General features: G+C 41.3%; 2 protein-coding genes and 1 long non-coding RNA gene across 4 annotated transcripts; 1 reads left to right on the plus strand and 2 right to left on the minus strand.

The window, feature by feature from the left end:
* Positions 1-7,170: 7,170 nt before the first annotated feature.
* MCF2L2 (MCF.2 cell line derived transforming sequence-like 2) lies at positions 7,171-235,128 on the plus strand (the record flags this gene model as incomplete). Its single annotated transcript, XM_079705223.1, has 34 exons — positions 7,171-7,368; positions 11,228-11,434; positions 11,861-11,997; positions 12,717-13,008; positions 13,094-13,411; positions 13,509-13,599; positions 37,708-37,791; positions 47,881-47,995; positions 74,432-74,522; positions 78,889-79,008; positions 89,725-89,841; positions 92,131-92,280; positions 103,788-103,912; positions 104,511-104,625; positions 105,063-105,182; positions 113,868-114,059; positions 116,408-116,599; positions 127,554-127,731; positions 132,396-132,487; positions 151,472-151,557; positions 186,615-186,681; positions 187,715-187,830; positions 188,988-189,057; positions 195,182-195,274; positions 195,980-196,072; positions 198,341-198,412; positions 200,562-200,687; positions 207,958-208,173; positions 209,035-209,127; positions 209,300-209,378; positions 230,533-230,577; positions 233,679-233,767; positions 234,142-234,248; positions 235,017-235,128. 34 exons carry the CDS (start codon positions 7,171-7,173, stop codon positions 235,126-235,128), a joined length of 4,398 nt encoding a protein of 1,465 aa, XP_079561349.1.
* Positions 156,697-157,842, minus strand: B3GNT5 (UDP-GlcNAc:betaGal beta-1,3-N-acetylglucosaminyltransferase 5; the record flags this gene model as incomplete). The annotated part of the gene is made up of 1 exon (XM_079704301.1): positions 156,697-157,842. The coding sequence occupies one exon, from the start codon at positions 157,840-157,842 to the stop codon at positions 156,697-156,699; it is 1,146 nt and encodes a 381-aa protein (XP_079560427.1).
* Positions 157,960-172,190, minus strand: LOC307053056. 2 transcript variants are annotated; one of them, XR_013810893.1, is made up of 3 exons: positions 171,792-172,190; positions 167,811-167,916; positions 157,960-158,138 (listed from the first exon to the last, which is right to left on the minus strand). It is a non-coding gene; the product is annotated as an uncharacterized lncRNA (long non-coding RNA). The 2 variants fall into 2 exon arrangements; XR_013810894.1 differs by lacking the exon at positions 171,792-172,190 and adding an exon at positions 170,755-170,987.
* Positions 235,129-254,228: the final 19,100 nt, after the last annotated feature.

Below are 254,228 nucleotides of genomic sequence, written 5' to 3' on the forward strand. Positions count from 1 at the left end.
CACTCTTTTTTAGATTTTTTTCCCATATAGGTCATTACAGAGTACTGAGTAGAGTTCCCTGTGCTATACATAAGCATCTCATTTTTAATTAGATTTTTGTGCCTTTTCAAACTTGGGATCCTTAGTTTCCTAGAGATACCAGCTAGATAATTAAAGAACCAAACAATTAAAGAACAAACAGTTCCTACATTTTTCTTTTACGTGTAAGACATGTAAGTAGTGAAATAAGCTCTACATTTACAGCTCCAAGGCAAATTGTTCTGATATGTATTCCTTGATTATCATTCATTTTAAAAATAAATATCTTTCCAATAGGAAACTTATACAGCCCTGATCTTAATAAAGCCTAAAGCTTTCCTAAGAAAAGCTTTATTTCATAGCTAACGTAGCAGTACAGTAAGCTTTGAAAACAGAGAGCAGGCAACAGATGTATCACAAATGACAAAGATTTCCAACTAATTACAGACACTGCAGTTTTCATGTTGCAAAATTGCATTTAAACTTAAAAACAATAACACAAAGTGCATGGATCCTGAAAGAAAGAAAGCTTTAGTTTCTCAGTCTACTGAGTACAGCCCTGCAAACCATAAATACAAGCCTAGTTCTAGTTTAATTTGAAACAAAACCAAAAACTCTATGCATGCATGGACAATAGTTTTTAAAAAGGTTCTTTACACTAAGTCATAAGCTGTTCTTCACTTTTGTAAAACCTGAAGCATCTGGGAATTTATGTCCCCCGGGGGAAGCCCTACATCAGTGACTGAAGGTGGATATACCAGCTTGCTGGCTCCCTAGTAAGGACAAGGGGGATATTCACCAAAGAAACTGGCCTACATGCTCAGTGATTGACACCATCCTCTACTGTTGTGTTTGAGTATCAAGTAGAGCTCTCTATTGTGGATGCATCATGAATACCAAAAAACACTTCATCATCTCATCTTATTAAAGTCATGAAAGACAAAAAATGAGGACTTGTTCCAGAATGAGGCAGATCAAAGAGACATGACAACTAAATTCAACATGTGATCCTGGATTAGACTATAGACCACTAAAAAACCAGCTTTTCTTTTGGTAAAATGTACATTAGTTGGACAACTGGCTAAATCTTAATAAGTCTGCGGATTAGATAATAATATTGCATCAAAATTAATTTCTTGATTTTGATAACTGTACTATGATGTAAGAGAATGCTATTTTATACAAATTTTTTAATGCATGTCAATCTGTCTCCTCATTTGGCATAGCACTTTTCCTTTTTCACTACAATTTCTTCCTTCATTAAGAGAGGTATCAGTTTCCAAACACTGGGATGAATGTTTATAATGGAGCCTCTACACCGTTTGTTTTCGGCGTGTTATCACAAGTCTGTTAATCAATGTTCCAAAGTTCTATGGGAAATGTGGGTTCAACACTGTACCTTCAAATCACTAAAGGATTTGCAAATGGTATCTTATCATTTTCTAGTATAGTATATAATCTGGCTTTAAACTCTCTTACTTCACACTTCCAGTAAGTTTTAACACCGTATTTTCTATCAAGTTGATATGTAGCTGTTATCATCTACTACTTTAAGACCACCATGTCTACTCGTCACTGTGTAGATCATTATGAGGGCTAAGATTTATGTAATATAAAAATAGGAGTACTGTGTCAATGGAGAAATGAAACTAAACTGTCACCCAGTTGAAACCAGACTATCAAACCAAACTGTCAACTAGTTATTTTATCTTTTATGGCAAAATTGCCTTATGACCACTTGGTTATGCAGCAAAAATGTCTACAGCAAAGATGCTTATGGCAAAAATACCAGACACATACCACAGATGTTTGAACCTTGTGAATATACTGAAAACTACTAAATTGTAAAATTTGGGGTAACTTCTATGGTATATGAGTTATATCTCAATTAAAACCGTTTTTTTGTTTTGTTTTGGTTTGGTTTTGGTTGTTTTTTTAGAGAAATAGGAATGCCACTTAGGAGGTTAAAGCATTTGACCAGATGATGGTGTTTTTGACCTAAGTGTGTGGTGGTATTGGGCAGAATGAATTAATTAGATTAAAAAACATGTAGGCAACAGAATTAATAGCACTTGGTGATTACTTAGATGTGGGTGGAACAAAATGAGGGGAGGGAGAGGGAGAGATGTTCAAGGACTCCCAAATTTCTGACATTAACTTTGTGGGCAATGATGTTATAATCTACTGAGTTATACAGTCTGCAGGGAAAAGCAGGATTAGCACAGGATTGTGAGTTAAATTTCAAATATATTGAGTTTGGGGTATCTGTAGCACACCAAGTGGAGATGTTGAGTAGGCAGTTGAACAACATGTATGATGTTCAGAAGAAATTTGAGTTAGAGACAGAAATATGGGGGCTTTCAACAAAGCTATAGGAGCAGATGAGATCCAGAAGATCCCACTTCCAACATAAAGTGTTGAACAGTTCCAACATCTAAGGGTCTGGTAATCTAGCAAGAGACTGAGAAAGAGAGGAGAGAGTAAAAGGAAAACTAGACTTACTTAAAAGAGAAGAGCCAAGAGAAGAATTTATTCTAAAAGGAGGGTGTGACCTAAGAATGGGTTGGCAACCTTTTTCTGTAAAGGGCCAGATAGATTAAGAATATATTTTGGCTCACAGGCCATATAAAAACATGTGGAAGCTGGATTTGGTTCACATGCTGGATTTGCCCAAACACTGGATTAGGGTGTTAAATGTTGCTAAGAGGTCAAGAATCCATTGGATTTAGGGACAAGAAAATTATTGGTAACCTTAGCAGAATAGTTTCAGGAGAGGGGTGAGGACAGAAGAACAACAGGTTGAGAAGAGAATGGGAAGTAAAGAAGTAGAAACCTCAGGGTAGACAGTTCTTAAAAAACTGATTAAAAATGGGAAAAGAAAGAGAGTGTTAGGTGGGAGGAAAAACAGGGACTTACTTACTCCCTGAAGAAGAGACTACGGAATATTTAAATACTGGTGGGAAGGATTTAGTAAAGAGGGAGTGGTTAAACATCCAGGTGACAGAAGTGATAACTGATGGTAGAGATCCCTGAGATGGTGAGAGGGGAAGGATTCAGAGCACAGGCAAAGGGACGAGACTTCAATGGAAGTTGGATGGCTGCAGATGAAGGTGGGTGGGCAGCTTTGTTGGCAGGAAGCTCAGAAGCTTGGGTATTCTATTTTCTCAGTAACATTGAGACCATTTGCTGAAAATGACTTATTAGGGATGTCACAGGCTTGAAAAAAGTGAAGAGGATTTGAAACAGCAGTTGCATAAAAAGGAAGAATGAGGGGGCTAGAGAAACACAGTGGGCCTGCTGTGCAGTGTGAAAGCCCAGATGAAGTTGACTACCATGAATTTATTTTAGTACCAAGTCTTTCAAGTGTTCAAGTTTCTCCAGCTCTTTTGGGAGGCTTGCTGTAGGCACAAGAATACAAATAGTTGGATTCATCTATGGTTGAAGTTCTCTCTGTTGGATAACAGCTAGTAATAATTGGTAGCATTTATAAACCTTGGGGATGACGGAGTAGGTTTTCGTTAGTTATGATTTTAGAGATAAAGTCTCAGATATGTTAAGTGACTTGTTTACGATCACGTGGGTAATAGTGAGTAGTTGCTAAGATTAGACCTTCAGTTTTCATAATTCCACATTCTCTTCAAGGTGGTGGAAAAGTTTTGTACTTTTTTTGGAGAAAAACTGGGAAAAGTTCCCAAGAGGAATTTTAGAGAATAGTTTGTAGGTGAACTATGTTAACACTGTAAATGCTAAGGAAATAAAACAATATACAAAGAAATATAAAACTCCTACGAAGCTTGACATTTGGCTTTTAAAATATACTAAGTCTACTTCACCATAAACAGCTGACCATAAACCTACTTTCTGGCTTTATCCCTCAAACTGTAGTCATTTTCTTTCCCTTGGGGCTTGTTAATGTTTCTTCCTGTTTATAACACAAAGACAATGAAAACCATATAAAATTATACATGGGGAGCAATTACTGAGACTAACATATAAATATATTTTATTATATTAGCCTGGCTTACAGATATTTGATTTGGTAAAATTGGTATATTATGGTCTAAGATATCTGTTTTAACTATTATTGAACAGTACATTTCTTTTCACTGAAATTCACAATATTCATAATATTCTTAATTACCTGGCTTTTTTCAACTTAAAATTAAAATATTTAGGGAGGTGGAGTCAAGATGTCGGTGTGGGAAGCCGTGAAGTTAGCGTCTCCCCACAACTAGGGCGCCTGCCGGCTGCTGGTGAGGGACTCTGATGCCCAAGGAGATGGGAGGAACCCCAAAGTGAACCGGTAGGAGGCAGGGGGACTGAGGGGGGAGGAGAAGCGGAGACCAGACAGGAATGGCGCCCCTGAGGCCCGGGAGATCAGGAGAGGCAGGTGGGAGGGGCCCTCCGGGAGGAGCGGGAGAGGAGCTGAGAGGGATTGCCCCGCCCACTCAGGCATGGGGAACCTGCTGAGCTCCCAGGCCGGTCCCCTGCCCTCCAAGGGCACCCCCCCCACCCCCCGCCAAGCCTGCCGCATTGGTCCTCTGGGCATAGGAGGGAGGCCGGGGAGATCAGGAGAGGCAGGCCGGAGGGGCCCCCCCAGGGAGGGGCCCTCCCAGACCAGAAGAGCAGGAGAGGAGAGGAGGGTGTTTGCCCCACCCACTGGAGACCAGGAAGCCTGCTGGGCTCCCAGGTGAGGTCCCCCACCCTCTGAGACCAGGGATGGGGGGGCACACCTGGGCTCCTTCTGTTCCTTGAGCCTAAGCCCCCACAGCCCCCAGGGCCTTTTCCAGCCCTGTGGGTCCTGGGCATTGGCCCCGCCCACTGCCCAAACCTCGCCCTCGCTGAGGCCCCGCCCTCCACAGCCAAGGCCTTTCCCCCTCTCCCTGCTTTTTTCCCTTCCTCCTCAACAGGAGGATTTTTTAATCCAGTTAAAAAATGGGTGGAAGACCTAAATAGACATTTCACCAAGGAAGACATACAGATGGCCAAGAGGCACATGAAAAGATGTTCAACATCACTAATTATTAGAGAAATGCATATCAAAACTAAAATGAGGTATCACCTCACGCCAGTCAGAATGGTCATTAACAAAAAATCTAGAAAAAATAAATGCTGGAAAGGGTGTGGTGGAAAGGGAGCCCTCTTGCACTGTTGGTGGGAATGTAAACTGATACAACCACTATGGAGAACAGTATGGAGGTTCCTTAAAAAGCTAAAAATAGAACTACCATATGACCCAGCAAGCCTACTACCGGGCATATACCCTGAGAAAACCATAATTCAGAAAGAGACATGTACTACAACGTTCAATGCAGCACTATTTACAATAGCCAGGACATGGAACAAACCTAAATGTCTGTCGACAGATGAATGGATGAAGAAGATGTGGCACATATATACCATGGAATATTACTCAGCCATAAAAAGAAAGGAAATTGAGTTATTTGTAGTGAGGTGGATGGACCTAGAGTCTGTCATACAGAGTGAAGTAAGTCAGAAAGAGAAAAATAAATACTGTATGGCTAAAGCATATATATGAAATCTAAAAAAAAAAAAAATGGTACTGATGAACTTAGTTGCAGGGCAGGAATAAAGAGGTAGACATAGAAAGTGGACTTGAGGACATGGGGTGGGAGGGCGAAGCTGGGGTGAAGTGAGAGTAGCATCGACATATATACACTACCGAATGTAAAATAGTTGGCTGGTGGGAAGCAGCAGCATAGCACAGGGAGATCGGCTTGATGCTTTTCGATGACCTAGAGGGGTAGGATAGGGAGGATGGGAGGGTGGCTCAAGAGGGAGGGGATATGGGGACATGTGTGTGCATATGGCTGATTCCCTTTGTTGTGCAACAGAAACTAACACAGTATTGTGAAACAATTATACTCCAATAAAGATCTATTAAAATATATTTAATCATTTAATGATTTATGCCAAAAATTCACATTTACCAAAAGTCAAAGTATAATGGCTAATCATAGTTAAAATTAACTAATTTCAATGTCCCAGGCACTTGACAAGAATTTAATACAACAATCCTATGACGTGGATACAATTATTATCATTTCTATTTTAAAGAAGAGGAAATGGAGGCCCAGAAAGATTACATAACTTGCCTACTGCCATCAAAGTGGTGAAGCTAGGCTTTGAACCCAGGTGTGTCTCTTTCCAGAGTACACTTCACTGCCTTAATCACTACCTTGACAGTTTAACACAGTTTCTTCCCCCAAATATAAAGTAAACGCCACAGCAGAGAACCTGAATATAAAACAACTCTCCAGCCCCTCTGAAAGATAAATATGCTTTTGTTAAGTAGATTCATTCCAACAATTATAAGAGCTCCCCAGGAATCTTTCTTTGAATTGCACACCTGAGAGGGACAACAGAACTGAAATTGGCTTTTAAAGTGTCCTGGCCCCATTACTTACTGGTTGCATAACCTTGGATTAGACCTTTTGGGTTTCATCGGAACACGGATTATAACACTCCCCATACAGGGAGTGCTATGAAAGGACACTGTAAATGGTTAGGAGGTGTATAAATGTTATTCTTGCCTAGGATTGCCAGATAAAAAACAGGACGCACAGTTAAATTTCAGACAAATTAAAAATAATGTTTTATATTTTAATTTTATTTGATATCAGAGATATTTTTAGTAAAAAAAAAATTGTGTTGTTTTTCTGAAATTTAAATTTTAGCTAGCATCCTGTATTTTTATTGCTAAATCTGGCAACCCTATTCTTGCCCGCATAGGTAGGGGAGCACGGAGGATAGCAGGCCCAGCTCTATTCCCCCCACCCCCACACCCAAGTGGAGAAAACTAAGGCAAAGGGCGGGCTGAAGAGTGAACCTAGGGAGGGGGAAGAAAGGGAAGGGCTGGGTGTAGGAGGACTCCTTCTCAGGGGTGGGACTGAAAGCAGAATCCCCTGACAAGCAGATTTTACCGAGCCTCCGGTACCTCCGCAACTCTTTCACAGCTCAGGCCGGCCAACACCCCACGCCCCCATCCCTGGGCAGAAACACAGCCGTCCTACCACCCACCGTTGCCTCGGCAGCGGCAGCAGCAGCAGCAGCAGCACCGGGCTCTGGACTGGCTGCCACTGGTTCCTCACAGTCGCCACCAGCAGCACCGACCCCACAGAGGCCGCCGCCATGTCCCTGGAGCCCGGACGCTTCTTGATGTGCGGCTGCGTCTCAGATGTCACCCAAATCGTCCCTCCATACCGTATAGAAGTCTCTTGTCCTCCTCTGCTCTCCGTCCAGTCCGAACCAAGAAATAGCCAATCCGAGCGACGCATTCGGGAGGGGGCGTCACAACTAAAACCAATCAAAGAACAGAGCAGAGCGGCAGTAGCGGCGACTGGCCAATCAGGCTGCGCGCCCGCGGGGGGTGTGGTCCCTGTTTCGTCCGCCCCTTGGGCTGGGATCCAACTGGGGTAGGGGCATGCTGTCAGCCTCCTTAGGTTGCCTGCGTGTGCCATGGATGTTTCCTTTTGTGGGGTTCTTTTCCTCTCATGGGTTCCAGGGCGAAGAGCCCTTCATGACCCTTAATCTTTAGAGTTTTCTGAGGGGAAGAAGAAAGGGGAGCTGTCCTAAGATATAAAAGGGTGTGGGGTAAGAAGAATACAAAATTTTATAATGTTTTCAAAAATGTGAAAACATGTATTTAAAAAAAATCCTCCCCTTAATTGTCTCAAAATTGAAATTACAGAATTTTAAGATAGACTTAATTTTTTTCTATAATGCTATTTTTAAAAATTGAGATATAATTGACATAGCGTTGTGTAAGTTTAAGCTGTACAACCTGTTGATTTGATACCTTTATATATTGCAATATGATTACCTCCATAGGATTAGCTAACAACCCTTTCACATCACATAATTATAATTTCTTTTTTTGTTTGTTTATTTATTTTTGGCTGCATTGGGTCTTCGTTGCTGTGTGCGGGCTTTCTCTAGTTGTGGTGAGCAGGGGCTACTCTTCGTTGTGGTGTGCGGGCTTCTCATTGCGGTGGCTTCTCTTGTGCAGAGCATGGGCTCTAGGCACGTGGGCTTCAGTAGTTGTGGTGCATGGGCTTGGTTGCTCCGCGGCATGTGAGATCTTCCCGGACCAGGGCTTGAACCCGTGTCCCCTGCATTGGCAAGCGGATTCTTAACCACTGCACCACCAGGGAAATCCCTATAATTTCTTTTTTGTTGAGAACGTTTAAGATCTACTCTCCTAGCAACTTTTAAGTACATGATACAGTATTGTTGACTATAATTACTAATGCAGTGCATTAGATTTCTGGAACTTATTAGTCTTCTAGTTGCAAGTTTGTAGACTTTAATTTTTACAGCAATATTGAGCATAAGGTAGAGCTTTCCCCTTCCCCCACGCATGCATACTCCCTCCCCAATATTAATATCCCCCACCAGAGTGGTACATTTGTTAAAATTGATGAACCTACACTGACACATCATAATCACTGAAAGCCCTTAGTTCACATTAGCCTTCACTGTTTTTTTCCCCTTTATTTATTTATTTATTTAGGCTGCATCGGATCTTAGTTACGGCACACGGGGTCTTCGTTGAGGCGTGAGGGATCTTTCCTTGCAGCACTGGCTCTTTGTTGTGGTGTATGGGCTTCTCTCTAGTTGTGGAGTGTGGGTTTTCTCTTTCTAGTTGTGGCACATGGGCTCCAGGGCGCGTGGGCTCTCTCGCTGAGGCTCAAGAGCTCACTAGTTGTGGTGCACAGGCTTAGTTGCCCCATGGCATGTGGGATCTTAGTTTCCCCACCAGGGCTTGAACCCGCGTCCCCTGCACTGGAAGGCGGATTCTTTATCACTGGACCACCAGGGAAGTCCCAGCCTTCACTCTTGGTGTTGTACTTTCATGGGTTTGGACAAATTTATAATGATATGTGTCCACCATTATAAATCATAAAGAGTAGTTTTACTGCCCTAAGAGCTGTGTGTGCTTTGGCTATTCATTCCTCCCTCCCCCATAATCCCTGGCAACCACTGATCTCTTTACAGTCTTTATAGTGTTGCCTTTTCCAGAATGTAGTGTAGTTGGAATCATGCAATAAGCAATATTTTCAGATTGACTTCTTTCACTTAGTAATATGCATTTAAGTTTCTTTCTTTTTTTTTCATGGTTTGATTGCTCATTTCTTTCTAACACTGACTAATATTCCATTGTCTGGATGTGTCACAGTTTATTTATGCATTTACCTACTGAAGGACAGATTGCTTCTAAGTTTTGGCAGTTGTGAATAAAACTGCTATAAATGTGTAGGTTTTTGTGTGGACATAAATTTCTAACTTTTGGATAAATACCAAGGAGTACAATTGCTGAAATACATGGTAAGAATATGTTGAGTTTTGTAAAAATCTGCCAAACTATCTTATAAGTGCAATTTTCCAAATTATTTGCAATCCCACCAGCAATTAATGAGAGTTCCTGTTGCTCCCCACCTTCACCAGCATTTGGTGTTGTCAGTGCTTTGGATTTGGGCCATTCTATTAGGTGTGTAGTGGTATGTTATTGTTATTTAGTTTGCATTCCCCAATGACATATGATGTGGAGTATCTTTTCACATGCTTATTTGCCATCTGTATACCTTGAGGAAGTGTCTGTGAAGGTCTTTAGCCCATTTTAAGAATCAGGTTATTCTAACCATTGAGTTTTAAGAGTTCTTTGTATATTTTAGATAACAGGCCTTTATTTTTTTAACAGAGAGATATGTTTTTCATAACTATTTTCCATCAGCCCATAGCTTCTCTTTTTATTCTCTTGATAGCATCTTTCACACAGCAGAAAGTCTTAATTTTAATGAAGTCTATCTTGTCAATTCTTTCTTTCATGGATTGTCCCTTTGATGTTGTACCTAGAAAGTCTTCACCAAACCCTAGGTCATCTAGATTTTCTCCTATGTTACGTTATAGGAATTTTATAGTTTTGTGTTTTACATTTAGGTCGGTGATTCATTTTGAGTTAACTTTACTGAAGGGAAAAAAATTGTTCCATACAACTTTTTTTTTTTTTTTGCGGTACACGACCTCTCACTGCTGTGGCCTCTACCTCCGCGGAGCACAGGCTCCGGACTCACAGGCCTAGTGGCCACGGCCCATGGGCCCAGCCACTCCGCGGCATGCGGGATCCTCCAGGACCGGGGCACGAACCTGCACCCCCTGCATCGGCAGGCGGACCCCCAACCACTGAGCCACCAGGGAAGCCCTGTTCCATACAACTTTTGTTTTAATTATGTAATTTATGTTGACTATGTCATGATGTAAATTTTATATCATACTGTGGTTTGCAGTCTAAGAATTTTGAAGAGCTTTGCTCTAGGCCAGTGGTGGTCCCAGGACCACCAGCATCCGTAATCCTGTGTACTTGTTAAAAATGCAAATTCTCAGGCCTCATTCCACACTACTGAATCAGAATCTCTGGAGATGGGGACCAGGAGTTTGTATTTTAAAAAATCACCTGTATTTCCAGGTGATTCTGTTAGTTTGAGAACCACTGATCTAGACTAAACTGGGCGGCCCCAATGGTGCCTAACCTCACCTGTGGCACCCAAAGTGGGTCTTTTGTCTTTCTCTTCATTGTTGGAGGCAGTGCTGACAATCCACCAAAAGGGAGGTAGAATCTACTTTGGCAGTGCTTGGAGGATGGTTTGTCTTTCTAAGCTCAGGCAAATCCTTACCTGAAGGCAGAGAATGGTCTAGATTCATAAGATAAGTGATACACAGTTTGGTTCTTGTGCCAGCAGCATCTGCAAAATAAGACTAAAGCCCTAAAGGGTTATTGTGGGGCTTAAGTGATGTTTGTGAAATGCCTACCATTATACCAGGTGGCACAGAGCAGTCACTTACTATATGGCGGTGGTAGCTGCTATAATTGACACTGCCTATCACAACCCTGAGCATATAATTGATGTTCAATAGATGTGACTGATTATTAATTCATTCATTAGAGAGGAAGGCAGGCTATTCTGACTTGTTCCTTGATTTTGCCATATATTAGAGCAATGTGATTTGTCACAGACAGGAAATAAATCATAATTAGAAAAGATAAAGAGAGGCACAGAAGGGAGGAGGGCAGGGAAGGAGAGAAGGCAGGAAGCATGTACATATTCACAAGAGCAATGGAGATAATAACTGTTTTCTCAGAGGAACAAGGAGATTTGGGCTATTGAAAACTACGCTCATTTCTTCTTAGTTACAGTTACAGGATTTCAGAACTGGGAAAGGGAACTTGGAGATCACAGACCCACCCCCTCACAGCCCAGGTGAAGCAGTTGAGGCCCCAGGAGAGCGTGTATTAGAAATGGGGGGACAACTGGTTTCTGAGGACAGCCACTGCCTGTTACATCTTGCTATAAAGTCAGCCAATTCATCTCCATGGAAACCTCTGAAGATTGTGAAGGTACAGATGTGGGAAGGAGACCAGCCTTCTGAGTGTGATTTATTTCCTTTCTATTTCTTTCTTTTCTCTCTCATTCCTATTCATAAGCTTCACCTGACTCTTCTTGCTCTTCCCATTCTCCCGTCCCTTCCATCCATGATTCTTACCCATAAAACCTGGCTTAATCTGAGAAGCTGAGGTCACTGGATCTGCAAAGTCCAGAATGTCCCACATTATCAGTCTCCTTAGCAATATGCTGGTTTCTGGGGGCCAGTTCACAGTTGGCTCTGACTGGTCACCAGGTACTGACTACTACCAACAGAAAACACCTCATTTGGTTTCTCAAAAATACTTGTGACCCTTGAAGAGCCAGATACTGCCGTGGAAACACAACCCAAAGCTGTTTTACTCCTTTGGGTCTTTAACCCCTTTCTGAATTTCTCGCAGGAGGTTGCTATGAAAATGGTTGCTCTACTTGTGCAGACAGAGTGCAAAGAGCCCAAACATCACAGGAGAGAAGAACCTCTGCAGAAATTTCACGTAGCAGGTGGACTAACATCATCTCTTAACCACAGCCCACAATTGTTAGCAGAAAGCATTTAAAAACGTCCCCAAACCCCTGGGATGAGTGGCTATTACTAGAAATTGAATCCAAGGTGTTTGTTTGGGGTTTGGCTTTTTACATACCAAAGAGGAAAGCTGAGCTTCCCGGAATTGGCTCAGAATCTGTGGGTGGTCCTGGCACTCTCGCGACAGGGTCCCCCCTTTTAGGAATGGACTGGGGGACAACCTGACTAGATTCTCGTTTGCTCAGGCTTTTCACGTGGAGCTCTACTGAATTCGGTTAGTCCGCCCGTCTGGTCGTATCTGGAGCCACCTAAGGAAGCCCCGGGACAGCGTCTACCACTGGATAGTTGCGGATCCGATGCTTTCCGCAATGGCGCTGTGCCGGAGCCTTTCCAGGAGGGCGCACTGGCGCGCCTGACAGTTGGCAGACGGAGCGGGGGCGCACGGGAGGAGCTGCACAAAGGAAAAGGCCCACACAGTGGAGACACACGTACGCACACGCGTGCGGAGCCAGGTGCGCACAGCCCGCGCTCCCGGCTCCAAATGCGAGTGTGTCCAGTGGACGCTGATAACTGAATGAGACAACCCCTAACAGGGGGAAACAAACTCCAGCCACCGTCCCTCCCCCAAGCCCGGAGTCAGTGGATGGGACGGGCAGCTGGGCCTCAAACAGCCCTCCTTCCAGAGCCCCAGCGGGGCGGCCTCAGAACTCCCTGCCAGTCCCTTTCTCGCCTAGGTTTCTCCGCGAATACCTGGCGGGGAAGGAGGAGAGACGAGCCAGGGAACCGAGCATCTGGCGTTCAGAACCCCGGTGCTGGCGGGCGCACCGAACTCGCTGTCTCCTCTCCCACAACTGGAGGACAGATCTTGAATCGCCCCCATTCTTAGAGGAATGGGCGCACCTGCCCCACCCGAAAAAGGGCGGTGCTCGCGCGCGTGCGCGCCTCTCCGGGAGCCTCGGGCACCGCCCCCGGGCGGGGAAAGGTGGGCGCGGAGGCGGGAAGCGCAAGGGCGCGCGGCGACGCGGGGTGAGCTGCCCGGCTGAGCCCTGGACACCTCAGCTCCTCTGCCTTCTGCACCCGCTGACTCCGCGTGCCCCCTGCGCGCTGACAGAGCATCCTTCATCCCGACGCGACCCTCCCGGGAGGCAGCGCACATCTGACCACAAATCCAGAAACCCATGCGCCCCCTCGGCCCGCGACGCCAGTGTCGCGGTTACAGCGAGATTGGGGCGACTTGCTTTTCTCCTCTCCGGAACTGCCGCTTCCCTCTCTCGTAAAGCCAGTCGTCAAGTTGGAAAAGCCGCCCCACCTAATCTTTAAAATAACCCCCTCCGGGGCGTGGCTGGCGTCCTCTAACCGCACGGCCCTGGAGAGTTGGCCTTGGCTGGGAGTGACTCTCGTTTTGTGCCTGAGGAGAGCGAGGAAGAGTGTGAGGGCCGAGCATCCTCGCGAAGAGATGCCTTTAAAAAGTCATCCATAGCATCAGTGGAAACAGTTTTGTGTTGCTTTGTTTTGTTTATACCGAGTGGTTTTTCGGCGAAGTGCTCTTTTGGTTAAAAGAAGAAATGGCCCCTCAGGAGTTCACCCGGCGACTGGCCACAGTGATCGCTCGTGTCGGTAAATGACGCTTAATTCTGCGTTTTATTAATGGAGGGTGGGGGCGTTGCCTGGGACCTGGTCTCCCCCCCACCCAGCCCTCCGTCGCAGCCCTGGGATGGCCGAGGGGCGCCTGCCCAGCGTGTGGGCCTCGCTGCCTCCGGTGCTGCTCTGTAACAGGCGTCCCTGGGGCGCTGCGCTCGCGGCCTTGGGTGTCCCCCGCGTCTGGCGGGGCCGGAGCAGGCCATGGGGCAGGAGCCTTCACCAGGCAATTGCCGAGTCTGTTGAGCGCTAAACCCAGGGCTAGCTGGCTGTTAGGATCTGTTACCCGCTGCTGACCGCGGGCAGGGGTGGCCAGTTGTGTAGTGATTGACCCGATACTGAGAAAGGAGAGGGAACGGGAGGAGCGAAGGCCGGTGCTTTCCAGCAGAAATCAATGTCAGACCACTGGAGGGTCCTTCACGAGACAGCGTGACGGGATGCAGGTCACAGTAGAGGGCCGGGGCGCAGTCCAGCTCCCTGGCCTGTTCTATAGAAGTACGGCCTGGAGGTGTCGCCCGGCCCCAGGTGAACCCCACCGAGAAACCTCTGCCAGCCCCACGAGACTGAGCAATTCTAATCTTCTTCCATGAGTTTAAAATGGGGAGCAGAACATGCGTGCCTTCCTCCTGAAATAAGGGTGGTGGTGGAAAGATAGGCCCTGTACCGTAAGAGAACATTGAGACAGTGGCAAGGTAATTCCTCCTTAACATTTTCTCCCCCACCCCTTCCCTGGACCTCCTCAAATAAAAAAACACATTCAGGTTCAGATCCTTTGGATTTAGATGACTAGAATAATCCCGATAATTTTCTCTGTTGCTCACTTCACCTTGAGACCCTATGTGAATGCAAATCAGTTTTTATTGATGAAGTCAGGAAGTTTTTATCTCAGTGTTCCACGCATTTGTTAAAACTGCCTTTTGGTATTTGTATGATAAATATTGCTTCAATTAGTGAGCTGTTATTGCTCTTTGAGCACACTGGTTCAGTGTGTTTAGTGCAATAATGATATACATCTGGAATGATACACATGTGATATATCTTGTGAAGATGATTTGTATGGGGAGCCTCATTCAGTTTTAAAAAATGTTTCTGGTGCCAAATGTGGCCACTGAACTGGTTTTTCTTTAAGAGAAAAGGTCAGTATAATCCTACCAGAGAAGGCCGAATGTGAAATACTGCTGAAGGTAGGATAAAATAAAACAGAACTTGTAGTTTGAAATATATTGAATGCTGAGATGATTGAGCTCAATACCAACATGTGCAAGAAACTGTGGTGCAGGAAAGAACAGTGGAATGGGTGTGTGACCATCTCAATTTGAATTCTGCTCTGGACAAGTCATTCCACCTCAGGCTGAAAATGGGAATTTTAATAATCCTTTCCCACCCAGCTCAGTCTGCTTGTAAGATAATGTGGGTGAAAACACCATCTAACCTCTGTATGTGTTATTGGTCCTGTCCCTGGGCTCTTTGCCACTAAAGATCTTGGGCAGATCACTGGGCCTCTCTCAGGGTGAAGCTTCCCATCTGTTAAACGAGGAGGTAGACTTGGATGATTATTAAGTTCTCTCCTGTTTCTTTTTTTTTTTTTAAATTGGGGTATAGTTGTTTTACAATGTTGTGTTAGTTTCTACTGTACAGCAAAGTGACATAGAGTCCCCTGTGCTGTACAGCAGGTTCTCATTAGTTATCTATTTTATACATATTAGTGTATATATGTCAATCCCAATCTCCCAATTCATTTCCTCCCTTTCCCCCCTTGGTATCCATACGTTTGTCCTCTACATCTGTGTCTCTATTTCTGCCTTGCACACTGGTTTGTCTGTACCATTTTTCTAGATTCCACATATATGCGTTAACATGATATTTGTTTTCCTCTTTCTGACTTACTTCACTCTGTATGGCAGTCTCTAGGTCCATCCACGTCTCTACAAATGACCCAGTTTTGTTCCTTTTTATGGCTGAGGAATATTCCATTGCATATATGTACCACATCTTCTTTATCCATTCGTCTGTCGATGGGCATTTAGGTTGCTTCCATGACCTGGCTATTGTAAATAGTGCTGCAATGAACATTGGGGTGCATGTGCCTTTTTTTTTTTTTTTTTGCACATTTCTTTTTTTAAAAATAAATTTATTTATTTTTGGCTGTGTTGGGTCTTTGTTGCTGTACGTGGGCTTTTCTCTGGTTGCAGAGAGTGGGGGCCACTCCTCGCCACAGTGCACAGGCCTCTCACTGCAGCGGCCCCTCTCACTGTGGAGCACGGGCTCCAGGTGCACGGGCTTCAGTAGTTGTGGCTCGCGGGCTTCAGAGCACAGGCTCAGCAGTTGTGGCACATGGGCCTAGTTGCTCCGCGGCATGTGGGATCCTCCCGGACCAGGGCTTGAACCCATGTCCCCTGCATTGGCAGGCAGACTCTTAACCACTGTGCCACCAGGGAAGCCCCGCATGTGTCTTTTTGAATTATGGTTTCTTCTGGGTATATGCCCAGTAGTGGGATTGCTGGGTCATATGGTAATTCTATTTTTAGGTTTTTAAGGACCATACTGTTCTCCATAGTGGCTACACCAGTTTACATTCCCACCAACAGTGTAAGAGTGTTCCCTTTTCTCCACACCCTCTCCAGCATTTATTGTTCTTAGATTTTCAGATGATGCCCATTCTAACTGGTGTGAGGTGATAACTCACTGTAGTTTTGATTTGCGTTTCTCTAATAATTAGTGATGTTGAGTATCTTTTCACGTGCCTCTTGGCCATCTCTATGTCTTCTTTGGAGAAATGTGTATTTAGGTCTTCTGCCCATTTTTTTTTTTTTTTTGTGGTACACAGGCCTCTCACTGTTGTGGCCTCTCCCGTTGCGGAGCACAGGCTCTGGACGCGCAGGCTCAGTGGCCATGGCTCACAGGCCTAGCTGCTCCGCGGCATGTGGGATCTTCCCAGACCGGGGCACGAACCCGTGTCCCCTGCATTGGCAGGCGGACTCTCAACCACTGCGCCACCAGGGAAGCCCTCGCTGGTTTTTTAGTAGCATGTTGTTTAGTCTTCACGTGTTTGTGTTTTTCCCATTTTTCTTCCTGTAATTGATTTCTAGTTTTATACTATTGTGATCAGAAAAAATGCTTGATATAATTTCTATTTGTTGAGACTTGTGGACTAGCATGTAATCTATCCTGGAGAACATTCCATGTGCACTTGAAAAGAATGTGTATTCTGCTGTTTTTGAATGGAATGTCCTGTAGATATCTATTAAGTCCAATGGGTCTAATGTGCCATTTAAGAGTATTGTTTCCTTATTGATTTTCTGTCTGGATAATAATGTCCATTGATGTGAGTGAGGTGTTAAAGTCCCCTACTATTACTGTATTATTGTTAATTTCTCCCTTTCTATCTGTTAGTACTTGCTTTATGTATTTAGGTCCTCGTATATTAGGTACACATATGTTAATGAGTATTACATTCTCTTCTTGTATTGATTCCTTTATCATTATATAATGCCCTTCTTTGTTATAGACTTTGTTTTTTTAAAATTAATTTATTATTTATTTATTTATTTTTGGCTGCATTGGGTCTTTGTTGCTGTGCGTGAGTTTCCTCTAGTTGAAGTGAGCGGGGGCTACTCTTCGTTGTGATGCGCGGGCTTCTCATTGTGGTGGCTTCTCTTGTTGCAGAACATGGGCTCTAGGTGCCCAGGCTTCAGGAGTTGTGGCTCATGGGCTCTGGAGCACAGGCTCAGTAGTTGTGGCGCATGGGCTTAGTTGCTCTGTGGCATGTGGGATCTTCCCGGGTCGGGGCTTGAACCCGTGTCCCCTGCATTGGCAGACAGATTTTTAACCACTGTGACACTAGGGAAGCCTTGACTTTGTTTTAAAGTCTTATTTTGTCTAATATGAGTATTGATAGCCCGGCTATCTTGTTTCCATTTGTACGAAATATCTTTTAAAATCCTCTCACTTTCAGTCTGTGTGTGTTTTTAGCTCTGAAGTGAATCTCCTGTAAGCAGCAGAAGATGCCATGCTTTTTTATCCAATTAGCCACCCTATGTCTTTTGACTGGAGCATTTAGTCCATTGACATTGAAAGTGACTATTGATAGGTATGTACTTACTACCATTTTGCTACTTGTTTTGTTGTTGTAGTTATTCTCTGTTCTTTTTCTTCTTTTATTTTCATCCCTTGTGGTTTGATGATTTTATTTAGTGGTGTGCATGTGCTTCTTTCTTTTTAGTTTTTGTGTATCTATTGTAGAATTTTTATTTGAGGTTACCATGGAATTTCTATATGTTGACCTATAAATATATATATATATATATATTTTAAAGTGTTAGTCATTAAGTGCAAACACATTCTAACAGATCTACATTTTTTTTATTCCCCTCATGTTTTGTGTTTTTGATGTCATTTTATATGTTCATGTTTATCCCTTTACCATATATTGTAGTTATATTTTTACAATTTTTTTGTCTTCTAATATTTGTACCAGCTTTTTTAAGTGGTTGATCCATAGCCTTCACTGTATATTTGCCTTTACTAGTGGGATTTTTCCTTTTCTATAGATTCATACTTCTTGTTGTAGCCTTTTCTTTTCCACTTAGAGAAAACCCTTTAACATTTCTTTTAGTATCAGTTTAGTATTGACCAACTCTTAGTTTTTGCTTATCTGAGAAGTTCTTTATCTCTCCTTCAATTATGAATGATAATCTTGCTGGGTAGAGTATCCTAGGTTGTAGGTTTTTCCCTTTCAGCATTTTAAATATGTCATGCTACTCCCTTCTGGCCTGCAGAATTTCTGCAGAAAAATCAGCTGGTAGTCTTACGGGGATTCTCTTATATGTGACTTTGTTTTTTCTCTTGCTGTCTTTAGAATTCTGTCTTTAACTTCTGCCATTTTAATTACAGTATGTCTTGGTCTAGGTCTCCTTGGGTTCATCTTGTTTGGGACTCTTTGCTTCTTGTACCTGGATATCTGTTTCCTTCCTCAGGTTTGGGAAATACATTTTTGACCCCTTTCTCTCTCTCCTCCTTCTGGGACTTCTATAATGCAAATATTGTTATGCTTGATGTTGTTCCAAATTTTATTTTAAAAATTTGTTTTTATTTTTGCTGTTCTCATTGGGTGATTTTCATTATTCTATCCTCCTGATCACTTATGTGTTCTCCTGTATCACCTAGTCTGCTGATAATTCCTTCTAGTGTGTTTTTCATTTCAGTTATTGTATTCTTCAGTTCTGACTCGTTCTTTTTATATTTCTAGTTCCTTGTTAATAGTCCCACTGTGTTCATTTATTCTTTTCCCTAGTTCAGTTAGCATTCTTATTATAATGCTTTGAACTGTTTATCTGGTAAATTACCTATGTTTCATTAGTTGTTTTTTCAGGGTTTTTTCCTTGTTCGTTCATTTGAAACAAATTCCTCTGTCTTATTCTGCTTAACTTTTTCTGTCTTTATGAAATTAGGTGAAACAGTTATCTATCCTGGTCTTGAAGGGGTGTCCTTGTGTGGGAGCATCCTTACACTGGGCACTGCATGTGCCCAGTGGCTTTGGTGGGAGAGCTGGATCTGACATGGGCCCAAGTCACATCTTTCCTCAGGGTGTGCTGGTAGCTAGCACCTTGGTAGGTGGTGGGGCTGGAGATAGAGAGGCTGAAGCCCGAGCCAGGTGTGAGGCAGGACTTCTCCTCTGCTCAGTGACGCTCACCACCCAATGGGTGTGGGGTCTGATCCCAAATTGCTGGAGCAGAAGCCCTGAGTGTTAGGTCTGAGCTGGTTCTGTTTTCTGTAAGTGTGTGCTTTCCTTCTCCCTCCCCAGCATTGGTAACTCTGCCCCAGAGGGGAGCAGTGTTAGAGCAAGAGGGGCCAGCGTGGGCATCTGGTGCTGGCCAGGGTGTGTGCTAGTGTGGTCCTGTCACATCAGTCAGAGTTCAGACTGCTCTGGATCTACCTTCTCCACGAGCACCAGTAATAGCTGCCCTTGCCCCATTTGGATGCTGTGGCGGGTCTGAGCTGGCTCCCATCCCCCACAACTGTACTCTCCCATCAGCTGGGGCAGCTCTTGCCTAGTGTGGAGCTGCACCACAGAGCAGGAGTGGCCAGCTTGGGCTGGTGTGGTCACTGGGGCAGTCATAGGAAACCAGCCAGAATCCTGGGCAATTTCAATCTGCTTCCTCCCACCTTGTTCCCAGGAGTTTTCAAACCAGCTAAGGGGACATGTGTTCCCTATGTCAGGTTCCCGGGCTGGGATGTCCATTAAGTGGTTCAAACCACTCAGTCCCCAGAGCAGATCTCCAAGCCCATATAATCCCCCTTCCCTTCTTGTGTTCCCTCCCAGGGGTGCAGTCACAACCTGATGCCTTCTCTTCCCTTCTACCCTGCTCCATGTGGATCTTCCTTACAGCTGTGGTTGTATAAGAGTCTGCCAGTCTCCAGTTTGTTTTCAGTGAGAATTGCTCCATATGTAGATGTATTTTTGATGTGTTAGTGAGGGGAGGTGAGCTCCTACAGAGTAGGAGTAGTCCTCCTACTCTGCCACCTAGAAGTGCTAAGAAAAGCTTTTTTTAATTTTTATTTTTTTAATACCTGTAATGGTAGTTTCTTAGGGAGAAGATGGGGGAAACATTCATCTCCCATTGCCATTACTCCTGAAATAATCAGCTCTTTTCTAAGGAGAGTTACCTAGTACAGTAGCCAGTTATTTCAGAATCTGTTGTTAAACATAAAGAAAATACAGTCTTTTAGTAGATACTTGATCTTGGTCAAATGATAAAGGTCGGTGCATGGAATGTAGGAATTATAAGAGCTGTATAGTTTGTTTATATAATAGATCCAAATGTATAAAATTTCTAATATTTTACAGTCTGCTTCTCCCTAGAGTTCTGTTAGCTGCAAAAAGATATACAGGCATACTTCATTTTATTGCAGTTAGCTTTATTGCACTTCACAGATATTTGTATTTTTTTATAAATTGAAGGTTTGTGGCAACCCTGTATCGAGCAAGTCTGTTGGTGCCATTTTTTCCAGCAACATTTGCTCGCTTCATGTCTCTGTGTCCCATTTTGGTAATTCTCACAATATTTCAAACTTTTTCATTATATTATATTTGTTATGCTGATCTGTGATCAGTGATCTTTGTTACTTTTGAGAAAGCTTATGACTCACTGAGGGCTCAGATAATGGTTAAAATGTTAGCAGGATTTTTTTAAAGCATGTACTTTTTTAGTGTGCAATAATGCTATTGCACACTTAATAGGCTACAGTATAGTGTAAACATAACTTTTATATGCACGAGGAAAATTTAAAAATTCATGTGACTAGCTTTATTGCAGTATTCACTTTATTGTAGTGGTCTGTAACCAAACCCTCAGTATCTCTAAGGTGTGTAATTAGGGTCATCACTGGGTGTGTGCAGTTGCATGCACACTGCCATTGTGGGTTTATGTGGTTAGCAAGGATAGTTTTAATGTTCCTAGATGCTGTGATGCCAGCTAAGCATTCATGGCTGTTTGCTTCTGAATGAAAGGCTGAAGAAGTTAATGTTTAGTATGAAAAAGAGCCTCCACATGGGGAATCGTTTCTATAATGCTGATGGGAATCCAAACTGGTACAACCATTTGGGAGGAGGTTTGGCTGTATGTAATTAACTGTTGTTTGAAAACTGCTTTATTTGCTGCCCTGTATTAGACTTTCAGACTTTGCGTTTGGTCAGAGTCAACATATTCTCAATACTTAACGGTAGGGAAAAAAAAGAGCTTTTTTAAGTTTTAGAATCTAAATTTAAATTAATATTTCTTCTTCTTAATTTAGGTATTTTCTTAAAGTACTTTGCATGCAGTTAACACTAATAGAACACTAAGAACTGGCTCTGAGGATTGCTAAGGAGAGCAGCCTCTAATCTTAAAACCTTTTGATATAACCAATTTGGAAAAGGTTTGGCAGTTTCTTACAAGTTAAATATACACCTCTGCTTTGACTCAGCAATACCACTCCTAGGTATTTATCCAAGAGAAATGCAAATATATGTCCACACAAAGACCTTTACATAAATGTTCATAGCAATTTTATTCTTAACAGCCCAAACTGGAAAAAAAAAAATCTGAATGTCAGCAGGAGAGTGGACAAACTGACTATCCATATGATGGGATACAACCCAGCAATAAAAATGAATGAACTACTGGTGCACACAACATGGATGAATCTCGAAAGCATTATCCTGAGGGAAAGAAGCTAGACACAAAAGAGTATATACTGTATGATTGCATTATATGAGGCTTTTGAACAGATAAAACTAGTCTCTACTGAAAAATCATAACAGTGGTTGCCCTGGGATTAGGAACAAGGGTTCACTGTGAAGGGACATCAATGTACTTTCTATAGATGGAAATGTTCAATATCTTGAAAAGGGTATGGGTTACATGGATGTATCCATTTGCCAGAACTCATTAAAATATATACTTCAGATCTGAGTATTTTAAAATGTATAAATTTTACCCTCTCCTTAAAAGTAAACAGTTAATTTTTTGTGTGTGTGAAAAAAGGTTTTCCAGTTTTCTCCTTAGCCAACTGCAAGCCTTACTCTGAAATGTTAGCTTGAATCATACAAATAAAAATTAGAAGCTTGTATACAGAACTTATTGGATAAGTTACTTATTATATACTTACTTATTGGATAGTTTGCATTGTGCCCTTTCTTTAAATCTTGGAGCAGAACATCAATAAACAAAAACATTAAGCATGAAGAACCAAAATAAAATGCATTATGAAAAAGCAGCCTCTTTCTGAATATAGCACTCTGCATGGCACAGTTCTGAAAGGTGAACTCAAGTGGTAGTTAAGTGGGGTCTTGGTCAGATTACAACAGGCAAAGAACATCCTTCATTTAGAATCATGACATTGTACTTGCACCTGATCTTTAGAAGTAGTTCAAGAGATACTCTACATCCCATCTCGGGATCTGAAATGTTGCCATTTGCTCTGCCAATGTATGTTGCTTGCTTAGGTAGTGACTTCAATTGGTTGCAGTGTTAATTCTCTAGATTTTATTATTCCTTGGCAACCTGGAGAGGGGTTAGAATCGTGGCCTGGAATACATTTTCTTAAGAGCATCCTTTAAAATTTTTATCCTTGTCTATTATCTTATTTTAAATATTCAGTGGCCTGATGTATATCTTATGATGTGATTCCTCTGAAAAAGAAAAAACATTCTGATTCTCATCAACTTTAGGATTTCCCTCTCTATCTGACTTCCTCATTCCCCAGTTTCCTAATGAGGAGATCTGGTAATCTTTTGGGCCTGTAATCCTGTGAACACTCATTAATCCAAAGGATAAACTCTCAGCAATGACATGCCCTTGAGTGAACTTCAGAGAGATTAGCCAGGAGAAAGGATTAAACATATTTATGTAGGTGCAGTGCTGAGAGAGGAACGAGGAGAGAGTAGTGGCACCATTCCCGGAATCCAATGGCCTCCTGGTGTACGAGGTGTGGGCAGCAAGACCCTAGATACTTACCTTGCACCTTCATGCGGATCACAGAGGCAGAGATGAGGGCTTACCACCATTTCCTAGGAAGTTGCATCAGGCTAGAATATATGGCAAAAAAAGGTACTGTGAGAGCAATGATGCCTTTCTCTTATGTATGTTTTGTTATTCATCCTCATTCTCAGAGGAATAATGGTTTAACTAACCAATTTTACATTAAAAAATTACTTTGCAATACTGTCTCAAGTTTGTTAAGGAGTTTAAAAGGACTTTTTAAATTTAAAGCATTAATCAGCTATTAACAATATTGTAGGTGGTCATTTATTGAAAATTCATATTAAAAAGAGATAACCAAATATTTTGAAAAAATCAGGCTATAGGATGGAATGTGTAAGTATGTGTAAGCATTTTAAAAGCATATATGTCTATACATACATATATACATACTGACTATTATACACCCGTAAGATAACTATTTAATTTGGGGTGAAGGAATGGTAGGGAGTTTTACTTTTCTTATTTTTATTTAGTTGTATTTTTTATTTTTAAAAAATAACCAATATAATTGCTTTTGTAAAATGAAAATGAGAATCCAGATTATGAAATTCATATTCCTGAAGAAAAATGTTAAGTCTGAAGAAAAGCATTAAATATGAAATGCTGAGACTTCATGTTAGACACATCAGCTGATAACAGACTGGTGGTTTAGGAATAAAAAAGAAAACCACTTCTCTTCAGTGGGCTGGGTGAGAAGGAACAGCATTTTAAGTATGCCTTACATGTATTTGGAAGACAATAAGACAGATGCTCTAAGAGCTGAAGCAGCTGCTTGTTTCTAAGACTGCTTCTTTCATGCATGGGCTTATTGATATATTCCTCCCTAACCCCCGGTCTTTTTTTTTCCTTGAAAATGTTTATAATATATTTATTCCCCTTAGATCACAGACTAGGAAAGGTGATTAAAGCAAATGTCTTTGTCTCTCTCATTACTCTTTATCTATACTTAGAACCTATTTCTTCAAGGGAGGGGAATTATTGAATGGAGAAGTATGCTTTTAAAACAAATTCTTAATTGTTCCAGTATACTTTCTGGTTGAGACACGATTCATGCAAGGGCTACTATATATTTGCTACTTAAGAAAGAACAGCTTGTTAATCAGATTTTGCTTTCCATTCTTAAAACACATAGGTGCTCACCTGAGCATGCACACAAATCCTTACAGAGTTTGAATTCAGGTGTAAATGATTGCCCTAATTTTACTAAAGTTAAATCATAAGAGGTTTACAGTCTTGTTGATCGTGAGGAGAGGAAGTAATAGGAAAGATGAATATGAAGATTTCTGAATCCTAAACTTATAGCATTACATACACTATTGTTGCTTTTCTTTTTTTCCCACTATAAAAGATTGTGAAATGTTTGCCTACGTACTTTGGCTGTCAGTCATTTTATTCTGTGACGCGATACAACAACAAAAGTTTGAGTCTCTTAATGCAAGTTTTATGAGTATCTAAATGGCCTTTCTGACATTACTGCAATCTTACATTCATGGAATGCTATCAGTCGACTTCTTGGTATAATACTGATTTCTTGGGGCTAAGGGAATGAAACTCAAGAGATGGCACACTGATTAAAGTATGTGCTAATCAAGACTCATATATTATTTAATTGTTGGGGGTTCAGGGAGAGTCAGAAGTTGGGGTTTGTTTTTTTCACTGGCTATCTCTCCCATTTTTTCTTTTTAAAAGGAGAATAAAATGTACTTAAAATATTAGAAAATGAATGCACGCCTGTAAGTTAGGGTAACACCAACTGCTGTAACAACCCCTAAATTTCATTGGATTAATACACTCCAATACAATGTCCCTGGTCGGGTAGCCGTTTTCCCTCAGACTGTTTCAAGGACCCTGCCTGCTTCTATCTTGTAGGTCTGTCATCCTCTGGCTCAGAGTTGTTACCTTGCAGCCTGCAGGAGGGAAAAGAAACAGTGGTGAAGACACACCTATTTCTGAAATACCCCAACTCATCATTTTTGCTCATCTCCCATTGGCATTCACTAGCTACATGGGGGTAACTGGAGGTAGGGCAGGTGAGTGGGAGATGGAGTTTCTGGCCAGGCAGCCACCTTCAAATGATAGTGCTACTGTATGCAAGAGGAACTGTGAATTTTGAGTGGGCATCTAGCCATCTCTGCTTCAATATCTCATCGCAAATACATTCAAATATATGTCCCTCCATATATATATATATATATATATATATATATATAAACTTAACATAAATGATAACATTCTGTTCTGTATCTTGCTTTAGTTTTTTTAAACTTAATACATTTTGAACTTTTTTCTGATCAGTACATATAGATCTGCCTGACTATATTTAATGGCTCCCTAGTATTCTGTTGTATGGCTATTTCATCTTTTATTTAACCAATCTGCTATTAATGGACATTTGCCCTAGAGGAACAATACTGTAATAAACATCTTAGTACTCACTCATCTTGCCCTTGTGTTACTGTTTCCATAGGTTAAATTCCTAGACATGGAATTTCTTGGCCAGAAGACTGCATATTTAACATTTTGACAGATATTTCCAAATTGATCAACATTTTTAAAAAAGTACCTGTTTATACTTTTACCTATAGAGAATTTGCCTACAGTCTTACCAACGCTGTGTTATTTATCTTTAAAAAAATTGCCAGTCTATCAGGCAGAAAAGCACTCATTCTGTTTTAATTTACATTAATTTATTAGTGAGGTTAAACATTATATATATATATTCACTGGCTGTATTTCTTCTGTGAATTGTCTGTTCTCAGTCTGTGGCTGACGTATGTTTCCTACGGTCGCTGTAACAAATCACCACAAACTTGATGGCTTAAAAAACAGAGATTTATTTTCTCATAGTTCTAGAGGCCAGAAATCCAAAACCAAGGGTACTGCCCCCCTCCTCTAGAGGCTCTAGGGGAAATTCAGTTTCTGGTCTTTTCCAGCCTCTGATGGCTCCAGGTGTTTATTGGTTTGTGGCTGCATCCTTCCAATCTCTGCCTCCATCTTCATAAGATCTCCTCTGTTTCCCTCTCTCTTTTATGATTGCATTCAGGGCTCACTGGGATTATTCAGAATAGACTCTTCCTCTCAAGAGCCTTAATCATGTCTTCAAAGACCCTTTTTTCCAAATAAGGTAATGTTCACAGGTATTGGGGATTAGGACATGGCTGTATGTTTTTCTTTTTTTTCTTTTTGAAGGCAGAGGGACCATCCAGCCCACTATACCTATTTCTTGTGAATTTTATTAATTTGTAAGAGCTCTCTCTATTCTAGGGAGATAAGCCTTTTATCAGCCACATGTGCTGTGAATTTTCCAGTTGGTTACATTTCTTTTGAGTTTGTTAAAGGTGTGTTGACCTTGCCAAAGTAGTTTTCAAATTAGTAAATCTATCACTCTTATTGGGATTTGTCATACTTTGAAAGGCTGTTCCAATTCCAGGATTATAAAAGTGTTCTCCCATATTTTCTTTTAGTAATTCTGTCATTTCATTATTTAATGTGGCTGGAGTTTATTTTGATGCAAAAAGTGAAATTTGGATACAACTTAACATTGTTGACAATAATAAAATACCTGTACATGCACCTACTATATACTGGGAATTTTTCTTAAGTTTTCTAACATTAACTCAGTTCTTACAACAACCATACTAGGTGGATGTATTATAATTTCCCTCATTTTCAAATCAGGAAAACTGAGGCACAGGGAAGTTCATTGACTTGCTTGAGATTATTCTGCTGTAAGTGGCAGAGCCAGGGTTTGAACTCAGGCGTTGTGACACCAGAGGTCATGCTCTTAATCACTATACGTGATGTCCCGTTATGGCCAAGTTCTATTTGTGACCCAGAACTATTTGCTGAGTACAGGTATACCCTGCTTTTCGAAAGTTTGCTTTGGCCATTTTGCTTTTATGAAAGACCTATGTTAGTACCTGTTTTTGCTAACCAAAAGAACTCCAAAGAAGATTTTCACTTTTAGGAGAAAAGCAAAAAGTGTTCAACATTTGTTTAGTAGTGAGCCATTATAGAGGCAGTGCACACGCAGAGTGGTACCACCAAGCTCCTTCCCCTGGAACTAGACTCAGCATGTCTGCATCAAGCTGCCATAGCTTTGAATTGTGTCAGTGAGCATCTATGCTTTATCTCAACTTATTTCATGCATCTATTAGCAAGATGTGTACTGAGGTAATTGCCTCTTTGCTTTATGCCCTTTTGACTTACAAAAGGTTTCCTAGGAATACTCTACTATCAGGTAGTGAGGGAATCTGTAATCTCCCTCTGGCCCCATGGGAAATGCCACTTTTATCATATACTACATCCCTATTTATATTTCAGTCTAATTCAAATCTCCCTTCTGCTCCTGAGTTCTTCCAACCTCATGACAAGTTCTATCAAACTTAGTTCATAGTGAAAAGAGAAAGAGGTCACATGACATCAGTGGGGAATTTATGAGCAGCATTTCAAAGCAAATCACCAGTGGGTGGCAGTAATGCGGGTGTTTGAGAAAAATGTATCGTGGTATTCTTGAGATCATGGCTCAAAGAACTGGATGATAAATTTAATTGGCTTCTGTTGAATCTATTATATACAAGTTATTTTCATATGTTATTTTAATTAAGTGAGATAATGTATGTAAAGCATTGTCAATGAAAAAATTAATAGTCTATCTAAGAAAGAAATGGAAATTTTTATTCATGCCAACCTGGGGATTATAACCCAGGAGACAGTCTCTCCAAGAGCTCTGAGAACTGTTCTGAAGAGGTAAGGAGGGGGCAAGGCTAGTGTATACGTGATTTTGATCAAGGGGTACATGCAGTCAAGCACTCATCTTGGTAGAAGGTTACTTGTTACTTGGTAGAAGGATCTCTGAGTTAATGGTTTTAGTGCTTTTCTAAGTATGGGAAGATGAAAGAACCAGATTCATAAAATTTTCTTCTGGAAATATTTAACTAGCTGAGGGCCAGTTCTGTCGGTTTTCCCAGAGCACAAAGTGCCTCATCCTGATCTTCGCCTTGAATTCCTTTCAGAGTGTATTGTTGGTCAGTGACAGCAGTGGCTAATGACTTGATTCTTGCAGAACTGGATGGTAGACAATATTCTTTATTTTACAGTCCCTTCCCTTTCAGTCTGAATTTCAACCAAAGTTTGAGAGGCATTTCGTGACCAATTTGTCCCACGACACTAAGAATGCTCATTCTTAGGTCAGGCGTGGAGCTTTTGGATAGGCCACTCAATGCGCCATTACTGGACTAGGCCCTCCTAACAATAGCCAAAATCCTCTGGACCTGCTGTCTTACTAGTTTGTTATGGTTCCCTCTTATTGCTTCTTCCCATATCTAGAGTTACACTAGTATAATCATTGATCTTATAGAACTATATATTTAGTCAGTCGTTTCAAGTCGCCTAGTCACACATTTGGTAATGCAAGAAACAATCTTATAAAATAGGCAGAATACAAGTAATATAGCTAGTAATATTAATAAGGTCATTAATAAGTATTTAAGCTAAGAACTTCCATTAGGTGCAGCCCAGTATCTCTGCAGGTGGTCTGACTGGTCTGTTTTGCACCGATTGCTATCTTTAAGGGAAATGATTATTGGCATTTTACATAAAGTTCACCAAAGATGTCTGCACAGGCAAGGTGAGTGGTGGGTCATCATGACCCCTTATGGGATTGAGAAAGGAATGTTATCTTCTAAGGAGTTATATGGCTGGCACCAGAAGAAGAAAAATTGATCTTTATGGTTGAGCATGTATTTCTGCTATTGGCGAGGTCTGGTTAATGTGTAATGCACACTAGAAGGGAGGGAGGAGGCCAAAGGGCAGAGAAAAATTTTATGTTTAAATTTTTCTTGTCTTGCCTTACAATATGATTTTTATTTCATCAGCATGTAGCACAGTGCCCAGTAGGTAGAAAGTGCTCAATAAATGGTAGTATTAATCTTCACAACAGTCCTCTAGGAGGAGATTTTATTTTTTTTTATTTTATTTTTTTTGCGGTACGCAGGCCTCTCACTGTTGTAGCCTCTCCCGTTGCGGAGCACAAGCTCCGGACGCGCAGGCTCAGCGGCCATGGCTCACGGGCCCAGCCACTCTGCGGCATGTGGGATCTTCCCGGACCGGGGCATGAACCCGTGTCCCCTGCATCGGCAGGTGGACTCTCAACCACTGTGCCACCGGGGAAGCCCTAGGAGGAGATATTTTTAATTATTATCCACTCCCATTTTACAGAGGGAGAACCTGAAGGTGTAGGGGCTGGTTAGTGGCAGAGCTGGGATGCAAGTCCAGTTTCTTTCATTCTGCTTCCATAGTACCTGAATGAATGAATACACTGAGAGAGGAAGGCAGGAATGTTTAGCCAGAGCCTCCACGGCTTTTTCTTAAGCAAAAATAAAATTGTGTATCCATCATATTGCTAAAATGTCTAAGATCCTACCACTTTGATTCCTTTGTTAAGATAGTTTTTCCTCTAAGAGCTTTAGAAAGAAATGAAAGTGCAGAATCTTTTGGAAGAATGCCATGTCGAATGAGCATTCATCATAGCTAGTCTTCTCATCTCATCACATTAGACCATATTTTGTTGTTTTACCAAAGACACTGCTTCTGACTTGACTGAATCCCGGGCTGGGAGTGGCCCTAGAATGAGGAGAGGATAGGCATTAAAGCATGGGTCCCCAACCCCTGGGCTGTGGACCGGGACCGGTCCGAGGCCTGTTAGGAACTGGGCCGCAGAGCAGGAAGTGAGTGGCAGGCAAGCAAGCAAAGCTTTATCTGCTGATCTCCATCGCTCACCTTACCGCCCGAACCATCACTCCCCTCCCCACCCCCCGCCTCCACCCCCACCGCCACAAAACCGGTCCCTGGTGCCAAAAAGGTTGGGGACCGCTGCATTAAGGGGCCCACACTGAGCACTGGGGTAGGGCTTGGGCTTGCTGGAAGGAGAGGTATAACAAGTGCTAAAGGTGGGGTTGGCTTGTTTCCCAGGGTGCTGATCCTAAAATCAACACAGCAGGAAATGTAGGCCAAAAGTTTATACCAGCTAGGCCTCAGTTTCAAATATACTTTGCATACATACAGATGATTATTTTTATTGAATGATAGGAGAAGCACTAGGGAACAACCTAAATAAAAACTTTTTTTTTTCCCCCTGAGCTGCATTTTCGTAAGCAACGGGAAAGGAACAAGAATGGTCTAAAGTCTTGGAACTTCAACATGTGCTTGCTTCTCTGTTGAATTAGCAGCATCAAGAGAGTTTTGTTAGAAATGCAGAATCTCTGGCCCCACCCCAGGCCTACTAAATCAGAATCTGCATTTTAAAGCACAGGTGATTTATATATCATTGTAATTTGAGAGCACTTCTCTGGGGCAGTATTGATTAAAATGCAGGTGGGGTCACTTTGAAACCTAGTGCTAAAATTTGAGAGCCTTAACAGAGGGAGGGATCAGGTATTTTCACAGTTTCTTAATTTCCTGCAGGGCCTTGATTGCTTTTTATTCAGTATGCCCCAGGTGGCAGAGCTGGTTTGCCTCTCCTGGAGTTATGAAGGACTGCAGGAGAATGTCACCTCCAGCTATTGTTGCTAAGGAAACCCTTTGCATAAAAACTTCCACCTTGGTGCAGTGCTTGTCTCATGCAAGGGCACATGTGAGATGTCAACAGAAATTAATAAGCTTAAACATTTTTTTTGTAATAAAAAAAGAAAAGGGATTTGGATAAGCATTGAAAAACAGAAATCCTGGGGCTTCCCTGGTGGCACAGTGGTTGGGAGTCCGCCTGCCGATGCAGGGGACACGGGTTCGTGCCCCAGTCCGGGAGGATCCCACATGCCGCGGAGCCGCTGGGCCCTTGAGCCATGGCCGCTGAGCCTGCGCGTCCGGAGCCTGTGCTCCGCAACGGGAGAGGCCACGGCAGTGAGAGGCCCGCATACTGCAAAAACAAAACAAAACAAAACAGAAATCCTTATGCCTAATAATATCTCATCACTTCTCAAAGCAGTTTTAAACAAGCATTTGCAGAGCCTGAGGCAAGAGTACAAATAGAGGCCCATATATGGCATTTAAATAAAAAGTACTATTCTTTTAACTTGATAAACACACCCCCATAAGAACAAGATTTAAAGTACATAAAGGTATGGTTTTTATATGACTAAAAATCAGAAAATAGCAAAGATGAATAAATTGAATTATTGCATGCATCTGAGTGTTGTGTTGATGGGCCATTGAAATTTGGATGAGTAATAAAAATATCCATTACCCATAAGGCATTAGTTAACCCATAAAATTTGTTTTCTAATCATGTCAGCAAATGCACTATGTTGTGATAATTGAGATTTTCACATAATTTGAGCTCCATTGAGAGCAGTGATCTAAAGTAAATGTGATCTAAGTAAAATGTAATTGTGTTCAAGGAGTTCAAATTTTGAATATATTTGCATCATGAATTGGAAGAAAAAAAGTGAGAATGTTGATGCTCAGTAGTACTGGACATATTTCATTATATAAGAATCTACATGGGGAGGGTGGGAGGGAGGCTCAAGAGGGAGGGGGTATAGGTATACATATAGCTGATTCACTTTGTTGTGCAGCAGAAACTAACACGACATTGTAAAGTAACTATAATCCAATAAAGATGTAAAAAATAAATTAAAAAAGAAGAATCTACAGCATTCATGCTGTGTGAGAGGAAGAATTTGACAAGTTAATTGATTTGTTTTTCTCTTACTTAAGCACTTCCGCTGCTCAAATCCTCCCAGCACTCTGAAGCAGTGTCTGTCCCTGATACAAGCAGTGGCACAGCCCACAAGCCATCATAGCATTTGGATGCAGTGCACCTTTTCTTTTGAGGATATAGACCAAGAGATGTGGAGAAGTCTTTCCCTGGAGCCCCAATGGTGTTAAGAGAGTAGCTGTTCAGGGTACAGTGTGTTCTGCCAGCCCTGAGTTCTGGGTCCTGAGGACAGAGGCACCCGTGTGGTCTTTAACACATATGTTTATCGGAGGGAGGGTTACAGGGCCTGGGCAGGGGTCACAAGGAAACTTCCTGGGGTGATGGAAATGTTTCATATCTTGATCTGTTTAGTGGTTACATTAGTGTATGTGTTTGTCAAAATTCATCAAACTGTACATTTAATATTTGTGCATTGTACTGCATGTAAATTATACTTCAATAAAGTCCTATTAGCATAAAAAATAAACACTACCAGAGCATACTTTTCTCTATGTAAACTAAAGGGAGTAACCAAATAGGATTCCATCACTCTAAAACAACTATTTCTTTTTTGTGTGTGTGTGTGTGATATGCGGGCCTCTCACTGTTGTGGCCTCTCCCGTTGCGGAGCACAGGCTCCAGACGCGCAGGCTCAGCGGCCATGGCTCACGGGCCTAAACGCTCCATGACATGTGGGATCTTCCTGGACCGGGGCACGAACCCGCGTCCCCTGCATCGGCAGGCGGACTCTCAACCACTGCGCCACCAGGGAAGCCCTAAAACAACTATTTCTTGTATTCCTTTCTCATATGCCTGTACCCATGTGCACACACACTCCACCTGCTTTCCTCTTTCTTTCTGAACCTGGCTTCAATCTCACCATACATGTGATTTTTATGTTCTTGAAATTACATCTTAAATCTTTTTCTATGACGTGGTATTCATAATTATATCATGATTGCTTCCATTTTTTCACTCTTATAAATAATGTTCCAGTCTACATTTTTATGTATAAAGTTTTTATTTTGTTATTTTCTCAGGATACATTTCCAGATATAGGATGACTGGGTAGAAGGTTATGAAGATTTTGATGACTATGTATTGAAGCTCTGTATTGTAATGGTTACCATGTTGGGCTTTGGAGTTTAGAATGAGCTGGGTTCAAATTCTGGTTCTGCTTGACCCTGGACAAGCTATTGCAAATCTAGTTCCATATTGCTGTTAGAGTTGTTTTGAGGATTAAATAAGATGATGTATATAGGGGGGTTAGTATGTAATCTACACAATAATCACTGGGTAAAATATTGTGAAACTACTTTCTGGAAGGACACTACCAGCTTTACTCCCCAAGGCTATGCAGAAGTACTAGTTTCCGAACAGAACCCCAGCATTGTGTGTTATTTTATGGATGAAATGAGAAATTCTATTGCTGTTTTAATTACATTATTTGACTACTAGGAAGTTGGACTTTTTAAAATTTGTTTTTATTTGTTTATATTTATTTTTGGCTGCATTGTGTGTTCATTGCTGCACGCGGGCTTCCTCTAGTTGCGGTGAGCGGGGGTCACTCTTTGCTGCGGTGCGCAGACTTCTCATCGCGGTGGCTTTTCTTGTTGCGGAGCGCAGGCTCTAGGCATGTGGGCTCAGTAGTTGTGGCTCGTGGGCTCTAGAGCGCAGGCTCAGTAGTTGTGATTCACGGGCTTAGTTGCTCCGCGGTATGTGGGATCCTCGCGGACCAGGGATCGAACCCGTGTCCCCCCGTACCGGCAGGCAGACTCCTATCCACTGCACCACCAGGGAAGCCCCGTTGGACATTTTTTAGTGTTCTTGGTTTTTAAAATCTTCTAAATTTCTCCTTTAAAAATTCTTCCATCTGCTTTTCAAGTGCCTCTTACTCAATGTTAATTTATGGACAAACTTCAATACTAAGTCTTCTGGTTCAGGTTAAGCATCGCTGTAGCATAGGAGGCAGTAGAAGAAGGAAAATGGGTTTGTGTTCTTTCTAACTTGGCCAATAAGAAAGAGAAGTGAAACACAGCATGACTCCAGGGTGCCTTTTTGAACCACCCAGCAACTGATTCCTCAGAGCCTCTGGTCCACTCAGCAGTCACATCTGTTCTAGTTGTGGGAGTGGTAGGGCAGGCTGGGCTGGAGGAGGTTCATTTTAGTGCTAGGGTGCGTTCCTTTACATTGTCTAACTAATTAAACAAGTTATCTGTAAAGTGTCTTCTTAGGGCTGGCTCACAGCTGGTGCTCTCATTAGTGTCACTAGCAGTGGCTGAGTGCAGATCCTGGTCCCATTCCTAGTTCAGCTAACAACCGACCCTTCCATCCTTTCTGCCCACCAGATTCCCTGGGCAAAGTATTCAATAGTAATGCAGCAGGATCTGTCAAACTTGGGTCTGCCTTCCCTCTTGGGTCAGATCATACTTTTACGCCTTAACTTATTAATTAAGTAGTTTATTTATTTGTTTATTTATTTATTTAGTATTTTGGTTCCTTTTCCCTCAGACCATACTTGAGTCTTTTAAATCCCAGTGTGACTGAAATTTCAGAACAGCAAGAGAAGAGGCTAAGGGTTTCACTGTGCTATATTCCTTACTAGTTGCAACAGTTAGACTGCATCAGCTTTTATCAGCCAGTTTCCTGCCCTCTGCCTTGAGGAGGAGGATGCAATTAGTAGGAAGGGTCCTGCCCCAGAGTCCACATTTCTCTCAGATGGGGGTGTGGGGTTTGGGGGGTGGACAACACAAAGGTGTTTCTTGCTGCCTACAACTGAATTCCAATGGGATGTGCTGGGCTGTACTCCATCACCTAGGAGACCTTTGTGGATACTTCCTGCAGTTTTAGAACTGTGGGTCCAGGGTAACATATAATCACAGAGATAGAAAAGGGACAAGTTTTTCCCAGATCTATTTGTAACTTTGCCTAGAATAGAAATTGTGTTGAAATTCAAATACTACTTCACTTTGCCTTGTGTGGGTTACAAAGAGACAAGTTTCTCCGTAATCTACATGCATCAAAAATAGGAAGCAGGAAGCCTCCACACAGGACCGAGGGGCCTGCAGGGTGCAGCAGGTACCACCACCTCAGTGGGTCATCACTGGCCATGCCCAACTGTTCCTGGAGAAGTAAAAGCCATTTTACACATGTGGATGCTAAGGCTCAGCATGTTCTTGCTGTGGTTGCCCAGCTAGAAATTGGCAGAAACAACTCTTGGCATGTAGGGCTGAGGCAGCTTCCTTCCCACTGCAGGGGGAGGTGTTCCTTTAGACCAGAGAGCTCCTACACTCCCTTCCCTACCCCATCTCTACAGGAGTGGGTAGCAGGGCCTGCCAGCAGCAAGAGCTGGTCTGTGTGTTTCCTCTGGTACAGAGCATAACTGAGGCTGAACTGTGCATGGCCCACAGGTGTCAGGCATCACTAAAAGCTGGGTGTGTCTGAGGTCATCTCCATGCACTGGGTCAGTGCTGAGTCTGAGAAACCCTCATGCTCTGTTGCAGCTGGACAGGTTGGGTCATGAGGTTCCTTCACTGGGAAGTCTTCAAGGATAACCATGTCACTCCCTGGCTGGGGGCCAGGCTGTCTCAGCAAAATCTGGGCCAAAGGCAAACCAGCTCATTTCTATTCTTGGAAAAACAAATCGTAGATTTTAGTCCTGTTCCTTTGGTAACCACAGGAGGCAGGTGAAAATGTCTCTGTTGGAAGGCTGGACAATCCTCCACAGATTCCCAAAATGAGAGACACTAGTCAACGTCTCGGGTGGTAGAAGCCAATGCTCCTCAAGGCCAAGGGTCTAGAAACTCCATCACATTTGCCCTCTTAGAGTCAAGTAATCCAGGGCTGACCCAGGCTCCACACTTAAATTATTGTGTGACCACAGGCAAGGTCACAATCTCTCCGTTTCTTCATTTAAAAAATAAGATGGGACGGGGTGGGGGGGGATGGTTAGCTTAACTCACTTCTTTTGTTTCTTTCAGATTTTACCTCCTTAATTTAAAATGTTTACTTTAAAGCACATCTCAAATATTGAGGTACAATAACAATAAATTGCATCTCATGATATTGGTTTTTCTTTGGGGTCATTGTCCCTTAAATAGACTCCCTCAGGTATGGAAAAATAATAAACCAGCTGTATTTTTGAGTATGCCACTTTCCCAGACCACTGGGAGATTGTGTTCTGAAAAACTCTTCAGTTACGTAACTCCTGTTTCTGCTTAAACTTTCTATTTTCTTGTCCATTTGTAATTTAAATTTTATTATGGAAAATTTGAAACATATGCGAAAGAATTTTATAATGAACTGCCAAGGGCCCATCAACCAATTTCAACAATTATCCGCATTTTGTCAATCTGGTTTCATCTCCCCCGCCCGCCATTTCCTGCTCCCTGTATGTTTTTGGCAGAAGGGGATTCTGGAATATTTTTAAGCAGATCTCAGACTTCATATCTTTTTACTGTTAGGGGCTTTACTTTGCTTATCTAGCAGAGAAGGCCCTTCTTTTTTCGTAAAATATAACTACAGTGTCATCATTATATACAGGCAGGTTGTAAGAGGCAACACCTGTAGCAGTGATACAGGCGTCTTTGAATTTGTAGTGAATTCACAGTGGAAAGTCCTTTCCTCCAGAAACAGTGGTAGAATTCACTGAAAAGCGTCTTGGGGTTTGAGCGGCACTTGCCCCACCCCTTAGGAGACTTTCAGAAAGCAAATATAGGCAAGGTCTTTCCAGAGTGATGAATGTAACTAGTGTTTACTTAGCACCTACTATGTACATCTCCATATGCATCGTCTCCTGCAACCTTTACACCAAAGCTGAGAAGTGGAAACCAAGGCTCTGGGAGGAGGTTCCCAAATATTACTTTCTGATTGATCAATATTAGAATATCACATTAACCTGGCTCCATGCCAAAACAATAGGCGATACCTGTTTCGCATCAGCGTACAAGGCTTTGTACCTTAATCTAACCTGATGTTTAACTGCTGTAGAAACAATAACTAGTTCATTTTTTGAGGTTCCCTGGCAAATAGTTAAATGAGGATAATAATATTGTAGGCAGAGGGAGCATGAAAATGCCTTCCCCTTCCCAGCCCAGGCTAAGAGGTGCCACTCAGTCTTCTTCCCCTCTCTTTAGTACCCTTTCCCCAAATGGATAGAATGCAGACCTTAGTGCTTATAAATCACTCGTGGTTAGAGGACATTTGCAGGTTTGTGCTTGAAAGGTTTGAATTTTTGCTTTGGGAACCTGTAACCTTTTATTCAGTAAGGAGCGTCTTTATTTAGCAAAATGGAGTGTGCTTCATTAAACATGTTTGTCAGTGGGAAGAGGCTCCTTGAAGTATTCTGGAAGGGGAAAAAAAGGAATGGAGGTGACTAAGAGAAAGACAAAAAGGCAGAAAGTGAGGGAAGGAATAAAAACAAAAGAACCTTCATAAGTCCCAGATTGATTTTCTGACCCAGTTTGAGATGAACTCTGGTAACTTACATTGTGTGTGTTTAAAATGTCCTTCTGCAGACCCAAAGGAATGGGCAGACCTCTAAGCACTTCCCTTGGTAATGAGACCATCCCAGCAGGTTTACTGTGAAGCTACTGAAGCTTAAGCTTCAGGGCCTCTTCCTTGCACTGACCACTCCCAGAACCTTGGGAGAGGCACTAGAAATGTCCCGTGCTCATGTGTATAAGTGTCAAACCACACAAAACCCAGATCCATCCCTGCTTCAGGAATTGAGTTCTCAAGAGAATAATGTGCCCATAACCATATCTTGGTAAGTTCCAGACTTCCCTAGTAGTGGAACTTCCCTTTCTTCCTTTAAATTCTCTTTATAATTTGCAAGGATTTAACCTACTTTGTGTTTTATTTGTGCAGATGAAATTATGCAGCAGGAAATCAGGCCCTTGGTGGCAGTGGATATAATTGAACAACTTCACAGACAATTTGCCATTCTTTCAGGTAAGGGGCAAATTCATTTGCATTTCTAGATTTTGTTGGGAGGTCTTGCTGGGAGGGCCCAGCCTCTTGACCTTGATTAACATTATGCTCAAGTCTCAGTCATCCCTTAAGCCTCACCCAGGACTAGAATGAACTGAGGAATATTGAGCTGGAGGAGGGTGGCATCTCATAGATGTTACTTCTTTTGCTGTTGGGTGAAATTTGATCTTTCCCAAGGGAGTACATTTCTTTGAGGTTGTAAAGAACAGAGCTGAAAAGATTTTGAGGAAGGAAAAAGAAATAACTACTGACATTAGCTGTCACCATGATGTTCTTCCAATATTCTTGTTGGATGTTCTACCAAGATCCAACCTTAAGAGAGTCTTGGTTTTAAGGGCTCATGAACAGTGCTGAGGTTATTTGTTCTCTGAGAGATTTGTCTTTTACTCTTAGCTCTTATGGATCTAATTTTAATACATTGATTTCCATTAAGCATTTGATTGGGAATAAAGAGAGGCTAATATTAATCAAAAGCTAGAAATCTTCTGAGCCTAGGCATAACCCTGAAAAGTTGCCATTACTAGCATACTATTCTTTTTTATTCCCTTAGCCCAGGGTGACATGACTTTAATTACTGAAACTGGAGGTATAGACCAAACCCTAAATTATAGTTAGACCTTTCTTGGAAGCATGGGGTAGTGACTGTAGATGTCCTCAGCACATATCACAGAGTAATAAGATGGCAAGTCACTCTCTCCTTTTACATCTGTTCTGAAAAAAGCAACAAAGTCATCTTAGTTGTATCACAGAGAGAATGTGTAGTTGATATGAATTGTACTCTACCATATGAGATGTAAAAAAAAAGTCACATTACTTTCTCTAAATCTTATTTAGTCTGCTGCAAACTCCTCATACTACTGAGTTGGAGAGAAATGCAATTTCCATTATTAGGATACCTCTCTCCATCTCAAGAGTTATATCCTAGGTGGGGGCATCTTACACAATGCAGAACCTTCTGGGGAATTCTCTGGTCTTTCCTTCACATTGGTCATTGCTCAGATACTCACTGAAAGCTCCGTAAATACAGGGTTCTCATTTTAAAAATTTCTGCCTGTATTGCTAATGCTTAGAACAGGGGCCAGAACATAATACATGCTGAGGTTGAAATTATCCAAGTCCTCCTGCTTTGTCCTGTGAGGCTCCCCACATCCCCTGTCTAGGCACCACTGTCTCGACCCTAGTGGGAGTGCCTAGCCAGCCTCCTGCAGGTGAAGTGTCATAGCTTCCCACAGTGAGCCTAGGACAGTGCACAAGAAAAGGCAGCATGGGAAACTGTCTCTGGGTTTCTGGCAACTGCTGCTATGGCCCTATGTCACAGAAGGCCCAAGGCCAGCATGCATTAAGGTCTGGAATGGATGATGGGGTGGGTTGGGTGGATTCCTATAGTTTTACACCAAAACTCTAATGCCTCAACTCGGAACATGATTCTGGCATATAAGATTGCACAATAACTCATCTGGGGGAGAAATCCATTGACTGATTGATACATTTAAATATCCAAAGTTATCTCTTTGAGTAATATTGAGGCATTTCTTTCTATGCTTATTTCTTAGAGGCAGTATAGTGAAAATCATAAACTGGTGCCAGACAGCTCTAGATATGGGTTTAGATTCTGCTATTGACTAGCTGTATCATGTTGGGTAATTTACTTGTCTAAGCTTCACTTTCCTCACTTGTGTAATGAATGGGATCATCATAATTTTGAGGATTAAAGACATAATGTATGAAAAATGCTTAGTGTTGCAACTGCCAACTAAATGTTTGTTCTTTTTTCCTGATATATTTCAATCCATAAAAATGTTTATTTTAATCCATAAAAATGTTATTTTATGAACCATCTAGGTTCATATTTCAACACAATTTGTTTTTTAAAGTATATAACTGAAAAATAATTTTCAGTATGACAGCATTTTTATAAGGGAACAAAACCATACAGTGAATATAGTGTATAATGCCACAGTTAAGTCAGGAATAGAGGTAATTTTCACTCTTTAATGCAGAACATAGAACTGAAAACTCACACTGGACCAAGAGGACACCTCTGCTTTAGGAAAGGCAGTTTGTGGCAAAGACAATGCTTTCATTCCTGAGCTTCTTTTGTCAGCTTGTTGCCTCAAGTTTGACCTTCTTATGAGAGGGAAGCATGGATTAGCTGTGATAGCATTTGCAACACTACAAGTCAGGAATATTATCAGCAGCCATGGGGTTCTCTGAGTCAGCACTTTTTTGGAATCAGCAGTCCTGCTTTTCATCTTTAACTGTCCCTCTTCACCTGGCAGAGGCAGCAAATGTCAGCAACAAGGCTGTCGTGGGGGCCTGTGTAGTTGTAGTTGTAAAACAGAAATCTCTGCAATTAGGTCTTTTCCCATGGCTGTGGCAGTCCAGCTGTGGCATCTGCTCTGAGTCACAGCAGTTTTCCTTGTCCTGATTCAGACAAGCAGGGTGAAGATGTTCCAGCTGCAGACTTTTCTATAGATTCCACTGAGATCTGGAGAGAGCCAGAGGCCCCATCAGCCAGGCATGCTGGGAAAGAGAGGATGGAACCTTTTTCTCAGCGAAGCCCCAGGTGCCTGGCCTGCTGTGTTTTGTGAGTGTGCTCCCCTGGCTGGTGGAAGAACAGGGCTCATTGCATGATGCCTGACCCAGATTTGTGGCCAGATGGTTTGAAGCCTCTGGATGGCGAGGACAGTGAGCAGGGCCATCAGCAGGAATTCGATAGTGACCAGGGCTAGGGTATCTGGCGGCTCTGACCTTGGAAGACAACTTGAATGTTCCCAACGAACTTGGGATATTTCTAAGTTCATGGCTTAGCTAGGAAACAAGAGAATATAATCAGGTTAGTGTGATGAAAACACTCTAGGCTTTGGACTCAGACCATCTAGGTTCATATTTCAACACAATTAGTAGGTTGCTCTGAACAGGGTTTCTCATCTGTAAAGTGGGTTGTTTTAAGGATAGTGCTTAGCATAGTATCTGGCTACAAGAGAACTTAGCCTATAGGACATGTCTGTTTGTTTTCTAAGTATATAACAAGAGGTCTGGAGATAGAAATTCTTGGTATTTGATGAGTGGCTCAACAACATTTAGGCTGGCATCTTTGTGATTCTCTTGATGTTTCTCTTGTTTTAAAGTCTTGACCCCAAGATGGTTACTACAGCTCCAGACATCAAGTCTGTGTCCAAAGCAGGAAGAAGGAAAAGGAGCAGTGATGGTTTCTTCTGTTCCTTTTACCAAGAGAGCAGTAACTTTCCTAGAAGTTCTTGGTAGACTTCTGCTTATGTCTCATTCCAGAACTATGTGATGTAGCCATTCCTAGCAGCAAGGGAGTCCGAGAAGGCAAACGTTTAGCTTTTTAACCACCACAGTAGAAGGTGGTCAGGGAAGAGGGAGGTTGGGAATAAATTAGCCATTTACCAGTGTCTGCCATAATGCCTTTCCTTTAATTATGTGGAATTATCCTTTTATTTTTCTTTTAATGGTTATTTTCCCTCTTGGAATTACTGCCTGAATTTCTCTCTCTTTCTGTCTCTCTCTCTGTCTCTGACTCTGTCTCTCTCAACACCTTTAATCCTTTTAGAAATAATTAATAGTGAAGGCATGAAGTACTCTTAGGCTTGTGGAGTCTGACATCTGCCAGCATTTGCACAACAATGGAGCCCAGGTTTGGTAGAGGTGGAGTTCCTGGGGGCAAGTGGGAAGTTCTCACCTGAAGCAATGGAGAATGTCAAACCAAGGAAGTGAGCACAGTTAAAATCGGTATCTAAGTCAGAGATGACAGACTTGAGCTCACCTCCTCTCAAGAAAACACCAAAATCACAGCTAACCGCTGAACAACCATCAACAAAAAGACTGGAACCTGCTAAGTGAGGGATGGAGCTAGTAACTTGGCACCTGGGGAATGAGAACCACTGCTAGAAGGTCTAGAGCAGTGCTGTTTAATAGAAATATAATGTGACCCACATATGTACTTTTTTTTTTTTTTGCTGTATGTGGGCCTCTCACTGTTGTGGCCTCTCCCGTTGTGGAGCACAGGCTCCGGACGCGCAGGCTCAGCGGCCATGGCTCACGGGCCCAGCCATTCCGCGGCATGTAGGATCTTCCCGGACCGGGGCACGAACCCATGTCCCCTGCATCGGCAGGCGGACTCTCAACCACTGTGCCACCAGGGAAGCCCCCACATATGTACTTTTAAATTTTGTGGTAACCATATTAAGAAGGCAAAAAGGAACACAGGAAATTAATTTTATTTATTTATTTATTTAATTTTTTGAGCATTAAACATTTATTTAATATTTTCAAAATTATTTAATTACATTAGGAAAGAATAAGTAGGATAAAGAGGCAGATGTGGGATTATAGAATGCATCATTATATGCACATATAATGAAAAATTATTGGACATATATAACATATACCCAAGCATTAGAAGAAGTTATCTATGGCCAGTTTATATTGTTCCTTGCTCATTTCATATTTAGTTTTCTTCACAATAATAATTTTAATCCTTTTTAAAATAATAGCAGGAGGAAGCACTCTCTGAAGGCTTACACACTTCAGTAATGTGTTTTTTAGGTTAGGCTGATGTCAGTTACAACAAATTCCCAGCCCCCTGACTCATAATTATTTTATTTATTTATCTTTTTTAGGAAAACAATTTTAATAATTTTATTTAACCCGGTATAGCTAAAATATTGTTCCAACATATGATCAATATTCAAAATTATTAATGAGGTAATTTACTTCTTTGTACTAAGTCTTGGAAATCTGTTGATAGTTTGTATTTTCCACTTACAGCACACCGCAGTTTGGACTGGTCACATGTCAAGGGCTCAGCAGCCACATGTGTCTAGTGACTATTGTATTGGGCAGTGCAGGCTACAGAAATGATTCTCAATCACGTTGGACCAAATGCCTCTTTTTTTTTTTTTTTAATAAAGTTATTTATTTATTTTTGGCTGCATTGGGTCTTCGTTGCTGCGCGGGCTTTCTCTAGTTGCGACCAGCGGGGGCTACTCTTTGTTGTGGTGCGCAGGCTTCTCATTGTGGTAGCTTCTTTTGTTGCGGAGCATGGGCTCTAGGCACGCATGGGCTTCAGTAGTTGTGGCACGTGGGCTTCAGTAGTTGTGGCTCACGGGCTCTAGAGAGCAGGCTCAGTAGTTGTGGCACACGGGCTTAGTTGCTCCGCAGCATGTGGTATCTTCCTGGACCAGGGATCGAACCTGTGTCCCCTGCATTGGCAGGCGGATTCATAACCACTGCACCACCAGGGAAGTCCCAAATGCCTCTTTTTTTTATAACAAATAATTTGTATTGCCCCTCACCATCCTGAAATGAAATGTATAGATACTGTAGTAATCTGCATTAGTTAGGGTGGGATAAAGAGCTATAACAAATAGACTCCGAAGTATATGTATAGTGGCTCAAATGAACACAGTAGAAATTTAGTTCTTACTCTTGAAACAGTCCAGCATGTATGTTCAGCATGTATGTATGGTCAGCAGACAACTTTTCTTCACGTTCATGAATGAAGCCTCCTTTCACTTTGTGACTCTTACTGATATTATCCATTTTGTGTCTTTCTTATTAGCTGCATCCAGGAAGCAGACAGGGAAAGATAGCATACCACTTCTTAAAAGCCTCAGCTCAGTAAGAGTACATACCACATTCCATTGACTTGAACCCAGCTCAGTCATGTGGATACACTTAACTGCAAAGGAAGCTGGGAAATGTAGTTTAGCTGTGTGCCCAGAGGGTGAACAGCCACCCCCTACTTATTTATGCATATACTTAAAAAAAATTAAAAAATTAAATGTAAAGGAGAGTTGTAATGTGAAGGAGAAAGAAAAGGAAACAATAGTAAAATAATATGTATTTCAATATGTATTTCCAGCTATTCTAGAAAAAATAATGAAGTAGTCAGGTGCTTGCCCCTGTACATGGAGTCACCATGAATGTAGCAGGTGCAAATGCTGGGATGTGGTATGGGTGACCAGACATCCTGAGTGGCCTTACTGTAGTAGTTTTCTAAAATAGTAAACAATTGTTGACAAAGTTCTGAACAAGGTGATAAAGTATTATCTTCTGTCAATTTATAGGGTTGTTGCAATTTCTGGAAAACTCAGTATATTTTGAAACCCTTTAAAAATATTTTATGATTTGTGACAGCATGGGTGGACCTTGAGGGCATTATGCTACGGGAAATAAGTCAGACAGAGAAAGACAAATACTTTATGATCTTACCTAGATGTGGAACCTAAAAACTGAGCTCATAGGAGCAGAGAACAGGTTGGTGGTTATCAAAGGTGGGTGTGGAGTGGGGAAAATGGGTAAAGGTGGTTAAAAGGTACAAACTTCCCGATATAAAATAAATAAGTTCTGGGGATATAATGTATAGCATGGTGACTGTAGTTAATAATACTGTATATTTGAAAATTGCCAAGAGAGTAGATATTAAAAGTTTTCACCACAAGAAAAAAATTTGTAACTATGTGAGGTGCTGGATGTTAACTAAAATCAATTCTGTACACCTTAGACCAATACAATGTTGTATGTCAATTATATCTCAATAAAACTGGAAAAATATTTTTAAACACTTTATGATTGTACGTAAAACAAAGAGTCTAGGATCAGATATATAAATGTATTTTTTAACATGCTGAGTTTCTGGTAAGACAGTCAGAAATCAAACAAGATGTGAGACATTCTTTATTACATAAGTCAGATTATTTAGTATCCCAGGCCCTGAGATTTCCCAGGTGCCTCCCAGTGAGTGGTGCTCCCATTTTCCCAGCTAAAGTCAGTTCTTCTGGGGAAGAGAAAGGGAAAATAGACACTGGGAGGCAAATAACAGTAACCACTTCACTCTCTCTCCCACTGTTGCTCTTCACCATCTTCCTGTAGGATTTCCCAATGTTCCAAATTCTCCTCTAAATGATGCAAGTCTTTATGCCAGCCAACACCCAGATCCTTATGGGAATGGTCTTATGTACCCCAAGCACTTGCTAGTGTTTTCTGCAGTAAAGCTAGGATTTAATGTATAGGTAGAAATAATACCAGGAGGAGTGATGTTTATTTTATTAAGTCACCATTGTACAATACTTAGTTCCAAGGAGTCTGGTTTTCTTTACCTTCCTTGAATAGGGCTTCTTTGCACAGTCTTTCTTCCTTTTGCATTTCCACGTTTCCTCACAAGGTGGCACTGAATGCCTTGTTGTGGATGGAGGCTCAGCTTTGTTTCCTTGGTGCTTCTGTCTCTAAGACTAACAGACTAAAGTTCAACAGCACGTGGTGTCCCCAGTTAACCTCGGGCCTCTCTGGTATTCAGTATCAGTATTAACCAAGATACGAGAAAACTCTACCCATCTTTCTCCATTTAGGCATGAATACCTTTCATTATAGTTAATGAAAAGGTTAAATCATGAAATGGTATAATCATATCCTTATGAATATTTTACAGCGTTTTGGTTCCTTGAAATATTTTAGCCATTCTCTTGGCAAATATTGTTTGTGCAATTAGTACAGGGTTACAATGCATCTAAATTAGCCTTACCCCAGATGTAACTTTTCTTAATTCACATTTCTCTGAAGCTTCCTATGATTGTGAAACTAGAAAGAGGAAGAATATTTATTAGTTGAAAACGGATAGTATCCTGATCTAAATTGTTTTCAGTCAACATAACGAGGCAACTCAATCTTGTCAAACAACTAATCTTCAGGTATCTTTTTTTTAATTTAAAATAAGTATACAGGATTTAAGAGGCATTTCCTGGAGAAGAATGACTGGTCATCCAGACAAATATCACAGTGATTGGTCTCTGAAAGCCCAAGACTCACATTGACAATACTTATAAGAGACTTGTATAGAAAAACCACAATGCTGACTTACTCTTGACATGATACAAATACTCGTGTTTGCTCAGTAGCGCATTCTCTCCCTTGAAACAAATTTACATGGAACAGCAGAGTATAAGCAGAAGATACCAGGTGTGGACTCAGAGCAGCAGAGTGGATTGGATGATCCTAATGGCGGTGTCATCAGGTAGACTGGAGACATGGCCTGGATACTCGAGGTTGTGGGCCAGGACCCTCTCTCCTTAGGATAGCTGCCTGCCTTTGCTTCTCTGAGTCTCCCTTTTCCGTAGTTTCTTCATTGATTCCACACCCTCAGTAATCATGCAGTCCTCATTAAACCACACACTGCACTGATGCCTCTTTCATTAGATATGTGGAATACGTGCGGCCATTTGTAGTTAACTTCACTTGGGAGCCGTGTTCCACTGAAAGTAGCCTCCCTCCACGGGCGTAGCCTGGAAGGTGCTCCCAGCACTTCAGCTCATGTCCCTCTGCTTAGGGTGCAAGTGCTCCAACTTTCTTAGTCCTCGCTGCCTTAGCAGCTCAGTCATTTTTTCACGGCCCTTTGTGGCCAAAAGCAATGCCTAACAGTCAAAATAACTTAAGTCTATATGTCCTGACAACTTAGTAGCTGTTTGAAAAAATAAATACACACAGTTGAAAGAAAAAGTAATATTTAACTTTCATTCTTAGAGAACCACAGTTATCTCAAACCTTGGAATCAGTCTAGACATCACCACCTGCATTTCCTGTTCCACATTGATTTTCATACTGCACTTGCTGTTTGTTTTGTTTTGTTTTTCTGCGGGACACGGGCCTCTCACTGTTGTGGCCTCTCCGTTGCGGAGCACAGGCTCCGGACGCGCAGACTTAGCGGCCATGGCTCACGGACCTAACCGCTCCGCGGCATGTGGGATCTTCCCAGACCGGGGCACGAACCCGTGTCCCCTGCATCGGCAGGCGGACTCTCAACCACTGTGCCACCAGGGAAGCCCTGCACTTGCTTTTTATCCCAGCAGCCACCAAACCCCCAACTTCCCAAAGATGCAATGCCATTCAAAAGAATACCGCACAGTTTAATATTGAAATTCCAAACTACCTCAGGCTAGTAGCAAGCAAGGCATCTGACACATGCCAATTATTGCTGTTTTCCCCCCAGATTTAAAATATTCATGGTGGTTTTGTGAGTTCACTGTGGTTCCCTGTTTGGGAACCATGGAGCTGGAACATAGTCATGTGGGTATGTCTAGGGACAAAGAGATTGAGAAATATCATCTGTTTAATATAATCTGGTGGCCTCTGCTCCAATGACTGAAATATTTGAATATTAATTTTACACTTTTCTTCTCACAGGGATGTCTTATATTCCCTTGTAAGAGTTACTGAAAGGCAGCTGATTATTGCCTCCTTGCAAGAATAATAACCGTAATAATGGTTACCATTTATTGAGCACCTATATAATAATAAACACTCTGCTAAAGTGCTTTTCATATATGTTCTCACTTAATCCTCACAGTACCTTTTGAGGTAGGTACAGGTAATATGCCTATGACATAGATACATATGTATATATAAGGAAACTTGTATTTAAGTGTCTTGCTTAAAATCACATAGAGATTAAGTGGTAAAGCAGAATTTGAACAAGCCTGTCTGATTTTAGAGCCAACTCTCTCTCTCTCTGTTTTGTTTTTTTTTTTTTTTTTTTTTGGCCACGCCGTGCTGCATGCAGGATCTTAGTTCCCTGACCAGGGAGTGAACCTTTGTCCCCTGCAGTGGAAGTGCAGAGTCCTAACCACTGGACCGCCAGGGAACTCCCTAGAGCCAGCTCTCTTAACCACCATGCTCTTTCACCTTTGATATTTACTAACTACAAAAATAAAGAGCAATATTATGTATCTGTGTTGGCATTATTTACTATTCTACCTATGCTAAAAATATTTAAATCAGTGTTATCTTTTATACAGTAACTATCTTCAAAGGATTCAAAAATTGAATTCTCACAACACCCCTGAGTAAGCATGAAGGAGAGAGACTTGTTCGAAATAGTTCAGTGTCAACCTTCCCGCATTCTGCTCTGAAATAATATAGACAGAAAAGGGGGTGGCCGATGCACATCTCGATGTTAATTGAAGTCCCTTACCTGCAGAGGTGTGATGTGAAACATTTTGCTAACATCTTGACCACCTGTTTTTGTTGCAGGAGGCCGAGGGAAAGATGGTGCCCCCATCATCACTTTTCCAGAGTTTGTGGGGTTTAAACACATCCCAGATGAGGACTTTCTGAATGTCATGACCTACCTCACCAGCGTCCCCAGGTGAGCTGAACACAGTGCTCTGCTGCCTTCCTTGTCACTGTCTTTGTCCTGAATTTCCCATGTGGAAGGGCTGGGGTGAGATGGAATCTTCCCTGAGCAGAGCTCACACTGGCATATAACTTAGCGAGTTTTGCTTATCCATCAGTCACAGACAAGGGATGTGGAAAGAGACTAGAAAACAAAGTTACACGAGTATCGGTTTTGATTATGGTGTGCACATACGCAGTACTTAATAAACATTGTTGAGTGAATGAAAAATTGATTGAATCGCTAATGCTGCTCTTGTTTCTTCAGGTTCATTGCTCTAGATTAAGGTGATTCTGGCTTCCTGGGGCCTGTCGTCTCAGACACCTGGCCGCTGCTCAGGAAGATCAAGCCATGTTAAGAGTTATTTATCTCCCTCAAATAAGGAATTCAGGGGTAGATTTTATAGTTGTCATTGTCAGATGGAGAAACTAAGTCACAGAGCAAGGAAACTAAAAGTCCAGGAACAAAAACTGTGCCTAAAGCTGAGACCAAAACAGAGATGTTTTTGGGCATCTGCTACTTCCACCTCTCTGGCCCAGGTCTCACATATTTATGCCACTTAAGTCAATAAATAGCCAGATCTCCAAGGGATGGAATGTGGTACAGAGTTCATATTGGTGACAAACATTTTATAGACATAGATGGAGCTGGGCGTGGAGTCCAAACCCAGTTCTCCCAGAAAGCAGACTTGGCCAGGAAAGGCCCTACCCTCCATGGGTCTGTATTGCTTAGGATACTGTCTGTTACTTAATTGCTTTGTGGTTAGGAGTCTACACAACAGCCAGGGATGTGCTGTTTTGCTTGCTTTCCATCTGCCTCATATGATTTAGAGGTAAACACCAGCTCTGTGATTGAAAGGCCACCTGGAGTCTGATCCCACCTGCAGAGATTAGGAAGTTGATTAGTTTGCTTTAACCAAACCCACTCTTTTTTGGTTTTTTTGTTTTTGTTTTTTTTACCCTTCTTACTTCTTCTTCAGAGAAAGCTATGGATTTATTTTTAATGTACTTTTTCAAAATTCAGTACTTACATTTCACCATTTCCCCTGTTCTCTGCCTCTGATCCTGGAATATTGTATGCATTATGCAGACACGAGAGGATTTGGGCTTTGTTGGTTTGAGGGAAGGATGCTGTATATTTCTGGGTTTTGCTTACATGGTTCTGTCTACAGGAATGCCTTTGCCACCCTTCTAGGCCTGGCGAATTCCCGCACAATCATCAGCCCTTAGTCTGATCTCATTTCTTCAAGGAAACTTGCCCTGACCCCAGTTCTGCTCTCCCAGACTCTTTATTTCCACAGAACCCTGAGTGTACCCCTTGTATAATGCCACAGTATATGGAAATTATTTCTGCTTCTTCCATTAGACTGTGAACTAGTGAAGAGTAGGGGCCAATGCTTTTTTTTTCCCCCTTCTTTTCTTTTTTTTTAATTCCTAGCCCAGCACATAGTAGGTTCTCAAGAAGTGATGTTGGTGGAATTTCCAGTTCTGATATAATTCATCTCAATCAAAGCGTATTTGTTATAGGGTGAGAAGCGGGACGCTGCCAGATAGAGGGGAACCCCACTCCTCACTCCTGCCTTTTCCTCCCAGGGTTATAGGGAGTTGAACTTGGTCCCCCTCTTTGGCTCAATTGCCTCCCCAAACATTGACCTATCCTTCTGTGAGGAGCAGCAAGGAAGAAGGTGAGCAGGGAGGTAGGTAATGGGGGGAAGTGCCTTCTCCCCATTCTCATTATATTTGTTTTAAACTCACTGTCTAATTTTACTGAATCCCTGGATGCAGTCATGTGCTAAATGAAAAGTGTCATTTTCATCTTGTCCTTGCAGCCTTTTCTGAGTCATGCTGAGGACTGGACATTGAGTGCCATGTGACCCAGTGTAGAGAGAAGCATCGAGGGGTAGAAACCCTATCTCACAGGCAAAAAAGATAAGAAAAATCAAGAGGCTACTGTTCAGGCCCGTTTTCCCTTTTCTGCTCTATGCTTCTTGTATAATTTCTTGTGAACTAGGGAGTATTTTCCTTTCCTAGAATGCAGTTTGTCTCTTGAGAGAGAGTAGCTGTCTGACCAGTTATTCCTCTTTCCTCTTCCTGGCATTTGCTCCTACTTGCTCACTGCCCCACCCCTTGTTACTTTCAACATAAAACAGAGACAACGGGTAAGAAGGTCTGAAAGGAGAATTTGACCTGAACTTTGCTTCCCAGTTTCCACTTCAGTTTCCAAAGAATGAAACCACTCCTGTTCCTTTTATGATTCCTATTCATCACAATTTGCATCTTCCTAAATGTTACAGTGGCTACCAGGCACCAGAGCTTTTCCCAGGTTGCACAATGTTTTATAGGCAGGTGGAATGACCTACAACAACAAGGAAGAATTGACACACTAGAAGAGGAGAATGGCAGGATACTCAGCGCAGGGAAAGGAAAGCTCGATGCCCGAAATGAATAAGGATCTCTCATTGTGGGTGGGTTGGGTGAGTGCAGTAAGGCTTCCCACAGTAGCTCATTTTTTATCAGATCTTTGCTGAGTGCCATCAGTGTGTAGGGAGCTAGGTTAGGTGCCATAAAAGACCAAAAAGACCATAAGACAATATCTTGGATCTCAAGAGATTCATCACAGGACTCTGTTGTCATGATATTTTGTGAAATATGCAAAGAAAGTGCTATAGGAGCTCAGAAGAGAGAAAAGTCACTTCAGACAGGAAAAAACAAGGAAAGCTTCAAGAATGAAGTGGGCTTAAAGGATGGATAAGATTTCCACAGGTAGATCGGAGAGGGACATTTCAGAGAGAGAGAGAGAGAACGGGATGGTGTTTAAGAGCTTTGGACACAGGCCAAACTGGATTGAAATCCAGATTCTACGCTCCCCAGCTGTGTCTGGAGCAAATGACTTGGCTTCTATTTCCAACCCCCACTCCACTTCTGGATTTTGAAGTTTTAAATAGAGCTTGTTTGGGGAATTACAGACTATCCAGGTTGCCCAGAGCAGAGTGAAAATCCTTTTCAGATAGTAGTGAGAAATGAGACCTGGATAGACAGTGGGGAACAGACTGGGCAAGGCATTTTCCACCAAGTTAGGGAGTTCACTCACAGTGAGCAGGACCAGACCGTTGGAGGTTCTGAGGAGGAAAATGGCAACCAGATGAATTTGGTGGTGGTGTGCAGGATGGATCACAGGTAGTGGGGGAAAGGGGGCAGGGAGACCAATTAAGGGCTTCCGCCCCGGGATAGGTGCAAAGTGAAGAGGGAGTGAGCTGCATGATGGCAGGAGGGCTGGACAGAAGGGGATGGACAGGAAGGACAGGCACTGAGGACTGGTGGTTGTGAGGGAAGAGGGAGAGTGAGGAACTAATGATGATCCTCAGCTTTAGGAATTGTGTTCACAGTCACATCTTTTTGCTTTTACATGTCTGGGCACATGGAGTTGAGGTCTCATTTGAAAGCTGTCTCCAGTGGCTACAGATTGTAGCTGAGTGGCTTGAAAAGGCATTAGTGAAATATTCTGAGCCACAGAGATGGTCAACTATTTTAAAATCACAGTTGTTTTTCAAAAAATCAATATTTGTATAACTAAGCATGCATTTTTATTACCCTATTCCTCTATTCAGTTTCTTTGTTTTACTCATAGCTCTGAGTTCATTACCTGAGAGGGATTGGAGAAAGTACTTTTATTAGATGGTAACAAGAACTATATTTCATAACTGTGAATTTTATGATTATTTACTATTTCTGAAGGTCTTTTTCTATAATGAACCTGTCCAGAGGCCTATTTAAGTTTGAAGAATTCTTCCATGTCCCTTTTCCTCCCATAAAGCCTGATGAATAGTCTTTGAGAAGAGTTGTACCTCTTTTACAATACACTGTCTACCTCTTTTACAATACACTGTCTGATAAAATGCTGTCGGGCATTTCTACTTTAGGAAGAGAGGGAAGGAGGACAGTGTTATTATTTGGCCTGTGAATTATAATGAGACTTGCTCCTTTGTATTGAAAGACTGAATGGGATTATAGCAACCCGGCAGCTTTAGAAACCAGCCTCGCCAGAGAAGTGAGTTTGATCTGGGCCTTTTACTATTATGAAAACAGTGGAAAAGCCCCTGTTTTTAAGTGGCTTTGAATAGTATTAATAGGAAAGGTGCTGCTTTGATTGAGTAGTTAGGATAAGGTGTGTTATTTCCTGGACTGGCTATGGAATTGCTCCCCCAAATCAGGAAAATGGAATCATTCATTTGACTTCTAAGGATAGAGGTTCAGGGTAGGGAGTCTTATTGGGCTGCTGTCTTGCCCAGGGTGTATGGATTTGCTTCACAGCTCTCAGGAAGGATACCTTTGGAGACCAGACCTTAGGCACCCAACTGAGGCTCAAAATTAGAGAGCACCCCATGGATTTATTATGAATAAACGGTGACAATGGCAAGTAAGTCTTATATACCAGGAGAATTTGAATGGACTATATTAGAAGCCAGAAAAAAATTTAATATGCCAGATTCCTGGTCTTTGCTATGTTAAGAGCCAGGGTGTCTGACATTGTTTCTCCCCAGTAGAATGACCTAGTGTGTATATAACAGCTTTTCTTTGTTCATTTGTTTAAGTTATTGTTTTAGAATACCCATGCTGTATCCTGCCTTTGTGCCATCTATCCTGTACAGAGAGGAGCTCACTTTCCCTTTTCTGATAATTCAGGTTTCTTTAGACATTCAAAACACAGCCTCTTGCTTGAATTTAACAGTGCTAATGATTGTAAATATCTGGAATTTGTCCTTACTCAGTGGTATTATCAATTACAAACAAGATAATTGCTCTAGTTCTGTGAAAAATGCCATTGGTATTTTGATAGGGATTGTATTGAATCTGTAGATTGCCTTGGGTAGTATGGTCATTTTAACAATACTAATTCTTCTAATCCATGAACATGGTATATATTTCCATTTGTTTGTGTCATCTTCAATTTCTTTCATCAGTGTCATATCAATAGTTTTCTGAGTACAGGCCTTTTACCTCCTTAGTTAGATTTATTCCTAGGTGTTTTATTCTTTTTGATGCAATTGTAAATGGGATTGTTATCTTAATTTCTATTTCTGATAGTTTGTGTTAGTGTATAGAAATGCGACAGATTTCTGTATACTAATTTTGTATCCTGCAACTTTACTGAATTCATCGATGAGCCCTAGTAGTTTTCTGGTGGCATCTTTAGATTTTCTGTGTATAGTATCATGTCATCTGCAAACTGAGAGTTTTACTTTTTTCTTTCCAATTTTGATTCCTTTAATTTTTTTTTCTTGTTTGATTGCTGGGGCCAGGACTTCCAATATTATGTTGAATAAAAATGGCAAGAGTGGGCATCCTTATCTTGTTCCTGATCTTAGAAGGAAATGCCTTCAGCTTTTTACCATTGAGTATGATGTTAGCTGTGGCTTTATTTATTTTTTTATATTTATTTTTAATTGAAGTGTAGTTGATTTACAGTGTTGTGTTAGTTTCAGGTGTTCAGCAAAGTGATTCAGTTATACATATATTTATCTATTCTTTTTCAGATTCTTTTCCCTCGTAGGTTACTACAAAGTATTGAGTATAGTTCTCTGTGCTATACAGTAAGCCCTTGTTGTTTATCTATTTTGTATATAGTCGTGTGTACATGTTAATCCCAAACTCCTAATTTATCCCTCCCCCCCTTCCCCTTTGGTAACCATAAGTTTGTTTTCTATGTCTGTGGGTCTATTCCTGTTTCGTAAATGAGTTCATTTGTATCATTTTTTTAGATTCCACATATAAGTGATATCATATGATATTTGCCTTTCTCTGTCTGACTTACATCACTTAGTATGATAATCTCTAAGTCCATCCATGTAGCTACAAATGGCATTATTTCATTCTTTTTCATGGCTGAGTAATATTCATATATATATATATATATATATATATATATATATATATATATATACCACATCTTCTTTATTCATTCATCTGTTGATGGAAATTTAGGTTGGTTCCATGTCTTGGCTGTTGTAAATAGTGCTATAATGAACACTGGGGTGAATGTATCTTTTTGAATTAGAGTTTTGTCTGGATATATGCCCAGGAGTGGGATTGCAGGATCATATGATAACTCTACTTTTAGTTAGCTGTGGGCTTTATTATATTGAATTGTGTTCCCTCTCTGCCCACTTTGTTGAGAGTTTTTTTTATCATAAATGTATGTTGAATTTTGTCAAAAGCTTTTTCTGCATCTATTGAGATGATCATATGATTTTCCTTCTTTAATTTGTTAACATGGTGTAGTACATTGACTTATTTCTGGATATTGAATCATCCTTGCATCCATGGGGTAAATCCCACTTGATCATGGTGTATGATCCTTTTAGTGTGTTGTTGAATTTGGTTTGCTAATATTTTGTTGATGATTTTTGCATCTATGTTCATCAGAGATATTAGCCTGTAGTTTTCTTTTTTGGTGATATCTCTGTCTGGTTTTGGTATCAGGGTGATGCTGGCCTCATAGAATGAGTTAGGAAGTATTCCTTCCTCTGCAATTTTTTGGAATGGTTTGAGAAGGATAGGTGTTAACTCTTCTTTAAATGTTTGGTAGAATTCACCTGTGAAATGATCTGGTCCTGGACTTTTGTTGTTTTGGGAGTTTTTCTTATTATTGATTCAGTTTTTTTACTGGTAATTCATCTGTTCATACTTTCTATTCTTCATTGTTCAGTCTTGGAAGACTGTACAGTTCTAGGAATTTGTCCATTTCTTCTAGGTTGTCCATTTTATTGGCATATAATTGTTTATAGTAATCTCTTATGATAATTTGTATTTCTGTAGTATCTGTTGTAACTTCTTTTTCATTTCTGATTTTATTAATTTAGACCATCTCTTTTTTTCTTGATGACTCTGGCTAAAGGTTCATCAATTTTGTTTAGACCAAATAATTCTAAAATTGGTATGGAAACACAACAGATCCCGAATAGCCAAAACAATCTTAAGAAAGAAGAAAAAGCTGGAGGATCACACTCCCTGATTTCAAACTATACTACAAAGCTACAGTAATCAAAACAGTATGGCACTGGCACGAAAACAGATACATACATCAATGGAATGGAATAGAGAGCCCAGAAATGAACCCACAGTCATATGGGCAATTAATTTATGACAAACAGCCAAGAATATAGAATGGAGAAAAGACAGCTTCTTGAACAAGTGGTGTTGGGAAAACTGGATAGCTATATGCAAAAGAATCAAGCTAGACTACTCTCTCACACACATGCACAAAATAAATTCAAAATGGATTAAAGACTTAAATGTAAGACCTAAAACCATAAATCTCCTAGAAGAAAACATAGACTGTATGCTCTTTGACATAGTTTCTGTAGATTTTTTTGGATATGTCTCCACAGACAAGGAAAACAAAAGCAAAAATAAACAACTGGGACTACGTCAAACTAAAAAGCTTTTGCACAGTAAAGGAAACTGTCAATAAAACAAAAAGGCCACCTACTGAATGGAAGAAGATATTTGCAAATGATATATCTGATAAGGGGTTAATTCTCCAAAATATACAAAAAATTCATGTATTTCAACATTAAAAAACAAACAACCTAGTTAAAAAATGGGCAGAGGATCTGAATAGATATTTTTCCAGGGAAGATAAGCAGTTGGCCAACAGGCACATGAAAAGGTGCTCAACATCACTACTCATCGGGGAAATGCAAATCAAAACCACAATGAGATATCACCTCACACCTGTCAGAATGGCTATTATCAAAAATACAAAAAAATAACAAGTGTTGGTGAGGATGTGGAGAAAAGATTTTTATTTTATTTTATTTTTTATATCAAAGTATACTTGATTTACAATGTTGAGTTAGTTCCTGGTGTACAACAAAGTGATTCAGTGTTGTAGCTCTGCTGTTGAGCTATCACAGCTGAGTTCAGTAATTGAGGCAGAGACCATATGGCCTGCAAAGCCTAAAATATTTACTCTGCTTCTTTACAGAAAAAGTATGATGACTTTTAAGCTAGAATATTCTGACTGATAATACTTAGTGCACATTATTACTAAATTTAATGCAGTTGGGCTTACAGTGGTTAAGAATCTGCCTGCCAATGCAGGGGACATGGGTTCGAGCCCTGGTCCAGGAAGATCCCACATGCTGTGGAGCAGCTAAACCCATGCGCCACAACTACTGAGCCTGCGCTCTAGAGCCTGCGAGCCACAACTACTGAGCCTGTGTGCCACAACTACTGAAACCCGTGCACCTAGAGCCTGTGCTCCACAACAAGAGAAGCCACTGCAGTGAGAAGCCTGTGCACCGCAACGAAGAGTAGCCCTTGCTCACCGCAACCAGAGAAAAGCCCATATGCAGCAACGAAGACCCAATGCAGCCAAAAATAAATAAAATAAAATAAATTAATTTTTAAAAATTTAATGCAATGTTTATCGTTCCACTTAAGTTGTAAAGGTTATTCAGTCAGGGCTTCCCTGGTGGCGCAGTGGTTGAGAGTCCGCCTGCCGATGCAGGGGACATGGGTTCGTGCCCTGGTCCAGGAAGATCCCACATGCCGCAGAGCAGCTGGGCCCGTGAACCATGGCCGCTGAGCCTGCGTGTCCGGAGCCTGTGCTCCGCAACGGGAGAGGCCACAACAGTGAGAAGCCTGCGTACCGCAAAAAAAAAAAAAAAAAAAAAATCCCTAGAGTCCTTTAATGTTTAATATTGTGGACTAACTATGAATCCTCCTTCCCTATCATTTTCAGGCTTCCTTAAAATAGTAAGTAATAAATAGTAAAAAGTCATGTAATAATTAGTAAATAAGTAAATAGTATAAATAATAAAATAAAATAAATAGTAGACAATATGGTCATCCCTTGGTATAAACAGGGGATTGGTTCCAAGACCCTTGAGGATACCCAAATTTGCCTATGCTCAAATCCCTTATACAAAATTGCACAGTACAGTCGGCCCTCTGTATCCACAGATGCGGAACCTGCATATATGGAGGGCCAGTTGTACTTGTTGATTTACTACTGTGCATTTACATCTTTCTTTACTCTCATCCTTCAAGTTCTTCTACCTATATTCCAATTTCTTTCCATTACTAAGATTTATAATGTATTATACATCTTACTATAAATGTTTTTTTCTTTGATTATAGGTTGATCCTAAATGATAGAAATCAGTAGAATGCATTTATATATGTAATATAATTGGACGTCTAGAGTGAGAGATGTAATCCTAAGTCATTAAACCTGTGTCACTCAAAGGAGAATGCTATAAATGTTAAGGTAAAATAGGTTCTCTTTTCTCATACTCCATGGGTTGCTCAAAATCATGCCACAATTTAATTCATTTCATACTCGGACAATGACTTTTTATATACCTTTTCCCCTAGCATTTCTAATTGCCTTTTTTTTTTTCTCTTGTTTATAGAATGGCATATATCTATTGCATTATTAATATCTTATGGATTCTTTATCATAGAATTTGTCTAATGCATACATTAGACAAATTCTTTTGAGCCTCTCTGAGCTACTCTTATAATTAAAGGTGGTTGCTGTGTAAACCACCTGCTACAGGCTGTCAACCTGGGATTGCTTTTTATTCTGTCTCTGGGAAGGTCATTATTTCTTTTTGGGATTTCATTTTCATTAAAAAAACTTTCAAATTATTTCTTTTTTAGAAAGGGTGTATGGTAAGTGAATCTTACAAGATCTTGAATGTCAGAAAATGGCTCACTGTGACCTCACACTTGACTGACAGTCTGTCTGAGTATGGAATTTATGTAAAATAACATTCATCCATTGATTTCTGGCATTCAGCGTTACTGATAAAAGGTTGATCCTTGTAACAAGGATCTGAGTCTTCATAGGTAAGCTGCTTCTTTCTCCCCATAGGAAGCTTTTGGGGTTTTTTCTTTATGTTTTGCAGGTTTGAAATTTCAAACTTTTTCTTTCATTCTGCTGGGCCTTTGAACAGAAGATTCAAGTCTCTCTTAGGCTGAGAATTTTTTTTTCTGTCATTTCTTTGCTTATTTCTTTCTTACAACTCTGTTTTCTGCTTCTAGAACTCAAATTAGAGAGACATTGCATCTTCTGAATCTCTCTTCTGTGTCTTTAACTTTCTTTTGTATTTTTCATCTATCACTTTATATTTTAATATGTGTATATATGGTATATATCATATACAATACATATATATATATACACAATACGTATATATATATATATATATATATATATATATATATATATATATATATATATATATATATAAATTGTCTGTTCACGTCTTTGCTCTTTTTTCCCATTGAGTTTTCTATCTTTATTTTCCTGTCACTTTTGAGAATTCTTTATGGATTAGGGATATTAGCCCTTTATCTGTGATGTATGTTCCATATATTTTCTCTCAGCTTTTCATTTGTCCTTTAACTCTGCTTAGGATATTTTTTGCCATGTGAAATTTTTGTGTCATCAAATATATCAATGTTTCTTTTATTGCATCTGGATTTTGAGTCATTGTCAGAAAACTTTCGTATACCTGGGTTATAGAGGAATTCACCCAAGCTTTCTTGTAATACAGTATGATTTCACTTTTTACAGTTAGCCCTGATACAGTTGGTGTTTATTTCTGTGTGTGGTATGAAGTATAGATCTAAGTTTATCTTTTCCCAAATGGCTATTCAGTTATCCTAACACCATTAATTTTAAAAGCTCATCTTCACTTCAGTAATTTGAGAGCTAATTGGTCTGCCTATTCATAAGTGAGTAATATACTATTTTAATTATGAGGAGTTAAATATGTATAATATCTTCTAGGATTAATTCCCCCTCTCCTCCCAGGTCCTTAAGCTTTACTTACTTTTTTCATGTTTTCCTACTATTCTTTCTTGCTTTCTTTCTATGTCTATCTCCATTTAAAAAAAAAAAGAAAAAGAAAACTTGTTGGTCTTTTCATTGAGACTGTTAAATTTATAAATTTACTCAGGAAAAATGGACATATATATGGTGTTAAAATCATCCTATCAAGAACAAGAAAAGTCTTTCCATGTGTTAAAATCTACTTTTGTGTCTTTTAGGACTGTTTAAAATTTTCCTGACATAGTTTTGTATGTTTATTGTTAAGCTTATTCCTAAATATTTTATGTTTGTTGCTATTGTAAATGGGATAGCTCTACCATCATATCCATTAACTGGTAATTTTATCTGGTACTGAATTAGGTTTAGGTATCATTGTCATACTTGCTTCATAAATAGCATTTTGAAGTTTTCTTTCAGTTTTTAGGCTTGGAAACTATTTTTGTGGCATTGGGACTTTATACAGTCCTTGATGATTTGAATTCCCCTGTGAAATTCCCCTGTGAATCTGGGCCTTGATAACTTTATTTCCTCTATGGACATTGGTCTGTTTAAGCTTTACATTTCTAATGAGATCAATTTTGGTAAACTGTATTTTCCCAGAAAATTACCTATTTTTTTCTTGGTTTTTAAGTTTCTTTGCATAGAGGTATGCAAAGTAATTTTCCTAAAACAAATTTTCTTGTGTTTCAGTGGTTATTTTCCCTTTGCTATTTCTTAGTTTGTTTATCTGTGCTTTGTCCTTCCCCCCCCCTTGATTAAGTGAGTTGGTGGCTTATTTATTTTGTTAATTTAAAAAATGGAATTCTGAAAACATAGGAAAAACACTCTTTGACATAAACCACAGCAAGATCTTTTTTGACCCACCTCCTAGAGTAATGGAAATAAAAACAAAAATAAACAAATGGGACCTAATTAAACTTCAAAGCTTTTGCACAGCAAAGGAAACCATAATCAAGACAAAAGACAACCCTCAGAATGGGAGAAAATATTTGCAAATGAAACAACAGACAAAGGGTTAATCTCCAAAATATACAAACAGCTCATGGAGCTCAATTTCAAAAAACAAACAATTCAATTAAAAAATGGGCAGAAGTCCTAAATAGACATTTCACCAAAGAAGACATACAGATGGCCAAGAGGCACATAAAAAGATGCTCAACATCACTAATTATTAGAGAAATGCAAATCAAAACTACAGTGAGGTATCATCTCACACCGGTCAGAATGGCCATTATCAAAAAATCTAGAAAAAATAAATGCTGGAAAGGGTGTGGTGAAAAAGGAACCCTCCTGCACTGTTGGTGGGAATGTAAACTGATACAGCCACTATAGAGAACAGTATGGAAGTTCCTTAAAAAACTAAAAATAGAACTACCATATGACCCAGCAATTCCACTACTGGGCATATACCCTGAGAAAACCATAATTCAAAAAGAGACATGTACTGCAATGTTCATTGCAGCACTATTTACAGTAGCCAGGACATGGAGCCAACTTAAATGTCTATCGACAGATGAATGGATAAAGAAGATGTGGCACATATATACCATGGAATATTACTCAGCCATAAAAAGAAAGGAAATTGAGTTATTTGTAGTGAGGTGGATGGACCTAGAGTCTGTCATACAGAGTGAAGTAAGTCAGAAAGAGAAAAACAAATGCTGTATAATAAAGCATATATATGGAACCTAAAAAAAAAAATGGTACTGATGAACCTAGTTGCAGGGCAGGAATAAAGAGGTAAACATAGAGAATGGACTTGAGGACCTGGGGGATGGGGGAGGGGGAGCCTGGGGCGAAGTAAGAGTAGCATCGACATATATACACTACCGAATGTAAAATAGTTAGCTAGTGGGAAGCAGCAGCATAGCACAGGGAGATCAGCTTAGTGCTTTGCGATGACCTAGAGAGGTGGGATGGGGAGGGTGAGAGGGAGGCTCGGTGGGGAGGGGATGTGGGGATGTATGTGTGCATATGGCTGATTCCTTTTGTTGTACGACAGAGACTAACACAGTATTGTGAAGCAATCATACTCCAATAAAGATCTATTTAAAAAAATGAGATTCTGAAAAGGATGGAGAAATGGCAATGGTGATTGGGTAGGCTGTTAGCAATGTCTTCTACAATAAAAATCCTATTAGATATAAATAAATAAATAAAAAATAAAAATATTAACAATGGGATTCTGATTTTTAAATTAGATCTATTAGCTTTTCTCTTTTCTACCTTATTCACTCTGTCTTTCTCCTTAATATCTTCTTCGTTGTGCTTTCTTTTGGGTTGCTTTTTTTTTTTTTCTCATTTTTTGAGTTGAAAATTTTTTCTCTATTTTTTTTTTTTTTTTGTGGTACACCGGCCTCTCACTGCTGTGGCCTCTCCCATTGCGGAGCACAGGCTCCGGACGCGCAGGCTCAGCGGCCATGGCTCACGGGCCCAGCCGCTCCGCGGCATGTGGGATCCTCCCGGACCGGGGCACGAACCCGCGTCCCCTGCATTGGCAGGCAGACTGTCAACCGCTGCGCCACCAGGGAAGCCCTTTTCTCATTTTTTGAGTGTTATGAATTTTCTTGATCACTGCTTTGAATGTAGCCCATAAATTCTGATACGTAGTTTTGCGTTGGCCAAAACGTTCGTTTGGGTTTTGCTGTAAGATCCTACAGAAAAACCCAAACGAACTTTTTGGCCAACCCCCAGTATTTTCGTTATCACTGTATTTTAGCAATTCTCTAATTATATTTTATATTTCCCCCTGACTGAAGAGTTGTTTAATAGAAGGTTTTTAAAATTTCAGGTGTTTTCTTTGTAGCCCTATATCATGACTAATTTTTGTGGATGTTCCATGTGTGCTTGAAAAGAAGGTGAATCCTGTATTATCAGGAGATAAAGTCTAATACATTTCAATTAGCTCTTCCTTTTTGATTATGTTTTAGGTCTATAACCTTATTGACATGTTGTCTATTCTGTCTTGTACTGAAAGTGGTGTATTGAAATCTCCTATGTAAAATGTATTTCTGTCTGTTTCCTTGTATCTCCTGTAGTTTCTGCTTTAAAAAACTGGTTATTAGGGTATTTGGAGCATAGATATTTATGACTGTTATATCTCCATTGTGAATTGTGACTTTTAGCATTAAAAAGTGTTTCTTGTGATGTTTAATGCTTTATGGCTTAAATTCTACTTTGATACCAAGACTGAAATCCCTTGCTATTGTTTCCATTTGCCTAGTACACTTTTGCCAATTCCTTTATTTTTAGCCTTTCTGAATTACTTTGTTCTAGATCTTTTTCTTGGATACAGTATATAGTCGGTTTTTACTTTGTAAGTCAAATTGAAAATCTTTTTCTTATATTAAGTGCATTAAGCCTGTTCGTATTTATTGATATGACTGATATATTTGATCTCAATTTCGTCATTATTTTTCTTTTTTTAATTAATTTTTATTGGAGTATAGTTTCTTTACAATGCTGTGTTAGTTTCTGCTCTACAGCAAAGTGAATCAGTTAAATGTATACATATATCCACGCTTTTTTAGATTTTCTTCCCATTTAGGTCACCACAGATCATTGAGTAGGGTTACCTGTGCTAAACAGTATGTTTTCACTAGTTATCTATTCTATACCTAGTAGTGTATATATGTCAATCCCAATCTTCCAATTTGTCCCACCCCCATAAAATAACAACATATATTTCATGTTATAACTACTAGATGTATTATGTTATATTTACTGTATTTCTCTACATGATACGTTTTCTTTCCTTTTTAATTTTTTAACTTCTTTTGATATTTAGAAAGATTTGTGATTTTGTCCTTATATTTATGCCTTTTTAATGCCCTTAGTCCCTTTTCTAAAATATAACAATTTGCTATCTGGTTTTTTTAGTTTTCAGTAATATCCATTGATTCCCACCTGTTGCTTATACAACAATCAATGAACTTATTCTTTTCTCTCCCCTTCTCCTTTTTCCTTCTATCTTTTAACTTGGATTATTTCTATATCTTATTTTCCTACCATGGTTATTATTAGACTTACCATTAAATATGTTAAATTAATCCCTTTGCTGCAGTTTCCCCAAGTTATCTCTTAATTGGATGAAGGACAATCTTACTAGATTCTTCAAAAGGGGCTTATAGATACAGAATTCCCTGAGTTTTTTTTTACATGTTTATAACTGTTTTTCTATTGCCTTAATACTTGAAAGCCAGCTTGTCAGGATAAAAAATTCTTGGTTCACACATTTTGTTCATGAATTGTTGTAGAATGTTGTTCTATTCTCTCCATGATTTGTATACTACTTTAGAAAAGTATGGTGCCTGTCTGTTTCTCTTCTCCTGGTAAATTATTTGATCTTTTTCCTAGAGGTGCTTAGAATTTTTACTTTATCATTAAAGCCTAACAGTTTTACTAGGATATGTCTCAGAGTTGATTGTTTCAGATCAGTTTTCCCAGGTGCCTGCTAGTCCTTTTCAGGTTTATGTAGAATCAGGTCATTTATTGTTTTTGGAAAGTTTTCTTGTATTATACTTGTAGGTATTATTTCTGTTCCTTTGTTTTACTTTTAGTCTTTATGGACTCCAGTTACAAATATGTTGGTTCTTTTTCAGTCTGGCTTCTGTTTCCACCACTTTCTTTCTGACCTTTGTTATTGTTTCCTTTTTTTTCATTTTCATTCACTTGTTTGTTTTCTTTATGCTATTTACTGTCCCTTATTAAACTTTTGTTCACATATGTTATTGCTTGGCATCTTGTTACTTAGAGTCCATTTCTCGTATGATTTTGCTTCTACTTTTATTTTTCTGACTTCAATCAGAAAAATTTTCTGACTTTATTTCTTCTTTTCTTTACATATTAGAAAAGTCCTATTTCTGTTCTTGGTTTCTGAGTTTCTTATTTAAAGTGTCACCTGTGCCCCATCCCCTACATGATTGTTTATAGACATGTAATTCAGTTTGGAGAGCTGTTACAGCTTTTTGTCTGCTTAATAACTAATTTTTTGCAGGAATTTTCATTATCTAAAAAGTTTTTTAATAGACTTTTTTTAAGTTTACAGCAAAATTGAGTGGAAATTTCAGATATTTCCCATATACTCTCTGCCCCCCCCACACACACCCAACCTCCCCATTAACATCCAGCACCAGAGTGGTACATTTGTTACCACTGATGAACCTACATTGACACATCATTAACCCCCAGAGTCCATAATGTATATTAGGGTTCAGTCTTGGTGTTCTACATACTTTGGGTTTGGACAAATGTATGTTGACATGTATCCACCATTATAGTGTCATACAGAATAGTTTCACTGCCCTAAAAATCCTCTGTGCTCCACCTGTTCATCCATCCCATGCTCCCACCCCCCAACCCCTAGCAACCACTGATTTTTACTGTCTCCATAGTTTCGCAGTGTGCACAATGTTATGTAGTTGTAATCATACAGTATATAGCCTTTTAAGACTGACTTCTTTCACTTAGTAATATGCATTTAAGTTTCTTCCATGTCTTTTCATGACTTGACAACTCATTTCTTTTTATTACTGAATAATGTTTCACTGTCTGGATGTACTACAGTTTATCCTTTCACCTACTGAAAGAAATCTTGGTTGCTTCCAAGTTTTGACAATTATGAATAAAGCTGCAGTAAACATCCATATGTGAGGTTTTGTGTGGACATAAGTTTTCAACTTATTTAGGTAAATACCAAGGAGTACACTTGTTGGATTACATGGTATGAGTATGTTTAGTTTTGTAAGAAACTGTCAGACTGTATTTCAAAGTGACTGTATTACTTTGAATACCCACCAGCAATAAATGAGAGTTCCTGTTCCTCCACATCCTTGCCAAAATTTGGTATTGTCAGTACTTAGGATTTTGGTCATTCTAATAGATGTACAGTGGAATATCATTGTAGTTTTAACTTGCAATTTCCTAATGACATATGTTGTTAAACATCTTTTCATATGCTTATTTTCCACCTGTATATATTCTTTTGTGAGGTATCTGTTTTGGGTTTTTGCCCAGTTTTTAATTGGGTGGTTTGTTTTCTTATTGTTAAATTTTAAAAGTTCTTTGTATTTTGGATAATGGTTCTTTATCCAATATGTCTTTTGTAAATATTTTCTTTAAAAAAAATTTGCGGTTTGTCTCCTCATTCTCTTCAGGTTAAAAAGTTTTGATTCTTATTCTCTTTTTTTCCCCTTTATAGTAGACTTATATAGATGAATACTGCTTGCATCTTTGCAATTAGTAAACAGGTTTGGTGGTTTGGGGTGGTTTATAAGATTCCTAGTTCAAGAACACCATCTTTTGTTAGTATAGCTAAATATAGTTTCTTTTGTTGGTGGACTTAAAAAACTTTTTTTGGAAGTTAAGAGGAAGGGTGTGTATCCTTGATTTTTTTTTTTTTTTTTTTTTTGTCTTGTAGGATGCTAAATTTTACCTCTTGCTTCATTTTGTGTTTAGCACACAGTTACCACCTCTCCTTTCATTTCCTTTTCTCTCCCAGAAGGCTTGTCTTTCCAACACTGCCTCTTTGAGTCTTTCTCTACTCAGTACCCTGAGGTACGAGGACTCTTTTCAGTATCTTTGCACTTAGGGTGAACTTTTCTTTTCTGGGAATGGTTTTATCTCCATCCCCTCTTTTCTTGACTCTCCCTATGTATTAATCAGAGTTCTCCAGAGAAACAGAACCAATAAGATATATGTATATATATTATGGTTAATTTTATGAGTCAACCTGATTGGGCTAAGGGATGCCCATTTAGCTGGTAAAACATTATTTTTGGATGTGTCTATGAAGATATTTCTGGAAGAGATTAACATTTGAATTCATGAACTGAGTAAAGCAGATTGCCCTCCCCAATGTGAGTGGGTATCATCCAGTCCACTGAGTGCCTGAATAGAATAAAAAGGCAGAGTAAGGGTGAATTCTGTCTCTACTTGAGCTTGGACATCCATCTTTTCTTGCCCCTGGATATCAGTGCTCCTGGTTTTTGGGCTTTCAGACTCAGATCAGGCTTTACATCATCAGTTCCTCCATTCTCTGGCCTTGAACTTGGATTGAGTTACACCACTAGCATTTCTGGTTCGTTAGCTTGCAGATGGCAGATCATGGGACTTTTTGGTCTCTATAACTGCATGAGCCAATTCTTATAATAAATCTCTTTTTGATATATATCAATATATATCTCATTGGTTCTGTTTCTCTAGAGAACCCTGATATATAGATATAGATGTAGATATAGATATAGGTATAGATTTATTATAATGCATTGGCTTATCCAATTATGGAGGCTGAGAAGTCTCACAATCTGCCCTCTGCAGACTGGAGACCCAGGAAGGCCAGTGGTGTAGTTTGAAGGCCCAAAAGCCAAAGAGCCAATTTTGTAGATTTCAGTCCACGTTTGAAGGCCTGAGAGTCAGAAGCACTGAGGGCAGAAGATCAATGTCCCAGCTCAACACTCAGACCGAGAGAGAGCATGAATCCTCTCTTTCTTCAAATTTTTGTTCTATTCAGGCCCTCAGTGGGTTGGATGATGCCCACCCACGTTGGGGAGGGTATTCTGGACAAACCAGGATGGTTGGTCGCCCTACATTTGACTCAGTCTTATGGCAATGCAGTAAAGTTTCAGTTAATTAAATATTTTCTATACCTAGCTTACTGAAAAAGGCAAATCACAGAAAATATATTAATATTAGAGCTTAATTAAGAAAACATGTACCATATCAACCACAAAACTACTCTGGTATTTTGGGGTCAGAACACATTTACCTCAATCTCTTACACTCATATATTTATACTTAGTCATATTCAAATTTTGACTCATCAAAAATTCAATTATATTTGTTACAGAGGAATTACTAAGACTGGAAATGAAGGAATATAGTGTGAAAAGATTTTCCACACTAAGAGAGTGTGGGTTTTGTGGCTTGAGCATTGCTCTTGGAGTTAGAAGATTTGAATCTTAGCTCTGCACATAGCGTGTGACTTTGGACAAGTTATTATTATGTTTTAATCACCTTTGAGGGTGATTTTCCTCATCTATGAAGTGGAAATATTATCATCAATCTGGTTGTGAGGGTGGTTGTGAGGATTTTATTAAATAGTATTCATGCAGCTAATCTATCATAGGACCTTAGTGTTAAAAAGAACAATAGGGATTAAAACAGCCAAATGTTCCCTAAAGAAATGTGTTGTCTAGAAACCCCATTTCCTGTGCATTTGGTTTAGTTGAGGTTTTGACCCTTTTGTTGAACCAGATAGGGTGGAAAAATAAACCCCTCAGTAGTTGATATTACTGCATGTTTTTTAGAATGTATTCCTTATAGGAGGGACTATATTCAAAATCATTGTCATGATTCATTAACTCTTTTTTCTGAATTATGGCCGTACACAACTGTGGCCTGTACACAGTTGTGTCAGGAGACACAGTCCTTTATGTACACAGGTATATTCCCAGCAAATCCCACCCTGTTTACCCACATGCTCTGGTCTTGGGCCTTGGTCTGCAGGGAACTGAGAAGAGCCTTGTTGTGAGGGACATTTGCCCTTGGTTTGGCTGGGGAAGCCACCTATGCTGGCAGCTGTTTATTTCATAGATCAAAGAACATCCTGTGTTTACATACTATATTATATTGCTGAGCCTCTCCCAGCTCCATCTTGCTGAAGAGCCCTAGATGCTCTCTTAGAACGTTGAATTGAATAATTATTTGTTTTAAAGAAAAAAGAAAAGAAATAGAAAACACTAGTGACAGCAAAATATACAAAATAAAACTGCCACAAGATACAAGCACATCTGTTGTGAGGAAAAAATTGAAGGGGAGTCATGGGGTGGGGTTAAGAGTGTAAGCATTGCTACCAGAGAGCTCTGAGTTTGAAATCCAGTTTTGCTAGTGTGATGTCAAGCAAGTTATTTTATTTCTATCAGTCTTTGTTTCTTCATCTGGAAAATGGAGACAACAATATCTATTTCATGAAATTAAGATTAAAAAAAAGATGCCTGATAAATGATAGGAGCTGAAGATTAAAGTAGCTGTTGTCTAAAATTATTGTTGTTATTGATGTTGGTTTGTTTTTGCTGTACTACAGAACTGTTTTGGTCATTGTTGTATGCCCTTTGATCAGTGCCTGACACCTATTGTGCACTCGATAAGTATGGATCATTGTTTTTAAGTTGTATAATATTTTTCCTTTTTCACAACTTGAATTTATTTAATTCCTTGGGTTTTTAAGCTGTTATAATTTACATAAAGTATACACATCTCAACTCGATGAATATTTACCTGTCTATACATCATGTAACAACCACCCAGACGAGGGTATAGAATATTTCTGTGAAGGTTTCCTCCTGCTTCTTTTCTATCAATATCTGCACTCCTACCCCTTCCCTCCCCCAAGGAAACCACTATTCTGATTTTATTATCGTTGATTAGAAAAAAAAAATTTGGAAGCTAAGCAACCACCTCTAAATAATCCATAAACTAAATAAGAAATCATAAAGGAAATTAGAAAACACTTTTAGCTGAACGATAATGAAAAAAATATATCAACATTTACATGATGTAGCTAAAGCAGTGTTTAGGAGAGAATTATAGCTTTAAATACTTATAATGGAAGATAGGAAAGGTTTAAAATCAATGATACAATCTTCTACCTTAAGATGTTAAAAAAATACAATGGCGGGGCTTCCCTGGTGGCGCAGTGGTTGCGAGTCCGCCTGCCGATGCAGGGGACGCGGGTTCGTGCCCCGGTCCGGGAGGATCCCATATGCCGCGGAGCGGCTGGGCCCGTGAGCCATGGCCGCTGAGCCTGCGCATCCGGAGCCTGTGCTCCGCAACGGGAGAGGCCACAGCAGTGAGAAGCCCGCGTACCGCAAAAAAAAAAAAAAAAAAAAAAAAAAAAAAAAAAAAAAAAAAAATACAATGGCAGTTAAACCCAAAGAAAAGAAAAGGATTGGAAAGAAAGAAAGAAAGAGAGAGAGGAAGGAAGGAAGAAAGGGAGGAAGGAAGGGAGGGATGGAGGGAGGGAGGGGGGAAGGAAATGAAAAATAAAACAGAATAATAGAGTTCCAGTTTAATTCCATGGTGATCAGAAATACAACCTGTATGATTGCAGTTCTTTAAAATGTGTTGAAATTTGCTTCGTGGCCTAGGATAATGGACTATTTGATGAATGTCCCGTGTCCTTCTAAAAAGGATGGATGCTGAGTTCTTCAAAGTCAAGTCTATATCCTTGCTGATTTTTTGGCTGTTTGTTCTATCAGTTATTAGGAGAGAAGTGTTAAAATCATTAACTTTGATTGTGGATTTAACTATTTTTCTTTTAGTTCTATCAATTTTTATTAATGTATTTTGAATCAATGTTACTTCATATATACACATTTAGGATTGTTATATCTTCCTAATAAACTATTTATTTTTATATATATCTTTATTGGATTATAATTGCTTTACAATGTTGTGTTGATTTCTGCTGTACAACAAAATGAATCAGCTATATGTATACCTACATTCCCTCCCTCATGAGCCTCTCTCCCACCCTCCCCATCCCACCTCACCCCACTAGGTCATCACAAAGCACCGAGCTGATCTCCCTGTGCTATACCGCAGCTTCCCACTAGCTATCTATTGACTTTTTAATTTATTTATTTTTTTTGCGGTACGCGGGTCTCTCACTGTTGTGGCCTCTCCCGTTGCGGAGCACAGGCTCCGGCCGCACAGTCTCAGCGGCTATGGCTCACGGGCCCAGCCGCTCCGCGGCATGTGGGATCCTCCCAGACCAAGGCACGAACCCGTGTCCCCTGCATTGGCAGGCGGAATCTCAACCACTGCGCCACCAGGGAAGCCCTGACTTTTTTATTTTTATGAATCATTTATCTCTGCCAGTACTCCCTCTCTTTGACCCTACTTTTTCTAATATTAATATAGCCACACTGGCTTTCTTATGATTAGTGACTGCATGGCATATCTTTTACCATCCTCTTTCTTTTAATGTATCTGTCTTTACGTTTAAAGTGTAATCACTATCTCTTGTAATCAGTGTTTTCACCCTGACACTATTTGCCTTTTTAATGGGGTCATATAGACCATTTCCAGTTAATGTGATTATTGAGATTGGTTGTGTTTAAATTTACCATCTTGCTATTTGTACCATCTGTGACTTGTTCCTTTATTCCTCCTTTCCTGCCATATTAGTCTGCTCTGGCTGCCATAACAAAATACCATAGATGGCTGGCTTAACCAACAGAAATTTCTTTTTTCATGGTTCTGTAGGCTAGAAGTCAAAGATCAAGGTTTCAGCTGATTCCGTCTCTGGTAAGGCTCTCTTTCTGACTGCTGACAGCTGTATTCTTACTGTGTTCTCACATGGCAGAGAGAGCTCTGGTGTCTCTTCCTCTTCTTGTAAGGGCACCAGCCCTGTTGAATTAGGACTCCACACTTATGACCTTATTTAACCTTTATCACTTCCTTGCAGGCCCTATCTCCAGTTACAGTCACATTGATAGAGCTTCAACATACGAACTTGAGGGGGACACAATTCAGTCTATAGCACCTGCCCACCTTTGAATCATTCAAATATTTTCAGTATTCCATTTTAACTCTTCTATTAGAAGAGCAATGGTTTCTCTAGTGTTACAGTACATACCATTTTACATATATATTATATTTAATAATACTTTGTTATTATTTTTGCTTTGAATAGTCAATAGTCTTTTAGTGAAATAAAAGCATAGTTGATAATATTTATCCACATATTTAATGTATACAATGCCCTGTATTCCTTCTTGGAGATTGAGGTTACCATGTGGGATTATTTCCTTTTAGGAACATTCATTTGCCTATTACCAGAGTAGGCGACTGCCACTTCTTATGAAAGCCTCCTCCAATATTTGCTCACTGTAGAAGGTCTTAACTCTCTCTGGAATTTGTTCATTTAAATTTCTTTGTCTTCAAGTTCTCTTATGTTTTTAAGGACAAATATGAGTTTTTAATTTAACCAGGTATTTTTGTTTGTTTTTTGGATAGGAATGAAAGACTTCCTAAGCCTTCTTTTCAGGCTGTTTCTTTCTTACACCTTCATGCTTCCAACTTCATTCAGCCTGGAGAACATCCTTTAATATTTTTTGAAGTATTTGTTTACTGGCAATAAATTCTCTCAGCTCTAGTTGTCTGGAAATGTCCTTATTTCACCTTCATTTTTTTTTTTTTTTTTTTTTTGCGGTACGCGGGCCTCGCGCTGCTGTGGCCTCTCCCGTTGTGGAGCACAGGCTCCGGACATGCAGGCTCAGCGGCCATGGCTCACGGGCCCAGCTGCTCTGCGGCATGTGGGATCTTCCCGGACCGGGGCACGAACCCATGTTCCCTGCATCGGCAGGCGGACCCTCAACCACTGCGCCACCAGGGAAGCCCACCTTCATTTTTTAAAATAGATTTTCAGTGAGTATAGAATTCTAAATGAATAGTTTTTTAGGTCAATACTCTGAACAGGGACTTCCCTGGTTGCGCAGCGGTTAAGAATCCGCCTGCCAGTGCAGGGGACACAGGTTCAAGCCCTGGTCCGGGAAGATCCCACGTGCCATGGAGCAGCTAAGCCTGTGTGCCACGACTACTGAGCCTCTGCTCTAGAGCTCGTGAGCCACAACTACTGAGCCTGCATGCTGCAGCTACTGAAACCTGCATGCCTAGAGCCTATGCTCCACAACAAGAGAAGCTGCCGTGATGAGAAGCCCGCGCACCGCAATGAAGAGTAGCCCCTGCTCTCTGCAACTAAAGAAAGCCCGCGTGTAGCAATGAAGACCCAACACAGCCATAAATGAATGAATGAATGAATGAATGAATGAATGAATGAATAAAACAAAAAAAATACTCTGAACATATATCATTGGATTGTGGCTTCCATAGTTTGAAAATCAGTGATTTTTTTTTTTTTTTTTTTTTTTTTTTGAGGTATGTGGGCCTCTCACTGTTGTGGCCTCTCCCATTGCGGAGCACAGGCTCCGGATGCGCAGGCTCAATGGCCATGGCTCACGGGCCCAGCCGCTCCGCGGCATGTAGGATCTTCCCGGACCGGAGCACGAACCCGTGTCCCCTGCATCGGCAGGCGGACTCTCAACCACTGCGCCACCAGGGAAGCCCCAGTGATTATTTTTAATGTTACTCTGAAGGTAATGTATCTTTTTTCACTGGTTGCTTTTAAGAATTTTCTCCTTATCTTTAATTTTCAGCTACTTGGCTCCGATATGTCTAGGTGAGCTTTTCTTTACATTTATCCTGCTTGGTATTGGAAGAGCTGCTTGAATCTGTGAGATGATGTCTTTGATCAGATATGGAAATTTCTTCATTATTTTTTCAAGTATTGTTTCTATAACATACACTGTCTCCTCTTCTTCTGGGACTTCTGTTCATGTCCCACATCTCCTTTACATTCTTTTCTTTCCATTTTCCCCCTGTGTTTCAGTTTGAATATTTTTAATTAATTTGTCTTATTTCACTTATCCTGTCTTCTGCTGTGTTCAATCTGCTATTAAGCAAATTGAATGAGTTCTTAATTTCAAACATTGATGTTTTGTAATTCTAGAAGGTTCATTTGATTCTTTATTATGGATTATACTTCTCTGTTGAAATAATGCATCTTTAAAAAACTTTTAATTGAAGTATAGTTGATTTACAATGTTGTGTTAGTTTCTGGTGTACAGCAAAGCAATTCGGTTATACGTATATATGCACTGGCAGTTAAAATACTGGTGACTCACCTTGATCTTTTTGAGGCCTGGTTTTAGTTTTTCTGTGGGCAAGTTTATTCCTGTTTTGTCCTTACTCCTGGAGTGTAGCCTTAATCCTGTGGAAACTCCTATGATGTTTCATTTATCCTAGAGTATGGCCTTTATAGAGTTTCACCTGAATGCCCAGAGTGTTCATCAAAGTCTGCCTATTCTGGCTGGGCCCAAATACCAATTGTCTCTCCCCAGAACTATGCAAGCTTCATAATTTCTCATCAGTTCTGACATGTGCAGTTGCTATTCTCTGCCAGACTCCTGGAGTCTCACCTAAAATCATAGGGCCCAGGAGTTGGCTAAGCATTAAAGGGGAATTCCCATGAAAACTTCTGGGATTTCCTCTCTGAGGCTTCCCCTCTTGACAGCTATGCCCCTCAAATTCCAGCCACAGTTGTATCTTTAATCTCTGGTCCCTGCCTCTTCCAACCAGTAGGACCACCCTTCCTTGCACTGTGGCCTGGACTGGAACATGTTTCCAGTGAGAGAACCTGGGTCAATGTGGAACTGTGATAATGGGTTGGCCCAATAATGCTTACTTCAGATCAGCTATTTATGTTACCTTGCAGAATTTGATTAGATCTTCTGCCTTATTTGCATACATATACTTTTTAGGGTAAAGCTCACCTTTTACCCGAATTAGAGAGTTACTGAAGGTTTATTATAGGCCAGCTACTTTTTGTGACCTTGATCTCTTTTAATCTTCATGACAAGCACATAAGAAATCATCATAATAGTAGTACTTATACAGTGTTGTCAAGTGTCAGGCATTATTCTGAGCATCTTATACATCTGTACGTACTCATTTAATCCTCACATCAACTCTACAGTACTCACATCAACTCGACAGGTACTGTTATTTTTCCTACTTTACAAATGAGGAGTCTGAGAAGCTATAGAGGTTAAGTAACTTCCCTTCCCCACAAATACACAATATATAAGTTCATATTTATATAAAAATTCATGTTTCAAACCTAGGCAGTCTGGCTTCAGAATTAGTGCTCTTAACCACTTCATTATTGGTGGTATTGTTCTCATCTTACAGATTAGGGAGCAGCGTTAGAGAGGTTAGGTGATGACCCCAAGTCTCAGTGCTAGTAAGTGGCAGCAGTAAGATATGAACCAGATTCCAAAGCCCTTGCTCTTTCTTCCCATAGTTTCTCCCAAAGAGAGAGAAGAAAAATGTTTTCCCTTTTAGGGCTTTAGTTTTAAAAAAATTTGTGAGAATTTTGTGGGGACTTCAGAGGGGACTAAACAGCTTTTTTTGTTTCTTTTTCATAAAGTTGATATCTTCTTGTGCCTATGGTTTTCTGGCCATTTGTGACCAGGCACTGGAAGGGAGTTGTTTTCCCCATAGACGTGTGTTATTTCTGAACACCTCTGGGACTGACTCCTAGGGAAAGATGTTGATAGCTCCTTGAATGTCAGTCTTGGGGGTGGAAAGATGGCAGAGCTCAACCTCGAGGTCCTCTGCCTACACTGCAACTTGTGGTACCTGACTGATGTGAGTCCTTGTGCTCGTTGGGTGTTTCATACATTTGCCAGCGAGAAACAGAGCCCTTGAGAGGGTTTGAGACATGAAATATTTCTGTTTTGTGAAGGCTGCCAGGCTCAGATGAGGAGAGGAAGCTGGTTCTTTTATCAGGGAAGTCAGACCCGGTTATCCCCTCCTGCTGTGCAGGGTGTTTACACAGTGAGCCTGGAGTGACAGGGAGACAGTGGAATTGTTCTGCTGAAGGAGCCCCACAGAACCCATGTGTTTCACTGTGTCTGATACTGACCACACCCTTTTTTGCAGTGTGGAGGCTGCCAGCATCGGATTCGTCATTGTTATCGACAGACGAAGGGACAAGTGGAGCTCCGTAAAAGCATCCTTGACACGAATAGCTGTAAATATTTATTTTTGTGCTCTTATTATAAAGGTCATTTAAATTGTCTATTCAACTATTTCACATCAAAGTCATGGGGAAGTGGAAGTCATTTTATGCCAAATTTTGGGAAGGTCTTTGTAGCAGAGCCTATTGTTTCATGTCCGTATCCCCTCTGCCACCTGCAGGTCACTTACAGATGATTCCTGAGCATGTCAAAGGCTTCCTGAGTCTCTTTACCTTATTGACCTCTCTGGTCACTGGAGAGGAGTGGGTAGGGAGTGCTGGGAAGTTAATGCTCCAGCAGTGACCTGTAGCTACTGAGTTACGGGCGTTGATGGATAAATACCCCAGCTTCTGCACCCCTCAGTGGGACAGTTCTGAGGTACGTTCTGTACAGAATTTTGGAGGTTCCCGGCCCTTTCTGCCTGCAGCAGTCCCCCCTCACTGATACACTGGCTCTCTAGCCATCACTGTCTCACCAGTGCCCCCATACTCCCTAACTCTTTTTCCTGGGATCACCTCCTCAGTAAACTCTTTAGACCCAAATTCTCATCTTAGGGTTTGCTTTGGGGATCACCTAATTTAAGACAGTCTTCATTTTAGTTTTCAAATTATTTTTTCACAAATTAGAAAGACACTGGCAAAGCCAAACAAAGTGATACGATAGGTGCTTGCTTTTGGCATTAAATTGCAGAACCTTGGATAGGCTTCCTTTTCCATCTTATTAGTCTGATTTTTACCCCTATTTGCTGCCTTCCGGCAAGTACATGCATCCTTTCTCTGAGACCAGGGAACTCAGCCGCATGAGCAGGCAAAGACACCTCAGGGCCAGCCACACCAACATTTCCACCAAAGCATGCCTCCCTGGGGCAGTTGGGACTGGCTGAAGATGATGGGATATGGTAGGATGGTAATGTAGAGGCTGGGATGGAAGAGGGATGTTTGAAGCCTCAGTTATGCCTACTTACAGAAGCAGTCACACATAGGGACATGGACACATACAGAGTCTCTCTCAGATCACTTTGGAGCCTCATCCAGGTACACAAATAGCGTCTCAGCTCATTTGTCCCGTCCAGACATAAAAAAATGCAAGGATCTTCTGATTAGGAATTTGCATTTCAAAGATGAGGGAATGGAAGACTCCCTTTTCTTTGTGCATGGATTGTTTCGTCCCTTTGGTTTAGTTTTTTTTTTTTAAATTTAATTAATTTATTTATTTTTGGTTGTGCTGGGTCTTTGTAGCCGTGTGCGGGCTTTCTCTAGTTGCAGTGAGTGGGGGCTACTCTTCATTGTGGTGCACAGGCTTCTCATTGTTGTGGCTTCTACTGTTGCGGAGCATGGGCTCTAGGCGCATGGACTTCAGTAGTTGTGGCACACGGGCTCAGTAGTTGTGGTGCATGGGCTTAGTTGCTCTGTGGCATGTGGGATCTTCCTGGAACAGGGCTCAAACCCATGTCCCCTGCAATGGCAGGCAGATTCTTAACCACTGCGCCACCAGGGAATTCCCTACCATATTTATTTGAGGGATAACTACAATGATGGTTGATGCCCTGAGGATTTAGAGAGTGCCCATGACCATTCCAGAGTTCTGGCCTCCAGAGAGTTCTGGTTTCCCAGGATTCATAGACAATACTTGAGTCATCTAATACTTGAGACTAATTTGTCCAAGAATTACATTGATCACCTTTATGTGTGAAAGATCCTATAGTGCGGGGATCTGAAAACCTGACTACCAGTCAGAATCTCTTCAGGTGCTGGTTAAAAATGCAGATATCTGAACTTTAACCCAGTACTAATGAATCAGAATATTTCAGGGTAAAGACCAGATTATTATGATTTTTGTTTTTTTTTGGCGGTATGCAGGCCTCTCACTGTTGTGGCCTCTCCTGTTGTGGAGCACAGGCTCCGGACACGCAGGCTCAGTGGCCATGGCTCACGGGCCCAGCCGCTCCGCGGCATGTGGGATCTTCCCGGACCGGGGCACGAACCCGTGTCCCCTGCATTGGCAGGCAGACTCTCAACCACTGCGCCACCAGGGAAGCCCTATGATTTTTTAAATAAGTTTATTTATTTATTTATTTTTGGCTGCATTGGGTCTTTGTTGCTACGCGTGGGCTTTTTCTTGTTGTGGTGAGCGGGGGCTACTCTTTGTTGCGGTGTGCAGGCTTCTCATTGTGGTGTCTTCTCTTGTTGCAGAGCACAGGCTCTAGGTGTGCAGGCTTCAGTAGTTGCGGCTCGTGGACTCTAGAGCGCAGGCTCAGTAGTTGTGGCTCATGGGCTTAGTTGCTCCGCGACATGTGGGAACTTCTCGGACCAGGGCTCAAACCCATGTCCCCTGCATTGGCAGGTGGATTCTTAACCACTGTGCCACCAGAGAAGTCCCAAGACCAGACTGTTTTTTAACAAGCACTTCAGCAGGTTGTTCTTGAGAACCACTGGAAGACTGGAAAGCCATGAGCGATGGGAGACTTGGATTCCCAATTTTGTCACTAAGTTGTTACATGAATTTGTTATCTCATTTCTCAGAATCTTACCTCAAGATGAGAACAGTGCTTCCTGAAAGCAACTTAGCAATAAGATGCATTAAGAACCCTTAAAATACTAAATCTTTGACTCAGTAATTTTTCTAGGAAGCTATGCTCTAAAATGTGGATAAAGATTTCATTTTAGTGTTATTTATAATAGTAAAAATATGGAGGAGCCTAAATCACTAGTAATAAGGGATTGGTTAAATAAATTGTACACCCATAAAAATATTTCCAAATAATTTTTAATAACAGGAATAAAAGCTCATGGTATAATATTAAATTAAAAGGCAGGTTGCAAAATATTTCTACAGGTTGAGTTTAACTACGCTAGATATTTAAGCAGAGAAAATAGCCTAGAAATAATTAAATTGAAATATTAAGAATGGTTATGAAATCATGGGTGGTTTTCTCTTTTTTTTTAGAGTTTTTATCATCTCTTTATTTTTTTATTTTTTATTTTTTTTATTTAGCAAATTTAATCAGTTATACATATACATATGTTCCCATATCCCCTCCCTTTTGCGTCTCCCTCCTGCCCTCCCTATCCCACCCCTCCAGGCGGTCACAAAGCAACGAGCTGATCTCCCTGTGCTATGCGGCTGCTTCCCACTAGCTATCTACCTTACATTTGGTTGTGTATATATGTCCATGCCGCTCTTTCGCTTTGTCACAGCTTACCCTTCCCCCTCCCCATATCCTCAAGTCCATTCTCTAGTAGATCTGTGTCTTTATTCCTATCATACCCCTATGTTCTTCATGACATTTTTTTTCTTAAATTCCATATATATGTGTCAGCATACAGTATTTGTCTTTCTCTTTCTGACTTACTTCACTCTGTATGACAGACTCTAGGTCCATCCACCTCATTACAAATAGCTCAATTTCGTTTCTTTTTATGGCTGAGTAATATTCCATTGTATATATGTGCCACATCTTCTTTATCCATTCATCCAATGATGGACACTTAGGTTGTTTCCATCTCTGGGCTATTGTAAATAGGGCTGCAATGAACATTTTGGTACATGACTCTTTTTGAATTATGGTTTTCTCAGGGTATATGCCCAGTAGTGGGATTGCTGGGTCATATGGTAGTTCTATTTGTAGTTTTTTAAGGAACCTCCATACCGTTCTCCATAGTGGCTGTACCAATTCACATTCCCACCAGCAGTGCAAGAGTGTTCCCTTTTCTCCACACCCTCTCCAGCATTTACTGTTTCTAGATTTTTTGATGATGGCCATTCTGACTGGTGTGAGATGATATCTCATTGTAGTTTTGATTTGCATTTCTCTAATGAGTAAAGATGTTGAGCATCCTTTCATGTGTTTGTTGGCAGTCTGTATATCTTCTTTGGAGAAATGTCTATTTAGGTCTTCTGCCCATTTTTGGATTGGGTTGTTTGTTTTTTTGTTATTGAGCTGCATGAGCTGCTTATAAATTTTGGAGATTAATCCTTTGTCAGTTGCTTCATTTGTAAATATTTTCTCCCATTCTGAGGGTTGTCTTTTGGTCTTGTTTATGGTTTCCTTTGCTGTGCAAAAGCTTTTAAGTTTCATTAGGTCCATGGGTGGTTTTCTTATTCTAATGTATACTTTTATTAATTTCTCAATTTTTCTATAAGGAGTATAAATTGTTTTTTTAATCAGAAAATCTTTTTGTTTGGTTGGTTTGGTTTTGCTTTTAAGGAGGGGTTTAGATTATGTGACCAGTAAGAGCTCTTTCAGCTGTGAAATCCTGTGAAATATACTCTAATTCTTGGTATCCATGGTGTCCACTTTAACTTTGTCATCTGTAATCTTGGGCAAGAGGAGACCAATGGATGTGACATTTGCCCTGACACTTTTTATGATCCTTCCAGGTAGCATTTCCAGGAAACTTGCAGCTCATATTCATTCTTCGTCCATCTTGCTTTATCCAGAGGACATTCACTGACATTGGCATTAAGTACTATCGAGATGAATTTAAAATGAAAGTGCCGGTAAGCATGACCTTTCTTCTTGTCTGCATTTGTTTAGGGCATGTGGAGAAGATGGCATGTGAGCTTGTTTCCAAGGAAGGTAGGACTCCTCAGGCAGAGAGGGAGGGGAGGGCATTCTGGGCAGAGGGAACGGCACGTGTAAGGACATGGAAGCAGGAAGTACACTCTTTATGTGAGGTCCATGGGGAAGCCTCATTCTTGTTGGAAGTACATATAGGATCATATTTTGGAAGAAAAGGTAAGAAACACGGACTATGTCTTAAGTGTAAGGATAAAGGTTCTGGATTTAATTCAGTAGGCAATGGGGATCCAGTGAAGGTTTTTGAGTTGGGGAGTGACTTGGGTAAAGGAGTACTGGAATTATATAAATCCAGTGGTGTTATATAAAAGGTGATGTCCAAGACTGTAGAAAGAGATTGATAAAGGAAGAGAAACTGTAGTAGTATGAGTAAAGAAAAAACAGGATCTAAAATATGGGGGTGACAAATATAGGCAACTGTGAGTAAAAATTAAAACCAACGTTGTGATACATATAAAAGGAAAACAAATTAAAATGACAAGATTAAAAATTTTGCCTCTGGAGGAGCTTCAAGATGGCAGAAGAGTAAGACATGGAGATAACCTTCCTCCCCACAAATACATCAGAAATACATCTACATGTGGAACAACTCCTACAGAACACCTACTGAATGCTGGCAGAAGATGTCAGACCTCCCAAAAGGCAAGAAACTCCCCACGTACCTGGGTAGGGCAAAAGAAAAAAGAAAAAACAGAGACAAAAGAATAGGGACAGGACCTGCACTAGTGGGAGAGAGCTGTGAAGGAGGAAAGGTTTCCACACACTACAAGCCCCTTTGCAAGTGGAGACTGCGGATGGCGGAGGGAGGAAGCTTCCGAGCCACAGAGGAGAGCGCAGCAACAGGGGTGTGGAGGGCAAAGCGGAGAGATTCCCGCACAGAGGATCGGTGCCGACCAGCACTCACCAGCCCAAGAGGCTTGTCTGCTCACCCGCTGGGACGGGCGGGGGCTGGGAGCTGAGGCTCGGGCTTCAGTCAGATCGCAGGGAGAGGACTGGCGGCGTGAACACAGCCGGAAGGGGGCCAGTGCGCCACAGCTAGCCGGGAGGGAGTCTGGAAAAAGTCTGGAGCTGCCGAAGAGGCAAGAGACTTTTTCTTCCCTCTTTGTTTCCTGGTGCATGAGGAGAGGGGATTAAGAGCGCCGCTTAAAGGAGCTCCAGAGACAGGCGCGAGCCGCGGCTATCAGCGCGGACCACAGAGATGGGCATGAGACGTTAAGGCTGCTGCTGCGGTCACCAAGAAGGCTGTGTGCGAGCACAGGTCACTATCCACACCTCCCCTCCCGGGAGCCTGTGCAGCCCACTGCTGCCAGGGTCCCGTGATCCAGGGACAACTTCCCTGGGAGAACACATGGCGCGCCTCAGGCTGTTGCAATGTCACACTGGCCTCTGCCGCTGCAGGCTCGCCCCGAACTCCGTACCCTCCCTCCCCCCGGCCTGAGTGAGCCAGAGTCCCCAAATCAGCTGCTCCTTTAACCCTGTCCTGTCTGAGTTGGAACAGATGGTCTCAGGCAACCTACACACAGAGGCGGGGCCAAATCCAAAGCTGAACCCCAGGAGCTGTGCGAACAAAGAAGAGAACGGGAAACCTCTACCAGCAGCCTCAGGAGCAGCGGATTAAATCTCCACATTCAACTTGATGTACCCTGCATCTGTGGAATACCTGAATAGACAACGAAGCATCCCAAAATTGAGGAGGTGGACTTTGGGAACAACAATATATATATATTTTTTCCCTTTTTCTTTTTTTGTGAGTGTGTATGTGTATGCTTCTGTGTGTGATTTTGTCTGTATAGCTTTGCTTTAACCATTTGTCCTAGGGTTATGTCTGTCCGTTTTTCTTTTTTTTTTTAGTATAGTTTTTAGCGCTTGTTATCATTGGGGGATTTGTTTTTTGGTTTGGTTGCTCTCTTCTTTATTTTTTTTTTTATTACTTAAAAAAATTTTTTTAATAATTATTTTTTACTTTAATAACTTTACTTTATTTTATTTTCTCTTCTTTCTTTCTTTCTTTCTTTTTTTTTTTTCTCCCTTTTATTCTGAGCCGTGTGGATGACAAGCTCTTGGTGCTCCAGCCAGGTGTCAGGGCTGTGCCTCTGAGGTAGGAGAGCCAAGTTTAGGACATTGGTCCAGAAGAGACCTCTCAGCTCCACATAATATCAAATGGCGAAAATCCCCCAGAGACCTCCATCTCAACGCCAAGATCCGGTTCCACTCAATGACCAGCAAGCTCCAGTGCTGGACACCCTATGCCAAACAACTCGCAAGGCAGGAACACAACCCCACCCATTAGCAGAGAGGCTGCCTAAAATCATAATAAGGCCACAGACACCCCAAAACACACCACCAGACCTGGACCTGCCCACCAGAATGACAAGATCCAGCCTCATCCACCAGAACACAGGCACTAGTCCCCTCCACCAGGAAGCCTACACAACCCACTGAACCAACTTTAGCCACTGGGGACAGACAGCAAAAACAACAGGAACTACGAACCTGCAGCCTGTGAAAAGGAGACCCCAAACACAGTAAGTTAAGTAAAATGAGAAGACAGAGAAACACCCAGCAGATGAAGGAGCAAGGTGAAAACCCACCAGATCTAACAAATGAAGAGGAAATAGGCAGTCTACCAGAAAAAGAATTCAGAATAATGATAGTAAAGATGATCCAAAATCTTGGAAATAGAATGGAGAAAATACAAGAAATGTTTAACAAGGACCTAGAAGAACTAAAGAGCAAACAAACAGGATGAACAACACAATAAATGAAATTTAAAATTCTCTAGAAGGGATCAATAGCAGAATAACTGAGGCAGAAGAACCAATAAGTGACCTGGAAGATAAAATAGTGGAAATTATTAAACTACTGCAGAGCAGAATAAAGAAAAAAAAAATGAAGAGAAGTGAGGACAGTCTCAAAGACCTCAGGGACAACATTAAATGCACCAACATTCGAATTTTAGGGGTCCCAGAAGACAAAGAGAAAAAGAAAGGGACTGAGAAAATATTTGAAGAGATTACACTTGAAAACTTCCCTAATATGGGAAAGGAAATAGTTAATCAACTCCAGGAAGCACAGAGAGTCCCATACAGGATAAATCCAAGGAGAAACACGCCAAGACACATATCAGTCAACTATCAAAAATTAAATACAAAGAAAAAATATTAAAAGCAGCAAGGGAAAAACAACAAATTACATACAAGGGAATCCCCATAAGGTTAACAGCTGATCTTTCAGCAGAAACTCTGCAAGCCAGAAGGAAGTGGCAGGACATACTTAAAGTGATGAAGGGGAAGAACCTACAACCAAGGTTACTCTACCCAGCAAGGATCTCATTCAGATTTGATGGAGAAATTAAAACCTTTACACACAAGCAAAAGCTGAGAGAGTTCAGCACCACCAAACCAGCTTTACAACAAATGCTAAAGGAACTTCTCTAGGCAGGAAACACAAGAGAAGGAAAAGACCTACAATAACAAACCCAAAACAATTAGGAAAATGGTAATAGGACATGCATATCGATAATAACCTTAAATGTAAATGGATTAAATGCTCCAACCAAAAGACATAGACTGGCTGAATGGATACAAAAACAAGACCCGTATATATGCTGTCTATAAGAGACCCACTTCAGACCTAGGGACACATACAGACTGAAAGTGAGAGGACGGAAAAAGATATTCTTTTTCCGGCAAATGGAAATCAAAAGAAAGCTGGCATAGCAATTCTCCTATCAGACAAAATAGACTTTAAAACAAAGACTATTACAAGAGACAAAGAAGGACACTACATAATGATCAAGGGATCAATCCAAGAAGAAGGTATAACAATTGTAAATATTTAGGCACCCAACATAGGAGAACCTCAGTACATAAGGCAAGTACTAACAGCCATAAAAGGGGAAATTGACAGTAAAACAGTCATAGTAGGGGCCTTTAACACCCCACTTTCACCAATGGACAGATCATCCAAAATGAAAATAAATAAGGAAACACAAGCTTTAAGTGCTACATTAAACAAGATGGACTTAATTGATATTTATAGGACATTCCATCCAAAAACAACAGAATACACTTTCTTCTCAAGTGCACATGGAACATTCTCCAGGATACATCATATCTTGGGTCACAAATCAAGCCTTGGTAAATTTAAGAAAATTGAAAATCATATCAAGTATCTTTTCCGACCACAATGCTATGAGACTAGATATCAACTACAGGAAAGAATCTGTAAAAAAATACAAACACATGGAGGCTAAACCATACACTACTTAATAACCAAGAGATCACTGAAGAAATCAAAGAGGAAGTGAAAAAATACCTCGAAACAAATGACAATGAAAACACAACGACCCAAAACCTATAGGATACAGCAAAAGCTGTTCTAAGACGGAAGCTTCTAGCAATACAATCGTACCTTAAGAAACAAGAAACATCTCAAGTAAACAACCTAACATTACACCTAAAGCAATTAGAGAAAGAAGAAACAAAAAAACCCAAAGTTAGCAGAAGGAAAGAGGTCATAAAGATCAGATCAGAAATAAATGAAAAGAAATGAAGGAAACAATAGCAAAGATCAATAAACTAAAAGCTCATTCTTTGAGAAAATAAACAAAATTGATAAACCATTAGCCAGACTCATTAGGAAAAAAAGAGAGAAGACTGAAATCAATAGAATTAGAAACGAAAAAGGAGAAGTAACAACTGACACTGCAGAAATACAATGGATTATGAGAGATTACTATAAGCAACTCTATGCCAATAAAATGGACAACCTGGAAGAAATGGACAAGTTCTTAGAAATGCACCACCTTTGGATACTGAGAGAGGAAGAAATAGAAAAAATGAACAGACCAATCACCAGTACTGAAATTGAAACTGTGATTAAAAATCTTCCAACAAACAAAAGCCCAGGGCCAGATGGCTTCACAGGAGAAGTCTATCAAATATTTAGGGAACAGCTAACACCTACCCTTCTCAAAATCTTACAAAATATAGCAGAGGGAGGAACACTCCCAAACTCATTCTACGAGGCCACCATCACCCTGATTTCAAAACCAGACAAAGATGTCACAAAGAAAGAAAACTACAGGCCAGTATCACTGATGACCATAGATGCAGAAATCCTTAACAACATACTGGCAAACAGAATCCAACAGCACATTGAAAGAATCATACAGCATGATAAAGTGGGGTTTATCCCAGGAATGCAAGGATTCTTCAGTATATACAAATCAATCTGTGTGATACACCATATTAACAAACTGAAGGAGAAAAACCATATGATCATCTCAATAGATGCAGATAAAGCTTTTGACAAAATTCAACACCCATTTATGATAAAAACCCTCCAGAAACTAGTCATAGAGGGAACTTACCTCAGCATAATAAAGGCCGTATATGACAAACCCACAGCCAACATCATCCTTAATGGTGAAAAACTGAAACCATTTCCACTAAGACCAGGAACAAGACAACGTTGCCCACTCTCACCACTCTTACTCAACATAGTTTTGGAAGTTTTAGCCCCAGCAATCAGAGAAGAAAAAGAAATAAAAGGAATCCAAATCGGAAAAGAAGATGCAAAGCTGTCACTGTTTGTAGGTGACATGATACTATACTATACATAGAGAATCCCAAAGATGCTACCAGAAAACTAGTAGAGCTAATCAATGAATTTGGTAAAGTTGCAGGATACAAAATTAATGCACAGAAATCTCTTGCATTCCTATACGCTAATGATGGGAAATCTGAAAGTGAAATTAAGAAAACACTCCCATTTACCATTGCAACCAAAAGAATAAAATATCTAGGAATAAACCTACCTAAGGAGACAAAAGACCTGTATGCAGAAAATTATAAGACACTGGTGAAAGACATGAAAGATGATACAAATAGATGGACAGATATACCGTGTTCTTGGATTGGAAGAATCAACATTGTGAAAATGACTCTACTGCCCAAAGCAATATACATATTCAATGCAATCCCTGTCAAACTACCACTGGCATTTTTCACAGAACTAGAACAAAAAATCTTACAATTTGTATGGAAACACAAAAGACCCCGAATAGCCAAAGCAATCTTTTGAGAAAGTAAAACAGCTGGAGGAATCAGGCTCCCTGACTTCAGGCTATACTACAAAGCTACAGTAATCAGGACAGTATGGTACTGGCACAAAAACAGAAATATAGTTCAATGGAACAGGATAGAAACCCCAGAGATAACCCCACGCACATATGGTCACCTTATCTTTGATAAAGGAGGCAAGAATATACAGTGGAGAAAAGACAGCCTCTTTAATAAGTGGTGCTGGGAAAACTGGACAGCTACATGTAAAAGAATGAAATTAGAACACTTCCTAAAGTAACCATACACAAAAATAAACTCAAATTGAATTAAAGACCTAAATGTAAGGCCAGACACTATTAAACTCTTAGAGGAAAACATAGGCAGAACACTCCATGACATAAATCACAGCAAGATCTTTTTTGACCCACCTCCTAGAGAAATGGCAATAAAAACAAAAATAAACAAACAGGACTTAATGAAACTTCAAAGCTTTTGCACAGCAAAGGAAACCATAAACAGGACCAAAAGACAACCCTCAGAATGGGAGAAAATATTTGCAAATGAAGCAACTGACAAAGGATTAATCTCCAAAATTTATAAGCAGCTCATGCAGCTCAATATCAAAAAAACAAGCAACTCAATCCAAAAATGGGCAGAAGACCTAAATAGACATTTCTCCAAAGAAGATGTATAGATTGCCAACAAACACATGAAAGAATGCTCAACATCATTAATCATTAGAGAAATGTAAATCAAAAGTACAATGAGATATCATCTCATACCGGTCAGAATGGCCATCATCAAAAAAATGTACAAAGAATAAATGCTGGAGAGGGTGTGGAGAAAAGGGAACCCTCTTGCCCTGTTGGTGGGAATGTAAATTGATGCAGCCACTATGGAGAATAGTATGGAGATTCCTTACAGTCTAAAAATAGAACTACCATACAACCTAGCAATCCCACTACTGGCCATATACCCTGAGAAAACCATAATTCAAAAAGAGTCATGTGCCACAATGTTCACTGCAGCTTTATTTACAATAGCCAGGACATGGAAGCAACCTAAGTGTCCATCAACAGATGAATGGGTAAAAAAGATGTGGCACATATATACAATGGAATATTACTCAGCCTTAAAAAGAAATGAAATTGAGTTACTTGTAGTGAGGTGGATGGACCTAGAGTCTGTCATACAGAGTGAAGTAAGTCAGAAAGAGAAAAACAAATACCATATGCTAACACATATATATGGAATCGAAAAAAATAAAAAAGGTTATGAAGAACCTAGGCGCAAGATGGGAATAAAGATGCAAACCTACTAGAGAATGGACTTGAGGATATGGGGAGGAGGAAGGGTAAGCTGGAACAAAGTGAGAGAATGGCATGGACATATATACACTAACAAATGTAAAATAGCTAGTGGGAAGCACTCGCATAGCACAGGGAGATCAGCTCAGTGCTTTGTGACCACATAGAGAGGTGGGATAGGGAGGGTGGCCAGGAGGGGGATGCAAGAGGGAAGAGCTATGGGGATGTATATGTGTATGTATAACTGATTCACTTTGTTATAATGCAGAAACTAACACACCATTGTAAAGCAATTATACTCCAATAAAGATGTTAAAAAATTTTTTTATCTCTAACTTTGGCAGAGATATGAGGCAAACAAGCATTTGAATACTTTGTTGTTAGGAATGAAGTTGGTAATGACCAATATGAAAGACTAATTGATGGTATTTATCAAAAATTAAAATGTACATACTCTCTGACCTACCTGTAAGAGTTATTCTGCAGGTACCTCACGCACATACACAAAGCTGCATATATACTGATATTCATTACCAAATTGTTTGTAATAGTAAATGATTGGGAAAAAAGTAATGCCCAACAACAGGGAGCTGGTTAAATAAATTATGGTCTACCCAGTCAGTTAAATATTATGCAACCATCAAAAGTGGTAATGTGTGGTGCAACCACGGTGGAAACAGTTGGCAGTTTTTTACAAAGTTAAAAATATACCTGCCCCATGACCCACCCAAGAGAAATGAAAACACATTTGCAATAACAGATGAATAGATAAAGAAATTGTGGCATATTCATGTAAAGGAATAATATTAAGCAATAAAGAAGGAGTGAAGTACTGAACATGCAACAACATGGATTTATCTCAAAAATATTCTCTTGAAAGGAAGAAGCTAGACACTGAAGTGTATATATTCTGTGATTCTTTTTATATAAAGTTCAAGAAGAGGCAAAACTAAGCTATGGTGATAGACAATTAAAACAGTGGCTGCTGTTAGGGGTGGAGATAGTAGAGACCAGAAGGAGGCCTAGGAGAACTTTCTGAGGAAGTGTTCTATATCTTGGTTAAAAAGTGTTACATGTATGTATACATTTGTCAAAATGAATTGAACTGTACCCTTAAAATCTGTGCATTTTATTTATGTAAATTATATCTCAGATGAGAATAGAAAAACAGAAAAAAATAAGATAAATCTATAGTGATATAGAAAAGTTTCTAATATATTTTTGGTTTTATTATTTGTTGAGTTGGAAATAATTTTCAACTCACAGAATTTCAAGAATAAGAGTAAAGGGACTTTCCTGGTGGCACAGTGGTTAAGAATCCGCCTGCCAATGCAGGGGACACAGGTTCAAGCCCTGGTCCGGGAAGATCCCACATGCCATGGAGCAACTAAGCCCGTGTGCCATAACTACTGAGCCTGCACTCTAGAGCCCGCGAGCCACAACTAGTGAAGCCCGCGTGCCTAGAGCCCGTGCTCTGCAACAAGAGAAGCCACCGCAATGAGAAGCCTGTGCACCACAATAAAGAGTAGCCCCCGCTCACCACAACTAGAGAAAGCCCGTCCGCAGCAATGAAGACCCAATGCAGCCAAAAATAAAATAAATAAAATACATTTATTAAAAAAAAATTTTTAGGAGGGAAAGACAGAGATGGATTCAGGTTTGTTTGTTTGTTTTTTCCCTTTCTCTTATGTTATAAAAATAAATTTTTAAATTCCCAAACTCCTTTCCATAAGTGAAGGAGAAAGGCATGGAACATGGAGCCTGACAAGGTTAACATAGTGATATGTAGAATCAAATCCCACTAAACTTAAGTTCCTTGAACACAGGGGTTTTTGTGCTTACTTTTATCCCTCAGAGCCTGGCAGTTATTAGAAGTTCAGTACAGATATGTTGAATGAGTCAGTCAATTTTGTTTTACCTGTAGACTTTGGGGGTCTAACATATTCTTTTCATCCCAAAGTGGATTTATCACTTGACTAATACTATATAATAATAGAAAAAAGCCTATATCCTCATGTCCTCTGACCAAGAATCTGTTCTAAGAATTGTACATGTTGGATATGACATGGTAAAGTCAGTGCTGCCACAGGAAGAAATGAGGGGGAGGCTTTGAAGGAAGAAGTTTATTATACTCACAGGTCAAAATAATCAATGACTGAAGAAATATAAAATCATCAGTTAAAGGCTACAAGGGGGGTGTGTTTCAGAGATGAGAGTGAGTAGGGGTATGATATTGTCCCTGCTACAGAGAGCTGGGACTGCTCCCTGGGCAGGACCACTGCAGTGGGGTAGAAAGGGACAGATTGGAGTATGTCATCCTCCTCTAGATGTCTGGGCATTTGTTCATCAGCAGGCTTGTTAATTTATGAAAACCCACTCGCAATCACCTCCAAACTTTCTCCACATGAGATAAGTTGGGGGCATATCACCATCCCTCATAGAAGGGGCATCAGTGTAGTGAATCTTCTCAGTCCATACTCCTCAATAGGTCCTTGTGTTCTAATTTTATTTTGATATTCACCAGCCCACCCTTTATTGGAATTTTCATTGCAGATTTTTAGGTCTCAGTACAGCGCTTGCTTTTGGTGGCTGAAGGGTATACTTTAGCCTGGGAACTTTTGACAAAAATTTACCTAAAGCAAGACCTGACTTCTAGGCAGCTTAGAACTGAACTCACTGATTCAAGTCACTGTTTTGTTGCAGGCTGTTCAACACTGCTTTTCCTCACTCAAAGGGGGAAAATGGAAAGAGTTACTTACTGGTTGAAGTAACCATCTTTGGATATAAATGCCTGATTAGGCAAAGTTGAAGTACTATTTAAACAATAGTAGGGACTTCCGTGGTGGTCCAGTGGTTGAGGCTCTTCGCTTCCATGTCCCCTGTGCAGACAGGGGACATGGGTTCGGTCCCTGGGGGAACTAAGATCCTGCATGCTGCATGGCGCAGCCAAAAAATAAAATAAAATAAAAATTTAAATTAAATAACAGGGCTTCCCTGGTGGCGCAGTGGTTGAGAGTCTGCCTGCTGATGCAGGGAACGTGGGTTCGTGCCCTGGTCCGGGAGGATCCCACATGCCGCGGAGCGGCTGGGCCCGTGAGCCATGGCCGCTGAGCCTGCGCGTCCGGAGCCTGCGCTCAGCAACAGGAGGGGCCACAACAGTGAGAAGCCCGCATACCGAAAAAAAAAAAAATTAAATAACTGTAGAATCTAGATGAGCTACTTAATTATCTGTGAGTAATATATTGGGTTTTTTCTGTTTTAGATCGTTATGTTAAACTCTGTTTCTGACCTTCATGACTACATTGACAAAAGCCAACTGACAGAGGACTTAGGGGGAACTTTGGAATATCACCACAGTCAGTGGATAAATCATCGAACTGTAAGTACCAATTTATGTGCCCTTTTCAGTGTCCCTCCTGGTTTTCTAGAGACAGGAGACCTAGAGATCAACTGTTGGGCAGTCATTGCCCGTGACTGCCTAACATCGGGAAGGTTGGGTTTTCTAAGCAACAGGCTTGGGGAGAGACGAGGTGCAAGGATAAAAGCTAGGGCTTCTCTTGCTGATTACCTTCGTCTTGGCTCATTTTCTGGTATGGGGATTTTGGGGGACTTGATTTAGGGTGCACCTGGGGAGTTTGCAGAATACCCTGCTATACTTCAGAGAATTTAATTTACTTGATCTAGGATGGGTCTCAGGCATTAGTGGGTCACAAAACTCCCCAGATGATTCTAGTGTACAGACAGATTGAAACCCACCAAGTCAGAAGAAGATGTATTTAAATGTTGACACCATTGCTTCTTATTTGAGCTCAGGGGAGTTACTAAACCTCTCTGAGTTTGTCTTCTCCCCTGCAACTAACACAGTGGTTCTCAGCTTGGGGCAGTTTTTCCCCCAGAGGACATTTGTTGATGTCTTTAGATAGATGTTTCTTATAGTCATAACTTGGGGACAGGGGTGTTCCTGGCATATCCTGGGTAGGAGCCAAGGATGCTGCTAAACATCTTATAATACACTAGACAGCCCCCCACAATAAAGAATTATTTGGACCAACATATCAGTAGTGCCAATGGTAGGAAACCTTGGACTAACAAAAGCTACCTGAAGGTTTGATATGCAGAATAAGTGATATAATGTCTATGAAAGCATCTGAAATATAGTATTTTACTTTTTCCTGCTTACTCATAGTGATGGTTATTATGCTATACTAGAAGGGTCAGGAACATTAAGGAAAAAGTGAGATTGAAACTCAGCAAATAATGTTTGTCTATATAAAGTTGTCATTCCCCTTTCCCTGCTCTCCTAGCCCCATACCCTTGAGAAGATTAGGTTTTCTATGCAAAATCAGAAGCTGCTTTCACCATCCTGAAAACACCTTGCAGTGTCAGCACACCTCTCTATCTACTCACTTTGGAAACATGTTGTTCAACATTTACTGATGAGGACTTCCCTGGTGCCACAGTGGTTAAGAATCCGCCTGCCAATGCAGGGGACACGAGTTCGAGCCCTAGTCCGGGAAGATCCCACATGCTGTGGAGCAACTAAGCCCGTGTGCCACAACTACTGAAGCCTGTGTGCTTAGAGCCCGTGCTCTGCAACAAGAGAAGCCACCGCAATGAGAAGCCCACACACCGCAACAAAGAGTACCCCCACTCTTTGCAACTAGAGAAAACGTGTACACAGCAGTGAAGACCCAATGCAGCCAAAAATAAATAAATAAATAAATTTATTTTAAAAAGAATTTACTGATGAACAAACACCTCAACTACATTTGATTAAGTAGGAGAATTCACCCTGTTTTAGAGTGTAATGTTTTCCTTTTGGTTTTGTTTTTTTGGTTTTGTTTATAAATTTATTTTATTTATTTATTTATTATTTTTGGCTGCATTGGGTCCTCGTTGCCGTGCGTGGGCAGAGATAGTTGCGGCGAACTTGGGCTACTCTTCCTTGCGGTGCACGGGCTTCTCTTGTTGCAGAGCACAGGCTCTAGGCATGCGGGCTTCAGTAGTTGTGGTTCGTGGGCTTTACAGAGTAAAGAGGTGATTTATCTAAGGTCATATGGCCAAGTAGTGGCAGAGCCAAGACTAAGGCCGAGCTTTTTTGAATCACTCTATTAGGGGCAGGTCCTCTGTACAATTTCCAATTAGTGATTACTAATAATCACCAATTACTAATAATCACTAATCAGACACATGGAATCAAGTTATTTTGTTAATTGGACTCGCCACAGGAAACCTTTGGCTTTCCCCTTTTTCTAGGATGACATTTCCAGGCTTTACACCTGATTCTCTTAGTTCTTACTGTTACATTTGTAAGGTACTCATCTGTGCCCAAGATCCTTTCAAATTTGCCATTCCTTTTGATCCTCAGAAAACTCCTGAAAAAATAGAACAACTATTGGTTGAATCCTGCCTTCTTTCCTTCCTTACTGTCCTAGTAATATGATCTTGGCCAATTTACTTGACCTGCTAGAGCTTCAGTTCCCTCTTCTATAAAATGGAGATAAAATGCCTTCCACTCTAGATTATTGAGATGATAGACAGATGTATAGCACAAAGTACAATGCATGGCCTATTTTGTATACTCAGGAAATAGTTCTCCTGTCCTATTGAGACAGCATATTGGTGAATGTTAATCCCTCCACACTGTTATGATTGTCTGAACTTCCAGGCCATTGAAAACTTTGCTCTGGCGTTGAAGAGCACTGCTCAGATGCTCCAGACTTTTGGGGCCTGCCTAGCCACAACAGAACTGCCCAGAAGCATACCATCCTCTGAAGACCTTCTCATGTCCCACACAAGGCAGCAGGGCAAGTTGCAGGTGAGTGGTCAGTAATCTCTCAGAGGCCAGCCTATGTGCTGGCAGATGGTCAGCTTCCTGGAGAGTGCTGGGAGCAGAATTAAAAGTTAGGCCCTCTTCTTCCCACTTCTCCAGTAACTTGGCCGCCACTAATCATCTTTAATCTTCTAGATAGGCAGTGTGTAAAGAGGAAAATCTCTTAATGGCTGGGTAGTACATGTGAAATGATTGCAGGTTGTGAGAAGCAGCCCTTTAAAAGGGAACTCATTCCAGCTTTGTGCTGGTGGGACAAGGTGTGTGAACATCGCTTTAAGGTCCACACTCCTATGATCTTCTCAGGACAGAACAAGATACGATGGGCTGAAATTGCAGGGAGGAAGGGAGGGAGAGATGGGAGTCAGCTTTTGAAGCATAAGCTTTCCTGAGGCTGTTGTGAAGTTTTGGGGCAGACTAGTAAGCTGATTTATTGCTTCACTCTCTCAGGGATGTGTCTTTTTCTTTGGGAACCAATATGAGAAAGAGAACTATGAAAGGTGCTCTGAACTGGGTTTAAGGAGAGGCACCTACTGAAGGATTCATAAAAACATGTCAGAACCTGCTGGGAAGGCAGCTTGGCAGCTTCTTTTAGGCCATGCAGTAAAGGGAAGTCTTCTCAGGGCTTACTGGCTGGGTGTCAGCCACTTTCTGTCTCCAGAAACAGACCAAGTCTATTTCGCAGGAGACCAGAACTCAGCAGGGCAGCAACTCAAGGATTTGAAGGTTGATACATCATAGCATTGCATGTATACTTACTGTGTTGAGCTTAAGAAGAGCTGAACTCTTTTATCTGTGACCCAAAATTTGCAAAAACTTTGCTTTGCTAGGTGATTGATTTTTTATTTATTCAGCATGTATTGACGACCCACCACCACATGCCAAGAAAACAAACAAACAAAATGCAAACTCAAGGAACTCATAGTTTAGTTAGGGGAGTCAGAGTCTAGTAGTTGAGGCAAATTAATTCTTCCATGTGTCAGGGAGCACTGTTTAATTCTATCTTTAAGGGTCTTGGTTACCAAAAAGAGTTCAAAATGGATTCTCAAAATTACTCTGAGTAACCAAAAGATCTGGTTTGAAGCTGTAGAAGCCTGAAAGCATCCTGGAATTTTCCCTGGAAATGCCACTGAGAAACTTGACCATTTTCTTTGCCAAACATATGGGCCAAGTTCACCTCCCATGTTTCTTGGAAGAGACGGCATGGGGTGTGGAAGGCTGGGTCGAGTGTGCCTCTGTGAAGACTGCTAGAAAAGGGTTGGTGATCCACGCCCACAGGTCACAGACCACAGGAGCCTACAGAGCAGTCAGTTAGTATATAGCTGTGATGTTGAGCATCAGAGCTTCAGCCTGGGCTCATGAGCAATTGTGTTCTGTGCCTCATTCCAAGAAGAGTTGGGAGAGGTTGCAGAGCAGAATCAGCAAGATGACAGTGTGGCCAATCATGGGGCCCCTGGGGAAAAGGTGAAAACAAATTGGATTTTAGATGAGGACACATATCTGAGGGGTGAAACCAGCCAGTCAGATCCTGCTGTATGTGCAGTGAGGGTTCCCAGGGAAGGCAGATGAGTGGGTGTTCTGTCATCTCTACACAGACCAAGAGTTCCACAAAGGGAAAGGGAAGGAAAGAACCAGTCTCCAAGATGGATAAGGTCATTTTCTGGTTCATGGTGGCCAGCTGTTCTTGGAATTAAAACACTATGTGTGTAAGTCAAATTTGACTTCTTTGTTTCATATCTTATAAATTAGAAGCAAAAATTCCAAAATCATTAAACTAGGTTTAGATTTTTCCTTTTTCCCATCCAAAAAAGCTTTAGAGAGAGAAAGAGTTTATATTACAAAAAAGGAATACTATTTAAACTTTTGTGAATAACTTAGTAGTTTTTGTGATTATTTTACATAATTTTATTTTTATTTTTATTTGAGCATTTTCCTATCTTTTAAAACCAAAGTTTCTATAACTAGTTGAATAATTTTTTTTTATTTGGAAAGCGTCTTTTCCAAGTGAAAAAATAGTGTAAGATTCATCCTCAGAACAGTGAACTTTTAAATCTATTTAAATATCTATACAAGTTACAGTGTATGATTTAAGACTTCCTCCCAGCCCAGCGAGTTTTTGTCTGAACAGCACAGCATTAAGAGATTGGTTTGATTTCTTGACTTCCTTTCTCTAGGGGATCTTTGAGAGCCCTTATTTTAGGTTCACATAAGCACATAGTTGCCTCTGCAATCAACCAGTCCCATACAGGATAAAACCTAGGAGAAACACACCAAGACATATTAATCAAACTAACAAAAATTAAATTCAAAGAAAAAATACTAAAAGTAGCAAGGGAAAAGCAAAAAATAACATACAAAGGAATCCCCATAAGGTTATCAGCTGATTTTTCAGCAGAAACTCTGCAGGCCAGAAGGGAGTGTCAGGATATACTTAAAGTGATGAAGTAGAAAAACCCATAACCAAGATTACTCTACCCAGCAAGGATCCCATTCAGATTTGGTGGAGAAATCAAAAGCTTTACAGACAAGCAAAAGCTAAGAGAATTCAGCACCACCAAACTAACTTTACAACAAATGCTAAAGGAACTTCTTTAGGCGGGAAACACAAGAGAAGAAAAAGACCCACAAAAGCAAACCCAAAACAATTAAGAAAATGGTAATAGGAACATACATATCAATAATAACCTTGAATGTAAATGGATTAAATGCTCCAACCAAAAGACACACACTGGCTGAATGGATACAGAAGCAAGACCTGTATATATGCTGTCTCTTGTAGAGACCCACTTTTGACCAAGGGACACATACAGACTGAAAGTGAAGGGATGGAAAAAGATACTCCATGCAAAAGGAAATCAAAAGAAAGCTGGAGTAGCAATACTTGTATCAGATAAAATAGACTTTAAAAAAAAGACTGTTACAAGAGATAAGGAAGGACACGACATAATGATCAAGGGATCAATCCAAGAAGAAGATATAATAATTATAAATATTTATGCACCCAACATAAGAGCACCTCAATACATAAGGCAAATGTTTACCATCAAAAAAGGGGAAATTGACAGTAACACAATCATAGTAGGGGACTTTAACACCCCACTTACACCAATGGACAGATCATCCAAACAGAAAATAAATAAGGAAACACAAGCTTTAAATGACACAATAGATCAGATAGACTTAATTGATATTTATAGGACATTCCACCCAAAAGTGGCAGAACACACTTTCTTCTCAAGTGCACAAGGAACATTCTCACATCTTGGGTAACAAATCAAGCCTCAGAAAATTTAAGAAAATTGAAATCATATCAAGCATCTTTTCTGACCATAACGCTATGAGATTAGAAATCAGTTACAGGAAAAAAAAACTGTAAAAAACACAAATACATGGAGGCAAAACAGTGCACTACTGAATAACCAAGAGGTCACTGAAGAAGTCAAAGAGGAAATTAAAAAATACATAGAAACAAATGACAACGAAAATACTATGACCCCAAACCTATGGGACTCAGCAAAAGCGTTTCTAAGAGGGAAGTTTACAGCAATACAATCTCACCTCAAGAAACAAGAAAAATCTCAAATAAACAACCTAATCCTACACTTATAAAACAACTAGAGAAAGAAGAGCAAAGAAAACCCAAAGTCAGTAGAAGGAAAGAAATCATAAAGATCAGAGCAGAAATAAATGAAATAGAAACAAAGAAAACAATAGCAAAGATCAATAAAACTAAAAGTTGGTTTTTTGAGAAGATAAACGAAATTGATAAACCTTTAGCCAGACTCATCGAGAAAAAAAGGGAGAGGACACAAATCAATAAAATTAGAAATGAAAAAGGAGAAATCACAACTGATAAAACAGGAATAAAAGAATTATAAAAGACTACTACAAATAACTATATGCCAATAAAATGGACAACCTTGAAGAAATGGACAAATTCTTGGAAAGGTACAATTTTCCAAGACTGAACCAGGAAGAATTAGGAACTATAAACAAACCCATCATAAGTAATGAAATTGAAGCTGTAATTAAAAATCTTCCACCAGGGCTTCCCTGGTGGCGCAGTGGTTGAGAGTCCGCCTGCCGATGCAGGGGACGCGGGTTCGTGCCCCGGTCCGGGAGGATCCCACATGCCGCGGAGCGGCTGGGCCCGTGAGCCATGGCCGCTGGGCCTGTGCGTCCGGAGCCTGTGCTCCACAACGGGAGAGGCCACAACAGTGAGAGGCCCACATACCGCAAAAAATAAATAAATAAATAAATAAATAAAAAAAAAAAAAAAAAAAAAAAATCTTCCACCAAACAAAAGTCCAGGACCAGGTGGCTTCACAGGCGAATTCTATCAAACATTCAGAGAAGAGCTAACACCTGTCCTTCTCAAACTCTTGCAAATAATTGCAGAGGGAGGAACCCTCCCAAATCTGTTCTATGAGGCCACCATCACCCTGATACCAAAACCAGACAAAGATATCACAAAGAAAGAAAACTACAAAACCACTATCACTGATGAACATAGATGCAAAAACCCACAACAAAATACTAGCAAACAGAATCCAACAGCACATTAAAAGGATCATACACCATGATCAAGTGGGATTTATCCCAGGAATGCAAGGATTCTTCAGTATATGCAAATCAATCAATGTGATACACCATATTAACAAATTAAGGAATAAAAACCATATGATCATCTCAATAGTTGGAGAAAAAGCTTCTGACAAAATTCAACACCCATTTATGATAAAAACTCTCCAGAAAATGGGCATAGAGGGAACCTACCTCAACATAAGAAAGGCCATATATGACAAACCCACAGCAAACATCATTCTCAGTGGTAAAAAACTGAAAGCATTTCCACTAAGATCAGGAATAAGACAAGGATGTCCACTCTTGCCACTGTTATTCAACATAGTTTTGGAAGTCCTAGCCACGGCAATCAGAAGAAAAAGAAATAAAAGGAATACAAGTTGGAAAAAAAGAATTAAAACTGTCACTGTTTGCAGGTGACATGATACTATACATAGAAAATCTTAAAGATGTCACCAGAAAACTACTAGAACTAATCAATAAATTTGGTAAGGTTGCAGGATACAAAATTAATGCACAGAAATCTCTGGCATTCCTATACAGTAACAATGAAAAATCAGAAAGAGAAATTAAGGAAACACTCCCATTTACCATTGCAACAAAAAGAATAAAATACCTAAGGAATATACCTACCTAAGGAGGCAAAAGACCTGTACTCAGAAAACTATAAAACGCTGATGAAAGAAATCAAAGATGACATAAACAGATGGAGAAATATACCGTGTTCTTGGATTGGAAGAATCAACATTGTGAAAATGACTGTACTACCCAAAGCAATCTACAGATTCATTGTAATCCCTATCAAATTAGATATGGCATTCTTCACAGAATTAGAACAAAAAAGTTTACAATTTGTATGGAAACACAAAAGACTCCGAATAGCCAAAGCAATCTTGCAAAAGAAAAATGGAGCTGGAGGAATCAGGCTCCCTGGCTTCAGACTATACTACAAATCTACAGTAATCAAGACAGTATGGTACTGGCACAAAAACAGAAATATAGATCAACGGTACAGGACAGAATGCCCAGAAGTAAACCCACGCACGTATGGTCACCTTATCTTTGACAAAGGAGGCAAGAATATACAGTGGAGAAAAGACAGCCTCTTCAATAAGTGGTGCTGGGAAAACTGGACAGCTACATGTAAAAGAATGAAATTAGAACACTTCCTAAAGTAACCATACACAAAAATAAACTCAAAATGGATTAAAGACCTAAATGTAAGGCTAGACACTATAAAACTCTTAGAGGAAAACGTAGGCAGAACACTCTATGACATAAATCACAGAACACTCTTTGACAAAAATCACAGCAAGATCCTTTTTAAGCCACCTCCTAGAGTAATGGAAATAAAAACAAAAATAAACAAATGGGACCCAATTAAACTCAAAACGTTTTTCACAGCAAAGGAAGCCATAAACAAGATGAAAAGACAGCCCTCAGAATGGGAGAAAATATTTGCAAATGAAGCAACCAACAAAGGATTAATCTCCAAAATATACAAGTAGCTCATGGAGCTCAATATCAAAAAAACAAACAACCGAATCCAAAAATGGGCCCAAGACCTAAATAGATATTTCTCCAAAGAAGACATACAGATGGCCAACAAACACATGAAAAGATGCTCAACATCACTAATCATTAGAGAAATGCAATCAAAACAACAATGAGGTATCCCCTCACACTGGTCAGAACTGCCATCATCAAAAAATCTAGAAACAATAAATGCTGGAGAGGGTGTGGAGAAAAGGGAATCCGTTTGCACTGTTGGTGGGAATGTAAATTGATACAGCCACTATGGAGAACAGTATGGAGGTTCCTTAGAAAACTAAAAATAGAACTACCATATGACCCAGCAATCCCACTACTGGGCATATACCCTGAGAAAACCATAATTCAAAAGGACACATGTACCACAATGTTCATTGCAGCACTATTTACAATAGCCAGGACATGCAAACAACATAAAAGTCCAACAACAGTTGAATGGATAAAGAAGATGTGGTACATATATACAATGGAATATTACTCAGCCATAAAAAAGAACGAAATTGGGTCATTTGTAGAGATGTGGATGGACCCAGAGTCTGTCATACAGAGTGAAGTAAGCCAGAAAGAGAAAAAGAAATATCGTATATTAACGCATATATGTGGAATCTAGAAAAGTGGTACAGATGAACCTGTTTACAGGGCAGGAATAGAGATGTTGATGTAGAGAACGGACATGTGGGCATGGGGCGAAGGGGAGGGGGGGACGAATTGGGAAATTAAGATTGACATATATACACTACCAAATATAAAATAGATAGGTAGCGGGAACATGCTGTAAAGCACAGGAAGCTCAGCTCTGTGCTCTGTGGCGACCTAGATGGGTGGGATGCGGGGTGTGGGAGGGAGGAGATATAGGTATACATATAGCAGATTTACTTCATTGTACAGCAGAAACTAACACAACATTGTAAAGCAATTATACTCCAATAAAAAGAAAGAAAAGAAAACGTTTCACACAAAAGGTTATACATGAATGTTCATAGCAGCATTATTCATAACATCCAAAAAGTGGAAACAGCCCATATATCCATCAACCGATGAAGGAATGGATAAGTAAAATGTGATATATCCATACAATGGAATATTATTCAGCCATTGAAAGGAATGAAGTACTGATGCATGCTACAATATGTATGAACCTTGAAAGCCTTATACAGAGTGAAAGGAGCAAACACAGAAAAGCCACATATTGTATGATTCCATTTATATGAAATATCCAGAATAGGTAAATCCACAGAGAAGGCAGGTAGATTAGTGGTTCCTGGGAGCTCAGAAGAGGGGGAAATGGAGAATGCCTGCTTATAGGTATGGGATTTCTTTCTGGGGGGTGATGAAAATGTTCTGGAAAAAAAAACATGGAATTATACACTTTAAAATGTTGAATTTTATGATATATGAACTATATTTCTATTTAAAAAAAGAAAGATTTTTGGGCCCTAAGACAAAAATAAATAACCACCAACCCTATATAGATATGTACTTTCTTACCCTGTTTTTGATGGCCTTGCAGAATTCTTTCTCAGCAAAACAGCTCTCCCTATTGTCTTTTTCCTTGCTGGTTTTGGAGGCAGCTCACAGAAGCAGGCAGTCTCCCTCTTGCATCTCAAAGAGGGTGATTCTCACTTCTCTGTTAGTCTTATTTCAACCAGAAACATGGGGCCTTGGCCTTTGGCTCTCACATGCTTTAGTCAACTAAGACACTGTACCATGTGTTCATTTAAGTAGGATAAGACTCCCATTTTTTGTTGTTGTTAAAATAAGAAAGCTAAAAGAGCCGTAGGCCTTTTTTCTCATCATGCTGGAGGAGAGGAAAGTGCCAGTGGTCCTTCAGTTATGTGACAGATCAATCTTTACAAATATGAATACTATTTAGTATTCAGTATTTGTTCCATTCAGTATTCATTCAGTTTTGTTTTCAGAGAGGACAATTCCATCAATACTACCACGGTAACAAATAATCAAGAAGGTAATCATTCAGAATTACAAGTTATGGGACTTCCCTGGTGATGCAGTGGTTAAGAATCCACCTGTCAATGCAGGGGACACCGGTTTGATCCCTGGTCCAGGAAGATCCCACATGCCGTGGAGCAACTAAGCCCGTGTGCCACAACTACTGAGCCAGCGCTCTAGAGCCCGCAAGCCACAACTACTGAGCCCACGTGCCTCAACTACTGGAGCCCGCACACGTAGAGCCCATGCACCGCAACAAGAGAAGCTACCGCAATGAGGAGGCCGTGCACTGCAATGAAGAGTAGCCCCTGCTCACCAAAACTAGAGAAAGCCTGTGTGCAGCAACAAAGACCCAACGCAGCCAAAAAATAAATTTAAAAAATGTTTTAAAAAGAAAAAGGTTTTTAAAAATTTTTTGCTTTAAAAAAAAAATTACAAGGTATTTTCATAGGCCCTAGCAATAATTTTATAGTTTTAAGAGTTTTTAAAGACCCTTTGTTCAAACTCTACTTGCAGTAACTCTACATAAGTTAGAAAGAGGTAGGCAGAGAGGTCTCATTTTTGCACAGGAAGACAGAATTGGAATTCTTATGCATCCAATAGGTATTTCAATAGATACAAAATGCCATAGGGTATTTTGATGTTAATACCCTAATAATCAGGGTTTTTAATCTAGTTTTATATCACAGGGAGATCTCTCTCAGCAGTTACTGAGGAAGGGGGATGTCTCATCTCTTTCAAGGACTTTTTTCTCTGAATTGTGAAGATTTGCATGTTAAAGGCCAGATTCTGGAATTCATTAGTCAACATTATAAACAACACAAGATAGTAGAGCTAACTTTTAATGGCAGATAGAGGGTAAGTATTAAAAGTGGAATAAGGAGTATAAAGCATTCATGTATTCTCTAGGCTCTGACTGATTGTTTTACTTCCTGCCTTACCTCCACACCCAGCCCATGACACAACCAAGCACAGGGCCTGGCATGTAAAAATAGTTCCTTATAGTAAATACATTTTAAATGAATGAATATGTGTCTACATTCATGCTTACCCTTGTCACAGAAAAGAATTCCTCTCAGAAAAAAATAAATTCTTTTGACAGTGAAGTAGTCCCCAGTGCCTTGCTAAGTAGGTCTTCTTCTGACCAACTGCTTGTTTCCATAATGATGGAACCATGTTGAGTACACACTCGGACAGCCCTACCAGTTGTTAAAAGAATTAAAGATTTATATCCCTTGAGAGCTTCATTCTACCTCCCTGGCCCATTTCCTAGGACCCACAAGACCTCCTCGTGATTCTGGCAACCCTTTAACCCACTAAAGGGTTAACACCTGGACCACAGTTGGCCTCAGGACTGTTTCAGCATTTCACAAACTCCATTTTGGGGTTGGGCAACTTACCTTTATGCTGTCCAAGTACCATAGTTCCTTATTCTTTCCCTCCGTGTTTATGGCAGATTTTGGTAACCCTACTGAAGCTGACCATGTGGTCTGGTCCCAAAGTGTAACCAGGTTACAATTTTTCCTTGTATTTTTTAAAATTTATTTTTGGCCGTGCTGTGCAGCATGCAGTATCTTAGTTCCCCAGCCAGGGATCGAACCTGTGCCCCCTGCATTGGGAGCACGGAGTCTTAACCTCTGGGCCACCAGGGAAGTCCCTTTCCTTGTATTTTTAACCATGTAAAGGAAATACACAGTGTATGACATCACTTACTAAGATTCATCTTTTCACTCTCATATACTTTCCTCACATTCTGCAGCTTTTTGGCTGTATCTCTCTTCCAAGTTTCCCCTTCTAATGTCTCCTTCTTGCCCTAGCAATATGCTTCTTCTTCTTTGGTCCCTCCATCTTTCCTCCCAATTCTGTATTGCACATCCTGTGTGTGTGTGAGTGTGTGTATAAATATATATAAATCAGATAATGGCTAATGCCACAATACTGCTGGAATGCCGGAAGCTTAGAAACAGTTAAGAAACTGAGTAGAAAAGCCAAGGCCCTTTTTCATGGGGAGGAGGAGGAGGGAAAAGCTAAGAGCACTTACTAATGAGTGCTTTTTTCTCCCCCACCGTATCTTATTTGTCTTTATCCATCTGCAATGTAATTTCTTTTAGACCATTTTTAATTCATCCAACCTACAAATATTTAATGAGCACTGATGAGATAAGAAATGAGGGCTGATACCTGAGAGTGGAGAAGAAGGGATATGTCCAGTTACCAGGCAGGAATACCAGTCAAGTGGCCGACTTGGGGCATTACCTGGAGAGGAGAGAGCCACAGGGGCTGTCCAAAGAATTTTGATCAGAGGAGTCAAATCTATCATCAGCCAGATCTTGGGACAAGTTTGAGGCTGGGTATAGGTAATGGAAGCCTTCAAAGGGGTGAATACTGGAGTGGGATGGGAGACGAGGAACGAAGGCATAAGGTTGAGAGGGCCTGGATTTCTGTGTGACTGGAGTGGAGAGTATCAAACTCCTCCCACAGGGAATGAGTTCTGCATCAGTGAGGCTGGAGATGGCTGGGCCTGGAGGAAGAGATGTAGTGTTCATGTGCATCGAGGAGATTGTTTTGTAACTATGGGCCTATTCTTACCTTCAGGGCATACCAAACGAGCATCCTGAGTGACCCAGGAACAAAACCCAAAGCTCTCAGCAGCAAACTTCTAGGCCAGGCTCCACCCCTTTTGGCTAACCTTATGCTTAATGCTCAGCATTGAGAGACCACCTGTATTATGTGAGTAGAGGGCTAGAGCCACTGGATTTGGAAAGAGATAGGCTGACATCTTCCCCAGTTGCAATGCCCTAAGTCCCTATGTAAAAAGAGGAGAATAGAATTGCCTTGGAAATATGAATCTTTCCCTGTCAAACTGAATTGCTACCCATCTCTGCTGAGCTTTGATAACTGAACAAGGCCACACTCTGGGGGCAGGACTGGCAGGTGTTTATTGATGAGACCAGATGAAGTTTTTTTTTTATGGTCAACTAGCAATGATTACATTATTATTGCATGGCGTTTTCCAGCACTTAACATTTGATATCTGTCATTTTCTTGTTTCTGGTCACTATCTTGGATTAAAACCAGATTTTATTAACTAATTGTTTTTAATTTACAACAACTTTAGATATACACAAAAACTTAACAGTTGTTGCTTTTGGAATGGGAAAGTGAATGGGCTGTGGACACAGATTTGATGTTATCAATATGTACCCTTTTGTATATTTTGAATTTTGTATTGTGTATGTATTACCTATTTAGGAATAAGTTAATCAATTTAAAAAGCTATAGCTTGACTTCTTTAGCATTTAATTTGCTATATAATAAAAATATACCGAGCTACCATTTTCCTCACCTCAAATCTACCTAGAATTTGCTTTTAATTCCTTCTAAGAGAGACTGTATTTTCCTTTCTCTAGGATGAGCTAAAATTACTCGGAAAGCAAGGGACCACATTGCTGTCATGTATTCAAGAACAAGCAACCAAAAGTCCCACCAGCAAACTTAGTCTCAATGAAGCTGAGAATGTAGCTACCATGGAAAGGTGAGTGAGATGGGTGGAATCTGCTTTTTCAGAAGAGAATACATAGAGCCAGATGATCTGAAACAACCAAGAACAGATTGGAACAGCTGCTTATGGGTCTTGGTGGGGTCACGAAAGAAGAATATTTGAGACAACAAAGGAAAAACCATGGTATCCTTCTGGCATCCATTTACAGAGATCTTTTTTATGAGAATGCCATTCCCTCTTCCTATGATCTGCTTTCATCCCAGGATGTCAAAGAAGATGGTAGTATTTACTGAGCTTCATTGCCAAATAACAGTTTGGTTGGGTGCTGTGCTTTGCACACCTGTCTTCTTAGGTGGAAAGAAATAGAGAGAAAGGTTATGTTACCTGGGGTACATTTTAAAGCATAGCAGCTGCATCTGAAGTGAAGTTTCTGCCTAGTCCTGAGGGTGTCCTGATTAAAAAATGGGAAATGTGGAAACCAGCTGAACTAGGAGAATGTCATAGGTGACACAGACTTCATAATAAGGAGATTATCACAATTAATAACACTGACTAAAAACACGGGTGTTATCTCCATGAGCCTGTGGAAATGAATGCTGACTGCATGTCCTTTCTTGTTCTTTCTTGACAGGTTATTAGTTCAGTTGAATGAAACAGAAAAAGCCTTTAGTCACTTCTGGTCTGAGCATCACTTGAAGCTTAATCAATGCCTACAACTACAGCACTTTGAACACAATTTTTGTGAGGTATTATTTTCTTGTTTAATAAAACTTCCGTTATGTTTCAGTGACTTCTGGTTCTCTCTTTGCCCTTGAACTCTGGGCATCGGGCTTCCCTCCCCTCCCCAATCCAGTCCCCTCCTTATATCTTTGATTCCTCTTCTCACCTTTTCAGTGGGTTAGCAATGTACTAGAATCCCATTTTCCTGTTGGCATACATGGTATTTCAGTGATGGTTTACCTTCCTTTTTGATTCAGTGTAGCTTTAATATTCCGTTCACACGTGTCTCAGCACCCTCAGCTTAATCTGAAAGCTGATGATCTGTAGGAAAAAAAAATCTATATAGATACACATATGTCCTGAATCCTTTTTGGATTTTCAAGTTGTCTAGAGTATAACAAACCTATACCTCCAGATGGGTGTCCATTGGCTTATGTCTGGGCTTTTCTAATGTGTCTTTTAGGTTAAGCTTGCCCTGGACAACGTGTTGGCAGAGCAAGCAGAGTTTACAGACATCGGAGACAGTGCGATGCGTGTGGAGCAACTTCTTAAGGAATACAAAAAACTGGAAAGAGAAGGCCAGGTTTGCTTTTTTGCCATTTTTGTGCACCAGGAAGAGGGTCACTGTTGATGGTGACAGATCATGGCCACTCATTATTGCTAGAAGGTTGCCAAAAGACACAGGAATGCCCAAATCCTGCCTTTTGAGTGACCTCACGCTCACCCCAGGTGTCCAGGGAGATATGCACATTAACAACTGTGAGGTGGGCTTCCCTGGTGGCACAGTGGTTGAGAGTCCGCCTGCCGATGCAGGGGACACAGGTTCGTGCCCCGGTCCGGGAAGATCCCACATGCCGCGGAGCGGCTGGGCCCGTGAGCCATGGCCGCTGAGCTTCCGCAACAGGAGAGGCCACAACAGTGAGAGGCCCGCCTACCGCAAAACAAACAAGCAAACAAAACAAAACAAAACAAAAACAACTATGAGGAATGATGAGGGCAGTGAGAGTTCTGTTAAGGCTGCCAGAGCACCCAGTTGAGGCTGGGGGCTTCGGTGGGGTGAGAGTTCCAGGTGGCCCTGCCCATTCATGGGGTGACAGACTAGTGGGGGAAAAACAGGAAGTAAGGTCACACTGGGTATGTTACCCACTGGGCCAGAGGTTGGGGCAGGAGTTGGTGGTAAGGAGGGGAAGCTTTTAACGGACAAACGAGAGAAAAATAACTAGTTTTATAATAGGCAAGATGGGGAAATGGGGGAAATTGGTCCACATTAGTTCTGTTGCTACAGAGAGTTGACAAAGCTTTCTTCTTTCTCATGCTCAAAGAGTTGTAAATATCAAACTTGTAAAGGAACTTGAAAGGAATATATGTTTCAGATTCTCATACCAGAGTTAAACAGTTTCCCAGATCTGAACACAAATCAGCACTTAGGAGTGAGTCTATCTTAAGTCCTTACAAATTTGGCTTATATGAATTTAAGAAAGCCCAGTCATCTCTTTCCAGAGAAGTTCCTTTCTGCTTTTCTTTAATTGGGTTCTCTATATTTTTGTCTCTTGGGAACTAAGTCTTCTATGGTTACCACTTCCTTTCTGAGCTAATCTAGAGGTGTCTTTCCTCTAGATTATGGTAGATGGTAATTTTGTAGTACTAGAAATTTGCTTCTCAACGTATGATCCTCTGGCCAGAAGCCGTCACCTGAGTGAGAACTTATTAGAAATATGGGGAAATCTCAGGCCCCACCTCAGAATCAGAATCTGCATTTTAATAAGATCCCGAGGCATTTGACATACACATTAAAGTTAGGCTTTTGACACTCACATTATTGTTAGAGACATACTTCCCCAGAGAATAGTAACAAATGTAAACCAAGGCCACTCTGGCTTTAAGAGCTGTCAGTTATGAATTCTGAGCTGGAGGTGCTTTTGCACATGCGTGAACACATAGACCCACCTGTGCACCCAGACTCTCACTCAGCAATCCCATTCTTCCCTGGTGAGCACTCCTCTTATTGATGATCGTTGACAACTAAATGCTTTAGTGCTCAAGGCATGAGTCATCAGAAATGTTTATTAAACAATGAAAAAAATTGAATTTCATGTATCTGATAATTTTATGTCTCAGAGGCTCCAAGATAGTCCCAGTTCTATGCAATTTTAGTTTTTTTCAAGTGAACTCCTTATTAAATGTAGATGCTGTGTATTTTCATTTACATACATTCATATTTTAGGGAAAATGCCTCATCAAGCCCAGTACCTTTATTTTTGGTTTAAAAAATATGGTGTCATATATATATATATATATCTCACCAAGGTAGCTACTGACCTACCAGGAAGGTGTATCACCAAGGTAGCTACTGACCTACCAGGAAGGTACTCATTCATCACCAGGTATTCCTTGTCCTAGATTCTGTGGCTATAGTGGCAAACCAGACAGTCAAGACCCTGCTTTCATGGGGGTTACATTCTACTGAGGAGAGACAGACAAGTGAAAACTAATCAAATAAATAATCATATCAGATAGTGACAAGTGGGATGAAGAAAATAACAGGACATGATAGAAAGTGACTGGGGAGGTTGCTACTTTAGTAGTCAGGAAAGGCCTCTCAGACCTTTGATCTGAGATCTGTATAGCCATGCAAAGATTTAGGGAATAGCAGTCAAGGCAGAGGAGCTGCAAGTACAAAGGTCTTGAGGTGGGAACGAGGCTGGGGGCCCAAGGAATGTGGCTGGAACATAATGAGACAGGAGAACACCGGTGGGAGCAATGGTGGTGAGGACTGGATTTTATTCTCAGTGGAACGGGAAGCCATTGGATGGTGCTCTGGCTTGGGTTTTAAATACTGGGGGTGGATCTGCATGACTGCATTCACATCCTCTCTTCTGCCCATCTCCTTGGACTTGTGATCTTTGGTACATAATTTAAAAATCACTGACCGGAGGTAGGGGCAAAACCTATGGTCATGGGGCATCTTTCACGGGCAACATTCCTGAACAGCTGGGCTAACCTACAACCCAGAGCCCAGGAAGATTGGTTTTTTTTACCCATCCTGTGCCTTGATTACCCTGTTTTTTACTCATTTGCTAAAGGATGCAGTAGACCTATTCCTCTGCCTTTGGGTGAACCAAATAAAGCTATCTTATCATAACCAGGACTTTTTAAACATGTCTTCACTCAGATTTGTAAGCGGCATTGTTTCTTCAAGTGATACGGGCTTGGCTAATCTTTCCGTTTGTCCTGTAAGGTGTTAAAGGAAAAAGGTAATGTTTGGGTAGAAGCCACCAGAACCTGCTTGAGGTTTGTCCTTCGCTAAGCACCCAGGGGTCAGCTTCCCTTTCAGCAGAGCCACACACTGATTTCTGGCTTGTTGCTAACCCCCTTACTCTGTGCAGTGGCCTCATCCTCATGGTAGCCTCTGAGCCAACTCACTAACCAGAGTGGAGCCTGTTCTTTTACCCTCTTCTGGTTTGAGGGTTTAATCGTCTTTTTTTTTTTTTTTTTTTTTTTTGCTCTAGCCTTCCAGTATCTTTTTTTTTTTTTTAACATCTTTATTGGAGTATAATTGCTTTACAATGGTGTGTTAGTTTCTGCTTTATAACAAAGTGAATCAGTTATACATATGCATATGTTCCCATCTCTCTTCCCTCTTGCATCTCCCTCCCTCCCACCCTCCCTATCCCACCCCTCTAGGTGGTCACAAACCACCGAGCTGATCTCCCTGTTCTATGCGGCTGCTTCCCACTAGCTATCTATTTTACGTTTGGTAGTGTATATATGTCCATGCCACTCTCTCACTTTGTCCCAGCTTACCCTTCCCCCTCCCCATATCCTCAAGTCCATGCTCTAGTAGGTCTGTGTCTTTATTCCCGTCTTACCCCTAGGATTAATCGTCTTTTGAGTGCTCATCTCTAATTCTGAGAAACAATGGTTCCAGTACCCTTCGTACTTCTTTAAAAGCAGAATTTTTTATAGGGTTTTGGCTGTAAGGTATGCTGGGACCTTTCTGATGGGCCAACAAGGAACAGACCAGGACAAAACAGGGAGACCCAATCCTTTCTCAGCCTTGACATCTCCCTCCAAGGCCAGGGGCCAGCAATTATACTACTGTGTCCAAGAAGGCATGGAACCCAGATCATTAACCTCCTAGGGATGTAATCTAGCTGGAGGGGCATGACTTTTTTTTTAATGGAAATTTTCAAGCACACAAAAAAGTAGATTGACAAGTACAAGGAACTCCCATGTGTCTACAGCTCAGTTTCAACAACCATTAACTTTCTGCCTTTCTTGTTTCACCTGACCCTCTTCCACATGCATTCCATTCCTATGCCGTTATCTGTGGGTCTGTCCTGGGTTCCCTGATACAGCAGTATCGCCCCTTCTTCACCATTTTCTTCCAGAATAAACATGTCCAGCTTTCATCTGTTATAGCAATAGAGTCCTAGGGGAAAAATAAGCTGTTATTACAATAAAGGTTTCTGAATTACATGTTGCAACTTGACCAGCCTTCTGAAATTTTCAGCATCTGAAAGATGCCAGGCAGGCTTATGATCAGGGTACCTGATTTCAGCCATTTCTTTCTCATTATTTCTTTTTACTTTGGAGGTTTTGTTGCCTGATTATCTTGAACAGAAGCTATATAGACTGAAAAATAAAATGCAATTTGGAGGTTTTACAGTAAAGTTCTTGGCAGGCAACTGAAGGATTTGATAGTCATTAATAATAATGTGCAGCCATTATTCTAGCACATGTGGGGAAGCCACGTAGGCTGGCAGGTGGCAAGACACAGGCTTTGGACTTAGAAGGAACTGGATTCAAATCTCGGCTCTAACAGCTACCAACTGTGTGACCCTAGTCAAGTTTCTTAGCCTTTCTGAACATATCCTCTCATCTGTAAAGTGGGTAATAATTCCTACCTCACAAGAGTCCCTGGGAAGATGAAATGAATAGATGATGTATAGTAAGGACTTAGAGAGTGCCTGGAATGTAGTAGGTGGTCAGAGCTTAGAAGCTATTATATTATCCATTCATTTCAGTAGAGTAATTTTCCAGCCATCCAGTGGTGAATTCTGTATTGTATTTATGGATCTCTTCCCAAAATCCATTTGGACCTGTTATGGACATCTTTCCTCCAACATCTCAAGTGTTTTAAGAACAGTTCTGAAGGGTGAGATGCTGCGTGCCACAGGGACGCAGCTGTGACTGCCACAGGTAACCTGGGGAGCATCCTGTGGTGAAGTTCCCTAGGCCCAGAAAACTTGTGCTATTCTTAATAAATTAGTCAGCTGGACTTAAAAAAAACAAGAGTCAACAGAGATTTACTGGCCAAGTTTTCATGTTTCTGTATTTGACTAAAGTCAGACAGGTTCAATCAACCAAATGAGGTCTCTAAGCTCAGGCAGGACAAGCACAGCCATTTTTCTCTGTGTGTGTTGGCCGCAGCCAGATTCTGGAGCCAGACTGCTTGAGTTTGAAGCCTGCCTCTTCTCTTTCCTACCCGGGTCACCTTGGGCCATTGTGTCCCCACTCCTCTTTTGTAAAACAGCACCTACATTAAAGGTTTGTTGTGAAGAGTAAAAGGAATCATTGATGTAAGCATTTTGAAACAGTACCTGGCATATAATAAGCTCTCAGTGAATGTTAGATGTTTTTGTTAATAACAGAGGTGGTGGGGTAAATTCTGGGCTGCAGAATATTTCCTAGGTTCAACCTTCAGTGACTGAGCAGTTCTAGTAAGAGTGTCTCATTCATGCTTATATTCATTCTGCAAATATTTATTGATCTCCTACCATACCACATACTGCTCTGAGTTCTGAGGACACAGCAGTGAGCAAAAAAAGTCAAAAATCACTGCCCAAGGAATTAGCATTCTAACCTCCTTTGAGTGATGGTGACCAAGTGCATCTGGGCCTTTGCTGTTTAGAACAAGTGCACTGAGTATTTATCCCTGAGTTCTTTTAAATAGCCACTGCTTGATTCCTGTCTCTTTATTCTCATATCATTACTCCTTTTTTGTTTTGCACAACAGTCATTTGTTCTTAAGTACCTAATATGTGCTGTGTACTATTTAGGTTGAATAAGAGCTGGTGCATGCCCACAAGGGTCTGTGGCATAGTGTGGGCAATAGATAACTGACCACAACGCAGTCAGGTTCATGCTCTGATCAAGAAAGTCCTAGGGTGTTATGGGAGCACAGATGAGGGGCATCAAAATAAAAAGGTGGAGTCAGAAGAAGTTTCCTGAAGAAGATGAACTCTGAAGGGTGATTTGGAGTTAGTTACAGAGTAGTGTGGGTACACGGTGGGGGCAGGGGGAGTAGGGGAAAGGTAGGGGAAGAGGTAGGGGGAGGGGTGATGAGGGAAGGATGGGGTTTTCTAGGCAGAGAGAGCAAGTAGAGAAGGCATGGAGGCCTGAAGCTGCCTGAATATTTGGGGGACTACAAGGGAGTCATTAGTCCAGTTACAGCAGAGGATGGGGTGACGGAGTGAAGGAGGAGGAGCCACAGGTATGAGCTAGAGAGTGAAAGGCCTTCTGTGCATTGGTCAGGAGTTTGAACTTGTTCCTGAAGACAGTAGGGAGCCAGGAAAGGATTTGAGGCTCGGGAGTGATGTAGACAGGAATAGACGTCGTGACGGAATTGCCATTTTGTCGGCAGTGTGGAGTGTGATTTGAAGGAGAGCCTGAAGGAAATCAGGGAGACCAGCTGTCCCAGTCAGAAAGCACCAAGGTCTGAACACACAGTGACAAGGAGGTGGTAGGGAAGGGCTGAGTTCAAAACGGATTAAGAAGGAGGTGTGCTCTGTGGGGTTTGGCGAATGATTGACTGGGTAGGGGGCAGGGGTTTTGAAATTGTTGAAATCATATACCACTGTAAATTAAGAGAGGGGCAGGTTGTCATCACCTGGAGTCACCATGTTTCCTAGTGTTACTATGAAAAGCTAAACCAGGGCAAATGTGGCACCCTGGATGCTCAACCTGGTCAGCAAGGGTGTGTGTGGGCCTTCTGTCCTGGAGGCCTTTGGGGACGTGGCAGTCATCTGTCTTGACTCAGGTCAGTGTTGTTCACACAATTCCAGCCAAGCAGATCACTGCATCCCGTAGTTCATTGGTTCATTTATTCTTTTATCTTATTGACCAAATATTTATGGGATGCCTACTAAGTGATCTCATGGAGCTTATGTGTTGGTGGGCATGGGTGGAAGAGGGAGGAATCATACATTAAAGTAGAGGAAGAAAATACTTTCAGGTAGAAGTAAGTGCTATTAAAAAATGAAAACAAAGTGAGGGAGAGGGCCTGGGAGGGGGTGAGCCAAGAGCTTAGACCTGGGAGGAGCATCCCAGGGAAGGGTGCTGAGATAGGAGCTGGTTTGGTTGCCAGCCTTGTTAAAGCCACACCTCTTATCTGGATTACTGCAGTAGCCCCCTAACTGGTCTCCTTGCTTTCCCTCTTCTCTAGCATTCTTGACACCACAGCTGAAGCGATCCTTTCAAAAATATGAATGAGGTCCTGTCTTCGAAACCCTCCAGTGCCTCCCATGTCACGATGAATAAGAGACAAAGTGCCCACAGTGGCAGCAAGGCCCTCCCTGGTCAGATCCCCCTCTTTCCTCTCTGATCACGTATCCTCCTTTCCTCCTTGCTTCCTCTGCTGCAGCCACAGTAGCTTCCTCCTGCTACCTGAACATGTCAAACATGCCCCCATCTCTCAGCCGAGTGCTGCATGGTTGTCCCTCACTTCACACCTTGGGTCCTGTGTCAAGGGTCCCCAAGACCACACCCAGATTGGAAGATTTGCTAGGAGAGCTCATAGGACTCAGCATATAATTATGCTTATGGTTATGGTTTATTATAGTGAAAGGATACCAAGCAAAATCAGCAAAGGGAAGAGGTGCATGGGGCAAAGTCTGGAGGAAACCAGGTGCAGGCTTCCAAGGGTCCTTTCCCATTGGAGTCCCACAGGATGCACTTAGTGCCGCCAACAATGGCTTGCACCAGCATTGTAAAACGTTGTCTGTCGGGGAAGCTCATTAGGGGCTTAGTGCCCAGAGTTTTTGTTGGGGGCTAGTCATGTTGGTGGCCTCTGACTGGCGTATACCAGAATTCCGGAATCCCAGAAGAAGGCAGATCTTCAGCATAAAACATATTGTTTGCACAAACAGTTTAGATACCATGAGCCATTCTGATTAAGGATGATAAGAACCCTCCTGACTTTCCCAGATGCCAGCCGAGGACCAACCTTGCAAGCAAGCCTTTCTAAGGATAGCAGTTTCAGGCTGCTGTGTTAACTGTTCTGCACAGCGTGGCCAGCACCTTCTCAGTGAGCCCTTCTCTCACTACCATATTTAAAATAGCAGCTCTTCCACCAGTGCTCCCTGCCCTCCTCTCCCTGTTTGATTTTTCTCCATAGCTCTCACCACTGTCTAAGATATTATATTATCTACATATTTGTTTATTGCCTGTGTCTCCTACTAAAATGTAAGCTTCGTGAGGGCAGGGATTTTTGCCTGCTTTGTTTACCACCAAACCCCCAGCACCTGGACAGTGCTTGGTACATGGCAGGTCCTCAATAATACATGATGAATGAATTAAAAACAGGAAAAACTTGGCACATGTGGTTAGAATGAAACAAGCTGTGCAGAAAGAGGGAGGAGATACAGTTGCTAAACAGATGACATCAGAGCAGACAGGGACCTTGTGGGCTGCAGGAAATGGTTTAGACAAACATATTTCTTAAGTCTCATGATCCCCCATAGGGTTGCCCAAACCAGATCTTTACTATTTTCTCAACCTCACCTTACTCCCCACTCTCCTCAGGGCCACATGTTTGTCCCTTTTCCTTTTCCATCCAGTTGACAAGATAATTCAGTCTCCAATTCTGTGCAGTATAATACTTCATGCTCTTCTGTCCTAGAATTTATCACAGTTGTAATAAGTTAATTATTTGTATAATTTGTTTAGTATCTGAGTTCTCCATTGAACTGAAAATTCCTGGCTTGTTAACGCTATATCCTCAGTGCTTAACCCAGAACTCCACAAATATTTGAATGAATGACTTGCTCTTCTTCAGAGTGCAGATGACCCTGGACTAGGCTAGACCTCCTGGGGACCTCGAACCACCCCAGTGCTTTCCCAGGTTCCCCAGCCCCAGTCTCTGAGCCTAAAACCTGATCAACCTCTCCGTAGCCTCCCTCCAAGTTTGGAGCACACAGTGCCAGGCAAATACCAGCCTCACCATGACTCGGCTTCTGATGCATGGCTGTGGATGTTCACTTTGCAGGAGTCCTTGGAGAAGGCCCAGCTGCTTGCAGTAATTGGGGACCAGCTCATCCAAAGCCACCACTATGCAGTGGACTCCATCAGACCCCACTGTGTAGAGCTCAGGCACCTCTGTGATGACTTCATCAATGAAAACAAGAAAAAACATGACATTTTAGAAAAGTCCTTGGAGTTGCATATACAGTTGGACAAGGTGAGCAAAACAAAGCTGTGAACATGATGTCTGCAAAATGTTCTGTGAGACAGTCTTAATCATACTTGCCCTCCCTGCCCCTCACGATTCCTGAGATGAAAGGATAAAGTCCTTCATGTGAAAACAGCGCTCAAGGGGCATTAAAAACTGTGCAGATTCTAAGTCAGAGGTATTGAAGGTCAAAAATGCCCCAGCCATCCACCACATCCCATTCGAATAAACTATAAAGTCCATGTCCTCTGTGTGGACCCAGACTTAAAGAGTGTGTTTTGGCCTGGCCCTGTGAGGCATTTCATGATTCCCCATCAGGTGTAAAGAGAACCAAGCACTATAGTTGCAAAGTGCTTCTCCTCATGTAAAGGCATCAGATTGTGAATCCTTTTGAAGAAGCCTAAGTAATAACAACCATTATACACTCCTGCCATTTACTGAGCACCTACTATGTTCCTACCAGGAGCATAATTATGTCCTCGATTTAATCCTCAAGACAACCTATGAGGAGGATATTAATGGCCTCATTTAACAGAGACAGAAATTGATATTCAACATAGTTAAGTCAATGGGTCACAACATTTAGTTGAGCTTGCTATAATTGCAGATTTCCTGATGTACCACTCTGGAGACTCTGATTCAGTAGTGTGGGATGATGCCCAGGAATCAGTATTTTCCTCAAGTGCCCAGGTGATTTGGTGCAGGTAGTACATGAACAACACTGAAAAACCCTGGGGTAAAAGATTGCCCAAGACCACACATGGGGTAAATAGGGGATCACAGGTTTGAAGTGAGGACTGACAAATTCCACACCCCAGACTCCTTAGACTAGACAGCAACACTGTATGCAGAGTGCTCACGGGGAGGGGCATGGTCCCCGTTGCCCTTCAGCAGTGATCTCTGAGGCAAGTGCCAGTCAGCAGGAGCTGTGACTTCTGGAGCCTTCTCTGTCAGCTGTTCCCAGGCATCAGAGAGCTCACCGCTGTGAGTCAGCATGCTCCATTTCCACAATTGTTTCTCTCTGATAGCTGGGGGCGCCCGCCCAGGCTGTTTACATCATCCCACTGCCAAAGGGATTTTAGTGTCAAGGAAATATAGCTGTTCCAGAAGCAAGTGGCTCAAAAGGGCCTGCCAGAGATAATAGCCTAACGCCAATCTGTGGACTGCATGTGTGTGTGTGTGTGTGTGTGTGTGTGTCTGCCTGTCTGTCTCTGAGAGTGAGTAGCTGCTGTGACTCTGCAGAAGACCCTAGCTTAGTGTTTTCTGCAGATATAGGCATGATGTTTAAAGAGAACGTTTTCACAGTATATATCAAAGCATAATTTCCTATTATTTTGAAAATCCAAAAATATAGGAAGGAGGAGGAAAAAAGTTACTTATGGACACTAATTACATTCCACTCCCCTCCTCATCCCCCCCCCCAGTGGGAATCATCCATTTTTAAATATCTTTATGATTTTTTTGTTATTCTAAAAGTAGTACACATTCAGTGTAGGTAATTTAGGGAAAGTAAAGACAAATTTAATTTGCCTGTAATTTTCCCACTTAGAGATAACTACTTTAGAGAGCCCCCTTTTGGTCTTTTTTCTCTGTACAGTTATTTTACATAGCTTTTCAGGTCACAGGGTAAATGGAAATGCAGATGTACTTGCAAGGGCAGCTTTTTTTCACACAAATATTCAGACAGCACAATGGCCCCTGTCTTTCTCTAAGTTTTTTAAAAATTGAATTGTTAGAATTCATTACTTATCTGCTTTCATTCCAGCATTCTGGAAAGTTTAAGTACTGCTGTTCTGAGCTAAAAGCTTTGCATTCTTAGATGCTTCCCTTGGAAAGACAAACGCTAATAAATGCAAATGTGGACAGAGGACAGTGGTGTTCTTGTTAAAAGAGACATTCCCTCTCCCAGGAAGGCATGTAGGAGCCAGGTCTAAAGCCTCATTGTTTACTCTGTGCTCTTGTAACCAATTAGGATGCAAGAAATTGGCCTAGAAGGTAAACCCAAAAAGCCATTGGTTGCATTTCTCTATGGTTAGACCAAACGTAGAAATACTCCACTCTTTCCTCTTAGAGATGTGGCAATTACTGTCAGTGGAGAAAAGAAGAATGCTTATATGATTTATTTTTTGACTAAGTGACTTCCTTGAAAAGTATGCAGATGTAAAATTGATTTGGGCTTGTCCACCTCATGGTTATATTTATAGTGGTTGGACCTCTAAACTTGATGCTGTGCCATGACAATTCCTTGTTGTCTCAGAGTCCTTGTAGACCCCATATGAGGTTGGACCTCTTGAGGACTGTGGTGGCTGAGTTGTGGGCAGGCTAACTGCAAAGGGCACTGTGTTTCTTTCTAAAAGGTCAGCCAGTGGTGTGAAGAAGGAATCTACCTCTTGGCTTCCCAAGCTGTAGACAAGTGCCAGTCCCGAGAGGGGGTTGACATTGCCTTGACTGACATTGAGACATTCCTGGGCACAGCGAAGGAGTACCAGTTGCCCAGCCCCAACGAGTTTTACAGCCAGTATGAGCTGATGCTCACTCTTGATGTAAAGGTAACGTTTCTGAGTTATTTTGATCCTGTGGTTGGGAAAGGGATGTGGGGGGACTTTGCCTGTTGCCCAAGAAAACCTATGTAGGATGTACTGAGCAGATTAACTGGCTCTTGAGCCCTCAGGTGGCCTCTTAGACTCCTGGTCTGTGCTTCCTGGCAAACTGACCCTTCATGGCCTGATCCAAATATCACTTTCACTCATTCATTTCTCTGCAAATACTTATAAGCATCTCTGATGTATTAGGCACTGTGCTGAATGCAGAGGACACAATTATGAGCAGAAATAGATGTGGTTCCATCCTTCATGGAACTTACAGTTTATGTATGTCATACAGTTTATGTATGACATTAATAAATAGCAAACACAAAACACAAAAATGTGTTGCAAGCTGAGACAAGTGCTCTGAAGGATGGATTCACAGTTCTATGGGGTATGTGACAGAGGAACTTGACCTGGATTGGGGGTCAGGGAGTTCCCTGGGAAAAGTCACTTGAGCCAAGGCCCAGAAAATGAGTAGAGAAGATGGGGGAGGCTTTCCAGACAGAAGGATCAGAGTGTGCAAGGCTGCAGTGCTGAAGGGAGCCTGGTACAAGTGCAGAACCCAAAATTCAGAATGGCTAGAGTACAGAGAACAAGGGAAGAGTCTTTGGGGTGAGATTAGAGAGGTGTAGATGAAGTGTGGCTTCACTGGCCATATGAAGGAGTTTGGTCTTTATTCTGAGAGCCACTGAAGGATTTAAGCAGGGGAATAACTTGATCAGATTTGCATTTTGAGTGAAGCACTGTTCTGTGAAGCCAGCAGAGTTATAGATAGTACACCTTCCTCTTAGATCCACATCACCTTGTATGTACTTCTGCAGAAGGGGCTTTTTTACCTCTTTTGAGTCATGGACCCTTTTGCGAATCTGATTCACATATTTTCAGGGTTTCGCACACTCAAAATGATTGAATGGAGTTTGATGTAGGCACTGTTTACAAAGATATGGGCAGAATTTAGTAAACCCAATATGGATGGTGAAGCACCCTGGGCTATAAAGAAACAGGGAGCAGTTACCACCCCTAAGCCTGAAAGACAAAGGGGAACCCAAGAAGCACTACAGCTGTGACTGTAAGAGAGATAGCCAGGAAGATCTGTGGCCTTGGGCAGAGGAATGCAGCCACTGGTGGAGAAATATATACCCCTACTTTTCTCTCTCCCTCTCAGATTTCCTGGTGGTACATCTTACTAGCCAAATCCAGCTAAAAGCCCATGGGCATCTAGTGAGCCCATCTGATGGAGTCTATAGAGGTCAGCTTCCTGGGACACAGAACAGTATAGAGAAGATATAGTTGGGGAGCAGACAGGGAATACCCAGCATATATAACTTTTTATGATTAATTTTAAGGGACACCCTGAAGTCCATCCATGGATCCAGGCTAAGAGACTTTGCTCCAAAATGATACATAACAAACTATTCTAGTTATTTATTTTTAATGTCTGTCTTGTCTGTTACACTGGGAGCTACAGTGAGGCAAGAGCCTCACCCGTCTCTGTGTCCCTGTGCCTAGTCTGTGCCTGGTGTCCAATCCGTGTTTGCTGAACAAGTGGCAGGTGGCAGAATGGGCCAAATACAGTGGGGGCAGCTTGGTGTGGGATTGTGCCTCAGTGATGTTCTTTCCCTGACTCTTCCCATTGAGTTTTGGTGGTAAGGTGTGATCTTGAGGGGGTACTGGGGGTGGTTAGGCAGGTCTACCTTCCCCTGACATAGGGACCCTTCTACTTCCCTGCAGAGAGGACAAAGAGAAGGCCCATCTGGTGTGTGTGCTATATTGTAGACCCAGGATTGGTAGCCTCATATCATATTACTAAAGCAGAACAGTCTCACTCAGCTCCATGTCCATTAGCTCCTCAAACAAGTGTATCAGGTCAACCAGGGAGACTTGTGGCCACAGCTGCCATTTTGGCCAACATCAGCAAACTTCCTGATCACACCACCCACCAGGAAATAAATAAAACTTAATAAACCACCTCTGGGAAATAGGCAGAAACATGGAGGAAGGAGAAGACCAGGAGAAATATTTATTTTAAAAATCCAAAATGGACCAAAAAAATCCCCCAAACCCATCTTTTCTTCTTTTGGTTTGGAGTAAAATTCTAGATTATAATATTTAAATATCCTGTTTGTCAGAGTTTTGTCCACTAAGGAGTAATGACTTGGTTGTCAAAACTGGTACTCTCTCTATATAAAAATAATCCTAGTTATATGCATATACACACATTGGTATAGACACATGTATCTCCTTGGGCAGTTGATGCCAGGCATAGAAACAATGAGACCCCTACTATCAATGAGCACACCCACCACCGAGATCTTGGTTTCTTATACCATTCTCCAACAGAAGAGAACAGGGCTCCTTGGAGAAATGTCTGTATCTAGGACTGGGAAAGGAAATACACAAAACGATCCTAGAGAGGGAGATCAAGATGGCAGAGTAGGAGAATGCAGAGCTTACCTCCCCCCAAAAACACATCAAAAATACATCTACAAGTGGAGCAATTCTCACTGGAAACAAATGAGACTGGCAGAAAGACACTTACACAACCAAAACTGTAAGAAAGATCCACATGGAATCAGGTAGAAAGGGAAGAAAAGCAATCAGGTTGGGACCACACCCCTGGGAGGGGACAGAGAAGAGGAGGGAGGTTACACAGGTTCAGAGATGCTCCCTGAGGAGTGAGCAGTTTGAACCACGTATTGGGTGCCCCAGCCCCAGAGTCTGACACTGGGAGGACAAGTCCCTTTAGCTGGTTTAAAAACCAGTGGGATCAAACAACACATAAAAAAGATTATACACCACAATGAAATTGGATTCATCCCAGGATCACAAGTATGGTTCAACATATGCAAATTGATCAATGTGATACACCATATCAACAAAAGAAAAGACAAAAGCCACATGATCATCTCAATAGATGCAGAAAAAGCATTTGATAAAATTCTACATCCATTCATGAGAAAAACTCTTACCAAAGTGGGTATAGAGGGAACATATCTTAACATAATAAAAGCTATTTATGACAAACCCACAGCCAACATAATACTCAATGGTGAAAAGCTGAAACCCTTCCCACTAAAATCTGAAATAAGACAAGGATGCCTGCTCTCACCACTTATATTCAACATAGTATTGGAAGTTCTAGCCACAGCAGTCAGACAAGAGAAATAAATAAAAGGTATCCAAGTTGGAAGAGAAGATGTAAAATTGTCATGATATGCAGATGACATGATAATATATATAGAAAACTCTGAAGACTCCACACAAAAACTGCTAGAACTGATAAGTGAATTCAGCAAGGTAGCAGCATACAAGATTAACATACAGAAATCTGTTGCATTCTGTACACTGAAAAAGGGAAAGTAAAAAACAATCCCTTTTAAAATTGCATCAAAAAAAAAAAAACCACTCAGGAATAAACCTGATCAAAGAGGTGGAAAGACTTATGTGCTGAGAACTATAAAGCATTAATAAAGGAAATTGAAGATGATTCAAAGAAATGGAAGGATATCCCATGCTGTTGGATTGGAAGAATTAATACTGTTTAAATGGCCATACTACCCGAAGTAATCTACAGATTTAATGTGATTCCTATCAAATTACCATGACTTTTTTTCACAGAACTACAACAAATAATCCTAAAATTTATATGGAACTATAAAAGACCCAGAATTGCCAAAGCAATCCTGAATAAAAAAAACAAAGAGGGAGGCATAACCCTGTAGACTTCAGACAATACTGCAAAGCTACAGTAATCAAAACAGCATGGTATTTGCACAAAAACAGATGTATGGATCAATGAAACAGAATAGAGAGCCCAGAAATAAACCCACACACCTATGGTCAATTAATCTTTGACATAGGAGGCAAGAATATACAATGGAGAAAAGACAGTCTCTTCAGTCAGTGGTGTTGGGAAAGATGGACTGATGCATTTAAGTCAATGAAGTTAAAACACTCCCTCACACCATATACAAAAATAAGCTCAAATGGCTTAAAGACTTAAATATAAGACATGACACCATAAAACTCCTAGAAGAAAGCATAGGCAAAACATTCTCTGACATAAATTGCAGCAATGTTTTCTTAGGTCAGTCTCCCAAGACAATAGAAATAAAAGCAAAAATAAACGGATGGGAGCTAATCAAACTTACAAGCTTTTGTATAGCAAAGGAAACCATAAATAAAACGAAAAGACAACCTACAGACTAGGAGAAAATATTGGCAAACAATGTGACTGACAAGGGCTTAATTTCCAAGATATACAAACAGCTCATACAGTGCAATACCAAAAAACAAACGACCCAACTGAAAAATGGGCAGAAGACCTAAATAGACATTTCTTCAAAGAAGACATACAGATAGCCAAGAGGCACATGAGAAGATGCTCAGCCTTGCTAATTATCAGAGAAATGCAAATCAAAACTACAATGAGGTACCACCTCACACCAGTCAGAGTAGGCATCATCAAAAAGTCTACAAATAACAAATGCTGGAGAGGATGTGGAGAAAAGGGAACCCTCCTACACTGTTGGTGGGAATGTAAGTTGGTACAGCCACTATGGAGAACAGTATGGAGGTTCCTCAGAAAACTAAAAATAGAACTACCATATGATTCAGCAATCCCACTCCTGGGAATATACCTGGACAGAACTCTAATTTAGAAAGATACATGCATCCCTATGTTCATGACAGCACTATTTACAATAGCCAAGACACGAAAGCAACCTAAATGTCCATCGACAGATAAATGGATAAAGAAGATGTAGTATATATATACAATGGAATATTACTCGGCCATAAAAAAAGAATGAAATAATGCCATTTGCAGCAACATGGGTGGACCTGGAGATTATCATACTAAGTGAAGTAAGTCAGAAAGAGAAAGACAAATACCATATGATGTCACTTATATGTGGAATCTAAAATATGACAAATGAACTTATTTACGAAACAGAAACAGACTCACAGACACAGAGAACAGACTTGTGGTTGCCAAGGGGGAGGGGGGAGGGAGAGAGATGGACTGGGAGTTTGGGGTTGTTAGATGCAAACTATTACATTTTGAATGGGTAAACAACAAGGGCCTACTGTATCGCACAGGGAAGTATATTCAGTATCCTGGGATAAACCATAATGGAAAATAATATAAAAAAGAATGTCTCTATGTGGATAACTGAGTCACTTTGCTGTACAGCAGAGATTGCCACAACATTGTAAATCAACTCTACTTCAATTTTTTTATGAAGGCATTCAAACTGAAAATAATGGCGATAATGGAACTCATATACACTGTTGGTGGAAATGTAAATTGGTGCCACCACTGTGGAAAACAGTGTGGAGTTTCCTCAAAAAACTAAAAATAGAACTTCCATACGATCCAGCAATTCTACTCCTGGGTATATGCCCAAAGAAAATGAAAGCACTAATTTGAAAAGATACAATGCCCACCAATGTTCATAGCAGCGTTATTTATAATAGCCAAGATATGGAAGCAACCTAAGTGCCCATCAACAGATGAATGGATAAAGAAAATATATAACGCTGTGTATATATACAGTATATATATATATATATGTGTGATTGATATATATACCTATATATATTCCACTATATTTATATAGTGGAATATTACCCAGCCATTGAAAAGAATGAAATTCTGCCATGTGCAGTAACGTGGATGGACCTAGAGTGCATTATGCTTAGTGAAATGTCAGACACAGAAAGACAAATACTCTGTGTTAACACTTGTATGTGGAATCTAAAAAATAAAACAAATGAAGGAATATAACAAAACAGAAACAGACTCACAGATATGAAGAACAAACAAGTGATTACCAGTGGGAGAGGGAAGGAGAGAGGGCAAGATAGGGGTAAAGGATTAAGAGGTACAAACTATTATGTGTAAAATAAATAAGCTACAACATTATATGTACAGCACAGGGAATATAGCCAATATTTTATAATTACTTTAAATAGAGTATAATCTATAAATATACTGAATCACTCTGTTGCACACTTGAAATGAATATAATATTATAAATCAACTATACTTCAATTTTTTTTAAAAAAGATGATCCCGGAGCATCTTATAGTGCCAGAAAGTAAGGAACTGCTCAAAACAAAACAAAACAAACCACAATGATGGGACCTAGGAGGCAATTGAAAGAGCTCCCTGTGACCAATGCTGGAACAATTTGAGCAACAAAATTCATAAAGTAATACTGGATTACACCTCAAAGTATAAAATAGATATCATGAATCCATTGTGATATAAATACATGATGGAATAAATAAATAAATGGAGGAAAGGAAACTAATCTCCCATACAGAAGAATTCCAAATTATTTATGTAGATACTCTGGCCTCAAGGAGATGGAGCATAACTCCCCACTCCTTAAGTGTGGGTTGCCCATAATGACTTTCTTCCAAAGAGTACAGTGTGGGAAGGAAGAAATAAAAGAGTGACTTTACAGTGGAGAAACCTAACAAATACTATCTCAGCCAGGTGATCAAGGTCAACATCAAGAGTCTAAAGTCATATAGATAGTGTGTACTCTTGATATGGTGTGATGAAAATGACACTTTATTTCTGTGGCCTTTCCCCCCAAAACCCCATAACTCCAGTCTAATTATGAGTAAAACACCATATAAATCCCAACTGAGGGACATTCTACAAAATACCTGACCAATAATCCTCAAAACAGTCAAGTTAATCAAAAAACAGGAGGGCTTCCCTAGTGGTGCAGTGGTTGAGAGTCCGCCTGCCGATGCAGGGGACACGGGTTCGTGCCCCGGTCCGGGAGTATCCACATGCCATGGAGCGGCTGGGCCCGTGAGCCATGGCTGCTGGGCCTGCGCATCTGGAGCCTGTGCTCCGCAACGGGAGAGGCCACAGCAGTGAGAGGCCTGTGTAACGCAAAAAAAAAAAAAAAAAAAAAAACAACAGGAAAAGTTGAGAAACTGTTACAGCCAAGAAGAGCCTAAGAAGTCATGACAACTAAATGTAATGTGGTATCCTGGGAGGGGGGAAAGGTACATTAGGTAAAAACTAAGAAAATCTAAGCATAGATTTTATTTAATAATAATTTATTTTAATAATAAAAATAATGTATCAGTATTGGTTCATTAATTGTAACAAATGTACCATACTAACATAAGGTGTTAATCATAGGGGAAATTGAGTGTGATGTATATGGGAACTCTCTGTACTATTTTGCAATTTTTCTGTAAATCTAAAACTCTTCTAAAAAATAAAATTTATATCTCAAGAACAGCTACTCTATGTCTAAAAGATTGAGTCTGTTACATTTAAGACACAGTGATGATCAAAAAGACATCAGCAGTTAAACTGTTGTTCTTATAGCAGCCACCCTGTCTCTGTCTGAGGCTCTTCAAAGTGTTTTTTCCTAATACATTGCTATTGTGCCATCCTCTTAGTGCTGCTGTTTTGACTTTTCTCCCTCATTCACTTTCACCGCCCAGTCCAGGCAATTAAACAATCTCAATAGCAAACAGCAAAATTTGATTCTTCAAATATTTATTGGGTACCCAGTTTGCCCTTTATTCTGGGGATCAACAATGAAAGTCACAGTCCCTGATTCAAAGTGCTGGCAGTATGGTGGAAGACAAACATGTCCCCAGTAAACGCTCCTTAGTCCAAGAGCAGATAGAATGGAAGGGAGTGTGAGGTACATAGCGGAGGCATTGGTCAGCTCAGCCGGGGGAGGCCAGGGTGTTCATAGGAGAGGATGCCTAAATGTGGTCTGGAAGACTAGGTAGGGGTTTTCAGGGAACACAAAGTGGAGGGAGGGGACCTCAGCAGAAGGAACAGAGGTACAAAGGCAGAGAGGCTGGAAACGAGTATTAGGGAAACTGGCGCAGCTGGAGGCTGGAGTGTGAAGGGTGGGTACTGGCAGGTGGGAGACTGGAGGGAGACCAGGGTCAAGTCATGAAGAGCTCAGAGCTCCCGAATGAGGAGTCTGGACTTTATCCTGATGCAGCGGAGAGCCCCTGCAGGGCTTTTAAACAGGGAAGTTATATGATCATATTTAATTTTTGAAAGATAATTCTGATTGTGGTATGGAGAATGGATTTGCAAGTAAAAAGAGGAAAGAGGGGAATGCAATGGTTAATCTTGCACTACCTCCCCCTCATCTTGAGTTTAGGAATTTAGGGTCTCTTCTGACTGCCTCATTATTTCCAGAGTTCACCCTGGGGTCTCAAGAGAAAGCTGCAAAAGGGCAAAGGTGATCCAAGTCCTGTCTAGCCCAAGTGGTGAGTCACTGGGCTCTAGCATGTGACACTGACCTCATACTAGGGCTGTCCCCTACACAACACCAATTTGACAATCATTCACTGAGTCAGATTTCTTGATCTTTGAGCAGGAATTTACACCCATGTCTCAGTTTCCTCAAGCTCATCACTGGACCAGAAGGGCAGAGTAGTAGTGTCTTATAACCATCCCCCCAGAAATACATCACCCTGACATAAGCGAACTTGGCTTTTTTGGGGACTTGGACTCATAGCTGTGTAATCAGAACCTTTAGTCCACGGCACAACTGAGCTTCCTGAGGCCAGAGGCACATTCTCTGAAGTGACCTTTTTTTGTTTGTTTGTTTTGTTTTTTTGTTTTTTTTGGGGGGGGTGGTTTGCGGTACTCGGGCCTCTCACTGTTGTGGCCTCTCCCGTTGCGGAGCACGGGCTCCGGACGCGCAGGCTCAGCGGCCATGGCTCACGGGTCCAGCCGCTCCGCGGCATGTGGGATCTTCCCGGACCGGGGCACGAACCTGTGTCCCCTGCATCGGCAGGCGGACTCTCAACCACTGTGCCACCAGGGAAGCCCTGAAGTGACCTTTTAGACACAGACTCTGAGTAGGGGTCAGCAAACTACAGCCCATAGGCCAAAGCTGCTTGCTACCTATTTCTGTAAACCAACTTTTATCAGAACACAGCTGCTCTCTTTCATTTATGTATTATCTATCATCTACAACTGCTTTTATGCTAAGACAGCCAAGTTCAGCAGATTCGACAGAGACCAGATGGTCTGCAAAGCCTGAAATATTTACTATTTGATCCTTTACAGAAAAATTGCCATTCCCTGGTCTAGATCAACACTTTGCAATAGAAATATAATGCAGGACTTCCCTGGTGGCGCAGTGGTTAAGAATCCGCCTGCCAATGCAGGGGACACGGGTTTGAGCCCTGGTCCGGGAAGATCCCACATGCCGTGGAGCAACTAAGCCCATGCGCCACAACTACTGAGCCTGTGCTTTAGAGCCCGCGAGCCACAACTACTGAGCCTGCGTGTCACAGCTACTGAAGCCTGCACTCCTAGAGCCTGTGCTCCACCACAAGAGAAGCCACCTCAATGAGAAGCCCATGCACCGCCAACGAAGAGTAGCCCCCACTCGCCACAACTAAAGAAGGCCTGTGTGCAGCAACGAAGACACAGCGCAGCCAAAAATTAATTAATTAATTAATTAAAAAAAATAATGCAAACCACACATGTAATTTAACATTTTGTAGTAGCCGCATTTTAAAAAGTAAAAAACAAGTGAAATCAGTTTTTAATAATGTTTTCTTTAACCTTTGTGCAAAATATTATTTCAACATACAGTCACTATTGTACAATTAATTGTATTTTAACGAGATATTTTATGTTCGTTTTTCAAATAAGTCTTCAAAATCCGGCATGTATTTAAACAGACAGCGCAGCTCAATTCAGACTAGCCACATTCCAGGTGCTCAGTAGCCACATGTGGCCAGTGGATACTGTATGGACAGTGCAGGTCTGCACTCAGACCCTCCAAAGAGTGAGACCAGCCCCAGATTTTGGTGCAGAGGTCAGCCTCAGCAGGGCCTTAGGCTGTAGGGGAACAGTTGTTGCATAGTTAACACCCCAGTCCTAGGGATCTTTGCTCTTTTGTCAGAAGATGGCCCAGCATAGAAAAGACCTTACTTTTTCCAGTTGCAAACTGTGGCAAGCTCCCTCGGTGTGTGCTGAGCCTGTACTTTTGGAGTTCGGCATCCTCAGACCACCCTGCGTGGATTATGGTGGTTCAGCTTTTCTAATTTTGGGTCCCTTGTTTGGTGGTTAAAATCATCCACAAGGTGGTTGTCAGACTCGGCATGACAAAGAGAAGGCTACCCACTTCCTTGACCCACCAGAGCTAGAGGGATGTCCTTCTGGAAGAAACATATTCAGCTGAATTCAGGCGTTGCGGAAACTGAGGTGAAACAGGTCTTGTTTCTTGTTCTCCTGAACCTCTGCCTTAGGGCATATAGTCAGTTATGAGAACATGTTTGAGTTTCATCTTTCCCCTGGTATTTCTTCAGTTTCTTTCTTTCCTACTTATATATAAAGAAGGGGTCTCACAGATTAAAATTTAAATGTGTATCCTTTTCATTACAGATCTTTGTGGTTCCCTTGATCCTGCCTCAGAATTTAACCACCTTTTCCCCCCAGAATACTTACAGTCTTTTCTCTATCAGGGCCTTTATTCAGGGTACATTTCTTATTTTGAAATCCTCCTGTTTTATAAGTTGGCCTAATGCCGTTCATTCATGGCCTGTGGCATCCTTTTCTACCGTGAATGGATATGGCTTAGTGAACATTTACCCACTCGGCATATATTTACTGAGCACTACTCGGTGCTAGGCAGTGTTTCAGGCACTGGAGATAGAGTGGTGAAAAAGATACAACCCCTGCCAATCAAGTGGGAGGTACAGACTCTTAGAAGCACAATTCTGTACGAGGCGAGATGTGCAATGACCTGCATATAGATGCCCAGAGAAGGGTCACCTGAGGGAGGAGATAGGGAGGCAGGGAGGAGGGGAAGATGGGAGAAAGGGAATGCCTCATGTCCTCAGGCTCAGTGCAGAGTGACCAGCTCATGAATTGCTTTTGTTCCCACAGGCCAAAGCCCAGAAAGTCCTGCAGAAGCTGGGTGATGTGCAGGAAATATTTCACAAGAGGCAAATGAGTCTGATGAAACTGGCAGCCAGACAGACTCGCCCAGTGCAACCCGTGGCCCCGCGTCCTGAGTTCTCCCCAAAATGGGTGTCACCAAAAATCCGCCAGCCCTCCACCTTGGGTAGGTTACTTGGGGAAAGAAGTTTTGTGGCTTTATGTTTCATCGATGCCCATGAGGGTTTAGATTATTGTTGCTTAAGATGCATAATGGTTACTGTTTTGACAGATATTATTTAAGATATGGAATAGTACAGGCATTGAAGACTTATAAATTTAGGTAAAACTGAGTGCCTGTATGCCAGGAAAAGCTCACAGTCTAGTAGAAGAATAATATAAATGCACAAATAACATTAGCATAATATAAACTCCATTAAGGATCTTTAAAAGGCCCATAAGATTCTATTAGCAATGGAGGGGTAAAATTGGTTCTTCGGAAAAAAAAAAAAAAAAAGATGAGTCCTTACACCAATCCTACGTGGTCTTGATTACTATAGCTTACTAGTAAGCCTTGAGATCAGGTAGTGTAAGTCTTCCAACTTTGTACTTTTTCAAGATTGTTTTGGCTATTTTAGGTCCTTTTCATTTCCGTATTAATTTTACAGTCACCTATCAGTTTCTGCTGGGATGAATATATAGATCACTGAATGAGTATATAGATCAATTTGGGGAGAACTTTTATCTCACCAGTGTTGAGTCTTCCAATTCATGAACGTTATAACATTCCATTTATTTAGGTCTTCTTTAATTTCCCTCAACAATATAGTAGTTTTGAGTGTAAAGATCTTAGGCATTTCATGTTTTTAAAAAGCCCTAGAATGAATTGAACTTACCATATATAACTATCAATAGGAATATATTTCTGTATAGAAATATAATCATATCATCTGTGAATAAGAAGTTTTACTTCTTCTGTTTCAATCTTTACGCTTTTTTTCCCCTTGCCTTATGATGACTGATGGCTGGGACTCTAGTACAATGTTGAATAGAAGTGGTGAGAGCAGATATCCATGTCTTTTCCCAATATGCAGGGAAAAAGTTTATTTTTCACCTTGAAGTACGATGTTAGCAGTAAGTTTTTCACAGATGCCTTTTATAAGACTGAGGAAGTTCCGTTCTATTCCAGTTTGCTAGTTTTATCATGAATGATTATTGAATTTTTCAGATGTTCTATTTGGTGCATATATTGTGATGATCATATTTTTTTCTCCTTTATTGGTTTATATGGTGGATTACAATTATTTCTTTTTAAATGTTAAACCAATCATGTATTCCTGGGTAAACACTCTTGGGTATGATATATGTGTCATTTGTTGCCTCATGTATTTTATTAAGCACATATTCATAATTATTATGTCTTCTAGATATACTGGCCCTTTTAAAATTATGAAATATTTCTCCTTCCCTTCTTATCTTAATAAAGTCCTTGTCTTGAAGTCTATTTTGTCAGATATTAATAGAGCCATTCCAGCTTTCTTATGCTTGGTGTTTGCATGATACGCTTTTTCCATTCTTCTATTTCTGTTTACTTTTAAAGTATATTTCTTGTAGACAGCTATAGTTGGGTCTTGCCTTTTAAAAACATGTTAACCTCTGCTTTCTAATTGGAGTGTTTAGTCGATTTTACATATTATGTAATTATTGATATAGTTGGATTTAGAGCTACTATTTTGTTATTTGTTGTCTATTTGTCTCATATGTTTTTTATTCTTCTGATCTCTTTTCCTGGTTTCTTTTGGGTTAGCCAAATTTTTAGTATTCCATTTTAATTCCTCTACTGGCTTTTTAACATACATACATAACTTTTGCATTGTTTTTTCCCCAGGTGTTTCTTTTAGGGCTTACCATGTGCATCCTTAATTTCTCACAATCTACTTTAAGTTAATATTGTAGCACTTTATGTAAATACAGGAAATTTGCAAAAGTATAGTTCCATGTGCCCTTTAATCATCCTCTGTGCTATTATCCTAAATATTACATCTACATATGTTACATACCCCAATATTGTGTTATAATTTTTGCTTTAAACAGTCATATATCTTTTAAAGAAATTGGGAGAAAGGAAGAAAAAATGAAAAAAAAATATAATTATATATATAATTTCATATTTTTATTTATATTTATAATTATATATATATATATAATTTTATCTTTACCAACCTATTCACCATTTCTGGTATTCTTTATTCCTTGTTGAATTACCATCATGTGTCTAGTCTCTTCAGGCTGAAAACCTCCCTTTGGCATTTCTTGTTTTGCCGGTCTGCAACAAATTCTTTCAGTTTTTATTTATCTGAAAATTATGGGGTCTTTTGGTAACTCTCCATTTAGTACAGCTTACGGTCCCCTGTCTCCTATAACATATTAAACTTTTTAGAATTAAAAAGTTGATAACAGTTTAGTGAATTTCTTTCCTGAATTTTTCCACCCACATGCATACACATGCATACTCAGACACACTTATGCACACATACCACAGAAACAGACAAACATTCACACACAGAGAGACATCCTTCTTGGATGTTTGGAAACAGGGCTTGGTTCTCCTGACCTCTCATCTAGTGCTCTTTCCCAAAACTAAATTATGCTCTTTTCGATGACTTTTGCTTCCCTTATTATTATTATTTTTTTAATTTGAGTAAAATTGCTTTACGATGTTGTGTTAGTTTCTGCTGTACAATGAAGTGAATCAGCTATATGTATACCTATATAAAGGACGTACGTTTGTTACAAGTAAACAAAGCAGGAATGATAGATTGTTTCTCAGCTTTTTGAACACAAGATTTCATAGTAGATAATGACCCTCCTAGGATCCACAGATCTTTGACATGTCTGAACAGGTATTGTTGACCTTGGTCAGGCAACTAGCTCATTTTGTATAACAATCCTGCACTTTTGTTTTGGAGATTAACCACCAAGTGTGGATTCTAGCTGATCACTAACAGGATTTTCAAATACATTTGTCTGATTTTTAGTAACTGAGTCTGTGCCAAGATAGACTATTATATTTCAGTGTAAGGAACATGGTCAGAGCTGCTTAGAGACGGGAGCTGGAATCTCAGCTCTGACTCTTGGTAGCCAGGTGTCTTGCACACAACATTCAACCTCTCTGAAGTACATAAGGAACATGAAAAAATTCTTCTGTGGCTATAATAATAGCTAAAATATACTGAGTGCTTACCACGATCTAAACACTGTGCATACTAACTCATTAAGGCCTCATAACAACCCCATACTGTAGGCTTTCTCGTTATTCCCCATATACAGATGAAGAAGCTAAGGCTCTTTGATAACGTATGCTTCATGTGTGGAAGAGCAAAACTTGAGCGCTGGCAGCATGGCTCCCACGCCCCTGCCTTTAACTTCATTGCTGTACTTAGCGTTAAGGAAGGTGCTTCTCAGTCATGGGTGTTGCCAATTAGTGTATGCATTCCCAGCTTCCTGTTATTATGCCTGGAATTACTCAGGTTACAGAGATCCTGTAGAGAATGAGGAGCCCAATGGATTGTCCATTGTTATAAAATAGCTTCAGTGGTCACATAACCTGGGGCAGCAAACAGTACTTCACTACAGATTTCAACATAACATGTATGGGAAACCCACAGAAAGCCCAAGCTGCTTCCAGTTGGCTCACAGAACTTGAGGCTTGGGAGGGGCCTCTGGAGGCAAGACAGTCAACCTCCAACAAGTCTACCACAGATAAGCATCAGGGTGATATTGGTGGCATTAGCTGGATGATATTTTGGCCATAGGACCCAGAAATGCTCGTATCCTGTCCTGGATTAATCACAAGTATCCCATGAGTTTCCCAAAGAAACTGTATATGCAAGGGTGGTGATGGTGACAAGAATTCAAGTTACCACTTACTTATTAGCCTTGTAGCCATCACCCCCAGTGCAGCCCTCTGGTAAAGCTGGGTTAGAAGCTTCAAGCATAACCAGGGCTTCTCCTACCCAAATCCCAATCTTACTGCCAAATGGCCATGGAGCTTGAAGAAGGGTATCTCTCAGGTGTCTGAGAGCCCTGTGGGAAGGAGAGGAGGGAGGGAGAATGATTGAGAGGAGAGAGCAAGAGCAAGCCTGCCCAGTTCCCTCTAGACTCAGCTGATTCTTCACACAGTCATCCTGTCCACTAAAAATACGGTTGCATCAGTTTTGGAATGCAACTGTTAGATCATCAGATTAGCAACGATTTCTGCCTAGGGCAGACAGGGACATTCCCTTATATAATCACAGTGTGTTTAAATGGTAAGATTTTAGTATTTTTCAAATTTTCTGTAATAATCACAAATTAATTACCTGTATAATGGAAAAAATATACTCAATAGAATGTGGTACCTAGAATTGAATCTTCTAATCCAAGAACATCGAGTACAATATTATGCATTGCAGATGACTAATGCTAAATATCAGGGCATTAAAAGAATCCATGAAGTCTGGAATAGTTAAGGAAGATTTCATGAAGAAAGTGATTTCTTAGCTGGGCCTTAAAATTGGGAATGATGGAAACTATCACTTTTACCACATTACATTTACTGATTTGTTGTGGTTTGATGTTTCCTGTGGTGTTGAGTGTGACTTTTTTCTCTTTGAATCAAGTGCCTGGGATCAAGGACTCTTTCTTTTCTGCATCTCTCCTACATGTCCAATTTCATCTACTACCTTGGAAATCACTGTAGCAGCTCAATGAAGCTTTGTTAATCAACTGCATCAACATGGTCCAAGTTAGGCTAAGTGCTCTGAGTTATTTATAAGCCAAATTAATAGCAGGTTTTCTTTGTCTGTCTAGCTCCTCATCAGAAAACATCTGAGGAATGTTGTGTGGAGACGGATTTAAACTCTGTGGAAAAGGAAGATGATGAGACTAAATTTGAAGTCAAGGTATGATCACCTTTCCTTTACTGATAGAAATTTCTGACATGATATAAGATTGCTGCCATAATTATCAATAAACCAATAAATTGTGTTTCCCTATTTCATACCTACCATCACCTCCAGAAGATGTGCCCATAGAGGCACGTAGCACAGACTAGTGCTCCCAAGAGATGAGGTTTGTAGAATTTCATCCTTTCCTTTCTTCTTAATTGCAAATAGAAACCAAAAGCTCTTTGGTCATAATGTACATAATTGTTGGTAGATATTGTTTTATTGAAGGAAAAGTCATTTTATTCATTCCTATAATCTGACTTCATATTTAAAATTGGTAGAACAGTGTATGGTTTATATATAAAAAGAACATGACAGGGCTTCCCTGGTGGCGCAGTGGTTAAGAATCCACCTGCCAATGCAGGGCACACAGGTTCGAACCCTGGTCCGGGAAGATCCCACATGCCGTGGAGCAACTAAGCCCGTGCGCCACAACTACTGAGCCTGCGCTCTAGAGCCCACAAGCCACAACTACTGAAGCCCGCATGCCACAACTACTGAAGCCCGTGCACCTAGAGCCTGTGCTCTGCAACAAGAGAAGCCACCGCAATAAGAAGCCCACGCACCACAACGAAGAGTAGCCCCCACTCACTGCAACTAGAGAAAGCCTGTGTGCAGCAACAAAGACCGAACGCAGCCATAAATAAATAAATAAAATAAATAAATAAATAAATTTATCCCCCCCCGCCAAAAAAGACAAAATTACATACAGCTACACACACACACACACACACACACACACACACACACAGCTGGTGAACTCTGAATAAACATTGTGGATTGTGCCAAAGTCATTTTCATGCTTTTGATACTACACTCTAGTTGCGTGAGATGTTAACTTTGAAGGAGGTTGGGGGAAGCGTACATGGGACTTCCCTGTACATTTCTTTGCAAACTCATGTGAATCTATATAATTATTTCAAAATAAAAGTTACGGCTTCCCTGGTGGCACAGTGGTTGAGAGTCCGCCTGCCGATGCAGGGGACACGGGTTCGTGCCCCGGTTCGGGAAGATCCCACATGCCGCGGAGCGGCTAGGCTCGTGAGCCATGGCCACTGAGCCTGCGCGTCCGGAGCCTGTGCTCCGCAGCGAGAGAGGCCACAGCAGTGAGAGGCCTGCGTACCGCAAAAAAATAAAAATAAAAATAAAAGTTAAAAAAAAGAGCATAAGCTTTGGAACTTGGCAGACCTAGACTTAAGTGACATAACCTCTCTAAACCTCAGTTTCTCATCTGTAAAAATGGGAATAACAATAGCTACCTCCTGAAACTGTTTTGAGCATCAAGAGAAAATTTGAAAATAGCCAAGCACTATATAATTGTAAAGTAACATTATATTTAAAAACCCAAGCAAAATGAATTGTGAATATATGTTGCTGCACAGCAACCCCTGAAGGGGTCCCTTTCCTCTGCCTCACTAAAAAATTAAATATGTGGCTGACTGAATGGTTCTGAAACAGAAGCCAGTAAACCATGGGCTCAAATGGACTTCAGCAATGGTTCATATCCATCATCAATTCCCAATGTGTCCAAATCTAGGCCCCTCACAGAGACTCCACTGACCATTAAGGAGTCAGGCAGAAAGCAAGTCTTAGGCTTTTCTTCCTGGAGGCAGAAACAATGTGGGAACTAGTTCCCAGCAGACTTTTCTTAGAGAGAGAAAGCTGCATTCTTCTGTCAGTTTGTTCAGTCATCCTTCTGTATTCTGGGCAGATGAGGACACTGTCATTGCTGTTTTGGAATCCTTCATGGTTGGAGTTATTGCATCACCATGTCTTCCAGAGTTAGGAAACAGTCTGCAATTTCATACAGTCTTGTAATTTTTTTTTTTTTTTTGGTAGTGTCTTTGTCTGGTTTTGGTATCAGGGTAATAGTGGCTTCATAGAATAACTTTGGGAGTGTTTCCTCCTCTTCACCCTTTTGGAAAAGTTTGAGAAGGATCAGTACTAGTTCTTCTTTGTATGTTTGGTAGAATTCCCCAGTGAAGCCATCTGGTCCTGAACTTTTGTTTGCAGGGAGGTTTTTGTTTTGTTTTGTTTTTTATTTACAGATTCTATCTCACTTTTAGTGATCGATCTGTTCAAATTATCTATTTCTTCTTGACTCAGCTTTGGTGGGCTGTATGTTTCTAGGAACTTGTCCATTTCTTCCAGGTTGTCCAATTGGCATACAGTTGTTCATAGTATCATCCAGTCTTGATCAGTCATTTTTTGAAATGGGCAAATGTAACTAAAATTCACCTGACCTGACATTCATGAAGTCTGTGAAATCATTAAGTAATATAAAAAGGATTTAATTCACCTTCAAAACTGAGCATCACTCTACCATTTTCTGTACGCTGGTCTTCAAAGAATGTTATCTCTGAAGGTGAGGGCTGTGTCAAGTGCACCAGAGCCCAAATTTGGCACCTGAACGCATATGCCATTGCATTGACTCACAATGTGATTGGAATTCACTTCATATCTCTGTGACTTACTTTGCCCATCTTTAGGCAACATATTTATGACCTGCACACTTTATAAAGATGCCGTGGGAGTTGTAAGTATGTTAAGGTTCTCATATATAAGAATTAAAATTAGAGTAAATTATTTCAATAATTGTAAACAATACAATGAGTGCTATTGTTTCATTTGTTGTAAAAGAGAAAAAGGAAATACTGTCAGTAAACATAAAGCACCTTTCCTCAGGGAAGACCTCAAAAGTATTTAAGGCCAAAAGTTTCCATAAGCTACATTCATTATTTACTCCTGTGTTACATACTTGTAAAAATAGACACTGCAGGAGCAGGGGTGGAGATAGAATCAGAGGCCAACAGGGTTGGAAAATGCTGAGTAGAATTCAAAAAGCCCTGACCACCAGATTTCTGGTTTCTTCCTTCTGCTGTGCTGTTTGTTTAATTCAGGCTCCAAGCCCATCCTACTAAGATGCTCTCTCCCCCTGTGTTCAGGCAGATCACCAACAGCATAGGTACTGCTAAGCAGGCACAGGTACATGCTACCGTCATCCTTCTGTGCTTGTGTTGCTTTTTCCCTTACTGTTGCCTTGTTTGGGTATTTAATGAAGGGCATTTCCCACAAGAACATATATATTAACAGTCAAGGGAGAAAAGGAAGCAGGGTAGGAACAAAGGCTGCGAAACTTCCTCATTTTGGAAAACAGTGGCTGGTCAGACTGTTGCTTCTAAAGCCCAGGGCTATGAGAAGAGTGAGCAGAATCCACAGTCGTGAAAAATATGAATAGGAAGAAAGGGGATTTGTGCACCAAATCCCCAAATCCTGGACTTAGAAATCAATTTAGGATCAGTAAATGCAATTAGTGTTTTCCAAGGTGGGTAGTATAACCAGGGAAATCATCATTCCAAAATATGTAAGAAAACTAGTAAGAAAAAAAGTAGGTTAGAAAAGAAGGTTTAGATTCATCTCTGCACGGTCCAAAAGGGGGACAAGGAGGTTGATTACCGTCAAGAACAATCACTGCTGCTTGTGTTTTGTGGCCACTGTCCAAGACAGATGACCAGGATAAGTAGGAGAACATGATCTGACTCTGGGTGACAATTCTGACATCTTTTTGGCCTTAGGCCTGGAACTGAAAGATGAAATGAAGGCATAGCCAGTCTAGGAGAGTGAATCATAACATAGTGATAAATGCCCCTCCTTGCCCTCAAGAGTAAATGCTCACAGGGGGGGAAAAAAAAAAAGCTATAAACCCAAACAATTCATGATTGCTGCTGGAGTCACTGATACTCACTACCTTTAACTAAAATCATGATAAGCTCTTATCATCAGCAGAGAACTCATTCCCAAAAAAGGCGTTCCCTCTTCTCTGGCAGGAGAATCCTTGGTATGCCAGTTCGCAGGAACTCGACAAGCTCAACTGGAGGAGGCGGCTGAGATTCTCGGGGCCATCTGGCAGCTGTGAGGGCTGCGCTTGGCTCACTGACACTGTTTGGGAAAGTCATCGTGGAGTCCTTCCCTGTGGCTCCTAGCAGTAGTGATGTGGCTACTTTCTGCCCTTCCCATCACCAGTTGGAAGCTGAAAGCATGACTCACCGGGGCTGCTTTCCCTGAGCTGCTCACATCACGGCCTCTTTGGAGGTGGAAAGAAGCCAAAGGCTGATGAGGATTTCTTTTTCCTGCATGTCAACCCTCAGGAAAAAGGAAGAGCTACTGGCTGTGAGCACCAACGAACAGTGTTCCTGGGCACCTATTAAAGTCATTTAAAATAGCGAGGTCTTTTCATACTTCTGAGCAAACAGGCTCCTTCATAAAAATTTTTTAAAAACAAAAAAAGTTAAGGCAGGAAGAGAACAGAGAGGTGAGGGAAGGGTTGCTAACACTGACTGAGGGCCAGACATTGTGCTGGGTACTGTGTGTACCTGATTTCATCTCAAGTCCTCAATACCTTGTGAGGAAGGTGATGTCTCCTTTGTTTTATCTGTGATGCTGTTGAGGCTCTGAGGAGCTAAGTGAGTTTCCCCAAGTCTAACACAACTAGTAAATGATCGAACTGCAATCTGAAATTAGCAGTTTACTTAATCTAGCAGTTTCCTAATCTATCTAATTTAACCTGTCTACTGGATAACTTACTTAATCTACCTAACTAGCAGTTTACTTAGCCTTTCATCCCCTAAATTTCCTCTTCTGCAAAATGGAGTTAAATAAAGTAACCTCACAGGTGGCTGATTAAATGAGAAATATATGGAAAGCACCTAGCATGATGCCTGACATACAGAAGATTCTTAGTAATGTTAGTTTCCCATTTAATCCTATGTTTACAGATAGAATGTTTTGTGTAAAAGATGAAAAGAAGCTGAAGGAAGGTTGGATTCAGGTCTTAAATTAAATAGCTTCTCCTAATCTCGAATATGTATCTTTTTGCCAAATGATAAGAGATCAGGGCCAAATTTAGTTTTTTGCTTTCTCACTCTTCTGAATCCCAAAATCTTTCATTTACCTTTCTGTTTCTCACCAAGAGAACTATGTGAACCATAAGCACATTCCACTGTTCACTTTCTGTGATGTTTAAAGTCTGGTTATTCTTAGAGATTCAAAGAATCCACCAAATCTTGATCTCCGCAGCCAAGCTCTCTGAACAATATCTAGAATGAAGATTCTCAAGGTTTCCTGTGTACTACAACCCTGAGAAGCTTATTCATAATGCAGATTTTCAGGCTTCACCCATAGAGACACTGATTCAGGAGGTCCAGGTTAAGGTCCAGGAATATGACTTTTTAAAAAAAATTTTATCTTATTTATTTATTTATTTTTGGCTGCAGTGGGTGTTCATTGCTGCACACGGGCTTTCTCTAGTTGCAGTGAGCAGGGGCTACTCTTTGTTGCGGTGCGCGGGCTTCTCCTTGCAGTGGCTTCTCATTGCAGAGCACAGGCTCTAGGCGCTCAGGTTTCAGTAGTTGTGGCTCGCTGGCTCTAGAGCACAAGCTTAGTAGTTGTGGCACAGAGGCTTCATTGCTCTGCGGCACGTGGGCTCTTCCCGGACCAGGGCTCAAACCCGTGTCCCCGGCAGATTCTTAACCACTTGCACCACCAGGGAAGCCCCAGAATATGACTTTTTAACTTATGCATTTGGTGACTAGAATGCAGGTGGTACAAGGGACTGCACTTTTGGTCACATTGGCCTAGAGGCTATATTCATAGGCCATTGGGATGAAGAAGAAATCATTAAGATAGATATGGATCTCTTAGGCTAATACAGAGTCCAAAATGCAGGAGAGTGAGGATGTGACTAAATTAATGTATGAGAATGTATTTTTCACTGAGGGAACTACATGAGAAAAAAGAGAGATTAACAGTAAGACCACTGTTGGCTTTGCTCTCTCATCAATAAAAAATGGAGGGCTTCCCTGGTGGCGCAGTGGTTGAGAGTCCGCCTGCCGATGCAGGGGACATGGGTTTGTGCCCCAGTCTGGGAAGATCCCACATGCCGCGGAACGGCTAGGCCTGTGAGCCATGGCCGCTGAGCCTGTGCATCTGGAGCCTGTGCTCCGCAATGGGAGAGTCCACAACAGTGAGAGAGGCCCGTGTACCGCAAAAAAAAAAAAAAAAAAAAAAAATGGACATGACTAAAATATTTGATGTATCCAATTTGGGTGGCTTATTCAGCTCAATTTAATATATATCAAAGCAATTGCTATGGGTCACATATGGGAAACAATTCTAACATGGGGCCTAAGCTCAGGAAACTTACAAGTTTCATGGGGGAAACAACATATTTCCAATAATTTATAATATAAAGCAGAATGACCTACCTCTAGTAAAAGGAATATAATGTGTTAGAAGGCAGAAGAGGGAACAGTTCATAGCAAGTATGTCGGGGTGTTTTTTTCCAAAGGAGGTGGCATTTGAACTTAATTTTTTTAAGAGTTTTTTTTTAATTTGTTTATTTTTCTTTATTTTTTTTGGCTTCGTCGGGTCTTAGTCGTGGCACGTGGTGTCTTCATTGCCACGCGTGGGCTTCTCTCTAGTTGTGTCACACGGGCTCCAAGGCACATGGGCTCCAAGGTGCATGGGCTCTGTGGTTGTGGCACACGGGCTCTCTCACTGAGGCACATGAGCTCAGTACTTGTGGCACACGGGCTTAGTTGCCCCATGGCACATGGGATCTTAGTTTCCCGACCAGGGATCGAACCCATATCCCCTGTACTGGAAGGCAGATTCTTTACCACTGGACCACCAGGGAAGTCCCTGAACTTAATTTTAAAGAATAAATACAATTTTGAAAGGTGGATAAGATAGAGAAGGGCATTCCAGGATGGGGAAGGATGTAAAGCCTCAGAAGTCTGAAGGGAGCATAGGCTATTCTGGGAATAGTCCAAGAAAGCTGGGAAGGTAGACCAAAGACAGGTTGCTGAAGGCTTTGGTTGAGGGTTGTTGCCAGCAAGGGCACTTGTGTATCGGTTTGACATTGGTACAGCAATGAAGAGTAAATTAGATGAAGAAAGGCAGGCTGACCAGCTGCCAGCAGTTGTCACAGTCCAGGTGAGACTTCGATGTTGAATGCCTACTAATGGCAGTGGCAAAAAAGGAGATGGGCAGAGCTCATACCCATTAGTCCAGGTGTTCTCCCCAGTGCCTGGAATGCTCTAGACTGTCAGAGAAAGTTTGATGAATGAAGGAATAGATCAAGGCAGAGAAATAAGGGCATAGATTTAATAGGGAGGGAAAAGAAGATAGTGAAAATACATTCAAGGTTTCCATCTTGGAATCTTCATTGAATGAATTTGTTGGACAATATAGAGTACTCGGGGGAACAGTAGAAAGTGAGGACTTATGCAGGCTGAGTCCAGCATTTGTGGTCTCGTGGATCTCTAACAGTAACCTACACACTCTCTTTCTGTTAGCTGGGCTATACTCCTCCCCACACCAGCAAGAGTCAACCAGTTGGCCTTGAGGTTATTTGGAAATTAACTAGGTTAGGGCACTTTTGCAAATCTAATAAAGCATTTTTCAAATTTGTGATTTTATTTATGAGTTAAGCAAGATTTACAGACATGTAAAAATTGTTACGTTAACATTTATGCATTAAAGTTAAAATCACATGAAATCAAACAGTCTGAGAAAATTCAGGATGTATGGACAATTTCTTTTCAACGTCCTTGGCTTACTTATTTCCTCCACATTTTCTTGGTTTGGGAATGGGAGAAAGGTATCTTGTGACATGTTTCTCACTCTCTGATATTTTTAACAGAACTACAGACTTGCATATCATTGGTAAAACAACGTTGCCATGTTTGCAGTTTTTTAAGAAGACATTTCCCCCATAAACAAATACTATAAGTAATGTTTAGAGTATTAGCCCAGCCTATAAAAGCCAATTTAACCAGTAAGAACATTGAACTAATTACTAAGAAGTCTAGCTGTGAAACTCAAGATCTTAGATAAAAGAGACCCTGGAAAAATTTGTAAAGTTTTCATCTGGGACCCATTTCCTTATCTTTCCCTAGTCATTTCCCCTTTCCACAAAGCTTCAGGACCAGTTATGACTGTCTCCTCAAGCCCTCCAAAGGGCTTCAGTCTATAAAATGTCCTAAAACCTTCCTCTTACCTCCCCACTCCTCCCCTCCCTCTTGGAAGTCTCTTCCCAATGCAGCTGATCTGGACTAGAGGTGGGAGAAATCTGAATGAGCTAGTTCACAGCAATGCATGGCTGAGTGACTGACTCAGCCCCTTAACCCTCCTGGAAACACTTGCCATCTTTTAAAACAGACTCACTGCCCTATTATCTAAAGGAATCTTTAGGTAGTGGCTTCTTTAGGCAATGCCAGTGAAGTGTACGAAAAGATGTGCTGGAAAAAGGCCAACGAGAGGGAGCAAATAGGACAGACCAGCCGGGTAGGAATTCACTTGAAAGATAGATTCTCTAGGTGGTTCCTGTTCTTCAGAAGTCCTTCTTATTCTCCACATCAGAACCCACTGAATCTCAAAAATCGAGGGGGTGGGGTTTCCCCTTTCCCGGCAGTACCAGCAGTGGAGAGGGGAGGCTACTCTTTCCCAAGGCTGATGTTTTTCACTCTGGGAAACAGAGTGTCTCTAAGGCCACCCTAGACTGAGGCTGGGGGTGACTGCCCTTTGGAGAGGTTTCCTTTCCTTTCCTTCCTGCTCTCCTCCTCTAAGCTGTGCCATTCTATAATTATTCAGTGATTCTTACTTGTCATACTTCTTTTACTTTCTCAGATTTTCATAATTAATTTACAATCCCAGGAAAGACTTAATAACCTTAAACGCTTCTTTCAATGATCACTCTTCACGCTTTAAATGAAGAGGGTGGTTCAGCTCCTTATCTGCCTTACCTTTTCTCTCTCAGAATTAGGTCTAGCAGCTTTCCTTTTTAAGAAATGTGATAATATAATAAATCATACTTTTACCTTAAATTACCAGATACCATCTCTTTAAAAGAGTTGGAGCTGAAATTGCTCTCCAAGCATTCCTAAAATCATAAAGGGAAATCACTTAAATTGAGGGAAAAATTTGATTCTGCTTCAATGTTGCTCTCTCTCCTTTGGGGAAGAAAAAAAATGTTAATAATCAATTGAAAATTACCTCTTGATAATTTTTAAAATATAAGTTTAAAAAAGATAGATTCTTCAGACAAATTGAAATAAATTTTTTTTTACAAAAAATTCCTTCAGGTTTGGCACTTCATCTATTTTCTTTTCAAATTTTGAAAATATGTCTTTCTTCAAAATATGGGGAGACAAAACAGATTCTATGTTGCTGAGAAGATACAGGAAGTCATAATTAAAGGTGATCCTAGAAAACCTGCATGTGGGTTGGTGTCATTTTGAAACCAGAGAGTGGCTAGGGTGGAGCTGGGGGTCAGGGAGTGACGCTGGGCCTGGAGCAGCTGCCAGCCTGCCTGCCTTCACTGCCACCCTTTTTCTTCAGAATAAAAGGAACGTACAGGAGGAGGGAGTCTCCCACCTGATTGGCCTCCCAACAGAGTAGTTTATGGGTTGGTTCCCTTTTAAAGCAGTTGACTGAGAAAATCCCTTCTTTGGTGCCCTGGGGCATCCCCAGGTCAGGGTGACTGAAGGGAAACAGGATGTGACTTCATAAGAAACTTAGTGCTCTGCTTTAAAATCACCTCACTGGGGGCTTCCCTGGTGGCGCAGTGGTTGAGGGTCCGCCTGCCGATGCAGGGGACACGGGTTCATGCCCCGGTCTGTGAAGATCCCACATGCCGCGGAGCGGCTGGGCCCGTGAGCCATGGCTGTTGAGCCTGCGCGTCCGGAGCCTGTGCTCTGCAATGGGAGAGGCCACAACAGTGAGAGGCCCGCGTACCGCAAAAAAAAAATAAATAAATAAAATAAAATCACCTCACTGTATAATTCACTGAGGCTCATAAGGAAACCCTAACAAAGAAATAAAGCAGCAATTGGTGGGTTGGTCTGCGGTCAGTTTTCTCAGTCCATTATTTGAATCAAAGGACCAATATTTGAAAAAAGCATTTATTTGAATATGCTCTCTTCCTCCTAGAGCTTTCAGGAAGCTTAATGTAAAATTTTCCCAAAAGTACTCTGGCTACAATTGAGCTTTCATCTCAAAATTGGAAGCAATAGCACTTATGTTGGTATTTAATATTATAAGCAGAGAAATGTTTCATAGCCAAATGAAACATCTCCCTCATTTTACACAGAAGGAAATGGATGCCCAGGGAGATTAAGTGACAGCCAGCATCTCCCAGCTAGTGAGAAATATGGGGTCCAGTAGCAACTATCCAGCAATTACTGAAGGTCAGCATGTTGAGTGCTTCACATAATTACCTATTTTAATCCCCACACAGTAGATTAAAGAGCCAACCATAAATGTCATTTATTCTTTTCTTTGTGCTAAGCATTTTAATACATTATCTCTAATTACCACAAAAACCTTCTGATGTAGATGTAATACCCCTATTTTACTGGTAGAGAACTAAGGTGCTACCCAAGGTCACTTCTTTAAAAGTAAGCCAGGGATTCCCACCCAGATTTACCTCTCACACCTCAGTTTGCGTTCTTTTCACTCTTTAAGAGGTTTTCAAATTACAGGTCACAATGGTGATAGTGAACTCAGTTTGGTGGGTTCACCAGCGTTTTAAAAAAAAAAAAAATAAACAGAAGGGAATGGGATAGAATTTAAAAATAGAATGTATCCCATCACAAAATCACACAAACAGGGGCTTCCCTGGTGGTGCAGTGGTTGAGAGTCCGCCTGCCGATGCAGGGGACACGGGTTCGTGCCCCGGTCCGGGAAGATCCCACATGCTGCGGAGCGGCTGGGCCCGTGAGCCATGGCCGCTGAGCCTGCGCATCCGGAGCTTGTGCTCCGCAACGGGAGAGGCCACAATGGTGAGAGGCCCGTGTATTGCAAACAAACAAACAAACAAAAAACCAAAATCACACAAACATTTTTCAGTTATACGTACATCTGTTGTATATTTTTTCCCCAACACCAACAAACAATTAATTCTGTACTGTCTACTTGGAGATAGCATCAGATGCCAAACATTGAGGGCTCAGCCTTATAAGACTGCTCCCATGCCCCTTCAGAGGCCAATTGCAAACCCAGGTTGTCACCTGTGCTTCTGAGAGACTGGCTGGCTGTAGGTGCTTCCTAATAGTTACCTCATTAACATAAACTCAAGTGTGGTTGAAAGGGGTTTGTTATAAATATCAAGACACTCTATCACAAGAAATTTAAAGGGTTTTAGGAGCTCTGTGCCAGAAGCAGGATGAAGACCAAATATATATTTCTTATTATAAATCACAGATTTATATATGTGTATAAGTATTATTATGTAAACATTTTTCCTGTGGGTTGTGATCAGTTTTTAAAGCCACTGCACCAGAACTAATCCATCTAAACCTTAGCAAAACACTGGTATACAGTGCAGTTAACTGCCGGCTCTTATTAAAACAGTCCCCAGATCTGCTGTGGATCCTTCCCGTACATTCTCAAAAACATGGGTGTTGTATTCCATCAAACTTGATTGACAGAGGACTCTCCCTCCACCCTGACACCAATTGTCTGACCTGTGGCCACAAGAATATGGGTTGACATAACCAAGTCCATGCCTAAGCATTTCAGCAAGCCCATGAGGTCATCTCATGCATGACAAAGTCTATAAATTAGAGGGACGTTATCATTCTGTATAAAATGATAAAGCCCATACCTGCAGCTTAAGTCAGTGTTATTTTTCCATCACTATACTAGATTGTCATGAAATAAGAGACTCTACAGTACACCATACTAACAATAGATCAATAGAGTTGGAAAGAGCACAATTCATTTCACAAGCATAAGCAAGTTTTACAGTGAGAGGGAGTTTTGTTAATAATGGTGGTTACTCTTTCTGTAGGTATCGCATGTTGTGGATTCAAAGATGAATAAGGCTGGAGCTCAAAGTCCAGTGCGTGTTTCTGGCACAGTAACATCACAGAGGAGGAACTAGAAAGGGATGCAATGTAACATTAACTGCCATAGTAATTAGTTCAACATTACATAAAAAATGTGAAGAAAGAGCTTTGGTAGTGTAGTAACTGCCACAGTAATTAGTTCAACATTACATAGAAAATGTGAAGAAAGAGCTTTGGTTTGAATCCAGGGACTGGTATTTACTTCTGTATATTGACTGAAATGAAAAATATATTCTAGTCTCTGGTCAAATATAGTTAAGAGAGGGAACTAAAATTTTAGATTCTTATTGAAATGATATCCTATTTTAAAAGAAAAAATATGAACCTGAATGTAAGATTGCCCGTGTATTTTAGAGCTAAATTAACAAAACTAGTATCCCAAATCCTCCTTTATTTGTTAGCCGGCTTTCTGGATATGATACCAGATTTGGGAAGACATCTATGAAAAGATTGGAAATCCATGGTTTTCTTTCATACACTGAACACTTTTAAATTGCTGTCTCTGTGGTCTGCACTGTGCATAATAAAACAGCCTTACCTTGACTGCTTTCTGCTAATCCAGGGAGAGGACTCTCTTGCATTGTCTACAACTAACTGAGCAGCCTGTAACTCTCACCTGTTTTGCAAGGTTCTTCCTATCTGTTCATCTGAATCTGGGAAAAGCTCATCGTCCAACTTTTAGCTCTAATCTACAAGGAATCTTTATGTTTATTCATTAAATTTCCCTTAATAATATTTTTGCAAGAGGGCCCTTTCTAAATCTATACTCCCTTTTGTGAGAATGTAAAATAACTCATTTAAACAGAACCTAGCAGGCAGGAAGAATTCAAATGCTGGCTAATTATCTACTTGTTCATTATTGGTTAATACCCTTATAATACTCCCGTTGCTATCAATATGATATACAAATTCACTTCCTGGTTAAGATGATATTTTCTTGAAAGTAAATTGAGTGGGAGTCTTGTCTCTTTTTGAGAATTAAATGCTTAGTGTTATTCTTTTTTTAACCTTTTTTTTTACAACTTTATTGGAGTATAATTGATTCACAATGGTGTATTAGTTTCTGTTTTATAACAAAGTGATTCAGTTATACATATACATCTGTTCCCATATCCCTTCCCTCTTGCGTCTCCCTCCCTCCCACCCTCCCTATCCCACACCTCCAGGCGGTCACAAAGCACCCAGCTGATCTCCCTGTGCTATGCGGCTGCTTCCCACTAGCTATCTACCTTACGTTTGGTAGTGTACATATGTCCATGCCTCTCTCTCGCTTTGTCACAGCTTACCCTTCCCCCTATCCATATCCTCAAGTCCATTCTCAAGTAGGTCTGTGTCTTTATTCCTGTTTTACCCCTAGGTTCTTCATGACATTTTTTTCCTTAAATTCCATATATATGTGTTAGCATACGGTATTTGTCTTTCTCTTTCTGACTTCACTCTGTATGACAGACTCTAGGTCTATCCACCTCATTACAAATAGCTCAATATCGTTTCTTTTTATGGCTGAGTAATATGCCATTGTATATATGTGCCACATCTTCTTTATCCATTCATCGGATGATGGACACTTAGGTTGTTTCCATCTCCGGGCTATTGTAAATAGAGCTGCAATGAACATTTTGGTACATGACTCTTTTGGAATTATGGTTTTCTAAGGGTATATGTCCAGTAGTGGCATTGCTGGGTCGTATGGTAGTTCTATTTGTAGTTTTTTAAGGAACCGTCATACTGTTCTCCATAGTGGCTGTACCAATTCACATTCCCACCAACAGTGCAAGAGTGTTCCCTTTTCTCCACACCCTCTCCAGCATTTATTGTTTCTAGATTTCTTGATGATGGCCATTCTGACTGGTGTGAGATGATATCCCATTGTAGTTTTGATTTGCATTTCTCTAATGATTAATGATGTTGAGCATTCTTTCATGTGTTTGTTGGCAGTCTGTATATCTTCTTTGGAGAAATGTCTATTTAGGTCTTCTGTCCATTTTTGGATTGGGTTGTTTGTTTTTTTGCTACTGAGCTGCATGAGCTGCTTATAAACTTTGGAGATTAATCCTTTGTCAGTTGCTTCATTTGCAAATATTTTCTCCCATTCTGAGGGTTGTCTTTTGGTCTTGTTTATGGCTTCATTTGCTGTGCAAAACGTTTTGAGTTTAATTAGGTCCCATTTGTTTATTTTTGTTTTTATTTCCATTTCTCTAGGAGGTGGGTCAAAAAGGATCTTCCTGTGATTTATGTCATAGAGTGTTCTGCCTGTGTTTTCCTCTAAGAGTTTGATAGTTTCTGGCCTTACATTTAGGTCTTTAATCCATTTTGAGCTTATTTTTGTGTATGGTGTTAGGGAGTGATCTAATCTCATACTTTTACATGTACCTGTCCAGTTTTCCCAGCACCACTTATTGAAGAGGCTGTCCTTTCTCCACTGTACATTCCTGCCTCCTTTATCAAAGATAAGTTGACCATATGTGCGTGGGTTTATCTCTGGGCTTTCTATCCTGTTCCATTGATCTATCTTTCTGTTTTTGTGCCAGTACCATACTGTCTTGATTACTGTAGCTTTGTAGTATAGCCTGAAGTCAGGGAGCCTGATTCCTCCAGCTCCGTTTTTCGTTCTCAAGATTGCTTTGGCTATTCGGGGTCTTTTGTGTTTCCATACAAATTGTGAAATTTTTTGTTCTAGTTCTGTGAAAAATGCCAGTGGTAGTTTGATAGGGATTGCATTGAATCTGTAGATTGCTTTGGGTAGTAGAGTCATTTTCACAATATTGATTCTTCCAATCCAGGAACATGGTATATCTCTCCATCTATTTGTATCATCTTTAATTTCTTTCATTAGTGTCTTATAATTTTCTGCATACAGGTCTTTTGTCTCCTTAGGTAGGTTTATTCCTAGATATTTTATTCTTTTTGTTGCAGTGGTAAATGGGAGTGTTTTCTTGATTTCACTTTCAGATTTTTCATCATTAGTGTACAGGAATGCGAGAGATTTCTGTGCATTAATTTTTATCCTGCTACTTTAACAAATTCATTCATTAGCTCTAGTAGTTTTCTGGTAGCATCTTTAGGATTCTCTATGTATAGTATCATGTCATCTGCACACAGTGACAGCTTTGCTTCTTCTTTTCCGATTTGGATTCCTTTTATTTCCTTTTCTTCTCTGATTGCTGTGGCTAAAACTTCCAAAACTATGTTGAATAATAGTGGTGAGAGTGGGCAGCCTTGTCTTGTTCCTGATCTTAGTGGAAATGGTTTCAGTTTTTCACCATTGAGGACGATGTTGGGTGTGGGTTTGTCATATATGGCCTTTATTATGTTGAGGAAAGTTCCTTCTATGCCTACTTTCTGCAGGGTTTTTATCATAAATGGGTGTTGAATTTTGTCAAAAGCTTTCCCTGCATCTGTTGAGATGATCATATGGTTTTTCTCCTTCAATTTGTTAATATGGTGTATCACGTTGATTGATTTGCGTATATTGAAGAATCCATGCATTCCTGGAATAAACCACACTTGATCATGGTGTATGATCCTTTTAATGTGCTGTTGGATTCTGTTTGCTAGTATTTTGTTGAGGATTTTTGCATCTATGTTCATCAGTGATATTGGCCTGTAGTTTTCTTTCTTTGTGACATCCTTGTCTGGTTTTGGTATCAAGGTGATGGTGGCCTCGTAGAATGAGTTTGGGAGTGTTCCTCCCTCTGCTATGTTTTGGAAGAGTTTGAGAAGGATAGGTGTTAGCTCTTCTCTAAATGTTTGATAGATTTCACCTGTGAAGCCATCTGGTCCTGGGCTTTTGTTTGTTGGCAGATTTTTTTTTTTTTTTTTTTTTTTTTTTTTTTTTTTTTTTTTTTGCGGTACGCGGGCCTCTCACTGCTGTGGCCTCTCCCGTTGCGAAGCACAGCCTCCGGACGCGCAGGCTCAGCGGCCACGGCTCACGGGCCCAGCCGCTCCGCGGCATGTGGGATCTTTCCAGACCGGGGCACGAACCCCTGTCCCCTGCATCGGCAGGCGGACTCTCAACCACTGCGCCACCAGGGAAGCCCTGTTGGCAGATTTTTAATCACAGTTTCAATTTCAGTGCTTGTGATTGGTCTGTTCATACTTTCAATTTCTTCCTGATTCAGTCTTGGCAGGTTGTGCATTTCTAAGAATTTGTCCATTTCTTCCAGGTTGTCCATTTTATTGGCATAGAGTTGCTTGTAGTAATCTCTCATGATCTTTTGTATTTCTGCAGTGTCAGTTGTTACTTCTCCTTTTTCATTTCTAATTCTATTGATTTGAGTCTTCTCCCTTTTTTTCTTGATGAGTCTGGCTAATCGTTTATCAATGTTGTTTATCTTCTCAAAGAACCAGCTTTTAGTTTTATTGATCTTTGCTATCATTTCCTTCATTTCTTTTTCATTTATTTCTGATCTGATCTTTATGATTTCTTTCCTTCTGCTAACTTTGGGGGGTTTTTTGTTCTTCTTTCTCTAATTGCTTTAGGCGCAAGGTCAGTTTGTTTACTCGTGATGTTTCCTGTTTCTTAAGGTGGGATTGTATTGCTATAAACTTCCCTCTTAGAACTGCTTTTGCTGCATCCCATAGGTTTTGGGTTGTCATGTCTCCATTGTCATTTGTTTGCAGGTAATTTTTTGATTTCCTCTTTGATTTCTTCAGTGATCACTTCGTTATTAAGTAGTGTATTGTTTAGCCTCCATGTGTTTGTATTTTTTACAGATCTTTTCCTGTAATTGATATCTAGTCTCATAGCGTTGTGGTCGGTAAAGAGACTTGATACAATTTCAATTTTCTTAAATTTACCAAGGCTTGATTTGTGACCCAAGATATGATCTATCCTGGAGAATGTTCCATGAGCACTTGAGAAAAATGTGTATTCTGTTGTTTTTGGATGGAATGTCCTATAAATATCAATTAAGTCCATCTTGTTTAATGTATCATTTAAAGCTTGTGTTTCCTTATTTATTTTCATTTTGGATGATCTGTCCATTGGTGAAAGTGGGGTGTTGAAGTCCCCTACTATGAGTGTGTTACTGTCGATTTCTCCTTTTATGGCTGTTAGTATTTGCCTTATGTATTGAGGTGCTCCTATGTTGGGTGCATAAATATTTACAATTGTTATATCTTCTTCTTGGATCGATCCCTTGATCATTATGTAGTGTCCTTCTTGTCTCTTCTAATAGTCTTTATTTTAAAGTCTATTTTGTTTGATATGAGAATTGCTACTCCAGCTTTCTTTTGATTTCCATTTGCATGGAATATCTTTTTCCATCCCCTTACTTTCAATCTGTATGTGTCTCTAGGTCTGAAGTGGGTCTCTTGTAGACAGCATATATATGGGTCTTGTTTTTGTATCCATTCAGCCAATCTGTGTCTTTTGGTGGGAGCATTTAGTCCATTTACATTTAAGGTAATTATCGATATGTATTTTCCTATTCCCATTTTCTTGTTTTGGGTTCGTTATTGTAGGTCTTTTCCTTCTCTTGTGTTTCTTGCCTAGAGAAGTTCCTTTAGCATTTGTTGTAAAGCTGGTTTGGTGGTGCTGAACTCTCTCAGCTTTTGCTTGTCTGTAAAGGTTTTAATTTCTCCATCAAATTTTTTGCCGCATTGTCTGGCATGTTGGATCTTAGTTCCCTGACCAGGGATCCAACTCACGCCCCCTGCATTGGAAGTGCAGAGTCTTGACCACTGGACTGCTAGGGAAGTCCGCCCAGTGTTCTGAAAAAGATCTGCAACCCTATGTGGCAGATAGTGCTGTTACAGAAGGGGGTCCCCTTCCAGGTACCGAGAGTGGGCTGTTGTCTAACACTAGGAAATGAATTGTCCAAGGAGACACACTTACTGACAAAGCAAAAGACTTTATTAGCATGGACATATATACACTACCAAATGTAAAATAGATAGCTAGTGGGAAGCAGCCACATAGCACAGGGAGATCAGCTTGGTGCTTTGTGACCACCTGGATGGGTGGGATAGGGAGAATGGGAGATGCAAGAGGGAGGGGATATGGGGATATATGTATATGTATAGCTGATTCACTTTGTTATACAGCAGAAACTAACACACCATTGTAAAGCAATTATAGTCCAATAAAGATGTTTAAAAAAAAAAAAAGACTTTATTGGGAAGGGGCACCCAGGCGGAGAGAAGTAGGGTAAGGGAACCCAGGAGAACTGCTCTGCCACACGGCTTGCAGTCTTAGGTTTTATGGTAATGAGGTTAGCTTTCCAGGTTGTCTCTTGCCAGTCATCATGCTTGTCACATATTTGGTCTGATTCAGAGTCTTTCCTGTTGGCACATGCATCTCTCAGCCAAGATGGGTCCCAGCATGAGGGTTTCTGGGAGGTTGGCAGGACAGAGTAGGGCTGGCGTCTCCTCCCTTCTTTTGGCCCCTCCCGGATTCCCCCCCCTCCACGTCCCCAAGGTCTCAGCAGTGGCACACAGTGGAGCAGGGCTTCCGACCACCAGCTGGCTTTAAGCCAGCACTGGTGACCACTGTGCACTGGCCTAAGAAGGCAGTGTGATGCAACGGGCTTGTGATTACCAGCCCGTGAAAGTGGACCCTGGACTTATCTCCTCTCTGTCTAGCTCTCTCTCTGGGCCTGGGCAGGCCACAACTTCTCCAGACATTGATTTCTTACCCGGAAAAAAAACAACAAAAAAAACCCATTGAATCAAATGATCCCTTTGCTGTCCCTTGTAGCAAACTCTGAATCATTTTTGTGAATCAGCAGGGAAGGGGGAAGAATACAATGTTAATAATCCCTTCATTATTAAGGAAAAAGGATACCTGCTTTTGTGAATGAGCTTTTGATGTACCTGAAGGAGGCCTCAAGGGGAAACTGTAAAAGATCCACAGAGTGGTTGGGGATAACCCAAGAAAGAAAGAGAAAGATGAGAAATTGAATATGTTGCTTATCTAGAAAATTAAAAACAACAACAAAACAAAGACATTTAGGAATAGAAAAATATAGGTAAGAACCCTCCTCCCCCAAACAAATAGATGATCTTACCAAAATTTCTTTCACTTCAGAATGAAGAAATACTTGAAAGCAGTCATGATGGAGAGAACCCTGAGCCAGAGCAGCTTGACAGTTCCAAAAATCTTTCCCCCAGCAGGTAAGATTGCACATCTCTTTTTAGAAGTCATTTTAACCCTTTAGAGGGGTGGGGGTAATGGGGGAGGAGGGTAGGGTATTCTCTGTTTTAAATCTCATCACTTATCTTTCCTAGATAAAATCACATATTTATTCTGTATACTAACCTTCATTGTGTACTGGAGAACAAAACTCATGAATCTCATAAAAGCAACAAGCAAGAGCTGAAAATGTCATCTCATAAACCAGGCTTCCCGATACTCAGTTTTTAAAAACAGTGTGTTATCAAGAAAATAGTAAATGAAAAACTATTACTAATATTGATTGAATTATTGGTTTTAAAGCATTTAAAGGATATAGGTTCCCCATAAACACAATTTATACAAATGTAATGCTATTTTTGGCCTACAGCAAGGTGTTTGCATGCATGTGAATGCTATGCAGATCGGAAAGCCTAAATTATGGCAGTTAAGACCAAAAGCATGAGAGGAAATTCATTTTTTAAAAAATTTTCCTTGTACTCAGAATCCCCATCATTACTTCTATTCTAGCCTTTGTCACACTGTTTTACCCACACCATTTGACTTATTCATTTATGAGCTGCTTTTATCCCAAGGGTCTATCATGTTTAGCTCTTAGCAGGCCTCCAATAAAATGCCTGTAGAATGAATGAACAAACATCTTTAGGAATTTGCCCCTTGATTAAAGACAGTATTAGTTTAATTAGATTACTTCCTAGTCTTTCACTTTAAGGTGTACTCAAGGAAACATGTGGGCTCTTACTGGTTGAAATATACCTTTGAGTTATAGTAAATGGCCCAATTCAGCATATCTGAAAGTGTATTTAGTTGGGTTATGTCTGAAAAGCACCACCTGGCAATGTATTCTGTTGTTTTCCTTAAGTGACAGTATATCATTGGGGACTTTTCTACTACTACAACCATACTTACTTTTATAATTGTAATTTTATAATTCTTATAATGAGTCCTTTATATTAGTTGATGAATTATTGTATTAATTTACAGGAAATGATTAAATCACACTTCTAATGAGAAATGCAAATGGGAGAAGTTACAGCATTTAATGAAACAAAAATATCTAAGATTCTTGCAAAAGAACTTTGAGAAAACGCAAAATTAGCCAGTGGATTAAGGAGACAGGAGAATCTATAAGACTACTGTTTTAGTTCTACTGCCAGCTTTGAATAAATACTATAAGATCACCATCTTTGCTGCAACAGTTTAATCTATACTTCCTTATTCATTTTTGATTTTATAGATTTGAGTTTTTATGTATAACTAATACAGATATGTTGGGCTAGAGTTGATAGGTACAATATGCTTGGCACATAGTAAGCATTCAGATTTTGTTGAATAAATTATAAGCTTTTAAGTAGTGCAGGTAAAATGTTATACCAGATAGTGTCCATTAAGGGTTCTGAATAATTAATCTCTTTTCATTTTTGGATGGCTTGCCAGAATAACATTACTTTATTATATTTGGAAAAAATAATGATTCTAAGCACTATGTGATAGCACTGTGCATAGTCCCTACCTTCATAACTTATATTTTAACTAGGAAAAAACACATGAAATGATTCCTAGGTAGCACAATAAAATATTTGATGAAGTATATATTTTAGAGGGAGGGGAGGAGATGCTTAATGGAGGAGCAAAGGTAGGGTTGTAAATCCAAGATTTCAACAGCTTCAGGAGAAACAGTGTTCCTAGCAAGGGAAACCAATTTATGCAAGGTAAGGTCATGAATGAGATCTGTGATGGGTAATAGCGGCAGTGGGAAAAATAAAGCTACAGGGAATGAAGGAGGAAAAGAAGATTAGATAAGGCCTTGAAAACCAGGTAGAAGAGATTAGATTTGATGCTGGGGCAGTAAGGAGCCTTTGAGGTCTGGAGCAAAGGAACATCATAATGAAAGCTGCGACTGAGGCTAGTCCAACTGCAGAATGCAGTCACTGCAGGGGAAGCAGAGTCAAGGAGACACCTAACATTTCTCTCATTATTACAGAAGAATGAGTAACCCTGTCTGATTCTCACTGTAGCTATGGTATTCAATTAAAGTCCCCAAAATAGGTCAACTTAACTCTTCTGAGCCATCATCATTTTAGTCCCAACTACAAACACCCCAGCCATGTCTTGCAAGTAAAAGTTCTACTACAACCAAATAATTCAGACGCTCCCAAGTTTTAAAAAATATATAGATTGAATCACACCATGTACTATGCTAAGAATCAAGCCAGAATCAGGTGAAAAGCAGATGAGCACATACTGTGTACAGATATACTGAAACACCAAACACTGCAGAGCAGGCCTAAGAATATTCCTAACGTTAAGAGACTAGGGCTAAATTTGAATCAACTGTTGGATAGCTAATGATATCAAATAAAAGGAAAATATGACCTTTCAAATGGTGTCTTAAGGCACTATGGCTATAGACAGGTTCTTATTTCATCTTTTCCTGAACAATCTATTAGGAAAGAAGAATTCCCCCACTTAGACATTCCAGCATAAATCTTTCAACAAACAAAAGAAGCATTTTAGATGGCTCCACAATGCAGAAGACACAATAATACTCTATCATGGGCACAGCAGCAAGTCTGAACAGGAAATAGGATTACGATCATGTACTACAGACCTCTCTGACATTAAACAGAACTAGTTGATTATATAAACAAATGGTGTTCACACAGGAGTTTAAAAACCTTTGCGAAAATACACATCTGTTGACAATTTTCAAGTTGTTTATTGGAAATCATAGATTTATTTTTAAAAACCCTCTATTTTGCCATATAAGAGCAAAATTCAAATAATATAAATATTTAACATTTTGGTATAAAATTAATAATATGGAAAAAAGACGCAAACCAACCAAGAGGTAAAAAGTTTTTAGCAATAACACTGTGTATAACTATCAATTGACCATCCAGGCTAAGAGTTTATTTTCCCTTTATTGATGATTTTTAAAAGACAGCCTTGCACTAGAGCACCAAAAAGTTTTTTCCTTCCTTTTTAAAAGGTTGGAATCCTTTATTTACAATTATTCTTCTCAGTACTTTAAATCTGATGAAGGAAGAGTCTAGCAATTTCCTTCTTATTAAAAAAAGGAAGTGCCTTCATATTTCCTTCATATTTAACTGTTTCATTCTATTTTAAGCAAAAATAAAAAGACAAACACAATTGAGGGGAGCTCTTTCACAAATAAATAACTGTTTCACAAAAGTATTGCTGTAAACAAGATCATTTTGATGGCCAGAGAGACACTGATGTTTTCAACCAATGGCAAATTTAAACAGTTACAAGTATAGATACACAGGGCATATATATGGCCAAAAGACAAATGGTTATTAAAGGATCAACTAATAAAAATTAATTATAAACCTGCTTTGTCAAAATGCACTTTTGTTCTCTACAGTTTTTTAAATTGGTCAGAAAATTAAAACTGTAATGATCTAGAAACCCTGAACATACTCTAAAAGTAACTAAAAACTAGAATGTTTGATACCATAGTTTTGACATGAGTTAAAAATTTTAAATTATCTGAGCAATCAATGTAAACAAGCTTCAATTTTCAAAATAGAAAAAAATTAACAAAAAATTTCTGTAAACATTGAGAAGCTACCTGCAACAAATTATACATATCATCGTCCAGTTGTGTATACTGAGAATTCTTTTTTAGTTTTTTTGCATGTTTCAGACACCTTATTAAGTGATACATCTTAGTTTTCCCTAACAGGAGCCTCTGCAGACAAAGGGTTTATAATCAGTTCAACTGCTTTTGTTGAAGTCACTATTTTGGCTTTCATATAATCCCCCTAACAACAGACATCACCTAGTTCTTTCTGTAGTGAGGGGAGGTTGTTTGCATCATAGCCACATTTTTATCCTGCTCTGTAAAATAAATGTAACGCGCTATTGGATCTCAGCCACATCTCTTTGATTACAAGAAACATACAGCTTTACAAATGCTTTAAATCTCATTCTGGTGACTTTTGTATCACTTTCATTCTACTTTGAAGTTGGAAATATTTATAAGTTGAAGATAACCTTTGACAGTTGTTGTGATGAAAGAGTAGATTTTAAAAAAATACTACAGCTTTGATTTGATGTTTAATACTCTCAATTTTAAAAGCTGAACTCAGAACAAAGTACTGTGGTTTATGAGACCCTGTTGGAGAGGGGTGGGCTAATTTTAGTAATCATTTTTATTTTATAAATTATGGAGAAAAGAGGCTTTTAATGTTCTATCTATCCTTTTGAATTCTTCATTATTATATTCCTCTATGCAAACTACATTCAAATAGCTGCCTTAAAAACAGACTCATATTGAATATTTAAAAACCAGTTGAAAAATTCTTTAAATTAAAATCAGCTTATTTGAATTAACAATGATTTCTCTCTAGAGAAGGACCCCATGAGTAAGACACTGTCCATGTTTTGTGTCATTTTCTAATAATCAAAAAGAACCATAATAAAGTACTAGTTAGGGCAGAACTAATGACTTCTCAAATTTCACATTAAACTTTGAAAAAAAGATATGAATATATTTAAAATGACTCCAACACTATCCAGGTAAAATAGCTACATGGATGTGACAGTAAGTGATTTGGCAGTTTATAAAGAAATTGTGTACATTTTCCTAAATCTCCTCTGAAGAAGAGGAAACTTTCTTTTACCAGATTCATGTACTTTCTTCTGTGCCAATCCTCTCCTGCCTCCACCAACTCCATCAAGTGCTCTTTTATCAAAATAAACTTGTATACCTGGTCTAACAATATACCCATTTCTTTGAAATGTTGTACTATACACTTACTTGGTATTTTCCAAAAGCAGTTATTCTAACACCTAGGCACCTTAATAACTTCTCTACACCTCTAATATACACGTGGTACTGTGAACTTGAAATTCCCTTTAGTTTTGTTTTCATAAACCTTGTCTAAATATAAATTCCTTGATATGAATTTAGGCAAGTAGATAAGTTATATTGAAGGGCTTCTAGAATCAAAGAAACATTCTGATAGACGGGGCTTTCAAAATATTTCTTTGTTCTTCATATTCATTTCACTTATGGTATAGACAAACATTTAAAGGTTTTTTCATCCACGTCTGGCTCAGTGACAGTGAAAACATACAACATTCAAGTACTATTAGGCAAAGGCAGCCCTACACGGATACGTATCCACATAGGTCAGTTTGCAAAGGAGGACTATCTTAATTATTCTGCAGTATATTTGACCAAAAAAACCTTTTGAAATCATTTTTACTCTGGGGTCTGTGGCATCCTTCCAAAGGTCCTGAAGGTCTTCTACATGCCCATGAGATGTCATCATTTTTTCATAGATGCAGGGATGATAAGGAGTTTTACCTTCCCCGGAGAAAAACACATGGTTTTGTGGTACTATCCCTATTTTATTGGCACAGAGGCCCATGAACACATCGTCTATGTAAAGACTAGAGTTAAGTGTCTGTGATGCCTCATAGACTTTGGCGGCTACATCACCAGAGATCACGTAGGCAGCTCCTGCAGTATAGTCAGGGTAAGCCGGCCACTGGTACATTTCATAGGAGACATAGTATTTGCTGCTTTTGTCTCTGACGGGAGGGGCACCACGATGAACACGACCAATCCAAAAGTCTTGAACACCAATTCGTTCTAAACTTTGAAGGTATTCAATAAGATTTGGCATGTGAATAAATATGTCATCATCAGCAGTCATAAGGAATTTGGCATGTGGACAAAAGCTATTTGCCCAACTGAACTGCAGAAGAAATTTAAGAGTAAGATTATAGAAAGAATCAGCAAAGGCTTGCTGAATTATATCATTGTACATCTGATCTTCCCAAACCAGTCTTCTCTGAAGTCTTTCTCTTGTCAATGGGTCAGAAGGTGTTCCTAAGACAAACAGAGTTTTAATGTTGGTGTTAAGTTGAGAGCGAACATACTTCTCATTGCCCCATGTTTTCCTAATGGCAGAACGGCGATTGTAGTTTTCGGGAGCAGTCTTTACAAACAGTAAGAGCAGGACGTCTTGGGTTTGACACTTCTCCTCATGGTTTATCAAGTACTGGAAGCGAGGAGCCCCATCCTCGCTGCGCTTAAGAGACAGGCTATCATTCACAAAGTCATAGCTATTTATGAGGTATCTGTAAGAGTAGGACTTCATATGGCTCACGATGTGGTTATCGATCGATATCCAGAAGAACATGAGGCTTAGTACAAAACAAGTGGCAAATAACTGAATAAATTGCCATTTTTTTACTCTCCTGCCACTAACAAACATTCTGACGTCCATTCAGGTCTGTTTTTATTTAGGGTCAGTTTTAAATGGGTGTTTCCTTCTTCAAGACCATAGGACTTTGTATTCTGTAGAACAGATGTCCATGTTGGTCATTAAAAATGTAAAAGGAGCTTCTTATTTCACAAAATATTTTAATACCATTTTTTTCGGAAAGGGGAGAAAACGGAACACACTGCAGAATGAGGACACTGGCACATCAGAATGCTCCCACTCTGACATCCTTCATTAAGTTCGGGATTGGCCTTACGCAGCTATTCTGTGTACTCCTTTTTGTGAAAGTTAAGTGCAACCTATTAGATTTAGGAAGAGAAAAAATGACAAGTGAATAGGTTACTGAGTTACCAAAAAGAAACAGACTACTCTTAATTCCTTAAAAACAATATGTAACCTGACTGATCTGGACAAAAGGTGATGGGGCAGCTGGTGTTGCGTGGAGGCATACAGCTGTTTATTTTTTCAGGGGAATCCAGGGAAAGGGAAAGAACCACTCTCTACCATCTTCTCATTCAGAATACAGAGACCCTTTTCTCTTCTCAACCTAAAAAAAAAAAAAAAAAAGCATCCAGTATGTCTATCATCTTATATACTTAAAGTTCAAATTTCTCAAATGGTTGTATTGATGAATCTATTGACTTGGAATACAGTCAGGATGAAAGCAGCTATATAGTTCAGGGAATAATACTGAATGAAAAGGAAGTTCCTAATAGTAAAAATCCATTAAAGCTTGCCCCAGACAAGGCAGGAATAGGAGTAAGACTTTTTTTTTTTCAAATCAAGGTTCATAATCAAGGAGTTGAGATATGCTTCTCAAAAGCATAGTCCAAACTCTCTCTAACCAAAGTGACTTTTCTGTACAGTCATCTTCTTTCTGTACTTTTCCATTTGGAAACTCCACAGGCACCTCAAATTTAACATGTTTTTAAAACTGGGAAGCCACAGGATTATAACCAACAAGCACTGTCTTTGTCGTCAGGCAATTTGAACACCAGTGCTGGCTCAGCCACTTACTGTATGTTGTACTTTATCATGCATCTAACTCAGAAATCTAAAAAATTCTAATAACACTGCTTAATTTGAAGTCTTAAATGGGGAGATTAAATGGGAACATACATAGAGGTATAGCTAGAGGAAGGTAGATAGATAATAATTACCTGCACATGGGGGTACGCAAATGCCATTTCTACTGTCTTCTCCCCTAAAATCTGTTTCCATTTTTTCTTTGTGTCTGACTGCACTTCATGTGTCTGTGCCAGAAATCTGGAAGTCCTTCTTTCCCTCCTCTTCCATATCTAATTATTTAATCCTGTGGATTGATTCTTCTAAACCTCTCTTCACCCTTTCATGTTATCTTCACTTCTCAGCCAGACAGTACAGCTGACTGAAAGATCTCTGGCCAACCCATCCTCCCCACAGAGTGACCTTTCTAAAACTCAGATCTAACCATGAGACTACCTGAGCTCTTGAAACCCCTTCAGATGCTCTCCACTAGTTGACAATACCAAATTATTGGCTGAAAGCTCAGACACCCTTGCTATTTCACACATACCAGCCTTTGCGCCAGCAGTCCTGTGGCCTGTTAGCCCCACTCCCCTTGCTAAAGGAAGTCTACTAGTCCTAACTAAATTCTACAGGCATCTGCCTCTGGGAAGTCTGAATTGGGCCCCCTGCTCTTACCTGTACTGCCATAACACCTTTTTTTTTTCTTTTTTTTCAAAAATTTTTATTGGAGTATAGTTGATTTACAATGTTGTGTTAGTTTCTGCTGTACAGCAATGAGTCAGTTATACATACACATAATATCCACTCTTTTAGATTCTTTTCCCATATAGGCCATTACGGAGTACTGAGTGAGAGTTCCCTGTGCTATACAGCAGGTCCTTATTAGTTATCTATTTTATACACAGTAGTGTGTGCATATGTCAATCCCATCTCCCAATTTATCCCTCCCCCCTTTCCCCCCGCTAACCATAAGTTTGTTTTCTGCATCTGTGACTCCATTTCTGTTTTGTAAGTAAGTTCATTTGTACCCTTTTTTTAGATTCCACATATAAGTGATATTATATGATATTTGTCTTCCTCTGTCTGACTTACTTCACTCAGGATGACAATCTCTAGGTCCGTCCATGTTGCTGCAAATGGCATTATTTCATTCTTTTTTATGGCTGAGTGATATCCCATTGTATATATGTACAACATCTCCTTTATCCACTCATCTATTGATGGACATTTAGGTTGCTTCCATGTCCTTCCTGGCTATTGTAGCCACAACACCTTCTTACATCCATCTTCTTGTACTGAGATTTTTTATTTAACTGCCTCTGCCCAATTACACTGTGAACTCTGACCCAAGGCACGAGATAGATGCCTTGTTGTAGATACCCTACCTCAGCATCCATGTCAGTGCCTGATACCTAATAGGCGTTCTCTGAACGCTGCTGCAAAGAACCATGCTGGGGGTGGAGCCACCTGTCACTCAAACAGCTGGTGACTTGGGAAGAACTGGGGTCAGGATGCCCAGCCAGGTACCACCTCAGATGAGGCCCCCGCCACCACTGCCTGCCACGTGTCCTCCCTTTCCTCCTACCACTAGGAGACAGCACCACCCTTCCTTGAGGATTCTGTCCCCAGTGCTTACCACAGTTAAGATGCAACCTTTTGCCTGGAGAAGCAGGCTCTCCCCTCAGGCTTGACACATCAGTCTCCTGGGCTTTCAACAGACTGACAGGGAAAGGACAATGCAGATTCCAGGATGTCCAGGCTGGCGGAGTAGCTGAGCCCACATCACAAGCCCCGGGACAAGGGCTTTGCTTTTGTGCCCAAAGACCTCATCCTCAAGTCCCCTACCCTTTGCCTCTGATAAAAAACCAGTTGCACACACTGAGAGCACCAGGCAGTACCGGCCTAACCTGGGCTGTGGGAATTCCTTCTTGACTTCAGGCCTTTCACATCCCCCCAGGATTACTCCACATGAGGGTGATAACTGCAAAAGCCAAGCATGCGGAAAGTCCAAGGAGGACAGGAGATTAGAGCCAAGCCTCTCTAAACTTTGTCTAGAGATAATCAGCACAGGCATCTTATCCCCAAGGGTAGAGATTTTTAAACTGCTAGCACCGCGTAGGAAGCCACAAACAGCTTTAAAAAAAAAAAGAAAGAAAGAAAAGAAAAAGGAAGAAAATAGAGAATGGCAGAGTGCATTGAAAGTAGTAAGTATAAGTATTGTTTTGTGAAACTTTAAGTGTTGTGTCTATATACCTTTAGGGTTGTAAAGTAAAATACATTTTTATTGTGCTTTACTGTCAAAAAAGGTGAGGAATACTACTCTAAGGGCTAGATCAATGTTGGTAATTTCCCCCTTAGTTTGGCTGGTCATGGCAGACCAAATGCTCTAGGGTAGGGTGAAGGACAGCAGGAAGCATCCATTTCTGATGATGGCATCTGCCTACACTTTGCACAATCACTTTCACTGGCTTGCAGGGAGTGGGGCACTTCCTCTCCATCTTAACAGTGCTCACTTAGATAAGGTCCATCTCTGAAGGCCAAAACCCCCTTCTGCTTCTTCCACGATACATACTGAAGAAACTGGAGGCTTACTGCGAAGTAACAGGGAATCCCTAACGGCAGATTTTAAGACAGCCTAAGTGTTTAAGAATTCTAAGAAAATTCTCAATTGAAACTAATGTGCTGTTTCTATTCCAAGAGATCCTGGGAAGGAAACAAAGAGGAGAGTAACCTTTGGAACCACAGGCAAAACTAGCTTCCCATTTCTGAGCAGCTGCACTCAGTAGTATGTTCCAAGGGCAGCTTGCTTTGCACCTATTCACAGTTGTTTACAACCTGGAGCTTCTTGCTAGACAATCAGCCCACCAGCCCAACTCCACCAGCACCCACTCGCACACTGCGCTCACAGAGGCCCTAGTCTCTCTCCCATGAATGGGGTCTGTTACTCAGCCAGGTGGAGTGTTGCTGCTAACATTGCTACTACAGCCAAGCAGCCAGCCCATAACATTGGTTTTGTCCCCTCCCTACCCCGCCATGTATGTATTTACCTCATTTTCCTACATTTCTTCAGTTGTTCCCAATTGGCCTCTAAGAGTCACAACTGTTTTCTTAAAAATGAAAAAGAACTTGTCACAAAGCCAACAACCCACGCTACTTCTTTAGGCTCAGCACAGCGTGTGAAGTTCTAAGACACGGTTTCTCCAACCGCAGCTGCTTGAATTGTTGGAGCCACTGTTTACGTCAGTCATAACCAATTCTCCCTGATAGTGTTGATGTGATGAGGGGAAGACCTAGGAACGGTAAACGGCTCTTATAGAGGACCCAGCTTCTCTTATAACAAAAGAACACCCCAACTCCTCCAAAGTGAACTTAGTCACTAGCACGGCCTTTTCCAACCAAAAGCAAAAACACCTCCATGGTCTAAATTCATTTGTTACAACTAAATAACATTGCCCCAGCCCTGGCTTTGCTGATGGAGACCACACACAGGCAATCAAGGCCCACCCTCTGGTTCACACAGTCATAAAGCTTTTCTAAAGCACATCCTCTAGCTTCTGTATTCAAAGTGCTGGGTTGGGGGCTATAGAGAAGCCCACAGGCCTCCCTGACCTGAAGAAAGAAAATGCTAGGCCTAACAGGAAACAAAGCAATCCCAATAATGATTGTGAACTCAGCAACCATCCACAACAGAATGCTGTGGGTGCAGCTTCCTTTGTGCCTGCAGTGCGGCTGGGTGACCAATCAACAGGTTGGAACCAAGGCTACCCGGTTTGGGGCCAGATTTATTGTATAACCTCGGGCACCCCTCACTGCACTCTGCTATGGTGACTTAATCTGCAAGCTGGGGGCAAGGATCAAAGTATTGTTACGGAGGGGATATAAAAATTACAGATGACTTCAGAGCCTGCTGAGAGAACAGGACAAAGAGCTGGTTAGAGGAAAATATGCAAATATTTGGAATATAACTTGGGTTTGCTTCTATCTGGATTGAGAAGCAACAGATATTCTTAGTATTCTCTTTCCTAATAGGAGTTAGTCAGAAGAATAAGAACAGAAGTTGAGTAGGAACATCAGAAAAGAAGGTAGCAGACCCCACCCCAAATACTTTTCAGTCTGGGAGCTGTGCCCCTCAGCCACTCAAGAATATTTCTTCACGACAGAGCTCTTTAAACTTTTCTGATTAAAAAGAACAAAAACAAAAAAGCCTCTTGCATCTAGAGGCTACAAGTTTCCCAAAATGAACCCTGATGGTTTTCTACTTCACTCCTGCTGTCAACCCATTTCTTTGTTGAGTCTACTTTTGTGATCCTAAAATATTACTCAAAATCTGCTGTAAATTTTGACATTTTAATCAAGATGATGAGGTCGGCATTTTAAGTTCAAGTTAAACAACCTCAGTGTCCAGTGTTTCAGTTAATCCTATAAGTGTGTGAGTATTTGCTATGGAAATATCCCAGGCACAGTGGGAGTCATGAAGTCGTATTTTCTGGTCTCTCTGCTCTGAAAGCACCTACAATCTAGTTGAGACAAGACTCATGGTGCCCATGTGAAAACACAGTTCCCCCAGACAGCAACGGGGATGTCACAGTAAGGTACAGACAGTGTGTTGGCACTAATCTGGGTCATACAAACTCCAGGCACAATAGGAGTGTCCCCAGGAGTAGAGATCAGTGACAGTTGGATCAGAAGGGCCTGAGGATGAACAGGATTTAGGTGGCTGCAGGAGGACAAGCAGTCTGTTTCAGGCAAGAAAGGAAAGAAACAAAATATGGCAAATACTTGAGAAACAGGCATGTGTTTGAAAGCAGGAGGTTGGGGTGTACTTATGGAGAATCTTGAAAATGAGGCAGAGAAGCCAGTGAGTGCCCAGGGCAGCAAGTCCCAGAAGTTGCCCTTTTTGTTTTTAGTGATAACTCCCTTGTCAATATTTATTAAACTTTATGCAAAAATCTGGCAATAGTACGCAGGATGGATGCAGGATGCCTGGAGATCGGACACTGGTTATATCAGGGCCTCGTACTGAAGCAGAATGAGGAAAGGAGGGTCTAGTCTAGGGTGGTAGAAGTGGGGAGGGAAGGAAGGAATAAAGAAGACCCTCTCAAGAAAAACAAAACCCCAGTGGTACGTGATGAGTGACAAGTAAAGGAGTAAAGGAGAGGAGAGAAACCTAGTTTCAAGCATTCCTGACAAAAGTGGGAACACTGGTCTCCTGAGTTAGGAGTGAGGAGGGGACATGTTTGGCTTTAGGCTGCGTTGACTGAGATGTTGGAGAGACAGCAGGTAGAGGAGTCCAGTAGGTAATCTGAGCCTGGAGGCAGACAGGACCGAAGGTCCGGTGGGCACCCTGCGTGTAAAGACGATGGAGGCTATGGACATGGGTGAGCTGTCCAGTGGGGGAGCTGAGCAGAGGCCTGGAACAGTAAACTCTGGGGAAGGAGAAGGGGGAGGAGTAAGAAAAAACAGGAACTAGCTTAAAGGGCTGGTTCGTCAGAAAATTAAGATGGGGTAACAAAGAAAATTAAGATGGAGACAGTCGGAAGGCAGGACGCCAAGGCTAGTCCTGGCGCTCAAGTGGGAAGACAGACGTGGAGCAAACAGTGAGAGCTGTGCTGGGAGCGCAGGGGGCTCTCAAGGTGGGGCTGGGTGGAGTTAGGGAAGGCATCTTCCAGGAGGAGAAGCAGCACTGAATCTAGACCTGAAGGCTGAGTAATGTTAACTAGAGAAACCAGTGGGTTTGAATTCAAAAAATGCATATACTTTTGTGTCCACTCCTTTGTTTCTTGACCACTGTTTCTGGCCATCATTGTAATATATTAACAACATCCAATCTTGGGGAAACTATATTTCTACATCTTACTCAGTAGACATACAACACTCAGAAGTCTAAGGAACCCTTGTTTTATGGTGTAGGTGCCATTTTGTTCACGTTACTTCCCACACACTCAAGACAACTTACCAGCAAGAAAGTCATTTATGTGGCTTCACTTAGAACTGCATTTCTTCTGAAATTTCAAATTTCAGTCCATTCTCTCTTCAGCCACAACCTCTAAATATTCATCTGGAATCCTCTGTGCCCCCCGCCTGCCCCCTAACACCCCGGGTCCAGCCAGCCATCTCCTGACCTTTCTTCTACCTGCCTCCCTGTCTCAGATGCAGGATCACCTGGCACCTTTGCCCTCCTCTCCCTGGCTCCTGGCCTTCCACCCCAGCAACCCCAGACCTTGGGTCATTCCTGTCTTCTCTACAACACCTGCGGGCTGCTGGAGAAACATAACTCACCAGGCAGACAGCATCACCACAAGTGGCGATATCCAGCTGTGGGCAGAGTACTCAAGGCTGTGTGGCCGTCCTCCACTTGTCCTGGACCTTCTCCCTCTCCCAGGCTCTTCACCAGCCATGCTACATCATTCCCCCTCTCCCAAGGCCTGTCCTCCTCCTCTTAGCTGATGACTTCCCCTCCTGCCTCACAGAGAAAGGAAAAGACATCCCACACATTCTCACCATCTTATCCCACATGTGCTTCCTCTTCGGGAATTCCCCAGGCTGGCCAGCCCTCTCCATTCCCTCTATAAAGCACACTGACCACTGTCAGGGGAGGGTAAGGGAGAGGCAAGTGAGGCAGTTGTTTGGGGCACAAACTATTAAAGTGATAAAAGTATGACTACAGACTAATGATGCTCCTCCAGTAAGTCACAGATTTTTTTTAAAAGCCTCAATACTTGATACTTTTATGCTTCAGCTTTCATGACTTAAAGTCCCATGTGAGACACAATTTTTGGTTCCTTTTCAGGCATAACTCAAAGGAAAGAAAGATAACATTTTCTCTCCCATCTTTATGTTGCATTTTGTTCTACGTTCCAAGTATTTCTTTTTCCTGGCTTGTTCTGATCATCTATTCCCTATTAAATATAGCTAGAATCAATCCTCAGGAGCCAAACTGCCATGTTAAAGAAATCAGGAATAAAAAGCCCTGAATTTACTGGAAAGGCTATAATTTGATCTTCATAGATTTTTTTCTTGGTAAATTAGTCATAGTAATTGGTGTTGAGAAACACAACTGGTTACTGTTTAGCACTATTTCCCCTTCTGTTTGCTCAAGAAGGAAGGAAGCAACCTGAAATGTGAATTTACAACTCATACTTTAAGTGGGAAAAATTAGATATTCTCTCAATTATATTTTATTCTTTAATCAAATTTCCAATATAAGGCTGTAAAAAAGGACAAATTCCACTCAACAGCTGTCTTTAGGTGTTTTGTGGCTGTGACTAGCTATGAAACTTTAGCTCAAGCCATGGGCAAAGATTACAAGCCATTTGGAATTGTTATCCCTCCACAAAGAATACATTTTTACAGTTAGTTCTTGATCCAGTGTTAGTCCAAAGACTTTAAATTTCAGCTCTGCAAGCATGGATATGGGACAGTGGGAAAAGCTGGTTAGAAAATGTATTGCTCCCCACTTATGTAAACTAAGTTATATGTTTCTTTATAAGTTAAACATGGGTGTCGATTTCTCTTTGCTGGTTATGGGAAAAATAAAGACAGGGAAATACAAAATGACCAAACAAGTAAAGACAGGCTCTAAGTAAAGATAAGCACTAAGGAAACTGGTGACAGAGGGATTATAGAGTATATATTTCAGAGGAATTATATTAAAAGTTGCTGAAATTTCCCAGTAACCAGTTTGATTATACAGAATTTGAAACAAACAAAAAAGCTGAAATATAAAGAGGGTCTCAGAAAGGTCAAGCACTTGTTTTTCTAAGCTTGGCCTTCTGTATTCATTCTTGAGGCATATTTGTTTGGGTTGACAGGGCTGCTTGCTCTTTAAATACAATTCTTAACAGTTTTGTTCTTGCCTACTTAAGGTACAAACTTCTCCTTATGCCCAGTCTAGCAACAGTTACTAACTTGGTGTGTTTACTGTGCACCAGGCTCTGTTCAGAATGCTTTATATATATAGTAACTCTTTAAGTCTCAAAACAACCTATGAGGGAGAAATTATCTCCCCATTTTGCAGAAGAAGAAACTGAGACATGGGATTAACCATGTAACCTCCATAAATTCCAGACCTTGTGGCAGCTCAGAAGCACCAAATCAGTTACAGCCCTGTCCCTGAGCTCCTCACCTGCCTTTTCTGGCACTGGCACAGCTGCTCTTCCTGGAGCTCCCAGCAGGGTGGGAGGATAGGGAAGCAGGTAGGGCAGAACCAAGAGAAGCAACCCAAGGCAAAAGATTTGCTTCACTGTCTAAAGTTTGGAGTCATTTATGTTTTGCTACCACCTGCACTTCGCCAGAGCTTGTTCTTATTTTCTTTGTAACATACCCTTTTCCTAACCTTCCATCTCAAGTTTCCCTCCTTCCTTTTCTTGATCTCAGTAGCACTAGACAATGGGCAAAAGTGACCATGTAAGTCTGGGTCCTTTGGGTACATAAAATCTTTCCTGCACAAGGAAGATTGGGGAATTTACGGGTGGAGATTCAAAGTGGTAGAAGGGGGTAAAGAAAAACGTAAGAAGGAGGGAAGGAGAAGAGAGTAAAACGTATAGGACTCAGAGAGGATGTTTTAAGCAAGTATTCAATGAATAAGTATTGGATGAGATAAAAGGAGAGGAGTCGTACACAGCTGAGGTCAAATTATGATATGAAAAATAGTGATTTCAAAATAGGGTGACAATATAACCTGGTATAAACCTGTTACATAAGCTATGCACATTAGCTTGTTGTCCAATGGCAGTTCATATGTCCCGTTCTGGACACATTTGATTGTGGGTTCAGAGTGCAAAAAATAAAGGTCTAAAACATAAGAGATATTTATAACACATTTCTGTCTCAGCTGATCAACATTTATTATAAGTTAACTACCATTTAAGCACCTGCCCTATCCCAGGCATTATGCTGCACAGCCCTGAAAGTAGGTAATACCTACATTTAATTCATTCAACAAATATTAATTTATCACATACTGTGTAGTAGGCCACAGACGGGATGCTGAGAGGGCTTCAGAGATGTTTCCAGTGTAGATCCCCTAACAGAGTAAGAAAATGTTCCGGTGCAACCTTGAATCTGGACCTGATGGGGTCAAGAGAGTAGAAAAATCAAGAGTTTTAGAATGTGAACAAAAGTAATTTATATTCTGCTGCTTCCATTTACTAATCACATGAGCTTGATCTGTCTCTAAACCTTGTACCAACAGTGTTTTCTGAGGATCATTTGAGAAGATTTATTGACAAAATGTGGTCCAGATCAGGGGTTTGATATATGCTAATTTCCTTTCTCTAGAAATTGTTGATGCATCTTTACCATGATGGTTTAGTTAATAGGTGGCTGATATTCTTTATGGGTCATTCTCCTTTCAAAGTGATGAGCTATACTCTTTCTTCTCAAAAATATTTATTAAATATGAGGTTTTTGAAATACTGACCTGATTGCTAAGGGCCACTAATACATCTCAAATACTGTTGTGACTGAGAACAGAGGTATCATTCCTAATTGACTGAATATGGTCTTCCATTATGCTTTACAGGAAAGAACAATATTGTTCCCACAAGCACTTAAAAATACATTTCAAATGACACAGCCAAAAGTAAGGCCCTGTAAATTATGGAGAGGGAAACCTGAGTTGAGTCATCTTTTTAACTTACTTTGCTTAGAGCACAACCAAAACGTTGTCAAAAGAGTTGCAGAAAAGGAATAAAAGAGACAAAATATGAAATTTCAGGGAATCTTAAGCTGGGTAATAGTGCTCTGAACTTGGAATTTAGGGGGCTTATTGCCTGCAGGCTTGGTAGAACATTCCTTTCTGTTTAAAAAAAAAAAAAAAAAACTGGCTTCTAGTGTTAAAACGTTCACTATGGAAGATAAATAAGTTACTGGTCAAAGCCAGCCTCTGAATTTCTAGCATTAAAATGCAAAAAGAAATCACTTTTGTTTATTCAAAGTTTACATCTCACCTGATCAAGTTGCTTATCTTTAAATATGAATTCTTATGTCTCTTTTATGTACGCAAACTGTAAGAAAAATATTCTAGATTTACACTGTTCTGGCTAAATCTTTGCTGGCAGAGATTCTATATCTAATAGCAGGGTTCTTGCAATAATTTGCTCTTCCTCAATTTCTGGAACATAGATACAATGTATACATCTCCTCACAAGATTATTCCACAATGGAATAAAATAATGGCTATGGAAATATTCCCAAATAATGTGCCATAAAATGCAAAGCTAAGATTTATTCAATTGAGTATATATAACATTCCAAAAAGACAGGATACATTTTGTTACTTTGAGAAGAAATCATTCCCTTCTGAATTTTTCCCAGTTTCTTTCTACCACATCCCATGTTCTGTTATGTAGACTCTAGTGCAGTTGGTCCTCAGAAAGAACTCTACCTTGACAATTTGAAAGTCACCGAGTACAATGATTCTAGCCAAAGTGACCCATTTTAAAAGATGACCCATTTCAAAACCCATGAGTTATTATTCAAGCTGTTCTATATTTGAGAATTTGAAAGTTATTTACTTTTCTTACAATCTCATTTGAATCAGTCTTTTATAAAAGGGATATTTGATCTCTATTTTAATGAAATATAATGTGCCATTTTTCCTTGCTAAAGCCTGCACTTTATGTTGAAAACTCTTCTCCATCTTCTGATGGTTTGTGTTTGTGCATGGGTGTGTGTATGTGTGTGTGGTCAAAGCATTTGTGTGCAATATCATCTATGCCTCCTAAACATCCCTCATTTCTCACTTCCTCAGAAACAGCCTCTCTGAGCTTCAGCTTGAACTCTCCCTGTCACAACACTCATTCCCCTCTTCAGGTTTCACGGTGAGCACCTGGAGGGCTGAGATTAGTCAGACTGAGTCACCCTCTTCCTCACAGGGTGCTCAGTAAACACTCAAGGAGAGTGCCTGTGGGAGAGGGGATGGGAGAGAGTGAAGGGGAGGGAAATCATTTTAAGTATTTAATGGAAACATTTCAGGTATTGAATTTATCTTCTTTCAAAAAAAAAGAGTTGACTCCAAAGAGCAGCTCCCCCCTCCCCCGCCCTGTCACAGGATATAAAATCTACCATAAGTTTCTTTTGAGAAAGTTAAAACCTCAGGTGCTAATCATCAATCCCCCTTTCAGAAAGTTCAGGATGGGACCTTTTCAGCGCCACCACTGAATACAACTACCTTCAATCATCCTTTTCTGGGTCAGTTTCAGCTTCTCACACCCTTCTCCCTTCCCCCATAGGGACCAGGCAAAGTTTCCCAAAATAAAGGCACAGAGGAACAAATCCAGTTCTAATGGATGTCCTTGCATCAGAGAATTACCCTAAATATTAGCTCCAAGCCACCACCAGCCACGGAGCGATTACAACTTTGGTGTCCCTTTAACACGACCCATAAACTATGATAAACAACACTGGGAAAGAATATTGTAATGTGTGTAGTCAGAGTCGGATGAAAAGTTCCTACTCTGGACCTACGTAAGTGGTATCTGAGTAAGCAATTGACTCTGTCACTTCAGGATGCAAAATAAAATTCAGCAGAGTCAAAGGAAAGCGTGGCAAAGACCTCCCCACTTAGAAAGAGGTCTCTTTTTCCAGTTTCCCCGCCTGCCTACTTCCTTGTCTCCATTTCCCCAGCCAGTAACTCACCGAAAGCTTCCCTAGTCTGGCGGTTTCCCAACTCCCAACACGACACAGGCTTTCTACCCGAATTCACCCCTGCAGCCTAGGTGTGGCTGCAAGGTTGGGGGCCACCAGCTGGAAACGGAGGCCCGCAGGGCTCACTGTTCTCCTCCCGGCTCCGGCCAGTTTCGGCATCGCGGCGCGGCGGCCGCCTCGCGGGAGCTCCGAGGAAAGGGGACCCCACCCGGCCCCGGGACACTTCACCCCGCCGGAGCTCCGGGCCCCCCAGCCTACCTGCTGCACCTGGGCGGAGGCTCGGCCCAGGGTCACGGTCGCCAAACGCCCGCCCGCAGGCCCGAGCAAACAAAGGCGCTCCGGAGAAGGAACGCGCCTCCTTCCCCACCGCGCTCTCGGGCTGCGGGCAGCCCTGACTCGCGGCGGGTAGGGCGGCCCCAGCTTCCCGACGCCCGGCCGGGCGCGCTCCGGACCAGTGTCTGCTCCAGCCGTGCTTCCCCGGCCCCAGCGCGCATTCCAACCTGAGCCACCGTGCGAACGCGCGTGCCTTCACCTCCTCGCGACTCTCTTCCCCTCTCGGCCCTGGAGAGCTCGCCGAGGAGGCGGAACAGACTCCGAGTCTCCGGTCCTGCAGCCCGGGAATTGCTCCTGCGGAGAGGCGCGGCGCGGCGAGGCGGCCAGGCCGGGCAGGGGCGGGGCGGAGGCCGGGCCGTCCGGAGCCCTCCGCTGCGGACCGAGGGAGTCAGTCTCCCCTCACAAAGAACAAACCAGGCGGGGAGTTGAGATTTATCCCCGCCGAGCGGGCTAGAACTTACCACATTTAGTGATCCGGAAGAGAAGACTACATTTCCACCCACCAGGGGCCTGGGCCCCTGCTAGGATGCGGTGGGATGCAAAGCATTTTTTAAAATGGTACGATTGATCACATATATTAATTCCATATGAAACAACTGGTCTCCGTACAGTTTGCATTAGGAGGTAGAATTTGTTAGACAGGCGATCCATTCGTTCAGAACATGCAAAGATTTACTCATCTGCGGGAGATAAGTTTTGACTGAGTTGCAGTTCTCTGAGCACCTTATTTTCCTTTTCAGAGCAAGAGGTCTAAGGGCAGGCTAGACTTTAAAAGATCTCTTGTCACACCACTTACGCCTCGAACTTCCGGGGGCCTCAGTGACAAAAGAAGGAAACTCTAATCTGCAGCATACAGCGACAGCGGTTCGTTTTAAGAATGCAGTGGGACGGTGGGGAGAGACTCACCCCGCCCCACCTTCAAGCCCAACTTAATTTCAAAGAGAGCTTAAAGCAAAACTCACCGAGTTCAAGCCCAGCTCCTCAAACTCCCAAATCGCAGGTCGGCTCTCCTCCCGGCAGCGAAGCTAAAGTCATGGGGGTCTCCGGAACAAAACTTGCCCGTTTTAAATCTTGGTCAGGGGCTGGGCAGCCGGCTCTCGGCTGGGCTCGCTTCCCCGAAGGGGAGCGGGCTGCAGAGGGCAGATTGCGGGGGACCCAATCGGGGGCTCCCAGCGGAGGGCGGGGGCGCGGTCAGCGTGCCGCGTTTCCTGCCCCTCTTGGCTTCACTGACGAAGCCCAGTCTGGCCTGACCTTTGACGCTACCCCTGCGTGTTGGGGAAGGTGATGGGTCCCGCCCGAGTCTATTCCTGTCGGTGCATGGCAACTCCAGGAAGTGCTTCTCCACACCTCTTTAGTTAATTGAGATCATTTAGTCAGATCATCAACTGTGAGCTAGGATCCGCATGAATGTCCTCTTTGAGGTGTTTTTCCCATTCAAAATACTTAATACATGTAATAGGCAAAATCAGGAGAACATAAATTTCCACTGAATGGAAGAGATTATAAATAAATCCTTTATGGGTTTGGTTTTTTGTTCTCCAAATATTGTTCTAGCATCCTCCTCATATAACAAATATTATCATTTAACAGAGGTGATATTTTGAACGACTTTGTAATTGTATATATCTGAGAACATGACAGAAAACAAAAGATTAACCCATTACTTCAGTAAAATAAAAGCTTTGGATTTGTTATTGTAAAAGGAATGATAGGTAATGACTTAAAAGTAGATTACTGAATCAGTTTGAAACTGTAAATACAACATTGTACATGTTATTTCTAACTAGATTTTTAAGAGGTTTTGTAATTACTTTCTTTAAGCTCCTTAGTATACTTTCAACCATGCAGTTATTTTCTTTCATATATTACCTGTAGAAAGCATGGCTCGGTACTGCTATTATCAACTCAGACCACGTGGCATGTCAGACCACAGATAGAAATATTTAGGTAATGTGATTTGTAAGGGAATCACTGACAGTGACACATAAATAAGCTAATTTATTGTTAGTGCAGTGCAAATCACCTCCCTTTACCTATGCAAGATAAAACCCTGTTGGTAAGTAAACCCACAGACATCCCCCCCGCCAGGTATCATATGTGTATGTTGTATTTAGGTACAAATGTTCAATTGCCATTATATTCCTGTCGGGTCATCTGGAACTAAGCCCACATAGGTGCAGGTGTCAGCATGTGTGTACTCCGCATGCTCGAACACACAGGACTGTACCCACAAAAAATACAAACTGAACCAAACATTGATAAATACATATAAAAATCACATATTCACATCAGCCTATATGGAGATAGACAACCCAGACAGAGAAATGCTTCAAAGATAAGTCAGGAGATTGGTGAGAGGATGTGGGGCTTTTGGTGGGAGGAGGGGAGAGGGTGTGGATGAGAGATGAGGTGGTCCAGAATGCCTGCCCAGGTGCCCACACATGAACATACATGCACAGGGACGGCGTCTTTGCCCATCTGGGAGGATGATTTCCTACAGCAGGCTGGCTTCCCATCCCACCCCAGAAGGAGAGGAAGAGGATGATAGATTGGATAGTATATAACAAAGTACTCAGTTTGTTTTGTTGGGAGGGAGTGCTTGAAATTAGTTGGAGATAAAATTAACTGATAGTAGTGAAGCTGATTTGACCATTAAGGAAGGAAGACAGTGTCGCCTTGCCCTCAGTGTCCACAGTAGCTGCTTGTGAACAGAGACCACTACAAAACTTATAAACGACTTTCAATCTCACCATCAGGACTTTGCTTCACAGAGCACTAGAGAATTTAGGAAAGTGGTGGAAAAAGAAAGCTGTAGCATCAAGATGGTAAACTTGAAAAATGAGAGGAATTGCAATTTGCATGTTAGATTTAGAAGGGAGAAGATAAGGCGGAGAAAGAGCAGAGGGAGAAGCAGATACAGGAGAGAGGACCAGAGAGTAGAGCATGTATTATTAGTTTGGGGGAAAAGAAGACTGAAACGAGTACAAGAGAACCTGGGAGATGGTGGGAGCAAAAGAGACCCAAAGAGAGAAGTATTAGTGAAGTCATGAAAGGAGAAATAGGTTTGATAACTGCTGCTTAATACCTAACACTCTTGAAGCATATCAACATAGTGCCATGCTTGACTTGTTAGCTTAAGTTGTGCTTTCTGTAGAAGGTAGGAGGTTTCCTCACAGACCCTGTACAGGTCCTGTCCCATGAATTCAGACACACCACAGGCTGTGTGTTCTGTAACCAGTGAGCGTCTATGCAAGGCCTGGGCTGCTAGAGAGGTGGGGTGGAACCCTGTCTTAGTTCCTGCTGGCCACGAGATCTGGGCAAGCGACCCAACTTCTCTGTGCCCCATGGTAATTCCCGACTGGAAGGGCGCAGTGAGGGCTGACTACAGAGCAGTAACATGTGTGAAGTGCTGAGCACGGCGCTTCACGGACTGGGTGGACAGCTGTCATCCTCATGCCCACTGTGGGCTACAGAAAGCTCCTCTCGCTTGGTGAGCTGGTCTTCATGGTATATCCCATCATCATCATTGCTATAAAAGGACCTGCTGTGTTTCATATCTTTAGAGATACATTTTCTGTTAATACAGCATCAGCAGTTAAAACAATGCAACAACTCCTTGGCTGTCTCCTCCTCCTTTACTGCCCACCAGCCCCTCCTACCCCCACATGTATCTTTCTGGGTATTCCTTTCTCACCACACTTGCTGCTTGGTGATCTCATCCATTTCCTTTAATCCATGATTTATATTTCTAGTCTAGATTCTGAGCTCCAAACTTGAGTGTCTTCACGTAAGTGTCACATCAGTCTTAAGCTTAGCAGGTATAAAATGGAATATTCAAATACATTTTTGTGAAATGGTGAATGGATGGGTGTTGAATGACCCCCAAGGGCCAGAATCCTCCTTCTTCTCGCCCATGGACCCAGCCCAGGGTGTTTGTTACATGTCAATAACAGTCAGTGGCATTATGTCACTGTATAAATATCTGTGGATCTGTTTTCCCTACTCTTTTGAGAGTCCTCAGACCTCTTGAGGATGGAGATCACATCCTGCTCATCTCCAGTTCCCTTGAAGAAGCCTCCCACAATGCCTTGCACGGAGTGAATCTGTATTAATGGCTGGTTGAATTGAATTTTTGCTGAACGCTTCCCACATTCATCAAAAGTTCAAACTTTCGGTCCAAGAAGCCTCATCTACAGTACAATGGCCCCAGTGTACTTCTCCCTCGATGCCAACAAGGCCCAAATGCTGACATTGGAGGCACACTAGCCCCTTTCCTACAGCTCCTGCTTCTGCTCCTGTGGTTTGGCACCATTCACCAGCCTCCCTCAATTCCAGGATCTTGGCAGTTGGATGAAACCATACTAAGTATACCCAGAGCTGGAAGATGAAGGGAACTGACAGCACAAAGAGGTACTCACCCACAAGCCATTCTAAGAAACCATTTTGTTCCTTTCTCTTCACTTCTGCATGGGGGGAGGGACCTCCTCAACTCATCATCTCCTTCCACATCAATACATAAGGGCATCTCTCATGTGCCCCTGTAACCCTCAGTAGGGGTCTCACAGGGACAGGGACAGTCTTGCTGGGACAGGCCCTGCTTGCTGGGACCCTTCTTGGTGCAGTAGAGCTGTACTGTGGATTGAGTGGGCCTCACTCTGGGGAGGGAGTGGGGGAAGAAGACTGGCGGGTGGGAGTGAGGCTGGCGCAGGTTTCCTTTCCATGCTGTAAATGTTCAAACAGCCCCTGTGACTGTGACCAGGTACCAACTCCCTGCCATTAGATCCCTCAGCATTTCTTCTCCCCCCTCCACCTGCAGATCATATATCCACTTTCACACTCCCAGGGCCATACAACATTCTGTGCAGGTTCCAAGGGGCTGCCTCTAAGTCTACCTTTTTCTCCCCAAGCTAGGAGCATATATCCAAATTGAGTGAACGAGTGATACTTGTGTAGGGACAATCTTGAATTCTACCTGATTAACACTTAACTTTTAAAAGACAATTGGCACCAGCCTGCCCACAGTTATCTAAACTGAGAAAAACTATTTGGATCCTGTGAGGGGTGGTACAGAGGAAAAAAAGAAAATTACAGCACATGGAGATGTTCAGAAAACAGTTGTTGACTATGACATGGGGGCTACGTGCCTGGCCCAGATGCAATCATTTGAGTTAGAAATTTTGCACTTAAGTTTGGTTGTGCTAATATTTAAGGGACAACTAAAATCTAATTCTCTATTACCCTTTTCTTAATAGTTAATAATTACTAAGCGCTCATTGCCTGCTTTATGGAGCATACATGCTTCAAATCCTACTCAAATTAATTCTAAAAGGCAGTTATAGTCCTGCCTGAGATTTATATTGAGTATTATTTAAAATATGGACCATTAGTTAAGAATTAAAAATAGCTACAGTGAGATTTTTCTTATAACAGCACTTTTCAAAAGCCAATTCTAAAGTTCTTGATAAATCATGTGCTCTGAAAAAATATACATTTCATGAATCAGTCTTGATTCGTCTAATGGTCTAAGGACATAAAGCACAATATTAATTAATACCTATTTGATCCTGCAGATATAGGGCTAAGGAATCCTAGAAAGAGCAATATCTCTGAGAAATATGTTTCTAGCATAATAAACAAACAAACAAACCCTCTTGGGAGGAAAGGAATTAATAGAATAATAGGATATCTGCTAGTAGATCTAGATACAAATAGGTCTGCAAAAAGGTACACAGGGTAAAGAAAGCAGTGTGTCTTTTCAGCAATTTTTGATCTTTGACTATTTTATACATTTTTTTTTAATCTTTGGGAATTTCCTTTTTGCAATAGATTTCCCTTTGCATGAGGCAGAAGCTTGTTAACTCTTTCACAATTTCTTTTCCTCACGGGAGGATTATCAGGTTACTGGATACTCCTGTTGGAATTAGTACCAGTACTACCCTTTCCCATGAATTGAGGTAGTAATGGTTTTCCTATCAGCAGTATTCCAGGAGTCTACTTGGTACCAGAATCTCTCCCGTGAAGTTTTGTTATGTTTGGATTACACATGTGCGGGTACACCGTGGCTCTGACATTTGAGCCAGGTTCCTTGAATCCTAGGCATAAATGGATGATGGCCTGAGCCACCCCTTTTTCTCCAGCCTGCTTCCCTGTGTCCTTACTGTGCAAGCCCTGTCCCTTACAGAGCCATGCTGCAGAGTCAGAGTATTGGTACTGTTTCAGTGGACTGACATTCACCCTTGGCACATCAGTTCCCCTGTCTCTAGTTTTAGAGCTCGAAGACCTGGACCTGACCTCTTTCTGGCAGCACCAAGTCAGCAGTTTGACCTCAATCAAGTCACTTAATGCTCTGAGTCCCAATTTCCTCTTCTGTGAAATGAGAATAACAATTAATGCCTGCTCCTGCTTACAGAATTGGTGTCTGTTCCTTAAATCTACCATTCATCCATTCCATAAACATTTATTGAGAATTTCCTACTTGTAAGGCATGGGGACAAGGGATGGATGATAGGACATCTGCCCTGGAGGAGCTCTTTGTCAGGTGTTGAATGGATCAAAGAAGATGATATGCACATTAAAAAAAAATAACTTTACTTCACATCATGAGGTTAGCTATTATTTTTAAAATGGAAACTAATACGTGTTGATGAGGATGTGGAGAAACTGGAACCCTGGTGCCTTGCTGGTGGGAATGTAAAATGGTACACAATATCGTGGGTCCTCAAAAAGTTAAAAATAGAATTACCTTATAATTTAGCAATTCTCCTTCTGGGTGTATACCCAAAGGAAATAAAAACAATGACTCAACAAAGATTTGCAAACCAATGTTCACAATAGCCAAAAGGTGGAAACAACCCAAATGGCCATCAACAAGTGAATGGGTAAATGAAATATGGTCTATACAAACAAGGGAAGATATTCAGTCTTAAACAGGAATGAAACCTGACACATGTTACATCATGGATGAACTTTGAATACATTATGTTGAGTGAAATAAGCCAGCCGCAAAAGGACAAATTTTGTATGATTCCACTTATACGAGGTACCTAGGCAAAATCATAGAGACAGAAGGTGGAGTGGAAGTTACCAGGGCCTGGCGGGAGGAAGGAATACAGAGTTAGTGTTTAATAGGTACAGAGTTTCAGTTTGGATTGATGGGAAAGTTCTGGTGATGGTTGCACAACATTGTGAATGTATCTTAATGCCACTTAAAAATTGTTTAAATGGTAAATTTTATGTTATGTATATTCTACCACAATTTTTTAAAAATTGGGGGAATTCCCTGAGTCCAGTGGTAAGGACTCCACACTTTCACTGCCCAGGGCCCGGCCAGGTTCAATCCCTGGTTGGGGAACTAAAATCCCACAAGCCACGTGGCACGGCCCAAAAAAAAAAAATTTATAATCCCTAAAATGCTACACAAATGCAGGTTTGTTAACTTGAATTAGGATTAATGGGATTGTGTTTATAATCAATCCCTCTTTTAAAAAGTGCAGTATGCATAAAATTACTTTGTCGTTATTTATTATGTGATATTGAAGAGTGAGCCAGATAAACTTTAGTGATTATTTATGCCTCATCCTTCTCTAAAAAGAATTTAAGGTAGTTTACCCTAAACACAACAGAGTAATGAGATCAAATCCAATTAACATCAGACAAAATATAGAAACTAAGATATAAAAGAGGAGAAGACAGAACAGATGGCTTATCAGCAACTGAGCAAAACTTTCAACTGTTAGCCTTCCAGGAGACAGAGAACTGTTTATATTCATCAGACCTTTAATTAATGCTTAAAATATCACTGATTTCAACAAGGTCATTGTATGGGTCCATAGTGTTTCATGTTGTTACCATTTATAGTTCTGGGAATTTATTAAGCAATTATGGAACACCTAACCAAAACAGAAGAAGGATGTGAAACTAAGAACATGTTTTCCTAAGTCTGAACCCTCAGGATCTATTCAGTGTTGAATGAAACGGGCTCCTGGACAGTTCTCTTCCCTGTTGGCCAACTCGGTCTCCTGAACCTTCCCCTCGGCTCCTGCATGGAGTCTCACCATAGCCTGGCATGACAACTGTCTCCTCCATCCGGCTCCCCCTGCCTCCCATGCTTCCCACCCAGACCCTGCCCCAGCACCTGGTTCCCACAAGGCCCCGGGTGTAGCCACGACTCCGAGCCCTGCTCCTGTTTCCCTCCTCCTGGAACACCCTCCTGTCTTGCTGCAAGTCGGCACCTCTTACACAGGACCGTCCAGATCTCACCTCCTCCAAGACCTCTCCAGCCCACGCTGATTCCTTCTCCTTGCTGTCCTATTGTACATGCAGTCACACATTAACTGTTTAGTTAATTGAGGCTGTAAATGGACAAAAAATCTTACGACCTTTGCTTCTTATGAGAAATGAGAAGCAAAGTGTGATTAGACCAAAGACCACATCATACATTTTATTAAAAATGATGTATTTACAACGGAATATTACTTAGCCATAAAAAGAAACGAAATTGAGTTATTTGTAGTGAGGTGGATGGACCTAGAGACTGTCATACAGAGTGAAGTAAGAAAGAGAAAAACAAATACCGTATGCTAACACATATATCTGGAATCTTTAAAAAAAAAAAAAAAAGGGTTCTGAAGAACCTAGGGGCAGAAGAGGAATAAAGACGCAGATATAGAGAGTGGACTTGAGGACATAGGGAGGGGGAAGGGTAAGCTGGGATGAAGTGAAAGAGTGGCATGGACATATATACACTACCAAATGTAAAACAGATAGCTAGTGGGAAGCAGCCGCACAGCACAGGGAGATCAGCTCGGTGCTTTGTGTCCACCTAGCGGGGTGGGATAGGGAGGGTGGGAGGGAGATGCAAGAGGGAGGGGATATGGGGATGTGTGTATATGTATAGCTGGTTCGCTTTGTCATACAGCAGAGGCTAACACACCATTGTGAAGCAATTATACTCCAATAAAGATGTTAAAAATAAATAAATTTTTAAAAAATGATGTATTTATAGAACGACCTATGAGAGCCAGTAGGGATACTCAAGATGATCTAATTCAGCCTTTTGACACATGAATAAATGGAGACCCTGAGAAAGAAAATGTCTTGCTCAAAGTTACCCTACATATTAGAAGCAGAAATAGACTTCGAAACCTATTTTCGTGAAACCCAGTATTTTTATATCACCATGCTAGTTTCATTTTAATTTGTGTTTTATTTCATAATCAGCAAACAGGACTTTAGATGCACCCCAAACATAGGCCAAGAGGAGCAACATAATGTAGTGGGAAGAACACGGACTTTGCCAAAGCCAGAGACCTTGGACAAGTCAGTGCATGGCTCTGGGGCTTTCTTTTTCCATCTGTAATATAAGGATTAACTGATGGTCTTTAAGTTTATATCTGCTTCTAGCATTTTATGAATGTACTAGACTGTTGGCCCAGCCCCACCAAAGAATTTACAAGTACTGGGAGAGCGTACATCTCTCACCTTTGCTCCCTCCTCCACACTGTCGTCCTCGGTCTGGGACAATTCCCTGTCCTTGTCCCCTTGCTTGCTTTTTTCAAAACTCTGATTAAACTTCACTCAACTCAAAATCGGCAGTGTCCTCTCCCTTCTGTGCGCCTGACTCCTCTGGCTACCTGGTACCTATCACTCTGCACAGGAGTCACTGATTTTCTTGTCTCTGCCATTAGACTATGAACTCCCTAAGGCCTGGCATTTTGGTACATTTCTCTATCCCAAGTGCCTATCATGGTGCCTGGCTCATAATAGGGAGCTAGTACACGCTTGGTAAATGGATCTAATGGTTTTTGTCTGAGAAACAAGGATAAGACTGTGGTACTAATTTCACCTGAAGCTGTTGGAAAGAGTTTTCATGGAAAAGGGAGAAATGGAACTTTCAGGAATGATTAGAATTTGAAAAGAAGTATAAAATAATGATACCATTGGCCTAACTAAAGGGGGGTAGGTGGCTTAAAGGAGTGGATCAGCTCAGTGTTACTTAGCCAAATAAGGGAACATCCGCATTAGAATCATGTGGGGTGCTTGTGAAAATTACAGATTCTACCTCTATATTTCATCCATTGCTCCCCATTCTGAATCTGTGGGTCTGTACTTACCTTTTGAGCAAGCCCCCTAGGAAGATTCTTTTCACATGAATGGAGAGTCTTGAAATCCTGGGAGGAATATTGACAGTTGTGGGCAATTGAAAGCTATTTTAAGTTTTTGAAGAGGGAGAATGATGGCATAATGGACTTGAAGCTTTAGGAAGGGCATCGACTGGAAGTCTGTAAAATAGATTGATGGGAGTGAGATCTCAGAGGCAAGAGTGAGCTGCTAGGAGTACACCAATGTATTCAAGATGAGAAGGCTTGGGAGTTTGCTCTGTATTGGTGGCGTCAGCAATGGAGAATAAGCAGTGACTCCAAGAGGTGTGTTCAGAGATGAAAAGATGAGGCTTGGTGACAGATTGAATGTAAGCGATAATGGCAGGGAGGAGTTTGCAATGACAACTGTGTTTTAGGGACCCTAGAATATGACCCTTCCACCGATATGCACGCTATTTCTGTCTGATGAGTTCTGTTTCAGCCTGAGGTGATGAGGTGTCTGGGAGGCATCCAGGTGAAGACATATGTAGACCATTGGCAACATGGGCTTGAGCATGACCAAAAGTCTGGCAGGAAAATGATGATGTGGAAGAGTCAACAGCATGAGGGAAGAGGAGGGAAGGAAGTCTGGAAACCTGAGTTCAGACCTTGGGCGAGCAGCAACATTAGACACAAGGAGGAAGATGAAGCAAGGAAGGAATAGAGAAGAAACAGAGAGGTGGGTGGTGAATGAAGATTGAATAATAAAGAGAAACCAAAGGAAGAGAAAGGTTTAAGAAGATAAGTATCCATTACGTCAGATGCTCTAGGGTTTGAAACGGATAAGAATAGACCTTTCCATTTGGCAAAGAGGGTATTAGATGAAAACTAGCTTTTTTGTTGTTTTTTTTTTTGTGCCATACGCGAGCCTCTCACTGTTGTGGCCTCCTCCGTTGCAGAGCACAGGCTCTGGACGCGCAGGCTCAGCGGCCATGGCTCACGGGCCCAGCCGCTCTGCGGCACGTGGGATCTTCCCGGACCGGGGCACGAACCCGTGTCCCCTGCACTGGCAGGCGGACTCTCAACCACTGTGCCACCAGGGAAGCCTGAAAACTAGCTTTTTAAAAGTGAAAATCTATAATACTTTCTGACACGAGTGATAATGATAGAATACAAGGAGTAAATGAAATCTCTTGATGGCAATTGTATTGACAGGTAATGAGCAAAAATATATTTCTAACAGACTGGTTTCCAAAAGGATACTCTTCTATTGGAGAGCTGGGAAATTGGGGAGGGGACGAGGGGCAAGGGTTAAAAGGGGGAACAGATTAAGGTGTGTGGGCAAAGAAGAAACTTATTGTACATACTACATTAATGATCTTGCTTACCAAATAGGGCTGTATTCATTTTTTTTAAAGGCTTCCCTTTCTTGCCTCTTGCTTACGGTATCATCTTAAACAAACACGAGATGTCATATAGGATGGAACCAGATCTCCAAAGCTCTTTTTTTATGCTACCTTGAAATACGGCTTCAGAGAAGAAACAGTCCCTTAAAACACATTATGCCTCCATTTCCTCCTTAATGACCTGGGGGTGTCGGTGAGGGGTGAACCACTTTTACATGTAAAACAAAGCCAGAGTATACATTTAGTGTAGACTGCATTCATGCGGGCTGATCTGGCGTTGTGAACCCCATCCTAATTACAGTGTTCCACCTCTGGTTAGATATCCACCAGGGCATAAATTGCTCTAGGTGTTTAAGGTTTTAAAATTACTTGAGTACTCCCAATGTTTTCTGTTTTTTATCTACATTATATATACTTGATGACTTTAGATATTAAATCCTTGATTTTTTTCTGTGAACAAAGTTATGTGCTTTGGAATAATAAAGCAGGCAATCGTCAGCTAGAATCATCGATTTTCTCCCATTTTATAAAGTTATTTGAAAGGAAAACAAAGGAGAAGAAAGATAAAAGAATGGTTAACAGTGGTATGAGAACTTTTTTTTTTTTAATCTGAACAGAAATGAAGGCTACCAGTGTTCAGGAGACTTTCTATTGTTGGAGTTTTATCCACTGCACTCAAATAAGTAAAATGAAGCAGTTGGAACTGCTGACAAGTCCCTGACAAGGGACTTTTTTTCTTCCGAGTTGTGGATTTTTTCTTGTGTCAGATTCGTAAAGACTCCTAGGGGTCTCTAAGTTTTTATATAACTGTTGGATGATAAAATTGATTTCTGCCCACCACCTAGTTATTTCTGCCTTGTGACTTCATTTAATCGTCAACACATTCTTAAACAGCCTTGCCAAGTTGCTTAAGCCCAGTGCTTCACAGAGATACAAGAGGCTGGCTGTATTCTGGCTTTCTATGAATGCTTAACTGTTGCTGTGGTCCTACTTTATGTCATGGCTCATAGAAACAGACTGGTATTGAGGCCTATATTTCCTTCCGACATAGTAACTGTCATCATTTCAGGATGATTTACAAAAAGCAAAGGAACCTCTTACTCAGAGACACCGTTAGCTAAATATGATCTTAGAGTAACTTTTTTGGTAGAATTATACTTCTTGCAATTGTATCCTTGGTCAATGGCTATCCTTTATCAGTCTTGCCTTATAACGAGCATTTATAAATAGATAGGGAAATTGTCATTTTTAAGAAAGAATAATTGTTGAGCTATAAAATAAGTAGATTATAGGATTTATTTATATCTCTCAAATGGGGTTTATATGTCATTACCTCCAGTAACATTCATTTTAAAACGTCATGTAGGGGCTTCCCTGGTGGCGCAGTGGTTGAGAGTCTGCCTGCCGATGCAGGGGACACAGGTTCGTGCCCCGGTCCGGGAGGATCCCACATGCCGTGGAGCGGCTGGGCCCGTGAGCCATGGCCGCTGAGCCTGCGCGTCCGGAGCCTGTGCTCCGCAACGGGAGAGGCCACAACAGTGAGAGGCCCGCGTACCGCGCGCGCACACACACACACACACACACACACACACACACTCTAAATAAATAAATAAATAAATAAATAAAATGTCATGTAAACTATTTTTTTAATTAGAAAAGCAGTAGATATTTAAAGTTTTTGTTTAAATCAAAGATTGAAAAAGGGTGCAGAATAAAATGTAAAAATTCTCCTCTATTTCTAGTCTTCAGTATCATTTTCTAAAAGCAATCACTGTTAACAATTTTTTTTCATTTATTTTTTATTGAAGTATAGTTGAATTACAATGTTATGTTAATTACTGCTGTACAGCAAAGTGACTCAGTTACACATACATATACATTCTTTTTCATAGTCTCTTCCATCATGGTTTATCACAGGATATTGAGTATATTTCCCCAAGGTCCTAGTGCTATACAGTAGAACCTTGCTATTTATCCATTCTACATATACCGGTTTGCATCTGCTAATCCCAAACTTGCACCCCTACCCTCTCCCACCCCCCTTGTTAACAATGTTTTAAGTTTCTTTGCATGAATTTTCTAAGCATATACAATTTTACATATATGTATGCATATACACTCATTTTACACATAGTATAAATTTTACACAAATAGTCATACTCTGCAAACTGTTGTACATCTTGGTTTTTTTTTTAATTCACTTAAAATACTTGGACTGTGTCATGTCAGCATGATTCAGTCAGCTTCATTCTTTTTAAAAACTGCATAGCATTTCATTATATGTATGTACCATAATTTAAGTAATTTCCAGTTTATATCTGGTTGCTGTCATTCTATTGTTCTAATTATAAACAATGAACATACTTAGAAGTGAAATTACTGAGTCAAGGAGCATGTGTTTTAAATTTTGATGAGATATTTCCAAGTTATCTTGCACAAATCTGTACTTTCACCAATGTTATCTGAGTGTGTTTCCATATCTTCATCTGCCAGTCTTCCTTTGAGGTTTGCAATGTCTGCCATATGATAGAAGTTGAAAATTGTACTTCTTTTTAATATGTTTTTGTTGGATTCATATATATTGAGCATTTTTTCATAAGACTAATAGCCATTTATGTATTTGTGTGAATTTCCTACATTGTGTTCTTTATTTGTCCCTTGTCATACCCCTTCTTTTTTTTTTTTTTTTTTTTTTGCGGTACGCGGGCCTCTCACTGTTGTGGCCTCTCCCGTTGCGGAGCACAGGCTCCGGATGCGCAGGCTCAGCGGCCATGGCTCACGGGCCCAGCCGCTCCGCGGCATATGGGATCCTCCTGGACCGGGGCACGAACCCGTATCCCCTGCATCGGCAGGCGGACTCTCAACCACTGCGCCACCAGGGAGGCCCATACCCATTCTTATGAGAGGAAAAGAAACTCTTTTTTAGGGTAGGCTACTGTTTAATAGATAATCCACCAACAGCTCACAGGAAACCATAAATGTATATATTCTACATGTGAACAGTTGTACAAACACTGATTCACTTGGAGGCCTGAAAGAAAGCCCTAAAAAAAAGTATGGCCACACAGCCTGAGGAGAGAAAGAAAGCAGTCTGTCTGGAGATAGATGTGGGGACTGGCCTCACTCTTTCTATTAGTTTTCTATTGCTGCATCAAAAAATGACTGCAAACTTAGCAGCTCAGCCCACAATTGCCCTGGGACAGGAGTCCAGGCATGACAAGACTGGCTTTTTGCTCAAGTCCCACTGATTAAAATCAAGGTGTTGGCCAGTTGCGCTTCTTAGAAGGTATCCTCTTCGCAGTTCATATGGTTGTGGCTGAATTCAGTACCTTGCAACCGCAAGACTAGTGCTTCTGTTTCCTTGCTGACTGTCTCCTGGGGGCCAGTGGGCCCCTAGAGGCTGCCTGCCTTCCTTGCCACATGCCCTCCCCCCATCTCCAAACCCAGCAAAGGAGAATCTCCCTTGTGCTAAAGACTTCGCATGCTTCCAATCTCTCTGACTTTTAGACCCAGACCTAAAGGGTCCACGAGATTAGGATGTGCCCAACCTGGTAATCTACCTATCTTAAGGTCAACTGATTTGGAACAAAACTGAATGACAAAATACCTTCCCAGCAGCACTTAAGTTAGTGTTTGATTGACTAACTGGGAGGATGTGTGTGTGTGTACCAGGGACCAGAAATCTTGGGGGCTATGTTAGAATTCTGCATACCACACCTCCCACCTGCCTTTCTCAGGGGAAGCAGACAGAGCTCATGTCTTCTGGCTGAGGAACTCAATCACACGGAGACATGGAATGCCAGAGGAAGGGGGCAGGACAGCCATCCATCTAGCCCCATGCACAACAAAATGCATCCTTATAGGTCCAAGATCTTGATGTGAGCAATGAAACAGCAGAAGGCTGGAGAGAACATCTAGGAAACCACATGTGTGATGTAGGGATCTGGCAGACCTTCCTGACCAAGGATCCCAACCTGGTATTTCTGACTCCAGTGTCTGCCTTCTTGACCCCCTTGCTATGGCTCACAGACAGGTCAGGCTCTGGCTGCATAAATGGATTTTGAGCCCTTTAACTTTGCCATTTCTTCTCATGCCAGTGTGATCAGAGTGTGCTTTTGTAAGATGTTGGCCTTGGGTGTTCAACAGATGGAATGAACTGACCACAACCTAAGTAGATGAGCCACTAAGGGGAACTGTATTGATGACCATTATTCTAAAAGAATTCTAAAACACTGCTTCCCACCCCCACCCCCCCTCTGTCTCTCTCTTTCTTTCATCTTCCCACCTGCTGCTGATTTAGGCACATTATACGTGACTTGCTTGAGACGGAAGAGACTTATATAAAAGAGATTAAGAACATAATTGATGTAAGTAGATTTGGGGTGGGGGGAAGTTAAGCATGTATTCAAACTAGAAAAGTTTTGTTGCAGAAAGAAACTCAAAATAGTTGCCATATGTCTCTAGAATCCCCACCAAAGGTTCAGGTTATAATATCACAAGTGGTTTTTTCAGTATGAATATGAACGTTCTTATGACTATTGATTCATGTAACAAAATAACTTTCAATGGATTGTACCAATTCACATGATTCTAGCAATGCCCACCTAGGTTCACCATATGCTTGCCAACAATGGGTATGATAATTTAAACTTTTTTGATAAATAAATGAGAGAATTGTTTCTTATTGTTTTAAGTAGCATTTTTTGTTTGAGTGAAAATTTATATTTTCTCTATTTTCCTAAGGTAAAAATCATGAGAAATAAACTATATGTACAAAGTTTTAATAGAAATTTTTTACGATAAAACATCAGAAGAAAACCAAATGTCCAGGGAATGGAATGGTTGATAAAGTCTTATATACATGCTAAATGATGTATTATTCAACTGTTACAAAATAATTTTTTTAATAATATACAGCAACATTGAAATGAATGCTTGTAAGATTAAATTTAAAATAATATATGTAGAAATTTATGAGTCTAAAATGCATATGGAAAAACAGATCACAAATTATATATGTACGGTGATTATAACCATATAAAAAACAGCTTTTTAAAAAAAAGTCATGAAGGAAATATAATAAGACAATAGTAATTGCATCAGGTCATAAAATAACGGGTACGTTTTTTCCTTTCACATTTGACTTATGTGACGAATTTAAAAAATAGATTTGTTCTTCCTATAAAAATGCCATCTTATTATCATTGCCATTAAGCCATCTTCTTCTGAAGACAGACACATGAGGAAAATAATATCAAAAGAATGTATTTGACGGAATGGCTTTCAGGACATGTGTGCCTTACTCCCCAATTATTAAAGTTTTGGTCCCTGGAGTGGCTAAGTCAGATCATCTCTTATATGTTCCTGTTTGTAAGACCTACCCTGTTTCCACCTCTGCAGGGATATATCATTCCAATGGATTGTATTTGGCTGAAGCATCTAATTCCAGATGTTCTTCGGAATAACAAGGAATTTCTCTTTGGGAATATTAGAGAACTTTATGAATTTCACAACAGGTATATATTCATTCAGATTATCAGGGAAAATGGAAAATAAGGGAAGGATGGAAATCAGACTGATGGAATTTGGAGATGAAAGTGCTTAGACATTTTTAGGCTTAATCAAGTAGTCCAGAGTCAGTGGATTGGATTGGGGTGGGATGGGATAAGAAAGAGGCGAGAAGTGTCACAAGGTCCCTGAGGAAGAAGGGAAAAGACATTAATGGAGCATGTACTGGTTTCAGGCATCAATGTTGTATTCATTTGTGGGTTCCTTTCCTTATTTATCTACTCACGCATCAGCATTTACTGAGCACCTGTTCTGTGTCAGGCACTGTGTTCAGCATTGGGAATACAAAGTCGACCAAGACACAAGTCCACATACCTATTATTGTAGCGGAGTGCTGGGAACCAGGGTGTTAGAAAATGCTAACGGGTCAGGGAATTGTCCTTTCAGCCCAGGGCTGCTTGGGTGTTGGGTTCTAGAGAGAAGGAAGGGACTTTGGAAATCATGTTCCAACCCTTTCATTTTACAGATGACAGAACCACAAGTTGTTTACTAACTTTACTCACTCTAATGTCCCCAGGATCATACATCTAATTGATAGGAGGGAAGAGACTGCTTGGTGAATTGAACTGCAGTTGTTTCTTAACCACATCTGTTGTCCATTGGTCAGACACAAGGCTGAAATGGAAATCCCATTTCTGCTTTCTCTGGAGAAGTTATGCAGCCTCTTTAAACCTCAGGTTTCACACTTATGAAACCCTGTCTTACAAGGTTTGGTGGAGGATTAAATGAGATATTGTTTGCAAAGCGCTTAGCTTATGCCTGATTTATAGTCAGCTCTCCATGATAGTTGTAGTAGCAGCAGCAACAGCAGTTCCTGTTAACATTACTATCATGTAGCAGGGATCTTCAGTGTATCCAGTCTGTCTGTGGCTGGTGCTTAGAATTACCAGAACTGGTATGAGTGGTTTCAGGGAATCCTAGTAATGTCACAAAATACATTTTTTTCTTCCAAATCAGCATGTTGAAGATGAGTCAAAAGTAGTCAAGCCTGGAAAACAGCATTTTTCTAAGCACCTCTTAAAACCTTATGTGATTTTCCTTCAAAAAATTTTGTTAACCCCATACATGTAAAAATCAAAGCATTATTATCGTTTTCTTTCCCTAGGACTTTTCTAAAAGAATTGGAAAAATGCACTGAAAACCCTGAACTTCTGGCACGTTGCTTTCTCAAGAGAGTAAGTCTGTGCTCCCAATAACTCAAAATAACCATGCGATTAAAATCAGCCTTTAATTTTCTGTGTAAGTGGCAAGGGCAAATGGAAACACAACTGGTCTAAAAACTTATATCTGCCTTTTGAATGCAAAGCGGGAGTCCTTTGCAGTACTTCAGCTTGTGTGAGCTGAGTGCAGTTTGACTGAGCTCACCCTGCTAGGTGAGAATGACTGTAAGCCTGGCTTCCTGCCTAGTCCCCTGACATAGAAGACTGGCCCCCCAGACCCTTGAGGCAGATGATCCTCCTCTGAATGACTAAGCTAACTGTTTTAGGACAAGAATCACACAGCAGGCTTAAATTCTTCACTGAAGTTGTAGTAACACTCTCAAAAGAAGTACTAAACTGAAACTATAGAAAATATATTTTCTTCCATTTTATTTTCCATGGCATCAAGGAAAGTTAGAAAATTTTAAGTCTACAGCCTGTCTTCCACTTAGCACCCCATTTGTGAACTTCCTGTCCTACAACATCGTATTTCTGTCTGCCTCCCTTCCCACCACACAGACCTCTCCCCTCTTGCCAGTTCTCCACCTGGCTTTGGGCAATAAGTAGGCTGGCTGTTTGGGCCAGTTGTGCTCCCTGGGAGCTGACTCGGAGAAATACCTTAGCCGGCATCATTCCCCACCAAGTGCCTCCTTCCTCCTCCTTTGGAGATGAGCCCAGTGCCCTTTGCTTTCTAAACTTTTCCCATTTCTTCTCTCTCTCCCAACCGGCCCTTCCTTTCATTCTCTTGCTTGTTTTTTTGTTTTGTTTTTTTTGTGAGCCTGAGACAATAGATCAAACAACTTAAGCATTTTTAAACAGCTCAAATGATGACTGATAAGTCTAAGAGCAGTACAGTAAGTCCCCTACCTACGAACCTTCAAGTTGCGAACTTTCAAAGATGCGAACGTGCGTTCACATGTCTGATAACGTAAGTTAGTTCACGTGTCTGGTGTACATTGTCACGTGCGTGCATCCTCTGTAAGTGGTTGTGCTTTTGTGTACTTTACTGTACAGTACTGTATACAGTACAGTAGTACAGTATCTTTATTTCAAGCCCAGGATGTCTGGAAGCAAGCGTAAAAGCAGCAGTGATGTAGTTGGTACTAAGACGCACCGATGGAGAGGGTGTGGAGAAAAGGGAACCCTCTTGCACTGTTGGTGGGAATGCAAATTGATATAGCCACTATGGAGAACAGTATGGAGATTCCTTAAAAAACTAAAAATAGAACTACCATACCACCCAGCAATCCCACTACTGGGCATATACCCTGAGAAAACCATAATTCAAAAAGAGTCATATACCACAATGTTCATTGCAGCTCTATTTACAATAGCCAGGACATGGAAGCAACCTAAGTGTCCATTGACAGATGAATGATAAAGAAGATGTGGTACATATATACAATGGAATATTACTCAGCCAGAAAAAGAAACAAAATTGAGTTATTTGTAGTGAGGTGGATGGACCTAGAGTCTGTTATACAGAGTGAAGTAAGTCAGAAAGAGAAAAACAAATACCATATGCTAACACATATATATGGAATCTAAGGGGAAAAAAAATGGTCATGAAGAACCTAGGGGCAGGACAGGAATAAAGACTCAGACCTACTAGAGAAGGGACTTGAGGACATGGGGAGAGGTAGAGTAGGCTGGGACAAAGTGAGAGAGTAGCATGGACATATGTACACTACCAAACGTAAAATAGATGGCTAGTGGGAAGCAGCCGCATAGTGCAGGGAGATCAGCTTGATGCTTTGTGACCATCTAGAGGGGTGGGATAGGGAGTGTGGGAGGGAGGGAGATGCAAGAGGAAAGAGATATGGGGTTATATGTATACGTATAGCCGATTCACTTTGTTATAAAGCAGAAACTAACACACAATTTTAAAGCAATTATACTCCAATAAAGATGTTAAAAAGAAAAAAGACGTGCTGAGCGATAACGATGGAAACAAAAGTGAAAATAATTGAGAGAGTGGAGCGACAAGAAGAAGTAACTGAAGAACCGAAGAGATTCACGATGCAGGAAATGGCAAGGGGATTTTCTTTATCTGTTAGTTTTTGAGGCAAAGGGCCCGAATGTAGAATGGTACACGAAGGTTGCGGCAGCCGTTCAGAATGCAATCCAGTGCTACCGTGTCATCTATGATGAGAAAAAAAGAGCTACTACCCAGACATCACTGGACCTGTTTTTTTAAGAGGGTAGATAGAATTGAATCCAGCAAGGAACCAGACCCTGTGCCATCAACGTCAGGTGTGAGTGAAACTGCAGCTTGCCCTCCGTCTCCTATCGCTGACGATCCTTCAGCTCTACCATCTCCCACCTCCTCCCCCCACTCCAGTCAGTAACTCTTCTTGCCTGTTCACTCGATGCCAGCCCCTGTATGCCAGCTGTTGTGCTGTACTACTGTACTGTAAGGTTAAAAATGTTTTTCTTTACTTTTGGGGGTTTTTTTTAATGTATTATTTGTGTGGAAAGTATTATAAACCTATTACAGTACAGTACTATATAGCTGATTGTGTTATTCGGGTACCTAAGCTAACTTTGTTGTACTTAACGAACAAATTGTACTTACGAACACACTTTCAGAACATGTAGGGGACTTACTGTACCTGTGATAAACTGAAAGCAAGCAAACAAAAATCCCCAGGTTTCAAGGTATTAGACGTAATGGAGAAACAGAGTCTTCAACCCTCAGAGCTCTGACCGACTTAGAAGACCCCTTCCATAGCCCTGTCTGGGCTTTCCATCACAGCTTTGTCATAGGTTTTTCATCCACTGACAGAATTCAAGATACATTAAAAAACATTTTGTATTCAATCTGATTAATTTCCTTTTTGGCTTACTTTGATAGCATTATTCGTGTTTTATACTATTTGGCAATTTTGCACTCATCAAACCACCAATGTGAAATCTAGTTGCAGAGTTTAGTAATATTTCATAACTGACTATATCATTATTGCAAAGACTTATTGAAATTGTTGAATGAGAAAAAGACCAAATTCCTATGGGGAAAAAAATGGATATTATCAAGTTAAAATTGCCAACTTTGAGGAAATGGTCGGGCAATTGCTAACTAAACATCTTTTCATAGAAAAATTCCTCTCCTAAAGTTTTACAAAGCTTTTTATAGTCCCCCATGTTGGGAGGAACCTTAGAAATCATTAATCCAGACCACAAACCTGCATATAATCCTATATGATTTATGATGTTGGGGACAAAATACAGGTAATAAATTCTTACCAAGCACAAAGTATTACTCTGAGACAAATGAAGTAATTAAAAACCACAATTACTTAACCTTTGAGAATCCTTGAGGGAATTGTCACAGCTGGGCAAAGACCTGTATTGATTAGCCAATAAGGCAGGCCCATCACCCACTATTTACTACAGCAGTTTACCTCTTCTCAGTAATACTTGCAGACTTCCACTAATCATGAACAAGAATTTTGAAATATTGCTCTAGCCAAGTGTTTCAATCAGATTCGATAGCTTGTAGTATCCAGGAAGATTCTGCCCCAGAGACCAACCTCCATGCAGAATAGCGTTTGTCAATAGTTTACTTTGAGTCCCATTTGCTCTGAGATCTCACATGGTACAATAGAGAAAAACACTGGGGTGGGACTCAGGAAACTTAACTTCTTATCTAAATTGAGCCACTTGCTATCAGCATGACCTCAAGTATGTCACTTAAACCCTGGGAGTTTCACTTTTCTCCTGCATACAACAAGCTTAGTAATACCAATTTGTAAAGTTGTGGAAATCAAATAAAATAATGCACACAGAAGGACTCTACAAAAGTAAAAAATGCTTTGACAATAGCTACCATTTGTTAAGTACTCTGCATGTATTGGGCATTTGTTGAGAGGTTTCTATACATCTTCCCATTTAATCGCACAACAATCATAGGAGTTGACTGCTGTTGTGAGCCCACTTAACAGATGAGAAACTGAAGCGAAGGAAGGTTAAGTAACTGACCTCGGACCAAATAGTTTGTAAGTAAGAAAGCCAAGAACTGAACCTGAGCCACAGTCTTCTTAATCCATAAGAAATCATGTCTTCCTGTGTGAATATGAGTTTGGGGGTAGCAATTTTTTTAGCCTCCTGATTTATTCTATAGGGAGGTAAGGATAATCAGGTACTTTCGTATGCTGCTGGTTAGTGCACACGCTTTCTCTAAGGAATTTTGGACTGAAGAGCAAATTTAGGTCAGTAGTTGTATTTCAGTACTGGAAGGCATATAATGTTCTGTGATGCTCAAAGTGCAGACACAGGACCAAGGGGTGAAGGTTTCAGGAACACAAGTGTCAGCTCAGCATCCACCAAGAGAACCAGGTCCCTCTCTGTTACTGGGAGGATTTAGGGAAAGGTAGCCGACTGTTGGCGATGTTTTCCTGGGTGGAAGCCTGGATCTCCAGTCTCCTTCAGCTTCTGAGAATCTTCTGGTGTTGAGTGTTGAAAGCAATGAAACCTTGAATACTTTTAGGAGCAAAAGGCCAATGTCTTTGTGCTCTGACAAACCAAATGTGGGTGAAATGCCTTAATCAATTTGTAGTGTTTTATAAGCCTGGCCTTCAGTGTAGCAGGAGTATTCCTCAAGTCTAGGCTACTACACTCTGGGAGCCATTGAGTTTAACAAATGTACTTAGCACAGTGCCTGGCACATCAAAGGCACTCAACACATAGTTCTGGAGTGAATGAATAAGGAAGTTATTATTGTTAAGTTCTGAATTATTATTCTAGTTTCTTTTTTTTTTTTTTTTTGCGGTACGCGGGCCTCTCACTGTTGTGGCCTCTCCCGTTGCGGAGCACAGGCTCCGGACGCGCAGGCTCAGCGGCCATAGCTCACGGGCCCAGCCGTTCCGTGGCATGTGAGATCTTCCTGGACCGGGGCACGAACCCGTGTCCCCTGCATCGGCAGGCGGACTCTCAACCACTGCGCCACCAGGGAAGCCCTATTCTAGTTTCTTAACCAGTCTGAATAACATTTCTCAAGGCCTGTCTGCCTTCTTAAACGTGTGTGTGTGTAGTTTTTCTTGGAGAGAATAGCAAAGGACAGAGTTTCTGTAGTCCTTGCAGTGAAGTGAAATGACCACTTACAATCTATCGGGAGAGAGGAAGAGCTACAGAAATGGAAATCATTCACTACAGCAGGGTGTTTAGAAGTAGAATAGACATAGTGAAAGCTGTAAGGGAAAAAATAACCCATGTCCAGATGAAGGACATCAAGAGTGGCCTCAGCAAGAGGACAGGGACACAGAAATCCACAAGGAAGTGGCCACGTGGTCATCTCTGCCAGAGCAGCCGGGGCTCTGTGGCAAGCACAGCTGAGTGGATGGACCAGGTTCTCCTGATGGAATGGATGAAGCTAGCAAGCTGACTCCAGAGGCTGGGGGTATCTTTTCTATCTGGGATATTGGCAGATGTGTTCCCACCTCACACAGTCTTGATGCAATGAGAATATAGGTCACACAGCACTTGGAATCCCTCTTGATCTCTAGCACTGAGATAGTCATGTAGCTTTTCCAGTCTCGGAGTCTTGTGCTGCAGGTTGAAGGTGATGTCTGAGGCAGGGGTTGCCCAGACCACTTAGGTTTGTGTCCAAACTGCCACATTTTCCTTCTGGGATGTTTCTATCCTTCGGTTGTTTCTTAGGTTTATTTGTAGGGCTGGCATCATGATGACTGTAATAAGGAGTGAGTGGGGAGAGAGAAAGAAGAGGCCATCAGCTATGAGCACTTTTTTGTCCTTTTTATTACTCAGTGCAGAACTATCTGGGGGAGATATTGGTGTCCCAGATAAAGAGCAGAGGAGAAAGGATAAAGTTAAAACTCGACTCCTGTTCATGAATTTACTTATTTATTTACCAGAGTCCTGTAGCTGCTCTCACAGCACTCCATTCACATCTGCGTTGTTTATAACCCTGTGTTTATCTCCCCATCACACACTCACCCCAACAGAAGGTTATTTATTGTGCATCCCCAGTTCCTTACACATTGAAAATACTCAGGCCTGTTGAATGAATGAGTAAACTGTATTATCCTGTCCTCTTACTGAAAAATGCTACCTGGTTAATTTGTTCTAACTTTTTCTCACCCAGAAAGAAGACCTTCAAATATATTTTAAATATCATAAGAATCTGCCCCGAGCCAGGGCAATCTGGCAAGAATGTCAAGACTGCACCTACTTTGGGGTAACATTGCGTTTCTAAGGTCTCCCACAAACTTTTCCCTGGACACTGTTTACGTACATCCAATTTGTAAAGAAATTGAAAGTATGAACTAGGAAGAGGAACTTGGCATTGGGATTTATGTTTATTAATTGGGATTTATGTTTATTAATTGGGATTTATGTTTATTAAAAGTCTCTCCTTTTTTGAAATTATACACTGGAAGTTTCAATGCTGCCCTGAGTCTCCATGGGACAGCTCTGTAATGAGCAGCTGTAGCCTGGTGAGAAAACCAGGGTCCTCTTCTAGGATGGGTTTTAAAAGTGGAATTAAGTCACACTTTGGGGTTCCCTGGAATGATGTCAATAAGCCCATCATGTACCCTTGACTAGACTCCACCACCCCCAAACCCCAATTCTAAGACAGCCTTTTCAGAAGCCTGCCCCATTGTCTCCCTCCTAATGGACTTACTTTCTAAAAGAAATCAATGTTCCGGCATCCCTACTTGCCTATAAAAATACTAGCCAAGCCCATCCCCTTTCCCATTACTCTCATTTTACACACTGTTCCTGAGGGACTGAACAGCCAATAACATTATGAAACTGGTCGACACAGCTGCCCCTTCTCTCCATGAAGAGCTCATTTCACTTCTTATATTTAAATGCTGCTGCTTCTGTTCTGTGTGTGTGTGTTGTTTTGTTTTATGTTGTTTCTCTTTGGCTTTTCAAGGTATGCCAGCGTCAACTGGGTCACAGTCTCCCTCTTTTTAAGTATCTGAGAGGACCAAGCCAGAGACTTATGAAGTACCAGATGTTGTTGAAGGTAAGTCGATGAGACAGTGCTTCCTGTGCTTGGAGAACAGATGTGGGCGCTATGGTGCTCTTTTCCTTAGACACGTAGAATTGTGACTTCGACTTCCAAAGGTGAAACTATGTCTAGATTTCAGGATTTTTCTGTCCCCAGGTCTAAATCAGCCTCCTCAATGAGGAATAAAACCAAAGAATCATAGGGTCCCGGGAGCCTGGCTAGTCCATCATGCGGCCAGAACATGGATCTCTAAGGGGAGCCCAGCTTAGGGGAGCAGAGGTCCTTGGGAGGAAAGTGGGGAAGAGGGAGGCCACCACACAGCTGGCAGCTGAGAGGGTGGGGAGGCAGCCAGACCCCTATTCTTGGTAACATATCTACAGGTAAGATATCATCTCCATTTTACAGCTGGGGCAAGGAGCTTCAGGAAAGAGGTGCAATTTTCCCTAAAGCTACTATTTTACATGCATTTAAACAATGGAGGGGAGAAGGCAAAACGGGATTCTTCTCTCCTTTTGCGACATCTACCTCTGCCCTTAGACTGCCTTAGAGCAGCATAACAGAATGAATTTTGTTTTGCTGAATCCCTAGGTGGTTTTTTCTTTGCTCTGATACCAGCACACCTGCAGGACAGCACTCCCAGACCCCGCCACCACCCGCCCGCCCCGCCCCCCCACAGGACAGGAGCTCTGTCAAAGCTGCTTCCCCTGGTGTGAGCTCAGGGAAAGGTTTGGGTCACTCCTCCAAGGTCTGTTTTGAGTTAACTTTTATAAGCAGCTCTTGCCCAGTGGCTACTCTCACTTAATTTAAAAACAAGCCCCTGCTGTTTACTGGGTATCTTCCCACGTATATTTCTTTTTGTTTGTTTGTTTTTGTTTTTAAAAAGAATTATTTATTTACTGAACCTGGGGCAGATTAGATACACAACCAGCTTTAAATTTACATCTTTTAACTCAATTTTGAAGTGTTTTCACACACACAAACGTACACAAATTGGCATGCAACAGTCGTCCTAAGGTAAAACATAGTCACCTTAAACCGTTGCAGGTATTTTCGCCCAAGGTTGAAAATTTGTTTATCCTGAACATGAAAACCTGTAACAGATTTAAATTAAATATATAAAACTCGTTACTTGTAGTTTTCCCCTTGCAAAGATCCAAAAAAAATGTACAAGTAACTAATATACATCAGTCACAACATAATCCTGGATCATCCCCACACCAAAACTAGATGCTCCTTTAATTTTAAACCCATCATCAGAGGCCAAGAGGAAGTCATTTCGTTTTATACAAAACAAAATTCACACCCACCTGTATTTCTTATTTAATCCCCACCATCAGATGTGCCAAAAGGCTCTGAAGTGTGAAGAAACCGAGGCTCAGGGCAGTTAAGCTTATTGCCAACGTTTTGCCCTCAGAACAAGTTACCCTCTCAGCTTTGCATCAGCAGGCCCAGCCTTGGCTGCACCGGCTCTGCCGCTGCCAGTGTGGGATGCCTGGACCTCTCAGGCCTTGGTTTTCTCACCTGCAAAGTGAGGACACTAGTACCTCCTGCACAGGTTGCTGTGAGGAGCCAGTGAGTGACGCAGTAGAGAGCTCACTCAGGGCTGACCCCCAGGAAGCTTCCGCAACGTAAAGTGCAGCTGTTGTTTTATACGTGGAGCCGTCACACCAGCCTGGGAGTGAGGCTGATGACCCTCTGCTTCCCTCCGAGAGTGGCCTGTGAGCATGTTTTGGTACAGAGTTAAATGGTAATACTCCATGTAGGCTAGGGGCTGGTGAAAAAAGCTTTCATTTATGGCTGGTGGGAACACAGTCCTTCTCTAAAGAACTTGGAAACATGCATCACAACTCTTAACATTAACAATTCTACTTGTAGGAATTTATCCTTAAGAAAAGTGTATAAAGATTATTATTATTTTAGTAAAAAATTATTGAACCTAAATGTTTAACAGTAGGGGGGATTAATCAATTATGATTTAGCTATAGGATGCAATACTCTGGCACAATTAAAAACCATGTTTTAAAAAATATATAATGTCATGGGAAAATGTTCATGATACGTTGTTGAGAAAAAGCAGGCTACAGAATAGTGTGTCCAATGTGATTCTATGTTTGTGGAAAGAACGCTGCGCTGAATGTACCATTTACTCTTTCCCTCTTACTTGTGACAAACAGACAAATTTATATACATCCTCAGTTTAGCATTGGCTGGAGATTGTTTGCACAACAGATTAAGCTGGCCTTCTACTTTTTGATTTTCAATAAAGCTTTTGGGTTAATGCAGGGTCTGCTGGATTTTGAGTCACCTGAGGATTTGGAGATGGACCCAGGTGATCTAGAAGGAGGTTTGGCTAAGGTACTGGATATTAAATATCGTTCTATGTACTAACTGCTAATGGTGTTTGCCTATACATGGAAGGACTTAAGAGCGATTTTGTTTTGTTTATGATCTTTATTGTGTAAATTTTCTAAAATAATATGCATCCTATAATTCATAGTCAGGAAAAAACAAAAAAATAAAGACAATTTCAAAGTGGGGATTTGTAATAGGATAAGTGGTAATATATCTTCTTCCTTCCACATAAAAATGTTTTACTGGAATACAAAAGTAAGTGAAGGTATAAAATACATACATAAAAGACTGGAAGTAAATATAATAAAATTCCTTCCATGGTTTTCCTGCATGGTAGGATTATGAATGATTTATATTTACTTCTTTGTACGCCTTAGTAAATCTATATACATTATGCCCTGTTCCCTTCCAAATGTGTGTGTATATGTGTGTGAATTCTAAGACAACCAAGAAGAAACTTGGAAGAAGTGATGGCCACACCAGATTGGGAAGAACTTTGTGGCTTGGAAGTGGGTTTTTTCCATTTTTCTATTATAAAATTCTGGTTTTAACAAGAATAACATGAGGCATGTGTCTCAAGGGGCGGTCATTTGCATGTCCTCTCTGCTCAGATGGTGCTGTGGGGATGCCTTAAGATTAAAGGAAGCTCAAGGCACAGGTAGTAATTTTATAGCCTGGAGCAAATGCAGCTAGCCTGGTTTAGAGGAGTTTAATAATGTTTGTAAGAATTTACCCTGAGTTAGAGAGGTTTAATAATGTTTGTAAGAGTCCTATATCACACAGTGTAAAACTAGCCACCTGCCGTGTTTGTGGGAGGAGGGTTAGTGGGAAGGAGAGGAAATAGGTAGCCGTTGAGTCTCTAAAAGCACATTGAGTTTCAAGTATTTAGGAAAGAGGAAGATGCCTGGTGTAAGAACTTTTAATCCTTTGTTAATGACGTTACAATAAGCTCGTGAGAGTGTGTTGTCTTCCACCAGGACCTGGAACACATTTACCATAAGTAAGAAGGGAAGAATCCATGGAAAATTGTTCGGTGGAGGCAGCTTGCTCTGCTCCATTCATCAGCCCTGTCACTCATATCTCTTATCCAAAGATGCTAATCTTCAGAGTTTAAGTAGAGATTAAGAAAATACACGATGCTTTGCTTACATCATGCAGTAGAGGATAAGAAGAGGTGGGGCTATATGCGGAGCAGCAAAGAGCTCTCTGTTCTTTGTTGTAGAAGTTGATGTGTTAAAAAAAAAAAAATGGACAAAGCCAAAATCTTTTTGTTTGTATTTAGCAGATAACAGATAAATATGCTATGTAGGTAGCAGGGGAATAAAATACGGAAACCCTAAGCAAAAGACTTTCAAGCTGAAACAACCATCCCTGTCACGTCCTAAGTGTCACAATAGTAATAATTGGAATGTTGGTCTCTTAACTTAGCTTTTCCCTTAATTCTGGGTCTTTATGCTGTTTGGGAGGTGCAGATCACGTTGGCTTACCTCTTTGGCATCTTTAATGGTGATAGAATATGGGAAGGTCAGGGGGAGGAGAGGAGAGAGAAAGGGCAGAGCTCGGGGAGATTCAGTGTGACAAATGCCACCGTTATGGTGTTTACACATAAATCATTAGTAAACCTCTGCATAGCAGCCCATTCTTTGCCTCTAAAGTTTACAAATATCCTCCTCTGGGATGGTTTTAAGTATAATTTTACCCATAGGAATAAGACTGTCACATTAAATACAGGAATATGATACTCAGATTGTACTTTTCAATAGGCCCTGGGGGTAGGGGAGTAAAAGGGAGAGCAACCTATTTTAAAGGGCTGGGGTTTTCATGCTTTACAAAAGCTCAGGATGTTTCTTATATAGCCAGAATATAATGTCCATGATTTTATGAACTTCATTCTTCATTAGTACAATGTGCAGAAAGTGTAATGATTTTGCTTGTGTGTGCGTGTGTGTGTGTGTGTATCATATATTGTACTTAAACCAGCAAATATCCTTAGCTACCATTCTTTGGGAGCAGGGAAACAGGTTGATGTACCTACCTTCTCAGTCACTTCATGCTGGCTGGATCCGTGGCTCCTTATCTCTGTCCTGTTTCCCTTCTTCCCTTGGTAGATGGTTTACCTTTTGATTTCCAACAAGACATTTGGTTTCCACAGAATGGGCCAGAGAGGACCAAGGATTCAGCCTTCTCAGACGACCTACAACAAGCTTTGGCCATGATGGAGGATTTGATCAAGTCCTGTGAGTTGGCTGTGGACTTGGCAGCAGTCACTGGATGTCCGGTATGTTCCATAGCAAGTGCTGGGACATTTCAACAAAGGGCAGGCACAGTATTACAAAGGTAGCAGATACTGTGGCAAAGTTAGAGAACTGATCTGTGGGAAAGGAATTTGACTCTGGAGGAAAGTTACCTAAATCGGTCAGCAAACGTGTGCTACGAGATTCCAAGCAATGCCTCAGCATTTTTAGGAATCTTGGGTTGTGGCCCTTGGGATCCTGAATGTTGAAACTGACCCATACTCTGGAAGAAGCAAGAACTCAGGGACCAGAACATATTGGTCAGGGGAAAGTGCTGAGGGAGTAATTTATTTTCTCACTCGTGGCACCATTAAAATATTAAAAGATTTTCCCTCTTGAGTTATATTTTCTCTGTGAAAATTACTTTGAAAATGGGTCCTAAGTGAACACCTAACCCCATTTTACATCACAGATCCCAGAAGAGGCCCAATAAGCATATATTGTATATCCCTTAATCCAAGTGCTTAAAGAAAAATACCCAAAGAGAAAGTGCTGGGGGGTTGAGCCATCTCAACTCTGGCGTTAGAGTTAATCCCAAGCAGGCCAGACCCAGGCATTCCAGGCAAACTATCCTCTACAACTTTATGATTGCCCTGCGACTGGTTTTCACTGAGCTACTCTAGATTTTGACTCAGGGGTATTTTCTGTCATTGTCATAACAAATTACCCCAAACTTGGTGCCTTCAAATAGTGCAAATTTATTGTCTTACAGTTCCACGTATCAGGAGTACAACATAGTCTCACTAGGCTAAAATCAAGGTGCCTGCCTTCCTTTCTGGAGGCTTTAGGAGAAAATCTCTTTCACTGCCTTTTCCAGTTTACAAAGGCCACCCACTCAACTACCTCTGCTCATGGCATCTTCCTCCCTCTTCAATGCCAGCAACGGATGTTGAGTTCTTCTCCCATCACATCACTCAGACCTTCCCTTCTTTCTCTTCCACCTTTAAGAACTCTTGTGATTACACTGGGCCCAACCAGTTAATCAATGATAATCTCCTCATCTCAAAGTCAGCTGGTGAACAACCTTAATTCGTCACATAACCTGACCTAGTCTCAGGCTCCAGGGATTAGGACATGGACATCTTTGGGAGGCCATTCTTCTGCCTCCCACACAGGGATCAAACATTCAGAGAATTGTTGATACATGTCACACAGATACTTTCCTTCTCTTTTTTACCTTTTCATTTTTACCTGGATTTAGCATACTGTTTATTGAGGTCTGGGTAGATGAAATGACCTTTCTTTTCTTTCCTTGTCAGAAATCAAACCACGCAAATTAATTAGGGGCAAAAACCCCTGTGATTTTTGATTTCCCTCCCTCCTGGTTTTCCTCTGGCCAGCATCTCAGAAACAGCCCCACTGGGTTTGCTGAGATCTGGGCAGCGATGCTACTACTGTCCCCTGGGACTCCAGAATGCTCTCTGCTTACTACTGATGCAAGATTCAAGAGGGTATTCATGAACCATGGGGTGTGTGGCAGAGGGGATTGTTTTCTTGATGATAACTGTTTCCTTCTTTGGCTAAGAAAAGTCAAGAGAGCAATTTGTTTAATCATTTTGGAATATCTTTCTGTTCTTCTTTTCATCTTTGAACACATGTCAGCTACCCCTATCAGATGTCCCTTTCCCTGAATCAAAAGATTGTCCTGGAACCTGTACTCAGGGCAGGAAACTCCCAGCTATTATTCTGTGTGTAAGTAACATAGGAAGAGGAAGTTATGAGAAAAGAATATTAAAATGTGAGTAAATAGCAATCTACTCTGATTTCATTACAAGCTGGTTTGCATGCAAATAAGATGAATGAGTTTATAGAATTTTAGAGTTTTTTTTTTTTTTTTTGTGGTATGCGGGCCTCTCACTGTTGTGGCCTCTCCCATTGCGGAGCACAGGCTCCGGATGCGCAGGCTCAGCGGCCATGGCTCACGGGCGCAGCTGCTCCGTGGCATGTGGGATCTTCCCGGACTGGGGCACGAACCCATGTCCCCTGCATCGGCAGGCGGACTCTCAACCACTGCGCCACCAGGGAAGCCTGAATTTTAGAGATTTTTTAACACCAAGGCAAAGAACTTTTCTCCCCGATGTGTCCTCAGAATTGCACCTTTGAAATACACTCTTCTTTTTCACTAAGACTTTAACTTGCTTTACATCTAGTACATTAGATAATGTATCCTGACAGTTTTGTATAATCCTACTGAATTATGGAAGAGCAGGCATTGGACTTTTCAACTTTCTGATTCAGGAACAGGTCCATGGAAAGAAGAGTTGACTCACCCCAATCACGTGGTCATCAGCCAGGACTATTTCTTGGATCTCTTCACTCCCTATCCAGGGTGCCAACCTCTCAACACATTCTTCATCTGATTCTGTTTAGAGTTTACTAACAACTCAACTACTGTTAACTCAGATCTAATGATTCTGAGATTCTTTGCATCAGCTTTGTAGAACTTTATCACAAGGTGTTTACCATCACATGCTGTATGTAGCGATTAATCCAGAACTTAACTTCTTAGTTTCTCTATTGACATCCAATATTAACCTGGTTTTGTGAAGAAAAGAAATTGAACTTGGTGGGATGAATTCATAATTAAAACAACTAGAAAAAAATGCCCTTCTGATATTTACATTTTCTCCCTGTTGTGTATACTCAGTTAGTTCTTGGTTTAGTTTAATCACAGAAGATTAAAGAAAAAATTTTTTAAGAAAATTTGTCTGTGAAACACTGAGATGTAATTTATTTCCCTCTCTTTACAAAAAAAGAAGTTCCCCCCCTATTCAATTCAGTGCATAAAATATAGATGCATTTAGAGTTCTTTTAAATCCTCACTTTCCAGGAACATGTTCCAAGGTTGAATAGTAAAGGTTGAATGAAATATTTTATTTTCTGAAACAAATTTATGTTATTCGATAAAGGAATTATTTTTATTGCAAATTTATTGTGGGCTAGGGCCAGGTATTTTATTTTCTATTTTAGTTCCCACTTTCCTTACCATAGTGTTGGCTGCAGAGATAAGGCTGAGTAAATAATCTTGATGACTCAGTGGAATTGCCTTGTACATCATCCCACCTTCACAGCACCCATGTTAAAGGGTGATTGTGAGGCATAAATGAGGATTAAATCACAGGGCACCTAGCACCACGCCTGGCACGTGGTAGATGCTGAATAAAGGGCCCCAGTGCTGACTTATTTGTGTAGTTAGGCTGGAAAGGAAGGAACCCCTTTGCTTCTGGCAGTTGTAATCACAAGCCCCTCGGTCCCACAGCTTCTACTTTTCATTTCTGGACCAGGCTTTGTGCTAATTCACTTATCCAGATGTTTCCTGCCTCTTTGTACAAGAAGTATATAGCTCTGTCCCTTTAGCTGTCATGGCCAGGAGTGAAAACCTGGGCACCCAAAAGAAGTCTCCTTCTGGAGGCTAGTTTTCCTACGGTCACTCTCTCAGTCAGATTCTTCATTTGGTCGATGTAGTCACATTTGAAATTCTTACCTCAGAGCTCTTACCTACAAAATGTCCACACATGAAAATGGTAGCATTTACTAGATTATTTTGCCATCATTTGCCGTATCAGGAAGACCATCTGACATTTCATTTGCTGATTTGTTTGGGGCCGCCCCTATGTTGTATCTGTGAGCTCACACCCATCAGATTCATCAACACACCAAAGTGATGGCCACACTATTACGTCACTAGTGGAAAAACTGGTTGAGGCTACATTCATTTCCTAGAGCTGCGATAACAAAGCACCACAAATTAGGTGGCTAAAAAACACAAAAATATATTCTCTCACAGTTCTGGAGGCAAGAAGTCCAAAATCAAGGTTGTTGGCAGGCCCATTCCTCTGAAGGCTCTAGGGAAGAATCCTTCCTTGCTTGTCTCCTGGGTTCCTTGGCTTATAGCTGCATCACTCCAATTTCTGCCTATCGTCCTAACTGTCTTCTCTATGTGTGTGTCTTTGTTTTCTTATAAGGACACCAGTCATTGGATTAGGGCCCACCCTTATCCAGTATGACCTCATTTTAACTAATTACGTCTGCAAAGAGCCTATTTCCAAATAAGGTCACATTCTGAGATCCTGGGTGGACATGAGTTTTTTGGGAAATACTATTCAAGCCAGTTCAAGGTCATCACTGAATTAGCTTCCTCACAGTGCTGAGCATTTAGCTTTGTGTCCCCTCAGGCACTCACTAAATGCCAATAAATGATTCCATACTTTAGGGCACAAGTATCTGCAAGAGGTTGTACATGTAGTCTCTGGCCTTGGGGCCAACTCCTGTCTGACTGGAAAGAAAGGATATATATGGTTGAAAAGATGGCCAAGGGTCATCCTTTGTCCTGTTCAGAGCAATTCCCCTACCCTCTTCCCTTTGGAGGCAGAGTAGCCTCCACACAGGCATGTGTCCTGGATGACGGTAACATATGTACACCTGTCCTTCATCACTGCTATACAGGGCATGTGCCCTCGGCCACCACAGGATGGGCCTCAAGCATTGAGATGTCTGATCCCATCACAAACGTGGTCCTGAGAAAGTTTATGCAAGATGTCCTGGATGATATGTAGCCCATCTCTTCCAACTCATCTCAAAAGACCCAGCGATTCCCTCTAGTGACCTTCAATGATGACAGGCTTACTGGAAAAGGCAACCATATAGCCTCAGGAAGGGTCAGTACAATGACAGGACAGGGCTCATGGATGTGAGAACTAAACAATTCCAGGATCGACAGCAACTCTAGGGCTTTGGCCTGGGAGAGAGCTGGGGTTCTCACCTGTATGCTCTGCCTATACGTGCCAGGTATGTCCTCTCCCCTCACCGGCCACTAACTGGTTCTTTTCCCCCATTGGTGTCTTTTCCTCTTCCTCATAGTTTCTGATGACTTACCTTCTTTATTGCTCTGCTTCCTTATCATTTATTCCACCTCCAGCCCTCTCATAAAGCATCTCACAGCTACAACTCTTGCTGCTTACTGCTTCCTCCTTAGTTCTCCTCAGTTCAGACAGGGATCAGATTGGCCATCTGGCACATCATTTTTACACCGGGCCTCTGGTCAGGGGCTGGCCCGTCTCTGGATTCACATCCTTTGGCCAATTGCTTACTAAGGTTCAAACAGCTGTGGCTGTGGGAGGGATAAGTGCAGAGGCTGTAAAGGACAAAAACGTCGCTGCCTAGGGTGGCCTCTTCCAAATCTCTACAGCCCACGGCCTTGGCAGACACCTTAACTCACATCGCCCAGCCCTCTGCAGGTCATCAGAGTGTACACCTGGGCTTGTTCCCCTGCTCCCCCATCCTTCTGGCCTCTTTCAGAATTGCTTTTAAAAGCTGTACTATGAAATGATGCCTCCATATTCCCCAGGTGTGTCATTAGAAACAGCTTTACCTAAAGTCCATTCATCTGTCTATTCTGGGATGCGGTTGAAGGTGGGCTCAGTATTTGACGCAGTGACCCTTTATGCAGACCCATGGGAGAAATTTCTCTCACGTCTTATTAACAAATTGCCATGCTTTCCCTTAACAACTGGTTTGGGTATGTCTTCGGACATAATGAATCATATAACTCACCAGATTTCCCTCTGTACTAAGGTCAAAGTCTAGTCTGCAGCAAGTTTACATGCTTTATATTGTATGGATTTTATGTACATCCTCTTCATCTTACTGTTTTAATCTCTATTTTTTTCTTCAGCCTAATTTCCTTGGTTATCTTCTGTCTGCCTATAATGTATATATTTTTATAAGATGTATCTAATTTTTGAAATGGGGTGAAATATAAATACATTTTTAAATAGAAACTACTGATTACAATCGTTCCTGTGGCAAATGTTAAACATCTACTTTTGCCAGCTGCCTTGACTAAACATATTTCCTGTACTCTATAGGTCTGAATTGTACAAATTGAATGGGTGTAAAGGAGAAGGCAATCACTGAGGGCTGGGGTGTTTCCATGTGAGTGGGTGCAGGAAGGATGTGGATAGTGAAAAACTCCTCACTGGTCCTCATGGACCCATCGCCCATCTGTCTTGGGGTGCACTCAAGCTAAGCCTGTGCAACCTGCAGCAGAAGCATCGTGCTTTTAGGAGAGAAGGCCTTGTGACTGGGGCTTTTACTCCTCAGTGAGGATTTTATTCACTACATTTAACACATGTAAATTTTACAAAGCAAAAAGAGAAAAATAGCTCTGAAAATATGACACAAGCACCATAGAAATGACTAGAGTTTATTGCCCTTGAAGTTTTTGTTTTTAGACTTTCAGATATAAAGTCATTCATTTTTTAAAAGGTATTCACAGTTTGTTCAATATAAATAAGTTATAAAATACACATATGTCTAGTAATAATTATCAGAAATTATAGGTCTTTATCTCAGCTAGATGTAACTCAGGGAAATGTCTCTGTCCTGGTCCTGTTCAAATAATTTTTCCTTTTGGTGTTTTGATTCAGGGAAATAAAGTCTTGATTATCTACTTTAAGTGATATAATTTTTGAAAAATACCAGACAAAATACCACATTTCTAGTTCATCACACTCCACTACCTTTAGAGAGAGCTCAGAGAAGGCCAGGTCACTTCATTTGGACTTTCAACCAGACATATGATGGTGGAAGGAGATATAGTGTGTGCCTTAGAGCCAAAAAGATGAAATAAAAGATTTGTCATTTGGAATTATCTTTGCACTGTTCACTCACTCTGAAAAATGCAGAGTTGAATGTCATTACCATTTCCATTACAGTGTTATGAAGATTAGGTCATACTAAGCTTTCTCCTTTCAGAACAAATCTCATCTTCTCAGGTTCTCATATACCTGAAGGAGAGGTTAGGATACAGATGGAATACATGGATTACCAAAGATCCATAATGCAGCAAAGATTCTGGCTCTCCCGAACATAATTAAAATATTAATTTCTTGGACTTTTTAAGTAGTGTCTTATATCAAAAACAAAGAAGAAGAAATGGAATTCTGCTAGCTAAAATTAATTGTGAGACAAAAATATTAGAGTACCAATATCTTCAGTTCAAAGTATTGCTAACATGCTTTGTGTTTACTACCTTATACAGCTGCACTATTTCCTTATATAACTGAATGATGCCATGCTCAGTGAAGCTCACAAAATTGTAGTTTTGATTAGTGACAGAGTAGCCTGACTGGCACTTATAAGATTGTAAACTTCGAATAAGCATGGTTTGTAATTTGAAAACAGACCCCTAAGAGTTCTTTCCCGTCAAATAATTTAACAGCTTCTTTTTGTGTGTGTCTGTGTTTCCCAAAGGACGATATCAGAAAACTGGGCAAGCTGTTGATGCATGGCTCTTTCAACGTCTGGACAGTTCACAAGGATCGTTATAAGATGAAGGATTTAATTCGATTTAAGCCCAGCCAGAGGCAAATCTATCTATTTGAACAGGGAATAGTGTTCTGTAAGATACGAATGGAGCCCAGTGACCAGGGCCTGTCTCCTCACTACAGCTTTAAGAAGTCTATGAAGGTAAAGGGGTCCTACTGCACTTGGGAGTCAGCACAACCCTATGGAGAGAAATGCTGTTATCCGTATTTTACAGATAAGGAAACTGAGGTGAGGTTAACTTGCCAAATGCCACACAACAGAGCGAGAATCCACACACAGGCCTGATTCCAGAGTCAGAGCTTGTAATCAGCCACTAGATAGGGCCAGCACTGGCACAGAGGTGCCTTTGTGCTGGGTGGAGGAAAAGGACCCAATGGCAGCCTGTCTGGACAAACTAATTGAAAAGTACCCTCTTTCCTCCAGGCAGAGGATTGAACGCCTTGGAGATTAGAGCATGGGCTGGATTTCATCTTCTCAACCACGCATCTTTGCATGCAAGTGTAGGCAACATCCTGACCCTGGGGGTGTAGGAACCCATGTCCACACCAAACATTGCCTCTCACCCATATAAAAAATATTTCATAGCTAGCGATCACACACACATACACACACGTGCTCTTGTGATTAAAATTGGTAGTTTATTCATAGTAGTTTTTGTTATTTTTATTTCTTAATGGATACTAATTCAGTTACTACTATGTAGAGATTTGTGAAATACTCAGGTATTAAAGGAGAGATAATCTTTTTGCTTAAAGTTGAAGGCTACAGCTCTGCATATGGAAACATATAGTCTGTCTTGTCCTCTGAAACAGACAAGGCAAATGACACTGTACCAGATTATGTTTTATGCTCCTTGGGGCTGTTAACAGAGGACAGCAAAACACTTGGAAGGAAGATGGAAGAAGAGAGCAATCAAGGGTAGCAAAGATTAGAGTGGCTGACGGGGATAATTTTTTAATCAGAAAAGATGGTATAGAAAATTTTCTTCTTTCTTTACAATAGTTAATGACACTTTCAATTCGCCAACTTGGAAGGGGGAGCAACAGAAAGTTTGAAATTGCCAACCAAAATGGACTTGAGAAATACATCCTACAGGTAAAATTCATGCCTTCCCCATAGGTGTCCTTTCCCCTTTCCCTGTTGTGTTCCCATGACTCAACCAGTGTTTTCGATCACATTCTAAAGGTCACCAAGAGAATAAAAGTCCTGTCCAATTAATGCACCAGGTGATCTGATACTCATGGTATTTTCTTATTTGTAATTGCAGGCAGCTTCAAAAGAAATCAGAGATTGTTGGTTTTCAGAAATAAGTAAATTATTGCTGGAACAACAAAACAATATTAAAGGTAAGGTTACCCTTGCTGACTTTAGTCTGGAGAGTTATACTGATTCCAACTTTGTAGTGGGTATGGAGATTGGAGATACTATTAAAGAAAATGCTTTGCCTAGAAAATAACTGTGGGCACAATTTCATAGTACCTGGAAGCACCTGTGGATGCTTTAGATTGTGTGTGGGTTTTTGTGGTTGTGTGCATGTCCCTTTTACACATACTCCCACATACCCAATTGCCAAGATCCAATTTTCTCAATCAGAAGTCAACAATCTGCAGCCCAGAGGAGGGTCCTCGCCAGAACTTAACCATGCTGGCACCCTCATCTCAGACTTCCAACCTCCAGAACTGTGAGAAATAAACTTCAGTCATTTACAAGCCACCCAGTCTATGGTATTTTGTTATAGCAGCCCAAGCCAAGACAGCACACTTGATAAAAATCAGTTAGCCATAGATATAGAATTCTCTGCTGACAGTCTTTTCCTTTAAGCACTTTTGTCATCCCACTGTTTTGTGGCCTTCATAGTTTATGATAAGAATTAAGCTATTTATCTTATTAAAGATTCTTTGCATGTGACAAATTGCTTTTCTCTTGCTGCTTTCCAGATTCTCTGTCTTTTTTTTTTAATTAAAGGGTAATTGACCTACAAAACTATGTTTGTTCCAGGTGCACAACACAGTGGTTCAGTATTTCTATACACAAAGCATTGCTATAATTTATGTCAAAAAGTATACTGCCTGGGACTTCCGTGGTAGTCCAGTCCACTCTGCACTTCCACTGCAGTGGGCACGGGTTCAATCCCTGGTCGGGAAACTGAGATCCCACATGCCACACGGCACAGGGAAAAAAAAGTATACTGCCTATGTTTTCTTTCAGGAGTTTTATGGCTTCGGGTCTTACATTCAAATCTTTAATTCATTTTGAGTTTATTTTTGTATATGGTATGAGAAAGTAGTCCACTTTGATTCCTTCACATGTAGCTGTCCAGTTTTCCCAACACCATTTATTGGAGATGCTGTTTTTTCCACATTGTATATTCTTTCTCGCCTCCTTTGTCATAGATTAACTGCCCACATAAGTGTGGGTTTATTTCTGGGCTCTCTATTCTATTCCATTGATCTATGTGTCTGTTTTTGTGCCACTACCATATTGTTTTGATTACCATATCTTTGTAGTATAGTTTGAAATCATGGCTCATGATACTGCCAGCTTTGTTCTTTCTCAAGATTGTTTTGGCTTTTCAGGATCTTTTGTTTCCATACAAATTTGGAATTATTTCTTCTACTTCTGTGAAAAATGCCATTGGTATTTTGATAGGAATTGCATTGAATCTGTAGATTGTCTTGGGGAGCATGGTCATTTTAACAATATTGATTCTTCCAATCCATGAGCATGGTATAACTTTCCATTTGTTTGTGTTGTCCTCAATTTCTTTCATCAATGTCTTATAGCCTTCTCTCCTCGGTTAGATTTATTCCTAGGTATTTTATACTTTTTGATGCAATTATATATTAGATTTTTTTCTTGATTTCTCTTTCTGATAGGTCATTGTTAGTGTATAGAAATGCAACAGATTTGTGTATATTACTTTCATATCCTGCAACTTTATGTAACTAGTTGCTTTTCCCTTGCTGCTTTTAAGATTCTCTCTTTATTGTTATTTTTTACCAATTTAATTACAACATGTCTTAGTGTGGATCTCTTTGGGTTTATCTTGTTTGGGACTCTCTGTGCTTCCTGGACCTGATGTCTGTTTCCTTCCCCAGGCTAGGGAAGTTTTCAGCTATTATATCTTCAAATAAGTTATCTGCCTCTTTCTCTCTCTCTTCTCTTTCTGGAACCCCTATAGTGCAAATGTTAACATGCTTGATGTTGTCCCAGAGGTCTCTTAAAGTATCCTCATTTTTTACAATTCCTTTTCTTTTTTCTGGTCAGCTTGGGTGATTTCCAGTATTCTGTCTTCCAGTTTGCTGGTCCGCTCCTCTGTATCATCTAATCTACTGTTGATTCCTTCTAGTGTATATTTTGTTCTAATTATTGTATTCTTCAGCTCTGCTTGGTTCTTTATATTTTCTAACTTTATAAAAATTTCTCTCTGTGTTCATCTGTTTTTCTTTTGGGCTCATTGAGTACTTTATGATCATTACCTTGAGCTCTTTATTGGGTAGATAAGTAATAAGTATTCCTTAATATTTCTTCTGGGGTTTTATCTTGTTCCTTCATTTGGAACATATTCCTCTGTCACCTCATTTTGCCTAATTCTCTGTTTTTATTTTTATATATTCTAGGTAAGTCAGTTACGTTTCCCAATGTCAGAGAAGTGGCCTTATGTAGGAGATGTTCTTTGGGGCCCAACAGCCCGCTTCTCTTTGGTCACCAAAGTGATGTGCTCTAGGGCTGCCTCCTATGTGGGCTGTGTGGACCCTTCTGTTGTGATGAGGCTGACTACTGTAAGCATACTTGTAAGCAGGGCTGGCCCCCAACCCAGTTGGCTGCCAGGCTCTGCCTCTTGGAGGAGGCTGCCTACCTGCTGGTAAGCAATGCTAGGTCCTGGCACAACTGGCTACGCAGCTCAGGGGTTCCCAGGACTAGTGCTGGCCCACTGGTGAGTGGGTCTGGGTCCTGGGCCTTCTGGTGGGTGGGGCTAGATCTCTGAATGGCTGGAGGCTCATGGGGTCCTAGGGCATCAGGCCTGATGCTGGGTGTGGCTGTGTCCCAGAACTAATCATCTAGAAGGAGGATTCCAAAGTGGCATTTGCCAGCACCAGTGTCGTCATGGTAGAATGAGCTCCTAAAGATGGCTGCTGCCAGCATCTATATTCCCAGGGGGAGTCCCAGTTGCCTCCTACCTCTCTGGGAAGCTCTCCAAGATTATCAAGTGGGTCTGACCCAGGCTCCTTTCAAACTATTTCTTCTGCCCTGGATCTTGGAGCATGTGAGATTTTGTGCATGCTCTTTTAAAGTAGAGCCTCTATTTCCTAGAGCCCTCTAACTCTCCCAAAAGTAATCCCCACTGGCCTTCAAAGCCAGACACTCTGGGAGCTCATCTTCCCGGTGCAGGATCACTGAGCTGGGGTGCTGAACGTGGGACTTGTACCTCTTGCTCCTTAGGGAAAACTTATGCAATTGTGATTATACTCCCGTTTGTGGGTTGCCTATACTGCTTTTGACTGTACTGCTTCTCTGCCCCTCCTACCCACCTCATTGTGTTTCCTTCTTTATATCTTTAGTTGTGGAAACTCTTTTCTGCTAATCTTCAGGTGGTTCTCATCAATAGTTGCTCTGTAAATAGTTTTAATTTTGGTGTGGCCATGAAAGGAGGTGAGCTCACAGTCTTCCTACTCTGCCATCTGGGCTGTCTCTCCTTTCTTTGTCTTTTGACAGTTTGATTATGTTATGTATAGGTGTGGGTCTCTGAGTTTTTATTTCTTGGAGTTTGTAGATCATCTTGGATATATAGATTAGCATTTTTCATCAAAATTTGGAAGTCTTTGCCCATTATTTCTTTAAGTATTCTTTCAGTCCCTTATTTCTCTCCTCTGGCATCTCCATTATGCTTGATATACTTGGTATGTTGGTATGCTTGTTGGTGTCCTATAGGTCTTTAAGTCTCTGTTCATTTTTTTTTTCATTCTTTTTCTTTCTCTTCCTCAAATTGGATAGTTTCAATTGACCCATATCTGAGTTCTCTGATTCTTTCTTCTGCCTGCTCAAATCTGCTATTGAGCCACTCTAGTGAATTTTTCATTTCAGTTATTATACTTTTCAACCCCAAACATCTATTTGGCCCTTTTTAAATATAATTTCTCTCTATTTGATGAGATTTTGTTTTCATACTTTTCTTTAGTTCTTTATGTATGGTTTGCTTTCATTCTAAACATTTTTTTAAAGCTGGTTTAAAGCCTTGGTCTAAGAAGTGCAATACCTTGGCTTCCTCAGGGACAGTTTCTATTGACTGCTTTTTTTTCTGTGTATGGGCTATACTTTCTTGTTTCTCTGCACATGTCATAATTTTTCTTTGAAAACTGGACATTTAAAATAACATAATGTGGCAACTCTGGAAATCAGATTCTCCTCCATCTCCAGTGTTTGCTATTGTTGCTATTTGTTGTTGTTGTTTTTGTTTGTTTACTTACTGACTTTTCTGAAACAATTCTATAAAATCTGTATTCATGGTCATGTGTAGCCACTGAAGTCTCTGCTTGGTTCATGACTGGGCAGAGGTTTCCTTAAACACCTGAAACCAACAAGCATTCCAGTCTTTGCCAAGGGGCTCTGTGGATTTTTTAAAAAATAAATTTATTTATTTATTTATATTTTATTTTTTGGCTGCATTGGGTCTCCATTGTTGCACATGGGCTTTCTCTAGTTGCGGTGAGCAGGGGCTACTCTTCGTTGCGGTGTGCAGGCTTCTCATTGTGGTGGCTTCCCTTGTTGCGGAGCACGGGCTCTCGGCGTGTGGGCTTCAGTAGTTGTGGCTCGTGGGCTCTAGAGCTCAGGTTCAGTAGTTGTGGCACACGGGCTTAGTTGCTCTGCAGCATGTGGGATCTTCCCGGACCAGGGCTTGAACCCACGTCCCCTGCATTGGCAGACAGATCCTTAACCACTGCGCCACCATGGAAGTCCCTCTACATGGATTTTGAAGCACACCTTCAATATTCAGCCAGACAGGTGACAATTCCACGTTAGCCTTCACTTCCTATTTGTGCAGAGCCTCAAGATCAGCCAAGGTGAGAGCATAAGCCCTGCTTATATTTTTCCTGAGCATGCACACAACCCTGGGCATGTGCACAACCCTGGGCATGTGCACAATGGACTTCTAGATTCTCAGGACTATTTGGAGTTTTTCAAAACCACTATGGATATCTTATTCTTAAGTTTTTCCTTTTAAACTTTTTGATTAGCCTATTTTTGCCCCAGCTGATATCCAGTGCCTCAAGCAGCCAAGAAGTTAAACAATCACCCTGGACATTTTCTACAAATGCCCCTGGGGAAAAGGCTTTTCACACTGAGCAAGCTCTTAGTTGGGTTAATAAAGACAGTCTTGCAAGTAGAATATTCCAGGGAATCCCCAGACAACTCAAATAATGACAGTCTACTGAGAATGAGACTTTGAAGGAGCTCCAACCCTGTTCTGTCCCTTCCTACAGGTGCCAGCTTGCTAATTTTCACCATGATTGTAGGCTGTTGGCTTCCAAGGCCACCACCAAGAAGAAGGGGTGAGATGGGACTAGGGCAACTAAGACACCACAGAGCTCACTGGTCATACTGAGATTCATCCATTCTTCTTGAATTAATGCTCTCCTGATTGCCTTTGTTTAATTTCCAGCATTCTGAAAATATTGTGTCTATTTTTATCAGTTTTTTTCCATGCTTTCATTGAGGAGAGAATTTTTGGAGGGTTTTTTTTTCCCTGCACCATTTTCACAGATGTCACTCACTGTATTCCCTTTAATCATTAAAAATCATCTTTGAGTAGGCTTTACCCTTTCACATTTGTCTTCTCAAGTGATATTAAATAGGAAAATCCACAACAAGCTTCATCAATTGAGTTCTAATATTTCCTTCGGGTAATGTTGCTAGGGTTAAGAGATGCTAGTCTCATGTGGAAAACCTATCTCCTATCATTTATACTGGCAACGATTTTTGTTGTTTACTAAGAAAAATTATGTAAATGTGAAAAGATAACTTTGTCTTCAGAGACTTAGCAGGAATGAAACCATTTCACGCTCCTTCTTTGTCTTCCCTGATCATGAACTAGTCAGGAGGATGTGAGGGTGGGTGTGCGTCTTAAGATGAAGAAAAAGATCAGAAATGTGATTGGAAAAACCACCACATTGGTTTTCAGTTACAATCAAGTGGCCTAATTTCTCGATTTACACTGTAGGCCTCTGCCAGGAAATGGTAACAAGATCATGTAGTTAATTTTAATTTATATAAAGGTAAGATTGGAAAAAAACTATGATTTAATTTTGCTTTTGAACTGTTAATAGTATGCTAAATATTTGTTACGGTAATGGAATATGCATGCTCTGTGGGCATAATACAGAAACATATAACAACCCTAGTAGAAAAAGTTTTCCCCAGAAACAAACATTCTAATAACAATATTGTTCTAGAAAGCCTTACTCCCTAGACCAGTGTTTCACAAATGGTGATTTAGGGACAGCCTGCACTGGAATTACTTGAAGAGCTTGGGTCAAATGCAGATTTCTGGGTCCTAGCCTAGAACTGTAGAATTAGGATAGCTAGGGCTTATGCCTGGGAATATGCATTGTAGCTTATTAAAGTTTCTAGGCAGAGGCCTTAAACTACAATTTTTAAAACAGTTTTATTGAAAAAAAATACAGCTTTATTGAGGTATAATTAACATAATAAATTGCACATATTTAGAGTATACAATTTGATAAATTTTGACATATGTACATACCTGTGAAAGCATCACACAATCAACATAATGAACGCTTCTTTCACCCCCAAAATTTTCCTCATGTCATGTCATGTTTATATACCTTTCTCTTGCCCCTCTCTTACCCCGCTACAGCTCTCCACGTGATCACTGATCTCATTTCTATCGCTATAGATTACTATGATTTTTCTAAAATTCCATAAAGAAAATATATAGCATGTACTTTTTTTGGCCTAGTTTCTCTCACCTAGCTTTTTTTTTTTTTTAATTTATTTTTGGCTGCATTGGGTCTTTGTTGCTGCATGCGGGCTTTCTCTAGTTGCGGTGAACACCCTTTGTTGTGGTGCGCGGGCTTCTCATTGCGGTAGCTTCTCTTGTTGCGGAGCATGGGCTCTAGGCGCGCGGGCTTCAGTAGCTGTGGCACGTGGGCTCTAGAGCACAGGCTCAGTAGTTGTGGCACACGGGCTTAGTTGCTCCGCGGCATGTGGAATATTCCCAGACCAGGGCTCGAACCCATGTCCCCTCTGCATCGGCAGGCAGATTCTTAACCACTGTGCCACCAGGGAAGTCCCAGCATAATTATTTTGAGATGCATTTATGTTGCTTTGTGTAGCAGTAGTACATTCCTTTTAATTGCTGTGTAGCATTCCATTGTTTGGATATACCCCAGTTTACGTATCCATTTACCTGTTAATGAACATTTGGTTTCTTTCCACTTCTGAGGGGCTGTTCTGGATAATGCTGCTATGAACATTTGAGTACAAATCTTCTCATGGACTTAGGTTTTCATTTCTCTTGGGTAAATACTCAAGAGTGTAATGGTTAGGCCAGATGGCAGGTGCATGTTTAATTTTTTAAGAAATGGCTAAGCTATTTTCCAGTGTGGTTATACCATCTTGTACTCCCACAGCAGTGTATGAAAGTTCCACTTGCTCCACACCCTCACCAACACTTGGTATTGTCAGTCTTTTTTAATTTTAAGCCTTCTAATAAGTATGTAGTGGCATGTTACTGAGGTTTTAATTTGTTTTGATTAATGGTTGAGCTTCTTTTTGTGTGCTTCCATACCATACATGTATCTTCTTGTTTTCTTATTATTTAGTTTTGAGAGGTTTTTTTTTTTTTTTTTTTTTTTTGCGGTATGCGGGCCTCTCACTGTTGTGGCCTCTCCTGTTGTGGAGCAGAGGCTCTGGACGCGCAGGCCCAGCGGCCATGGCTCACGGGCCCAGCCGCTCCGCGGCATATGGGATCCTCCCAGACCGGGGCACGAACCCGTATCCCCTGCATCGGCAGGCGGACTCTCAACCACTGCGCCACCAGGGAGGCCCGAGAGTTTTTTAAATATATTCTAAGTACAAGTCCTTTATTGGATATATACTTTGCAAATATTGTCTTTCAGTATGTAGCTTAGCTTTTCATTCTCTTAAGAGTAACTTTTTAAGGGCAGAAGATTTTAAGTTTTATGAAATACAATTTTTTAAAAATTGTGGATCATACTGTTAGTGTTGTGCCTGAGAAATATTTGTCTAAAGGTCACAAAGATTTTCTCCTATGTTTTCTCCTAGATGGTTTATAGTTTAAGTTTTACATTTAGGTCTCTGATCTATTCTGAGGGGTTTTTATGGTGTATGGTATAAAGTGTCAATCACAGTTCAATTTTGTGCACATTAATTGTTGTTCTACTACCATTGTTGAAAAGACTCTTCTTCCACCAATTGACTCTTTATATAAGTGCATCTATTGCTGGATGCTATATTCTGTTTAATTGATCTACTTGTCTGTCTTGACATCAATACCTTACTATCTTGATTACTGTAGCTTTATAATGTCTTAAAATCAGATCATTTGCATCCTTTGACATTGTTTTTCCTTTTTAAAGTTGTTTTGGCTATTCTATATCCTTTACATTTCTGTATATAGTTTATTATCAGTTTATCGATTTCTATAAGAAAGCTTGCTGGGATCTTGATTGGGATTGTGTAAAATCTATAGATCAATTTGGTGAGGTGACATCTTAACAACATTGAGCTTAATCTACAATCTAGATTTTTAACTAGATCACCCTGCCCTTCCCTGCCCCACAGAAAAACACGTTTGTTGTGAGGTCATGGCATTTATTCAGTTAATAATTCAAAAACACATTTCTTAAGTCTTCCTCAAGTCCTAGCACTGTGTGCTCTAGGTTGTGATAGGAATATAAAATATAGATAAGAAGCAGAAACAGAACACTAGCAAGTAGTTTAGATTAAAAAAAAAAAACAAAAAAAAACAAAACTGAATTGAAAGATCGGCCCAGAGGTGTGGTCCCAGCCCCTTCCTTTCACAGGCAGGCCAACTGAGGGTCAATTTCACACAGCTTTCCTGCAGCAGGACCAGGTATCCTGAGCCTGGCTGACCAAGCAGGGTCTGATGAAATGTCACTGCGAGTGATGCCCACAGTAAGGGCTCTAGGAATTCAGAGGGGCCTTCGTGCCCTGTGGGTGAGTGAGCAGGAGTGGGGCCTTGCGCTGGTCCCCGAGAGATGAGACTCCAGGGCAGAACACAGACTCAGGGGCATCAGGCAACAGGGGAGGGAGGTTTCAGAGGTTGCCAGATCAGGAACATCAGGACCTCACCCCTGCCCAGCACTCACACGGCTCTGACACCTACGCATTATCACCCCAGTTCATTCCTACACCGCCCGACCCCACCTTCAACTACTGGGACTGCTGGGCACAATAACTCCGTGCCCTCTGGGCAAGGCCTCCAGGCCCCCAGCGACGAGGGCCTCTAAGGCGACAGGATGGGCCCTGGGAGCCGCTGAGCGTGTGGAGACAGGGCCTCTGGAGACAGCCAGGCAGAAGGGGCCTGTGCCCAGAGGGAGTTACAGAGTCAGAGAGGCTCTGGGCTGGGAAGAGAAGAGCGTAACCTGACGCGTGGGACTTGGCGGCACAAGTCAAGGAGGACGGCAGGCCCTGTGGTTTGGGACAACCTCCTCCCATGTGGCCTGACCCCGTGTGACAGGGAGGCCTAGGGACACTGGGAGATCAGGCTCACCGGGCAGGGGCTCTGGTGGCAGGCGGCTTCGCAGGGGCAGCACGGTGCGTGGTACAAGGCAAAGCCCCTTTGTGGTATAAGGCATCGTGCTCCAGGCCGCAGGCCCATCCTAGCGACTGGGCAACTCGTGTCATCACATGGGTGATAAAGGTGGACCCACGGGTCTTCCCTGGTGGCGCAGTGATTGAGAGTCTGCCTGCCGATGCAGGGGACGCAGGTTCGTGCCCCGGTCCTGGAAGATCCCACATGCCGCGGAGCGGCTAGGCCCGTGAGCCATGGCCGCTGAGCCTGCGCGTCCGGAGCCTGTTCTCTGCAATGGGAGAGGCCACAACAGTGAGAGGCCCGCGTACTGCAAAAAAAAAACAAAAAAACAAAAAACGGTGGACCCACGAACCTTTGAAATCACAGAGCTGTCGCCAAGGGAGCATGTTCAGTGATGACTTGGAGCCTGGCTTGAGAGGTTCATGGGTAGAGTGGAAGGAAATGAGGTTGAGAGAGAAGGAGGTAAGCCTCGAGTATCAGTTTTGGTTTAATGCAGGTGCAGGCGGTGAGGGACACTGGAGGTTGAGACCTGGTGCTGTTCTCACAGCTGGGACAACACCCGAACAAAGAATGTGATTCTCATCCTGTCCCAGAAACGCATGATGTTTCCTTTACCAAGCCATGTAACTTGGGCTTGGGTGGAAAAAGTGAGCATTTAATGGGCCCATTGTTTATTTCTTAATTCAGTGCTAATGGAGCTAACTGTGGAAACATGGATGGACTGAGAATCAAGGCACATGGGGACGCAGCAGGATGGGCAGAGAAGTGGGAGGGGTTGCCAAGGCCAAGTGAGCCAGGACTGCCGAAAGGTTTTCCAAATTACTAAGAAAATAAGACCAAGATCTACACACTTTCATCAATTTTTATATTATTCTATGTGTGTACATGTGTATAAAATCAACATGTAGGGCTTCCCTGGTGGCGCAGTGATTGAGAGTCCGCCTGCCGATGCAGGGTTCGTGCCCTGGTCTGGGAAGATCCCACATGCCGCAGAGAGGCTAGGCCCGTGAGCCATGGCCGCTGAGCCTGCGCGTCCGGAGCCTGTGCTCCGCAGCGGGAGAGGCCACAACAGTGAGGGGCCTGCGTACAGCAAAAAAAAAAAAAAAGAAAAAAATCAACATGTAAAATCTATTCAAATTGGCTTACATTTGAGAGTGCTGTGGTTTTTTGTTTTTGTTTTTTTCATTTCAGGCCGAGGGAATATACAGTTTGAAGCAAGCACTAGGTGTGTACTGATTTTTTTTTTAAAACAAGTATCAAATGTTGCAGATAGTTCCTATTGATTCTACATCATTGCTTTCATTGATTTTCTTCAACACTTAGCTTATTACAAGGGATTTCCAATTAAATTTTAATTTAATTTTTCTAATTAAAATATATTAGCTCCCTGACCCCACTGCCAGCCTAGGGTATCTTTCCTAATGCTTGCTTGCTGAGTTGCAGTTGAGTCACACCTGCCGTTTTGAAACCTCCCGTAAATGCCTTTGCTTCTGGCTGTTTTCTGGAACTTTCCTCTGAGGACCTCCAATTCTACTCCTATTTTCACCTGACTGCGCTGCCTCCCACTTTGCATGTTAACTGGTTCAGCTTCCCTCATTCCACCTGGAACTCTCCTGATCCTCATTCTTCCTCTCTTCATTCCTCACTGTCTGGAGGAAAATACACTCACACTTCTTTCAGGGTTCAGTTCTCACTGGTGCTCCTTACCCCATCTATTCCTGCCCACTTAGAAACTCTCCATCTCTGATTCCTCTCCCCCTCCAAGGCACTCAGGACGTACCCAATAAATGCTTGTTGAATAAACCCGTAGCCTGTGATCCAGTTTAGGTACAGCCTGCTTAGTTTTTTAGGCTTATTTGGCCTGTTCCTAATAGAGGCAGCCCAGGCCCTAAAACAAAGAGATGATAGTGATGGCAAGGGGTGAGGGCTCTGGTGGACAGCTGAGTCTCCCTCCTCTCTGTACCCACTCCCTTAAGGAGTACCCTATCACAGCATTTAATGTGCTGTATTATAATTTTATGATGTGTTTAAGTTTTCCTCCCCATTAGACCATGAATTTCCTCTAGGGCATAGAGGTTGTCTTATTAGTTTTAGCTTCCCACGGGCCTCATATTATACAAGGGCCTGGCACTCATGTAAGTGGTCAGTAAATATTTAGTGAATAAAAAATTTAAAAACTGGTTGAATAATCACATCAGGCTAGCAGACCACTCTGCAAGCAGAGCTAGGAGGTGATGAGGTTTAGCTCAGGGCACATCTTATTCATCTCAGACCTCCAGTGCCTAGCAAGTGCTTATTTGTTGAGCACTTGAAACAGCTTTTGAGACAATGAAAGGGGATTCCATCTCCTCACCTCAGATTTGCAGCCAGTTAGGTGTTAACTGTATAATCCAGCAGGTGGTATCCCTTGAACATTCCTTTGCTGAATGTCACCAGAGAGCTGGGGCAATTCTATACCACAGGTAGAGGAGGAGGAGGAAGCAGGTCCATAAGGCTTTAGCTGGGGATAATCTGGTGTGAGCCAGCACCACTTCAACTAGTACAGAACTAGTGTAGTGAGGTCATGTATATTTCTGTAAAACAAAGGCAATGAAGGGAATTTGCACCCTGGATTGAAAATATGGAAAGAGCTACCAGTAGCAAGGAAGTCTCAGTCCCTAGCACATGTCAGATTAAAGGTAGGATCCGATGGGAGAGTGGGGCATGAAAGCAATGGGATGATACCAGCTGTTTAGAAGCTGAGGAAGACATTGCTGGATTCTCAGCCCTTCCTTAATTATGTGAGTAAGAAGAAAGGTATAAAATCAACTTCCTGCTATTCATTTGCATAGATCCAGTTAGGCCAGAATTAAAATGAAGGGCAAATGTTTCACATTGCGAAGTAACTTCCTCTTTGGAAGAGCTGTCCTCTTAAGGAAATGGTTGTAGGCTAAGAGCATTGCCAGAATGTCCCTGCTTTGGAATAAACACATTGGATGGTGGCACTGTATTTCTTGCTCTATCCATGGTTTATTGACTTCATCTCCTCCCAGAGCTTTCCTTGGAAAGGTTAGGAGCACTTGATCAGGGGTTTCCTCACAAGATTTCAGCTCTAACTTCTTTGTGTGTCAGTTTTCTGGTAGGCAGAATTGGGCGTGGGATCAAAAAGAAAAACAAATGTGGAGGCATTTTTATATTTTGTATTTTAATGACATAATAGATTATGTGTTTATGGGGCTTGAATGTGCTGTTTTGGTTGTCATCTTTTCTTTCCTTGACTATTTAAAGATAATCTTTTCCAAAAGATTATGCTTTTACCACTGCCCATAATCAAAGTATTGGGAATTTAGTATTTGACTTTGGTTTTAGATTATCATGTGATTAGTTTGGTGCGACATGCAGTATGTCTTCAGGTATACACTTTATTTGGAAAAGGGCTCTGAAAGGAATTTTAGTTCAAAATACATTTCTTGAGCACCTATAAACTACAAATTCCTTGTCATTAAGAAAACATACACAGACCACCCCCTACTCCAGCACAAGGCTAACTAGTATATGTTTCCTCTTCAGACTTCTAGAGCCTTGGATGCTAATGAGCAGGATATGACAAATAATTTTTTATGACAAAATATGACAGGATATGACAAAATTTTCTTAATTATGTGGAAAATTTTTTAAAGAAATTTTCATAATTTCTTATGAAATTATGAAAATTAAGAAATTGAATTTCTTAACTCAATAAGAATTAATTAATTAAGAAATTGAATTTTTAGTACTGGTTAACAAATACTAATGGCAATGCCATTTAATAAGGCTGTTATTCTCAATTAGGGTGTGTATGTGTGTTATAAAATTGTATATTTGAAAAATGAAAAATTACCTATTTTCTTCTTAGTACAGACCAGGAAAAGTAAGCCTTGAGAAAAATTTTGGCTGGTGAGAGTTCATGAAATATAGTTCCTAAATTTTCTTTGCATGATAAGACCTGTTCTTTTATGTAGCAAAATCTCTGTGAGATATAAAATATTTGTCTTGTTTTCCTATGGAGACGTAATTGGCTTGTGAAAAATGTTTTTAAGAAAAGATAAACAATATTTTCATCTCTTAAATAATTGGCTTGGGCTTCCCTGGTGGCACAGTGGTTGAGAGTCCGCCTGCCGATGCAGGGAACACGGGTTCGTGCCCCGATCCGGGAAGATCCCACATGCCGCGGAGAGGCTAGGCCCGTGAGCCATGGCCACTGATCCTGTGCGTCCGGAGCCTGTGCTCCGCAACGGGAGAGGCCACAACAGTGAGAGGCCCGCATACCACAAAAATAAATAAATAAATAAATAAAATTAAATAATTGGCTTTATCCCCTGATACTGTCTCTGATCAAGTCATATCTTAGCTTCCCACTTAATAGTGACTCTTCAGATTATCAAGGACTATTAGAACATTGGACTTATCCACCTTGTATCATAAAATATGTTTTGTTCTTGAGGTGTTTAACTCCTTTTTCATGTTCCAAGAATCCCTTGAAGAGACCTTTAAAAGACCCTTTGCTTGAGGACAGAAGAGCCAACATTGGTACAATCTACAAATTTGCAGATATGAGCCAGTTGATAAAGTTATAACTCCTCCTTTACCCAAAACATAAAGATGTGGATTATCCAGGTGCCTTCTTTTCTTCCTTCTGTCTCTGTCCAGCTAATTCAAGGTCATCAGACTCAAAGGCATGAGGTGAACAGAGGAATAGCTGACATTTAGTTACTGGTATCCTAGTCTAGGCTTGGTTGTAGACTGTATCCATATATGTTTATGTGTGTCTGTGTGTATCTGTTTGTGTGCACACATGCATGCACACACCTTCAATGCTAGGAAAGCAGGCTGCTTTCAGGAGACAGAAAGACAACATGGGAGTAACTGTTAGGTCGATGTGAGCTTTCGTGACTTTTTCACTAGTTAAGTTCACAAAAACCAGTCAGCTCTTCAAAAGATTGGCTGATACCTCAAAAAAACTGAGAGTTACATTGTAAATGTAGTATAGGACACTGAAAATACCAAATCCTGGTGAGGATATGGAGCAACAGGAACTCTCATTGCTGACAAGAATGCAAACTAGTACAGACAGTTTGGCAGATTCTCACAAAGCTAAAGATAATCTTACCAGATGGTCCAGCAATCATACTCCTTGGTATTTACCTAAATGACTTGCAAACTGTAGTACATCCATACAATGGGATATTATTCAGCAATAAAAGAAAATGAGCTATCAAGCCATAAAAAGACATGGAGGAAACTTAAATGCATATTGCTAAATGAAATAAGCCAACCTGAAAAGGTTACATACTGTATGATTTCAAATATAACATTCTGGAAAAGAGAAACTATAGAGATAATAAAAAGATCAGTAGTTATCAGGGGTTAAGGGTAGGGGATGGGAAATGAGTAGGTGGAGCACAGGAGATTTTTAGAGTAGTGAAACTATTCTGTATGATATAATGGTGGATGCATGACATTTTGTATCTATCAAAACCCGTACAACATCATTAATCATTAGAGAAATGCAAATCAAAACTACAATGAGGTATCACCTCACACCAATCAGAATGGCCATCATCAAAAAATCTACAAACAATAAATGCTGGAGAGGGTGTGGAGAAAAGGCAACCCTCTTGCACTGTTGGTGGGAATGCAAACTGATACAGCCACTGTGGAGAACAGTATGGAGGTTCCTTAAAAAACTAAAAATAGAACTACCATATGACCCAGCAATCTCACTACTGGGCATATACCTTGAGAAAACAGTAATTCAAAAAGAGTCATGTACCACAATGTTCTTTGCAGCACTATTTACAATAGCCAGGACATGGAAGCAACCTAGGTGTCCATTGGCAGATGAATGGATAAAGAAGATGTGACAGATATATGCAATGGAATATTACTCAGCCATAAAAAGAAACAAAATTGAGTTATTTGTAGCGAGGTGGTTGGACCTAGAGTCTGTCATACAGAGTGAAGTAAGTCAGAAAGAGAAAAACAAATACCGTATGCTAACACATATATATGGAATCTAAAAAAAAAAAAAAAAGGTTCTGATGAACCTAGGGGCAGGACAGGAATACAGACGCAGACGTAGAGAATGGACATGAGGACACGGGGAGGGTGAAGGGTAAGCTGGGATGAAGTGAGAGAGTGGCATGGACATATGTACACTACCAATGTAAAATAGATAGCTAGTGGGAAGCAGCCGCACAGCACAGGGAGATCAGCGTGGTGCTTTGTGACCACCTACAGGGGTGGGATAGGGAGGGTGGGAGGGAGACACAAGAGGGAAGAGATATGGGGATATATGTATACGTATAGCTGATTCACTTTGTTATATAGCAGAAACTAACACAACATTGTAAAGCAATTATACTCCAGTAAAGATGTTTAAAAAATAAAATAATATTTTAAAATAAAATAAATAAATAACTCACACATGGTAGTATAGTAGAGGCTGTTGAGACCTCATCCAGATCCTTTTTATCAGTCAGTTTCGATCTTCAGCTGACCAGAGTCATCCAGCCAAGAAATGCCTAAGAGCTTATGGCCTCCCTCAAGGGCAGCTTGGCTGGCTGGTACAAAAGCCAGCCCTTCTACCTCAAGATGGGACACTTGTGGTGCCATCCATATTCCAGCATTTCTCAGGGGATCAGCCAGATGCTGGACCTTGGCTGAACCCTCGTCTGCACCTGGCTTCTTCCTTGCTCTGTCTTCTGCCCTCATTGCCTTTCACATTTCAACTGAAAGCCCTTTCTCCTTAACTCGCTTGTACAATCTGCTTCTGGGAAACCTGACCTAAGACAGTTAGTACCCAGAGAGGTCCTAGAAAGGATGGGATTCTGGTGTTGGGTCACTTGCTGGACAAATGGCAGTGAGGACCCCATTGCTAGTGGTAGGTGGAATGTTGGAAGTGCTGGTACCTGGCCTATGTAGCAGTTCAATTGCTAAGACCTTCCCTGGTGGTGACCTGGGATCAGATACAGGCAGACAGGGATGCACCAGCTGGTGCAATGTCTCTAGCATTTGAGAGGTTTAGGGAAAATATTAACTATCAGGAACATGGAACTGGGTGGTTATTGTTAAGCACCACTGATGCATTGAGGTGAGTGAAGTGACAGCCTCAGATTAATCGCCAACTTAAAGCACAGTGTGAGAACCAGAGGGCTTCCTTTCCAGTGTTCAGCCCCTCATTGCCTACAGCAGAGGGCAGTACTTGAGAAAAGGATGAATTCTCGCCTAGGCAAGTCTGCTGCCTTATTATTTTGGGCCCCTAGTGCCAACAGATGAAGCAGGCAAGTCAGGCCCTGACAGGGAAGATATAGGACCCTAAAACTGGAGGATATCTGGGTACATGCCCTTGTTCCCCTGGGCTGGCAGAAGTGGCCCACTCCCCCTTGTTGAAAGATTGGCCCTTCTCCTCCCCGCAAGAGTATGCAGAAATCTCAGATGAGACATACAATAAGTCCCCTACATACAAACAATCAAGTTGCAAACTTTCAAAGATGCAAAAGTGCGTTTGCGTGTCCAATCACGTCAGTTCGTGTGTCTGGCGTACATTGTCACGTGCGTGCATCCTCTACAAGTGGTTGTGCTTTTGTGTATTTTACTGTACAGTACTGTATACAGTACAGTAGTACAGTATCTTTATTTCTAGCCCAGGATGTCTGGAAGCAAGTGTAAAAGCAGCAGTGATGTAGTTGGTACTGCTAAGAAGCGCCAAGCGATAACAATGGAGACAAAAGTGAAAATAATTGAGAGAGTGGAGCGACAAGAGGAAGAAGAAGTAACTGAAGAACCGAAGAGATTCACGACACAGGAAATGGCAAGGGGATTTTCTTTATCTGTTAGTTTTTGAGGCAAAGGACCCGAATGTAGAATGGTACACGAAGGTTGCGGCAGCCGTTCAGAATGCAATCCAGTGCTACCGTGTCATCTATGATGAGAAAAAAAGAGCTACTACCCAGACATCACTGGACCTGTTTTTTTAAGAGGGTAGATAGAATTGAATCCAGCAAGGAACCAGACCCTGTGCCATCAACGTCAGGTGTGAGTGAAACTGCAGCTTGCCCTCCGTCTCCTATCGCTGACGATCCTTCAGCTCTACCATCTCCCACCTCCTCTCCCTCCTCCAGGCAGTAGCTCTTTTTGCCTGCTCACTCAGTGCCAGCCCCTGTATGCCAGCTGTTGTGCTGTACTACTGTACTTTCAAGGTACTGTACTGTAAGATTTAAAATGTTTTCTTTATTTTTTGTGTTTGTTTTTTATGTATTATTTGTGTGGAAAGTATTATAAACCTACTACAGTACAGTACTATATAGCCGATTGTGTTAGTTGCGTACCTAGGCTAACTTTGTTGGACTTACGAACAAATTGGACTTATGAACATACTCTCAGAATGAAACTCGTTCGTATGTAGGGGACTTACTGTATAAGACAATGCTTGCCCTCCTCAGGATACATCCCCACCCCCTTCCCAATCCCCTTCTAGAACAATAACCAGCATCAAATTACAACATAATGACTGGGGAAGAGGCACATAGACCTATGGACATGAGCTCAAAATGTAAAGATCTTTGTGCTACACTTTAATGCCCCCCAGAGAACATCCATTGCAGAGAAGTTACCAAAGAACCAAGCTGACTAGATGACTTGGCCAGGAGGTGTCAGCCAGCTTCTTCCTTGGCAACCCAGTATGTGCACAATGGGCTCATAAATGGAGAAGCTTTGGCAACAGAATGGGAGGCTGTGCACAGGCCTAGCAGCATGGGCTCCCTGTCGTCAAGACCAATCTAGATACTGCCACTGTTGACTGTCCAACCTGCCAGCACAGAGATCCATGCGGAGCCCTCAGTTGGATACTATTCCTTGAAGAGAATAGTTGATTTCATCAGATCCTCCAAGCTGGAAAGTACAGTGATTCACCCTGTACGGGATTGACACATGTGCCTTTCCTGCCTTCAGTGCCTCAGTCTGCAACACTGTCCAAGGATAGAACATTGTTTTGATTGGGAGACTCACTCTGTGGCAAAAGAGGAACAGCCATGGGCGTATGACTACAGGACCAACCCACTGGTCCTACCACGTATTCAGAAGCTGCCAACCTGATAGAGCCATGGAATAGCCTCTTGAAGGCAAGGGTGAGCAGCAGTTTGGACCTGAGACTGAGGGGTTGGGGTGCTAACCTTAGGATGCAGTATATACCTTAAACCAATGGCCACTTTATGGCACCAGGACCCCAGTAAGCAGAAAATATGAATCTGGGAGCCAAAAGGTTGAAAGAGTTGTGACCTTATTCATTATCACACTACTAGTGACCCACATAGGGAATCTGTCCTCCCATTCCTGCAACTTCAGCCTCAGTGGGTCTGGAGGTCTTGGTTCCCAAGGGGGACATTTCCACCAGTGGACATAGTAAGTGTCCTACTTAACTTAAATCTATGTCTGCCACCTGCTGCTGCAGTTGCACTTAGGTTGTACCTTTAAGTCATCATCTCCCTCCCACTCATTCTATATCCCCTTCCCCCTCATCTGGCACTTCTGCTGGTGGCATGCATAGTGGGTGTCCCAGACTCTTGTCTAGCTATTGTTCTTTTGCTTGCCCATTTACAGTTACAGCGGGGCAGGGGAGTACTGGGAGACGTCCCAGTGGATCACCAGATGCGTTCTTCTCTGCCTCTATTAGGTAGCAGCCTGACCGCCTCATGATGATCAGGATCAGTGACTTCCTCAGGCGTGACAACTATTTCCTTTGCCTGGGGGGCTTTATATTTTAGTCTTATGGAAAAATTCTCATTAAATCTCTGATGAAATGGGCAAGGCTTTGGCTAAAACCAGCTAGACACATCAGAGGGCAGCTGGTTGCTGGGCTAGGTGATCGTTTCCCAATTGTGAAGTTTCTTTGACCCCAGCTCCTAGCAGCCCTGGAAGTCTAAGATGGCAAGCTCAGACTGCTCTAGAAGCTGGCAGGGACTTTGACAACAAAAAATTCACTAAAAAAAAAAAAAAAAAAAAGTGCTGTGAGAATATGTGGAATCTGAAAGCAACTAATTGAATGTTTAGGAGTGATTCCTTTCCTCTTGGCCAGAGACAGGTATGCAAAGGAAATGGACACTTCAAATATAGACCAGCCTAGACATCCAAGTTTACACTCTGGGGCACCAAGCAAAAGATCCTAATTCAGCCTAGTACCTGTGGAAGCATCCTGGAGATCTCACCTGTCGTGAGCTCTGGAGAGCTACTGGGATGAATTAGGTAGAACGTGAGCCCACTGGCTGACTCCTAGAAGGCAGAGAAAGAACTCAGCAGCATAGCACACAGTTAAGGGCCAAAGCGCTGAGGGCTTACAGACTTCAGCTCCATCTCTCTGGATGAATTACTTAACTTCTTTGTGCTTAAATTCTTTTCATCAATTATTTTACAAAATGGAAGCAATACTGTATAGTCTTGCTGTGAGAATTAGATGAAGTTCTTAGGCTGGTGCCTAGATTGCTGCTAGCATATTAAATAGCAACTAGTTAGCCATGTCTGTTCCTCCAGGGAAGGGAAGGAAAGCCCCGGGGGCTTAACGCATTACTTCTCCATTCCCCCAACCCCAGGTGAAAATGATGTACTTTAGTTCACATAATAGAGATAGTTCTTTTAAAGGAAAAGAGGAACAAAGGAAACTCTAGTTTGAAAGAAAATAGAAATAGTTTGCCCCTTTGAAATCTATAGGCTAAGAGCTGTCTCCGAGCTATCAGGATCTACAGTTGTCCCTTTGTGCCACCTATTGGACATCAAGGGAAAATCCACAATTTTATCTTCAAAGTCTATAGTTTACCAGAAACATGTATTCTGAAGACGATAGTTTAAACTCACTAATGGGCTCACTTGTTAATATCATTTTTAAAATAAATTTATTTATTTATTTATGGCTGCGCTTGGGTCTTTGTTGCTGCACGCGCGGGCTTTCTCTAGTTGTGGTGGCTTCTCTTGTTGCGGAGCATGGGCTCTAGGCGTGTGGGCTTCAGTAGTTGTGGCACGTGGGCTCAGTAGTTGTGGCTCGTGGGCTCTAGAGCGCAGGCTCAATAGTCGTGGCGCACAGGCTTAGTTGTTCCGCGGCATGTGGGATCTTCCTGGACCAGGGCTCAAACCCGTGTCCCCTGCATTGGCAGGCAGGTTCTTAACCACTGCGCCACCAGGGAAGTCCCTAAATTTCATTTTTTAAGCAAAAAAAGATCAGGATTTTAAACACTAGGTGCTAAATAAAACTAAATTCCCTAAATATTTTAGGATTTATGTGGTGTATGCTATGAAGATCATCCACTGAGGAAAAAGAGAATACACCCTGTCCTTATCAGCATGAATTTTCACGGCCCACCTTTCCTATTCTTCCTGTCCTTCTCCACCAACACTCTTTACGCTTATTCTCTACATGGACTGGGAGTGCCCCAGAGACTCAGGGTATACCTTCCCAACACACTGCTGGACCTGGGCTGGTACCAGGGTCATTCTGCTCATTTTCCAAGAATGCAACTATCACTTGAAATTTTGCTGTAATCAAATTAACTATTTGTCAAGGGTCTGTATGTTCAGTTTGCTTTTTCTGCTGTGTGTGTGTGTGTGCACGTGCGTGTGTGCACTCTGCTTCCCGTTAAAGTCATTTTTTAATTTTATAATGTTTCTTCCCCCAGATGTTTATGAGGATGAAGAAAATGGCAGACAAATATCCCCAAAATGTGAGTAATAATAGCACACTTGGAGTTCCCAGAGCGGTTCTGAGACCTTCTCTTTAGTATTATCATAATTACTATTAACAATAATAATAATGAGTGTTATTTATCAAATTCCATTTTACTTTACAAACATTTTTGCTAATCATTGCATCAACACTGCAAAATAGGTATTATTATCCCCATTTTAGAAACAAGGAAACTGATGCTCAGAGAGGTTAAGTGGCTTACCCAAGATCACACAGCCAGTGAGTGAGAGACAAAGTCAAAACTGCACTCAGGTCTGACTGACTCCAAAGCCCCTGCTCCTACCCCAGGCAATGGGCCTCTCATTCACTCAGGTGCCTATGACCTGCCAGACCCAGAATCTGGGGCCCCCTCAGTGCTGCCACCTCCATAAAACCTAAGACTTAGTACCTAAGACTTTTAGTACCACAGAGTCCATGGCCAGTGAATCCAGGAGGCAGGGATTAAATATGGAAATGACAAAGATACAGCAAAAGACTGCTGTGAGCTGCACTTTCCTCCCCTGCACAACTGGGGGGCTTTGACTGAGGGACGTTCTCCAAGGCTTGCGGGTTCTAAGAATTCTGGGTTTCTTCCAGGAGCCATGAGGGATACTGGGTGAACAGGGTGTTGTCTCTGCTGCCAAGAGCCCGGGGCCCATGGGGGAGACACATGAGGGCTCACCCAGGGCAGATGCAGTTTGCCTCGGAAGAAACTCTCCCTCGAAGGGTCCTGTGAGGAGACTGTGGGTGACCCCGCCGCCTCCCACAGCCCCTCTCCTCCTCTGTCTCCAGGATAGAATAGAACAGAATAAAAGAACAGAAGAAACGAATAGACTAGAAAGAACAGAACAGAATAGATGAGGACATCACACACTGTAAGCACAATATGGTTCCACAAACGTTGGTTTTAATTCTGTGAATGTATTTCTGTGTGTACACTGCGTTGGGATGTAAACTTTGCCCTTCCCTGGGTCACACTCTGAGTGTGGAAAACCCTGCCCTAGACTAAACTGGAGGCCTGTGGGGCCCCAGGCGGCCCCTACCCTCACCTGTGGTACCAGGAGCCGTGGAACCCATGTGCACCGCCGGTCCCCAGCAGGGAAGTGACGTCTGGGTCTTGACTGTGCTCGGAGGATTGGTCCTCTTGCCCGCCCAGGCAAATCCGTACCTGGAGGCAGGGGATGATGGCCTGGATGACCCTGAAATAATGCAGTCGACGCGTGGCCAAGTGTGCGAGGGCCCCTCTGTGCCAGCCCTTGCCGGCTGAGGCCCCCGCACACTCCCCAGCCTGCAGGGTCCACAGGAGAGAGGGGAAAGCAGCCCCAGCACCAGGTCATCATTTCACTTACCTCGAGGAATGGCTGGACCTTGTCCTCACGCCTTTTAGTTTCCAGGTTGCCGCCCAGCCCCGCTACCACCCCGGGCTCCTCCCAGCGGGCGGCCCTGGGGCCCCTGGCACCGGGCATTGCCTGGGGCACTGAGGCCACGGCCCCTGCAGACGCAGCTCTTCTATCCATGCAGGGGCTGGTCAAGGGCACAACCGCTCCTGCTCTGTTCCTCCCTAAGAGCTTTCCAGCAAGACCGCCATCCCTCCGTCCTCACTGTCTGCTCCTGGTCCAAGGGGACCCACGCGGATGGCCGCCCTAAAGAGGCGTCTCTGGGGGTTACTGCGGGTGCCCCGCAGTCACACCTGGAGGAGGGCGGTGGGAGGAGCCTCCCAGAGCCACTTTCTCCTCCGCGCTCCCTCCGCTCGCCCCACCACGTCCCAGGAGCAGGAGTTAAACCAGGCTTTGCCCCTGCGTCGTCGGGCGGCGTCTCTGGAGGCCTCCAGGAAGCGGCTGCCCGGCTGCTCCCCGTCGTGCTCGCACAGCCCTCACGGCCCTGCTCCGGGGAGGACCCCGGGCCCCGAACGCAGCTGGGGGGGGCTCTGAGCGGCAGGTCGGGAGCTCCCTCTTGCTGGATGCCTGCTCCCGCAGATACTGTGCCCCCCACCCCAACTGCAGGCTACTTCCGCTCCGCTCCTGCGCCCCCACAAGGCCCCTCCCCCCTGAATTCTCACCGGAACTGAAACTCTCTTCTGCGCTCAGATTCCTGCGGGATGGACTGGACTCAGCTGACGCTCAACCTGGGGCTCCCTCAGATCAAGATCTTTCTGCAGATGCTCACCTCCCTAAGCTGACTTGGGAGCGTTGTGGGGACAGAGATCCCCTCTTTAGAGTAGGAATGTGTAGGGAATTCCCCAGCGGTCCAGTGGTTAGGACTCCGCACTCTCACTGCGAGGGCCTGGGTTCAATCTCTGGATTCAGTCTCTGGTCGGGGAACTAAGATCCCACAAGCTGATTGGCACGGCACCAAAAAAAAAAAGTAGAAATGTGTAGATTTCAACTGCAGTGTTTACAGGCCAAGGGAACTTAGCCCGGTGATTTTTCTCTCTCATTTCAGTTTCTCATCTGTAAAATGGGGCTAAGGTCCTTACAGTTGTGTGAGGCTTAACTTGTGACAAATAACTGACATCCTAGCAGGCACAGAGCAGGGTCGGAATTTGGTGGGCGTTGCTGTTCCCCCCAGTGTCTTTAACAGCCCTGGCACGTGACAGGTGCACAATGGTGTGGCTGACTGGTTAATTAATCAATTCATTGGCGAGAGAGGCACGATGTATTCATCCCTCTGATTTTCCCACGGGGAGAGCAGTGACTTTTGGCAGAGGCTGCCAAGGAAATGGGAAATGGGCAGTAATCAGGGGAGAGAAGGAGGTAAGGAAGAAAGGAGGGCGGGAAGGAGGGAAGGCAGGAAGGTCGTCAAGCACAAAAAGACAATGACTGTTTTCTTGGAGGACAAGGAGGTAGGACTGTGAACACCATGTGGACATGTCTTCTCACAGTTACAGAATTTTGAGCTGGAAAAGGGAACCTGGAGATCACAGCCCCCCTCCTCTCGGCCCAGGTGAAGCAGTGCAGTCCTGGGAGAGGAGGGAGAGATGGCGAGAATGGGTTCCTGGAGACCGGTGCTGCCCGTTCCGTCCTGCCATAGGCCGCGTGGCCTGTCCTCCCACGCCCTCTCCCCCACGGCCGGCCAAATTCTTCCTTTTCTTTCCCCAAGGTTGCTCCAGCAGGGAGTTTATCTCCATGGAAAACTTTGACAGTTGTGAAGGTCCAGAAGATACGGAAAAGGAGAGCAGTGCTCTGAGTGTAAATTTCTTTCCTTCTTACCTCTTTCATATTTTCCCTCATTCCTGTTCATCAGCTTCTCCTGCCCCCTCTTCCTCTCCTCCTTCCCTCTCCCTCCTTTACATGATTCTCACCCATTAAGGACTCGGCCTAATCCAGGAAGCTGAGGTCACTGGATCTGCAAAGTGGCTCAGACCCCCAGCCCAGCAGGCCCCGCATCCCCGCCTCCCTAGCGTTCCCCTGGTTTCTGGACAAAATTAGGGTCTCTTGCTGAGGACCTGAGTGGCCCCATAGGAAAGCTGGGGCGGCCCCGCCCTGCCAGCGGGAATCGCCGTGTGGACCGGACCCGCCCCCCACCCAACCGCAGCATTACACCCCTGTCCCTTCCCTTCTAGCTGTCGGGGCTTTGCCAGTTGGACGACAGTTGTGAAACCTCCAAGTCTGTTCAGGAAACGGGAGAAAGCATCCAGGGAGAGAAAGAGGGCGGCGAAGAGGAGGACACGTGAGTGTGAAACGGAAAGAAAAGTAGGCGAACTTGTTAGCCCCTGCTCCTCTGAATTTCTTCTTGGAATTTCAGGGCCACAAACAAAACTGAGGAGAGCCCTGGGATGTCCGCTGGCTTGCTCGCCCCCAGTGGGGAGACTGGTTTTCGACCAGAGGCAGTGCGGGCGCGGGAAGGGGGCCTGAGGCCGCCCTCCGCAGAGAACTGACACTCATCCCAGACAACCGACACTCATCCCAGACAACCCAGCCTCCCCAGCCGCCTGCATTCCCGGGAGCCGCTGCTGTGGATGCGGAGGCCAGCCCGCCCTTAAGCAGAAGCAGCAAAGGGGCCTTGGAGCCTGGGGATCCGCTGCCCTGCCCGGGGGCAACAGGACCATCTTGCCGGAGCCTAAGGAGCGGTCCCCGTCCGCCCGCGGAGTCCACCCCTCCCGGTGCAGCCCCGCTTGCGCAGGGACTTGGCGCAGAGCCCGTGGAGAACCTTGCGCCGTTAGAGGCACGCCTGCGCGAGCGCAGCCGGCTTGGTTGCGGACCCCGCGGAGAACCTCGAGCTGCTCGGCAGACGCGCCTTTTGGAGGTTAGCATAATCCAGTGTTGGAGAGCTGAGCGCAGGGTTTCTCAATGTCGGCACTTTTGACTTTGCGGGCTGGATACTTCTCTGTTGGTACTCCTTGTGCCTTGTAGGATGTTTGGGAGCATCTCTGGCCTCTACCCACTAGATGCCTGTAACACCCCCCACCCACTCACCCAAATTATGACAATCAAAAATGCCTTCAGACATTGCCAAATTTCTGCTGGGGTGGGAGTGGGGAGCTAGGTTGAGAACCTCTGATCAGAGCTGCTCAGACTCCACATGGCAGCCCTGTGTTCGCCTCCCTTAATCCCCACAAGAATGTTAATGTGATACTTGTGTTACTTTGTTCCAGGATTGTTTCCTTTTAGCGAGGGTTGGTTACAGGTTAACTTCTTACGTTTAGACTCGTTAATTTTTTAGCTTCAGTTATCTTCGGTTATTTATTTTTAGTTTTATTAGTTAATTTTCATTTGTTTTTAGTTTTCTAGTTATTTAATCTTATAGCTTTAAAGTTACCTGTTTGTAATTATTTTGTCTTTAAAGTTACTTAGTTTTTGAGTTATTTATTTTCAGTTATTTATAGTTACTTTGTTTTAATAGTTATGTATTTCCAAATTAGCTTTAGAATTATTCATTTTTAATTATCTGTCTTTACAATTGTTAATATCTGAGTTATTTATTTTCATGGTTATTCTATTTTTAGTTATTTATTATTTAGTTATTTTTGAGTTACTTATTTTTACAGTTACTTATTTGAATAGTAAAAACTCACTGGAAGTTTTTGAATTCCTTTATTTTCAGAATAAAATAGCTGTCGTTATTTTGGGGTTTTTCCCCTAGTTATTTGGTTTTAGAGTTACTTATATTCACAGTAATTTATTTTCACTTATTTTAGATTCTGTGTTATTTTTACATTCATTTATTATTTGGGTTTTTTATTTTTTAGTTATTTGGTTTTAAATTATTTTATTTTCAGTTGTTGCATTTTTGAACATTATATTTTGAGTTTTTTAGTTTCAGAATTTTTGAGCTATTTAGTTTCTGAGTTATTTTCAGAGTTACTTATTCTCAGTTATTTCTTTTCAGTTTTTTCTTTGTCATTCAATTTTTTTTCTATTCACTATTTTTAGTTATTTTATTTTCAGGTTTATTTTCAGAATTATTTAGTATTACAATTATTTAGTTCATCAGTCAGGATCCAATCAAGAGAGACACTATACTAGTTATTTTAACAGAAAGGATTTACTGTAAGGAAGTGCTGTCCAGCTATTGGAGATTTTAATGGGAAAAAAAAGTGATAATGAGATATCATGAAGATTCTAACTATAAGAAGCAGCTACCAGCCCAAGGGCAGAGGGAACAAGGGAAGAGGTTGGGGGCCCCACATGGCTGAGGGTAGCCCTCTGGTGGGGGTGGGGTTGGCATTCCCCAGGTGCCCCCAGGAACTTGAAGGTGGGCCTGGGAACTGGATGCAGAACTCTGCTGCCAGCTGGTGCTAGAGGAAGGGGCGTGATGAGGCTCCTTATGGAAGTGTTGGGAAAATAGTAAACTGCAGCTTCTGGAACCGACTGGGGCTCTCAGAGTGAAGGCCAGTTGCTAGGGCAATGCTGAAGGGAACCCAGGCACACAGGGAGGAGCAAAGCCCTCGCTGGCAAAGGAGGCGAATGGCCCCAACCACAAAGCAGAGAGCAGAGGGTGGGCAGGGAGCTGAGCGATCATGGCTAATAACCAGCACCCTGAGCTCTGGAGTTGTTTAGTTTTAGAGGTAGTTTTGGATTTAGTTGTTTTTGGAATTGTTAGGGTGCTTTGATTTTAACTTTTCACTGGATGAGGGATCTGGCTGAGTTTTCAGTCCCCTGATTCGTTCCTGGAATGGAGTGGGTCAGCAGGCACCTGGGGAGTGTCTCCCATGAGACTCAGGAACAATACTGTACAATTCAAGGAAACCAAAATAGTGTGTCCATAAAGAAGCCCTTTGACTGGGTGGCCAAAAAGGGAAGAGACTGAGGAATAGACCATCAGGGAGGGGCTCCTTGGCACAATTATCCAGCAGAGTGTTTGAAATTTTTCAGAAAGTTGAACTATGTGGTGGGTCCACGCTCTCATGCCCCCTTTCCTAACAACAAAGTATCTGTCTTATGGTAGAGTGTGTTTTAAATTGGTAGGATACAATATTTACTATTTGCACACAAAAATAAAGTTCTTCCCAAATCTATAGGAAATCTTACTTCCTTCTACCTGCATTATTTTCCAACCCACCTTGTTCCATTTTGACCATAAGAATATTTATTTATTTATTTATTTATTTATTTATTTATTTATTTATTCTCTCCTTTCATTCAACACCTATTTCCTGAGCACCCCCATCCTAAGGAAGGTGCCAGCATCGGGAGAGACCAAGGAGGTATGAAGATGAGTGAGAGGTTCCTCAGTCCAGTTGGGGGAGACAGATGTGGAAACAGATCATCACAACACGGTGTGACACATACTGTGGGAGTACACAACCCTGCTGCTGTGTGATGAGGCTGGTTATGGAAGTGTTGGCAAAGTGGTAAACTGCAGCTCCTGGAACTGAAATACAGTTTTGAAATTTTTAGGCTTCTTAAAAACCAGGAAAAAAAAAACAGAGGGTGGCTCTTCTATGAGTGAAATTTGTATCATCATTTTGTTTGGGTAAATGGAAAAGAATCCAAAACCGTCAGATAAATCCCCCAGCCTTCTTTTACTAGTCGTTCAATTCGTCATGTCACCTGTTGCCCACTAGAGGGACTCATTTCAACACGTTGCTGAGGAGTGGGAATGCTGCAGCCCCAGGTGAAAGTGGTCTGGCGCAGGATCTGTAAAATCTGGCAGAGTCTGAGTCCACACTAAACACGAGCCATGCACTATGAAATGATGAGAAAAGTTATAGATCCTCTAAACCAGCACTTCCCAGAGTATATTTTGCAGCATAGGCAGAAGAGTGTAAGAATTCAATGAGTTAATCCTACAGTGAAAAAGAATGATCTAAAAATAAATACAGGGGCTTCCCTGGTGGCGCAGTGGTTGAGAGTCCGCCTGCCAGTGCAGGGGACGCGGGTTCGTGCCCCGGTTCGGGAGGATCCCACATGCCGCGGAGCAGCTGGGTCTGTGAGCCGTGGCCGCTGAGCCTGCGCGTCCAGAGCCTGTGCTCCGCAATGCGAGAGGCCACAACAGTGAGAGGCCCGCATACAGCAAAAAATTAAAATAAAATAAAATAAAAATAAATACACTTTAAAAATACTACACGGGTGGGGGGGGACCTTCAAGATGGCGGAGGAGTAAGATGTGGAGATCACCTTCCTCCCCACAAATACATCAAAAATACATCTACACGTGGAACAACTCCTACAGAACGCCTACTGAATGCTGGCAGAAGACCTCAGACTTTCCAAATGCAACAAAGTCCCCACGTACCTGAGTAGGGCAAAAGAAAAAACAGAGACAAAAGAATAGGGACAGGAGCTGTGAAGGAGGAAAAGTTTCCACACACTAGGAAGCCCCTTCACTGGCACAGACTGGGGATGGGCAGGGGGGGAGCTTTGGAGCCAAGGAGAAGAGCGCAGCAACAGGGGTGCAGATGGCAAAGCAGAGAGATTTCCGCACAGAGGATCAGTGCCAACCAGCACTCACCAGCCTGAGACGCTGGAAGCTGAGGCTCAGGCTTCCAAGGTCAGATCCCAAGGAGAGGACTGGGGTTGGCTACATGAACACAGCCTGAAGGGGGCTAGTGCACCACAGCTAGACAGGAAGGAGTCCAGGAAAAAGTCTGGAACTGCCTAAGAGGCAAGAGACCATTGTTTCAGGGTGCGCGAGGAAAGGGGATTCAGAGCACTGCCTAAACGAGCTCTGTAGATGGGCACAAGCCACAGCTATCAGCGCGGACAGCACAGCTGGGCATGAAACGCTAACACTGATGATGCAGCCACCAAGAATCCTGTGTGCAAGCACAGGTCACTATCCACATGCCTCCTCCCGGGAGCCTGTGTAGCCTGCCACTGCCAGGGTCTCATGATCCAGGGACAACTTCCCTGGGAGAACACACGGCATACCTCAGGCTGGTACAACATCACATTGGCCTCTGCTGCCGCAGGCTCTCCCCGCATTCCAATTATAACTACCGTACGCCTCCCTCCCCACTGGCCTCAGTGAGCTAGAGCCCCCTAATCAGCCACTGCTTTAACTCCATCCTCTCTGGGCAGGAACAGAAACCTGAGGGTGACCTACACGCAGAGGAGGGGCCAAATCCAAAGCAGAACCCCAGGAGCTGTGCAAACAAAGAAGAGAAAGGGAAATTTCTCCCAGCAGCCTCAGGAGAAGTGGATTAAATCCCCACAATCAACTTGAGGTACCCTGCATCTGTGGAATACCTGAAGAGACAACAAATCATCCCAAAATTGAGACAGTAGACTTTGGGAGCAACTGTAGACTTGGGGTTTGCTGTCTGCGAATGACTTGTTTCTGATTTTTATGTTTACCTTGGTATAGTTTTTAATGCTTGCTATCACTGGTGGATTTATTTATTGGTTTAGTTGCTCTCTTTTTTTTCTATTTCTTTAATTTTAATAATTTTTAAATTTTAATTATTTTTTAAGTTAAAAATTTTTTTTTCTTTCTTTTTTTCTCCCTTTTCTTCTGAGCCAAGTGGCTGACAGGGTCTTGGTGCTCCAGCCTGGTGTCAGGCCTGAGCCTCTGAGGTAGGAGAGCCGAGTTCAGGACGTTGGGCCACCAGAGACCTCCTGGCTCCATGTAATATCAATTGGCGAGAGCTCTCCCAAAGATCTCTGTCTCAACACTAAGACCCAGCTCCACCCAACGGCCAGCAAGCTACAGTGCTGGACACCCCATGCCAAACAACTAGCAAGACAAAAACACAACCCGATCCATTAGCAGAGAGGCTGCCTGAAATCATACTAAGTTCACAGACACCCCAAAACACACAACCAGATGCAGCCCCACCCACCAGAAAGACAAGGTCCAGCCTAATCCAGCAGAACAGAGACACCAGTCCCCTCCACCAGGAAGCCTACACAAACCACTGAACCAACCTTATCCACTGGGGACAGATACCAAAAACAACGGGAACTATGAACCAGCAGCCTATGAAAAGGAGACCACAAACATAGTAAGTTAAGCAAAATGGGAAGACAGAGAACTATGCAGCAGATGAAGGAGCAAGGTAAAAACCCACCAGACCAAACAAATGAAGGGGAAATAGGCAGTCTACCTGAAAAAGAATTCAGAGTAATGATAGTAAAGATGATCCAAAATCTTGGAAATAGAATGGAGAAAATACAAGAAACGTTTAACAAGGACCTAGAAGAACTAAAGAGAAAACAAACAATGATGAACAATACAAAAAATGAAGTTAAAAATTCTCTAGAAGGAATCAATAGCAGAATAAGTGAGGCAGAAGAATGGATAAGTGACCTGGAAGATGAAATAGCAGAAATGACTACCACAGAGCAGAATAAAGAAAAAAGAATGAAAAGAATTGAGGACAGTCTCGGAGACCTGTGGGACAACATTAAATGCACCAACATTCAAATTATAGGGGTCCCAGAAGAAGAGGAAAAGAAACAGTCTGAGAAAATATTTGAAGAGATTATAGTTGAAAACTTCCTTAACATGGGAAAGGAAATAGTCAAGTCCACGAAGCACAGGGAGTCCCATACAGGATAAATCCAAGGAGAAACACGCCAAGTCACATATTAATCAAACTATCAAAAATTAAATACAAAGAGAAAATATTAAAAGCAGCAAAGGAAAAGCAACAAATAACATACAAGGGAATCCCCAAAAGGTTAACAGCTGATCTTTCAGCAAAAACTCTGCAAGCCAGAAGGGAGTGGCAGGACATATTTAAAGTGATGAAAGGGAAAAAACCTACAACCAAGATTATTCTACCCAGCAATGATCTCATTCAGATTTGATGGAGAAATTAAAACCTTTACAGACAAGCAAAAGCTAAGAGAATTCAGCACCATCAAACCGGCTTTACAACAAATGCTAAAGGAACTTCTCTAGGCAGGAAACACAAGAGAAAGAAAAGACCTACAAAAACAAACCCAAAACAATTAAGAAATGGTAATAGGAACATACATATCGATACCTTAAGTGTAAATGGATTAAATGCTCCAACCAATAGACATAGACTAGCTGAATGGATACAAAAACAAGACCTCTATGTATGCTGTCTACAAGAGACCCACTTCAAACCTAGGGACACATGCAAACTGAAAGTGAGGGGATGGAAAAAGATATTCCATGCAAATGGAAATCAAAAGAAAGCTGGAGTGGCATTTCTCGTATCAGATAAAACAGACTTTAAAATAAAGACTATTTTTGAGAGACAAAGAAGGGCACTACATACTGATCAAGGGATCAATCCAAAAAGAAAATATAACAATTGTAAATATTTATGCACCCAACATAGGAGCACTTCAGTACATAAGGCAAATGCTAACAGCCATAAAAGGGTAAATCGACAGTAACACAACCATAGTAGGAGACTTTAACACCCCACTTTCACCAATGGACAGATTATCCAAAATGAAAATAAATAAGGAAACACAAGCTTTAAATGATACATTAAACAAGATGGACTTAATTGATATTTATAGGACATTCCATCCCAAAACAACAGAATACACTTTCTTCTCCAGTGCTTATGGAACATTCTCCAAGATAGATCATATCTTAGGTCACAAATCAAGCCTTGATAAATTTTTAAAAATTGAAATTGTATCAAGTATCTTTTCAAACCACAACACTATGAGACTAGATATGAATTACAGGAAAAAAACTGTTAAAAATACAAATACATGGAGGCTAAACAATATGCCACTAAATAACCAAGAGATCACTGAAGACATCAAAGAGGGAATCAAAAAATACCTAGAAACAAATGACAATGAAAACACAACGACCCAAAACCTATGGGATGCAGCAAAAGCAGTTCTAAGAGGGAAGTTTATAGCAGTACAGTCCTACCTCAAGAAACAAGAAAAATCTCAAGTAAACATCCTAACCTTAACCTAAAGCAATTAGAGAAAAAAGAACAAAAAAAACCCAAAGTTAGCAGAAGGAAAGAAATCATAAAGATCAGATGAGAAATAAATGAAAAAGAAATGAAGAAAACAATAGCAAAGATCAGTAAAACTAAAAGCTGGTTCTTTGAGAAGAAAAACAATATTGATAAACCCCTAGCCAGGCTCATCAAGAAAAAAAGGGAGAAAATTCAAATCAACAAACTTAGAAATGAAAAAGGAGAAGTAACAACTGACCCTGCAGAAATACAAAAGATCATGAGAGATTATTACAAGCAACTCTATGCCAGTAAAATGGACAACCTGGAAGAAATGGACAAATTCTTAGAAAAGCACAACCTTCCAAGACTGAACCAGGACGAAAAAGAAAATATAAACAGACCAATCACAAGCACTGAAATTGAAACTCTGATTAAAAATCTTCCAACAAACAAAAGCCCAGGACCAGATGGCTTAACAGGTGAATTCTATTAAACATTTAGAGAAGAGCTAACACCTATCCTTCTCAAACTCTTCCAAAAGATAGCAGAGGGAGGAACACTGCCAAAGTCATTCTATGAGGCCACCATCACCCTGATACCAAAACCAGACAAAGATGTCACCAAAAAAAGAAAACTACGGGCCAATATCACTGATGAACATAGATGCAAAAATCCTCAACAAAATACTAGTAAACAGAATCCAGCAGCACATTAAAAGGATCATACACCATGATCAAGTGGGGTTTATCCCAGGAATGGAAGGATTCTTCAATATATACAAATCAATGTGATACACCATATTAACAAACTGAAGGATAAAAACCATATGATAATAGATGCAGAAAAAGCTTCTGACAAAATTCAACACCCATTTATGATAAAAACCCTCCAGAAAGTAGGCATAGAGGGAACTTACCTCAACATGATAAAGGCCATATATGACAAACCCACAGCCAGCATTGTCCTCAATGGTAAAAAAATGAAACCATTTCTACTAAGATCAGGAACAAGACAAGGTTGCCCGCTCTCATCACTGTTATTCAACATAGTTTTGGAAGTTTTAGCCCCAGCAATCAGAGAAGAAAAAGAAATAAAAGGAATCCAAATCGGAAAAGAAGAAGTAAAGCTGTCACTGTTTGCAGATGACATGATACTATATATAGAGAATCCTAAAGATGCTACCAGAAAACTACTAGAGCTAATCAATGAATTTGGTAAAGTTGCAGGATACAAAATTAATGCACAGAAATCTCTTGCATTACTACACACTAATGATGAAAAATCTGAAAGAGAAATTAAGAAAACACTCCCATTTACCACTGCAACAAAAAGAATAAAATATCTAGGAATAAACCTACCTAAAGAGGCAGAAGACCTGTATGCAGAAAATTATAAGACACTGATGAAAGAAAGATGATACAAACAGATGGAGAGATATACCATGTTCTTGGATTGGAAGGATCAACATTGTGAAAATGACTATACTACCCAGAGCAATCTACAGATTCAATGCAATCCCTATCAAACTACCAATGGCATTTTTCACAGAACTAGAACAAAAAATCTCACAATTTGTATAGAAACACAAAATAGCCAAAGCAATCTTGAGAAAGAAAAACGGAGCTGGAGGAATCAGGCTCTCTGACTTCAGACTATACTACAAAGCTACAGTAATCAAGACAGTATGGCACTGGCACAAAAACAGAAATATAGATCAATGGAATAGGATAGAAAGACCAGAGATAAACCCCTGCACATATGGTCACCTTATCTTTGATAAAGGAGGCAAGAATATACAGTGGAGAAAAGACAGCCTCTTCAATAAGTGGTGCTTGGAAAACTGGACAGCTACATGTAAAAGAATGAAATTAGAACATTTCCCAGCACCATAGACGGAAATAAAATGGATTAAAGACCTAAATGTAAGGCCAGACACTATAAAACTCTTAGAGGAAAACATATGAAGAGCACTCTTTTTTTTTTTTTTTTTTTGTCAGCACATGGGCCTCTCACTGTTGTGGCCTCTCCCATTGCGGAGCACAGGCTCCGGACGCACAGGCTCAATGGCCATGGCTCACGGGCCCAGCCACTCCGCGGCACGTGGGATCTTCCCAGACCGGGGCACGAACCCGTGTCCCCTGCATCAGCAGGCGGACTCTCAACCACTGCGCCACTAGGGAAGCCTGGAAGAGCACTCTTTGACATAAATCGCAGCAAGATCCTTTTTGACCCACCTCCTAGTGAAATAGAAATAAAACCAAAAATAAATAAAGGGGGTCTATGGAACTTGAAAGATTTTGCACAGCAAAGGAAACCAGAAACAAGACGAAAAGACAACCCTCAGAATGGGCGAAAATATTTGCAAATGAAGCAGCTGACGAAGGATTAATCTCCAAACTTTACAAGCAGCTCATGCAGCTCAATATCAAAAAAACAAACAACCCAATCCAAAAATGGGCAGAAGACCTAAATAGACATTTCTCCAAAGAAGAAAGAGGGTATACAGATTGCCAACAACACATGAAAAGATGCTCAACCTCACTAATCATTAGAGAAATGCAAATCAAAACTACAACGTGATATCACCTCACACCGGTCAGAATGGCCATCATCAAAAAATCTACAAACAATAAATGCTGGAGAGGGTGTGAAGAAAAGGGATCCCTCTTGCACTGTTGGTGGGAAAGTAAATTGATACAACCACTATGGAGAACAGTATGGAGGTTCCTTAAAAAACTAAAAATAGAACTACCATATGACCCAGCAATCCCACTACTGGGCATATACCCTGAGAAAACCATAATTCAAAAAGAGACATGCACCGCAATGTTCATTGCAGCACTATTTACAATAGCCAGGACATGGAATCAACCTAAGTGTCCACTGACAGATGAATGGATAAAGAAGATGTGGCACAATATTACTCAGCCATAAAAAGAAATGAAATTGAGTTATTTGTAGTGAGGTGGATGGACCTAGAGTCTGTCATACAGAGTGAAGTAAGTCAGAAAGAAAAATACTATATGGCAACACATATATATAGAATCTGAAAAGAAAATGGTTCAGTGAACCTAGGGGCAGGACAGGAATAAAGATGCAGATGTAGAGAATGGACTTGAGGACACAGGGAGGGAGAATGGTAAGCTGGGAGGAAGTGAGAGAGTAGCACTGACATATATACACTACCAAATGTAAAATAGATAGCTAGTGGGAAGCAGCTACATAGCACAGGGAGATCAGCTTGGTGCTTTGTGACCACCTAGAGGGGTGGGATAGGGAGGGTGGGAGGGAGATGCAAGAGGGAGAGGATATGGGGATATATGTATACATATAGCTGATTCAGCTTGTTATACAGCAGAAACTAACACAACACTGTAAAACAATTATACTCCAATAAAGAGGTTAAAAAAAATACTACACAGGGGAATTCCCTGGCCATCCTGTGTTTAGGACTCTGGGCTTCTACTGCAGGGGGCACAGGTTCGATCCCTGGTCAGGGAACTAAGATCCTGCAAGCCACATGGCATGGCCAAAAGAAAAAAAAAACACTACATGTTCTGCTCCTCTCTTGGTTGATCCCAATTAGTAGATTAAAGGAGCTGAGAACTCTTTCAGGAAGAAAGTCTGTAAACTTTTGTTAAACTCATGATTTCCCAAACTTATTTGACTACAGAACCCTTTTCTTAGTGGAATATAACATCCCATGTGTAAAGGGAAAGAGTAAGCTGCTGTAACAAAGATATCCAACAATATAGTGACTTAAAGAATATTTCTGTCTTGTGAAACATCCTGGCTTGGGCCTGCAGGCTGCTGTGCTCCACATGGTCATGTAGTGGCCCAGGTTCCTTCCTTCTGGTTTTTCTGCCATCCACTAGAGCATTGTCTTTGCCTACATAGTCAAAAGCAGTTCTCAGGAATGTCCAGTTTCCAGATCACAGGAAGGGTAAAGAACTTGGAAGATACGCATATGTAATATTTTAAGGCCCAGTGTACAAGTGGCACGCAAAATCTTTTCTTATATTCTCTTAGTGAAAGCTTTGTTGCATGGCCACACCAAGCTGCAGGAAGTCTTGGGAAGCTAGCTAGGAGGCCATTGCCCAACTACAACTTTATTACTGTGCGTCAGTGTCACCCAGCCAGCCTGCAGCAAAGGAGGAACTAGAATCCATGTTTTCCAACTCCTAGGCCAAGATTCTAAGTTACCACACTAGCATTTGCTTATCAGTCAACAGGTAGCAAGTGTCTTTTGAGTTCCAAGTTTATTGTCAGATGAGGATAGAAAGCTTTTTAAAATATAGTTTCACGGGCTTCCCTGGTGGCGCAGTGCTTGAGAGTCCGCCTGCCGATGCAGGGGAAATGGGTTCGTGCCCCGGTCTGGGAAGATCCCACATGCCGCGGAGCGGCTGGGCCCGTGAGCCATGGCCGCTGGGCCTGTGTGTCCGGAGCCTGTGCTCCGCAACGGGAGAGGCCACAACAGTGAGAGGCCCACATACCGCAAAAAAAAAAAAAAAAAAAAAAAAAAAATATATATATATATATATATATATATATATATATATATATATATATATATAGTTTCACTAATCCTCTACAAAATATTTGTCAACTGCATCTTTAATCTGGTAGCAGTTTTTATTTATGGATAAGCTTTTCAAATATGGCTATTATAAAAGTAGCAAGAATTGTAGGTTTATACCATAATATTTTAATTTGCCAGGGAACATATACCTTGTAAATTAACAAAAGGAAAACAGGGTAGAGAATCTTGAAATGGACCCAGATACATCTCAGAATTTATGAAAAAGGCATTTCAAATTAGTTCTAAACCAAAAAGATAAATGTTTTGTAAAAGTGGTGTTTGGACCACTGGATAGCAATATGGAAAAAAATAATAGTAAGTTTACCTCAGCCCTTAAAATCATTCATATCAATGCCAGAACCTTGGCCTCTGTGCACCTCTGTGCACTGGTGCCAAATCGAATCTCAGAAACAAAATTTTGGGTGAAGTAGAAAGAATAACTTTATTGCTTTGCCAGGCAAAGGGGACACAGTGGGCTTGTGCCTCTCAAAAACAGTGTGTCCTCAACCCAGAGGGATTTGGTGAGCAGTTTTATAGCAATGGTTCAAGGCCAGAGTTGCTGATAAGGATTAGGGTGTGTGCAGGGCCTGCACTCCTTTAATCTGGCCTCAGGTGGTCTCCTGATGAGCTTCTGTGGTTCCTTTAATCTGGAATGAAGAATACTAACGTCTTCCATTTGTTGGGCGTTTTAATTCTGTAAAGAGCTCAAAGATATTGTTATGTGTATCCCTTGAGGTGGAACCAGGACCTGCCCCAGGGCTGCACTATTGTTTCTTGACTGCTCCTCTTTGTCTCTGCATTGCTCCCTTCCCACAGGGTCCTGCTTGGTTTCACCATTGTTCAAGTGTGTGACTTAAAGAAATCATGAAAGTCAAAACATTTTAAAAAGAATCTTGAATAGGATAAAGTCTTTCCAGGCAAAAACTAAAACCAGAAGCTACAAAGGAAAATCTTGACAAATTAAGCTATGTAAGAGGCAAAAACTTATATGTAGAAAAAAGGAAAAATTAGAACTCAAAAGGTAAATACATTTTCAAAACATATGACACAAGACTAATTTCCTTGGTATATAAAGAGTGTTTACAAATCAATAACAATGGAAAAAGAAATGGGCAAAGGACATGAATACATAGGAAAAAAATTCAAAATCCATTAAATATATGAAAAGAGGGCAAACAATGATATATCATTTTTCATTATCAGACTGTCCAACATTTGAAACTTTGACAATACCCAATGTTGGAGAAGCTATAGGAAAACCAGCACTCTCATACACTGTTGGTAAGAGTGTAAATTAGTACTATCATTTTAGAAGAGAATTTGTAACAGCTTTCAAAAATTTAAAATAAGTATATGATTTGATCCAACAGTTCCACTTCTAGGAATTTATTTTAATGATAAACTCATACAAATGAACAAAGAATTATATGTACAGATGTTCATTTTAGGATCACTTTTAACAGGAAAACAAGTAGTGAGAAATGGGAAACAACCTAAATGTCTGTGGTAGTGTAAAAATTTATCCCCAAATAGAGACTCCTTCCTTCAAAGAGTGGAATCAAATTAACTTCTCTTTAAGTGTGGGCTGTACTAATGACTCAGTAAATAGAATGTGGTGGAAGTGATGCTCGTCGACTTTCAAGACTACATTATAAAAAGCATTTTAGTTTTTTCCTCATTCTCCCTCTTGGGTTATTCACTGTAGAAGCCAGCTGCCATATTGAGATGACACTGAAGCAGCCCAAAGGAGAGACCTGCGTGGCAGGAACTGAAGCCTCCTGCCAACAGCCATGTGTGTGAGCCCCTGGGAAGTAGACTCTCCAGCCCTAGTCAAGCCTTCAGATGGCTTCAGCTACAGCTGATATCTTGGCTGAAACTTCATGAGAGACCTGGAGCGAGAAGAACCCAGCTAAACCACTCTTGAATTTACTACCAGGGGGCCATGGGATAATAAATGTTTACTGTTTTAAGCACCTAAGTTTTGTTAACAGTAGATAACAAATATATTAAATATTAAAAGCTGATTGATAAAATATTGTACTGACATACAGTGGAACTCTGTGCAGCTATTAAAAATAATATCTTCTGCTTGAGATGTAGAAATCTAGAAAGAGCACTATCCCCACACTTGCAAGATCAGAAAATCTGGAAAATATGCAAATTCACAACTTTTCGTGGACCCATGAGAGAGCTGAGTTCACTGGGCACCCATATAGCCTGAAGACCAAGGAAAGACAGGCACCTACAAAGAGAGATGGAACTCCAAGCACTTGCCTACCTGGAGCAGGCACTGCTATACGCTGGCAAAGAGAGTTCTGCTAAATTTGTTAGTGGCCCAGTGTAGGCTTGCAAGAGAAAATAGAAACACAGGGGCCACAGATATAATGAATATTTGCATCCACTTACAGGCTTTTCTCCTCCAATGGTCTCACTGAGCACTCACAAAAAAGATTAGCAAAAGTCCTGAGAAAGCATCCTTGAGGGCATAGCCTGGGGAAGGGGAATATCAGTTGCTGCAGGAAAGACATGAGACGAGGCTTGGATCCTATTGCCCCATATTTCCAACAGAACAAAAGTAGAACCAGCTGCCCAAGAACAGGCAATAAACACACCCTTACAGGGCTGGTAAATCCAACTGCAGCTGGGGAAAAATAATGGAATAAAAACCAAACCTCTGATCCTGGGAGAGAGGTGGGAATATGTGCTGTGCCCAAAACTACTGCTGGGGGAGGGATAGAAACACTTTGAAGGTCACACCCCCTCAAGACCCAGGGACAGAGTGTCTGCCTGCCTGAGACTTGATCAGAATAGAGCACCTCATGGCTCAGTCCCCAGCCCCAGGCTAACAAGCACTGACTATCAAGTAACAGTGGAGTCTGCTGGGAGAGCTACAAGAGCATGGAGAGACTCTGACACATACCAGGGAAGACCTAAAGCTGAGGGTGGAGCACACATTGAGAAAAACATTTGGTCAAACAATGCCATACCTTGAACACAGGTAACACTTGAGGAATCTGAAGTGCATGGTGTACTTAGGCTAACTGTAGCAACAACAAACTCAAGGATCTACACAAAGGAGTGAAGACTGCAGGAAATGGTAATCACATAAGTAAGTATTGAAGCTTTTTCCCCTCATTATTTATGTCTCCTTAAAAGAAAATTGACTATTTAAATAAAAAAAGAATATGTTGTGGAGTTTATAACATATGCAGAATTAAAACCTATGACAAGAAAACAGAGGCCAAGAGGGAAAAAAGTGAAGTACACCGTAGTAAGATTCTTCTATGTGAAGTGGTATTAAGATCATCTGAATGTACACTGTGATACCATAAAGATATATACCATAAACTCTAAAGCAAACCCTAAAATAACATGACAGAGTTATAACTAATAAGCCAACAGATGAGATAAAATGGAATTTAAAAAGACAGTTAATCCAAGAGTGGGTAGAGAAAGAGGAGAAATGAGACCACGAACAGGTAGGAAAAATAGAAAACAGTTGCCAAGATGGTAGATATAAATGTAACCATATCAATAATCATGATTTGAACACCCCAATTAAAAAGGGGTTAGGGCTTCCCTGGTGGCGCAGTGGTTGAAAACTTCTTAAGTTTATTTGAGCAAAACTCAATTCAGATCGGGCAGGGCCAAACCAGAAATAGTTGGGAGAGCTCTGCTGACAGAAGCTAGAGGAAAGACTTTTCTAGAGAAGAGGCACAAGCAAAGCAACGAAATTATTTGATTTGTTATAGCTTAAGTGTTGCATTATTTGAGAGAGCCAAGCTGGCTCTTTGTGATTGGCTGTCCTTAGGTTTCAGTTTCTTAACCTTGAGGCATTTCAGGTGTAGGTTTTGGTTTGCTTACATAGGCTACTAAGGCATTAAAGCCACCTCAGTCTAAAGGCCTCCTTGTTTAACAATATTTAAGGTGGGTTTCTTGTAGGTCACAAGGGTGGTCTTTTTTCTTCTTCTTTTATTTTTAAAATATCCAATTTGATAATAACCCCCTTTTATTTTATTATTATTTTTTTGCGGTACGCAGGCCTCTCACTGTTGTGGCCTCTCCCATTGCAGAGCCCAGGCTCCAGACGCGCAGGCTCAGCAGCCATGGCTCACGGGCCTAGCTGCTCCACGGCATGTTAGATCTTCCCGGACCGGGGCACGAACCCATGTCCCCTGTATTGGCAGGCGAACTCCTAACCACTGCACCACCAGGGAAGCCCTCACGTGGAATATTTAACAAGACCATTGTTATGGGCTGAATTGTGTTCCCCACTGCTGTTTGGTCCCATCCCGTTGATGGTGATGCTCTCACCTAGGAACCAGGAACACCTGAGGCACTCACCCAAGCTTGTGGGGCCAGTGTTGTGGCTGGACTAACCCATGTGGTTCTTATAATGATTGCAGTACACACTTCAGCCAGAAACCATCAGGGAACTTTGAGGAACAAGATTTACTACTCATAGGTACTAGAGGGTACACAGCACACTCAAGGGCCATGAAGCAAGGTCACAGGTTGAGAGAGACAGCACAAACCTGGGGCTCTGCCTTTGTTAGGGCCCAAGGGTGGGGTGTTTAGGGTTTCACAGTTTCACTCTTTATTGGCTAATTTAAAGCATAAGAAAGGGAATTAGGGAATGGAAAGGGAGAAGCTAAAAGAATGTTGAAGAACAAAGTTGGAGGGCTAATAATACCTGATTTCAAGGTTTATTGTAAAGTTACAGCAATCAAGGCAATTTGATCTTGACATAAAGATAGAAAATTATATCAGTGGAACAGGATAGACCCATATACATGTGGACAACTGATATTCAACAAAGGTACAAAAGCAATAGAGTGAAGAAAGGATAATTTTTTCAGCAATGAGCTAATCCACATCTCAAATCATATGGAATTCTCAATAAGAGATTTCTCATCAGAAACCATCAAGGCCAGAAGGCAGTGAGATGATATATTAAAGTGCTGAAAGGAAAAAGACTGTCAATTAAGAATTCTGTATCCACAAAACTGTCCTTCAAAACTGAAGGAGAAGTTAAGACATTCCAGATAAACAACAACCAAGATAATTTGTCACTAACAAACCTTCCCTACAAGAAATGCTAAAAGGAGTCCTTCAGAAGTGAAAGGTTACTAGACAGTAACTCAAATCCACATGAAGAAATAAAGAGCACCAATAAATGTAACTACATAGGTAAATATAGAAGACATTATAAATATATTTTTTTGTTTGTCATAGTCAGCTCTGGCTACTGTAACAAATCACCACAGACTGAATGACTTAAACAACAGATTTATTTCTCACAAGTTTGGACACTGGGAAGTCTGAGATCAGGGTGCCAGCATGGTGGCATTCTGGTGAAGGCCAGCTTCCTGGCTTGTAGACAGCTGCTTTCTCACTATATCCTTACGTGGTGGTGAGCAGAGAGAGAACTAGCTCTCTTCCTCTTCCTATAAGGGCACTAATCCCATCATGAGGGCTCCACCCTCCTAATCTAATTACCTCCCAAAGTCCCCACTTTCAAATACCACCACATTAGAGCTTCTGTATATGAATTTTTTTAAATTTATTTATTTTATTTATTTATTCTTGGCTGCTTTGGTTCTTCGTTGCTGCACGCGGCTTTCTCTAGTTGTGGCGAGCAGGGGCTGCTCTTCATTGCAGTGTGCGGGCTTCCCATTGTGGTGGCTTCTATTGTTGCGGAGCAGGGGCTTTAGGCGCATGGGTTTCAGTAGATGTGGCACGTGGGCTCAGTAGTTGTGGCTCGCAGGCTCTAGAGCGCAGGCTTGGTAGTTATGGCACATGGGCTTAGTTGCTCTGCGGCATGTGGGATCTTCCCAGGCCAGGGTTCGAACCCGTGTCGCCTGCATTGACAGGCGGATTCTTAACCACTGTGCCACCAGGGAAGCCCTCTGTATATGAATTTTGAGGGAACACAAACATTTCCTCTATAACATTGTTTGTAATTTCTTTTTCTCTTATCTGATATAAAAGACAACTTCATAAAGCAATCATTATAAACCCATGATGGTGGGTATACAATGAATAAAGATGTAATTTATATGGCAATAACAGCAAAAAGGAAGGGGAGACAATGGAAATAAATAGAAACAAAGTTTTTATATACTATTGAAGTTAAGATAGTATTAATCTGAACTAGATTGCTATAGACTGAGATGTACAGTAATCTTCAGGGCAACCACTAAGAAAATAACTCCCCAGGCCCCTCCAGTCACCACTCAAGAGATTTTGCTCCCATGGCCAGCAGAAAGGGCACAGTCTTCAGGGCCAGACAAGCCATGATGCAAATTTTAGCCTGTTATGTGATGCTGGGTGGTTCATTTTCCACATCAGTAAAGTGGGGATTAAAAAAATCTACCCTGTAGAGGTGCCATATGCATTACACAGTGTCAGGCACATAATAGGGATTCCTTATATGGAAACCATTATTACTGCTATCATTATTATTATTACTATTCTCCAACTACCCAGATCCTCTATGACCTTTAGTCTCTCCAAGGTTCAACCCCTACAAAGTCATCTCTGACTATTCCTTTCCTCATCCAGTGTGTTTCTAAGTAGCAAATAATTGATCAGTCACTCTCTATTTATATCAGTAAATGTTGTTTCTCAACTAGGCAGTAAGCAACTTGAAAGCATATATTATATTCTAGTCCAGAGCCCCTCTTCAGCCGTAGTACAGCATAGTGCTTAAAATCCTAGACTTTCAAGCCAGACTGGATTCATAGCCCAGCTTCTTCATTTATTATCTAAGGGATTCTGGGCAAGTCACTTGACCTCTCTGTGCTCAGTGTCCCCATTTGTGAAATGGGACAACAATAATACTATACTGCCCACATAGAGTGGCTGTGGGGCTTAAATGGAATAAGAAGAGTGTCTGGCACAGAGTATCTGCTTAATTATTGTCTGTTGAATAAATTGACTTAAAGTCCAGAATTCTAGATAGCAAGTAGCTGAAATTAGGTCAACTGACACAAATTAATCTTCACCTTCCACCATAAAAATTCAATTTGGAAACACACCCCTTGCTTTGGTAAATTTGCTTGATTCAGCAACATAGTAAGATAAAATAGTTGCCAAAGTTGTTTTTCAGGAAATGGTTTGAGACTAAAATAAAAGCCCTAAACCTAGTAATCAGGAGGGTATCCTGATAAACTGCCTATATGTGTGTTCCTCACGGGGACTCAGAGCTCTGGGAGAGAGACCAACATTGTTTTGTCTAATTAATAGAGGAAGGAGATAAGACATGAAAAGGTTGCCTTTTGAAGATATTCAATATTATTTGTGTTCCAGGAAAACCACCTGGGAGTAGTCATTATTATCCCTGTTATACAACAGAAGAAACCGAGGCTCAGAGAGGTTACCCAAGGTCATACAGCCGGTGAGTTGGCAGGGCCAGATTCAAACCCAGATCTCCCTGATTCCTAAGCTCACACTCCCCCCTCCCCACAAGGTGAAGTTCCCAGGTAAGGCTGCCTTGAGCAGAGAACAGGGCTGCCTCAGACTTCTTGTGAAAACACACAGAGACAGACAGCACTCTACCCATGGAGTTTTGACTCCTGCTCACCCTCAGGACTGAGGGACTGGTTTTCTCCTGGCTGAGAAGGGTCTCTGGGTTTACAGAAATGTACTCAAGATCTTAGAGAAAAATGGAGACCCAACTTATGAGAGAAAGAAGCAGGCACTGCCACAGATCCACCACCTCTTGTGGAAAATGATCTCAGATGCCCTTCACCTTGGCTGGGGGACATGCCCCATCCCC

This window comes from Hyperoodon ampullatus (assembly GCF_949752795.1).
Source record: "Hyperoodon ampullatus genome assembly, chromosome: 5".
Lineage (NCBI taxonomy): Eukaryota > Metazoa > Chordata > Mammalia > Artiodactyla > Ziphiidae > Hyperoodon > Hyperoodon ampullatus.